Source organism: Pteropus vampyrus, unplaced genomic scaffold (assembly GCF_000151845.1).
Source record: "Pteropus vampyrus isolate Shadow unplaced genomic scaffold, Pvam_2.0 Scaffold297, whole genome shotgun sequence".
In the NCBI taxonomy this organism is placed as follows: domain Eukaryota; kingdom Metazoa; phylum Chordata; class Mammalia; order Chiroptera; family Pteropodidae; genus Pteropus; species Pteropus vampyrus.
Window position 1 is genome coordinate 1,580,869 of NW_011889078.1, and position 229,251 is coordinate 1,810,119.

Consider the following 229,251-nt stretch of genomic DNA (forward strand, 5'->3'; position numbering starts at 1 on the left):
GTTACTAGTGCCAGGTGGATACTAGACTAATCAGGGGATCACTTTAGAAATTATTTAAATGTCTAACCACTATGCTGTGCAGCTGAAACTAATATAATACCGAATGTTAACTCTAATCAAAAAATTAAAATTAAAAAAAATTTAAAACTAAAGAATAATAAAAAATAAAAAAACTTGGTCTTAAATAGCTCAATCTAAAAGCTGACATTTATGCTTTTCTTCTGCTATACACGAAAGTGATTTTCAGTACCAATTAAATTTCAAATAATTGTGGCTTTTCAGGGTAATATGAAGCTCAGCAAATCTCATTGTTATGTTTGTCATACTTGGAGCAGCATTCCTATTAAATGTGTTCTTTAGTGTGAAATGTTGGCTAAGCAATTTAAATAAATTTCATTTTAAACTTTCTAAAGATATTGGCCAAATCTTCACTCATGCTTTCTGCTTTCAAAGGTTGATGAAATGGTAAAATGAAAATGTTTCTACATCTTCCTTTAAAACTGTTGAAGATGATGTTCATAATATTGCCTAGAGCTCTTTATATATGCTCAAATCAACGATTCTTTTTATAACTCAGTTCCAGAAAAAAATATTTATCTTTCAAGGGGAATAAATCTTTTTAATCATTCAAAAAATAATATAATGAATTTTCTTTTTTCGTCTAGCCTTCTAGGAAACTCGAAGCCAAATTTAATTGTATCTGTTTTTTTATGTGTTCCCTCTCTCCTTTTACAAAGTTTAAATATTTTTATATGAGTCATTTATTGTAAAACTGTATCCGTTAGAATTAGTAATAACATATCATTGATGTACATTTTATCCACATTTTAACATCTCTGAAATTGGCATGCATCTTACAATCAGAATAGTTTTCCCAGAAGCATTTTTTCTTATTTAAAATTACATTAATAATAATGTATTATATTTTATTGTAGCTTAGATTTGACAAAATGTGAAAATGTCTTTGACAATTATTCTGTAATATGAAAATACTACAGCAGAACTGGGAAACTAGAAAAACTAGGGATGGAAGTAAGCCTTATTAAATACTTGAATTTATCTATACCATATTTCAAAGAACTCTTTCTCATGCCCTCCAATTTTTTTAAAGTAGTATATAAGGAAGGAATTGGCCTTTGCTATACATAATTATTTGGAAACATTTTGTATTCAGCTTATGCTTTTTGTTCCAATAGAAAATGCTATATGAGCTTCACATTTTAGCAACACTATCAATATATAATTCCTTAGAATCACATGTACAAGATATTTTATTTCAGATCCTAATGGCTCAGCAAAGTTTATTAAATCAATGGCTTCACATAACCACTACTGTCACTATCCTTTGACCACCACACCACAAATCGATATCAAGCTGTTTATACATGTTCTTATAGGATTATAAAAGATGTTCTCAAAGAATCTCATAAAAACATGTCTTTTAATCAATGTGGGCATTAGTATCTTTATTTATAAAATTAGGATGATACCTACCTTTGACCACCACACCACAAACCATGTCTCCCAGGGAAGAATAGAATAAACATTCCCTCCTTAAGTATATTACAAAAGTCACTGCTAGAGTGGACCCCTGGAAAAAAAAAGGGTTTGGGATCAGCACTAATATCCACCTACCTTACCATCTAAATGAATCACATTAGGCTTTTGCTCCATTTAAATATATTTTAGAAATTATTGTTTGGCCTAAATGTTAAGAATATGAGCAGAACCTGCTATATTTGTGCTTGGAATATAATAATAATATTTTCTAACTATCTTGTTATGCTAACCTATGAATTATGTGTTTCTCTTGAGGATCTACCAATTTCATAGCAGATATTATGGGCCACACATGCCTGAAAGATCTCACCGGACATGCCCACTCAGGGATTTCTTTCTCCTTTTTCATATTCTCATAGCCCTTATCATATCCATCACCTTCTGGCATTTATTTAAACATTTCCCTGTGGTTTTATTTGACAATTAATAGCAAAAATACAGCATAACCTGGTGGTTAAGGGCATGGGCTTTAGAGATCTTGATTTGAATCCCGGCTGTGCTTTCTAGCTGTGCAACTTGAAACACATCTTTTAATCAATCTGGCATCAGTATCTTTATTTATGAAATTAGGATAATACCTACTTTGCAGACGTGTTACAAAAATTCTGAGCCTGACACAGTATCAGGATGGCTTATTAGCATTTTTGATTACACCTTTGCCAAGAGCCAAATGGACAACTTCGTGGCCCAAATCTTGCAGTGAGAAAAAAGGATAAGCCATCATCAGAAAACTCCCAGGCCTAGGAGCCATGAACTATTCATTACAGTGGTGACTGAGCATCTACTCTGTACTCCAAAACATCATGCAAGTCATTGGAAATAGAGAGAAGCATACAGAATAGTCTCTGCCTTTTGGAGAACTGCCATATCCGAAAAATAAACAGTAAATATATAAATATATAACTACATATAAGGGAGAAGAGACAAATCTCCATTGCAGAATTTCTAATAATTTATGTAGCTATTCTAGCCTCAAGGAGGATGCACACAACCCTCCCACTCTTTAAGTATGGGCAACACATGGTGATGTCCTTCCAAAGAGGGCAGCATGGAAAGAGGGAACAAAGGGTAACTTTACAATAGAGAAACCTGACAAACACTCCCTCAGCCAGGTGACCGAGATCTACATCAACAGTCACATCATGTTGATAGTAAACGCCCTTGATATGATGTGATAAGAATGTTACTTCATCTCTGTGATCCTCCTCCCCAAAACCTATAACCTCAGTCTAATGATGAGGAAAACAACAGACAAATCTCAATTGAGGAACAGCGTACAAAATACCTGACCAGTACTCTTCAAAATCGTCAAGGTCTTCAAAATAAGGAAAATGTGAGAAAGCGTCCCAGCCGAAAGGAGTCTAAGACACGCTGACTAAACATAATGTGGTATTCTGGAGAGAATCCTGGAACAGAAATAAGACATTGGGTAAAAACTAAGGCAATCTTAATAAAGTATGTACTTTAATAATAAGTATAAGTATGTACTTATAATACTAATGTAAGTTAGTAATAATGTATCAGAATTGGTTCATTAATTGTGACAACTGTACCACACTAATGTAGGACGTTAATAATAGGGGAAACTGGGTGTGGGGTATATGGGAACTTTACTATTTATCTATTTTCCCATAAACCTAAAACCTAGATTCTAAGATTTTAAAAGATTTTAAAAATCAATATGAGGTAGCAAATGACAAGACAAAATGTAGGTAATGAACCAAATCTAATCAGATAACCATGCTATTTTTGAGAAACTCTTTTAGGGCTGTCAGCAGCATCTTGAAGCCTGAAGATGCCACTTAGGGTATCAGTTTTGAGGTAGCTCACTCCCTTAACAATGTCAGCTCATTCTGCACAAAGTTAGAAATATGGCCAGATGGCACACTTAGGGAAAATTACTTTTGAAATTGAGTTTTCAACCTTTCTGTTAAGGATTGTTTTTAAACAACCACCAGGCCTGAAGATGCTTCCATGTTTTATCAGGGGAACACAGTAGTTTAAAGTGGAATTTTAATGAAAAGATAATGAAATAAGAATGAAAAATTAGAATTCTTAGCTTAACCTATAACACTGAGCTAAGTATTATGCACCCCAGAAAGCACATTAGAATCACCTGGAGGGACTTAACATGTTCTGACTCCATTCCAGACCAATTACATTAGACTCTCTGGGGTGGACTCAGGCTTCGGTACTTTTTAAAGCTTCCCAGGTGGTTCATTGTGCAGCACAGTCCAAAATCCACTGCTGTATAGGGAGTTAGTCTAAATGTCAAATATCAAATACACTTAATTAAAGTAGGATAAACTAATCAGGCATCCTAGGAGTACAATGCCTTGAAATATCACCCAATTGAATACAAAACTATAATTTTAACAATTAGTTTTTTAAGTCAAACATACCCCTCGAAGTATTTCTATAGCAGAAGAAATTACCTCTTGAATTCAGGTATTTTTTTCCTCATTATGCTTATGGTGAGCATGAGGTACAAATAAAGTGAGAATGAGAAATTTCGTCCCCACTCCCCACTCTCCTTGGTTGGCCGTTCAAAACAGAAAAATAAAGACTAACTTCTCTTAAACGTTTCAAAATAAAATAATTAAAATGCATATTTGAGTAAATAACCATGAAACTCAATAAGGTATTTCCTGTATTTTTTAACAGTCATAGACTCAGGGTTAGTCATGGAAATAGCTGCATAGTTTTGACTCTGCCAAATGGCTCAGTAAAATTACATCACAGGAGGGCTGCATCCTGTGGGAGAGCTGAAGAGAATGCACCCCTTCAGCCATTTGGGCACCTGCCTGCTGTGCTGTGTAGTGGTAGCTTTTTGTCCCCACCCCCCACCCCCCAGGATGTGAACTCTTCTAATTACATAGCATCGTTACAATTTGTCCAGCCTAATTGAGGACACTCCATAAACAATAATGTAAAAGACAGCTTTAATTGTCCTGAAGGCTTGAACTTTCACCCAAAGAAAATATCAGGGGTGGTGACTACATTACTGGTGGGTTTCTAAGAAAAGGGTCAGTCTACCATGCAAGGGATTAAATCTTTAAAGCAGCCATGGAAATAAGAATCAAAAACTCCCAGCGCATAAATGTTATTTAATAAGTCTCCTCTCCAGAAGACATTCAGGTAGTAAAGGGAATGAAATAGACACTCCCTGGTTGCCTGGTGCAAATACTGACTCATTCCAAATGGAGAAAATAGCTGTGAGACCACTACAATATTTGGCTTCCAGGTGGTGGTATGTTTGTTTCTTCACCTAAAATGTAGGGGGACACTATTCAACGATGAAAAGGAAGTACTCATAAATGCTGGAAAATTGGATGAGCCTTAAAAACATGCTCAGTAAAAGAAGCCATATATTGTACCATTCCACATGTAAGAAACAGCCGTAAAAGGCAAATAAATCTACAGAGCTGGGAGATAGATTAGTGTTGCCTAGGCCGAGTGTAGGAAAAGTGATTGACTGCCATTGGCTAGAAGGGATCCTTTTGGGAGTGATGGGAAAGTTCTAAAATTGGATTGTGGTGATGGTTGTACAACTCTGTAAACTCACTAAAAATCTGGATTGTACACTTAAAATGGATGAATTTTCTGTCATATAAATTATTGGTTATTCTTTGGACCTAAACAAAATGCTATTCTTTGGACTAAATAAAACTGAAAAAAAACGTTATCGTGCCCCTTCCCTTGGGTCTGGGGTTGTTTCCTAAGCTGCCATGCAGGTCATTTTTCTGTCACTTACACTCCCTATAAATTCTGCTCTTTCTCCCATTTCCACCTGTAAAAAGTTAAGATGAGAGGGAGAAGTGGCAGAACGCATTACCTAATCTGAGATTCTGTGCATTCACAACAGATATCAGGTCTGGGAACTTGGAAAGGCAATCCAGCATAAATCCCTCCTGATGTAGAAAAGGTAAAAACAATGAGGGTCGGGGTGGCCTCACAAACGTGGCCCTCCCCATGACGGTAAATGGAACCTCCTCGGAAAAATCCGACTCCAGCAGAATCGAAGTCGGAAGGCTGGATCCCTAAGGTCCACAGAATAACCAATCAGTTGACAGGGTTCCTAACAAATACAAAGCATGCGTTTACCAAACCCAGGTTGGTTTTACTTTGGGAGTAGAAACTCGGTGTCCGCGGGAACACGAAGTTGGGAAGTTCCGCTCTGAGGCCGCGTGGAACCGGTGGCTCTGCTGGGGCGCAAGGCCACGGGGCGGGCAGGCAGGAGGGAGGCAGAGCCCCGGCTCACCGCGAGGGCCACGGCTTCGCACGTGGGGGGCGGGGCTGTGCGAGGCGCACCGTCGCCCCGCAGCCCGGGTGAGGCGGGCTCCACAGGGCGCCGCCCGTCGGGCAACCAACCTACCTGCCCCGAGCGCAGCCGCGCGCAGCGCGCTCGGGTCTCACCCCGCCGCCGTCCTACGCTCGTTCCCACACCCCCGAAGCCGGCTCTGGCGGGGTCCCCGGGACTCTGACCTCGGCCTTTGAGCCTCCCCTGGGGACAGACGCGGCGTCCAGGTGGCCAAGCCCTGCACCGCAGGGGGGGAGGCGCCTGGGCGCGGGCCTCACCCCGGGGCGGGGAGGGGGTGAGGGTGGAGCCCGACGCCGCCGCCGGGCCCTGGGGGACCCGCTCCCGGCCCCCTCCCCGCATGCCCCCCGCACAGTGCTCATGCGCGCGGCCCAGCCTTTATAGCGGCCGCGGGAGCCGCGCTGTCCGCACTCAGACGCAGCGGGGCGGCTCCGACTCAGGTGCAGGGTCTCTGGCGTCCGGCGCGGGCGAGCGGGTCCCTGAGCCTGCTCGTCCGTGTCTCTCCTTTGTCGCCCCCAGCTAGTCTGTCTTCATCTTGCACCCTTCACTCTGGTCCCGGGGTGCACATCGATTCTGGGTTTGGCTCGATCTGCAGCCGGAGCGTCGCCTCCAGATCGAGAGGGCGCTAGCTCCGGGGCAGCGGCCGCCCCCTGGGTTTCCGAGGGGTGCTGGATCTCCGCGGAGTGACGGGCGCGGCGTGGTGGGGTCGCAGGAGCCTCTGCTCTCCCGGAGCCTCCCTCACATTCTCCCTCTCTCCCAGGTCCAAGCAGTCCCCTCGACCACCATGGCTGCGGCCTGGGTCCCGGTTCTCGGCCTCGGTGGGTACGCGCCCCTCTCCCCTGCCCCTCGCGGCAAGCCGCGTAGAGGCTGGAGCCGGCCTCGGTGCTGTCCTCTCTTCACAGGTGTCTGTCTGCTGCTGCTGCTGCTGCTGCTGCCGGAGCCCGCGGGCAGCGAGGGAGCTGGTGAGTAGCGGGCTCCCGGGGAGGCAGCGCTCGGTCCAGGCGGTGGGAGAAACTGAGGGCCAGCAGGTAGAATCGCGCTCAGGTCGAGCGGGTGGACGGTGGCCCCGGGGCTGGAAGCCGGAGAGCGCGCAGGTCGGAGTGGCCTCCTGGCGCACTGCCATTCATACCTACAGCCGATCTTCTCCCGCTTACCCATTTCTCACGCGCGAGGGGGAGGGGGTCCGATAGGGGTGTTCTTCCCAACGCGCAGAGGAAGCCTCCACCCCTTACCCCCCATCCACACTCAGATCCCTAGAGCTCCCCTCCCCTCCCCCCCACTCGATGCAGCGGCTGCGGAAGGTCAAGGCAGGGGCTATTTGTTGAGCCCCACGGGGGTACTGCCTAGTCCCGGGTGTTTCGCCGCGTTTAGGGCCAAGAAGAAGCCTTCCGGACCCGACTTCAGACTGACAGACAGACAGAGGCAGAGAGGCTTACGTCGTTGTCCCACCTTACTTGACCCCCTAGCTATGTTTCTAAGAGTAACCCCTGTAAAAAGCAGCATTCGAGAGTCTTAGAGTCTGTTCCACAGGTAGAAGTCCGATTATGGATGTGTGGTTCGATTTGTTTTCTACAACAGTAAAGGCAAACTCTTTTAACACATCTATCCTTTGTTTTCCTTGAAAGGAGAAATGAGTCTAAGACACACACACACACACACACACACACACACACACACACACACACACACACACACACACACTTTCACTAAAGTCAGTGTTGTCAGACAAAGGTAGAGCATTTGATGCTACTAAAAATGAGAGGAAGGATTAAGGCTGTTTGATAGCAGGTATGAGGATCGTAGGTATGAGGCTACTGTTTTTGGTAAGGATTTTCATTTCCCCAGCAATCTAGAGTGTTTCAGAGCTAAGAAATTGGCATTGGACCTGGCATCCTGCCTTCCCTTCCACCAACGTGGACAGTCCAGGGTACAGCTCAACATAGAGGACTCTTCTTAGAAGAGGGTCCTTGTTAGAGGAAGGCTACTCAGTTGGACGATATGACCAGACAGAATTACTCTGTCTTGGAATAAAGTTGGGTTTGTTGTTTGTTTGTTTGTTTGTTTGTTTGTTTTTGAATTAACATCTGTTTCAAAAAAGTTTGGATAACCACAATTGCCTGCGTTTGGAAAAGTGTATTCAATAACATTATTCTCAATTTAATATTTACAGTAAATATTCACTGTAAAAAGTGGATTAGTATGTTGTATTGTTATCTTATTGTTGCCAAAGGCTTGTCTCTACTTAACATATTTTGTAGAAAATTTTTGATTCTTTATTAGTTGGATAGACCATGTAAAACTCAAGAGTATTAACAGTACTTTCTAGAAATGCCTGATGTAGCTCTCTGGACAGATCTGGAGCAGAAGTAAACAGCTTCAATTCAGATAAAAATGCTCCATTCTGAAGGGACCAATTTTCCTGTTGCCTGTCCTACAGCAGTTACAGAATGTTCCTTGGGCTGTGTGACCTTAGACAAATTAACCCCATGGCTTTAATTTTTTCATCTGTAAAATGAGGGATTGAGCTAAATGACATTTGGTAAAGTGAAGCATCTTTTTAATAGTTTGCTTACATTAAGATATAATTTAAAGGCACAGTATGTGGACCAAAAAAAAAAAAAAAACTAGTAAGAAATGGTTCTCTGAATCAAAGGATGACTTAGAGAGGTTGATGCAGTGTCTATGAAAATGTTCCTCACAGGCTCAATCTAGATTTAATATCATCATCTCAGACAACTATGTACATTGTCATCAAAGAGAGATTTTTATATTTCTAGAACGAGTTAATAAATGGTCAATGCCTAATGTTTTCTAGTTATGATATAGTTCCAATTATGTATTTTCAAACAAATAAGAACTGAGAAAAATTCTCCCATTAGACTTTATAGTGACTGAGGACTAGATTAAATTAGGAAATTTATTTTTGGCTTGCTAAAATCTGGAATGGTATGGAATGGTACATAAGTCAATATTCCTAACAAGAAGTGTAAAAAAAGAAATCAGAGAAATAAAACTTCAACCTCATGTTAGTTCCCCCAACCACCACTGCCCTAAAAGTCCTAAGAATGGTTATAACATTCCCTCCTTACTCTTTAGTTCCTATCGCTATCACATGCTTTACCAGAGGCCTGGACATTAGGAAAGAGAAAGCAGATGTCCTCTGCCCAGGGGGCTGCCCTCTGGAGGAATTCTCCGTGTTTGGGAACATAGTATATGCTTCTGTGTCAAGCATATGTGGAGCCGCTGTCCACAGGTAAGCCCAAACGTGCCAAAGGGAGAGAAATGCAAGTGTCATTATTTCCTTTCCCAATCTAGCCACTTGGACCCCCCCACCTTTTTTTTCTTTCAGTACCAATTTTGGCCATAGAATATAGATACATTTTAAGGTTTTCCTGACTATCCTTGAACACCAGCTATACAGGGAAGCTTTCTAACTAAAGACAAATTGCATTATTTCTTGATAGCTAGATTCCTGTGATTCTAAAACATTCCTAATCATGTAATATATTACTGAGTTTTTACTGTGTGCCAGCCATTAGTTTTTTTTTTTTAATTATTGGGGTGACATTGGTTAATAAAATCAAATACTTTTCAAGTGTACAATTCAATAATACGTCATGTGTATATTGCATTGTGTGTTCAAGCCATTGTTTTAATGTCCATGACACCCCTACAACTGTATAAGGTAAGTACAATTTTATTCCATTTTACAGATGAAGAAACAGTGTGTCCTTATCAACACTTAAGTTTGATAGCACAAAACCATTTTCCTGGGGCTGATTTTGTACTTGTGTAAACAGGTTTTTAAAAAAGGCTAACAGCTTCCTTAAATGACTTTTCTGCTGAACTATTTTCTTGATTAATGAGAGCAATAGACGCAATATGGCACAAGTCAGTCATATGCCCCTGAAAAGTGTGGTTAGAATTTCAGCTGTTATTTTCATGTTGCAGGGGAGTAATCAGCAACTCAGGGGGAACTGTACGCATCTATAGCTTACCAGGTCGAGAAAACTATTCCTCAGTAGTTGCCAATGGTATCCAGTCTCAAACACTTTCCAGATGGTCTGCTTCCTTCACAGTCACAAGTAGGTACAATTGTATTCTTACTTTTGTGTAAATATTCCTCCCTACCCCCCCCACCCGTCCAATTTTTTTTTCCTGCTTTTCTCAGCCCAACCTCTTTGACCTTGATGGGAAAACCTGTGATCAAGATTGAAGGGGTCAACAATGGCTTAAACTCAGGGGACCCAAAGGGTCAAGGACCCACTCAAACCAAACTTGGGTGAATGGGGGAAGAACAATCTTGCTGTCAGAAGATGGCAGTAGAAGCTGAATGGTCTGCAATCAGAACGCCCTGACACTTATCGAGTAGCATTAAATCAAAAAGCTGCTGAATGCATGTGAATTCATTTTTGGTGATCTCTTAAAATATGATCTAATAGATAAGAATCCATTTTGGTTCTCTAAAATGAGAATGCAGCAGTTACTCCTGCAATTGCCAGCATTCTATCACATCTATCATGCCATAGAACCCTAAATTAGATTCATTATGTTTTGATGACAAAGAATGAAGAAAAAATAGCCTTTTTATTTTCACAGAAGGCAAAAGTGGTACACAGGAAGCCACAGGACAAGCAGTGTCCACAGCGCGTCCACCAACAGGTATGAAGTATGGAACCTATAGTTGCCTGGTACTTTGGATTGGATGCATGCCGAATATGTAGGTCTACTACAGTCCTGACTTGTTTCTTTGTTGAGGCATTGCTTCCCCAGTCCAGAAAAATAAAGAAAATTAACTTTCGAAGAAAGTCTTTTTAAGAATGACACTACCTGTCATAAGCTTTTGCCTATGTGGGCTTCTTGCTATGGAACCGTCTTCCTTTTGCTAATGCCAGATGCTTCCTTTGTTTCAGGTAAACGACTAAAGAAAACACCTGAGAAGAAAACTGGCAATAAAGGTGAGTCCATTTGGGAAAATAACGTCCCCTCTACCTCCCTCCTTCCTCTTGAAATTGCTAACGGAGAGACTTGTTTGGGTATTCACAGACTGTAAAGCAGACATTGCATTTCTGATCGATGGAAGTTTTAATATTGGGCAGCGCCGATTTAATCTACAGAAGAATTTTGTTGGGAAAGTGGCTCTAATGTTGGGAATTGGAACAGAAGGACCACATGTGGGCCTCGTTCAAGCCAGGTACCAACCTTGTTAAAATGGGAGACTTGAATGATATCTTGAATGATGACAAACGATCAGTCCTTTTAGTAGGTACATTCATTTTAGTTTAGTATGAACATATTGAGTTGTGGATAATCGGGATTCCTAAACTATAAATTTAGGATTTAAGACTGAGCAGACCGGGTAGGTCTAGGTGCTTCCTTTTTGGAATAAAAAGATTCATAGAATATTATGCTATTTGAGGACCAGAAGGTAGACTACAAGGTCTTGTTGCTTATACAAATTACATCTGCATATCGGCTCTGCTCAATTCTTAATTTGTCTTTACTACAGGAAGAAACTGTGATATGTCTATTTCTCCTCTCTATTCTGTTATTATTTTCAGCTCTTTTCATATTCTCTTTATTGGAGATCTGAAGTTTGACCTTTAAATTTTTATTCATTTAAAAATAATATTGATGGCTTTTAAGATTATAATATGTTCATTATAAAAAACTTGAAAACTATATAAAGCACAAAGAAAACAAATTTCTTAAATATAGTCTTCAGAGATGGTCACTGTAAAATGTTTTATTTCTTTTCAGTATTTTAAGAAAATACTTGATTTTACATATGTATTTCTTTTTCAAAATCTCAGACTATAAAAATGTTTTGTGTCGTTTTTTTCATCCATTAGTATCCTGAGCATTTTACCATATTACAAATCTTCTTCAAAAGATAATGTTTCATAGTGTTCCTTTGCATGATTATTTAGCCATTCTTTTATTGCTTCTTCACCATTACGCTTTACACTGTGAACATCCTTATGTCACCTGTGTGTCATCTCTGATTAAGCTAGATTCCTAGAAGTGGGATTAGGTCAAAAGGTTCCGAAATTTTTAAGGCTTCTGAAATAAAGTTAAATTGCTTTCTAGAAAGTTGCTGCAGTTTAAACAACTCTCAGCACTATTACAAATATTAATTTCTATTTTATTTGTTCTTATGTTATTTTTTAGAATTGTTTTTTAATTTTTTGGTGTAAGACTTTAACTTTGTTGTTTCCTACATAATTTAACCATTTGTTCCACACCTTTTAAAAAATGAACTTCTTATTCCATTGATTTGTGATATCAATTTTATATACAAGTTTAGGCAAGTCGGTTTAATTCATTTGCTAAGTTAAATGTTTTCTACAATGCTTTAATTATTGTAGCTTTCTTTATTGTACATTTTAACATCTCACAGAGCAAATTCCCTTTAGTGCTTTTCTTATATTTTTCTTTGCAAGATGAAAGCTGCACTGCCTTGCACACTTGTACAAAGACTAGCTTCTCTATAAACTTCCTGGTTTATAGTTTTTCTGTTTTATAAAGGACATTAGATAAACTATATCAAGAGTTTCTGTTTAAGCAGAATAACAGAATATATCATTAAAGATGCAAAAATAAGACTAAATTCCATAGGTCATAATTTGGATAGTTAAAAAGTGACCATAAAAATGAAAAGGTTATCAACCCACAAAATCTGATTTTGTGACCCAACATTCCAAGAGGTAGATAGAAATCATAGTATTAGGTATGCAGAAATATAATTAGTGCTATACTTGTCCCTCAAAAATTTTGATTTAATGGCAATTGATAATGCTAAGATCTTAAAATTTTGTACTTATAAAATATTGACTTAGCTAAAAACTTAACACAACAAATTGTTTTAACTGTTTTTGCTCAACATGGTCTCTAATGAACAGAGTAGTTTTAAAAGTGAGCTGAAATTCTTTACTATTAAGTATGGAAAATCTCAAATCTCCCATAATATACATAACTTTAAGAATAGCAAATGTGAATATCATTTAAGAAAAATTCAATATTGTAATATTTTATAATTCACTTCCTTAGAACATTTCCTTCCCATTTTTAAAATGTTGGCCTTCATGTCATTGAAACTGCCTCTTCTGACCAGATAACTGGGTTAATAGACTGTTCAGTGCTTCCAGGATACCCCACTGGAGTGGACCTAGCCTCACAACCTGGAAGATCTGCCTTCTAATATATGGTGCCCAATTCTGCAGAGTTCCTTTAAGCCCAGTGCCCTGAGCCAATCCTGGTTTCAGGTGCTCCATATAGTTTAGGCATCGACTTCCAAATCAGACAGATCTGAATTTAAAGTGTGGAAATGTTTTGTTGGGCAAATTACCTAAGTGCTCTGATTCTCTTTCTTCAATTATGTAATAGGGATAATTTTTATCTTACAGTTATAATGAAATGAGATTATACATTTCACATATTGCCCAGAATATAATAAAACTTCAAGGTAGCCATTTTTTTGTTATTTATGAAAGATCTCTAAAAATATAAGTAAGGATGCAATGCCTCGGTTGACAATATAATGTGGAATTAAGAAATTTGAGCATTGTTCAATTTAAAGACTTTTTTTAAGGTATATAATGTTGCCTTGTTTTCCTTTTCCATTTCTCTTTGGATAACGTTTTTTTGTTTTCATTTTTCCACTTAGTGAACATCCCAAAATAGAATTTTACTTGAAAAACTTTACATCAGCCAAAGATGTTTTGTTTGCCATAAAGGAAGTAGGTTTTCGAGGGGGTAATTCCAATACAGGTAAGTAGTCTTTGGCCCCTGGGATGTAACACAGCAGAGGGTTATGAATGATCAGATACCTGAAACAGTTATTATGCTAATTTATATGAGAAGTGAAACTTCTTCCTGGCACTGAAATCTCGGCTAGGTATGCTACTTGATCATCTGAGATACTCAATTTATAATGGGAAACATACCAAAGGGTTAACTGATAGTTTATTTTTTAAATATATAAAGCATTCTGATTTATAATCCTTATATTGAAGAGGGCAGTTGTAACTTTAGAGAAGTACCTGTTTGGAATGCTAAAAAGCAGCAGAAAGCAACAGACGTACCTAATGAAAGCAGATGTGGTGAAAAGAACTAGTGTTACGGATCCTGAAGGGAGACTTCTTGTTCTCAGCCCTTAAAGGCACTAATCAGTCACTTAAGGGCAAGGTAGAGCGTTCCGGTACATGAGTGGGAGTCAGTTTTGTGTTTCTGGCTGATGATTGACGTAAGGAAAGGAAATGAGAGGCTTCTGGGAGAGGATGGGGTAAGTAATGTAGGTCGTGAAGACAAAAAAAAATAGGCCTGACAGATAATTTAACTTTCCCATCTTATGCATCTATCATAGAACCGGGTTCTATATAAAATTCTTAAACTAGGTGGCATCAAGTTTGTACAGGGAAATAGAAATGTCATTTGAGCAGTGGTACTGTTCTAGTTTCTTTTTCAAACCTAGGAAAAGCCTTGAAGCATACCGCCCAGAAATTCTTCACAGCAGACACTGGAGTGAGAAAAGGGATCCCCAAAGTGGTGGTGGTATTTATTGATGGCTGGCCTTCTGATGACATTGAGGAAGCAGGCATCGTGGCCAGAGAGTTTGGTGTCAATGTATTTATAGTTTCTGTGGCCAAGCCTATCCCAGAAGAACTGGGGATGGTTCAGGATGTTGCATTTGTTGACAAGGTGAGGTGGTGAGGGGAGTCTGTTATAGTAATGATTCAGTTTTGTACCTCGAGGCATAGTGCTGACTGTCCCATATCTGGAATAACTTTGAACGTTAAAGATTTAATGTTTTCATAACTTTTAAGAAACAACTTTTGATCTCTTGGATATTTTTTGTCTTCTCACCGCCCCCGTCCCCCATTAGGCTGTCTGTCGGAGTAATGGCTTCTTCTCTTACCACATGCCCAACTGGTTTGGCACCACGAAATATGTAAAGCCTCTGGTACAGAAGCTCTGCGCTCATGAGCAAATGATGTGCAGCAAGACCTGTTATAACTCAGTGAACATTGCCTTTCTAATTGACGGCTCTAGCAGTGTTGGAGACAGTAATTTCCGCCTCATGCTTGAATTTGTTTCCAACATAGCCAAGACTTTTGAAATCTCAGACATTGGTGCCAAGATAGCTGCTGTACAGTTTACCTATGATCAGCGCACAGAATTCAGTTTCACTGACTATAGCACCAAAGAGAATGTCCTAGCGGTTATCAGAAACATCCGCTATATGAGTGGTGGAACAGCTACTGGTGATGCCATTTCCTTTACTGTTAGAAATGTGTTTGGTCCCATGAGGGATAGCCCCAACAAGAACTTCCTGGTAATTGTCACAGATGGGCAGTCCTATGATGATGTTCGAGGCCCTGCTGCTGCTGCCCATGATGCAGGTAAAGGCCTTGTCTTTTGTCTGAGGAAATGAAGAGGGAGATCAGTGACTTTTAGGAGTAAATATAAGCTTAAGCATTTATTTTTTTGGACAAACATCTATAGTGTCGCAGTCATGTTCTAAGAGCTTTACCCAATAATAACTGATTGTCGAGGCAGCTCTACTAATCTTATTCTACAGATAAGGAAACAAACTCCTCAAAACACAAAGTGGTAAGGCCAGCACTCAAACCCAGGCAGTCTGGCTGAGTCCACACTCCTAACCACTGTATTGTTGGAGGAAATACCATGAGAACCATGTCATGTGTCAAGGAAACATTAGTTACTCACATTTGGCTCAGACTTGGAATATATCCACCCACCAGCCCAATTACAGTTTATGTTACTATGACTGATAGTTTATCTTAACTTTTTAGTAGTTTTCAGTCTGGCAGTAAAGACTTTAATTCAATTCCATCTAAACTTCCTTTTCAGTCTTTTTTTCTTGAGATAATAAAAACACTCTGATATTATAAAAGGGTATAAAAAGATTTTTTCCCTTACTCTAATCTTAATCTTATCTTACTTTTAGCAAAGGCCATTAGTTCCTGAAGCCATTAGCATGATGTGTTGCTGAGATCCAATAGGCCAAGATAAAACTGAGTGATTAGTGTTCGGTAATACTGAAAAAACAAAAATGCTAACTTGGGAAGGGGGATTAACAGCCTTCCATTTTCCTATCTTCTGCACTTCCTTTTCTCAATTCCTAATGACTTAACCTTTCCCCTTTTGTAAATTAGCACCTGTTAATGCATTTATGTACTTTCATAAATATTGCTGGAATCGTTTTTAACAATGATACATGCAGTGTGCTATAATGGCTTATTTTTAGACATGGCTTATTTTATACAGCAGCACTAACCTATGCTGAAGACCTGTTTGCTCTCATGCCCCTGAAAAACGTAGCTTACTGAATTAAGTTATAGTTAACAGGATTGGATTCAGGCTAAAGTGAATTCACATATAACTTCCCCATGTGATTAATTGAAATTCAGGAGGTTGAACCACATTATTTTCATGAAAATTAGTGATATTGAAGTAAAAAGCCAGGAAGTAGGTTTTCAGGGCTAGGTCAGAACCTTATTTTTTAAAACAGTAATTACATACTGGGCCTGAGTTAAACAATTTCAGTTTGAATGCAGAATTAAAAGCAAGGAAAACTAAAAGGAAAAAATTTTTCTCTTGCCAGGGAGAGAGATTGGCTGGTGGAAATGGTTTCAAGTAGCTTTTATGTCATCTAAACCTGCCTTATTTATATCTTAAGCATTCAGTTCACAACACTAAGCACTATATTCCACTAGAAAGGGGATGAAGACTTGGAGAAGAGGGGAGTCACTATTTCAGAAACTCTCAAAATGCTATGGGGAATTTCACCCAGAAGGTAGAAGGTAGCATATAGAATCTGCTAAACCACCTTTTACAACTGGGACTGAGATGAATCAAACTAATGCAGTGTCACCCTGACCAAAACATAGTTGGAGTAAAAGCCTTCTAGTAGCTCAAGGGAATGCAGATGAAATGTCTCCATGTAACTGGCAAAAATTCCAGCTTCACATTTTTCTTTAGCTGTTTTTATCACCAGATTTTTGCTTTGGGATTACAGATAAGTTCTAACTATTGGTCAGTTTGCCAATGTAACATATAGACTGAAATGGAAGAAAGTTATTCACAGAAGACTGGTCACCATTATCGCAGACGATGCAGCCTTAGAAAACTTTTACCATTTGTGTATTCCATCTTTTGTGCTATTCTTTTTCTCTTGCAATGGCTTAAGTCCAGTATAACCATTATTTGATGATAGCAGGCAGTACCTTCTCATGCCAGTCTCAAAGGGAAAGTTTTCACCATTTCATTGTTTGCTGTGGGGTTTTTAAAAAAGGTATTATCAGGTTAAGAAAGTTTCCTTTTATTTCTTGCTTACTGTGTTGTATCACAAATGGATACTGAACTTAATGTGGGAAATAACACTGGTGGCAAAGCTTCTGGTTTTAACCAAACTGTTTAACCATTCTCCTGTTAAAACTTACCTAACAATTTGGTGGAGAGAATTTAGTTCCTCAGAAATTACTAAGCAGTTTTCTCTACAACCATGTACTAATGTATGAAAAATACATACATATGATTTTTATGTAAGCTGGACTTGGTTTTAATTCACTTAAAAATATTTCCATTGTAGGTATCACCATCTTCTCTGTTGGTGTGGCTTGGGCCCCTCTGGATGACCTGAAAGATATGGCCTCAAAACCAAAGGAGTCACATGCTTTCTTCACAAGAGAGTTCACAGGATTAGAACCAATCGTTTCCGATGTCATTAGAGGCATTTGTAGAGATTTCTTAGAATCCCAGCAATAATGGTGATATTTTTTGACAACTAAAAGAAAATGCAAGGGGATATAATGTATAAGTTTATTCTCCTAATATTGAAATACTATAGCGCATACTAGGATCATATACAAAACTATTAAAGATGGCAACAGCTGTTTTAAGCAAATAAGCTTTCATTTGAAGCTACTACCTTCCAATTACAATTTAGACTTAATTGTTCAACACTCTGCTGAGGCTTCATGATTATGACCCTTAGAGACTCAGGAAAAACGATCCTGGATTAAAATCTTAAGAGTTGTATTCTAATATGCTTATTAAATGCATAGATATGCAGGTTGCATAACTCAATAAAAGAATCTAATATTTAGACCAAAAGCAACATTCCTTCTCTAATCATTCTGTATTATATAAGGAAAATGAAAGAGAAACAAGTAGAAAACAACTCTTTTAGTTCAAATATAAATATCCTGACCCAAGTTGATATTGTCTTAAACCAATCAACAAAGATATTTAGTATACTAAAAAGTTGTAATTATGGATGCAATGGAAGGGAATTTGGTATCAAGCTGATTTTGTAGACTTTTCATAACATAACTGAAATATCACACTGAACAAGATGGGATTGTCTGGTATTTTTCTATTTATATCCTTACCTTTTATATGTATAGATGTATTTGGCTTGTACTTTAAAAGTCTTCTATGTACTGAAAAAAAAAAATGCTAAGTTGGTAAATTTTTACTTACCACTTATAAACATTTAGTACATATTTCAAATTGCAGAACTGCAGAAAAATATTATAGTTTGACTATTTAAACGATAAAACTTCTAGTGACTATTATTCTAAGCTACCTTTTATTTTTCCAAGTATCTCTCTCCCTAGGGCATGGCAAAAATTCTGTATTCACTAATTCATGCAGAAAAACCAATTTGATTTTTTTCTTAAATCATGCAGTAAGACTATATTTTTTCTTCGATTCATTTATTGAAAGCCTACCGCTCCAGGCATTATACACAGCCACTACCAGGTTAAACAGTATGAGATACTTTTAGGTTACTTGGTTAAAAAAAAAAGTTTTATAGTTAACATTTTTAAACATACTTGTGAAATTGGTTCCTAAGTCATCAGAAATCCATTAATGTAATTATCATTACCTTGCCAAAAAGTCCTCTCAGATAGAGGTGCTGTCATCCCATCCTACCTATACAGGCCCTGTCCTCTCCCTCAACCACATATGTACCCTGTCTCCCAGCAACATTCACTGATCCTATCTGAATAGTTTACAACCAGTTGATGTGAAAATGGTATTAACTGATTGGAATATATATACTCCAGTAAATCTTTTGAGTCTAACAATTTAATAGTCTGTGTAGAAGGAATGAAAGAACTATGTATCGGAGAATCATAAGTGAAATTGCCTGACACTAAAAATTTGATAAAACAGTATGGGAAGATAATAAACCACCCCTCCCTTATAAAAAGTGACAAATATGAATTCATGTAACAAGAATTTTCATAAAAACAACTAGAATGTGTTTAACATGATTTTCCCCCAATAAATAGACAAATTCTCAGCTAAGAGTACTACTCCTTAAAAATTTAAACTTAAGTGAAAATCCCAACCTCTGTAATCGACAGTCCTTTTGAAAATGTTTTTAATTCTTTAAAGGACAAAGTTTTGAGGCGTCTGAGGTAACCAGGGAAGGTAATACTTTGAGCAGTAAGAGAGCAGAAATGAGCACTTCATTATTACCAGTTATTTTTATAAGTAAACATAAGATAAAGAGGTAACAGCTAAAAAGTAGAGTAAAAGGATTTTTAAAAAGATGTATTATAATCCAACTTTTGTAGGCACACTTAAATTTCAAATGTACTAGCCCATTTATAACAATGCATTAAATGAGGAAAGTACATGAATAAAAAAAGAAAAAGGCAGAGTATGATTAAATATTGAAAGCCAATATACTAAATTTGGATATAAAAATATAATTAAACTTTATGAAGTACCATTTAATAATCAAATAAATCTACATAATTTCCCGTAAGTCACAAATGGAAGCAAATAAAATGAAAATGACATTATTTTTGTATCTTTTCAGTTTTTTCCAAATGTTTAATATATTGTGAAGAAAAATACAAAATAGATAAGAGAAAAATAAACATATATACTAATTTTTATTCATTTCAGTTTTAATACATTCCAAAGAGGTGAATGTTTATGCATTGCAATGATGATAATCACATTTCAGTTAAACAGTAATGCATTGGTTTAGAACAGCTGCCAGAAATACTAGTAGCTTTGGAAAAGCTTGTCCTTAAATTACGAAAAATAAATAAATAAATAAAAAGAAAAAGTGCCCTTTTAATTTGTTCATTAAGTTGAATCTTCAGAAATCCAAAAAACTATTTTAAGAAAATTTCTGAAAAGTCTTAGTGTTTCACCAGCAATGACTAAAACTGCCACTTGGATTTTTATGCAAGATGACAAAATTTCTCAATACACAATGTAATATTTTTGCAGTAGGCATTCAAATAGAATTTACCACAATTTTTCTTATATTACCGTCTAATTCCATTTGCAATTTTCTTCAAAGATAAAAGGTTTTACCTTTGTGAAGGAAAAGTTTCGAGTTACTAATTCTTAACATTATTTTTAAAGACAACTTTTAATTAATGACAACGCAGTTTATCCTCTGATCTTTTTGGTGAAAACACATATGGCTAAATAAGAATGACAACACTACTAACTGAAATTCAGATTTAAAAAATAAGATAAAGAAATGACTTAACACTGCATTTCTGGGTTTTTTTATTTTGAATTATCTAACTTATTTCAACAGATTTTTTTATCCCCAAATGGGATGAAATACTTAGAAAGGCATTCTTAATAGTGTTAATTGTTCTAATCTTATTAGAATATCAATGAGCAGTACAAAGTTTAAAAGAAAAGCATAAAAATGAAGGACTCACTGAGAAATCATCTCCATTTCCTAGTTTAATAATGGAGAGTAAAGTATTGCACTTAATTATTCAACACAAAATAATGTAGCCAACAGTAACATACAGGTACACAATTTAATATTTATTATATGCATTTTATATACATTATTTTGCAACAGCTGTACGTTTGCTATGTGGTACAATCTTAAAAATTTGCTGATTCATAGTTTGTAAAACAAAAACCTTACAAAACTCATCGAAACTCGCAAACTGATCAGAAAAGATTTTTGGAAGACTAGAAAAAATATTTTATTGTCTTAATCATGCATTACACAAACAAAATCTTTAGTTACACCATAAAATTAAGCACATCTGAAAAAATAAACAGGGATAACTAGTCCAAACACAGCAAATTTCTGTATCCTGATTCAGTAATTTTTGTATCCTATTTGTAATGCAAATAAAAATTTACTCCAAATATTTTTAAACAAGATAGTTTTGTTTGGAATCATGGTAAATCAAGATATGTATCTGGGGGGAATCACCTCGGTATGTAACTTAAACTATAAAATATTCCATTTTTAGTCTATTTTAGACTATCCAAAGAGTTCCAAAATAGATATACAGGTTCCTTTAGCACATTAATAAAAGGATATAAAGACCAACAAAAAGTGAAATAAATAATAGGCTATTAGCAAGATGGATAATCCTTGATAAATAAACTTGTAAATACAGTAAGATGTACAAAATATCACATAGTGATAGAATGCCAAGATTAGGGTTTTTAAATTTTTTTAAGAGTTCATTTGGAGTACTAAACCCCACCGTTTCATTTTAATACACTTAATAATCCTTGGTTTATGAAGACAATTATGTGATGATGAAGGTGATTTAGCATCTTATGGAGGACTTAGCTGAGCTGTATTAGGCAAAAGAAGGAAAGAGTGGTCACACGGCAGCGGGTCAGTGAGATCTCTGTGTTTCAGGGTTGTATAATGCAGAAAAACTTCAATACAATCTTGAGCACTGTTGTGACAGGCTAAATATATAAAAAGACTTATAAAAACTAGAATTTTATCCAAACATTTTGTGCAACTAATGCTAAAATATTTTAAGTTAAATTTTCCTTTTTTCTTTTAAAGCAAAATAAGTTTAAAAGGGAATCTGTGGCATTCAACTGATAAACAGAACATCACTAAGAGATGAAAAAAACTACTCTTGGAGCTCACTTCCCCCCAACAAGAGCACCACATTCCTAACCCTAAGGCAGCACACAGAGTCCAAAATAAAAGTCCTTTTGTAAGATCAGACTCCACACTGGCTTAAAGATACATAAAAAACAGAAATATGCTCAGTTCATATCCAGTACAGGCCACAAATAGTGGAGTCCTTTTTTTGTCCCACAAAATACAGTAATTACAATTAAATTAATGAGCCTGACATTAAGATGTGATTTCCACCAATTTATGCCTGCCCTAAATAACCTTCACCAGGCAGATCACATGTAGTGTCATATCAGTAACCTTTTTTGATGGCAGTGATGCAGACCCTCTTCCTGTCCAAGAAAATCTGTAGTTATGATGTGAGTTTTCTTTGATTCACACAAATACTTTGGCAAGGGCATCAGCCCCTGCACTGGCAATATATGCTTTTGATGGATGGAAAGCAACGTCATAAATTGATTCATCTAATTTCTTCCTATGTGCTGTTATTTCTTGCACACATGTCTTGCTGTCCAAATTCCACAATCTAATAGAACAGTCATGGCCTGTAAAAGAACAAAGTGTTACCGAGTATCAAGTCTTTTATAAAATTTGTGGGCAGTATAGGAAGTTCATTTCAGACTTACTTCCAGACATCAAATAGATTCCATTAGGATCTACTGCTAGACTTGTAACAGCATCCAAATGAGCTACCATAGAATGGATCATTTTACCTAAATAAAACATAACAGAGAAGATTAAGTCTTCAAATAGTTACTAAATTGAGAGATCAGACACTATAAAACAGCATCAATATAAAAGAGATAATTACTATAGTAAATATTTTTTTATTGTGGTAAAATACACCTAACATAAAAGTTACCATTTTAACCATTTGAGAGGGCACAATTCAGTGGCTTTCAGAACATTCGCAATGATGTGCAACCATCACCATTATCTAGTTCAAAACATTTTCATGACTGCAAAAGGGAACTCTGCACCCATTAAGTAGTCACTCTTCACTTTTCCCCTCCCTCAATCCCTGGTAACCATTAATCTGCTTTTTTGTCTCTATGAGTTGCCTATTCTGGATGTTTCATACAAATAAAATCATAAAACTTGTGGCTCTGTGTGTCTGCCTTCTGTCATTTAGAATAATGCTTACAAGATTCGTCTACTTTTAAAGAGAATTTTAATTTTACTGCAGAACATTCCCAGTTACTTTTTTAAAAAGACATCCGTATGACATGAACTTGACAGTATCTGATAGTGGAAAACTTAATGACTATAAGGTTGCATCAGGGGCTTAAGATCATGTAAACTCAAATTAAAATGAAAATAGGAAGATGCTATCTTAGATTTGGCAAGCAAAAAGGGATTCAAGAGCAAGTTAAAATTTAAAAGTTGTAAACTTAAACACTTTGGGGCAAAGGCATCAGCCTCTGCACTGGCAATATATGCTTTTGATGATGGACAGAAAGCAACAACAAAGTGATTAATCCAAGAAGGGAATAAAATAGCAAATAGTGGTACTTTAAAAAATTTCCTCCCCTTTCATTCAGCAACTCAAATGGCTGGGCTGCTCCTAATGAGAGACTGAAGCTTTCTACAGAATTCTAGTTGCAAGCATTTTGCTTTCTGGTCCCTGATGACACTCTACACTGGAACAGGAAATAGATGTACTTTTGTTATTTGCCATGGAGGCTACAGCTGTTTAAACTTGTATACAAAAGTGCAACATAATAATAAAGAGTGAAAAAAGTTTCTCCAAAAAACATAAAAAGTCCTATCAATTTCTGATAATACTAACCACTTACAAAATTAAACTTTCTCATCATTTCAAACCATATTTGTCTGATTAACAGAATACTTTGAGATTCTTCTCTGCTATCCTTGAGAACAGAAAAATCATTCAACATTCTAACTTTAATTGCTTACTCCAACATAATTCATCTATCAGTTCTAGAATCCATTCCTCTCAGTATTCCTATTAAAAAAAAAAAAAAAAATCCAGAGTATGAAATGGTTGTCCTCCAGGACAATAATCTCAAAACACTAGGGGTTAAGTAACAAGTATCATTAATTAGCTTCACTAAAAATGTCAAATCTGTAATAGTAACTCTTAATTTTGAATTTTCATCCTGTATGTCCTAAATTTAACATGTCTTAAAACAAAGTGCATACCATGAACAAAAATTATTATTCTTAGCCTGGCTCCGAAAAGTTTTTCTCAATAGATTTGGTTTCCCTTTTCTTGGGCTTACCTCTTTGGCTTTGCCTATAAAAAAAACTTCTGTGTCAGCCAAGTTCCTTACCACCATGCCTCTGATCAAAATATGCCCTTATCTGAAATTTCCTTCTACCCTCTTCACTTAAAAAATATCTTACCATTCTTTCAAGGCCTCTTTCTGTAAAGACTCCTTTATTTAGCAGAGCTCATCTTACTTCATCTTTGCATGAGTGCATGCACACACATACACACAAATACACCTCCTCTTTTTCCCAGACAACAGTTAAGTCCCCAGAAAGCAGAAACCACATCTTATACATGATAGCAGCCAGTGCAGAATACAAAATGCTAATACATTTCTGTTAATATCTAAATGTTTATTGAACCCATTCATAGTATTGATTTCTATAATGTTTCGGATAAAAAAATTCAACAAATTTACTAATTTATTTGACAGAATGATATTCAAGTAACAATTTAGCTAACCAGCAAATACCAGTTATGGGGATATTCTAGTTTATAACATTTAAATAAATTACCAATTTTTAAAGAAGGATTTCTTTGAAAACAGTACATAAGAACACAATTTCCAGTTTAACTCAATGTGTGTGAGAGAGTGAGAGGGGCTGATTTAGAAAGGATTTTTCTATTGTTTAGAGCTTATTGCTTCAATTATCTTCATACTAAAGATGAGGTACTAGATTAGGTAACAGAATAAATTGGTAGAATTTATAAATAATTTGAAAGACAAAGGCTCTTTGTTACTAAGTAAAATTTCATTACCACTTTTTCTTGATTTCTGCTAGTAAAACAGTTCTGAAAGACTCAACTTTTTGCTTTTGATACAACTACTAAAATTCCTGAACCTTCCCATACAAATGTAAATCTTCAATAATTAAAAGGACTCTTTTTGGAAATAAAGGAAATTATCTTTCTGCTCTTGCAGCAGAGATGAAGATCTTCAGGCTTCATAAGAATTTTCAAAGAACTGATTTGATAAGGTGTTAAATTGAGAACATTCGCATGAATATAAATCGTCTTTCCTATGCAAAATATAGACCTGTGAATATCCATTCTTAACTGTTCTGAGTTAAAAGGAATCTGTCCATGAAAGTGTTATCTGAACAAAGGGATTTATGTAAGACTCTAAAGAATAAAAATTATGACTATGCCCTATATAGCCTTCAAAGAGAAATCTGTAGTTCTGATTTGCTGTTTGCTTGATAATTTGTTCCCTGCAATAATGTTGCAATTAACATTTAGGTTTCTTATTTGGTAGTCTTTCAATACTCCTGTTTAAGCTTCTGCTCAAAGAAGCCTCTCTAGCTGTCAGATGTTTCCTGAAGGAGCAAAAACAATATCTTATGTTGTATTCTAGGTAATGACAGATGAAACAGGGGTCCTTAAAGAAACAACCCTATGGCCAAATTAAGATTTGAGTTGACTTCTATATATAACTGGTAAGTTTCCTGACAGCAATAAATATAGGAAAGATAAAGATAAACCAATTTCCACTATATCATCATTTCATCTACTGAGAAATAATTTTAAAACATCTAAAATGTCAAATACCAGAAAGACACCTCTTCTGCTATACTAATTCACAATAGAATATAAAGGAAAAAATTTCAAATCAAAGTATATTTATTTAAATACCATGACATGAAGAAATTGTAACAGGTAGGCGAGGTATAATTTTACATAATTATTATATATATATACATACATGTACACACACTTAAGAATAAAACTTAACGTATCTTGTAAGTGTGCTACATTAATTAAAGCAAAAATTTGAGCAAAAATAGTTTAACTTGGCAATTTTAAAGCTGAAAAGTCAGTATTTTATATAAAAGAACAGCATTTTTGATTGTCTCAAATTTACAGATTAATATGACTGAAAAGAAAATAAGACAATCTACTTACCCGTTTTATTGTCAAAAAATTTGATGTGTCTATCTTCATGAGCAGTTATTGTAACAGGAAGTGTGGGGTGACTTACTACTCTGTTAATGTGATTACTGGATTGTAAATCTAAAAAATAAAGGGAGATAATGTACTAAAATTCAAACCTTCAATTAGAAGCTGGATGATGACTTTTTTTTAACCAAAAAATAAAAATCAAAGCATTTGTATAAAACAAAAAAACCTGAGAACTAAAACTAGGGCTGTAGAGAGATACAATTTCTTAAAAAATAAATGTTTAAGCTATCATGTGGACAGTACTAGGCTCAAGTTTAGAAAAAATTATAAGTATTTTAAAGCAGACTATATAGGTGGTTTAGAATTTTTAAAATACCTACAGTAATTATTACTTTTAATAACCAGCTCATAAAAGAATTATAAGCATTTAATGAAAATTCATAAGGATAATTAGATGTTTGCAAGGTTCAATCACCATCCTACCCACACTGACAAAAAACATGCAAAGAACTAAAACTAATGTTCTTAAGAATGAGACCTTTTCTTTACTACTAAGCTCCTAATTTTTGACTAGAGATGAGGGAGAACAGAGAAGAATCAAAATAAATGGGAAAACGTTATCAACGTTACCAGACTTTATGTAAAACAATCATTCCACACGTATACATAAACTCTTAAACACATCACCAAGAAAACCCCGTGTGTGCATGCGCACGCATAATTACCTATGTTTAAGAGGGAGAAAGGAACTAGGGTTGAAAAGACACTGGAGAAGATATTTTGAGTGTAATTTGGTTTGAGAGACTTGATCATGGAACCATTTAAATGTTTTACATAATTATAAAATGATTTTTAAAAGTAATCATGAAAAATCAAAAGTAAAATTAAACAAATGAATTTAACTATATATCCAATTAATTGGTAAAGCACAAATAAATGACTTATTTCAAGTGACTTTAAAGAACAGTAATTCAGCTGCCCATCCCTAGTAGAATATACCCTAAGTACAAAATATTAACAGAAATCAAACTATTGGTGGTGGTTTTGGTATTATTATTCTGAGATGACTATATGTGTACTGAGATAAATAAATTATGATGATCTTGCTGAGAGCCAGGAATTTTGGTATGGTTAAAATAAGGTAAACACATCAAATCAATGGGATAGATCTGAATTTGAATTGAAGTATCTGTATGAATTTATCAGTATTTTCCTTTTTTAAAAAATGTGTCTGTAGCTCTGTCCACTAAAAAGGCCTAAACCAATGACCAACTCAAGAGCGCCAACCCAATCACCTAACACCTAGACTGTAGTCTCTAAATGTCACTTTCCAATAAAAGAAACCATGGCTCCTTAGAGAAATGGCTGATTTCAGATATGGGGCACAAAATGAACAAGATGAACCTAGAACATCTTGTCAAATTGGAAAGTAAGAAAACTATCAATGACGACAGGGTCATTAAATTCTGGAGCCAACTTGAATAAGCTCCCACTGGTCAAAGATTAAACAATCTGAATAGCAATAATGATAATACTTGCAATGGATTCAATCATATCAAATACATTTATTTTCAAGAAAGATTATAATAAAAATAAACAACATGCAAAAGACTCGCTGGTCACCTTTGAAGGATGCTAGGGAACCACCCCATTATTATTTTGAAAACTGGTAAGTAAAGGGGGGGGGGAATCAATAATTTATCTTGCTTTTCTTTTATAATCTCTAACTCCAGAGTAACCAAATTATTGATGAGGGGTGGTCCTTTTAATAGAAGTATTCTAGCAAATAAATGGAGAAGTAATGATAGAATCAGAAAACCATTTTTCAATAGTTAATGAATTAACGGACGGTGATAATGATCAAGACTGAAAACATAAGATAAACAACCAACCAGACAATATTTACTTCTGATAAAAGTTCACAAATTACTATTAGTAGTCTAGCCAAAAACATGTAAAAACTTTAAAGTGAAGACAATCAAAAACATTAAACCTGAATTTGAATAAGCCTCTGGAGCTATAACCAATTTATAGGAAGTAAAATGAACAGAGGAGCACATTAAACGATACCCCAAGGATCCAATTGGCAAAATCGAGACTGTGGGAAACATGAAAGGACGAACTACCTAATTTCTTAAATAGAAAAATGCAAGGGAAATAAAGAGATGGAGGTGGAACCTACAGATGAAGAGAGACCTGAAAGGCCTACAGCCAATCACAATGCACAGGCCTTATTTGGATTTCTATTTAAATAAATTGTAAAACACATACGACAGCCTAGACTTATAACACTGGCTATTTATACATAATTATTGAAGCAAGATGATGAGTTCATCAGGTTCATTATATTATTTTCTCTACTTTCATATGTATTTCCATTAAAAATTTAAAATTATTTCCCTTGCTTTCACCTTTACATAACTCTACGCACTCCTCTGTCCCCATATACCCACCCATGCTTTTAAGCATAATTTAAAGAAATAGCAGAAATAATGTAAATAAGTACAACTATAACACATCGAAACTTCTTCCATCCTAAATTCAAATAGTCTGAAAACTTACCAGAATCTATTTGTGATGAAAACATCACCAATGACTGTGATGTTTCTAAATCATAAATTACTGTATTACCAGTGTTGAAAGAGGACACCATATGAGCTGGATCACAGCCTATAAAGTCAACCGATGTAGGTATTCCATGCTCTGAAAGGAGCCCAAAAAGATACAGTGTAAATACAATTCAGAAATCTGTTTTTTTTTATAAGAAAAAGAAATTCAAATATTCTTGAAATAATGTTAATAATGAAAAAGAAAGCAATTGTGTTAAGATGGTGAGCTATAACAGGTAACTCTCAATTATTTAAAAAGTGTTTATAACATCCTATTTAACATTATAAAAAATATATAGCTAGAGAGCTCTTAAAGTGAGAGTAGATGTGTAAAGGTTATTTGTTCTATGCATTTTCTTCTAAGAGGGGAAAAAAATCCTGGATGAGTTTTCTGGTTCACTTGCCAATTACATCATTAGATAATAAATTAGCAATCTCACATCACTGTCTTGGGACACTGTTCACTTGTCTGAGACCTATAAGCCTTAAGTAGCTAATACAAGTTGAATTTTCAGATCTGAAAAAATGAAGCTTGGAGTCTGGAATCCACTGATGTAGTACTATCCTACAGTAGCCTGAGCAACAATTTCTCTTTTTAACATAATAAATTCAATTGGCCAGATCAATGCACAACTAAGTGAAATCTGGAGTCAAGCAGTTAATTACCTGGGTGAAGCTAGAAACAAATATCTAAACGAATTTTTACCTCAAAAGCTTGGGTAACTGAAAAAGTAGTAGAATCACTAAGGTATCTATCTAAGAGACCCAATAAAATTAAGCATATACACTATTCATCTAAAATGTTTTAAAACAAAATATACTTTTTAATAAAAATAAAAGGTCAGATTTTTAAAACTAATATTAAAAACTGACTTGGAATATAAGACCAACACAAGTACATAAATACATGTATCTAAATAAATGTCATTACAAGGTAAATTGGTTAAAAGCTTCTTTGACAGGAAAAGATTTTAAATCATGCAGGTAACTCAGTTTGTACTTCCCAGTTAAGGGTGCTGTTTCAGTGACTATGGCTAGACTGCGCAACCACTATGCTCCTATATGGTTTGCAAGAATGCTTGAGACCCAACAAAATTAAGAAGATACACTTTGTGATCCCTTTAGTCTCAGTGGGCAGCCACCTGGAGCAGGCAGAGGGTCGCATGTCTGAGTAGCCTCATTTGTCTACTCCACTGTTATATACAAATAGTTTAATATTTTATAATAGGACATGTCCTGAAAAAAGTAAGAAAACACTAAGCAACAGGACATACTTGCAAAGCATCTTTTTTATGTATAAAAAAGTGACAAAGTAAAATTATCATAAGCTTTATAAAATTCTTTCAATATATCTCTTGAAACAGCAAAGAAATAGTAAATTATTGCTCTGTACTTTTTGGCTTGCAAACCGCCCCCCCCCCCACCACCATTTTTTAATAGAGGCAAAACTTACTTACCTTTGTCTCCATTGTAAGTGCAAATACATGGCAATTTTTCTTGTGGATTCCATAACCTAACAGTGCCATCTGCTGAACAAGACAGTAATTGGTTTTTTATGCCACTATAAGCAAGTCCCCAGACAGCATCTGTATGAGCAACTAAAGTGCCAGCTAGAACGTTTGGCTCTGGGAAGAAAGAACAAAAACAAAAACAAAAATTAGCTACTAGAAGTTTAAAAGAAATACTCTGGTATATAAAGAGAACTTATCATATAATTAAGTATAAGACTACACATACCAGCTATAAAAAGACCAAAGTGTATACAATGGCCATCTCTTCTAAGTTGTGAAGTTACAGGTTATTTTTAATCCCTGCCCCAATACATTCCTGCATTTTTACATTTTCTGTAAGAAACATATACTTTTTAAAAACAAACTTTATTGAGCTAAAAATTCCCATACCATGTAACTCACCAATTTAAACTGTACAAGTCAATGTTTTTTAGTATGTTCAGAGTTGTGCTATCATTGCCACACCAATTTTAGGTCACTTTCATCACTCATTAGCTATCCCCCCACCCCCCTAATTCTTCCTCCCTGCCTTTCTGCAGCCCTAGACAACCACTAATCTATTTTGTTTCTACAAATCTGCCTAGTCTGGACATTTTATACAAATGGCTATTTGTGATTGCCTTCTTTCACTTAGCACAATATTTCCAAAGTTCATCCATGTATCAGCACTTAATTTCTTTTAACTGTCAAATAATATTCATTGTATGGACATACTACATTTTACTTATCTATTCATCTGATGGAATGGTGGCTAATAACATTGTGCATCATTTGTTCTACAACCCTGTTTCTCTAGTAAACTCCCACTTTCCATGGATATTTCTTAAAATCTCCAGATATTTCCCAACATCTCCACCAATCCTCACAGTTGCCAACTACCCTTCCTCATAAATGATTCCCTCTGATACTTCACTAAGAAAATATAGCATTGAAAAAGGAAGCTCTCCCCATCTTCCTGCCTCCCAACCTGTTGGTGTCATTATAACACCATTTTCTCCATGCTTCCAGATATAAGTAAGGAATTGTCCTTCCTATTGAAGACTAATTCTACGAGGTATATTTTGGATTCCATTCAACTCACTAACTTGCTTTCATGTTTACTACTTCTCTACTAAACAAATCCTCCTCATCCTCCTTAGGATCCACAAGCAAACAAATAAGCTCCAGCATCTCTCAACCTAAACAAAAAACCTTCATTATCCTTACACTAAATCACTCTAATACCAACACCAGGCCAAAACAACCCTTGCTAAAATCACCCCAAATGACGAACTCTATTCTACCGAACTTAATAAAATTATTTCTTTGATTTCTTTCTTTGCTGTTGTCATCACATTGCTTTTCCTCCAAGGAGTGTGCCTTGAAAGGTTACCCAGAGTTCCCTTCACTTTCTGGTTTTAGCCCCAACATCCAACTTCATTCCGTCTGGCCAAAATCCAGGTGACGTATTTGTCACTTATAAAAAAGAACCTTTCTATCCTCACTGTAATCTAATTAGATCTCTCTGCAACATTTCAAAGTGCAGATTGCTTCCTTCTCGAAATGGTTTCTTCCTTTGGGTATGTTCCCATAATTCCCAACTCTGCTGTACTTCCTCCAACCTCAACGCCAGTTTTTTCTTAGTTTCCTTTGTTGGCTCTCTTATTCTAGCCACTCTCCTAATGTCAGAGTTCCTTCTCTTCTTACCCTATAAAACACACTCTCTCGGTGTTATACTATCCATTCTCGCATCTTCATATTGATATTACCTACTTGATAGTACCAATTCTTAACATGCCTAAAAACCAAACTCATCATCTTTTATCTTCTCATCCCTTTTCTGCCCCCATTTCAATAAATGTTATCATCACAGATGCAACTGTTGTGTCAAAAGGTGATGAAAATGTTCTGAATTAGATGGTGTTAATAGTTGCACAATCCTGCCAATACAGTAAAAACTACTAAACTGTATACTTTTAAAGGGTAAGTTTTATTACATGTGACTTATATCTCAATAAAGCTGTTAAAAAAAACCTAACAAAATCAGAGTCACTCATCCATTACTTTACTCCCTCAATCCATTTATCAAAAGATTGTGTCTATTCTACCCTATTTCCCAATATGTCTCAAATCCACTTCTCTCCAACTGCTCTGCTACCAACTGCTTTACTACCACACTAATCTTGGCATTACCTCTCACCTTGTCTACTGGACCCACTCCATTACAACTTTACAGTACAATATTATACTGATATTCCTCTCTCCACTCTCCCCTCAAGTCCTTGCAACAACCAGTAACCCTTTGAAACTACATTTACAGGTCACTTCCCGGCATAAAGCTCTTTACAGTAGTTCCCCCCTTATCCACAAGGGAAACATTCCAAGACACCCAGTGGATGTATGAAACTACAAATAGTACCAAACCCTGTATATACTACTCCGTTTTATCCTATACATACATACAAATGATAAAGTTTTATTTATAAATTACGCACGGTAAGAGATTAACAACTAATATAGAATAATTATAACAATATAATAAAAGTTACGTGAATGTGGTCTGTTTCTACAACCCCTCTAAGCAAACTAGCACAACTTTCTTTTCCTTTCTTCACAATTTCATGGACAGAAGATATGTTCTTACTACTGATCTTAGTGACCTCAGCATAAATATATTTTTTCTTTCCTGTCGAGAACTTCCACCTTTTCACTTAAAGGAAATGCATTTTATGGCTTCTCTCTGGCATATGCAAATTGCCAGCATAACACCCTTGTGTTTCGGGGCTATTCGTAAGTAAAATAAGGGTTACTGGAACACAAGCACGGTCACACCGTGATAATGGATCTGATAACCAAGATGGATACTAAGTGACTAAGGGGCAGGTAGTGTATAAAGCATGGATACAGTGGACAAAGGATGATTCATTTCCTGGGCGGAATAGAGAGAGATGGTACTCAATTTCATCATACTACTAAGAATGGCATGGCAACTGTAAAACTTATGTGTATTTTTGGAATTTTCCATTTAATATGTTTGAACTACGATTGACCTCGGAAAGCGAAACTGCAGATAAGGAGGGACCATTTGCTAAAATTTCCCTTTAACCTTTAGATTTTGGCCTGAACGTCACTATTTTAGACTACATTTAAAGAAAGTTCTGCCTGTTACTCTCTCTCATAATGCTATAATCATAGCACTTATCACAATTTGTAACCGCAGACTTCATCCCCTTGCTTATCTGTTTAATGTCTATCTTTTCCATTAGACTGTTATTTTTTGATGTAGTGCTTAATATTATACCTGGCAAATTTAGGCACTGAGTTTGTGTTAAATAAAAAGACCAAAGAGCTTGAATTCTTTTTAAATGAATCAATCATTAAGTAGACCACTGTTTATTAATTAATGTTTTAATATAGTGTTTCATTTTGGGACACTATAAAATTACCATAGAGAAAGTACCAATTCACAGGCTTAAATATTCGTGGCATATTTAATTTTTCTCTTTAATAAAGGAAATTACTAGTACATTTAAGACCGAAATGAGGAGACCAATACATGTTTAAACAACTTTATTAAATAATATCTGCGGTATTTCTGCCAGCTCCATTCACTTAAAAAAAAAGAAAAAACATTTTGAGTCTTTTACTTACCATATGTATCATATGGATCCACATTAGGGCTAGGCATATTCCACCACTGGATGGTTGCATCAATACCACCACTAAAACACTGTTCTCCATTAGAACTAAGAGCTAATGACAGAACAGGACCACTATAATAAAAATAGAGGGGGAAAAGTTACTTATAAAGCCTAGAAAGAAATTCACATTCACATCCCCCAACCTCTGAATTTATGTGGTATCTAAAAACTATTTAAGGTAAACATGTACATCTGAACAGTACTGATTATATTCTCATTAATACAATTAATAATCAAACATTACATTATTCAATTACTGTCTTTTCTAATATAAAACAAACATTATTAGAAAATAACAAGGTTCAAGAAATGATAAATAATAGTTAACAATAACTATGGTTGTTAATTAACTACTAATTCAGTAAAACTTACATGTGGGCCCTAAATGTGTAGATAGGCTCTACATCTAAAGAGGCACTCCTAAAAGAGGGGAGAAAAGGGGTAGGGGAGGAGAAGGCAATTAAATAATAAAAAATCACTGGCGGATATTCAAGAGTCATTAGGTAAGCTCATATAAGTGCATAAAATATACAGAAACCACTAAGGAAGAATAATTACTTATAATTAATAACAAATTTGGAAGGGAAAAAAACACAGCTATTAAAATACTTACTTTTTGGCAGGAACTGTTTTTTGTAAGTTCCAAAGTTTCAGAGTATGGTCCTCAGAGGCAGTAACCAATACAGGTTCTACAGGATGAAAAGCTAATGCCCGTACTCCATCAAAATGGCTACGTAGTGTATACTTGGGGTTCCATGTCTTTCGAAAGGTATCTTTATTGGCAGGCAACTAAAAAGAAAGAGCACAATACTTAGTAGTAAAAGTAGTAAATTGACAGGCATGTGGAATTTTTGTTTCTTTGTTTTGGTGTGTTTAAAACATTTAAAACTGCTTTGCTAAAATGTCCAGTAGAAATTTAATGTACCTTAAAACTTTGTAATAAATCTTTATCATTTAATAAGAACTAAGAAGAATAATTCATTAGCTTTCAAATATATAAATCAAATGAAGGGCCCCTTAATCTGTTTCACCTAATCATCAGGCTAAACCCAAAGGTCTTATTAACTGTCAGTGAGAATAAAAAAACTAACATGCTGCAGTACTTTTACATGAAAACAATAAAAATTATATAAATTACTACCAAAAATCCAAGGATACAATATGAACAGTAAATTGCCATTTAGAACATTAGCATGTGAATTTTTTAAAGGCAGCAAGTTAAGGTACTTTCTAAAAGTCTAAGAATATTTTCATCCCATTTTCATTAGCATTGTTGATACTGATAAGAGGTTAATCTTTTTACCTTCTTCTCCATCTGTAAAGATAGGCTGTGAAACCTCTTCCAAAGTAGTCAAAAGTTTACTAGAATTTCGTTCCTTATGTACTTTAAAAATATTAATAAGAATAATTCAGCCCACCATGGCTGATGTCTCAAAAGTATGCTAATAACATAAGTGTAAAATGCAGAAAAAAACGAATTTGTTAAAAAAATTAGGTTGCTGAAAAACTGCAGATGCAGTAATACAAAATCTAAACAAGTATGGTTAACTCTCAATTGGATGTTTATTGTCTATAAAAAATTTAATTCAAGACTAGTTTCACCTCTAACACTGTCCTTCCTATCCTTGCTCCATTCTCTCCCCACCCCTTAAATGAAGGACTAAGTACATTAAAACTTTATATTAAGTATTCAAGAAATGGCAAGCTAAATTTAATATTATCCTTAAAAAAAAAAAAAAAGTTCAAAAATAAAATGTGCTTTTTAAGAAGTATCCTGAAGGTAAATAAGTGATTAAGGTTCTCTATTTTTCTCTTAACACCAAAATATGGCTTGAGAGTTGACTACTCTGATATTTATTGACCAATATTTTAAAGTAATCAATCACCCTAAACTCCTAATCAACCACAATACCTAAGAAAAATTAAAATACCACAAAAAAGTAATTATAAAAAAAAACCTACATGTCACTTCAAATCAACATACTGACACGCTTAAACTTCTTTTCCATGCACCTCAACATTAATTCTGTTTTATAAGTGTTTCCAAAAAATAAGGAGCCTTCTATTAAATCATTAAAAAAATTAAAAATAAAACTGCACTTACATCATAACTATAGTCTGCATCATTTGTTACCGTCAAGTCTGCAAGGTCTCCAAGGCCCAGTACACTTAACAAAACATCATCAGAACCCATAATAAATGACTTGCCTCCTCCAGATGGAAACGTTATTGGTTCAGCTATAAAGAACAAAACCGCTTCTTAAATGCTGAAAAATCATACAGTACAAGACAATATTGTGGGGGAAATGTAAGTACTTAACAGTTATAATACAGTAATATAATTTTTATTTTCCCATGTCCCTCATTTCTTTCACTTAAAAAAATGAATAGTAAAAAATAAATATTTAGAAATTGCAACATAATCTTCCACAAATCAAATGTACTAGATATACTAATCTAGGGTGGGAAGGTAGGCACAAAAGCTTTGTCTTTTTATATCACTTATCGCTTTGGTACAATTATAGCTACAGTATTTTTTAAATGTTATAGGTTGTTGCTAAGTCCTTTTGCTTTGTATTATATTTGCTTAGAAGTGCTGGGTATTCTAGTCTCTGAAAAAAATTAATATAAGCATTCAAATGTAAATGGTCTCTGGTCTGTAATACAGTGTATCAGTTTACTGACATCAAGGCTTAAATTGCTCCGATTCCTCCAGTAACAACAATGGTCTAGAAAGAGGGCAGCTCTACCACCAACAATGTCAATTTCCCTTCTGTAAAAGGTTAATCCATGTGATATTCAGAATGCCTTCTAGCCTTCAAGCTTCATGATTTTTAACTTCCCTTTTATTTACCATGATACTTCAAAAGTAATTAATCTATAAAACTACAGAACTTTAAATTAAATCTGACATTTTAAACAATTAAAATCAAACTACCATAATTAAAATAACTATAATAACATTTTAATATTTTGTTGTAATAGTTATAGTATAAGCAGTAATTCTCAATATCATTTCAAACATGCTTCGAAAGCAAAATTTTAATCTTAAAATGCAAGGGGAAAGTACACAAGTCATCATAATACAAACAACTCAACATATGAAAACACGTTTAAAATTTATGAGCAAATTTAAAAGGGAAACACAAAACTCAAGCTAATTGTCAATTGTAAAAAATCCTTATGAATAACAATACAAATTTAATACACTAGAAGAAACATAAGTATATATAATATTTGTCAGTCCTCACTACTACTGAAAATAATTTTAAGATACAAGTTAACTTCTCCTAGATATATACTACAGCCAAAGTAAAATTCATCTTTATTTAGAATATCCTATCAAAGTAAGGTATAATATCAAAGTAAGCTACAAAATTTGACTCAAATCAGGTCCTAAATGATATTGCTAAAATGATGCTGTGAGTCAGCAACTGATATAGAGCAAATATGATAGAAAACATACCTGGAGATACCAGTAGTATTTAATCTTTTTTTTTTTTAATTTATTAAAATATAGCTAACATACAATATTATATTAGTTTTAGGTATAATCTTTCAGTGATTATATTAAATCTGAATAATCTGTAGCACTGATCCTCCCTAGAATATCTAGTATGTAGTTATTAGTAATACCAGAAGCAGCTAAGAATGATAAAATCAATTATGTTTAAAAACAATTATATAAAATTCATTAGATATTTACTCAAAGCATTTTTAGCCAGAACAAGGAAATCTTTTTAAGATCTTAGTTTGTTTATAGGCAAGTTAGAACAAATGACACAATTCCGCCCACTCACAATTACACAAACACTTAACACAAATCTTAATAAAAGCCTAATAACTTTAATAAATTATTTTGTATTACATATTCATTGTGCAGAGATACTTTTGATCAGTTGTTGACCAACTGAGAGGCATGTGAAGAGAAGTGCTTGGGCAATATTAGATAGTTTTAGATTAACTGTATTAAAACAAGTTTGTACTATATTCATTTCTAATTAATCATATGACATTTCTCTATTTTGATATATACACACATATTTACTTATATATAGCAAGCTAAGCTGCTCACTCAGCATTTATTACATATATAGCTATGTGAAAAAAAATCTCTATATTTCCATAATCGCCCATCACAACTATATTAATGTTAATAAAATGAATTTATAGAATACACATTAATTCCCCTTACAAGAAAACAAGGGCAAATAAATTTAGTATTTACTGTGATTACCACATACCACACAGCATGTGGTAATCACAGTAAATACTAAATTTATTTGCCCTTGTTTTCTTGTAAGGGGAATTAATGTGTATTCTATAAATTCATTTTATTAACATTAATATAATCACTTACAGCACAAGATTACATAAGCATAAAAATGTCGTTAACAATTCAAAGAAAAATTAAACTATTAAAAGCAGATTTTAATAATGGAACTTATGACACTTTTAATAGCCTAAAAGACTTCATCAAGGAATTTAAGAATACTATTATCATATTAGCATTTCCTTTTAGGGAAATCTCAGAGTCTATAAAATGGGGGCCTACAACAAGGTCCTTCTCATACTTTTATGACTAATCCTCCTTTTTATTAACACTAATGACCAAGGAAATCTGTAGCTCACATATCGAACCCTTTCTTCTTCAATTTAATCAAACCTAAAGAACACACCCAATAACTGATTCGATTTATGCTAGTGTCGACAGGTATGTCTTATTTACTAAAAATAGTCCGAAAGATTGTAATGCCAAAGTTTCTCTTTGAAAAGACATTTTTTTTTAAATAAAATAAGGTATGACATAGACTTCAATAAGAAAGCATTAAGTTGGAGGCTGCCACTGAAAATAAGAGATTATGAACTCTAATGTTCCCTTAACTCTAATTTAAAGCTGAATTTGAATCTTTTAAAATAAATTCTAAGATTTACCCTTTGAAAAGTATAATGAAGTTTATATTTATCTCTCAATCTCCTCCTCCTACCATCACTAAGAATTAGATCACTGACTTACATTTTCTTCTTTAAACAGCACACATACACATAAGTACACATACGGAGCTCTAAATTGTTTTAAGTGCAAAATCTGCAATTTAAATGTATAACCCTAACTACAAAATTTTAGCAAGTTTTTTCTGTATTTGGTAAAACAGACCAAAACTAAAGAAGCTAACCCACCACTAAAATGCATAAAATGAAAAATAATGGAGTTGGTATGTGCATTTTATAAAATATTTCCTGTCAAAACAGAAAAATTGCTCAATAATAGAAAAGATCTATAAAAATCAACTATTTTACTTCTGTTACTTTTCATGCTTTAATATGTTTTATTTTGGTTTTATTATTGTAGTGATTTTATTTGTCCTTCCTCAAATTTTCTTATGTTTATGGTAAGTGGTAAATGCATGCAGAGATACTATAAGAGAAAAAAAAGCAAAATTATTTTATAGCTCTAAGGAAAATGTGTTATTAGAGAACACTTAAAAGAGAGCAAGATGTATTCGGAAACATCAGTGATTCAATCTATATGTTATATTATTAGATAATATACGTATCTCACATATCACAATAAATTCTTTGGTAAGAATTCAGTCTTATTACTTAGTATTATATCTGGATCTAGAATTATAAATTACTCAAGTTTATCTACATATCTTCAGCTAAAACCAATTTTGCAAATAATACCTAAGTAGTACTTTCATTTCCTATGCATTTCTACTTTAGGCCAATTTTAGAAAATTCATTACCAAGTACTATATACTTGGTACCAAGTTAAAGAATAATGCTGCTGCCTTATTCTAAAATGATTACATTAGGCAACTGTTACATATGTATAATTTTAGAAATAATATATATGTAAAGTTCCAAGCACAATGTCTGGCACTTATTTGTCTCCTAATGGTAGTTATTATTAATTGTTAAAATTTAAACAATATGACTAGATTACTAAATAGTTCTTTTTCTATATGTACTTTTAAGGTCTTTTTAAAAACTATTTTCCTGTTACTAGATCTATAAGCTAAAGATAGATTTCTGAGAGGTACTCTGAACTGATCCCTGATAGAAATAACTCCAACATTAAAAACAAAAACAAAACATAAAACATAGAAGCCCAAAATTTCAAAATCCCTAAGACAATTACACAAAGAGCTTGCCCAACACCTTCTCTAAAGATCATGTAAGATGATCTTCAGCATTTTAAAACAGCAATAAATTTACAATATTAAGGAGATGTGATTTGGAATTAACATCTTCTGCAATGTAAATAAATATGGTAGCTAAATTTTGTACCTTCCTCTGCTCTTGCACCTTCATGATCAGTCATTCTAGTAGAGGCTGACCTAGACTGATTAATGATTCCTGAAGGGATGTGGGGCAGCTCATCATCTCCCAGATCAGCTATCATGTCGCAGAGTTTTGTCCTGTTGACCCCTGTAAATTAATGTCAGCAGTAGAGGTTCATTTAATGGCTACCGCTTGACTTGCTCACAGCCTTTAAAACCAATTTACTAACAAAACAAGATATTTAAGAAGTTCTAGTTACAAAATCTCAAATAATTAAAGATGTCTTCAATTTTCCATACCATCCCCCCAAATATTAAAATGATTTAAATATTTAAGATAGTCACTATTTCTATGGATATATATATCCATTGTTTTATATATATATACACACAAAATTGATTCTTCTGTCACTCAAACAAAGTTATGTAAGCTCATAAAGAAGGTTAACAGTAGGAAATTTTGGTGTTTAAGGTTAATATTAAATAGTGTAAAGAATAAAACATTAGTTTTTCCAACTTAATTCACTATTTTGAAAAATTAACAAGTAAGTACAAATGATTTTTATGAGGGTGCAACAAACAATTAACTTTCCCTGGTGTTTACGTGAATATTTTCCTGTCACATTAACACAAATTTGTCATTAAGAAACCAACCCCAATTTTCCTCTAAATGTTTCTGTACTTTTCCCAAATTTGAAAAACCTGATTTACCCAAAAGCTCTCTAATTTTCTCATAAGAGTATGAAAAGTCAACACTGTCATAGGCCATAAGTTTAAGGGGAGAATTTCAGCTGCTGCTTGAATAATTCAGGCCAAAACAGAAAAACTCAAAAGCACCTGCAGTATTGTCGGATCTTTGTTCTATCTTTGAACTTCAGAAATGACAGGAGAAGCATCTCTCATGTATTTTTAAAAAAGTTTTAAGAATGCCAGAAAAAATAATTTGAAAAGACAAAAGAAAATGCTTTATAGTCGGTATAAAGTAAAAACAAAATAGGCAAATCTAAGGTCACACATTATGACCTTATATTTACTAATGTCAACAATTATGGACTAATTAGACTGCTATGTAATTATTAAATTTCACTATAGCTATTAGAATATTTGTAATTCTATAGGAACTATCATTCATCTAAGTATCCCTAACAAAATGCCAGGCAGCGAGATGGTTAAGACTTAATGTAAAAAAAAAAAAAAAAATCTTACACATTTATTAGCTCTATTTTACAGTAATCCCTAACTTCTTAGAAATGCTTATGCTTCAGCAATTCTACTTGTGTATGGAAGTATACAATTTAACAAGTACTATGAATCTTCTAAAATAATAATTACAATGGAGAAACTCTGTATAATCTGAAGATTTTCCCTGACAATGAAGTGACTGTAACAAATTCTCTAATAAATGAAAAACTGTCAACTGAATGTCTGATCATCAGTTAAATTCAACATGAAAGAATATAAATGTTATCCTTTTTCACAAAATAGCTCTCCTTTATAATTTTCCCACTTATGAGTATCACCACCATTGACTGGATCTGTTCTTAAAATTTTGCAACCACATCTCAATAATTCCTCTTCAACTTACAAAATGGGGGTAGGGGCTGTTTTAAAAAAGAATCCTCTCTTAAAGTAATCTTCAGATTAATTTCTTTCTCTATATTGACTTTATTCTAATCAAAGCTTTCATTCTTATAAATTACTGCAATAGATTCCTAATTGGTTTTCCTATGTCCCAGCTCCACTTGCCTTCAATCAAATTTGATATCACATTAATTATCATCCCTACTCAAAAACCAGTAGTACTTCAACACTCTTTGGATTAAGACTAACTAAAGTCTTGTACTTAACCTTGCAGGTATTTCATGATCTGATCCTATTTTTTTTCCTCATCTTTTAATGCCACATAATACAAATCTCTCTAATTTTCCAGTCAAAGCCATTTCCCTATAGTATCAACATTCACCAAGGTTATTTCTACCGTATTTTGTCACATCTGTCCTCATCTATCCCTCACAAAGGTGAGAATCCTTCCTACACATATACATACACACAGACATAAAGTTCTATCCTCTAACATGCATCTCAGCCTATCATAATTCTACTCAATCCTCCAAAAGTTCCATCTACTCTGTAAAGCTTTTGTTGATCTTTTCCTGCTCACTCTTATTATATTTCTGTGTATCATAAAATTTCACTTTATTAGTTATTATCTTAAAAATAATTTCATCATATGATAGCTAATGTCAAATGCAATTAAGACAAGAAAAAATTTGTCACTAGAGATAACATGAAGTCATACTCTCCCTGAACACATGGACTAGAACATATGGAAGGAAAGAAAAGTCAAAGACAATATGAAAGTTATTGTTCAAACTGAGGATCCCAAATTATATAATTCTTTTTTTTTCTATTACAGCCAAACATTAGTCTCAGTGTAATATAGTGCCAAGTCTAGACATATGAAATTTATCTATCACTCTATTATTCTAAATAAAATAATACTTTTAAAATAAATCTGTTTTCCTTTTCTCAAATGTTCCTTCTCTTTGTTACTCAACTGTATATTCTGAAGTGAAACATTGTTAGGCAGGCAATCTGGAAAAAATAAGTTTATTTTAGAATAAGAATTTAGTTATGTCATGTTTGTTAGATGTGTTCTATTTTTTGACTATAATTCTAATGAAAATAAAGCTTTCACATGACAACCATCATCTTTTAAAAAATGACACCACAATATTAAGGAAAAAAAACTAAGCTGTAAAGTGATCCTGCAGTTTAAAAAAACGTACGGATTGAAAGAGCATAAATCTCATACTTTCTGACCCTCGTCAAAATGCCTAAATTGAGATTTTCTTGGGTGAGGAAAAAAAAAAGATTCTGAGTTGAAGAACTGAATGGTCTGTTGTTTTAAAAGTGTGAAATTAAAGTCAGAAAAATAAAACAACCGCATCTCTTAGCTGAAAACAATATCCTTTTGCTGTAAAACAACTGTGTTTTTGCAGGAGAGAGACTATTAAACAGTTTATGGGCTCCCTGAATTTATATTCTCTCCTAAATAGCAGCAGCTTAATCATCACAGATACTTTATAGTGTGCACCAAAGGGTTTTTTTTTTAAAGCTCAAAGTTACTGCTACAAAATAAATTCTTCTTAAATGTATCAAAAATATTAATACAAAGTTATTTGGACTAAAATCACACCTTACAAAAACTATTACATTTCCTGATGACATTTTGCAATCTTGGATCTGGATAGCAAATGACAAATATTAATTTGAAACTTTAAAAAAAAGATCCAGGGATACTCACTTATAGTTTATATTAAAAGAAATATTTAAAAAGTTAAGACTTCCCTTTTCCAATGTATTGATAATCAAGTCAGAAGATGTACAGCAATTCTATAACACCAGTAAAGGAAAGAATAGGAATGACATATAAATCATACTCTATATATAGAAAAGATAAGAAAGTCAGGATAAATTAGAATAATTAGAAAAACTAAGATAAGTCAATCACTAAGAACAAGCACTGTAAAACATACATATTTTCAGAATGTGAATCTTTGAAATGGGGAAAGCCTCTACATCTTTTGAAGGAAATAAAATAATCTAATCTTAATTAGCCTCAATTTAATAGGCATAAAATAGCATAGGAATAACAATAAGCCATAAGGGCATCTGTAAAAGAAAAATATATTACAATCCATAATCTAAACTTTCCAATTTGAAACAAATATCAAATATCGAGGGAAATCTTTAGTTTTAACTCCTCCCTCATATTCTAAATAAAGATGCCAGATTTCAGACGCTTCATACTTACTTCAAATGCTATATACACTGTGATTTTTGTTATTCATTTTGAATTACATATTTTTATGATATAAAATATAGCAAAATGGAGACCAAAGAAAACTAGAAAAATCCTATCGGACCAACATTTTAACAAAAGGTTAATTAATTTAGAACTTGCCCCTAACTCCCTTCCCAATTATAGAAAGCTTAGAAATTATCTAAAAATGAAAGAAAACTGAGTTTTAGGCTAGATAATAGTGTTGTACCACTGTTAATTTCCTGATTTTCAGCATCATACTGTGGTCATGTAAGAGAATATCTTTGTGGTCTTGCAACATACTCTAGAGTATTTAAACAGCAATATGTCTACAAATTACTCTGTTTTCTGGACTGTTCAAATTCATAAATGTATGTATTTACAGAGAAAAAAGGATAGAGCAAATATGGTAAATTGTTAACATTTGGAGAACTTAGGTGAAAAGTACATGGAATTCTCTGTAGTATTCCTGCAACTTTTCCTTAAGTCTGAAATTATGTCAAAATAAACAGTTAAAAAGAAAAGGAAGCTTAACCCATTTGAAACCTAAGATCAAAATAACTGCATCAAGTCTCTTCAGTTTCATGGTCTTATCTTTTATAAGTATTAATAACTTACAGTTCTTAAGTATGCCTCACTTAGCAAGAAATTAATGATGAACTGTATCTATAATTCAAGGCAAGGTTGTCACTTTTAGGTCATTTTCTTTTGCCTCAGATGGGAAAAAAGAAGGGTGGAGTAGAGTGAACAAGTTAGAAGACAGATAAATGTTAGATTCTCAGATGGATTTTAGAAGGCTTTCCATTTAAGAGTCAAAACGCAACTGAGTCTTTACAAAGTTAAAAAGCTAACATTCTAGCCACATTTTTCTTTACCTTAAAAAAAGGTATTTAGATTGGATTACATCTGTTGATCCATATGATAAAGTTAACAAATAATTTTCTTCCCTCTAAGAAGCTGAAAAAAAAATCTTTAGAAAAGTAGTGTTATGATGCAGTAGGTAAGATTCGTTCACCTTTTGGAATAAAGGGGAAAAAAATCAAAAGGCTTCAAGTTTACGAATTATTCTAACTTGTACAAATCTTCATGTGGGAAAATGTCAAAATAAAAACCAACAAAAACGATAATAAGAATGCTAGAAAATTTATGAATTATATTTTTCATGTAAAATTGTCTCAGTATTAATATTATGATCTATAAGGATTAAGACCATTCAAAGTTTATAATCCATCAATTAAAAAAATTTTTTTAATTCCTTAAATTTTATCACTACGGCAGGAATTCAAGCCAAAATTTTCTTACTGAATTCTATATATTCTCTAATTATTCGTTCCTGAGATACTTTGCTGGAAACTTCATCTTTATATCTATGTACAGACACTGATGTTTACAAAAACATTAAATATGAGAAACATTCTAAAGGTTTAACTAATGGAGGCTAGGTTAAATTCACAAAATGCAATACTATGTAAAATTAAAATACTAAAATTATATTTTATTTAGATGATTATAAAACTAAGAAAAAATGAGTTACATATGACATTCTTGATGAAAAAATTTAAAAAGTTTATGTATAAATGCACTTAGAAAAGGCTGGAAAGATATATGCCATGCAAAATACTAATCTCTAAGTGGCAGAACTGCAGGTGATTTTGACTTTTTGTTTCTACATACTTCTTATATCATCTGAATAATAAGCATGTGTTGTTTTTATGGTTATAGAGGCAAAGTTAGTTCATTTTTTGAAAAAATAAATAAAAGACAAAATCAAAGTTAAAGGGGGTTGGTTGAATAATATAGTACACGTGGATAATAAAATCACACTGAGACATAAAAGCCTCAAGGCATAACTCTGGGATCCCCCAGCTCCTGATTTAATCACAGTAGCTCTCTTTCACCCACTTTGCTATTAGGTTCTCCGATATTCTGTTTGACAATAGGGTAGCGTATTTAAAACAAAAACAAAAACAAAAAACTGAAAATGTTATAGAGGAATATTTATTGATCTAAAATGATACTTTCTATTTAAGCTACTAGCCAAGTAGGCAAATAACAAAACTTTGCATATTATGGTCCTATTAAGGAAAATTAATTAAAATTTTATGGGGATTTTAAAATGTAGTTTAGTTCATCTGTTTCCAATATTTCTCATCAGGTGTTTCTAATATTTCTCATCATCTGTTTCTAATATTTCTCAAACAGGTATGTTTTTAAAATAAAAAACATTTTTTTAGAAAACTTTAAAATCTACAACTAAAAAAGATCTTCAGTTGACTTTATCAAATTTCTAAACCCCCAAAAACATATAGATCTAATTATATTTTAAAAGGAAAAAAATGGGGTATTTTAAATTAAAAGCAACATTATCTGAAATTTTCTAAAGAAAGCTTCAGCAGATTAGTCAGTTTATGAATACACGGAATTAGCAATGTAATATTAAAATAAACTACTTTATTTTTTTAGAAAGAGATTAAAATCTTGAAATTCTAATTCCATGTGTCTATATTAAAATATGCAAAAGTACTCTTATACTCAACATGCATGAATTATATTGGTAAATGATGTTAGAGCAGAACACTGCCTCTGCCCAGCACTTGATGTTTTAAAATACAATAAGCAGTTTGCCATACAGTCTAAAATTTATTAGAGAATGCTTTGTCTTTTTATTCACATGCAGTAACATAAATTAGCATAAAGTTATAAAAGAAAATCACCTAAGATAAATTCCCCAAACTCTGCTTATTTGCCTCCACACTGAATTAAACCATTCAAAAAATGCTTTACTGGAGGAAACTTACACCATTACACCCGCCATTGTATAAACTAATTTGTTATCAGAGAAAGTAATATGAAAGAATGCCTATATGGTTTTTGCCTTTGTCATCCACTGTTTTCTCCTTGACAGTCAAAAAAGTTAGACTAGAAGGAATTGGTGGCCAGTTAAAAATAGTTTCCCCAAAATAAAATAAGTTACAAGTTTCTCCATTTAATAGTCACAGGTCTAAAGATATTTTTCACGTGGCTGTTTTTAAGTTTGATTCACAAAATGAAAATGAATTACTTCTCTAAGAGGTGCTAAAGCTAAATTTATACTTTTACAGTACATCAGTCAGGATACAACATAGTGAAAAATACATCGAGGCACCAAAAGACACCAGCTATTGACCAAACAAACCCTACTGCCACCACATCCCTTCTCCTTAGGTCTTCCTCTACCAGAGTAGCCAAGAAAACACTACCCGAGAGATTTTTTTTTTTTTTTTTGCTGCTACTGTTTGTGGTTGGATTAGGCCAGAAAGCAAAAATTATGGAAAGGGTTTTCCTATTCATTGTATTTCAGGATTCCCAAACTAAGAAATGTTAACCTGGCTATGAATTGGTTATAGCTATAATACTCTATGTATCAAAAATAGATTTATATTTTCTCCCTTTTGAACAAATTTCCATTATCTTTAATTCGAAGGCCAATAATTCTTACAATTTGGTAAACTTTTTAAAGCTTACCAACCCCTCCTCAAAAAAGAAACCTTGAAACCTTTCCTTCATCCTTATCCACATTTTAAAATGATTTTCTACTTGATTAATAACAGATCTAAGTTATAGTCAAATAAATTTCAATTACACAACAGACAAAGTTTAAAGTTAGTTGCCCCCTTTATAAAGCAAAAAAGTACATAAAAAAACAGAACTGAAGAATTTTTTTCTCAAAGATTGGTATACAAAAATTATAAGAGAATCTGCACTTACTCTTCACCCCTTTCTTCCCCTTTCGTTCCTTCTTGTACTGTTCCTTCAGTTTACTTATTAGTCCCTGGTCTACATCCCAAACCTCAGTAGTTGGGGAGAGGTCATCTTTATCTACATGCAGCATATTATTAAAAGAAAAAAATCAGCAGTTGGCAATACAAGCTGTTGGCAGTAAACTGTTATAGCTTTACATAGTCATAATAAATATGTACTAACAGCATATACTCAAAGTATTTTAAAGGTGCAGTTTCAATTTTGGTATTCACAACTCAAACTCTAAATGCCTATCTCATAAATTTCTAAACATTTAATACGACAGTTAAATGGTGCTTCATTTCTATGAATCACAAATTTGAAGGTTATTATTCTTTCGATAACTGATATTCTTTCAATGAACTGACATTAAAAATCTAATGCTATAAAAAATAGATCACTGCATCTTTATAAAAACGTTAATAAAAATTATTCAGCCAGCATCTTAAAAGCAAATGAATGAATTACATGCGAACTACTCAAAAGTGCAAGCTGGAAAGGTCAGTGCTGTTTTATTGATGAAAATATTCATGCACCTTCTGTCACACTGATTCTGCATGCAAAGGATAACTGTACTAATGGGGAGGCATTCTAATCCAATACATACATACATATAGTTCCAAAACAGTGTCTCAAATAATCCATACAAAGCATTCAGAGAATCACCACCTCTGCCCCACCCCACTCAAATACTTCAACATCTCATTATCTTCTTCCATTGGTCTACAACTAAAATTAGCAAAAACAGACAAAAAAACTCAAATTCCACCAAAGAACTTTTTTAGAGTTGATTTGTTTTAGGGTACGATAAAAGCGACAAGCATGAAGAAGTGAAAACATACATTGCTGTGAATCTGCTGAAGATAACATGTCAGCTATTTTAGCTAAATATAACAAATCCATATATGTTTGAATAAATACTTGTGTGTGGGAAAAACTCTATAATAAACAAGAGGAAAAACAGCATTCAAAAGCAGTTTTAAAATGTCTATTAGAATTATTTTAATCATTAAAGGTTTTTCCTTCCTCTATTTAGTTTTAAAACAGCCATGTTATTAGCAAGCTTAATACTCTGTTACAGAATAAAACTTGGAGTTTATACAACCCTGCTATTAAATGAAAATTACACCAAAATATATAAGTTAAGTCAATCAACAAGACTGACAGAATAGTGAGATTTTAGGGAAAATATACTTGTTAAAATTTTGACAAAAATATTCTGGTTCACAAGTCTTATAAACACCCTAGGCGTCTATGACTTAATTTATACAATGACATAAAAAAGCCTTTTTTTTTCTGCTATAGATTGCTATACGTAGTAAACTTAAGAAATACTCATATTTGAATGGCACACAGAAATTCCATTATTTACTGTAGCTTGAGTCTTTTCTACTACAACTGTTATCACTGTCTCCCTTATGGATATTGCTACGATCTTAAGTAGTCAGTATGTAAAAGGCTAAATCCAAAGCTTTAATTTATTAACTTGAATTCCCCGACACTAGGTTGTTCCAGACTGAAATTTATATGTAAGATTTGTCAAATCTGTAAACTGTATACTGTTTCTAATACAGTTGTAATACTGATTTAAATAGAAAATTCACTTTCCATGTACTCTAATTATGAAATTTCCTGAAAAATATGCTATATCAGGAGTTGCCAACTTATTGAATACTCCAAGAAAAAATGTGATCTAAAGACTTAATCATTTGCACTCATCATAATAAAACTAACAATTCTTTAAGTGACTACTTAAAGCAAGACAATATGACGCATTTTTAGCAAATACTTTTGAAACCTCTTAGAAATAAATAAACAAAAAACTTAAGTGATATAAACTTTATATAGGAAATTAGATAAAACAGAAAAATTTAATAAGATAGCCAGGTTTTTAGAAGACCTTTGTAGAAAAAAAATTAGCTGTGAGTAGCTCTAACTAAAGTAGCAAAGGGTAGTGGAGTGAAAAAAGCAAAAGGAATAAAAAATAAGCTAAAGGAAAAAAACAAATATTACTTGCAAGATAACCTCAAGTCTAGAAAACAAAGGTAAACTTAGGCAGTGCAAAGAACAGGTTGGTGAATGCAGATGTGCACAAACAACATCCTGAAACTTGCCTGGTAATAACAGCTGATTTGATATTGCTTATAAGAAATAGTTAAGAGCAAAAGGGAAGAGCCAGCATAATCTTCTACATATTAATTCTGTTTTTAAAAAATCTACAGGGGAAAAAATACCAAGAAATGAGGTTGAATCAGTTACAGCAATTTTTTTTGTTTAAAAGAAAACACAAATATGCAACAAAAAAACTGACCCTTGACAACTTAAAACCATAAAAACATAAAATTCTATCATGGTAATTCTAACTACCACAGCAGAGAAATTATAGAAATCTACTTAATGTAGCATAAATCTGTAATTAACTTTATACAGATATTCAGTACTTAAACCATCATATTTAATTATAAACATTTAGGTACTAATTGCATTTTGTAGACCTATAAATTTCTATAGATAAGTATAATAAGTGTAGGAGAAAATAACTAAATGTCCTTAAAGTGTCTAGTCTTCATGAGAGAAAGAGCAAAATTAAAAATTCCCAGTAATATTTTTGATTGTAAAAGAACTAAAAACTACTAAAATTCAACTCAGACTACTTAACATAGATAACATAAGAAAAACAGTATTTAAAAGCTTTCTAAAAAGCCATGGTTTCATAGGATAAGAAGATTCAAAATTAGAGATATATGATTGATAGTATAAAAAATACTATCAAATCGATAGTATAAAAAATAGCAAGATTATCCAAAGTAGGTGAATATGGAATACGTTTCATTAGAACAGACCATTTTTTTTAAAAAAAAATCTGTACCCTTTATTCAATAACTTAAATATGAAAACCACCACCTTCCCATTTATAAGTAAATTCAAAATTTAAGTAAATGAATTAAATATACAAGAGTGTTTGTATATCTATTCTTTTTGTTTTTGGAAAAACTGAGTATGACACCTATGGAGTAGAAAAGATAAATTCGAAAACACAGCTAAGATCCTTTAAGAGTTTTCATTTCTTAAGGAAAAAAACTACTTGAACTATTTTGGTCTTAAAAGAGCCCTTTCCCTTATTAAGAACTTAAAATGCTTTAAAGATGTTTCAGTCTCTTCCGGAAGGAAGAGACTTTGTCAGTTACCTCTATTTACACAAAGAGATTCAGATCACTGTCGAATATTATTACTAAAAGTAAATAATGTATTGAGCCGTCATTCACTAATTAGTTCCTCTCTAGAAACTGTACCATATAGTCTGTCTTTGGACAGAAGGATAAATCAACTGTATATAATATGGTACTTTTATTAAAGATATAATGCCATATTTTACAAATTAAATTACTGTTAATTTTTGTATATTCTTTTGACTGAGAGTTAAACTTTCAGCCATTTTAGGCAAAGGATATAGGAATGGATATGTGTTAAGATTTAGCTAACAAATGTTCAAAAATTGCTTTTGATCTTTTTTTTTAATGAAAATAATGTAAATGTACATCAGCAGAGCCTTGGTTAAATAAATAAAGGAACATACTGATAGAATATTATGCAGCTATTTAAAAGATGATGTTGCAAAAAATAATATGTTAAGTAGAAGGTGTGGGCAATAAATCAGCACACATCAAAAACCCTTTGTTACATATACATATATTTCTATATAAATGTTAAAATCATGGTTCTCTCTACATAGTAGCATTATACTGATTTAATTTTCTTCTTCACATACAGAGTGGGTTCTAAACTTCCTAAAACATACATGAATTAGAAAATTATATATATGATTTAAATATATCTATACAATTATAAAATAATTCAGAAAAACATAAATGGTAGTTTAAAAATTACTGGGAAAAAAATTAAGGTACTTCCAACATTTAATGGGTTGCACAGAGAAGCTAAAAGAAAACTTAGATGCTTTTACTGTTTCTCCCGAGCAAGGCTAATTCGTAAGAATAAAATTCTAGAATATAGCCATTTTTAACTAAGTACAAAAATGTATATTCAGAGTCTAGAAAGTAACGGTAGAGTTTTTACAAATTTTCAATTAACATACCTCTTCTCTTTTCACTTAGGAGAGAAGTGAAGGTCTGAAACAATGCTTATAATTATAAACAATGAGAAACCTAGTAACAAAATTCAGATCTTTTAAGTACTCAGTATGTATCAGGATAGTCAATAAATATACTATCTATTAGGTTTTATCCCTCCTATTAGCAATATTCGGTTTGGTGACATTTCCTATCACCAAAATAGTACTTAAAAATCCAGTGATAATTCCTAGTAACTAAGCAAAGCTGGTGTTCATGTGAAATATGTTAAGGTACTGAGTAACCTTCTCTAATAAAGCTCTGTAAACACCATTTGAGATCTACCTACCAGATAACATCCTGGTATTAAAAGACGATTGAATGAACCTTTAACAGGAACAACATACTGGACCTCAGCTATTATGTTAAAATAATTTTTACACTTTTATTTTACTTTCTAATGAGGTTTTTAACCCTCTATAAACCGAACTGGGTTTTCTCCCTTTAAGTTATGGCTGGATTATTATTAGTATTACATATCACTTCCAAAGGCTAGGCCTTAACATTACACACTGATTATATATAATAAAGTTTAATACCTTCACTAAATCTTGTTCAACAGAGAGCTACAATTCAGGATTATCAGCTTTATTACTTCCTAGCAGTAAGTCAGATAACACCTAACAGGTATACTGAAAGAGTTAATTCTTCTTGAAACCTAGATTCATTACCAAATTAAATCATGAGAATTTTAAAAACTATACACGCTCATTTTTTTAATCGGCTGAAAAAAATAATTGAATTTCTAACGTGATTAAATGTTAAATTTCAAAAATCGAAATCCACCAAAAGCCATATATGAAAGTTTAGTAACCCAATCTAAATAAACCCGCACAAAACACCCTGAAATTATTCAATACCGCTTCCTCTTGCTCTCAGTTTAGCTGCTATCATTTGTGTACATTCATTCAGATACATACATTCCACATACACTATTTAATAATAATACATCTATAAGGGCTAGCAGTTTCCCCACCCCCAAAATTCTTTATCACCTTACCCCATTCTGTGCCATCCCCTGAACTCCGTGCTTCTCCAGCTCCTTCACCATCTTCAGCGGTTACTAAAAAATCAAATTCTTTCAGTGCTTCCTCAGTATCAGGATCATCAGTTAGGTCAGCAGCTAAACCTTCATTACCTATCTGCAAATGTAACATAAGCCCAGAATTACTTTTATCATAAATTTTAAAGGGGTCCTTTATGTTTTCACACAATTATCTTTACATTTGCACTTCCATTTTTAAATTACTTAAGTACAAAATTTTATATTTTCCCTGTAACTCTCCAATCCTAAATTATACCCTAGATAAAATGTTTTCAACAGTGCTATGTGAAGACCATTGGAAGATGTGATGCAAGTAATGTGGTGTAGTAAGAAGGATTAAAACTCTAATCACCAAGAATAGTTAATTTCGTCAATTATAATATATTCACAGTTACCCTTTTAAAGACCCATTCACTTACATTCTGATATGTTGTGCTGAACTGACCTCACTCACACTTTGAACTGCAAATGTAGTCTGTAACTTATAGGAATACGGCACAGATGATAAGGATATTAACTAATGCAGGCCAATAGCTGTGGTAGCAGTAACAGGGCTTTACCTCCCAGAATCAAATAAAAAAGGAAAGGAGTAAAATGTATATTCATCCATGTTACACATACTGAGTACATAACACATATGAAATGTGGCAAAATGGTTAAAAACCGCTTTTATAGACCGGAAGCTTTTGAGGAACACTGGCATTTTCCCCACATCACTACGACATCCCAAAGAACCAAAAATGAACCTGTTTTGTTTTTTTTTTTTTTACATACTTGAAATACTATATTATGGTAATTCACAAATAGATCACCTAATCTACTTCTTTGCTTTTATAGCTAATCCACACTATCACTAAAATAGATAAACCTATTTCTTAGGTTATGATCAAAAGTAAATTATTAATCCTTATCAAAGAAGAATGTTGACACGTACATTTATAATCCATAGTTTACTCCTTCAACTAGGGTGGAAGTATTCCCAATGAAGCTTCAGTTAATTTATCACCTGCTTACCGTACATGAAGAGAAAGACTACAACAGTGTTTAATTGTGGCAGGAGTGGAGAAGGTGCTGCTTTTAAAAAAATGAAGGTTCAAACCACTAGACTATAAAAACAAACTTTTTCGTGATTTAGTGACTAATACACCAAATATTAATTTCTACGATATAAGGATAACTCCATAAGATCTGATATATAAAACTTTCAGTGACATAAAAGAAAGGATCACTCCCAATATAACTAAAGATATCACGAAAATTTCTATTCAAAATACATGAGTATATACATTTTAGCTAATAAGAATAGAAAATCAAGTTCCTACTTTGTGTTTATTCATCCGATGTTTGTCTTTTCCTTCTGGGATGCCTTCAATCATGTCATTTTCCTCTTCTTCATCACTGTCATCAGCATTTTCTAAGAAATTGAATGTCTCAAGAACATCACCAGAAGGCCTGTAAGAGGGGAAACAGATAAATCCATGTATTCCAATGGTTATTTCTGATATTTCTTTCTGGTTCCTATTTTAAAACAGTACTTAAAACTGTATTTAATGACAGCAATACATGTGCATGGCTTTAAAAGTCAAATAGAGCACAATCTATAAAGGACAGAATTGATGAATCAGATTTCCCCAAATTAAAAACTTGCTCTTTGAAAGACACTGTTAGAGAATTTAAAGAGAAGCCCACAGATTGAGAGAAAATATTTGCAAGTCACGTATTTGATGAAGGACTTGTGCCCAGTATATACAAAGAACACTTAAATCTCAACCATAACAAATGAAACAATAAAAAAAAAATGGAAAAATTATTCAAATATACACTGCATCAAAAGATTTATGGATGGCATAAACACTTGACATCATCAGTCTTTAGGAAAATGAAAATTAAAGCAACTATGGACTGTGAAGGGCCCAAGACTTTACTTGCATGCTAACATGCTATTTCTTTTTAGCATTCATGATGATGGTCTCTGTACAGATATCTTTAAAATTAATTTTATAGTGTATCTGGGGGGAATCCTTTCAATCTGGGAAAAAATCCTTAGAAATACATTCTGTAAATATATCCCGGGAATTATCTTTTATTACTACTTTAATAATCTTTCCAAGGCCATTTTATTACCTGTTTTTTTTCTGAAACACCTAGTTAGATGTTGGCTCTCCTGAACTAATCTTTGAATTTTCCTAGCTTTTCAGTCCTGTTTCTTTTCCCTCTTCTGGGAGAGCCATTTCAACCTTATCTTCCAAGTTTTACATAACAATTATTTCATCACACTTTTTAATTTTTATTAGCTCTTTTTTGATCTCTGATAAGACCTTTTAAAATAACATTCCATTTGTTTTGTAGATGTATTATCTTCTCTCAGTTCTCTCAGAAGATTAAATATAGTTTTGGAAGTCTTCTGTTTCCTGTTTTCTAAGTTCTTTTTCTGTTTGGTTTCTTTAATTTCCAATTTTCATATAAAAGTCTTTCCTTAGGTGTGAGGCACTGAAAAGATAACTGGATGTATTGTGTACATCAATGAGTCTTGTCAAGCAGCTGGATTCACTTCTGCATGATAGGACAGAGGCCTTAACCATTTCACTGGCAGATCCCAATTGTCAGTTTCATTAGGTCTCTTTTATTGATGTGATCAATTTCAATATCTTGTCTGGAACAGATCTAAGACTAGCTGCCAATATGTTACAAACCAAACAGCAGAAAACAGGATCTCACTGCTCAGCTGTAGATTTTCAGATGATCCTGTTTTCAGCACAGTAACTGGCCCTGCAGTTGCTTGATTTCTTAAAAAATCATTAGTTCAACTTCCCCAGAAAATATACCACCAGTCTTTGGAAAAGAGAAGGGATGTCAACTGGCTGCACAGGATAAAAGAGGGGGTTTCAGATTCTAACTGTCTCTTACATAAACTTTAACGCAATTCTCTATTCATACCCCACTCTAAACCTGACTCCAGATATACCTGATACCTCTAATTCTTTAGCCTTTGGAGTTCTACTGGCATGATGGGACTTGAACTGTCTTGTTCCTTTTCTTCTTCCTCTTGCTCCTGAATGCATTTAGATTTAAGCTCAGTTGACATTCCTCCATTTTCTTTCCAGCTTCCAAAACTGTTAAATTCTCCCTATCTGATGGACAGTAGCCTCATTCTTTCTACATAATCAGTTTTTTATCCTTATGTGTTAATTAATCTTAAAAAGTCTTTGTCATTTTAGTTGAGGTGCCTTTAATCCACCATACTTAAGTGGAAGTCTCCATCTATGGTATATATTTTTTTCTTTGTCAACTATTTATTTACTATCCTCTGTCATTCTAAAAAGGCAATCAACAGAATTTTTAAAAAGTAATATATCCATATGAAGGGAAAAGAAAATGAAGCCAAGGGTAAGGTTGTCAAGTAAAAGGCTGAAAGAATTACTGCATTTTCTAAAAGAATTACTGCATTTTTCCCACAAATCTGGCAAGATTCCAGAGTAAAAAGAAAAAGGGAGCAAATGGAGGTTCAAAGGTAAATTAGACCAATGACTAGGAAGCAAGATAGCTTTCCCAGTTACAAGATCTAAGAGGACTTCCTCCCCCAAGGAATCTTCATAAAGTGGATGTTTTGTGATATGATGCACTATGCATCATATATCCCCCTAAAATAAACCAAGAAATTCAATAGTGATATTCACTCAGGAGAATCTAGTAAACATTATTCTTGGTGGGGTCACATCTCAAGTGGATACACAATATTTTATCATAACTGACACTATGTGCCAAACATTGTTCTAAATGCTTTACATATTAATTCATTTCTTCTTCACATCAACCCTATGATCAGCATTTTACAAATAAGGAAACCGAGGCAAAAGAAGGTAAAGTACCTTGCCCAAAGTCACAGCTAGTAAGTGGTGAAATCAGAATTCAAAAACCCAGTCTGTCTTCAGAATTCACATTCTAAACCATTAAGCACACTGCCTCTAATAATATGATCTAAAATTTACCATTCCTCTACTGTTTAATATTAAGGCTGCTTTTGAATTTTTACTGTTAAAAATAAGAATGTGATAAGCATCTTTTTGCTGAAATCTCTATCAACATGTTAGATCATTTCTTATTCCTAGGGGCTTTCGAATACCCTGATAATAAATGAACCATACACACGTCCATTAGTGCGGACTCAGAATATTTAAGCATACTCGTTAAGAAGGAGATCAACCTTGATTAAAAACTACTATTATGTAAATGTCTGTGGACAAATGAATGAAATGTGGTCTGTGTGTGTGTGTATTACACACATATCTACACAAACCAGAATATTACTCATTCATAAAAAAGATGAAAATCTTGTCATATGCTACAATACAGATAAATACATTATGTTCAATGAAGTTTAATTAAAAATACATACTTTTTGCTTTTTCTTGTATGCTACAAAAACATTCTATGCTCCTTGAAATTCAAAGAAAATAAGGGCTCTATTAGATGCCAAATTGTTTTTATTAAAGAGATCTCATTTCTCAGAAATAAAAAGCTTAAACAAAAGGCTCATGTTTGTTAACTTGAAAGTTGTAGAACATGTTTTAAATAACTGCATAATGTACATATTATTCTTTTGGGGGCGGGGACTAATTTATTTATTTATTTATTTATTTAGGAAAGAGAAAAGTACTTTATTATAAATAACTTACACTTATTATAAATATAACAATGCTCATCACATATATTTTATTTTTTATTTTATTTTTTTTATTATGGTGACATTGGTTAATGAAATCCAGTAAGTTTCAAATATACTATATTATTAATTTAAGCTCTACAAGAACTGAAATGAACTCATTCTATTTTTTTCCCCAATCCTTTTTCTTTTCTTTGTCCTTCCAACCTATGTTATTCAACATAATATATAATGGTTAAAAAAAAGGCGGGGGGGGAATTCCATCTGCTTGATTGCTTGCATTTAATAAGTCTGTATTAACCAAAAGTATATCTGGTAGACAGCAAACAACAAGAATTGACAAGGATGTAATCAGAACTCATAAATTTCTGGTGAGAATGAAAAATAATCCAGCCACTTGGGAAATGAGTTTGGAAACTCCTCAAAAAGGTAATTCAGTCAGTAATTCCTAAGTATATACCCCCAAAAACTGAAAACATGTCCACACTTGTGTTATGTTCAATGAAGTTTAATTAAAAATACATACTTTTTGCTTTTTCCTATGTTCAAAGTAGCATTATTCTAAAATGTAGAACCAACCTACATTTATGCAAGGAATGTATAAACAAAATGTTGTATATTCAAAGTGCAGATTATTTGGCAATAAAAAGAAATAAATTGCTGACACATGCTATAACATGGATGAACCTTTATAATATTATGCTAAGTGAAAGAAGCCACTCACAAAATAACCATTTATGTGAAACATCCAGAACGGACAAATCTATAGAGACAGAGAGATTAGTAAAGTTGATTGTGTTGGGTGGTAGGAGGAGTATAGGGAAGAATGGGGAGTGGTAGCTAATGAAAAGGGGATTTCTTTTTAGGGCAATGAAAATTTTCAAAACTTAGATTGTGGTGATGGCCAAACAACTCTGTGAATATTCTAAAAACCATTAAACCATTTACTTTAAATGGGTGAAATTTGTGATATTTAATTTATACCTCAATTGAGACATTAAATAAAAAAAGAAATATCTGGTAGCTTCTGAGTGAGCTCAATGGAAAGCCTTGTTCTTTTTGCACTAGTGTCTAAATAAGCACTGCTACTCTGGTTATAGACTAGCATTATAATTTACTGAAAATACTCTAGCAAAAATTTAAAAACCAGGATGTTAAAATAGCTCTGAATTACATGAAATCACCTTCAGATTTTAATTTTGCACCTATTTCAAAACTACAGTCATTTTCCTGGCATCAAAACTTAAGATAAATTTTAAAAACAGTTAAATAAAAAATTTATTTGCCCATGGTATTATTAAGGGGAGGTGCAGAAGTCTGTAAATCTAAACTCTACCCTGCCTTAAAAACCGTCAATGGTAGTAACAAGAAGCTAAAGAGATTCATAATACCCATTATATAAACAGCGTTAATCTACACTTATAGATCGTACCTTTTAATTTCTTGTCCTTTTTGCTTAGGAGATTCACCTCCATTCAGGATCTGTTCTAAATTCTTTGTTTCTACTGATCCATTTGGTTCAGAATTGGATAATCCAAGTAATGACCTTACCCGCTGAGACCGTACATCTAATATTGTATCTGTGTAACCTACTTCTTGAAGATATCTGTAAGAGAAAATTAAAAATATTAAACCTTACACATTGTTAACACCTGCAAACTTGTTAATCCAAAATTATATCAACAGATTTTAGAAAAACCCATAATCCTATAAAATATACTCTTCTTTTGCCTCTATAACTGTCTTCTCTATAGACTAGTTCCAGTTTTAAGAGAACAAGGCCAATCACAAACCAAAATTAAGGAAGGGTATAGTATGGTCAACACTAATTAAGGACCAATTATCCTAAACCTAAAAAGCCCTAGACCCTTAAGAGGCTCTTGAGTTGATGACATATATATATTTTTTAAAGTCCAGAAGGTGGTAGAGAATGAGTAGAACTAAACCTCAGAAGAGTGTCATGCTAAGTTAATAGGTAGATAGGTAAGTAGGTAGGTAGGTAGGTAGGTAAGTAGGCAGGTATGTATGTATGTATGTATTTGATATGCTAAGTTTAAACCTAGGTTCTTAGCCAGAGGTAGACTGACAGTTCTTCTTCTAGGATCTAAGATATCATGGCATTCCTATAATCTCACGATCTTCAAATTTTCTGTATATCTGAACCAGAGTACTTAATTTGGGATCTAGGATGAGACTGAAAAAGATGAAAAGGACCCAATTCTGACATAAATATATATGGTTCATGAATGGCTTTGCATAACAAATTTAAAAAGTTCTTCCTAAAGTATTTCATAAGCTAAGGAACGGTACTGAAAAGTAGCTATCAAAAAGAACAAAAGATTTTATGGTGAAAAATAAAGATGGGAAGACTGGTTAGAGCACTAACACAGCAAGAAGTAAAACTGAAGAAGAGGAAAGTAAACATGAGAAAAATAAGCAAAATATAATCTTAGTAACTTGGTACACTAATAAATATGGCAGTAGAATGAAAGAAGACATAAGAATTTTGGAACTATTTCAGGTTTCTAGCTTGGATAGTTGGATAGTAGTTCTATTCGATGAAATGAAGAATGAAGGGTTAACATCTGGTTTCTCGGGTACCTATCGGATAATCATGCAGTGTCTATGAAAGTGTCAATGTTTATTAGACACAACAATAAGAAAGGTCAAAAGCTCAGAAGAGATTTGACTGGGTATACAGATTTGGGAGTCATTAATGTTTGATGGTATTTGAAGCCACAGATTTAAATGAAGTTATCCAGAAAAAAAAGCTTAATAAGAACAGAAAGTCTGGGTATACAAACATTTAGTTGGCTAAGAATAAGGGAAAACATAGGAAATTAAAAAGAAGGAACTTGAGAAATTAGAGAGGCAAATGATAGCAGAGAGTGGTATCACAGAAGTAAAGAGTTTCAAAATGGAATAAAATAGTGTCCCACATTTGCAAAAGATCAAGATTGAACAAAAAAGGTCTTTTAAATATATTTGTGACAGCAGTTTCAAGGGAACATCAAAATGGAAAACAGACTAGACAGGTAAGAAATGCATAAAGACGACTATGGAAATAAACTATTCTTAGAGAAAGGTGAGAAGAGACAATATAAATCCAAGCAATGGGATCAGGCATATCTGAGAGAAATACTATGCAACTAAATATCAAGGTAAAGTGAGAGGACAAACACATGGGGATTGACTTGAGAGGTGGAATATAAGATGACTGTTGGATCATGGAATATTCCAGGGCTAGGGTAGTTCTACGTAACAACAAGATCAAGGGGCTGACCACACTTCTCTGGGTTTACTGAAATGAAGGTAGAAATGTCTAGAGTTGAGAAAGTTGGGTAACTGTAAATACCCAGGACATCAGGAGCACAGAAGTACCAGTTTTCAAAACATAAAGGAGAATAGATAAAAGACAATAAATAAGATTTGCCACAGTACTTCTAATACAACAAAGATTTCAAACACCAAAAAGGTGCCTCAAAAATTAAAGGTAGGATTTGGCAAGCCATTTCTGAAGTTTCAGATAACCAGTTAAATTCCTTCTTTAAACCAGTCACACTTTCACTTAAAACCAAATACGTGAATTTTGCAGTGATGGGCATGGGAGTGTCTACAGTATGAACTCTATATTGCTTTTGTTCTGGCCTTCAAAGAATGCAGTCTTTAGAACATTCTACCCCACAAATAAAAAAACATCAGCCTGAGGAATGTTCAGATCAACATTCAGAGGAAACAAACTTTAAAAAAATTGAAGCATCTAACAAAGCATAAAAAAAAGCAACATGAAAACTATACACATTATCCCACTACCATTAAATAATTTTTCACTTGCAAAGTGACTGAATATAAGCACATCACATCTAGATCCTTAAAGCTCAAAATAAACCATTACTCACTGTCTTAATAGCTGTCTGCCTTGCTTCCAGGTTAACTGGCTATTCTGAGGCGCTGTGGGAACGTCTGTGTCTTTGGTTTCTTCTAAAAATTAACACAAACAAACAACAACATCAAAAAGAAAGTTTCATACACATTATTTCGACTATCGAAAATACTGCCAAAGTTCTTTAAAGGATAAGTTCGCACAAAAATAAACCTAAATATTTTATTAAAAAACAGAAGAAAATTAACTTATTATTTACTGTGGGTCATTCATTTTAAGTGTGTTTATCCCAATAGCCCAAACACTTAGGTACTACCCCCCCTTGTTTTAAAATTGGGAGAAGTCAAGTGTACATTAACTATTACCACCACGGATTCAAAAACCAAAAGCCCAGGGTTTGAACTGAAAAATTATTAAATTTTTTTTTAACTATCAAAATTCTGCTAAGTTGAATACTTTTGACCTCAAAAAGCTATGTTTAACATTTAAATGAGTGATTCACATTCAATATCTGTTAAGAAATTAGGCATATATAAAACTATTAAATAAGCTAATTTTGAGTTGCAACCAGTAGACTCTAAGTCTGTATCACAAGACTTCACATAATCAATTTCATTTTTAGAACTAAAAGTTAAAGCATAAAATAGTTTTTACTACAGGTAAAAAGTCACTTTTTATTCTCAGGTAACAAAGTGTACGAATTAAAGAAGAGTTTAGTAAATCGTATAATTTCAAGTGGGTTAAACTCTCAATAAGTATCCCTAGACTGAAATTTAAATTTATTGGCACGAATGCTGTTATAGATCTATTTTCCCATGAATTCGAAATAAAGATAAAGCATAAAGGGCCATTAAAGATCAGTCCTCATACTGAATGTTGAGAATTTAAAATGGCTCACAGTTGTAAGGCTCTTAGACTCAAGTCACATGAAAAAATACCTAATTCAAATATTCTCTGCAGGTATTACTTCTCTAACCCTAACCTAATGATCCTATTATTAATATCTTCTTATTCTTCCCCTGAATACAGGAATTTCTATAATTTCTAGAATTATTTCATTCTAATAGTCCCTCTATTTTTCTATTTATACCATTTTATTTTTTAATCATACATAATCATTGAAGAAAAAAGGACATAAAAAAAATACAACTGCCCAAAATCCTATCACTAAAGTATTTAAGTTTATCATTCCATATTTTCCGTCTAAAAATATATATGTAAGCTTCTCTCCTCCTTTAAAAAAATAGGCCATTGTGTATATGCACTATAAGCTGCTTTTGAAAAAGTATCTTGAACATTCCATGGCAATAAAAAGATTAACATCATATAAAATGATTACATAATATTCCATAGAAAGTATATACCTATTTAATTTAACCAGTCCCCTAATGTTGAAATTAGTTTCCATTATCCACTATTATAAATAATGCTGCTAAGGACATCCTTGAAGTACATCGTAAGCATACGGCTCAATGAATTTTTGAACACACTCATGTAACCAGTACCTAGATGAAGAAACAAAACATTATCAGCATCCCAAAAGCTTTCCTGGTGTTCTTTTCCAGTCACTAGATATTCCCAGAAGGGCATATCAACACTATCCTGAATTCTAAAAACTAGATTAATTTTTAAATTTCATAACAATAAATCATTTATATCAATTTTCAATTTTATGTGAGCCATCCATGTTGTCGTTTATTTAGTTTGTTCACTTTTGTTGCGAAATAGCAACAAAATTCCATTATGCTAGAATGTCACAATATATTTATCTATTCTAATGCTGAAGGATGTTTGAGTTGTTTCTCGTTTTTAACTATTAAAAGTAATGATACAAGTCTTATGATGAACATATGTAAGCAATTTAGGGAGTGGAATATCTGGGAAAGGAATTACTGGGTCACAGGGTATGCTATGTTCCCTTTAGTAATACCACTGACAAATGACTTCAAGAGCAGTTCTATCAATTTACAATTCCAACACCAGTAAGTCTACAAATTCTGCTTGTACGTGTTCCACTCCTCGCCAACACTTGACTTTTTCTTTTACATTTTAGCCATTCTCACAGGTGTCAAACTACATTGCACCATGGCTTTAAGTTTTATTTCCTCAATAACTGATAAAATTGAGCATCATTTCATATGCTTATTGGCCATTTGGATGTTCTATTTTATAAGGTGCCTTTTCAATTCTTTTGCCCATTTTTCTACTGTTACAGGTTTTTTCTCCCTAAATGTAGGGAAAAAGAGCGCTTTACATATTTTGATATAACCTTTTTTACAAGGTTAAGTTTACATTATATATATTGGGGTTATTGAGACGGGAGTATAAAAATATGCATCTCTTGTACTTCTTCCAAATCAATATTTTGCATTTTTTTTTGACATTTTTTACATTTAGTCCTATAAAGGGCAATACTGATTCATTTAATGTTTATCTCTATCTACACACTTTGATGTAAATGATTTTATGTGGTGTTTGCATGTATTTTTGCCGATCCCTTTGTTTTTTTCTCACTAAACATTCTGAATAGCTTTTCTACCTCTGTAAAAACGATCTACTTTGTTATTATTGTGTCTCCTAAAAATAAAATACTTGATGTTATTTTATTCATCAATTTGATGAAGTTTTAATAGTTAAGTTTAAAACAAGTCTATTTTTATCTGACTTCAGTTGTGGGTAGAGAGATTTATCTGCTAATTATTTTGCTTTGTACAAACTGTTGCACTAAAAACAGCTAGCCAATTGTGACTATGGCTCTGGGAACAATGTGCCTGCAATTAGGCTCCTTCCTCACATTTACGCAGACTATTTGAGGGACAGCCCTTGAGTTCTAGAAAGTGATGGTTTATTTTGTGAATATTCTAGCCATATTTGAAAGTGGAGAAGACCCAAAAATAAATCAACTGCAGGCTGTATGTATAGAGTGTCTCTGCCTAGTTCTACTTAACATCAAACTAAAAACAAATTAACTAAATTTTTAAAATTTACTATAATACCTAAATTTAAAAGAATCCTTACATAAGTTTTATTGTCCCTACCATATATGCTTTTACTCTTTAGATATGGAAACAGCTATAGAAGGATAAGAAAAATTGTATATCCGAATAAAGACATCTTTTTCTCGTCTTAGTAACTAGCATCCAAGATCAGGAAAGAATTCAATTTGTACCATCAAAATGTGCATATAAATGGGTTTTAAATATATCTGAGAAACTGCTAGTAATATTTCCAAATATTATATAAATCAAACCATTCCTTACTTATTAGACTTTTAGACTACTCAAATTGTAATTATACGGAACCCTACAGTAAACATTAAACTGTTAGCTCTTTCCTATATCCAGCCCTCTCTTCTCTGCATAATTGTTCATCAGATACTACTCTCAGATTCACTATCTGTTTAGAAATGAACAAGGCCAATGTGAGATAACTGTTTCCTTCTTATTCCTTACTTAGCTGCCAGTATAGTTTCCTAATTCAATTAAATACCCAATTTCTTTAGTATTAAAATGAGTTAACCAAAGCCTCTCTAGATAAAAATAACTTTTTAATAAAAAAACAAAGCCTATATAAGATGGGAAAAGAACTGTCTACAGGTGGAGGAAGAGTTATTTATTACTTCATTACCTTCCATCTCTTAATTGCTACCGAAAATGTATCCAATTTTACATAGGTCTTGATACAAGGAAAATAGGACAAAACATCTCAAGATTGAGATGTAGATAAAACTACTTACTTTTATTTATTTATTATTTTCCCCAAAATTTTAGACGGTAGTACAACAGTCAATCATCTGACTAACCAATGCAACTAAGGTAAAATGGGGGGAAAGAGAACATGTCTGTTAAATAAAAATGAGTTTAAACCAGTTTTTCTTGAAGGAGGGGGCCATAAATAAGAATAGAGTTTACCTGATTCAAAGGTTGGCATTTTCAAATCACCTTGGTTCAGTTCTGTGCCATATTTTAATTTGTGATACTTGGCCCTGAAAATTTAAAAATAAATTGTTGAAAGAAAAAATTTTTCTTTTTCTACACAGTTAAGTAAATACTGGTATGTTTCTCCAATAACTAAAACATGGTATGAATCTCTGTTTCTTTAAACTTTATTTGCAAAAGAAGTTGGAGAAAAAATGTACTGCTCTAAAAGGAAAAAAAAGGTAAATTATCCAACTAACATATATACCCAGTTAATGAAAAAATTTTCCTGTTTTTAAAAAATTCCAAAACTTAGATTTTACTACAAAAAGTTATTTCAATTTAAAGATTTTAATCTCTCTTTCTTTTCTCATATGAGAATCAAATCAAAATATCACCTTGCATTTTGAGCACAGTTTTGTATCTTTCAAAGAGCTTTCAAATACATTGTACAATGATATAAAAGAGAGAGATAATGTCTTAATTTATTTTATTCATATAATAAAATGAGACATACATACCTTTCTTGTTTTAATGCATACTCTAACATCTTTATTCTTCTTACTAAATCCTTCTTCAAATTTTCTTGACCTTTTCTTTCTCCTTGCAAAAATGCTATTCGGGCCTAAAAATATAAATGGTCCACTTATTTTCATTTTTTCTTAACTATACATAGGAAACTGAAAAAAGGAAAATGATAAAGGTAAACTTCTACACTTTTATTTATCACAGCAAGACTTAAAATTTACAAAACTAGTTGATCAAACTTTGTCAGATAACACGAGCACTTTAAAAATAAAGATAACTACAAATTAACTACTTGCTTATAGTCCTTAAGGTCACTAAGATTAATAAATTTACATAATCTTGAAGAAAATTTTATACATAAAAATTGTATCTAATTCCTAACACATCAGAAGGAACTGAAAAGTAATATTATATTCACAAGCAGATATATATTTCCCCCAAAATGAGATGTTTCAATAAACAGTAATACCTCAAAAGCATTTATTTCATGGAATACTTAAAAATTTATGATCTTTTCCATTATACCCACCCCATTCCAAACTGTTTCAATTCTTGAAACAACAAAGCCATAGTACTGCTAATACAGCAGTACTCTACAAATCTGAAAGGGATATGTTCCAAAATCCCTAGCAGATGCCTGAAATCTGGGATAGTACTAAACCCTATATATACTATGTCCTTTCCTATACATACCTATGATAAAGTTTAATTTATAAATTAGGCACAGTAGACATCAAAAACAACTAATAGTAAAAAAGAACAATTATAACAATGTAATGTAATAAAAGTTATGTGAATATGGTCTGTCTCTGATAAACGACATGGCTACTAAGTGACTTTACAGGCAGGTAGCATATACATCATGGATACCCTGGACGAAGGGATGATTCACATCCTGAGCAGGAAGGTGCAAAATAGTTGGAGATTTTATGATGCTACTCAGAACGGAGTGCAATTTAAAACTTATGAATCGCTTATTTCTGACATTTTCCATTTAGTATTTTTAGACTAAAGTTGATCATTAAGTAATATTCCATTGTACATATGTACCAAGGACACTTTGGTTGTTTCCATGTGTTGGCCACCATGAACAATGGTGCTATGAGCATCAGGTTGCATATATCTTGCAGATAAATGTTTTCAAGTTTTTTGGGTAAATACCCAAAAGAGGGATTGCTGCATCATATGGTAATTTTATTCTTAATTTTTTGAGAAACCTCCATACTGTTTTCCATAGTGGCTTTACCAATTTACATAAAACTGGAAGCAACGAATAAACATGACAGACTCATGGACACGGACAGTGGATTAATGGTTACCACAAGCGAGGGGGGCAGAGAAGGTAGAAAGGGGTAAAGGGGGTCAAATACTTGGTGACAGAAGGAAATTTAACTTTGGGTGGTGAATATACAATGCAATATACATATGACATATTACTGAATTGTATACTTGAAACCTATTTGATCTCATTAACCAATGCCACTCCAATAAATTTAATAGAAAAAGGGGGGAAAAATCAACAAATTACAGGAAAAAAAAAGCTGATTCTTTGAAATAAATCAGTAAAATTAACTTCTAAGTAAACTAACCAAGAAAAGGCACAAATTAATAACAAATGTGAAAGAAGAGTCATTAGTAAAGATCCTATAGATACTGTTTAGATAATAAAGGAATATTATGAACTCTATGTCCACAAACTTTTTTAAATTTACTGAGGTAACACTGGTTAATAACATTAAACTTTAGGTGTTCAACATTATAATTAGATATCTATATATTCTATTGCATGCTCACCACCAAAGATCCAGCTTCTTCCAATATCATATATTTGACAATTTTTTTTTAAAAATTATAGTTGACATACAGTATTGTATTAGTTTCAGGTGTACAACATAGTGATTTGACATTTACATATACATTATGAAGTGATCACCATAGGTTTAGTAACTATCTGTTGCCATATAAAGTTATTACAATATTATTGACTATATTCCCTATGCTGAACATTAAATCCCCATGACTTACTTTATAATTGGATATTTGTACCTTTATTTCCCTTCGTCTTTTTTTGCTCTTCCCCTACCTCACCTCCCCTCTGGCAACCATTAGTTTGTTTTCTGTGTCTACGAGTCTGTTTCTGCTTTGTTCATTTATTTTGCTTTTTTAGATTCCACATATAAGTGAAAACATACTGTATTTGTCTTTCTCTGACTTATTTCACTTAGTGTAATACCCTCTAGGTCCATCCCTGTTTTTTGGCAAATGTCAAGACTTCATTCTTTTTTTTTATGGCTGAGTAATATCCGTGTGTGTGTGTGTGTGTGTGTGTGTGTGTGTGTGTGTGTGTGTGTGTGTGTGCATATACTTCTACGTCTTTTTTATCCATTAACCTATCAATAGGTACTTAAGTGCTTCCATATCATGGCTATTTTAAGTAATGCTTCAGTGAATACAGGGGTGTATATATATTTTTGAATTAGTGTTTTCGATTTATTTGGATAAATACCCAGAAGTAGAATTGCTATGTAATATGGTAGTTCTACGTTTCTGAGGAATCTATGCCCACAAATTTGGTAACTCAGATGAAATGGACTAATTACTTGGAAGATACAATCTACCAAAATTCACACAGGAGAAACAGATCATTTGAATAGCCCTCTATTAAAGAAACTGAACCAATAATTAATAATTTTCCAAACCAGAAGGCACTAGGCCCTGATGGGTTCACTGGTGAATTCTACCAAACATCTAAGGAAGAAATGATACCAATTCTCTACATCTATTTAGGAAATAGAAGCAGAGGGTACACTTGCTAATGTAAGTCAGCATGACCCTAATACCAAAACTAGATATCACAAGAAAGGAAAACCACCGACCAACATCTCTCATGAACACAGATGTGAAAATCTTCCACAAAATATTAACAAATTGAATCTAACACACTCCCTCTCTCTCTCTACACACACACACACACACACACACACACACACACCCGTCTGTGCGTGCACGTACATGTGAAGAGAGAGAATATTACATAACAAGTAAGAGTTATTTCAGGTTATTTCAGGTATGCAAGGCTGGCTCAACATCTCAAAGTCTGTTAATGTAATCAATATCATTAACTGGCTAAATAGGTTAAAAAAGAAAAAGCATATGACCATATTAAGATTCAGAAAAAGCATCTGACAAACTCGAACACCATGACAAAACCCCTCAGCAATCTAATAATAGGAACATTTGCAACTTGATAAAGGTCATCTACCAAAAACCTACTGCTAAGTATCCTATTTAATAGAAACTAGATGCTTTCCCTCCTAATATTGGGAACAAGGAAAGGATGGCCCCTTTCCCCACTCTTACTCAACATCACACTCAAAGTCCTAGCTAATGCAACAGTCAAGAAGAACATTTTAACTGGAATGATACACAGAGGATTAGCATGGCCCCTGTACAAGGATGTTACATAAATCTGTGAAGTGCTCCATTAAAAAAAAGAGAAAGAAATTTAAAGTATACAGATTGAGAGGGAAGAAATAAGACTGTCTGCAGATGGCACAACTGTCTACATAGAAAATTCTAAAGAATTAACAACATCATCAACAACAACAACAATAAAAAAACTCCTGGATCTAATAAGCAATTATAGCAAGGTTGTAAGATACAAGATTAATATACAAAAGTTAACTGCCTTCCTATATATCAGCAATGAATAACTGGAATTTGAAAGTGAAACTAAAAATACATTTATATTAGAAAATACCATTATATTAGAACTAAAAAAATGTAGATATAAAGCTAACAAAAGATGCACAAGGATCTATAAGGAAATATACAAAAAAAAAATCTGCTGAAAGAAATCAAAGATCTAAATAAGCGATATTCCATGTATGTATATTACATGGATAGAAAGACTTGGTACTTTGAGATGTCAAGTCTTCCCAACTTGATCTGTAGATTCAATGCAATCCCAAGGAAAAGCCCAGCAACAAAAATACCAATTATTTTGTGGATATGGAAAAATTGATTCTACACTTTATGCAAAAGGCAAAAGACCCAGAATAGCCAACATAATATGGAAGAGCAACAAAGTCAGAAGATTGACACTGCCAGACTTAAAGACTTACTCACTGTATCTATGTAGCTGTCTCTCTCTCCCTACCTCTCCCCATATATAAAATACATACATTTAAACTATACTATGTGCATATATATATATACATTAAAATATATAATATATATTAAATGTACAGTACAAAACTATTAAACTTCTAGAAGATAACACAGGAGAAAATCTAGGTCACCTTAGGTTTGGGGATGAGTTTCTAAATACAAAAACCAAAAGCATGAAAAAAATTGATAAACTGGATTTTATTAAAATTGAAAACACTTGTTTTCTGGAAAAGACACTATTAAAAGAATGAAAATACACACCAGACTGGGAGAAAATATTTCCAAAATACCAAAGAATTCTTAAAACAACTATTAATATCCAACTCATATTAACAACCCAATTTTTAAAAAGGCAAAAGATATGGACACCTCGCCAAAGAGATATGGATGGCAAATTAAGCGTATAAAAATATGCTCCACAAAATCACTGTTATCAGGAAAATGCAAATTAAAACGATGAGATACCACTGCACATCCATTAGAATGGCTGAAATTCAAAACGCTGACCAAGATGCGAAATAACACTGTCATTCATATCTGGGGAAATGCAAAATAGTACAGCCACTTTAGAATACTCTTTGGCAGTTTATTACAAACTAAACATACTCTTACCATAAGATCCAGCAATCAAGCTCTTTGGTACCTATATAAATTAACCGAAAATCCGTGTCCAAAAAAATCTGTACCTGAATGTTCCAATCTGCCTTATTCATAACTGCCAAAACTTGGAATTGACCAAGATATCCTTCGATAGATCAATGGTTAAACAATCTGTGGTATATTCATACGTGGGACTATGATTCATTAATGAAAAGGAACGATCTATCAAGCCATGAAAAGACAAGGAGGAAACTTAAATGTATATTCCTAAATGAAAGAAGCCAGTCTGAAAAATTTACATACTGCATGATTCAAACTATAAGACATTCTAGAAAAGGCAAAACTACAGACAGCAAAATACACCAGTAGTGGCCACAAATTTGGGGGTAAGGAAGACAAACAGGTGAGCGTAGGGAATTTTTAGAGGTGGTGAAACTACATATTCTGTATGATATTGTGGACCCATAATATTATGCTTTGTCAAAACCCATAAACGAGTACAACACAGAACAAACCTTAAATTATGCACTTTATCCAAAAGAATTGAAAGCAGGGTCTTGAAGAGGTATCTGCACATCCATATTCATAGCAGCCCTATTCACAACAGCCAAGAGGTAGAAGCAACCCAACTATCCATCAGTGGATGAATGGATCAACAAAATGTGGTATATACATACAAAAAAAAAAAAAAATTATTCGGCCTTAAAAAGCAAGGAAATCCTGTCACATGCTACAATAACATGCTATATCAAATAAGGCAGTCACAAAAAGTCAACTACTACATGAATCCACTTCTATGAGGTCTCAAAAGTGGTCAAATTGATAGAAACAGAAAGCAGAATGGTGGTTACTAGGGAGGTAGAGGTGAGGAATTGATGTTTTTAATGGGTTTAATGTTTCAGATTTGCGAGATTAAAAAGTTCTGGAGATTTGTTTCACAACAATGTGACTATACATTACACTACTAATTGTACACCTAAACATGGTTAAGATGGTAAATGCTTTTTAATGCAATTTTTTAAAAAGTATTTTTAAAAAATTAAGTTTTTTTTTAAGAAAGGCAAACTACATGGAAGATATTTGCAAAACATATAGCGGAGGATGGGCTCATAAATATAATTTCTATCTACTCTTCAAAATGATAAACCGCCTAATAAAAACAGACAGCCTGATGAAAATATTGTAAAAAGACTTACACTACCAGATCACAAGGTATTGAAATGGCCAATCAAGATATAAAACAGTTCTTAACCTAAAAGTATTCAGAGAAGTAAAATTAAAAATACAATATAGTAACAATACCAGATTGGCTAAAAAAAAAAAATTTAACAGCACTATTTGTTGAGGAAGATATGAATCAACCTATAGTCTCATAAACAACTTACGGGCCATAAACTGGTATAGCCTCTTTGGAAAAGTTTTGCATTATCTATTAAAGTTGAAGATACATTAAAACCAAAAAATTGCTAGACATATATCCAAAAGAAATGCGTGTATGGATGTGCATACTAGGAGACATAATAAAATATTCACAGGACCATTTTTTATAGTAGCCAAGGACTGCAATCTAAATATCCATCAATTAAAAAACATAAATTGTGGTATATGAGTACAATGAAATCCTACACAGTACAGAAAATAAATGACAGCTACACACAATGCAGATGAACCAAGATAATGTTAGGAAAAAAGCAAGACATGAGACAACATGTATATGATTCCATTTACAGAGTGCTCACTATTAAGCAAAAACTAAACTAATGAGCAATGCACACCTAGATAACAAAGAAACAATTCTACAAAATGTCAGAATACTGGTTATCCTTATGTGAGAAGGAGGCAGTGTCATTTGAAAGGGGCAGGTTGTAAGGCTTCTGGGGTGTTGGCAATGCTCTATTATCTTGACCTCTCCAAGACTGATATAATGGTTGTTCTCTTTATAACTGGTTAAACTGTGTGATTATGTTTTATACACTTTTTGTATATTAATTATATTTCACAATTTTAAAATGTTTAAAAAATTAATCTCGCTCTTAAGGGTTAGAAATAAGGAGTACATTTTATTATAAAGATAAAGTCAAAGATCTAGGTCCTTAATTACGAGGAATAAAACATTCTACAATAAAATATGCAGTAACTTCAGTAACGGAAGAACTTTAAGAACGACATTTTTTAATTTTTTTTTTATTGCAAAACTCAACTAATTTTAACATGTTCCTAATTATTTGACTTCAAGGGTATAAAAGTACATAGATAATTAACCTGAAATTCATTATTACAAATATACTGTACAAGCAAAAATGAACTTTTATAAATGTTTCCATATCCAATCTCAGTTAATTTGGAGTAAAAAATCTTATTACTGATTTTTAAGATAATATCTCTTCTTTTGAACATAGGTGAAGGTATTCACTGGCCCTTATTTTATTTATCTCTTGAGTTTATTCAACAATCAGGATGTGGTTATAACATGACAATCTAAAAAAATTAGTTAATATTGACAACAGGTAACTTTTAACAGCAAATGTCTCCAGTGCAAAATGATCAACACTAATTCAGCTAATATCAGTCTAAAGTTATTTCACAATTACTGGTTTCCGATATTTCTGAAATAAGATTATCTCGCTTAAAACAACAAAATAAATTACTTAATAAAATGTTTTACTGTAAGTTTTCTTATTTTAAACAAAATTTAAACTAAACACAAACACTAGCTATAAATGAATTTTATTTAATGATTTTAAGACATTCTTTAGAACTATTGGAAAACTGAGATATTTAAAAACTACACCACCACTGGAGAACTTTAACATCCAAGGAATTAACAAAATTGTGTTAAATATTTTAGGTTTGGAAGGAAAGTAAAGGAAAAATCAGGTTATAACAACCAATAAATAAATTCTTAACACCACTATTTAAAGTAGTGGGCTATCAATAAATGTTAGTATCCTCTCCCCTTAATGGTCAACTGAAATTATACACGTGATTCTATTCCAAGCACTTAAATACTTCAGGTAAAGCAAGGTTCAGCTGTAAATAATTTAAACTATAAGTATATAGAGTCAACCAGCTCACTGGCATTTTATATAAAACATAAAATACCCAAAAAAAATCCGTATCACACAAAGGTTTGAAAACCTAGCTAAGAGAATCATCAAGGAGCTTAGATTTTAAACTCATACACACACTTAGCCTCATAATTTAGTGTGCTGAGGCACACTGCATGGAAATCTGTATAAACATCTAGTAATACAATCAGTTCCCCACTTAAAGTGCATGCAAAAGGCATACTCCTTTCAAGAAGAATAAAAAGCTTGCTTAAATATATAGCCTATAAATATTTTCATTTTCCAATTTTATACCTAGCTAAGAATTCCAGGGAAAAGAGAAACACTAACAAAATACTAAGATTTCCAGAGGCAAATAAAATCTCTATTATTGGTATGAGAAAGGCTCTTTCCTTTCCATCTGGGTGAAGCCATCAGGTAAGCCAAGATGAGCACTTACAAGTACTTCCAGGAGCTATGGAGGAAAAAGCAGTCTGAAGCAATGTGCTTTCTTCTCAGGGTGCTCTGCTGGCACTACCGCTAGCTCTCTGTGATCCACAGGACCCTATACCCCACCCAGCCCAATAAAATGTGCAGGCTGGGATAAAAGGCCAAGTAAAGTTATGTCATATATCGGATTCATGTGCCTACGGTGGCCACAAACGCCCAGTTCCTAAGGGTGCGATCTATGGCAAGCCTGTCCGTCATGGTGTTAACCAGATAAAGTATGCTTGAAGCCTTCGGTCTGTTGCTGAGGAGCAAGCTGGACGCCACTGTGGGGCTCCAAGAGTCCTGAATTCTTACTGAATTGGTGAAGATTCCACATACAAATTCTTTGAGGTTAACCTCATTGATCCATCCCATAAAGCTATCAGATGGAATCCTGACACCCAACCAGTCCACAAGCACAGAAGATGCGAAGGCGGATGTCTGCAGGCCACAAGAGCCGTGGCCTCGGAAAGGGCCCCAAGTTCCACCACATTATTGGTGGTTCTCGCCTCGTAGCTTGGAGAAGACGCCATACTTTCCAGCTCCATCGCTAATGTAAGTAACGTTTGTTAAAATTCTTACTTAATAAACAATTTAGGGCAGTCATGTCTATTTAAAAGTGTTGTCTGTTAAAACTAGTTGTCTGCAGATTTTTTCATGAATGAACTGTCAAATTATGAAAGTGCAATAATGTTTGAAGACTAAGTGATGGTATATCTTGTTTCTCATAAACATTTTTGTCTGCTTTATCTTATTAAGGAGTTTATATGTCAGTGTTTAAAATGCTGTTTGATATAATAGGTGTAAAATAAATTCTGTGAAAAAGGAGTACAGAACTAGTCATGTAGATTTATTGGTGTGTATGATGAAACTATAGCATTACTGGGGAAATGCAATGCTCTTCTGGTTTATCCTCAAGGAGATATTTTTTGGAGTTTGGCAAGCACAAATATTTTAAATTGTGTTTTGCTTGAAAATGTGAAGGATATCCTAATCTATTCTCATGATCATATGTAGAGAAATGAAAGCTGACTAGGAGTCCCACATTTTTAGATTTAGCCTAATATTCTATTTATAAAACTACTGCTGCTGAAATGAAAAGAGTTTAAAAGAATGCCACCATTATTAGGAAAATTGAACAATCCTGTTGCAAGAGGGTTCTCCTACAAATGAAACATCCTGGTTAACCTAAATAAAATTGGTTTGGTCTCCACAGTACCACTGAAGTTCACATAAAAGAAGGTGGCTCCTGGTTCAATCCCATGACTCCATAGGATATGCAGAATACTGAATTTCATGCAGAGTTAATTACACTGGCATATATTGAAACTGATGGAAATTAAACATAAGGTAAATGAGAAAAAATTATCAGCCTTAAAGTTTGTTGTGTTAATTTGTGACCATTATGAACCCTCTAGCCACTTTAGGGGGGAAAATGTGGTTGGCTTTACTTAAAAGTACCTCATTACTTAGTCCAATCAGTCTAACAAGTCATCTTGGGTCAATCCACTTTCTCCATTATTCCCATAAGGCTATTGAGAAAAGTCATGTAGTTGGTGTCAATACAAATTCACGGTTTCTGATCTAACTTTATGCACTGTCTAGTTATTTTTCTCATCCCTGCTCAAACTACCCTCAAAATTCTTACCATTCCACAAACTTTCCATGCTTTCAGTGTGCCCACCTTAGAGCAAAGCACAACATTGTTTTCTAGGATGAATTAGTGTGTGTAGGAAACTCAGACGAGGAATTGCCCCAATTTCCAATTCTGGATTTGCTTACTTAAGAATAGGTAATTTGACCCCAATAAACTTATTAAAAAGAAAAAAAAAAGAAAAAGAATAGGTAGTTGGATTCAAAAATCTAACTGCTAGTTTCTTTCAACTAATTTTTCTCCTATTTTCTTCAGGGGTCTTAAAATGCCCAGTTAAAGGATTTCCAGAAAACATGTAGCAGACTCATAAAACCTCCTGAAACCAAAATTTTTTTCCATTCAAAAATCTTAAATCATCTATTTTGTATGTAGAGGTTGGTTCAATTAAAGGAATATCAGTTAAACTAAAAAAAAAAAAACAAAAAAAAAAAAACAAAAAAAACCCTATATTTTAGCTCTTCTATTTATAATAAAAACTAAAACAAAATTTAATAAAAATACCACCACCATCCTCTAAAATCACAATGTCATTTTACATAGCAATAGTTGGTTTGCTTTAAACCAACCAAATCATGTCTAAGCTAAGAATAAGTAGACTCTGTAACTTCTAATACATTTTATTGTTATTTATGTATCTTTGAAAAGAGAAGGAAGTTATTTTTGGAATATGGGTATAAATTTTTCAAAAATTGACTAAGTAGAAGAGGCATCCTTTAAATGACTTTCGGCTTTTCGTGTGTGTGTGCTGATGAGATTCTTTGGGGAACCCAATAATGAGAATGCTGACTAAATGAAAGATTACTGTATTATCAAAAAATAACAAAATGGTTTTCATAGCACTTTACAATTAAAGGGGAGGAAAAATACCTTTCTTGTGATTGGAGGGCAAACTTACGTTCTCATGACTGGCATGTTTCTTGAAACCATTTTTAAAACCCCAAGAGATATTTCAAATTTCATAATAAATATTAACAGGTTACAAATAATAAAAAATAATTCTATAAGCAAGTTTTCAAGAACAACAGCTTAGATTAATTTATTACTCTTTCTCTTAAAACTCAAAGCATTTTGAGTCATCAATTACAGCAATTACTGAACAGGAAAGCTATTTAAAATCATTACAAATCTTGAGAAAAAGACTTAGCTAGGTAGTATAATTTTCAGCAGATGTCCAAATTTCTCTACCAAAACCCTTTAGGCCAGATATGTTCTGGAAATTATTAGTAAAGCGTATATACCACATATTACATAACACCCCATCCAATGCAAATTGTGGCAATAACAAAATCAAACAAATACAACAAAATATATGAGTTTTCAGTAAATGGGATAAACCTGAAACTTCAGATAAGGTTTCTGCCATCAAATGGTTAACAAAAACCTTTTGATTTTCATAACTTTTGGACTTGAGAATTGTAAATGAAAAGTTACTGTAAATAGTAACTATCACAAATATTTGTCAAGTATACTACGTGCCAAACAGTTTTAAGTATTTAAGTGTACGCACTTACTTATTCCTCATAATGATCCAATGAGTTGGTATTATTTCCCCCACTTTACAGAAGAGACAAAAGGGGTACAAAGAGGTAAAGTAACTTGGTCACTATCACAAGAACAGCAGTGGAGGCACTAAGACGTGAAGACTTGAATAGGTCTATCTCACTCCAGAGACCTTCTGCTCACCAAATCTATAAACTATAAAGCTGCTAAAAAGAATGGGGAGAGAAAATCAGCTAGAGAGATAAGGGCAGGGTTGATAATCTCAGGATGCTACCAATTCCTCTCCCAAACCAAAAGCCGACATCAATAACTTTGTCTCAGAGTTAGAAAAGAATTCTTAACGTAATTTAGGCTGTAGGCAGCCATGACAAAACAATCTGAACTGGCAAGCAGGGTGAAAAATAATTTACCAGCCCAATTTCTTCCTAAGAAAATGGAATACTAAACCAAATCAACTGTCCTTGTTGTGCCACTAATTAGATATATGCTACTAGAGTATAAGTTCCATAGAAGTACAAAAATTTGTCTTTTGTTCACCTATGTATTCCTATTACCCAGGACAGAGCCTGGCATATGTAAAAACTTAATAAATACTTGTTGCTTAATAACTGAAGTCATAATTACAGTTTTTCAGTATTCTCAACTGTAAAATATGGGAATGACTATATATGCACAATCCCTTGCTGAATCTCAAACCTGGAAGTACTTAATCCATCTATGATAAATGACATTACTCTTAAAAAATGCAAAGAGGTTTTTCACATGCATAAAAGAAAAATTCACTTTGGTTCAGTGAGTATGTTTGCGATTCCAGAAATTCTGTTTATCTAATCTATGTAATAATTCAGTACATTAATGATCAAAAGCAAAAAAATAATACTTGACATTTAACGAACTTAACATGAATAAATTAAAAGAATCTTAATTTAGGAGTTAAGTGTTTATAGCTGCATTTATTGTTATAGTACTAAATCCTACCAATGTACGGTTTAACCTAGATTTTTAAATTTCCAAGGAAAACAATCTGAACACAATTCCTGATATATATTAACTAACCTTAAGAAAGTCAATGAGGCAAACAATAATTATTTTTGGAAATTCCCTTTAACAGTTCACATAAACATCATTACTTAATAAAAGTTTCCCCCAAATAGGACGTCTGATCTGGCTGATACCTATTACAGCCGTCGGCAGGGCAAGATACCCTGGATTTGAGTTCTCTGGAATTCAATACCATCTTCCCACAAGAAAGGCCTATAAAAGTTTTAAATTTACTTCTCTTCATGAAAAATCCTTAAGAAGATTTAAAACTTATAGTTGTTATGCCACTTAATTATCTTTTCAAAAAGGATGACCTCTAAATATCTAGGGAAAAAATATTCACATAATTTCTTATTAGCTCATGTTAAAACCATTCATAAATATAACAATTAAAATGAGTACACTGCTCAAACAATTTTGACAGAGGGAATTTTAATAGCTTAATTTGTTGCACTCTTTAAAAGTGAAGGATACTTTAATGATATAAATAGATGAGAGCTAGCATATAGAAATTCCTAGGATGTTTCTTTTTTATGGAACTAACTTAAACTCTTTAAAAAATGAATGCAATTCATGAAAACTTATTTATTATGTATAAAATATAATAAGAGATGATCTTTAGTACTGGCTGTTAAGTGTTTCATACACACTTATATAGGAAAATATATTAAGAAGAATCTTTCAGATCCTTACATAAACATATGTAATGCTGATCCATGTTTTGACTATTTATAGTATCACCATTAAGACACACAACACAACATGAAACTTGGTACATATTTCTACCCAATTCTCCCCCAAAAAATCCTGGCCCAATGACCCAAGGAGCTAAAAAGAAGTGATATGAGAGCATATTAGAGTGTTAGAGTACTCTAGGCAGCGTTTTCAAGGATACTGTGACTCTTAAGAGATACCACACACTTGATATTTTAACTTAACCTTTTAGAGTATATAAGAAGTGCCAGAAAATGTAACCGTAACTGTCTCCCTAAAACTGACACTGCACGAATTTCATCTGACAATACTGAAAAAGAAAGGAATTGGGATTAAAATTAAGATAATTATGATGTATCTTACCCCTGACTAATATAAGATACTAACCACAATCTAATCAGCTGCTTCAGGGTTAAGTTAGCAGTATTCCTAGGCTCCTTTTTCATCAGCCTTTGACCAGATATGGTCCTATCATCTATCATTCAACCTTGTTAAATTAAACAAGGAGGCCTTTAGACTGAGTTGGCTTTAATGCCTTAGTAACCTACATAAGCAAACCAAAACCTAAGCCTGTATGCAAATGCCTGAAAGGTTAACAAATCAAAACCTAAGGACAACTAATAACAAACAGCCAACTAGGCTTTCCCAAATAATGTAACCCCTTAAGCTATAGCCAATCAAGTAATTATGACTCACTATATTGCAATGCTCGCTTTATTACAGTGATCTGGAACCAAACGTGCTATATCTCCAAGGCATGTTTGTATATGTTTGGAGAGTAGAGAGACTGAGGAGGAGAAGAGATACAAGGGAGATAAAGCTGAAAGGTAAGCAGAAGCCAAATTGTGAAAGGGCTTATTAGAAAATACCACTAAAAATAATATCATATAGAGACACTAAAAATGTTTATGAAGAACACTTTTGGTCATTCCCGAATATAATCGTGAAGATAATAGTATAGAGAAAGCTCAACAACAACAAAATATAAGTCCTATTGTTATAACTTAAAAATATTTTTCTTGCACACAAAAATCTTCCCTTTCCTCCTTCCTTGTCTACACACACGCGTGTAAAAAATGACTGGCACATTCATTATAACTTTCATATATTTAAAGTGGGTACCTTTAGGTGGTCTAACATCAACTGCTTTAACTTAGAACTCTGGAGACACAGATTCTCAAATTTCACTAATATATAGACCTCTTTAAAAGGAAAAATGGTCCTCAGTTTCTAATATTTACATAAATTTTTACCTTAACCCTATTTAAACCTAGGCAAACATAAATCTTTAAGCAAACTCTTTATGCATACAGATCTTACATAAACATAAAACCAAATAAACTAAAAACTAAGTACAAAACTTCCAAACAAAATTCAATTTAACGAGAACACTTGAAAGAATGAATGGCTGGTTTTGCTGAATTTAAATCTCTGCTCACGACATAAAAATGGTACTCACTGCACCACCGTAAACTGCAAGTTTGGACTGCCTGTACTACTAAATGCCCCATGTCAAGACATGCAATTTTTCTGTTTCACACTATTATGAAACATTAATTCCACATGCTAGAAAATCATTTGGTCTTTACTTAACTCAAAAGCATCTTATTCATTCAGACTACCTATATTCTTTTCCTTAATATTAGTCCCCAACAACCAAACAGTGTTATTTGGCACCACCAAAAATAAATACAAATTATAACCTGAGAGTCAAGTGACAATATTCAGTTGTGATACAGATGATCCAAAACATGTTTAAGATAATTTACCATTGAAACTAAAATTCGAAATTTTTAAATTCTAGAGCACTTTCAGACCTCGTCTGAAAATCACGTTCATTGTATAATCCTGCCAGCAAATAGTGAAAACATAATTCTATTATTTGATAACTCACAGCCATCAAGGAAGAAGTTTCCAAAGCTATCTGTGAAATCATCTTCCAGGAAGGTTAAAAATAAATCAGACTGGTCAGTCCACAATAATTTCAGGGGTAATGAAAAGTTGACTTTATTATTATTACTGCTGTTGCTAATGAAGCATCTACATAGTAACACTGTTCCAAGGGCCAACAAGATGATTTTAAAGGCCATTAAATACTCTTGCTGTTCCAGAATCCTAATATTCTCTTAGAAATTATAAAAAAACTGAGTAAGGAATGTTGATAAAAGACACTAGTCTGGAGTTTAGAAACCTACATTCTAATCTTTACTTGTCACTAGCTTAATAACCCTTTATCTTTCCTCCTCTGCCTCCTCATTTGTCAAATGAGAGGGCTGAATTAGATGTCTTTCTAAGATCTGCCAACTATAAATCTCAATCCCTCTGATTAGCACCTCAGGATTCTATAATGACATTTCTGATATTAAAATGGTTAACTCATTATTTATACACATCAAAACTAAACCAGTTCAGTTGGTTTTAGAAAGAACTGTCCATCTTATTATGAATAAAACATATACAACTTGAGAGAATTTTATTTCACCGCTTTCTCATTAGTAAAACTGGTTCATTAAATAAGAAAATTACCACGATTAAAGAAAAATTAAGAAACTTTTAAAGAACTCACTTTATGTGAAAATCAACAGTCACTACAGGGGGCAGAACTGGGTTGGAACTCCTTAAAAAGTCCCATTCCCAGAGAACTGTCATTTGACATGTCTAATGGTTCCCTGGAAGACTCTAGTAGCAAAGCTGTCTTTATTTGACCTGACTCTGAGCTCATCCAGTACTAACAGCTTTTTATCTGGGTAACTTTGGTCAAAAACAATCCGAGGCATTTGCTAACACTGTGGCTGCCTGAGGTGATTGACAATATTTAGGGCAAACAATCGGATAATAAAAAAGCTTAAAAGGAAAAGCTGGGAATGAGATATCCAGGGAGACTTTGGAAAGCTCCAAGATATTCATGGAAATCTAGAAGGCTAAACTCATGTGTAACCTTTGCACATGCTCGAAAAAGACCTAAGAAGGCCCTAAACTCTCACTTCTGGCTAACCTTTACTCTCTGAATGAAAAGGAGACGACAGAGCTGTAAACTGTCTGGCTGAGTGTTAAAGCCATGTCACAACACACACACAGACACCTCAGCAAAGACTGGAAGATTTTCATGTTCCAGGCATCCAAGGAAATCTCTACCTATTCATTAGCTTAACCACTAAGCTAACTGAGCAGACTTTGGTAACCACATACAGCAAAAAAATACAGACTTTCTAGTATTAGTTCCCAAAAGTCACTAAACATAATAACAAATAGCAGCAATAAATAATTCTGAGGAGAAGGGAGAATCTAATTTCTACAGTTGCTACATTATTTAAAATGTCCAGTTTCCAACAAAAAATTATGAAGCATGAAAGAAAACAAGAAAATATGGTGTATATACCGGGTGTTAAGGTGGGGTAGGCAGTCAATATAAAACTGTCCCCTAGGAAGCTCAATATTAAACTTACTAAACTAAGACTTTAAGTCAGCTTTTTAAAATGTTAAAACTAATCAAGGAAACCATGTCTAAAAAACTGAAGGAGAGTATGAGAACAATGTCTTGCCAAAATGAGACTATCAACAACTTTATTTTTTAAAAATACAAAATAGAGATTATAAATTTGATATAGTAAATAAAATGAAAAATTCAACAGGGGGTGCAACAGTAAATATGAGCAGGCAGAAGAAACAATCAGCAAACTTGAAGATGTGTCCACTAAGATCAGCCAGTCTCAAGAACAGAAAGAATAAAGAATGAAGGAAAATGGACAGAGCCTCAGAAACCTGTAGGACATCATTAGGAATACCAACATACATGTAATGGAGAGGAGAGAAAAAAGGGGTAGAATATTTGAAAAACATTAAGATGCTCAATGAATTTCAAGGAGAGTAAATTCAAGAGATCTACACAAACAAACATCAAAATCAAACTGCCAAAAGCCAGTGAAAAAGAGAATTATCTTGATAACATATAGAAAAAAGTTACTCAACACAAAGGATCCTCCCAAAATTAACAGCCATTTTCTCATCAGAAACCATGAAGGCAGTGGGATGACATATTCAAAGTCGTGAAAGAAAAAGACTGTCTACCAAGAATTCTATATCCTTCAAAACTAAAGGAAAAATAAACATTCCCAATAAACGAAAACTGAGAAAGCTTGTTACTACTAGATTTACCCTAAAAGAAATACTAAAAGGAGCCCTCCAAGCTAAAATAAAAGGATATTGAACAGTAATTCAAATCCACATGAAAAATACAAAGCACCAGTATAGGTAACTTCACAGATAACTATAAAAAACAGTATAAATATATTTGTAACATTTTTCTCTTACCTGATTTTAAAAGTTTTTGTATGCTATAATTAAATTGTTATTAATCTAAACTAGATAAAATGTTAACTATAATCTCTGGTACAACCATAAAGAAAATAACTAAAAAAAAAACATATACAGTAAAAGAACAAGGAGTTAAAATGGTACACTAGAAAATATTTAACATAAAAAAAAGGCAGTAATGGAAGAAGGAGAGGAACAAAAGTTATCTAATCCTCAGCAGTGAGGTCTTCCCCAGGGACCCTGCTTAAAAATAGTAATCTCTTACACGCAGATCCATTCCGTGTCTATCACCCTTCTCTCCTTTACTTTCCTCTACGGTATTTATCACCAGCTAACAAACTTTCTTTCCTTTTTCTACACACTAGGATTAATGCTCCAAGAAGGCAGGAGCTTTGTTTCTAGCTTTATCCCCACTGCTTCACACACATCTACTGCGTAGGTCCTTGATAAACAACCGATGACTTAACAAAATTAAACCTGGTTTGCAAAAACTAGAATTTAAGGATACCAGAAAAGGTGAAAATATCAGCAAGGAACACAAGGATACTACAAACTAGAAATAGAGAGTATGGCTAGGGAAACAACTAAAGGAAAGTCAAGGACTTAAAGTTTATTAAGCCTGGTAAGGTGGAAATGATAAGAATTTAGGGAGAAAGTGACTCTATACTAATGGAAGATATAAGAGAATTCTGGAAAAAACTGACAGAAGACTCGAAGAAAACCAACTCTAAAAAGTTCAGCAGAGACACAATATTAATTAACCTGCAGTTAGGCTCTAAATAAAATGCAGCACAAAAATGATAAACTCTATACAGCTAAAACTTTTTAAAATTACAATGACAGACATCTGAGACTAAGAGAAGTCAACACAAGAAGTTAGCTGCAGAACTCAGGGAATTATAAGCTAAGAGAACCAATTATAAACAATGAAAGATTGAAGAAAACAAATCTATGGCTAGGCTAAAGCAGATTAAAAGTCATTCGATAATTTTTAATGAAAATGAGTTTTAAGGGTAAAAAGCTCATAACTACCATCCAGCCTTATACTATCTCACTCTTAAATACGAAGATAGTCAACTTACATCAATATTTGAGGAAAGAATTAGGTAAGAAAGAACAAGAGAAAAAGAAACTCAGAGGAAACTAAAAATTCAGGGCAAGAAAACAAAAACTCTTCTGTGCTCAAGAAAATGAATTAAATAAAAACATAATACCATTCTTATTAAAAAATCAAACAAGAAAACGCTTTTACAAATTTAATAAAATTGAAAAATACAGTTGAAGAAACTATCTCAGGAAACAGACCAAAAAATTATGAGAAACAGGAAACAAGAAAAACTTCAAGTCAGCAGGTCCATCATCAATTGAACAGAAAATATGCCCTAAGGGCTTGGGACTACAATAATGCTTCTCAAAAAAAGATTAGTACTGTCTTCTCACCTCTCAAGGAGTTTTTGGAAATATCTAGGGACATTTCTAGTTGTACCAATAACTAATCAGTTATGCTTGCATTTAATGACAGGGAGCCAGCATACTCAGAGCCCTGCAAGCACAACACACTCCAACACAAAAGTGGTACCATCTAAATGCCTACAGTGCCCTCTACTGAGAAATACTAGACTATGGCATAAAAGAATTCTCTCAGTGCCCAACAATGATTTTCCTGAAATTTAATAAAACCAGAGTAAACAAAAGATATTCCAAAAACTTATGCATACAAAAAAAGGATCAAGAATCAGAACAGCATCAAACCCTTCAAAGGAACATGTTCAAAGAGAAATGCCTTCGAATGTTTATGGAAACTTACTTCCAGCCAAACTACCAATCAAGTGTGAGACTAAAACAGATATTTTTCAAAAATTCAAGTCCCTAAAACCTACCTGCTATTCAACTTTTCTCAAGAAATGATCAGATAACATACTTCAGCAAAATGAAGGACAAAGGCAAGAAAGGATTCGGAATTAGATCAAGTTAAAAAAAGAAAAAAGGGAAGGTGGGAATCTCGGCTGGAACAGTAAACGGAAATTTTAGAGTAGTAACTCTGTAAACAGGAGAAAAGCAGACTGAAGTTTCAGAATAACAAGTCTTATAATAAGTCTTAAGAACGATTCTAGATGAGAAGCAAGAGAACTGAAAGCTCTGGAAGGCCATCCCACTCCACTCCCTCCACATAAGAGGCAGAAATGATAGATGTAACGTGCTTGCAAGTTTGAAAACCCTGACGCATTTATAGGACCTTTTGGAAAAATAGCAATAGGTACACATAAAATAAGCAAATAAAAAAAAGAGGCAAATAATTCCAAGGAAAACAAAAAATGTAGAGAAAAGGGAAAGTATTCACAGTATGCTTTTTGACTCACAAATTATTTACATGATCATAAAATGCAAAAATTAGTGATTTAACCAGTTTAGTCACCAATATTAGAATAAGGTGAGAAAAGATGTAAGAAGTGTGATAAGTCCTTAATTACCATAACAAGATATTAGAAGTACTATTTAATATTGCCAGAAACAAGTAATAGTTGTATAATTCTATTATTTAAAAATAAAGATGTAAATATTGGAGAAAAGTTGAAAGTGGTTGCTTCTGAAAAGCTGAACTAGAGGGACAGGAAGGATAGAGGACAAGCTATTCTTGCCATAAACATTCTAATATTTGAGTATGTGTTTTCTGAGCAAAATTAATTTGACAAGTGACAGGATTTCATAAACCTAACACTATAACATCATTAAAACAAAATGAGGTAGAATTATATATTTTGAAATGGAACATTTGAAATAAATTATAATATGTTTATTTGTATTAATATATTCACTGCCAGGCATTTTTTTCTAAGCACTGGACATGAATGAACAGATGATCTATATAAACACACATGTATAGATATACAACTGACCCCTGAACAATGAAGGGTTTGGGGACGATGACCCCTGCATAGTGGAAAAATCCCCATATAACTTCTGACTCACTGAAGACTTCAGTGTCCCTCAGTGTCCGCGTGGGATTGGTTCCAGGACTCTTTTGGATATCCAAATCCACGGATGCTCAAGTCCCTCTCATTTAAAATGGCATAGAACAATGCATAGCCAGTCCTCTACATTTGCAGATGGAAAATAATGTTTTCAATGTGCAGTTGGTTGAATCCACAGATGTGAAAGCCACGGATACAGAAGGACAACTATATTACTGAAAAAAATTTGCATGTAAGTGGACCTGTGCCATTTTAAATCTGTGTTGTTCAAGGGCCAACTGTAGTTACAATCAGGATTTCTAACCATAGCACTATTGGACATTTTGGACTAGACTATTTATCTGGGGGGTGAGGGGCTCTCTTGTGAATGTTTAGCAGCATCTCTGACCTCTATCCACTAGATGTCGGTAGCACCTCTATTCTGGTTATGAAAACCAAAAATGTCTCCAGACACTGCCAAATGTCCCATGGGAGCAAAATCCACCCCACCCTCCACCCTACTGAGAATCACTGTTGTATATGTACAAAATACACACCCCAAAATATACTAGTAGCTGTTCCTGGGAGATTAAGATTACTAAAAGTCACTATTTTTCATATTCCTGTGGCTTTGCAAATAAATGTATTGCTTTAACAATAATTAAGATTAAAAACTAAAATTAAAACTTTAAAAGCAACTAAATGCAACCACAAAATTTTTAAAAATCATAAAATAAAATCTTAGTAAGTAATAGAGGGTATTTGACACTTTTTAAAGAAATCAGTAAAAAAAGATATGGGGAAAAGATAAGCTAGTGTATAAATTTGTTAAAAATACTATGTTCGACTTACTGTTTTATGATTATTTTTCAACGACTATACTTATGCATTAAAAAAACCACTTCTGAAACATCAATTTTAATTTAAAAAAAAAAAAAAACCTACTCTGACTTAAAGGATTTTATGAATTTGACCTGAAAGGCAAAAGTGGAACAAGCAAAAATAAATGAATGGGACTATATCAAACTAAAAAGCTTCTGCACAGCAAAAGAAACAATCAGCAAGGTAAAGAGACAATCATCCGAATGGGAAAATATATTTGCAAGCAACGCCTCCAATAAGGGTCTAATATCCAAAACATACAAAGAACTCATGCAACTCAGTAAAAAACAAACAAACAAACAAACAAAAAAACAAACGATCCAATCAAAAAATGGGCAGAGGACCTGAACAGACACTTCTCCCTAGAGGACATACAAATGACCAACAAACAAATGAAAGGATGTTGGGATGCTCAACATCGCTAGCTATTAGAGAAATGCAAACCAAAACCACAATGAGATACCATCTCACACCTGCTAAAATGGCTATAATCAACAGGACAGGCAATAACAAGTGTAGGAGAGGATGCGGAGAAAAAGAAACTCATACACTGCTGGTAGGGCTGCAAATTGGTACAGCCACTATGGAAAACAGTATGGAGGTTCCACAAAAAACTAAGAATTGATCTACCATATGATCCAGCAATCCTTCTACTGGGTATTTACCCCAGAGACTTGAAAACATATATCTGAAAAGATATTTGCGCATTGATGTTCATAGAAGCATTATTTAATGTGGCCAGGACATGGAAGCAAAAAAAGTGTCCAACGATAGATGACTGGATAAAGAAGCTGTGGTACACACAATGGAATTACTCAGCCATAAGAAGAGATGAAATATTGCCATTTGCGACATGGATGGACCTTGAGATAATCATGCTAAGCAAAATAAGTCATATAGAAAAAGTTGAAAATCACCTATCACTTATATGTGGGACATAAACCTAAAACTAACAAACAGACAGGACAGAGACACATGGACAACAGACAAGTGGTAGGTAGGTGGGGTAAAAGGGGTCAAATATGTGGTGACAGAAAGAAATCTAATAATAGGCGGTGAACACACAATGCCTTAATGTTGAATTGTACACTTGAAACTTACTGGATTTCATTAACCAATGTCATCATTAAAAAAAAAAAAAAGAGAGAGAGAAAAAAAAAAACTCTACTATGGAGTGTCTACTGGTTTTTTCCTAAATAAAACAGAAGTTGTCGAAATCCCATCAACCAAAACTTAGTTATTTAAAAATATTTATAGTCTTTTTCAATGTTTTATATAGTTGATTTAGCACATGATACAGAATTCTGCTTTTATTTTTAATTTATCATAAGCAATGCCAAGTCACTAAACATTCTTTATATAAAATCATTATTATTTAAGAGGAAAAGTAGGCCCCCGACCCAGTACATTAATCTCAAGCAGTGATTCATTTTAATTGGAAATTGTGATTTCTCTTACATTCTATTTTGGGGAGGGGGAAAATAAATTATTTTGAATACTTATAATAATAAAAAAAATGCACAGGCTAGTTTCATTCTGATGTAGGAAGGAGGCAAGAGAACTAAAATGTTAAATCAAGCTACATTCAGAGACTGCAATAAGCTGACCAGACGTGCAGTCAGGCCACGAGGACATCTACAGAACAAAGAAAGCTTTCTGCTGGGATTGCTAACAACCCATTTCCCACACCAGTGAAGAAGAAACAGAAAAAGAGACTTTAAGTGGCTGCCCTACCAAATAAAATTGTTCATTCTCTATGGCTAAAACCATAGGGAACCTATGGATTAAAGACTGGGAAATGGTCAGCAGGCCTTTCATGCTACATATTCTTACTTTTTCACACTACATACTCTTCCCTTTCTCCACTGTATGTCCAAATCTAAGGAAATGGGTATACAAAGTCTTTAAACCGTAACGCACAAGAACTAAAGAGATACATAACGACTCTAACAAAACAAAAAAAGAGCAATAAAATAGTTTTGAGGAAGCAAGTCTGGTAGCTCATACAGTTAAGAAAGAAGTTACAAACGTTTCTGTGAAAATTTAACGCAACTGTCCAACAACAGTGTAGTAGTAGTTAAATCAACCATGGCACATCCACATAGACTACTATGCAGCTGTTAGAAAAAAAAAATGAGAATGCTCTCTATTAACAGGTTTAGAATGATCTCCAAAAAAAGTTAGATGAAAAAGTGAAAAATAGGGTATATAGTTTATAAACTGTTGTATCTGAAAAGGAGGAAAATAAGTATATATATATTTGTTTATATTTTATCTGCCTAAAGTAACACTGGGGGAATACATTATAGTACTAATAAAAGTGATTACTAATGTGGGAGTGTGAGCAGACTCATAGTTAATTAAGGCTTAATTTTGAACCATGCATTCATTACCTACTGAAAAATGTTAAGTTTGATTTTTAATTAAAACTTTAAAAACCTTTTTAGTCTATCTAAAGATGATAAAAAATTGCACTACACATTTGTAATTGCTTCAGTTATATATAGTCTTTAAAATCCTGTCATGCCTATTAGTCATTTGTTTACAATTTTTTACCACTTAGGTGGTCCCAATGAACACCGGGTATTGGTATTATTACCTTAAGATGGCATAAACACATTGGTCAAAAGCAACTCAGCAGCTCCTGGCTTCATTACCTACTATTTTATGTTGAGTGAGTTATTTAACCTCTTGTCCACGTTTCCTTCTCTCTAAAATGGAATTAACTGTTACCTATGATCTAAGGATGGTATGAAAATTAGAATGAGTCCCAACATAGAGAGAGTGCTCATTAAATGTTAGTGAATGATCATAACAGTTCCTTATGGACATATAACGCCTTCATCTATGTAACCGAATACCACAGTGTGTTTCTATGGAAACCAACAAAAATTCATAGCATACTCAGAAAGTTCCTGTTAACAAGTGGTTTCAATGTACTGGAAAGCAGAAGAGTGAAAATAATAATAAAAAATAAAAGTACAACAACATAAGATTACAAAGTGCAAGTCACTGTGAGTGCAGAGAAGGGAGTAATATGTTTCTAAAGTTTGAAATATCAATAGAAGAATAAGGATGAAGAAAGGAAAGAGGTTAGAGAAATGGATTATACCATTTAGAGCCTCTGATGGTGTAGGTTCCCAAACCTGATTGATAATCAGAATGAGCAGATACGCACTTTAAAAACAAGTTCCACCTCAAACTATTAAATCACAATGACCAGGGACAGAATCTGAAAATATGTATTTTTAAAGCATCCCAGGTGATGATGATTATTCACTAGGTTTGCGAGCAACCAAAGGTCTCTCTCTCTCTTAAAATTAAAGACTTTACAAGTATCTCCATATAAAATAAATTTAACCATTGCCTTTGGTAGCTAAACTAGGAGAGCCTCAGGCAACGTGGTATTACAGTTAGTCATTCCTTTAGATCAAGCCATTAAGAGTCTTGTACCGTAAATACTTAAGTGTTATAAGTAATAATGTAGCTGCCATTTATTAAACAATAACTCATGAATGACTGGAAACAATGCCCAACATCATTCCATCCAAATACCAAATAAATGTCAGGAGAAAAGATACAGAAATTACAATTTAAAAATGGGCCAAAGACCTTAACAGACACTTCATCAAAGAATATATAAAGATGGCAAATAAGTATATGAAAACATGCTAAACACTGTATGCCATTAGGGAATTGCAACTTAAACCAAGATACTACTACAAACCTATTAGAATGGCTAAAATCCAAAACACTGACATCAAATTCAGACAAAGATGAGAAGAACTCATTCATTGCTGGGGGGAATACACAAAGTTACAGCCACTTTGGAACACTGATAAGCAGTTTTTAAAAAATTAACCACGCTCTTATACAATCCAGCAATCAAGCTCCTTATTTATTTACTTTATTTATCTAAGTTACTTGAAAACTTACATCCACACAAAAACCTCACATGGATGTTTATTCATAATTGCCCAAACTGAGAAACAACAAAGGTGTGTCCCTCGATAAGTGAATGGACAAATAAGATGGAGAGGGTTCCAATCACAATGTTAGTTGGATCCTAATTCAAACTGTTCACAGATAACTGAGGAAATGAGAAATTTGAACAGTGGATATTTGATAATATTAAAGAATTTCATATTTCTTAAGAATCTGGTATACAACTACAATAATAGTATTATTGTTGTCTTTTAAAAAGTCCTTATCTTTTAGATATATACTGAAATATTCATGGATAAAACATGCTGCTAGGATTTGCTTCAAAATAATTTGGGATAGTGAGGAGCAGAAGTATAAGTAAAACAAGAGTGGTCATCATAAGTCACTACTAAGATGAGTGACAAGTTTGTGAGAGATCACAGATAATAAAAAATTAAAGCAAGGGTATATGTAATACAACCGTATTTACAATATAGAGGATAAAATGTTAAGAGAAGGGTGTGGACAGAGGGAAACTGTTAGATTACTCCAGAGAATTCAGGCAGGAAGAGCAACCTAAACTAACACAATGATAGTAAAGAAATGAAAACCAGATTAAATTAGGGTTATTTCTTTAGATGAGTGGTTAGGTTTCATGGACATTCTAGGCAAAATTTTTTATTCACCCAATGAGCTAAGATATGTATTTAGAATTTCAAATAACTCAGCATGTAGTAAACGCTCAATAAATATTACTATTTATCTGAAATTCCATTATCTACAAAGGTTTCCCCATCATTTTTTTTCTTTGTATCTGGTTAATTTCTGGTTTACCACATTTCATTATTTCTAGAGTGACAAGCTCCATGAGGGCCAGATCCTTATTTCAAACACCATTTATACACCCAGGGCCTACCACAAAGTAGCACTCAAATATATTCACTTAATAATTACACTAGATCAATAAAACTCAAAGACTCAACATATACAGGGGGAGGACCCACTGATCTCTCGTATTTAGTGATTGGAAGGATGATGATAAACATTAACAATAACGGAATAAAGGAGAATGAGCAAGTTAAGTGTGTTTCATAGGGGTTTAAGAGGCAGTCATTAGAGATGAAATGAATAATGGATGTATTGAATTTGAAGTAGAAAAGTTAAACAGGAAGTTAGAAATATGTCTGAGACATCAGTAAGCCAAAAATAGAGAAGTGGTTAAGAACATGGCCGCTAGAGGCAGCCTGTCCAGGTTTATATCCTAGTCTGCTGCCTTTTAGCTGCACCATCTTGCACAGATTACTTAACCTGAGCCCCAATAGTGCCCCCCCAAAAAACAACTCCAACAACATAAAAAAATCAATTGTACCAATCTCAATGTGTTGTTTCTAAGATTAAATGAGTGAATATTGAAGCACTGGAATAACACATAGCCAAAGGTAAATAATAAATGTTTTATTATTTAGGTATTAAGATGGTAAGTGATAGTTGAAAACTGATTTCAAATGAAATATACAGTGAAAACAAGAAGAAAACCACAACCCCAGGTAACATCAACTGGGAACAAAGGAGAGAAAAACATGAAGAAAAGTGATAAGTGGACCAAAGGAAAAATAGGGAATTAAGAGTGGAAGGTAAAGAAACAGTTAATAGCAGACAGTGTTGGTTAGATGCATATGGTAAGTAAGAAGGCCATAGGAGTTGGCACATTGAAGGTCAACCATCAGAAAAAAACAGGGTTCTACAAAGTGTTCAGATGGGTATTAAGGAAAGAGCAGAGCAAAAAAGGCAGATTATAGAGCAGGGATAAAGGGTAAATGGAGGAGAAAAGAATTCTAGATTAGTGGTCATTTGGTTTTTAAGGGTTTCAAAAAGAAACAGGGAGAATGGCATATGGTTGCGGACTCTTAATTCTATCTTATAAAATATTTTTTACTATCACCATCATTTGAAATAGGAAACTACATAACAGCAAAATTTTATGAAAGCTAAAATTGTGAGAATAAAGGGAGTACCATTATGAAAAATCACTATACTGTTCTTATTTTTGTAGTTTCATATAAGATTCATAAAAATCTTGTAATAGAAAAGGCACTGTGATTTGCAAATCATTATTCTAGACCATCCTAAGAAAACGCTGAAATTAAAAGGGTGCACAGAAACAAAGTTCTCTCCCTTAAAAGGAAGAAATCAAGTTATATGTAAGCGAAATATCTCCTATTAAACTGTATGCCAATATGCAAACACAAACACTAATTAAAACTTTTAATTTGCTGGAGGATTAGCAGTTTTAGAATACAAACTTCTGAACTACAATTTCTATGTATTATCTATATTATATTTTTATAGTTGACAAACAAGTGCTTTGTATAGACGTGCAAATATTACATATCAATTACAGAGAAAACTGTAAAGACATGTTGGCAATAAACATGAACTAGACGTCACACATTATAGGGGCTCAAAAAGCTTTGTTGAAGTGTACTAAAGTGGTGTATGCCACATAATGGTAGACAAAGAATTATAGGACAGATTCCATTTCTATGAAAATTGCTAAGGCAATACAACACAGTGGTTACAAGAGTGGTAATAAGACCACAGGCTTTGGATTCAGAGAAACCTGGGTTCAAATAACAGCTACGATACTTTCTAGCTGGGTGGCCTTGACAAAGTTATTTAACCTAAGTTTGTCTCCTCATCTGTAAAATTAGAATGATATCTACCTTATAAGGTTATAATGCTGATTAACTGGCAGTTACAATTTTATATAACATGAACTGCCAAAATCACAGTCTATTTTTTCCAAGTCTCTGGAGGATGAGGCAGAGGCCTGCCTATTTTTTAGTTTTACAAGTGATTCTGACTAGCACTCTCATTTAGGAGTCACTGTCCTAGGGCCTTACTAACAAAGCTTCACCTCAATCCAAGGAACTGTCAAAGATAAAAAGAGCTTTAAGACATGCTCTCTGGTTTAGTTCCAAGTTCCTAAGACAGACCTTTACCACAAATTTCTTTACAGAGAAAAGAACCATACTATAAAGTTCCCATTTAAAGTCCTTTCCAAAGCCAGGAAAAACATGATTCCATATGGGAATTTTACATCAAAATTAGGTAGACCTTAGACTCTCTGTATTCATTACTGAATAGTTTTAATACTGAATACTTATATATATGTGTAGATGAACAGTGTACCCAAGGCTGTATACAATGATATGTAAGTTGTCTTATTTCTTTTATTTTTCATAATAATAAGTTTGTTTACAGTTTAAATCCACTGATGCTTCACTTAAACCCTCTCAATAAATTTTTACTCAATGTGTACTAATGAGTAAAAATTTTTAATGTGTACTAAGCAATCTTACTAGAGACGAATACGCATAAAGCGAATTCAGTATTCCAGAAGCAAACTTGAAACTCTATTAACTAAGTAACTAAAAAAAAATTTTTTTAGAGAAATACATATAAAACACAAACACAATCACGAATGTTTTACTCCAAAAGAATCAGTATGATACAATGAAAATCCCTGGAACAAATTAAGAGTCTAAAAACACTGTAGAACTTCAAAATAAGGCAACAAACAAAAAGTTGAGAATGACTATGTCAGAACTACAATGCCAATAGAGCAACTGAAAGCAAGCAAGTAAAAGGAAATCTTCCTTACGAGACTTTTCTGTTACTGTCAAGGAGAAAAGAACCAAACAGAAAAGCAAGAGCTTGGGCAGACGATATAGACATCATTAATGTATATATTTTACGAATTTAGACAAAACAGAGGCATTTTCTCAGCTACTTACATTAGCAAAGCTTATGCATGACTAATGCAATTGCTAACTTGAAAAATAGTATAATCCAAGCTTTTCTACAACAGTACAAAAGTCATAAACACTATGTCAGGGACTGGTGAAGTATTTAATATTTAGTGAGCCCAAGCCTCACTGCATTTGTAAATGCAATCTTTAAAAAATAAAGGCTGTACTATCTTCACTCACACAGAATATTAAGTTTGTAACATGGTATGGTAGAAAGCTGTGTATCAACAGAATTCCATAAATCCCAGAGATTTTAAAGCAGAGTATACACGAGTTAAAACAATAGACAATTTTGACTTAAGCTTTTTGAAAGTTGTATTTTTAAAAGCCAAGTAGTATATCAAAGCACAATTCTAAAACACCGAAATGACTAATTAAAGTGTTAATTTATAATTAATGTTTTCAAGACTTGATAGTGTCAAAATATCTAAGTTAGTCTTACTTTCTAAAAGTTTAACTGTACCCACTTTATAGACAAATATAACTTTACTAGTTCAAAATCAAACTGAAGAGATATATATTTGTTTGAAGAAACTCTAAGTTCATCCAATATTCCTTCTTTAAAAATATTTTCCTAACTATTCACCATAGGCATATATGACATGTCAGGGAACAATACTGCTTACATTCTAAATATATGTCAGTCTGAAAAACAGGTGCAACACTACTTAGGTGCATGCTTTTTTGCTTCGAAGCCTAAATTTGACCTGGAAAGGATTAAAAATAAACACAAATATCCAAAAAAGTTGAATTCTTTTAAAAAGATGTAGCCATTCTTAAATCCGAGACATGAACCCTTAAACTACCAACACCTGCCAAAAGTCAGGTAGAGCAGCCCATCAGCTTCACCTTAAGAGCATCGAGTTAGGCTTAATCACGAAGGGTCCTGATAGTTAACTTTGCTTCCCTTCTGTAAGTTAGTAACGTGAGACATCTTACTTCCAGCTAATATTAAATCTTTTCTCAGTTGTTTCACAAGGACAACAAAGATAGTCTGGTTTGGCTTTTTACAGGTAAAGAATGTGACCCAGAAGAGGGAGACCTGCTGAAGAGTACCCTCTAAAGAAAAATTCAGTACAGGCATACCTCGTTTTATTGCGCTTCACTTTATTGCGCTTCGCAGTTGTTGCGGTGTTTTAGATTTTTTGCAAATTAAAGGCAAGACCCTCACCGGCAAAAGGATTGCCATTCGCTTTACTGCGGTGCTTTGGGGCCCAACCGCAATATCTCCGAGGTATGCCTGTATGGAGGCTTGATGAGTCAGTCACTAAAGTAAGGAAAAACTGATAGGGAATATAAGTGAATAAGGCAGCATCCCAGGTAAGAAGGTAAAGTTAGCGGTAGGAAATGAAAACTTCACAGGTCAGCCGCAAGCCATTGTGCTTGGTAGCAGCCCTGGAAGGAAGCGTGGCTGTCAAGGGGCAAGGGTATCCCAACTCCAGGGGAGGGGGCCAAATGTGCCAAACTGGAAAGGGGGGGTGACCCGGGAAAAGCTGGTAAAATGCCCATCCCAGTCCCTCTCCTCGGGTTCTTCATCTCAAGAAGCACAAACAAGAGCAAGCCCAGTGCCGAGGAGCTCAACACCGGACTCTCCCAGGTCCCTCCCATAGAAAGGAGCTCAGCACCAAGCCCCGAAGGCCCGGGCAGGCCGCCTCCGGAGGAGCCCCCGCAGACGCCATGCTAAAAGCCAAAATGGCTGCCCCAAGGTAGCCCGCACCGCGCAGCTAGTGAGGGTTGGGGAACAAGCTTCTGCGGAAAAGGGGGAGGAGGACTCTGGAGGAGCCGTGGCCAGGACCAACGCCCCTTGAGCAGCACAGGTAGGTTCCTCTTGTCTCCCCAAGGCCGCAGGCTCCGATCGAGAGGAGCCCGGCCCCACCCCCCAACGGGAACACCGCCGCCGCAGCCGTCCCGCACACCGACCCCAGCGAGGTACCTGCAGTTCGGCCCGCTCCACCTCCCAGTGCGCCCGCTCCATCTCGAACCGAGCCCACTCGTGCTGGATGTAGTGCAGGATCCCCGGGATAGTGTACTGCTGCGGCCGGGACAGCTCGGGGCCTGCCGCGGGACCCGCTCCCTCGGAGGCCGGAGGACCCCCGCCGCCCGCCGCTCCATTGCCCCCTGGTGAAAGGCTCATGTTCCCCCCAGGTCCCTGCTGCTGCCGTGAGGGGGCCGCCATCCCCGGGCCGCCACCACCGCCTCCGGCGAGCTCGTCCATTGTGTGTGGGGCCCCGGCCGGGGCGCAGGGCGAGACGCCGACGGCTGGGGGAAGGGCCGGGGAGGCTGGCCCCGCGCTGGCGGCGGGGCGGAGGCCGGCTGGGAGTGGGGCGGGGAGGGGGTGGTTGCTGTATGCCTGCCGTGGGTCAGAGCAGGGAGCTGCCGGCCGCCGCCATTACAGTCCCTCCTCCATCTGCCCGTCTCACTCACACTTTAGGAAAAGGGGGGCCGCGGCGGGAGGGGGAAAAGGGGGCAGCGTTGGGAAGGGGATAGACGTAGCCCGCCGCTCCCGCGCAGCATGCCGGGTAGAGAACGCCTTTGCCGCCGCACGCCCAGTGGCCAAATAGAGTCGGGCCTCACCCTACGCAGGCGCACTGAGGGCGCCGTCAGGGTTGCCGTTAGAGGCGGGGAAGGAGCTCTGGCCCCGCCCCTAGGCCCGCCCCCAGATTTGCTCCGGGTGTCGAGAGAGGATCGTACCGGACAGTGGCCCTTGATTTCAACTTTTGGAAGCGATTTGGTCTCTGGCTTCCCAATAATCAGTTCTCTCCGCTCTGTCAGCCCCGAGGTACCGTTCCCCACTCAAGGGTCTCAGCGATGTGCTTGCCGGTGAAGCTAGGTTTTAACCTGGCTGGTCGCCCTGGCCGGCCGCGGCCGGTCCCAGATTCCTGACATTCTTTTGCATTCCATGCGTGTTTCAGGCAGTCCCAGAGGGTCGGGCCTCTCTGCCTGTCACTCGTTCTTTTTCTGGTTCTTAGCACCGGTCAGTTCCTGGGGCTTTGGGGACGTTCTCTTTGGGCAAATAGCCCAGATCCAGGCGTAATGAATGATTCCCCGTCTACGTTTCGAGCGCGGACTCTGATCCCAGTTCTGTGGTCCCGGTCGTCCGTCGCAACTTGTTCCACTTTGGCTCCCCTCTCCTTATTCCGGGATGAATTGTGTTTGGGAGGAAAGCAGGGGAGATTGTTTTCCGGGCTTTTTGTTTCCTTGAGGAGAGGGAATGAAAAAGTTTAGATCTTTAGATGGTGGATAGAGAGAGAAAGATAACTTCGGAGAATGATTAGACTAACAATTTGGTGTTTTAGAAGTGAATGCGCTTACCAGTATTGTCATTCATACCAGAATCTTTTGATGGAAATAACAAAATGAAAGCTTCGTGAATACAACTTAGAATCTTAGATGAATGGCTAAAGATATTTTCTTGGGTCATTAAATGTTGTTTGAGTGACTACAATACACACATAAAAGACAAGGTTAATCTTTTACGTACTAGAATTTGTGTTTTTATGTGCTTAGTTTCCCGGAAACATCCTTAAGGAACTAGTTCCTAAGAGTTAAGATAGATAAAATTTAGTAAAGCTAATAACCATTTGGTTGAAAAATAGGACGAAAATAATATTCAACAACGTAATAAGGAAAAGAGGTTTAGTAATTACAGCTATGCAGGAAAATTACATATTAAGTGGATTACATTTAAAACTTTTTTCTTCTCTACTAAAAAATTTCACTGTGGAATATATATGACCACTCAGGGTGTAATTTCAAAGAGATAAAGTAGTACATCATTCTATCATATCTGCTTTACTGTTACCAAATTTTAATGGAAAGCAGATTAGACTTGTTACCCAGACTGCATGTTTTATTTATATATGAAATAAGGTCTTAGGTCACAGTATTATTAACAACAATTTCTCCATATTTTAAAGAACTATTTCTCCATATTATTAAAGAGCTGTATCTCCACTTTATAGCGACCAACATACAATCTGCTTATTCAAATCTGTTCCTTTTCGGGGGGGCCCCAACATAAAATTGAGAAATCCCATGCTCCCTCCAGACCTATATACAACAAGAAACATTTGTGAGAGGGTGTGTGGTTGACCTCCATGATATTGGCATCAAAAGAAGCAGAACAGACACTTATATACCTCAAGATCAAGTAAAGACTGGATTTTTAATCTTTTTTTTCCTCCCCATTCATCTTCAAAAAATAAAAGAAAACTCTTGCTTCTCTATTATCTATCTTATTAAGTGGCACTACATCCAAACCTGAGGCCTGGCTGTCATTCTAGTACCTTTCACTCAGTCCCCCACATCCAATCTCTTTCACAGTAACATCTTTCATATCTAGTCCATTATCTTCATTCATGTCTAGTTTAAGCCTTCCCACCTCTATTCTTCCCCCATCTCTCACTACCACTGATGCCAGAGTGATCTTCAAAAGGCAATTCTGATCCTGTCATTCCCTTAAAATATTTTAGTGATCACCAGATTTAGAATAATGCCCCAATTTTTCATAGCATATAAAGGTTCTTCAAATTCTAGATTCTCCCTATTGCCTAATCTACCATCACACCGTCATGGCACCCCATTCTTCTCTCTAGCCAAACCGAACTGGTTTGGGTTCCTCAAGTGCATAATGATGTTTCGTTTCATAGGAATTTAATACATATTGTGCTCTATTGCCTTTTCTCACCTTCTTTCTTTGAAATTCAGCTCAAGTATTACTTCCTTCAAGAAGCTTTCCAAATCCCTAAATTATTTACAGACCCTCATCTTAATAGTATCACATGCTTATCTCCTAAAACCCATTACATTGTATTTAAATTGTTTATATACTGGTCAGTGACACTCATACTAATCACTGTTAAAGCAAGACCTGCACATAACAGGTACTACAAATCTTTGCTTCACTCATTTATTTTTAAAAAATTTTTTGATTGGCTACTACTTTTCAGATATTCTGCTAGTCCATACTGATCCACTGTGAACCAAGCAGACATAAACTCTGCCCTCACAGACTTTCCAGTCTACTTTTAGGCAAATTACTTACAGAAACCACCCTGGCTTCCTCAATATCTGTCCAGATCTGTCTGAAAACTGTCTCTTTTAAAATTTCAAGTGTGCTCTCTATGTGAATACCAATTGAACATGTCTACATTTACTTTAACCATGGTTTTATTAATGTCAATTAATGGCCATGTTCCTTGGACATGTCATTTATCTGCAAGATTGCCTCCCTGAGGGACAGGACCCATGCCCCTCTTGCTTGCAGCTGTACCTCCAGTGTTTGAGTCAGTGAGATTCCCAATAAATGTTTGATGAATAACTTCAATTTGGACTAATATAAATATTTTTCTTTCACTTAAACCATTTTTTGTTTTTGCTACCATTATACCAGTTATCTCTTAAGGTTCAATGACCAGAACTGCCATGAGTATTAAAAGTAAAGGACACCAAGATTTTCTCCATTGAGAGGATTTTTTTTCATTGTTGACATTGGGCTTTGTGTCCATGACTCCTGAGAACAATCTGCAATGAGCTCCTAGGATCTTGGCTTCTGCAGATTATGAGCTTCCTCAGACCCTATTATCACCTACAACTCACCTAACTGGAACTCCCTCCCTAAACTGTGGCTGAGTCATTTCCTCTTTTCAATCTCATCTTTGAAACTTCCTATTTATTCTCTCCTTTCATCAGGCTATTCACCCTTCCTCCACACCCATTGATTCTTAGTTTCAATATAATACTGATGATCTTAAGGAATGCCTATTTATATTTTTCTTTATATCAGTTTAGGATTTTAGGGTGTTTTTTTCTTTCCCATTATCTAATCTTTGACACTTATGCGCTTATTCTGTCTGATCAAAAAGGAACTTGTCATATATCATGTACATATATTATGTCAGCAAAGGTATGGTAAGGAATTCCAGGCTTTTCGATAAGTTCAGAGCAGTTAACACTCAGATGCCTTCTTCCCAATTATTATATCTGATGTACAGAGTTTTGACTCTGCCTTTGAGAACTATATGGTGCCCTGTAATTACTCACCTGAATGTCCAGTTTTAGACTTTGCTGACTATGTACCTGACATTCTTCTAACAAAGAACTCAAACCGGTTCACAAATCCTAGTAATCTTTTTGCAGCATCTGAAAAAGTTGTGACAAAAATTCTTATCTTCACAGGGAAGAGAAAAAGCTGAGATAAAAGTTCTGGGTCACTTCCACAGTCCCTTAGTAGAATAAGAAGCAGTTTCCACTCTTACATCACTGAGTGTGTATGTGTTTCTGGAAACAAAAGTTAGTATCCCTTCACTATTCTGCCTCCTACTGTCCTGTCAGTGGGCTCAGTATTGCTCTCTCTGGTTCCCAAATTGTATGCACTTTTCATTTTTTACTTTTTTTTAAATTTATTTTTAATTATAGTTGGCATACAATATTATATTAGTTTCAGGTGTACAACATAGTGGTTAGACTTTTATATATGTTACACAGTAATCACCAAGTCATTTGCACTTTAAGAAGCCTTTTTAGGTAGTTTTGAGGTGATTCAGTCACTTAGGTAAATTATGTAGTATTTACATTTATAAATGTAGAGAACAAATGAATATTAGAGCCCAGAGGAAGATCTTTGAGAAGAGTTGGCATGTGTTCAAAAACCAAAGAAACAAACTGTATAATGTAGATGGAACAGAAAAGGAGGAGGAGGCAGCTTTGACTTGCTCCATGGTTTGACCTGCCAAATGAGATCAGCTATCTACCTCTCATTACAGTAGTTGCCCGTAGCTAAGAAAATTGTAGAAATACATTGCAGGGCACTTGAACTATTCAAATAACGTTTTGTGTAGTAAAGAAAAGAAAAAGGATCTTCACAGATTATAGACAAATAGGCACCAAAACCTTTAGGAAACTCAGCATTCTATGCAAAATTCTAGTCCAAGTTCATTCCTGAATTGTCTCCTGGGTAATATGAGTCAGAAAGCAGTAGGCTGTGATACTATTATATAATAGCTAACTCATAGAGATGTCAAAATTGAAGGAAATAAAACAAAGAATTCCCTGGAGCTGAGTCCCTCCTGGACATTGGCTAAAAGTGAACAACTAAGTATATAAACATGAGAACCAAATGACTGGAAAATGTGACTGAATGGGAAATTGCCAAAGCTTTCCTAGGTAATAATTTAACAATCTTGGAAATGTGATTTGTTTCCTGTAGGAGCAGCAGGGGAGAATGTTCAAAGAATGATACCAGACATGAATACCTTCCTGGGAAATCTCTGCTACAGATAGTGTTCTCTTTGGAGAATGTTTTAAATTTTGCAAGAATTTACAAAAACTTTTTTTTATAATAACATTTTTAAACAGTGATAACCTTAAGTTTTGTCCTTCTTTTAATAGACTAACCTAAAGTACATGGCAAATACTCTACAAAAAAAGATAGAAGAATTTTTTAAAGCATTTTAAAGTAACTCCTGTTGCCTTTGCTCTTTTTGTTTTATTGGTTTTAATATAGTAATCAGATATTTTAAATTACATTGTACATAGACTTCTTAAGACTTTATTTTGAAAACTTTTAGTCATGCTAAAACAAGTCTAATGAACTACTATTATCAACAATTATCAAGATTTTGCCATTCTTATCTATGGTACTTTTTTTCAGTGAGGATTTTTTTTGACTGTTAAAAAAGTATATTTAACAAAAAGTTTGATATGAAAACGTATGCAGCCCATTTTTACATCATAGTAAAACGGGCCCTTTGAAGAGAGGACATGTGGAAGCAATTGATTTCTCTGGTGAACACAGCCTTTGTTTATACTCATTCCAAGGCTTCTAACATGATGATACTATTTCTTCGTACTGCCACCATTCCAATATTGTTCTGTGGCCCACTAGTTGCTGTCTCCACACATTGACCTATCATAAGATTCATAAAGGGATCAAATCCCTGAAATATTCCTTGGACACGTCTGTCACCATTTAATTTCAATCGATAACTTCTTGTCCAAAAATTTTTCAACTCAGAAGGGTGAGCTTTGCTCCTAGCATCTATTCTACAAGCTCAATGACACCTTGAAACAGAATTTATGGCCTCCCTCACACTGGCAGGCCCCAGGGATGTTTTTAAGTAAATCCCAGACATATGATATTGGTAAATGCTTCTCTAAGTATCTTTAACAGATTAGGACCTTAAAAAAATACCACAATACCATTATCATACCTACAAAATTAATGTAATTTCTTAATACAGTCTAATAACTAGTCCATATTCAGTTTCCTCTGATTAGCTCAAAAATGTTTTATTATTTTTTTAAAGAGTTGATGATTTCAAATCAGGATCCAAAAAAATCTACATATTTCCTTTAGCTGATATGTCTTTAGTTCTTTCTTTTTGGTTTGCCTTCCCTATACTCTTCATCGTCATGCCATTTATTGTTGAAGAACAAGGTTATCTGTCTTGAAGAATTTCCCACATTTGGCTGATTCCATTTACTGGTACTACTTAGCATATTCCTTTCTCCTCCATATTTTCTATAAACTAGAGTTAGCTGTAGAGGCTAGGTTCAATTCAGGTTATAAGTTTTTTGGCAAAACTACTTCATTGGGAATGTAATGTACTTCCTGTTGTATCACACCAGGCAGCACATAATGTCTAGTTATCTCAGTTTTAGTAACGTACTAAACTTGATCACTCTGATCTAGCTATTGTCAGCCTTAGCTGCTAGCCAGCTGTCTTTTAACGCATATGTTGTGTTCTGCCCTCAACAGTTTCTCTGTAGCACAGGGTCTGTCCTTCTATAAAAGAGGTTCCATTGGGTGTTTCCAGGCCTTCACGACCGGAATAGGACCTTTTCTTACACTCATTGGCAAAAGGGACTCTGCCAGCCCTCCTCTCAGTTCCCACCATGGTTCTTAGATTCAATATGAGGTTCTTACTTCAAGGGGTGGGGGGGCTTCCTTTGGATCATAACTTGGTGATTTCTGGGTTCCTTGCCCCTTATAATTTCACTTTTTTGAACCTTCACTTTTGCCAGCACAGCTGTGGTCATCCACTTCTCGTTGCTAAGGGTAGTTTGATTCAACCCATTAGTGTTCTAGAGTTCCAGGGGATGTTTTTTACCTACTTTTTGGTAAAGATTTGCCTGTAGAATTTTTTTTTTTCTGTCCTAGTTGCTCTCACTCTTTTCATAAGGGGATCCAGGGAGATCCCAAAACTGCTTTATTGCCACTTTAATGCTCCCTTGGCATTTAAAGTTTAAATCGCCTGCTAATTAACCTAAAGTTATTTATTATAGCCTTGCTATTAAAATACTTTTATTTGATCACTATTAAAGTAATTGTGACATTTTTGCTAATTCAGAGATTGTGAGATATATAAATGAATGTAAATTTAAGTATGAATATCCTCTGAGCAACAGTTGGGCAGGCTCTTGTCTGACATCTTTAATCTTCCATTTACAATTTCAACAGGGACTATAACATTGCTACACTTTATTGTGAAATTGAGAAAAGCAAAAAGGCTCCTGGGCAAAGGGCAGCCAAACAGGCCATCTGAAAAACTCTGCATTTACCGACATTTGATCTGAACAAGAATGATACCAAATTCAGATACGGGTATGCTTTATTCATTGGAGGCAGAGAGCAAGGTTAGCTGAGCTCACTAGGAGAGCAATCAGACATAAGAATTTTGGAAGTTTAAGTCCAATCACAAATATGGTATGGTAAATGTAATAGTATGAGCTTTACTGTCCTAAATTTTTACCTTATCTAATTGAGCCACTTCTCAGGCATTTTAGGCTCCATATTGATATCAACTAAAACTAAATCATTTGTTAGAACTGTACCTTTTCTGATACACTCCAGGGTCAAGATTGAAACCACCAGAATATCCACATTAGCCAGTAAACGCTTGTGTATAGAGTTTCAGAGCTAGGTTGACACCAATGAATGGAGAGTTGGAAATTGTGCATCCATGTTATTACAGCCATCACTGAATTACTAGAGTCTTTTTTTTTTTTAAGTTTATTGGGGTAACATTGGTTAATACAATCGTATAATTTTGAGGCATACATTATAATTTGACATCTATACATTCTATTATGTGATTACCACCCAGAGTCCAGTTTCCTTCAGCTACCATATATTTGATCTCCTTTACCCATTTCACCCTCCCCCAAGCCCCCTATAATTTGACCCCCTTTACCCCATCTAACTCTTCCCTCTTCCCCCACCCCCTACCCTCTGGTAACCACTAGTCTATTGTCCATGTCCCTGAGTCTCTGTCCTGTTCATTTGTTGCTTTTAGGTTTATATCCTACATATAAGTGATATCATGTGATTTTCAACTTTTTCTGTCTGGCTTATTTCGCTTAGCGTGATTATCTCAAGGTCCATCCAGGTTGTCGCAAATGGCAGTATTTCATCTCTTCTTATGGCTAATATTCCATTGTATATATGTACCACAGCTTCTTTAACCAATCATCTATCATAGGACACTTCAGTTGCTTCCATATCCTGGTCACTGTGAATAGTGCTGCTAAGAACATCGGTGTGCAAATATCTTTTTGGATATGGGTTTTCAAGTCTTTGGGGTAAATACCCAGTAGAGGGATTGCTGGATCATATGGTAGATCAATTCTTAGTTTTTTGAGGAACCTCCATACTATTTTCCATAGTGGCTGTACCAATTTGCAGTCCCATCAGCAGTGTATGAGTGTTCCTTTTTCTCCGCATCCTCTCCAATATTTGTTATTACTTGTTCTGTTGATTATAGATATTCTAACAGGTATGAGATGGTATCTCATTGTGGTTTTGATTTGCATTTCCCTAATAGCTAACGATGTTGAGCATCTTTTAATATATTTATTGGCCATTTGTATGTCCTCTAGGGAGAAGTGTCTGTTCAGGTCTTCTGCCCATTTTTTGATCAGATCGTTTGTTTTTTTTGTTGTTGTTATTGAGTCGTATGAGTTCTTTGTATTGAATTACTGGAGTTTTGAGGCAAACCTGGAGATAAAGATCAGTGAGTGAGAGCACAGATGCTGTAGCAAGCCTAACAGTAATTGGGTCTTTCCTCCACCATTTTACTGAGTGACATTTGGCAAGTAACTAAGTTTTCACATCTGTAAAATGAGGGATAAAAACAGTCTCTTGTAGAGCTATTGTGAAGATTAAATGAGTGTAGGTAAAGCATTCAACACAGTGCCTGACTGTTTAGTAAGCACTGTGTAAATGTTTTCTACTGTTATCTTTTTTCATGAGTTGGTTTGTTAGGTCATATTCACACATCATATTGTAAAGAGTCAATAATGCCTTTCAGGTTATAGCAGTGGAGATCTTTGATGAGCACTATCAAACATCGGGAGCATTAATTAATCATTTGAATTAGAGATAGTAGTGGCCATGTCATTAACAAAAAAGATAGATCCTGTTAGGTAAGTAAACGAATCCCGAAATTGAAGTTTAACACAGTAATTATGTTTCATTGCTTCTTTTAGAGTCATGATCTGCAAAAATAATTTATTATTGTAGCTATAATTTTCTAAGTGATATCTTCAGAATTCAAAAATATTAATGTAGCTTTTAATAGTACTTGATTTTAACTAAGGACACACTAATTAGGAAGATTTTTTTTTTTAATTAGGAAGATCTTAAGTAATACCTTTAATGCTTAGCTTTAGTTTTATAGTATTGTTTTCTCGTATGTTTTTTAGGAAAAAAATTCACATGGTAACTAATTTTTTTCCCCAGGTAATATGAACAGTAATATGAAGTAAATGACTTTATAATGTTGAAACAAATTAATTGCAGATAAATTACTGGTTATTTTACAGAAATATTTTCCATAATTCCATTATTGCACTTAAATTCCATTTATAGTCAACTTCTCAGAAATCTATTTTATGTAAAGTGAGATTTCTCTGCATCGCAGTAAGGTTTTGTTAGTTTTTTATTCATATGACACAAAACTATAGGAGACATCAGCAAATCAAATTTTAATTTTAAATTCCTTTAGTTTGATTTGAAAATTTTAAATCTGTAACATTGTACTTGACCCTATAAGAGCACTTACATGCTTGTTATTTGAATGCTAATGCAATGCTATTAGAGCACTACTCTTGAGAAGGGAAAATGTATAAGAAAAGTCTATCTTTGTATGTCTTTCACAGTTTTCGCAAGAAATTAGATATCCAACAAGAATTAACAAAATTAAGAAATACAGAAATTTATCAGAATCCAAAGCATCTGGTTTGAAATACATGTTTCTAATTTCAGAGGAGATTTGATTCACCATTTTATAGGAATGGGAAGTAATATGTAGTGATCCTAGTTTCCTTCTGGAAGATCCCAGCCAGGAGACCTCTAGATCTCTGGTCCCCTCTGCTTTTTCTCTAAAATTAAGATATTGGACATCTTTTTAATTCAAAAATTCAATGAAGATTTTTTTTTTTAACGCCTACAGCACCTGGTATTCCCAGGTGGTCTCCCATCCAAGTACTAACCAAGCCTGACCCTGCTTAGCTTCCGAAGTCAGATGAGATTGGGCATTTTCAGGGTGGCATGGCTGTAGACTACAATGAAGATTTTTTTAATAATTAAGCTCGAATATTTAATTCGTGTGGCTAATTTTAACTGAACAATGTAGAATAAGATTGCCCATACAGGGGTGTTTCTTCACTATTTCTAACCTATGTCCAATTTGTGTCAAATTAAAAATTTAGTTTTTGATTTTAAATTTTAAAATAAATTACCCTCAACACTAAAACCAAATAAAAGTAAGATGATTTTAGAAGAAGAAATTTGATTTTGATTTTGAAAGATACATATCAATATCTCCATTGTGTGTGGTAATGAGAAGGTTGAGTCCAATTACTTGCCCAAGAGCAGCTTTTCTATCCTGAGGAGAGTGGAGGGTAAGATATCAACAGTGGCAGCAGACTCAAGTGAACTCCAGCCATCAACTGTTTGTATCTTTAAACTGTGCACAACTCCCACCACCACCAGATCTAATAGTCAGTACCTTGCTGGCAAATAACTGGTGGAGAGTCTATTCTCAATCCCTCCATCCGCCATTCCACACACAGACAGATGACTAATGAATAAAAATAAAACAAGTACTTTCAAACTGACAATGTAATGGTCTATTTATAGTATATAAATTCCTCATCCTCAGTTTTTGAAGTATGACTTTTCTTCCCCCTGCCTTAATCATATTGCTGTAAAGACCTTAAAAATTCTTCCATTCACCCCCCTAATTTAGGGTAGGAAGTTTGATACTTGAACACCTCCAAAAATACAATAGCTGTCCTTTTCAGTAAAACCTCTAATGTGTGTCTGCTTTATATACATTTTAAAGTTACAAATAACCATACTTATTTGGATTTATATTGTGTTGGAACAGAGTTTGATGAGACTTTTTCATTAATTAACCTAAGTGGCTTTAGATCAGGATCTGAGAGTCACATGAATGAAGCTTTGGAAAATTTTTTCAGATATACTGTTAGAAAAATGGTAGGCCATACATACTATTAAGGTTTATTCTCAAAGTGTTTTCCTAATTTTTCTGTAGAACTGATAGCTTCAGGATTTCTCCAAATCCTGAATTTGATTGGAACTTAAGATTTTAAAGTGTTTTAGCTGTTTTAAAACTATTTGAGTTAAAATAAAAAAAAAAGCAGCATACATATAATGTGTTTAATGCCAAATCAAATGTGGTTGAAATATTTCTTGAGTGACCTAGGGATTTAACAGAAAGTAAAAGTGTTAGCTGAAGCTACTGAAAATATATTCTGAATCATAAACGAGAGATTTACAGAGAGAAATGGGGGGCAAGGTGGAGAAGAATGGTTGGGAAGAAAAACAGAACAGGTGGCAGGTTTCTTGAAGTCAAATTTCAGTAGTCCTGAACTGCAGTAGGAGGAATCTGTTAGGAAGACTATCTAGCCCTTTATCTCTTTTAGTCCTCACAGAAAGTCTGTGAAGCAGCTGTCATTATTCCCAGTTGACAGATGAGAAAACTGAATCATTGTAAATCAATTCAGTAAATTCCAAGCCAAGAAACAAAGTGTTTTAGTTCATAAAAAAAAGAAATCTCATCCCCATTTCCCCTCATACCTTCCTCTCCTGGCCTTAGGCGACCACTGATATATTTTCTACTTATAGATTTGCCTTTTCTAGATATTTCATTATAGTGGAATTATACAATAGGTGGTATTTTACATTTGGCTTCTTTCACTTAACATGTTTTTAAGATTCATCCGTTTTTGTAACATGTAGCAATATTCTGTTCGCTTTTATTGCTGAATTGTTTTCCATTGTATGTAGGTATGCCATATTTTGTTTCTCTGTTTCATTAGGTGATGGACATTTAGGCTGTTGCCACTTTTTGGCTATTATGAATAATGCTTCTATGAACATTCATGTACAAGTCTTTTTTGTGGATATATGTTTTCATTTACCTTGAGTATATAGTTAGAAGTAGAATTGCTGGATAATATGGTAAATTTGTGTTTAAGTTATGAAGAAACTGCCTAATTGTTTTCCAAAGTAGCTGTAACATTTACATTCCCACCAGTGTCTATGTTGGGGTTCCAGTGTCTCCACAGCCTATAACTCTGCCCTATTGATTATAGCTATTTAAGGAGGTGTGAGGTGGTATCTTCTTGTGGTTTTCATTTGCCTTCTCCTAAGGATTAATGGTGTTGAACATCTTCGCATGTGCTTATTATGTTCAAATGCGTTTTTAGATCCATTGTCCATTTTTCAATTGTGCTCCTTATATCTTCCTGTTAAGAGTTGTAATCCAGTACTATATTATTTATTCAAATCATTAAAGCTTGGTTATTCGAGCTCTTCCTAATTGTCTGGTCTAGCTATCTATTTCTTTTTTTTAACAGCTTTATTATGATATAATTCACATACCCATACAATTCACCCATTTGAAGTGTACTTTTATGTATTCACATATCTGTGCAACAATCACCAGAACTGCAGACCTCTTAGACCTCACCCTTTGAACCCCCATACCCCGCAACCCTTAATTTACTTTCTGTAGATTTGTTTATTTTCTGGATATTTTATATAAATGGAATCATATAATATGTCATCCTTACGACCAGCTTCTTTCACTTAGCTTAATGTTTTCAAGATTCATCTGTCTGGTCTCTTTTCTTTTGTTGTTGTTGTTGTTGTTGTTGTTGTTGCTGTTTATTGTTGTTTTTTGTATGATTTCTGTCTGGTCTCTTTAATCTTTAACTATTTGGATATTCCTTCTACATAGTTGTAATCCATGTGAGTATAGAATTTGGTGTTCTGATTTTGTCACTTAACAATATTTTATCTACATTTTCCCATCCTTCTGCATAGTCTGCATGTTTATTTAATGGTTAAAAACATCAGGTTAGTGCATATTTTAAATTATACTTTTAGGATCGATACTCAGGACTGAAATGCTTGAGTTATAAAGTAGAACTGTTTTCATGATTTTTGTTGCATTCTACCAGATTACAGTGTAGAAATTTGTTAACAATTTAAGGGACCACTAACTGTATATATAGCTCACATATCTATTGCCTTATAACCTTATCAGCATTTTTTTCTAATTTAATATGCATGAAGGGAGAAAATTAAAGAAGACAGTGCTAAATGTTTTACAAGAATTACATCATTTACCTCATTTAATGTTTGCCACCAGTTTTTGAGGTAGCTATTACTCCCAGGAGACATTGTGAGGACTGGGTGTCAAAGAGGTTACAACCGGAGGGCAAATACCAAAGGTCAAGCCCTAGAAGATTGCAGAAATCTAAACTAGGTCATTAAGAATCAAGGCCAGAGAAAGAATGGGAGCCAAGGCACTGGATCAAGGGGACAAAAACTCAAGAAAGCCTAAGCTAGATTGGCTAAATAAGAGGTCATTTTGATGAATTTCCAAACATCTCTTTAGTGCTCTTTTATAGGATCCAGTCAGGGCTTTGTGAGAGGACCAGGTTCATTTAGAGGTACCAGAAGAGAATAGATGCTAGGCTGGCCTCTTGACATTTTAGAGTTCATCAATCACATTTATGTTTAAAAAATAAAGCTGCTACACATACATGCATATTTACATGTAAATGTATAGAGGTCTAGAAGGATACTCACTAAACTTAAAAACATTGGTTATATCTTTAGGCAGGAGTTGGGGTACCAGGGTACTTTTTATGTCTGCATTATTTCAATATTTATGTGATTTTTTTAAAAGGAAAATTATTGCTAAAAACTTTCATTCATTATTTCATTCATTCAACAAACATGTATTGGATACTCACTATACATTGGGCACTGTGCAAAATCTAACGTTAAGATATAGACCCTACCCACAATTCATTTTTTTAGTATAGTATTTTGCAAACTTTGGGTCACAGCCCTTTAATGTGTTCTGAGATTAAAAATCAGTGGGTCATATTGGATTATAACCCAAAGTATAAAATAAAATATCCATGAGTCCATACTGATATAAATAAATAGGTAAATGGATAGAATAGACAAATCTCCTGTGCAATAGAATTCCAAATAATTTATATAGATACTCCAAGGAGATGGAACATAACTCCTCACCCCTTAAACACTGGCTACACAAAATGACTTCTTTCCAAAGAGCACATTATGGGAAGCGGAGGGAATAACTTCACAGTAGAAAAACCTGACAAGAACGACCTCAACCAGGTGACCAAGGTCACTATCAGTGATAGATCATATTGGTAGTAGTTGCCCTTGATTTGAAGTGATGGAAATGGTACATTACCTCTGTGGTCTTCCTCCTAAAACGCATAACCCCAGTCTAATCATGAGAAAAACATCAGACAAATACCAGCAGAGGGACATTTTATAAAATACCAGACCAATATTTTCCAAAACTCTGAATATCATCAAAGCAAGGAAAGCATGAGAAACTGTCACAGCCAAGAGAATTCTGAGACATGAAGATAAAATATAATGTAACCTAGATGGGATCCTGGAACAGAAAAAGGACATCAGGTAAAAATTAAGGAAATCTGAAAAATTATAAACTTCAGTAATAATAATATACCAATATCGGTTCATTAATTGTAACAAATGTACTATACTAACGTAAGATGTTTATAATAGGGGAACCTGAGTGTGGGTATATGGGAACTTTCTGTACAAGTATCTTTGCAGTTTTTTTCTGTAAATCTAAAAGTGTTCTAAAACATAATAGCTATGAATTTAATAATATCACTGGATCACAGTTATCATTTTTCCTCAACATTTTATTATGACGATTTTCAAATATACTGCAAAATCGAAAGAATTTCACAGTGAATTCCATGTACTCACCACTTATATTCTACCATTAACATTTTCTAGACCTACTTTATCAGATAGCTAACCATCTATCTCTATCCATCTATTAATTTATCTTAGTTTTGAGTGCATTTCAAAGTAAATTATAGATATCAATACACTTCCCCCAAATACTTCAACATGTGTATCATTAACTAGAGTAGCTAGAGTATTAGTTACTTTTTATGTAAACTTTACATAAGATAAACGCGTGAATCTTAAATGTACGTTTACCAAATTTTGAAAAATCCATATATCTGTGTAACCCAAACCCCTCACAACTTCAGTTTTTACAAAATGAAATGTTAAAGAAAATACTAGAGTGCGATATACATAATATGGGTAAGCATTGCTTTGTGAACTTTTGTTTCAGATATATATGTAACTGTATACGGTGTCACAGTGTGAAATATCCCTCTTACTGTCACAATAAAAAAGTGAAAATCACTGGTCTGGTAGGGGAGCTCAGTGTGTAATCAAATAATAATTACATAGGGTAACGGGTTTTGTAATATATAGTGATGGATTCAAAGAAAGGATAGCCAGATGTTTGTGGTTAGAAAGCAGGGATTGGGATAGGCAGGAAGGCTTCACTGAGGAAAAGGTGCTATATCATCTTAATGACATTGGCCAACATTTACATAGCACTATGTGCCAACTGCTGAGCATACTTCCAAGAATGTTACATATACTTGCTCCTCTAATCCTCACAACCCAGGTGGTAAGTACTATTATTATTCCCACCTCACCTTAAACTGAGTATGGAAAAACATGCCCCAATCACGGATCACGGATCACGGATCACGAAGCTAATTAGTAGAACCAAACAGTCAAGCTCCAGTTCATGCTTCTGACTATTATACTGTATGAGTACCATACATTTTCTTGGTGGAAATTTGCTTTTTAACTTGGGGAATTTTATTTCAATCATTTCTATGTGCAAAAAAAAAAAATGTTTTTGTCTAATATTACCTTAGAGAGGGCAAGGGAGAGTGAGGGAATGTGTGTGTGTGTTACAATTCTGGGGTATCTAGAAAGCATCTGAAGCTATAAGGGATATTAGTCATCATCAAATACCACTTTCATTTCTAGAAATTTTACTCTACTGTTTCATTCAATGAATTGTTTGGTATTTTTCAAATTAATTATTCAGTGGCATTAGAAAAGAGAAAATTGACTTTACATTCCCAAAGCTATCTGATGTTGAGTTTATTAAACTTAAATGATCATTTAATGACCCCAACACAGTGAGGCAATGAGGCAATGTGATAAATTAAAGATAATAATGTATTATGAGTCAGGAGACCCGAATTCAAGACTTCACTCTACATCTCAGATTATCAGTTTCCCATTTGCAAAATACAGGGAGTGCACATCAGGGATGACAGATATAACGTGCATATGTTGCCACACCCTGCTTCCTAACCCATGACTGACATTAGTGATCATTCATGTCATTTTTTTATTCTGAACCTGAAAACAACTTGAGAATCTTTCCCAACACAGTGCTCAAAGCAACAAGTACAGTTAGTCACAGTTGGCACCTAAGTCGAAATCTATTTATCATGTTTGGATATGACAACCTGTAAAGACTCTTTCAGTTCTAATTCCCAGAAATACACCATCAGAAATTGGAAAACTGTGCCCAATTGATATGTACTTCAGTCTATCCAGGTTGTCTTTTCTCTAGGCATTAAGTTTACATCACATTGAGTTCCAGAGGCACTAATCTGTTCCTGACCTACTGTGAATCTACCACCCTCCCTAGCCTTGGCTTTTGGGCATCCCAGCACTCTTTGTGTAATGCTTTCCCCCCCAAAATTTTATTTTCCTTCCTAGGTTTTTCATGCACATTCACACAGCTCTTGAGTGTGGAATCTAACTTTCTGGCAATCAAAACATCTTCCCCAGCCTAGTGTGTTGTTGAATACAGAGTTTTATAAACAGAGGCAGTTCATACCTGCTCCCTGACCACTCCCAGCACTTGTCTAAGCATATTCCTTCTTATTGCCCTACCTCAGTTTCATAATTATTTGATCTCCCTCCTCCCTGATGATTAATAAGCAGGATAGGTGCTTAAAGCATTCATCTTCAGTTCTCAAACATATATTTGTCTGAGTCTCTGCATCATATATTTTGGCCTTGTCTATTTTATAAATTAATAGAAATAATTTATAGTTGTGTTTGTCCATTTTATTACCACTGTGTAATTGTACAGTTATAAATTGTGTAAGTGTTTGTGAACATGCAAAAAATGTTGTATTCAAGTCTTTCGATGCCTTCAGCTACTATTTTCAAGACTTGCATCCTAATGAGTATCAATTCAACATGTTCTTGTTTGTCATCCTTGCTCTTGAAGTCATTGGGAAGGAATGCTGTGCTTTTAAGGTGGAAACCAATTTGATCCCTTGGTGTAACATTGCAGTTGGATCATTTTACATCTCATTTTACCACTTACTGCAACCAGGACATTTAAAGGCATAGGCTTGACCACGGGTTCCTTTGAGTCAATATTTTTTCTTTTACCTGGCAGTTGGAATCCAGGGTATAAGATTGTAATTTCTAACTTTCATAAAGATGGTTTTAAAATAACTCTGTTGAAAGGGAATAAAAGAAAGGATGGTAATCTTAATAATTTACTAGTTGTCTGCCATAATTTACTGACAATAATTTATAAAGAAAATAAAAGCAGCACGTAATATCAAATGATTAAACAACACAGAATATGTTGCAATCCCACCTACAGTAGTGAGCTTATCTTCCTGGAAAAGGGAGTGAATGACCACAGGCCTCCCCCATGGCACAGCTGTCATATCCTCAGCTGAGCTGGTCTAGATAACATCCTGTTCTGCACACTGAATAAACACAGCAATGCCAGGCTTTGCCAGACTGGACCTTGCTCTTTCTAGCTCTAATGTTTGGAATTGTTGTGACATAACCACCTGTCTGATAGGGTTTAGGAAATAGGAGATGAGCTGAGAAGGCAAAAAATATTATAAAACTCTGTCCAAATATTATCCCATAATCTGTTACAACTCCTCTATAAAATTATTTCACATTATAATAGTTTAAGAACTATTGTTAACCTTGCTCTTTTACACTGACTTTCATAGATATCACAAAATGTGAGTATGATATTAGATGAGCCAACAAGGCAGCTCTGATGCTCATGATGAAAGGAGGACTGGCCATTGGTCAATACTGTGCTCTTTTGCATTGATTATTTCAAAATCTATATTAAATATGAGAAAGAAACATGAGATTCAATACAGCTGAGTTAGAAATAAAACCACAAACATGAATCCCTGAACGATGAAGACAAGTTAAGAGGTGTCACACATGTGTGCACGTGCTTGACCTCTGGGTTGCATCTCACGTCTGACATAAAATAATCCAGGGACTTTAGGTGTCTTAACAGCCCTAAACTTCAGTTTGCTTGTCTTTAAAATGAGGATTACAGAGGTACCTGCCTCAGAGAATTGTGAGAATTAAATAATATATGTAAATTGCTTAGTACGTGACTTTATAGGACTTGTAATTGGGCCTTTTTAGAGGCCTGTGACAGTCGATATTACTACTGTTACCGAACTCAAGGGGTTCATTTTGTTTGCACACATCAAAGCCAAAGGAGACACGGACAGGAGTTTTCAGCAAAGAAAGAGGTTTATTTAAAGAAATGGCGCCAAGCCCAGACACAGGTGAGCTAGCACTCCAAGATCTGGCTTCCCAGTTGCCTCTATGGGATAGGTTATACAGGGGAAAACTCATTAGTCATGGTAGCTAAGGAAGTTGGGGTCTTGCACTCTACTGATTGGTTGGGGCTAGGGTAGGAGATAGCTGATCATTGTATCAGGTCCTGATGTCAGTCATTGTGTCATTCTGTCCATTTTCTAGGGGATGCTGGTAGGGTCTTTCTCCTTCATGGGTGTGATGCAAGATGTTATCTTTAGTTTGACCTGTTTCTATGCTTAACAGACCTGAGGCTTTGTTCCTAAGACTGTTTGATGCTGACCGAAGGGTTTAATGATTAAGAGAGAGTGGTGCATTATGCAGAAGGAAAGAAAAGTAGCAATTGAATCAAGGAGAATGAGAAGAGAAAAGTCATTTTGAAGAAGCGAAGATTTGCATATTATACTACTACTGCTTCCAGAGACGAAGGAAAGAAAAGCTTCACTATAGATCTTGTCTCCATTATCCATAAAATAAAGTTCATATTCCCTAGCATGACTTCTAAAGCCAATTCCATCTTATGTGAGCAGATCAGTTTCCTGGGACCATTCTTCTGCCCCCTGAACTACTGCCACAGTGAACTTTCCAGTGTTTTCATACCCATATTTTCTGCGTCAGAGTCACTTCTTTTAGATCCTTGTTTAAGATCTTGATTAAAAGCCTCTTCTCTAGGAAGTTGTGCCCAACTCTCCTGTCATGTTCTTTGTCCTTTCCTTCTGTGCCCCATTCAAGGATACTTGTCCTGGTTATAACTCATCACCTTGTACTGCTGTTACTCATTTACCTATCTAACACTTTTGCTAGGTGTGAAGATCAGAAATAATTACTTCCTCTCCATAGTCTTCTTCTGGAGCTTGACACATAGTTGGCGCCCAACAAGGTTGATGAGTCAATTGAATGAATATGAGCAGAAGTACTGTGGGTACTCAAAAATGTTTTGGAAGATAACTAATGAAAATGTTTATGTTTAGTTCTTTATGAAAACCTCATTTAGTTCACATAGTGAAGACCAGTGATATCAGAAGACATTTTATTTATTTCGGGTTCATCTATAAAACATATTTGATATGATTCTTTGAGAAATTTGATCTTGCCTTTCTGTTATTCTTTCATCATTCAGGTTCTAGTTACTACCACCCCTTGCCATAACTTTTGACCTATATTTGGAAAAATACTGGCCAGAAAAAAAAATGATAAAATTTTTCCTCATGGTGAATAAACAAGGGCAGACCCGACTTTCTAAGTACTATGAACATGTGGAGATTAATAAGCGTACACTTCTAGAAACAGAAGTCATAAAGAGCTGTCTCTCTCGATCCAATGAACAAGTAAGTTTCTGATTCTCTCTTTTATCTCTGCATTCAACTCAGCAGTGGCTGATCTGTTATTACTGAGTCTCAAGGGCCATCGTGTTCTTTGAACTACATTTTTCAACAGCTGTTAGGGAAAATAACAAATCGAATGAAATGAAGACTGAAGCATAGCTCTCCTTACATCCCCTTAAGGAAGATAAAAACAAAGAAAACTATAAAAAGTCTTGGGTTCATATTTAGGTCAGCATATTTGTCTCATTGCTCTGTGGAAGTAGCATCTCAAATTGACTTCTGCTAATAGACGTATCTTCCTTTTTTGTTCCTACAAATTCAACCCTTGGAACTCCTAGGAGAACCTGTAGCTAGCATGTGGTTTTCTATAAGCCAGAAGTTGAAGGTCAGAGGACCAGTACAGAGGTGAATACTCAAGACCCACTTTGTACCAGAGGATAATAATATGATTCTCATGTGAAATGAAGTTTCTCTGCTTATCATTTTTGTGAATTTACTACCAACATAATACTGGAATTACTGATTGAAAAACTTGTTTTAAACCTGTCTTATTTTATTATGTAGATAGGAGAAATGGAAGTTAAAAATTCATATGAAACAACAGAGTCGCCCATTCTGCCAAAATTGAGGTTAAATTAAATCATTAAAATAAGAATAAACAGGAGTTTTTTAAACTGAGTTTATTACTACAAAGAACTTTAATTGCAGAATTACTTAATCCAGATCCTAACTTTGAATCCATTGGAAATTACTGAACAAACTAAGGCAAAATCAAAAAGCTTGTTTAAATCACCCATTAATTTTGTCAGTTCTCCATTTCACTGCCTATGTAGAAAGGCTGCCTGTGGGAACCACTGCTAAGCCATAAAATATTAAACTACATCAGTGCTCAGAATTTAACGTGTTGGAACTGTGTTTCCCTTGGCTTCTAAATTGATTTTCCAGTCGGAACATCTCAAGAGTCCTCTTTGAATTACTACTTTGGCCTACCATGGCACACACTGCTTCATGTAGTTGTCAAAAGGAAACAGAAACTATTAAAGGGCTGTGTTAATAGCCACGTACCTTACATAAAGGTAAACACACTCCAGAAGTATTCATGTTTGAATCTTTCTACAATTTCAATTCCACAATTTCAGACACCCTTTTCAATGATAAGGTACCCTTTGAAATATGTACTTTGTAATGAATATACTGTTAGAGATTTTTGAAGCATTCTAAATTATTTTAGACTAAATAGAAACCCACTGGGCTTTTGGCATAATCAGGCACCGAGGTAATACAATCTCAGCTTAGCTTTTATTTTATCCACAAAGGTGCTTTGATACTTTTTTTTTAATGTCAGAAACTCCCGAGAGGCTTTGAAATATGTTCTTCAGTTCTTTCAAACAGGTGGTGTTTTCTTGAAAGGTCTAACTGAGCAGAAATCACACTGGCTCTATAGTGAGCTGAAAGCTGCAGAATGGTCTTGTATTTACTGCTTTTATCTTAATTTTAAATAAAAGACTCAAATTCCTCCATTTTATAGATTGTCAAGTGGCTTTCCAATGGAAAAAATTCCATAATCAAAAATTGCTGCTTCATTCCCAGCTGCATCTGGGTACCCGAGAGCAATATATCCAATACAAAAAGCCATACAGTTGATGCTCAATCACATTTGGTCAGGCACACCCAAAGGTCCAAAGGAAGGGCAGCCCTGTACCTTCAGCCTCCTACCTAATTCTTGTCCACCCAGGGCCTTCCCATTACCCTTTATATAATGGCTTTAGGAGAGATGAATGGGACGGGAGTTGTTTTATCCACAAGTCAGTGTTGGTAAGCTAGTTATTAATTCATATGAAGCAATGTTTACAATGAGAGATTTTTGTCTAGCATCTGCCACACAAAAGCCATCTTTAAATAATTTATAAAAGTCCACATTGATTATTTTCATGGGTGTAGGAAAAAGAAATCAAGATTTTTTTTGCATGTTTATTTGGCTCTTCAGTGATTATTAAATAGTACAAAATCGAATCTCTAATTGCTTCCAAAAGAGCCTAAGAGAAGTGAAAAGAAGAAAATCTTTATCATGTTGGCTTATTTTCACATTAGAGGGAGTTTAATATTCAGTAGCTTTGCCTGCTGAGTTCCACACAGAACCAAGCAAAGGAATAAGAAGTACAGGTGGGAACCCATGTCAGCACTGACTTTTTCCCATGACAACTTCTTCACCTCCCACTAGAGATGCTTTCAAGTTGTCCCCTGAATACTGTGAGGATGTGGCCAACAAAGATTGTGTAACATTTTAATGTTGTATATTTCTAAGAATGTGTTGACAGATACTCAAAGCAGAACCTAAAAATTATGCATGCCATTTTGAAGAAATCCCTGTTAACCATACGAATTAATATCTAACTGTGTTTTGTGTAGTGCTCCTTCATCGAATATAAGGATTTTAAGCTGGTGTATCGGCAGTATGCAGCTCTCTTCATTGTGGTTGGAGTTAATGACACTGAGGTAAGATATTAGAAGAGCCTATGGAAAATGCAAGAAAATTAAGAATAGCAGTCTAATTTTTTATTCCTCCTTACAGTGACATTTTCTTCCCTACTTGCCTCCCTAAGAATTATCTTGACTCCTTTGAAAAATCTTTGTTTTTATCAAGGCTAATAAAAGCTGTGTGGAAGAGAAATAACTAGTATTTTTATTGGATTAGATGTGCAGCTTGTAGAGAAGCACAAAACCACAGAATGCCTTCCTTGACCCTAAGCAGTACCAGTGTCCTGCCCTTGTTCTGTGTGACACAGTAGGGCAAGCTTAGAGAAGTGTGGAGGCCAATCAGTGCAGCATTAAACATAGGCTGACATATCAGAAGCCAGAGCAAACGGTAAATATGATTGTGCTGTGATTACGTCTCCTGATTTTAGTTTACCTTTTCAGAAACGTTAATTCCAGATCAACAGCACCTATGGCCATGGATGCTCTGAAAGGATGTTTAAGATCTAAAATACTTTGAAATATCAGTTGGTTGTTTTTTTATCTGCAAACCAAAGTTTAAGGTGGTTTCCCTATCTTCACAAATGGAAAAGTGATGACATGATGAACCTGAGAAATTGCTTCGGCCAGTTGATGATGAAGTCAGGGAATAGAGCTCAGAATTCTAAACACTAGACTCAGTCTGGTTTCAGTCCAGCCAGATTCATCATGGACACTAAAAAGAATCCCAGAGGTTAAGGTTTTCTACATTTCTCCTACTAATAAGCTTCTTTTAAACAAGTGAGTCATAGAACTAGTTTGAATATTTGTCCATGGGAAGCTATTTGCTCATATTTTCTGTATACCAAGCCACATGCTCTAAAACCTGGTTGCTGAGTGGGCAGCTGTATGTCTGATTTACACATGGGCCACACTAAAACTAATTACGCCCTTTTTTATTTCAGAATGAGATGGCGATTTATGAATTCATCCATAACTTCGTGGAAGTTTTAGACGAGTACTTCAGCCGAGTTGTAAGTCTAATGACTAAAAAATTGTTTTTGTCAGCAGGCCAATTTCCCAGAAATGGGTCTATATCAAGAACATGTGTTAATATAGAGCTTTAATGTGTAAAAGTTAAAATTCAAATGATGCCAGATTTTCATTACCTTTCCTTCTGGCTCATCTAAAGTGTTATAAAGCTATGTGTGCCTTAGATCTTTATAAAAAACTATTTCTACGCAACTAAGAACCTCCTGTGTCTTTACCTCAATTAAGAGATTTTGCTATTTCACTTGCTCGCTCTTTTTCTGCTTCCCCTCCTAATACACATGACACTTTTTTAATTTAAAAATAATTTCCATCGAAACCCTTACTTTGAGGGTCAAAGCTGTCTCCCCTAAAGGAATACCTGCATTCCTTTCCAACAGTCTTTTTTTTTTTATAAACAGCTGTATCGAAATACTTATATACCATACAGTTTACCCTTTTAAAGTGTATAGTTTTTAGTATTTACAGAGTTGTGAAACCATCACTACAATCAATTTTAAAATATTTCATTACCCCAAAAAGAAATACATACCCATCAACATTTCCCTCCCACCTTCTCCACTCATCTCCTTTCTGTCTCTACAGGTTTGCCTCTTCTAGACATTCTACATCATATCAACAGGATTATACAATATATGGTCTTTTGTGGCTGGCTTTTTTTACTCAGCATAATGTTTTCAAGATTCCTCAATGTTGTAGCATGTTTCGGTACTTCTTTTTTATTGCTCAGTAATATTTCATGGGTATGCCACATTTTGTTTATCCATTCATCAGTTGATAGGCATTTGGGTTATTTATACTTTTTGGATGTTGTGAATTGCTGCTGTGAATATTTGTGTACACATTTTTGTGTAGAATCATGTTTTCAGTTCTCTTGAGTATATACCTAGGAGCGGAATTGCTGAGTGACATGGAAACTCCATGTTTAACATTTTGATGAGCTAGTAAACTTTTGCAGAGTGGCTGCATGATTGAAATTCTCATCAGGAGTGTATAAAAGTTCTAATTTCTCCACACCCTCACCAAAACTTGTTATTATCTGTCATTTTTACTATAGCTATCCTAGTGAGTATGAAGTGTTATAAAGGCCAGTCGACTGAGGTTTTGATTTGAGTTTCAGTGATGGATAACAGTGTTGAGCATCTTTTCATGTATTGGCCATCTGTACATCTTCTTTGGAGAAATGTCTGTTTAAATCTTTTGCCCATTTTTTTATGGCACCTGGTTAGCTCATTTGGTAGAGCATGAGACTCTTAAATCTGTTGCCCATTTTTCAATTGTATTGTCTTTTCATTATTAAACTGTAAGAGTTCTTTGTGTAGTCTGAATACAAATCTCTTATCAGATATGATTTAGAAATACTTTCTCCTATTTAGGGGTTTTTTTCCTCACTTTTTTGATGGTGTCCTTTGAAGCACAATAATATCTATTTTGATGAAATTTCGGTTAATTTATTTTTGTTGTCGTTGCTTATGTTTTTGGTGTCATATCTAAAAAGGCTTTGCCTAACCAAGGTTGTAAAGATTTACTTCTATCTTTTCTTCTTAGAGTTTTATAATTTTAGCTCCTACATGGGTCTTTGATCCATATGGAGTAATTTTTGTATATGATGTGAAGTCAGAGTCTGACTTCATTTTTTTGCATGCGAATATCCAGCTGTCACAGCATCATTTGTTGGGAAGACTGTTCTTTCCTCCCACTAAACTGTCCTAACACCTTTGTCAAAAATCAATTGACCATATGCTAACCATGAGAGTATTGCAAATTAAAACTGCAATGAGATATCACCTCACACCTGTCAGAATAGCTATCATCAATAAATCAAAAAACAACAAGTGTTGGTGAGGATGCAGAGAAAAGGGAACCCTCATACATTGTTGGTGAGATTGCAAATTGGTACAGCCACTATGGAAAACAGTATGGAGTTTTCGCAAAAAAATTAAAAGTGGATGTAACTTTTGACCCACCAATTGCACTTCTGGGCATTTATCCAAAGAAAACCAAAACAATAATTCATAAAGATCTATGCACTCCAGTATTCATGGCAGCACAATTTACAATAGCCAAGATATGGAAGCAATCAAAATGCCCATCAACAGATGATTGGATAAAGAAATTATGGTTCATATATGCAATGGAATAATACTCAACCATTAAAAAAATGATATCCTACCATTTGCAACAACATGGATGGACCTAGAGGTCATTAAGCTGAGTGAAATAAGTCAGACAGAGAAAGATAAATATCATATAATTTCACTTATATGCGGAATCTGAGGAACAAAAAGAACAAACTAACCAAAAACAGACTTACAAATATAGTAGACAATTAGGTGACAGACAGAGGGGAGGGGTTATTGAGGGCCTGGGAGAATGGGATGAAGGGTTAAAGAAGTACAAATTAGTAGCTGATGGATGGTCACAGGGATGGGGACCACTACAGAAAGAATGCAGTTAGCATTAATATGATGGCTAGATAGAGGGCCAGGGGAGGGAGGGAGCAATTGGGGGGATTGTTTTATGAACTATATAGATGTCTAACCAATGTATGGTATACTTTATGTATGGAAACTAATTTAAATAAATAAATTTTTAAAAAATCAATTGACCATAAATATAAGGGTTTATTTCTGCGCTTTCAGTTCTGTTCCAATAATCTGCATGTTTATCCTTCTGCTATTGCCACACTATCTTGATGACGTTAGCTTTGTAGTTAATTTGAAATCCGATGCTCTTTTAAAAAAGAATAAGTGAAGATGTTTTACGATGCTACCATAGGCCTTCCTGAGCCTTGCTTAGACATTCTTGAAAAGTAGTAGTGGCATAAGCTGACTTTTCAAAGTTGTTTTTGTTTATTTCATTTTGCTTTTAAATAAAATGATTAGGAAGGAACCGTTTACAAGCTGCTTCTTCCTGAGGCAGCGAGTGGAATTTGCTCCACAGTTAGGAATATGGAGTGCACTGAAGCCTGTAGGGGCAAACCTCATGTTAAGAAGTTGTATCTTCAGTCGAATTCCTAATGCCAGAAGTAAAGTTTGGCAAACTCCTTCATGGCACAATCAACTAGCCTGTGTTCATTGCCTTAATGCAGTGGTTCTCAAATATGTAGTTCCTGGACCAGCAGCAGAAGCATCACCTTGTAAGAAAACCTCTGAGCCTATTGCATTCTGTTGAATCAGAAACTCTGGGTTGAGTTTCTGATTCAACAGGCCCAGCAATCTGTTTTAACAAGCTTTCCAGGTGGTTCTGATGCATGCTTAAGTTTGAAAACCACTGTCTTACTGCATGAGGCTTCCTGTCAGCCATTTCCTAATTCAGATGTTGGAGCTAGGAAGCTGCCTAGTGGCCTGTGACATGGTAGTTCATCTGGCTAGGAAGGGATTGGTGCTTTCCAAAACTGGAAAAGGGCAAGAAGTTGGGCCATTTCAGAGACTTGCATTGGACAGAGAGCATTGAGGCTGGCTTTAAAATCCACCTTTGTATTGCTATTGATTGCTTGGAGAGAGCACCACAGAGCAGCGCTATCCAAAAGAACTTTTCTGCGGCCATGGAAATGTCCTGTACCTGTGTGCTCCAGTACGGTGGGCACCAGCCACATGTGGCTCTTGAACATTTGAAATGTGATTAGTGTAAATGAGGAACTGAAATTTTAATTGTATTTAATTTTAATTAAGTCACCACATGAGACTGGTGGTTACCATATTGGACAGCATAACTCTAGCTCCTGCTTTTATGTCTGGACAACCACTCTAAGACATTCATTCATTGCAAGTCAAGGTCTGTGATTCAGAGCTGGCCATGATTAGCCACTTTAAGGGAACACCTATCAAGAAGAATATAATTTCCCCCAAATAGCAGTGTTTTAAACCTGGGAGAATAAAGAGTGGGTACAAGCACTGTCATTGCTTAAATTATATTCGGTAACAGTATAAATAGCACATTGCCAAATTCTAGCTGTAATTCTAGGGAAAGTAAGTGACCACATAAACTACAGAAGAAAAGATTAGAATTTAATTTAAACCTGGTGATTATACAGGACTTGGAGGACCCAGGTTAGGATGACAGTAGAAGCAAAAAGGAAGGAAACAAGTGCTATAGGAAAGAAAATAGAAACTGTTCCACTCATGGAGAATGCCTTGTCACTTAAAATTTATTTTTAGGTTTCTGAATTTTAAACATTCTTTCTGGGGCTATTTTTAATCTTAGAGTTTCCAAATCTGAAATTTGGAGATCAGTCTCATGCAGCTGAAAGAAGCATCTTAGCATTACATTTCAAAACAAAAAGCCAACCAGTTGTCATTAAAGGAGGCAGTTTTGCAAGAGAGAAGGACTGTTCCTCTCGAGGAAGAGGGATCAGGGTTGTCAGTGCTGCATTTGACATACCTTAAGTCCCTTCAGATATGAATTTCATTGTTTAATTTTTCTCCCTCTATAACATTTTCATGACATAAATGTCTATGTTCATCAAAAAAAAATTAAAAATACATATGAGCAAAAGGAAAGGGGAGAAGATCATCAGTAAGTCTATCACTTATTGATATGTACCGTTAGGTGCATTTCCTTTTAGGCTTTACATATCTGTGTATATCTAACTGTATCTATATCTATCTATATACATGGGATAATACATACATGTCATTTTTAACTTGCTTTTTTATTCAGTAATATATCAGTACTTATATATCTACATCATCATTTGTGGATCTGCTGTAATTTATTTAACTAGTCTCCCTTGTTTTCAGTAATTTGATACTATAAACATTACTGTGAACTAGCACATGTTGTTGTGCCATTATCTAATTTCTTCCTTAGGATAAACATCTAAGAGTAAAACTGATGGATTCAAAGGGTATATATAACATGATTAAGGTTTTTGATGTACAAATCAAATTACCTATCATTTGTAACAGTCGAGTTAGTTTATTCCCTCTGCGTTCTAAAGATGAATTGTTCTAGCCTATAAAATTCCTCTAAACGGCAGCCTATTTTTTTAAAATCATGATCCCAGACTTAGGCCCTTCCTGGTCTCACGCTTCTACTTACAACGCAGCCTCTCCCACCTGTTTCCAGGCTTGCCGCCAGAACAGCCGCTAACTCTGCTAAGTGCATTGTGGTCCCAGTGTCTCATTCTCATCCTTGCACTCTTTTTCTTTTCCAGAGTGAATTAGATGTATCCTTTTCAATGCTGTAAGCCAAGTTTTTCGCAGTACTTGGCAAAACACAGGCTAGTCTTGATCAGGTAAGTGCCATGAGGCAGGAAAACGATTCAGCAGAATTTAAGATCCAGAATGCTAATCATCAGCTACTCTGACATGACAGCCGGAGGTACAGGTGCTTTGCAGAAGCACCCCACCTTTTTTTACAAATCTTATTAAATTTATGTATTTTTTAGACAGGGCGATATTGTGGTAGTACGTCATAATGACTGTTATATATTAACTTCTTTTAAGCATGTGGAATAGACCTTTCCAGAATTTCAATAACACGGCCAGAAAGTTCTTGGTCCCCATAGAGAGAATGGATTTTAATGGCTCCAGGTATTAATCTCCAGAAATTCCTCACGTGATCGGAATAAGGCCTTCAGGGATGGTAAACTAGAGGGTTAAAATAATTGCCTGGCTTGTATTCGTTTCCTTTTATAGCAGAAGATGCTCTCCTTTTCTTCTCTTTCTTCTCCCTTTTAAACTATGCAAGGACCTAAACAACAAGCATGATTTGCTTAGAATACTGCAGGCCTGCAGATTCTGGCAGGAGCCACTGGATTTTGTGTGAGTGCTCTGGGGAGAAGTTGACTTCTAAGTTAATTTTTACTTCAAAAATCTGTATACCACTTGAAAGCAATAAAGAAGAGTCCTTTGAGGAAAAAATCAAGCTTGAATCTAAAATAATAACATTAATTATAACAAATATATAATTATAACATGTTTATGTATATGTACATATACGTACATTTAGATATCTATGCCCAGAGCTAGTATATTCTGAGGAAATGGCCATTTACCTTTTACTACTGATAGAAAATGTCGTCATGTTGATAAACTTCATTTGCAGGCTGTTTAGAAGCTTCTTTAAATTAAGTGGGAAAATATGAGTGCCCTCTAGTGGTGAGTGACCTAAATCCATGATCCCTTTGACCTAGAAGACCCAATACCAGGCTGTATATCAGTATGTAACATTCCTTTTCGACTAAGCCTTTTAAAGCAATTCAAAGTAAATCTCTTCCTCCTTCTACAGGGGAATGAGGAAAATGCCTTTTGATTTAAAAAGTCATCAGAAAAATAGCAAAAGCTAATAGACACTTCAGCGGGAGTACAGGAACCCAAGTTCCTCTTTCTGTCCTGCCACCAACAAGCTGTGTGTTGGACAAGATACACAACACCTCAACTTAAAATGATAGAATTAGAATTTGAAAACCCTTTTAGCCTTAATACTTTATGTTGCCATGATTCTAGGTAACTGAACTGAGTTACCTTACACCTAGAAGGAAGGGAGAGTCTTACAGGTTTAGATATTCAGAGAATTAAAGTGAATCAGATATAACAGGATATATATTATAGTTGATTTAGTTGTGTTCATTTATCTTATGTGCTGATTAGATGTTTATTAGAAGTAGAGATGGATTTGTCTTTGTATCCCTATGGTGTATATGTAGGTCCATGTAATGCACTCCTGCATTCTTGTCCGAATTTAATTTCTCCACCAAGGCACGCACTTTGTATCTTTCCCTCTCATTTTACTTAGTTTCACTTTGCCTTCTCTTCTTCTCTGACCAACATATATTTACTGTCCTTAGGAATTACTTAGCCATATGCATCTGACAGATTAGGAACTCGGCATCATTTAGAGAAGGGGACTAAATCTCTCCACACCTAGGAGTGTTTGTCTTTGCTCTAGGTATAATCTCACGTGGCTCCAGAGGCCTAAAAGTGGAGCAGGTAGCAGGGCAGGCAGGACCTGGGGCATCTGTCTTCTGTTGACATTCTTAAAAGGTTTTCCACCCTCGGCCATCTTAAAAAAAAAAAAAAAAAAAAAATCAAATTAAAATCCCAGGACTCTGCTCTTCCTTATACATAGTTCTTCTTACACATCACATGTGCAAGCAGTACCTCTACACACCAGCTTCCTAACAGTAGGAGCCTTTCAGAGGTACATCCTGTTTCCTGCTCCCTCTGGGTAGGGGCACAAATGATCCACATCACCATTCTGGTAGCATGTAACCAGGAACCTGCCGGAGCAGCTAATACTGTTGAGGTCTCTTCCACCAGGAAAGCTTCCTTAGGCCTTGAAGGGTTGAAAACAGAGAACTGATATCATTGCAACCTGGAGCTGGTTCTCCCAACACTTACAAGCACATAATCTTCTTTGTGTTGGCTCAGGCTTAGGAAGACCTTCCTTGTCAGCCCACATGGAATAGACACAATTTAGGGCTCAGTTTTGGTGCAGCAACAGGAGGATGGAGGTCAAAACCTCATGGAATTCCCAGAAAGCCCTTTCTTGCAGTCTTTTTCTCCAGATGCTTTATCATCCTGAAGCCTTTTAAGAATGGGGCAGTTTTCCAGAGTCTGCATGGTTACACTTTGAGAAATATAATACACCATTTACATTTCTCCTTAGTATGGGCTTGTTCTACTTCTAGTAAAACTAACATCATAGAGCAAGACAGATGGGATTTGAAAAAGAAATGACCTAAGCACAAAAATCAGGACAGAAATTCTGGCTGTTGAAAACCCTTCTACTAAGTAGAAACTCTCTGTTGCAGTCGTAGCAGGTGGAGCAGACTGCACCCTTGGGACCAAGCACGTCAATGACCTAAATCATTGACGTGCCATGAATAAACTCCTGTGCACTCTTCACATTCCACTCCACCCACTGGGCTCCACCCAGTGTTGCTTCTACAGGAAAGTTTTCCCTATCACATACTATTTAAGACTTAAAATTCCCTGAATTAAGTTGGTTTTTAGGAACCAACTGATGAGCTTCCCAAAATGTGCTCAGCTCTGGACCCCCAGGTTTGCTGAATTCTTCAGACAATTCATAATTCAAGGGAGCTGTGTCCACCCTCTTCTGCTAAATAGGGGATGGTGTCAGTGAACAGTACTGTCTGGGTTATGTCCGACTCTTCAGTTCAGTGTACACCTACTGTATGCATGAAGGTACAGAAAACTTCAACAGCCTTTTGGCATTTGGTGCCTTTAAAGAGGCTTAAAGACTTGTAGGGGGTGGGGGGCTAGAATGGAAAGCAGCAGTACTGCCTTTGGACCTAGGCAACTAGGGTCCTTTTCCTGGGCTCCACTCTCACTCTCCTTCAGCAGCACCCCTCTCCATAGTGTGAGGATGCTTATTCACTTCTTGGCCACCCCCCAGCTACCTGGGTCCCCAGAACTACTGGGTGAACGGAACAGACATCCCAGAGCCTGCTGCTAGGGCCTGGGCAGGCCTCCCCCAACCCCCACCCCAGGCCTTGGGGCAGGAATGATAGAGGCTGGGAAGGTAACTGTATCTCACGCACATGCATGGGAAGAAAAGCGGGGAGCAGGCTGAGTCCCTATTTATATTCTCATGCTCCCTCCACCCCAAGTATATGTATGGTACACCTAGAATCCAGGTTTTCTTGATTCAAAAATATCTAAGAAAAAAAATATCTTTAGAACATTCATGTTTTTAGTTTACAAGTTTTTAAAGCCCAAAAGCCTAAGCAGTTAATTCTAGAATCTTAAAGCTCATATGGGTAATGTGAAAGGACCTTGATTCATGCCCCCTTTATTGCAGTTGAGAGTGGAGGAGTAGGAAGGGTCTCCATCCCACCTGCACTCTCTGTGACTCAGCTAGTTCTCTACCATGATGCTCCCTGGAAGAATGAAGGCACCAGACAACAGTAATCAGCACCACCAAGATTCGCAGTCAGGCCCTGATCATTGCCCACTGTGGGGCATCTCTTTCCTTCTTTACCGTCCTAAAATCACAAATACCTTTAGAGGTCCAGAAACCAGGACAGGGCTTCTCCAAGTAGATAATTTCAGCCTGACTTAATGAGAAGTCATAAAAGTACTTGTTCAAATAGGGGCTACAGAAATGCTGACAAGAACAAAGAAACTCCTCAGGAAAGCCATCCTACTGTGAAGCGACAGCTTCTAAATGAACTGAAATTTTTTCAATGTTGCCTCAGAAAGTTACAGTAATGGAGTCACTACAAAGGAACTTCTTTTGAGGTATGATGACTACATCAGGAACGGCTCGATAATATAAGGAAGGAGTAAATTAGCTCCCCTCTCCCTGAAGGTTACTTTTAGTCATAGGATGTGAGTACTCTGGAATCGGAAGAAAACTACATAATCAGGTTGAAAGCTCACTTCTTAGATGAGAGGCTGAGGCCCAGGGAGGTTCTGTGACGTGTCCCAACATATAGAGCTGCTTTGGGGCAGAGCTGGCATTCTGGGTTTCCAAAGCCCTTGACTCTAGGGTGTAAATTAGATAAAAGATTAAATTCGACACAATTTTTTTAATTTGTAGTCATCTGAGGTAGACTGTGGCAATTTAGTCTCTAACAAACACTAATAAAGTGCCTGTCACCATGCTGTCTTGGTGTTGTCAAAGCATCCCCCTGAATTAAGGAAGAAGTTTTAGAGAAACACTAGTGTTTGGTTGGAGGATTCAGAATTGAAGAAAAATCTTGAGGAGAGCATCTGAATGTCTTGATAAGCACGCTCTCCAAAAGTGGAGTTCACATTCAGAGATCGCTAAACATCTTTTTTTTTCCTTTTGAAAATATGTAAATTGAAGGCAGGGCTATAGAGGCTGAGAGCTGGCCAGTGGGTTTGAGGGAGTGTGTGCAGTTAGTCTAGTGTTTAGGAGGGGCAGGCCCTGAGACACAAGGAGCCAGGAGAGTCCTAACCAGTGCTGTCCTGAGTGATGAGTCTCAGAATAATGAACAGTCCCCAAGGGAGTCAGCCATTCGCCTGAAAAGGAGGTGCAAACGTTCCATATTAAACAGTTCTGCCTTCCAGGCTTTTTGGGCTCTCATCAGCCTTAGCCATCTATTTCCTTTCATTGGGTTCTCTGAGCCCTGCCCATCCACTACTTTCTCCGACCCCTCCCGCACCAAGTCCTTTTGCCTTACTCCCACTCCCTTTGCTCCATGTGTTTGGGTTCTGTTTTCCACAGGAATATTGACAGCAACTTATGAGAAGTAACAGGAAAAATACAAGAGAAACGACAGGCTTATTTAACCCAGAGCTGACTTTCGTATTTGTGTAATTTTACATAAGCCTATATAAACTTTAAAAATTACACCTGGATGTCTTGTCGCTTTCAGAATATGGATGGTCTTTAAGGAAAACCTTCTTTGAAAAAACAAGATGCATTCCTTTTCAGTGGCCTAATTAACAAGAGACAGTATTAAGTCTAAAAGTGAACAGAAGACCATATTACAAGGAGAGTATATCCAGGACTGTACGGAATCTTTATGATGATAGTTTTCTATGCAGTAGTAGTCGTAATCGATTGTCCATGGAAAATGTGAACGTACTGGCCTTATCTAATTTCATTGGGAAATTGAATGAAAGTATAAATAATGAGAGCAAGTTTTTTCCCACCATAAAGAACTTTGCTTAGCTAGGATCTTCAAGAAATAAAAAAAGAAGAAGAAGAAAAATCAAATAAGACAATATGAGACCAAAATCTAAAGTTAGAAATTCCTGTTTCTAGGCCAGGCTCTGCCTTGGAATTGCTTTTGAGGTTCCATTTGAATGTATGCTGCTGTTTTCTTATTAAAGGACAACTAGGCCACTACAGTCTGTTAAAATACCATGTTGAGAACGTGTTTTATGATTAAAATTCCAATATAGAAATCCAAAAAGTTTGATCATTAATTAAAAAATTGATTTCGTGTGGCCCCAAGATATTCAGCTCCAATCTACATTTCATAGAAATTCAGAAAGGCTCTTAGGTTTCAGGGTTGGAAGTGCGGCTATGAATTTGCTCTTTGGGAAGCTGTTTCTAGTTTATGTCAGCTCCAACCTTAGGGTGCCCATGAGGAGAAACATGTTGCCTTAAGGATCTTTAAGTCAGTCAAATTCGGTATGGCCTGAAGGTAAGAGTTTCTTGAAATAGTCATTCTCAGCTCACCATGTTAATAGACCAACAGCCTGGACCTTTTTTGCTTGGTCTCATTCCAAATTTCAGGGCCGAGGTGTGTGTGCCTATGTTTATTGCCATGGGGCTTGGCATATAAGGCATTTTTTTGGTCCCTGCTCACCTGGCATATGGCCCAAATGCCATTACATCTGGCTTCATCAGTGTATACAAGTTGCTCATAAACCAAATCAAGATGTGAACAGCTGGATTCTTATTTTAAAGGAGTCATATGATTCCAGGGGGAAATTAGCTTTCAGGCTTTTGCTTCACATTAAATTTGGTTTGTGGTTTCCCTATATAGTGCCAGAAAGCTGCATGATTATTAGTGGTTTGAGCCAGATACTCAGATAGACAGGCAGTCAGTCACATGCCCGCAGTACAGAATGACCTCAATGAGCAACTTGTTTCCAAGGATGTTGGAAATTCAGACTAGCTGAAGAACCTTGTCTTTGCAATGTGAGCATGTCAGTGATTGATAGGATTCAGCAGTAAATTATAATCTGAATTTCAAAACACTTGGCCAGTTGCTCAAGGGGACATCTGAATTTCTGATCATCTACTTGCCAAAGATGGAGCAGTCTTCAGAGCAGTTTGATCTGGGAACCAATTCAATACAAATAGATTAAAATTAGATATTCTATCTCTGAGAAAATCATCTTTTGAGAATGTCAAAAGCTCTAAAGCTTTCATTGCCTTTAGTGAATACAACAGGGGGATTCTGTAGGCCACTCTTCATGCAACCACCTGTGCTCTCCAACTCTGCCTTTCTTTTTACCTGGCTGTCATTCCTGCTTTGTCTTGGCTTCTTCTAAGTTCTGGCTTTTGGGTCTGGTGAATAGGATTGAGTCAGGGGCCTAATATTCTAGTCCCAATTTGGCCATGGACAAAACAATCATCTATATAATTGGAAAATATTATTAATAGGTGTATCAGAGTAAAGCTTTTTTTTCTGGGTCACTTAAGGAAAGTTCCCATGGGCTCTTGAAAAAGTTTATTCTGCTGGAACACTATTTGCACAGAGCTTAATGAGATATTACCGCAGAGCCTAATAGAAACTTAAAAGTCATTCACAGGGTTGTCTTAGTCTCTACAGATATAGTTCACTAAAAAAAATACAGTATAGACTTGGACATCTGGAATTACTGGGGAAAAAATCAGGTGGTAATGATTCACTTTACAAAGATTCACCATTTAATTATGAACTCTCTTCGTTCATTTAATCACTCAGTTGTTGAATGAAGTTTGTCTATTTGAAATAATGTCAGCTGATTTTTTAACCAACCAGGATAATGCTCTTTAAGTAGAGATGGAAACTAAGAATTCATAAACATTTAACCACTGTCATCATCTCATTCCGGTTCCTCTTCTACTTTCACAAAAGTTTGGTACTCGAATGAAGGGGCTCCTGGGAGAACAATTTGGCTCTAATTAGCTAGACTTCATAGTCTAACAGTATTTTCTTCTCCCCCAATGCCCTGTACTATCTAGTAGGAACTTCAGTAAGCTAAAGTGGCTCCAGAATTCTCAAATGAATATTTTTAGAGCTGTCCATTTATAAGTACTCTTAAAATTCAGAATTTTTATCTACTTGGGAATCGAATCAGGATTGCCTTGTCGTCTTCATTCATTCCTCCTCGTGGTTATTTTTCTTCAGCCTTTCAGACACAGAAGATAGGTTATGATGTAAGGTTATAAAGGCATTTTGGGGTGGAGGTTTGAGGGCTAAGAGAAGGTGTATACTCAGTAGCCTCAGGCCCCTCCTGAGAAATCTAGAAGCAGAGCAATCAAGACCAAACTTTGGGCTGAAATTCTAGCTCTGGCAGTTAACTAGCTATATGACCTTGGACAACAGCTTTGAGTCTGTTTGCTCCTATGTAAAGCAAAGATAATATTTAACATGTGCATCACAACTTATAGAGAAGACTGAAATAACATATAAAACATTCAACGCAATGCTAGAACATAATGCATATTCAATAAATTGTGGCTATTACTATTATTATCATTATCTGGGAAAACAACATTGTTCTTGAGGCCAGGTCATGCTCTAACCAAATTTCACTTGCTATGTTCTCCAGCTTAGTTCTCTATGTTCTCTAGCTAAAAAGTGTAGCTGTTCTATTTCTATGTCTATTATCTAGTTAGCTTAACCAAGGAGAAACTAGGTGTGTATGTATGCATGAACATAATTTATAATATAGACACCAATTTCAAATTTAATCTCGGGAATTCTGTAAAAAAAAAAAAAAAACTGGAAAACTTCCAGGCTGATTTATGCTATTACTTATTGAATGTTAACTCTAAAACCAATTTCCTTAATATGACCCTAGATAATGTTTAATTTAGACAAAGTACACATCATTTTGGATGAAATGGTGTTAAATGGCTGCATTGTGGAAACGAATCGGGCAAGAATTCTTGCTCCTCTACTAATTCTCGATAAGATGTCAGAAAGCTGAATAATGGAAGGCTCTGCCAGGCAACATCAACATAGGAAATGAGAATATGGAATACCTCTCAACATCTGTAGCCCCAAAGAATCTGGAAGAACATACACTGAAAAATGGGGTATCCTTCCAAAGACATTTTAAGTAGGTGTTTTTCAGTTCCTAATAGAAAACAAAACTGTATTTTAAAATGATGTGCAAAGAAAATTTTTCTGAGGGAGAGACAAGTTTTATTTTTTAACAATAAGCATTTCTTCTTCACTTGTTTAACTTTTCTTAAATAAAATTTTTGGCCTCTGCTTCCCTTTGCAAATTAAATAGCAGCATGAGGTGGGAAGAAAGTGTGGCAACTGTTTATCAGCCAATACAATTGTAAAACTGACTTAAGCACATAGTACTTTGTCTTCTGAATGCTATCTTTTTCCTTAAAAAGCCAAAACTTTATTGTATACATAATGAATACTGCAGAATTAAATTTTATTTGCCAGTTTCTAAAAACCTGATATCCATTTTATGGGCACTTGGCAATTACAATACTGTCAATGTAATTAACTATAGAGAATGTTACTACCAAATAATAAATGGTTATACATTAAAAAAAGCAAACTATCCTTTGTGCCATATTATAAAGGGTTTGTCTTATTAGTAAACTTATTTGTAAATGAAATTTACTTTCGTTCAAAGTTTAAAAATAAAAGGCAAAAAGGTATCTCTGTTCAGGTAGGTATGAAATTTATCCTTTCCTCACCCCTCCCTAACTTATTCCTTCAACCCCTCCTTCTGGAATGCCTTGAAGCAAAGAAAACTGCTAAATTGCTATGGAAGAACAATGTCCTCATCCCCCTGCCCAAACTTTCCATATGCTTTTGCTGCTCAGTCAAGAGTAGAACATATAGAACTGTCTTAAGTAAAAGCATATTTATGTCCATGTAGAGGTAGGAAGGCAGGTGCAATGGGGGAAATAGAATTAAAGTCTTGGTACATTAAGATATTGTGCCATCCAATGGAATTCCAAGAGTTCTTTCATCTACAATACTTTATCCTCCAAAAGGACATAAATGGACATTCTAGCACTAATAATTCATTTAGTGCTTACTGTTTTTTCTTCTCATGTGTATGTGGAGGAGGGATTTTAAATTCTTTATCCATTCCTAAACTACTTACATATTTCAAAGTTTGCATCTATAAAGAGCCAGGCAACCAGTCAATGATGGACTCATTCAAGAAGGCAGAGGAAACGTTTCTGACCTACTGGAACAGTGGGTAGTGTGTGTGTACAGATCCACCTTTGCACTGTCACCAAGGTCTGAGGAAAGCCCGGCCTAGATCAAAGTGCTTTGGAGGTCTTTCTGAGACATTAGTTGGGAAACACTGTCCTAGTTGGTAGGCACTTAATCAGTAGCACATTGAGGTAACTGCTGAAACTGGTACACCATAAGTAACTAGGGAGTGAACAAAATTAACTTTTGGGTCACACCAAAATAGCACTTGAATAACATCTTGGCACAGATTTAAGTACCTTGAGAGAGAATAACAATTAAAAAAAAAAAAAAAAAAAACACTAGATACCACAGGAAAAAATACTCAAGTACTTACTATATGTGGAGACCCTAGTAGATGTCTCATAACACTTGACTGATGCAAATGAAATATAATGTGACTGTTCTTACAGGCTATGCCATCATCTCACTTCAGGTTTATTGCTGAACTGTGACTACCAGCTTTAAGTGACTTTCACACTCAAGAAATTTGTCTTAAACTGCTCAGCTTTACCTTGTTCTTGGACGACATTTCAGACAGTGAACTGATTTTACAAGACTCATCAATTTTACCTGCTATAGCAAGGATTTAGCAAACTTTTTCTGTAAAGGGCCAGACAGTAAATATTTTAGGCTTTGTGGGCCATATCGTCTTTGCTATAACTACTCAGTTGTGCCACCATAATGCAAAAACAGCCATAGATAATACATAAATGAATAAGCATGGCTGTGTTCTAATGAAACTTTATTTATGGATACTGAAATTTGAATTTCGTAAAATTTACACATCATAAAATATTTTGATTTAACCACTTAAAATTTTTTAAATAATGCTTAGCTCATGGGCCATACAAAAACAAGTGGTAGGCCATAGTTTGCTGACCCCTGTTGTAGGCAGTCTTAGAAAAAGCTGGCTGCCGACAGACATTTTAGAGACCTAAATAATGGCAATACTACACGCATATATTGGATTTTAATTCTAATACTAGTATAAAGTTTTAGTAATGCATCCATGACTTTATTGAGACAATCATCACCACTATTTTTTTGGATTAAAGCATAGGTCATACATTTAAATATTCCTATTATGTTTTAACTTTTATTCTCACAGAGAACTGTGAAACTAACAATAAGGTTATTTAAATGCTGCCTCTGATTACATAGTTACAACATTCTCATGCAGAATGTAAAAACAGTACTCAAATGATTGTAGTGGGAGATACCTCTTCTAATGTAGAAAGGGAACCTACCTTTTAAACAGGTAAATAAATGGGCAATTCCAAAACAATGCTTTCACTCCTAAAAAAGCCATTTGGCTAAATCAAGCCTGGCAACATTTCTTTCACCTAAATGCACAGATATGCTAAATCAGAGAAGTCAGGAAAATGGAACTGGAGCTCCTTCAAAATCAGAAAATAGTGGTATCCTGGTAGTTTTTCACAATAACACAACATTCAAAAATCATTCTTGGATCTTAGATTTTACATCCCTGCAGATACAACGGTAAGTAGCAGATGTGGTGTTTAAAAAGTTAACATAAATAACTCGGCCATTTTTAGCAAAAGAATACTTAAAGACAACACAACAGATGGATCATGATTAAGCATATAAACATATATGTCTTCTAGTTTTCCAGTTTCAGTAAGTGTATCGACTATAGAAGAATACATTTCTTCATGTTATAATTTCAAAAAACTAAATCTCAATGATTCAAAATGAAAGTATCTGGTTAAAGCTCAGGTCTGGTGGTTGCAGTGAAATAGTCAAGACACAGTTTTGTACGCTGCAAACATTTTAATGATTATTGTTGAGCATACATTTTGGAAATTTCTTACTTCAAACTGCAACAAGTTAAATAAATGTTTATAATATACAAAGAAAATACAACAGAAAGTAAAACTTGCTTTAAGTGTGCCTTGCATCTAGACCAGTGTTTTTTTTTTTTTCCTTTCCCCTTAATATATCTTTATTTTTGAGCTGCACAAACACACTTAAGAATTTGATCTTTATAGCATGGCATTTAGGAAATAAAAATATACTCCCACCTCAAAGAAATAAAAGATTGTGCATGATTATATGCCAAACAAAGAGAGAACACTAGAATACTCTGATAGTGCAGGCATCATTAAAAAGGAAAAAAAAAAAAAAAGCTTGAGATGCTCATTAACTCTCTAAGTTTTAAGGAAGCAGGATTTCTGACCAAGTAGCTTAAAAGCCAGCAAAACAGGAATCAGTGATGGCAACTGTAGTGTATGAAGTATGAAATGACAAACTTTACACAAATACACTGTTAGAAATTTACCAGTGAACACTGAAGATCTGAGAAGCTGCTCTTTGGAACAGTCAAGTAGGACCACCTTATTCCAGTCACATAAGCCCTTGTAGCAACAGTGTTCTGTGCTATGTACTGGCTGGCTGGGTAGTTAAAGGATTTGTTTTGTCATTAGCAGCTAACGAACTTATTCCACATGTTCTTAAAGCCTTAATGATGGGAAAAAGGCAAGTGTCATTAGCGTGGAGGATCACAAACTTCTCTGCACACAAGCACAAGAGGCTTTACTAGTATTTTAAAAGTCTCTGATGTCTCCCATTGCACTTCAAAGCTCAATTGAGATGAAAGCCCTTCTCCATTGTAGCAGCTAGCAGGCGTTCTCTCATGATTTCCTCCGAAGAATATTCCGGCAACTTTAGATAATGCACACATGTATTCACTGATGGATAGCTTGCATCAGTAGCATCAACCTACAGACAGAAAAGTGAAAATAACAGACCATGACTTTAAATATATATTTCTTTCAACCCTTAAATAACTAAACTGGATTCTCCATCAGCTAGAGTTTATACCTTGCGTACAACTGTGAGCCTGGGATGCAGGTTGGCCAGTCCACCTGGGGGCAGAGTTGAACAACCAGTGGTAAACTGCAGGAATGCTTTCCTTTCATCTGAAGACATGCCACATAAAACCCTCACGAACCTCAGAAAACCAGGGCTAAGAGACGAAAAATACAGTTACATTGATTTGACAGCTGATTTAAATGAAAAACACTATTACTAATTTTTAAGCCAGCAGTAACCTTAAAAATAAACAATATCCACATGTCAGAACAACAGCACTGTCTAAAGACTCTTGAGTAAGTATAAAATAAGATATTTAGCTAAGATATTTAGATATTTAGCTTGTATTTAAATACAAGCTAAGATATTTAAAAATATCTTTCAAGACTCTTGTACTCAGTAAGAACTGAAACACTGATGAAATGTAGGGATCAAATATGCCACAAAGCCAGCGAATCAGAAAAGCTCAAAATGCACTTGATTAATTTATCTAAATATAGCTAATTTGCCAAAGGGGATCTGAAATAATTCATTTTTGTAACAGTGAAATAAACAGTCACTATATGCCACAACACAGGTGAATTTCACAGTCATGATGTTAAAAAGCCAAACCTCAAACAATACATAACTGTGTGATTTCATTTATTAAAGTTCAAAAGCAAGTAAAATTATCATCAATAGGAATAGTGACTAAAAAAGAATATGATGGGTTAAGGGAAAGAGACTTCTGGAGTTGTTTCTTATTCAGGGTACCAAATATAAAGGTGTGTCCATTTTGTGAAAATTCTCCAGGCTGTACATGTAATTTGTGTACTTCTTTTAAATTTCAATAAAGTTTACTTAAAAAAAAAACAACAACAACAAAGCTATGTTATTTAAGTATAAAATAATTCATAACATTCTCATTAATTTCGGAACTTTTTTAAAAAAAGAATATAGGGCCCTTGTAATCTTACAAAATGTCAATGGTATAATAAAAACTGTTGAGGAACTGTTCCAGATTAAAAACATATCACAACTAAATGCAATTTCCTGACATGGGAGGTACAAGGTTGAGGGGAGTGCCATTAAGGGCATTCCTGGAATATGGACGCTAGATTAGTTAATAGTATAGCATCATGAATTTGCTAATGTGGATACATGAGAGAATATCCATATTATCAGGAAATGTATTACAGAGTAAAGGGACACGATACATGCAACATAATTCTCAAACAGTTCAGAAAAAAATAGCCAGTGTGTCTATATATATATATATATATATATATATATATATATATATATATATATATATTATGTGTAGGTATATGTGTGTGTATAAAGCAAGACCTATAGTTTAAAGAAACAGCAAAATGTTAAATACTGGTGAGTCTGGATAAAGGTTTATGGGGACTTCTTTCAACTATTCAACTTTTCTGTAAGTTTGAAATTATTTGAAAATATAGGTTACTATAAAAGCAATAAAGCCTAAGGTTTACAGTTCTCCAATTTTTAAAATAACCAACAATTAAAACTGAGAAAAGGAATCTTAACATTAGCCAAGACTCAGCTGTCTTTTTCTGTAAACTCAGTCTTATTAATGGATATGCACCCTGGTAATGGTGAGACTTAACTGCTTTCTCACTTTATGAATACAATACACTGAGTCAAAGTTCTTTTCAGATCATCTGCCATATGATTTTGGGACATAAACAATTTTATTAATCTTAGAAAATAACCAACACATACCTGTCACGTGTATAACCCAACTTAGGTTCAGTATAATTAATAATATCCTCTGCTGCCCAGGATGGTGACTGGTTTCCACAAAGAATCATTTGGACTTCTTCATGGCTGAAGGAACTTAATTTCTCCATTGGAAAAACTTTATTAAACCCATCTACATTATACACACAGCAGGAAAAACACACACACACACCTTAGTTACTAAGTTATATTTTCAAAATACCAAATTTCAAATCAAAATATTGTTTGGAAAAATAAAATATAAATTAAAATAGCTTGAAATAATAACTGTGCTAGGGTTTTAAGTACAGAAATCTCTTGCTTAATATCACAAATGTAAACTAAGAGAATATTTGGTCACTATGGTCAATAACCAAATTCTGATAATTTCCCAACCAGTATACTGTATCCATCATACAAGCCAGCCAAAGCTATAAGTGATAAACAGTTTAATATATGTTCCTTTAATCTTCACCAGAAGAACTTAAGTTCTAACATGGTTTGATTCATCCTAATCATATAATGTGGAAAGAATGCAACCTATGACCACTTAAAAATGAAGAAATGGAGGCCAAAAGTGGGTGCCCCATTACTCAGGAGGAGCATGCTGAGCTATCTTACAATGTTCCAACCTGTTCTGGGTACTGTGCAGGACCTAACTATCTGGAAGACAAAAAGTTAAGAGTAATGAGAGAGTAATCTGGAGATTACCAGCAATTCTTGACCATAGCAGTGCCTTAATTTCAGCTTTCTTGAGGTAAAAAAAGAGAGAGATTAAGCTAAAGAGCCTTAAAAGTTACCTCTAAAAGCTTCCATCTGTTTCTGAATACCCGTATGCATACAAAAGTCAAACATCAAATCTACATATTCTTCTGCATTATCCATTGTTATCATCTGCAAAGGAAAATTTGCCAACATTTATTGTTAATATCTAGGAATATTTCAGAAGCACCTAGTACAATTAGCTTCAGTAAGAGGATGACTCTGAACTTAAAACTACATCAAAAGCAAAATTTTTACCTCATCTTCACCACTTGGCTTGAGATCCACAGCTGTAAAACCATATATTCTTGAGGAAGGACAAAACTGGAAATTTAACCTGGGAGAACAAAATAAGGATCAGATTAACATTTGGCTACCACTGCTATTTAATTTTCATAACATTACTGCCCAAAGCATGAACCCCCTTGTACCCATCTCCAGCAACAAAGTCAGTGTACTGCTTAGATGTTAAGTATGAAACATTTTTAAAGGCAAAACCCTATACACAAAAACGATTAGGACAACTGTTATCAAACCTGGCTGTGCCAAGGACTGCATGAAACCACCTTTCCATATTTCACTTTCCCCTTACAGCAAAAAAAAAAAAAAATCAATGAACTGATTTCTGAAATGAATTCTGGCAACACCAAATTTAGAAAATTTCTTTTTTCTTGCAGGAAGAAACTATTGCTTCAGTAAAGTTGTTCACACTATGCCAGCCACCCCACTGCCCATCAAACCTTGAATATGAGGGAGGGTGGGAGGAAAAGCAAGCCTTGCAGTCAACCTAAAATCATCGTAAAACATACCAAGGCTATAACAGTTACATGTAAATAAATTAATATAGTTTTATCAAAAGATCTGCAACATCTGAGTTAGTTAATGCAGCCATTGGGGATAGGCTTACATACAAAGCAAACTATTTTGAGCTTTGCCAAGTAGGTTGGCTGGCTGGCTGGCTATATATATGTAATATATATGTGTGTGTGTGTACATACACACACACACATATAAAAATTAGCTAATTTGTCAAAAATTTTTGGCTTTCGAGTTTTTTATACAAGATATATACATTTATCACGTTTGATAAATCAGATAACCTTTCAGGTTTATTAATAAACTATATTCTGATATTCTAAGCTGTCTTAATAAATCAAAGGTTCAAATCAATAATCAGTATTTCCTATAGCATATTATTGTTCTACAAGACTTTACTCATATATTGCAAATTAGTGGGAACAAAGAAACAAAAGCTTTAGAACTTATTCATTCATTAGGTTGAAGAATATTTGTATTCGGCTTACCCTAAATCCTCTATGCTAAGAGGAGGCCCAGATCCTGATGGATTCTTCAGCACTAGTTCCTGTAATTTTGTGTTCTTCTCGTCTTCAGAAAGACCTTTGCTACTTAAAATCTGGCGCCTCTTGATAGCAAGGTCTTTAATTTCTTTTAAAAATCTGGCTCTATGTGGGTTTACTAGTTCAAAGTCTTCCCAAGTTAAAATTCCATTAAACCAAGCTGGGGGTTTTGGTTTGGGGGGATCTAGAATAAACTCTGATTTTGAATCCTCTTCAAAGCTTCCTACTGAGAGTGAATCATGACCTTCTTCTGTAGAAGCTTCTGACTGACTTTCAGTACAGTGTAAGTCTCTGTCACCTCGTGACTCATAAATCAGTTTACTCATATTGCTTTTAATGTCACCCATACACATAAGTTTAAAGAAAGGTTTAGAAATAGGTAAGTCCACAAGTCTATTGTCTTGAATACATTTGGCCAAGAAAATTCCAAGGAAATGAAAGAGTTTTGTGATCCTTTCAAGCTCATCACTATCTTGTGGAAATGGTGCTGTGAACAGTCCACATGACCTCTGCACATAGTAGCCAGGAGGTTTCAATCCACCTCCAAGATCAACCTAATTTTTTAGAGGGAGAAATGTAAATAAAATTAAACAAAAGATCCATAAATGTTAAACATCTTATCAATTAGCTATCTAAAATTATTTTTATATACATTTTATTAAATTATTTTTGTAACTAAATATTATCCTTTAAAAACAGTTTAATATTATCAAAATTATTCAATAATAAATTAAGAGTCAGAAAAACCTGGCTTATGTTCTGAAAGCATAACCTCTTTTTAACACTTTCTAAAAGCAAAATCACATATAAAATCATAAAATGGGGGAAAAAAAATCTTACATGACGAGATTCATCATCTGGAAAGTTATCATCACAAAGCCAAGCTCCCAAGTCAGTTCTCTGGAATTCTGCTGCCACCAAAGCATAAAACTCTAATGTAGGTCCCAAACCAGTTCCTTCTTCTCCTAAAAATTCAACCTGAAGTGTGAACAAATTAATTGTAAAGGTAAGTGAGCTTAAATGACCCCATTCTTGCCAAAATTAGTCATATCCAATCCAGTAATATACTTTTTTTACAGCAGCAGTATGATACATTCATTATAAGCAATATGGAAGTTTTTTTCATGTTTATTGTACACTATTACATGTTTAAATACTGGTGAGAATTGTTCGTACATTAATTTACTTCTCCCAACAACCCTGAAAAATAGATTAGTTTCTTTTTATCCATGGGGAATACATTCCAAGACCCTCAGTGGATTCCTGAAATTATTGATAGTACCAAATCCTATATTTATGTTTTTTCCTACATGTACATGCTATGATAAAGTTTAATTTATAAGTTATACACAGTAAAAGATAAATAACTAATAAAATATAACAATATACTGTAATAAAAGTTATGTGAATATGCTCGCTCTCAAGATACCTAATAACTGGGACAGCTACTAAGTGACTAACGGGCAAGTAGGATATACAGCGTGGATACACCAGACAAAGGGTGATTCACGGAAGGAACAATATTGCATCATGCTCAACGGAGTGAATTTAAAACTTAAGAATTATTTCTGAAATTTTTCATTTAATATTTTCGGACCACTGTTGACCAAGGGTAACTGAAACAGCAGAGAATAAAATCTAAGATAAGGGCAGACTACAGTACATCTTTTTACACCAAAGGAAACTAAAATTCAGATAAAAAAGTTAAATCATTTGCTCGAGGAAATGATGGTATACTGAGTTGTATGTGTCTATGTAATACCAAAACCCAAACTCTCTTATTTCTGACTTTAGGCAATCACTTTAAAGGTTTTATCCATACTCTACCTGTTCCAAATGATTTAAGGCAGCTTACAAAAACATATAGTGCAAAGTAAATACACACACACACACATATATATAAAATCTAGGTTAGACACATATATGGGTACAAAAAATAAGATGAAGGCAAAGAAAGTTTAAAGTGAAAGACATAAGGCTTACATATTTTCTAGAGATATAATTGTTATGATCAGTCTGTAATCCAAAAGATAAACAACAAGGCTGGTTCACAACTGTTGACAGGAAAGAGATTTCTTCCATCATCCCTCACACAAAGAATAATATGTAGATAGCATATAATCGACAATGCCCACAAAAACATTCTCTAGTAAATATACTGAATTTCACACTGCCATTTGTTACATCTCTCAATATAGAACAATGATATAACACCAAGCACAATTTAAGTGAAACAGTATTATGAAACTATGCTCCAAAAATAGATATCTAACAGCACAGCTTAATATAAAGGTAACTTTTAGAGTATCAAAAAGAATCCTTTGTGAATACTATTATTTGGTCCAGGATTTGTTAAGAAATAGATAGTGTCCTTCAAATAGACCAAGCACTTTCCTATCTCAAGAATGAAGATATTCTTTGTTGCTCATTGTAAATCACAAAATCCTGACCCCTGAGATGAGCTGACATCCTCTTATGAAAGATGTTCTGCTAGAAATCCCTCTTCCTTTCTATCTAACGCAGATCAGCTGGTTCTCTGTTATTACTGCACACACACAAAAATTTTATATGAGGTACCTCAAGAACTGATTTCCGATCTGCATGTATTTGCATGACATTCTCAGCCCATTCCATCAGTGATTCACCACGGGGAACTTTTACTCTTTCATGCTTCAGACGACCAACTCGAAACTCTCCTGGGTCATCTCGCCTTACACTACTTGTGGTCCTCGTTCTTTCCACAGTGGCCTCACGTCGGTTTTGTAACCACACTATTGCTCTGAAATAGAAAAATATCTATGTAGCTGTAGCATACAGAAATAGTTGACTGTGCTACCAACCTGCTACATAAAAATATAGACAAATGTTTCCTAACTACTAAACAATGGTTATGCTATTTATTACTGTGATACAAACTGAAAGCCATCATTAAAATGATATTGTGATTTTAAAATATTTTCTTTTTAGCAATGCAGAACTAACCCATCTAGGGTGGAAGAAAGAATCTTGAACAAGGAATAAGATGAAAGATCTACTCTCATGTGTGTTACAATTTTTTGGTACTCTCAGGCAAATCAGCTAAGTACTTTGAGAATCAATTTCCTCATCTATAAAAGAGAAATCATAACCAATGCCATTTATCACAATAGGCTTGTAGTTCCATGTGTACAAATGCTTTATAAATGGTATAAAATGGGACAACAATGTAACCTATCAGGGAAACAAATAATTCCATTTTAAATTAGAATTTTTTTATATCTACTTTGAAAATACTCTTGATACTCAAATCATTCAACAAATATTTATTGAGATGTGCTATATACTACTTTAGAAACTACAGCAAGAGGTAAACAAAACAGCCAGAAATTCCTGCCCTCATAAAACTTTCATCTAGTGGAAGGAGACAGAAATAAGTAAAATATGTAGTATATTAAATGGTAGTAAGAGAAAAATGATGGCCAGAATGTAGATATATTTCAATGCTACCAAAGCTATTTGCAAGCATTTAATTTGGTATTCCTGGGATCTTTAACAACTAATAATTTATGTAAGCTACTTAAGAACTGTACAAAATGCTAACGAAAGCAATATATCTGGCCCTCCGTATCCACGAGTTGGCCCTCCATATCCACAGATGTTGAACCCACAGATACAGAGGGGCTAACTAAGGGACTTGAGCATCCATGGATTTTGGTATCCTCAGGAGTCCTGGAACCAATCCCCCATGGAGACCAAGGGATGATTATATTCCAACCCACACTATTCCAAGAGATCAATCCACACTACACCAAGAGAGCATATATCCAACTGGAAACAAAATAATATTTAAATGTTGACAACTCTTTAAAAAGAAAAGGAAATAATATATTCCCTCCATAAGTATATTATAAATATAAAGTATATTAGTACATTTTGAGCTACATTCCCTCCATAAGTATATTATAAAGTATATTAGTACATTTTGAGCTTACATAACATTAAAAAACTTGTATTCTAAAAATATAAAAGGATACACTTCCTACCTTGATGCACCAAATGCGGTACATGTGAAATAAAGCTGTCTAGTTTCAAACGGTATTAGAAAAGGACACTTGCTGGTTAATTGTTCACACCAGTCTGGCAGAGCCCCACTGGCCAATGCCAATGGTTCCTGTAAATTAACAAATAACAATGTCTTAAGGCAATTACCTAAAAAGACAAAAAGAAGTCAATTCTTAAATGTAAAGAAATGAATGCAATAGACCAAATGGCCCAAATCACTGAATCAGAGGGAAGGGAGAGATGGTGGGAGGTAGAAAAGGAAGTCCAATGGTTACAGACTAAAGAGTCAACTCTGACTTGATTACCTCGATCTGCTGCAAAATTTTTGTTGTGATTTTTTTGCTAGTAAATTCGTCTGGTGGGAAAGTAAACTGAGGCTGCTCATCACCTTCTGTAAAATTAATAAAATTAATAAAAATATAAACTGATTTACTATTTAAAATGCCATAGAAATGAAACAAGGCTTCTTACAAACCTTCTTGGGATATTCTTGAATAAGGGTCACTTGCAACTATATACAGAATACGTAGAAGCTGAAGGACGTCTTCTACTCCACAAGAATTCTGTCCATTGCCTGCTTTGGCCTGAGGTTGTTCTTTTGTTAAATTAAGAATATCACTGCTTTGAAGAGTAGAAATGGCTCCCTGGTTTAAGCCAGACTTTGTTCCATGCTCACAAAAATCCTGAGGAAACCATTAGCAAAACTAGCCATTAATCACATTTTTGAGAAAAGCAATATATTATCCTATTAGTATTCCTCTGAAAAAGGCTGGGATATTTTAAAGAACTACCTTCTTTTTTGAAAAAAAAAAGTATTACCCAAGTTGAAAATTAATGCATTCTAAACCATTAAAACTCCCAAATAATGTAAAACCACTATAAGCCATAATTAAAACTATACTTAGATTCCAATACCACAAATCATATTTGAAATTTTAGCATTGGGATATTTACGATGTTAATTCAACCTTATTTGTTTAGTATGTCCCAATAAAACTCTCTTCCTTAAGAATCTTTAGAAGCTGCAAAACAAAGCACAAAGCCATTCTCAATCAAAATAGTGTTTTGATGCCAATATATACCTTATATGCAGCTATGAGCTGAGAACAATTTCTGTTTTTCCTAATACTTTTATTAGTGCCAGTTAATTTCCAGTGGCGTAGGAAAGCGGCGTCTGCATTCTTCTGCAGGTAGGTTATCAAGTCATTCTTTGGTAATTCATCAGTGCCAAGGTACTGTTCCACATGCTCTATAGACCAACAACCCTACAATAGGAAAAACCAAATGTTGGCCTTTCCTGATTATAAAGTCTACGCTATTTCACATGCATTACATAAGGTAGTTTTAAGATCATGCATTTAATCTAATTTAAAGAAATTTCATGTTAGTGATTTTGTCCCTCAAATGTTCAAATGAAAACAATGTTAGTTTTTTTCATTTTTTTCTAAATAGTCAAGAAATAACTTACCATTTTTCCATTTTCCTTTTCTTTGTCAGAGTCCTTCATTTCTCTGTACATGATTCTAAACATGGACATATTATTCAAGTTAATTCATGTATCAAATGATTTGTGGTTATTTCTAGTAAGACTTCAATTTTTAAAAAATAGATGAAAGATGCCATTCATTAGCCATATGCTTATATTAAATACTGAACTCAGGGAGAATTTATCAAAAAAAAAACAATTAATTTGTTAAATATAATGGAAAGTAGCAGAAATCATATTCCTGAAAAAGAATTATGGTTTGTAAATTTAGCATTGTTGCAAAGAAAACATACATCAAACCTGGAACTTTTAAAGATATGAATAACATGCTATATCATATATTGTTGTAAGAATAAAATCAGAAATGGTTTGCTTCTGTGTCTAGATGGAAAGAAGAATAAGAATAACAAAGACCAGAAGTGTTTATGTTCATGTAAGGTGGTTGAGATCAAATTTTCCTCTAATAAAAATTGAAAGTGGGGATTGCCGTGATGATCTATTCTATCTCAATAGGACTTAGGTTATTTTATGGGATATTATATAAGATTATCAATGTTGTTAAGAGAGCATCAGAAAAATACACTTAACAAAGTCACATAAGGATAATTATCATTTTTATATAAATATGCTATAATGTAAAAAAATATATAAATTAATGTATATGATATAATAAATATTATGGGTATTTCAGAGTACTGAAAACGCTTTACATATATTAATTCATTGATTCCTCACAACTACTCTCATTTTATAGATTGGGAAAGTGAGGCACTAAAATGTTAAATAAATTTGCCCAAGGTCACTCATAATTATTTGTTGAATCAATGAATGAATGAATGAACAAAGAGGCAGGCTTAACTCATAGATCCCAAACAAATAAATAGAAAATATTTAGTACGTTATGCACAATCCCAGTCAAAGAGTTCAACTATTATGTGAGGAACTAGTTTAGATTATTTCTAAAGTTCCTTTCAGCTGTGAATCTTAACCTTTCTATAGCAGGGGTCAAAAATGATCTTAGCTGTTCCTATAAATCAACAACAAAAACCAAATCTTTTCCGTTCAAAATATAGAAATACAATGCTTCTTGGCTCATGTACTATAAAAATATCTCATGTAGTTCAAAATATAGAAATACAATGCTTCTTGGCTCATGTACTATAAAAATATCTACTTAAAAATTAAATTTAAATCTCTTACGTGTATGTTGGCTCCCAAATACGCCTAAGTTTATCTGATTTCACATTGCCATTACAGGACAACTGAAGCAATTTTTGTACATAGTAAAAGATGGTTGATCTAAAATTAGTGAGTGGTAATTCAACTTCACGAGTTGTTCCAAGACCTGTTACTTTCAAAGTGAGGGCTAATCGAGGTGATGGGGTACATTCGACTTCTTCCAAGAGTTCTGAATGAGGTGTTCCTAAAAATATGGAAGATGTGAAAAACAATTACACTAAAGCAGCCCAGAAAGAACAACTCTAGGAGACAGGCTATACAAAATCTAAACTCTTCTGCCACATGTTAGTTAAAGATGTCAGCTACATAGCACTCTCTTGGCCTCGACATTTTTGTTCTTTTAAATGGGAGTAATAAACCAAGGTTATTTAAAGACAGATAAAAGACTAGAACTTATGCATATGATATGGATCTCTCATTTTTATTAGGGAACATATGCTAACTATATGAATATTTTGGTAACATTTTATTTTTATAAATGAGAAAACTAAAATTGTTCATATTTCTACATCTGGAGAAAACCATATACTTTGGTCAATTACTTGTCAATCTTTTGCTTACACTGAATGAGCGTGTTGTGAAGTAAACACACACACACACACATATACAATTAGGTTCACAGTATATTTGGTGATGTACTCTTTATTAGCTCAGGAATCTTTTCCTCATATCATAGATGGAGCTTTCAAAAATATTTTATTCACTGCATGACATTCCATTGTACCTCAAATCCCCTTCTCTAACTCTGACTCTCCTGTCTCTCTCTTATTAGGACACTGGTGATTACACTGGGCTCAACTAGATAATCTAGGATAATCTCCCCATTTCAAAATCCTTATCTGATCACATCTACAAAATCTCTTTGGTCGTGTTAAGGTAATATATTCACAGATTCTGGAGGTTAGGATCTACATATCTTTTGTGGCGGCATTAGTGCACCTACCACACCCAAAACAGAGATGTAAGAGACAGAGTTGCCACCTAAGGCGGACTGACTCTAGAGCCCATGACGGAAACCACTATACAGCTTTTCGAAGTAAAACATGAACAGGAATAATCCTTAGTAATTCTGATCCAGTAGAAAATAAAACAAATTATTCACCTTTAAATGAAGCCTTGCTTTCAAATATTACATAAATAAAAATGGTATTTGTAAAATACTGTAATCTGCTCTTTTTAAAAAAACTATGTTTTTTAAGAACTGTGGCTGACAATTTTTCCTGAAAACTTTTATTTATAACCTGCATATACACACAGCACTTTACTTTTCTAATTGTAATTAATAATCTTATTTGGAATCTATTAGCTCACAAAAACTAAAATATACTGTACCCGGAGGTGGAATTTCTAGATCAGTTGTCTGTTGGACATTAGTACGACCAGGTCTAGGATCAAAAGCAGGAACCAAAGCAGAAAATTGCCGTTTTAACACATAATCATCATCCCATGTTCTCCGGCGTCCTCCCTTGGTTTCATACTCTTCTTCTTCCTATTAAAATGTCATGTATGAACATTATAAAATAAAACTTGTTATTGCAAAAGTGATATGCTATCTATAAAATAAGTACATGTTTAAGTACTTCTCTATAGTTATTACCACTCCTTAATTAGCCATATTTCTTAGACACAAAATGAGACAACATATATTTAGGTACATATATTTCTTAATGATTTAAGTTTATCAATAGTAAGTTGCATTAGTGTGGTTACACAAATCTATAGAACACAAAATGACAAAGAACCATACACATACATTGTACCAATGTCCTGGTTTTGACATTGTACTCCAATTGTGTAAGCTGTAACCATTGGAAGATACCAGGCAAAGGGCACATAAAACCTCTCTGTACCATCTTTACATCTTTCTGTGAACCTATAATTATTTTTAAAGATGCTTTTTTAAAAAATGGAAATTGCATTATATACTAAATTACGTACAAAAGATATAATGCTTAGGACTTGCTTAAAATTACTATGGGGCAAAGAGTAAACAAGTTTGACAAAGTGTTGATAACCGTTAAAGTCAAACTTCTAGCATGTTTGAAAATTTTCATAATAAAAGTTTTTAAGGAAGATTTTCTCCTGTCCTTCACTTTTAGTATCAACAAAAAGAGATCAATGAATTGTAAATATTGTAAATGTCTGATGTAACAATTTTAAAATAACTATGATATATATACTTATATGCATACACATAGCCCCTTATATTTTTAACATTTAACTGAAATTAACTTTTATAACAAATCAAACTGACATTTGACAGCTTTGGAGCCAGAGTGTCTGGGTTTTCATCCTGGATCCAAAACTTCTATGTGTGACCTTTAGCGATCACTTAATCTGAAAACTGGGGCTAATAATAACTCTTATAGGGTTGTTGAAAGGACTGAATTATTTAATACATGTAAAGTATTGAAAAAAGTGCCCAGGACTTAATTAATGATCAATAAATGTTAGCTAACAGACTAATATTACTACCTCTACTACTACTATGAAAACTGTAACTCTTAGATAATAGCCATTAGCCTTTTTATTATATGTTTACTGTTAACCAAAGGCCAAGATAAAAGAGTCTCAAGTAAGAAACTTCTGTATGCATTATGACAGAGCAATCGTCGGCTCCATCTGAGATATGGAACCCAAGCAGTCGCGGATGTTTCTTTTATTAACTCTATTTTGTAACTCCCTCTCCTTCCCCCGTATATTTTTCTATAGGCATTTTGTTTGGTGCTTTACTATGAAAGGGGAAAAAATACACTGTAGGGAATATAAACATGAAGCTATTACCTGCTCCCCAATAGGCCGGCTCCCTGCTCCAGCAGGAACCTGTGGTAGCTGCGAGGTAACAGCATGGTGCGTTACATCAGATCGAGAGCCGGCTCGCCGCTGCAGGGACGGACGTCTCAGAATCTGAAATTTAAAAAATGTGAAGAGACATGTCTAATTATTTGATCCATATATATTCCCATGCAGCCTTGATGTGAAACTATCAACCCACATTACCAAAACTGTCATTAATAAAATTTCATATTCATTAGCTAGCTTCAGAAAAGTTATAAAATGAATGTTTTAAATTTATCATGCATCATATATTAATAGATGCAAAAAATATGCTAATGTACTGTTTCTTAAGCAACATATACTAAAAGCATTTCTTAAAATTCTTCGCCCCATTAAAACTCAACTGAGGAAGTTTTTTGAAATCTAATAATACTTTATAAGAGAAATAAAAAAGATATACAAATTACAGTAAAGAGTATTTTCAGGCAAAAGTTCAATTCAAAGACAATCATAGTAGTTAAACATTGGTATTTCTAGATTATACTGCCTAAATTTAGGTCCCTACTTTTCTACTTAACTCTTATTAATTAGGGCAAATTATTTTTTCTATGCCTGAACCCCACAGCTCTGTATAAAGAATGATGAAATAATATACTGCTTAAAATCCTATGTAAAAAAATTCTATGTAAAAAAATTATTGCAGAACTATGAAAATTGTATTCTTTAAACCTGTTAAAACATCAGCATGTGACATTTTCCCAATATAACCAACTTATTTTCTTTTAAAAGAGAATTATAAATGTTCAAATTAAAAGCATTTTTCTTAATTAGCCATATTTTTCATACTGGTACTGTATTTTCTTGCTTTAAAGTTTAACCAAGAATTTGCTTTTCCTCTCTTCATTTATTAACTTCCTTCATTCAATTATTAATATCCTATCTTAGTTAAGAGAATGGGGACTCTCTCTCTACCATAACCTCCTCGTATTCCTGGTCCTCCTGATTGTCATCTTCATTCTCATCGTCTTCCTCATCTGGCTCAGGCAAGTCCTCATCATCATCTAGCTCAGCTAACAGAGTACTGGCACGACAGCTATCAAGAAAATCTAGAAAACAAAACCAAGAACCTTACTCTCAACATAATTAACAAAGAATAACAAAATAACTCTGTTTTAATTTTACAAAACAAAAGCAAAATTTAAAAGGGACAAGTATAAAGGCCACATTTAGTAATGCCACCGTTCTTATACCACTGTACACACAGAATGACTATTAAATCATCACGAATATGGCAGAAAACAACATGGGATAAAGGATGATCGTAAACTAAATTGAAATGTACAAAATCATAATATAAAAGGTCAACAATATGGGCTATGCTAAAAAATAACAACAATGCTATTATCAGTCTCTGCATAAGACATAGGAAGTATAACATGGTGGAAAGAGAACACTTGAGTGTCATTCATTCTGTCAATAAATATCTACTGAGTATCTACTATGTGCCAAGAATTGTGTTAGGCACCAGGTATATATACAGTCATATACCACATAGTCAATATTTTCTGGTGACAGATGATTTTTATTTTACTTGTAATAATGATATAGTTTTTTCATATAGTATGTGATGAATGGTTTTTGGTGATGGGGACTGGGAGGGTACTTGTGTTTTTATGGCTTTGGCTACAGAAATGACTGTAATGAGCTTTATTTGGAGCTTTTTTTTAATTTATAAAGATATTCATGTCTTCATATACAGTTGCTAATGTGTTGGGCCATCTCAAATGATATTTCCAAATGCCAAACCTTGGAATGAATATAGCCTTCTCACTAGTATGCGTGCGCTCTCTCGTTCTGTATATATTACTTTTACAGCTATATAGTCATGCGCCACATAGTGATGTTTTGGTCACCAACAATGGTGGTCTCATTAAGATTATAATAGAGCTGAAAAATTCCTATTGCCCAGTAAATTACACACTGTAATGTCAGAACACACCACATTACTCATGTGTTTGTAGTGATGCTGGTGTAAATAAACCTATTGCATTGCCAGTTGTATAGAAGTATATTACACACAATTATGTACAGTACATAATACTTTATGTATTTACTTAGTATACTATACTTTTTATCATTATTTTAGAGTGTACTCTTTCTACTTACGAAGTTTGCTGTAAAACAGTATGCCATGATATGTCAGCAGCAGCCTCATATTTACATCTTTTGACTACATTATTCTCCCTTGTGCTAATTTAATCTCATGTTTTATAAATTTAGTGTAATCTTAGTGTACAATGTTTATAAAATCTACAGTAGTGTACAGTAATGTCATACACCTTCATATTTATTCACTCACCACTCACTCACATCACCCAGAGCAACTCCTATTCCTGTAAGGTCCATTCATGGTTGGTACCCTACACAACTGTATCATTTTTTCTCTTTTGTACTGTACTTTTACTGTACCTTTTCTATGTTTAGACATGTTCAGATATACAAATACTTACCATTGTGTTACAACTGCTACAATATTCAGTAAAGTAACATGCTGTACAGATTTGTAGCCTAGGAGCGACAGGATATATAGCTATACCATCTAGTTTTGTGTAAGTGCATGCTGTCATGTTCACACGATGACAAAACTGCCTAATGACACATTTCTTAAAACGTATCCCAATTGTTAAGCAGTGCATGACTACTATTGTAAACAGAATAGGCATGGTCTGAGCCTCCATGGAGCTTACAGAGGAGAGAGGCATTTAAAAACTAAATAAATGAATATATTAATATAAACTATAAAAGATCTTATACAGGAAAAGAACAAAAGTCAGTCAGAAAAGACCTAGGCTTAGCTATGTGACCTAGCAAGTTAATTAACGATGACTACTTAAGGATAATGCCTATTTATGGAATAACATCTTTCATTTGATCCATATTATCTAGCACATAAAGAATTTCAATAAACTTGAATCCATTTTACCTCTCTCCTCCTTAGGATCTCTCCCCCTCACCCCACAATAAAGACTGTCAAATTTACATTGTCCTACATAATGGTGTTGACAAGCTGTTTTTCACAAAAACTGAAAACAAAAAAAGGAATAATAGGACTAAAACAGGAGAATTTTTTTACTAGATCTAGAAGAAAAACAACTTCTATGGCTAAAAAGACAGTATATACTCCACATTCCACAAGAATATTCAGAAGACAATTTATAATTATTTAATAGACTCTTGCCTTTGCATACCTCTGAACCAAATATATTTTTTTAAGTTTAATAATTACATGGGACTAAAAATTCAATGCCTTTTACTGGATGGTTGGCTAGTAGGAAAAAAGAGGCCTGAAACTATATTCAATTAGTTTCTATAGCACACATTTTTTAACACTTTAATATTCTGAAATCGGATTATGTCTTAGAAGCAATGGCAAGTCACAGCTAACCTGGCAACATTTTTTCCTTAGTGACGTAAAATAATGCCGTCTCATAATTAATGGCATCTTAAATTTGATAAAATATATTACCCCTATTACATGTAAGGTGCCATCCTGCAATTGTCAGTGGTTCTCATGAATGTGACATGGTAGTACAAAAAATAAATTAATCCCACTTTTAGTTTATTTTTAAAGGAAAATCATCTAACTTTATATTCTGAAATTCCGTCTCTTGTGTTACAGTTCATTGAAGTCAGGTTCTTTTTACTCATTATCTTCCCTTTAATATCAGAGTATAAGACAAGAAGATAAAAAAAGCTCTTTATTTCATATACTTGACTATATCACAGAATCAAATCATGTCCCTCAAAATATACAGTAAAAGTTTGCATATACACAAATTATTTTATAAGACAGAAATTACTCTGATCCTTCACAGCAGCACTCTTTTAAGAGTCTTTCAGTTTTAGGAATGTAGAAAAGGAAATTTTAATCATCTAACAATATTTAAAAGGCAACCAACGGCTCTAACTTTTTAATATTTTCTCCCATTAACATACCTTCACATGACCAAGAACTAAAAGCCTGACGTTAACATATTAACAAGTGAGTAGGGAGAAATAGAGGGCTACCACGGCAAAATGTGAAATGGAAAACAGCTTATTCAACACATTTATAATATTCTGGTATAATAATCATCATTATTTTGCTACATACATATTTAAAAGATAAAGTAGAAACAGAGAAATGTAATGATTTTCCTAAAACCATAAAACATCAGATCTAATTCTTGGCTTAGAATAGGAGAGGCCACATTCTCAGGAAAAAAAAAGGAGAAAACCTATTAAAGTGACGTAGACATATAATAATACTTAAAACATATCTTCATATAAATTTTCTTGTATCTGAAATAAAAATATTTTGTTAAAAAAGAACAGGCAATGTGATCAAGAATTTGTGGTAAAGGGTATTTTAAAACAATAATGATGGGAGTACAATCTTTTGGAAGGCTTTACTCCTTTAGGAATTTATCCTAAGGAAATATACAAAAATACAATTCAAGGATGCTCATTCATAACAATGTTTATGGTAATGAAAAGCTGTAACTTAAATATCCTAAATGGAGAATTTATTAAATAAAGATCAAATAGTCAAACAATGGAGTACTTGGCAGCCATTTCAAATAGCATAAAACCCAGAGAACAATGTGAAAATGTTTTGAGTGAAAAGAGCTCTCTGGAAAGGATATAATCCCTTTTTGTTTAAAAAAATAAAGGGAGAGAACATATACCTCAAGTGGTATGTATCATTTATTTAACAGTGATTGTCTCAAGAAAGTGGGGACTAGATTTTTTATCTTCATTTATATTTACTTTCTATAAAATGTTTTACTTTTCTAATAAGAGAAAATAAAACTTTTAGTAACATATTTTAATTGAATCATATCATTTTATCACTGACTATATAGCATAGAAGCCATGGTGATGTAACTATAGAACTTTCTAAGCAAAAATGTTAAGTGTTATCTAATTAAGGAATTATTTCCAAAAGACCTTAATAATATTGTGATATTATAATTTATAATTAGAAATATATATTTGGTCTTTGTCTCTGTTCCACACACTGAGCTCCTAAACTCTTATAATTTCCTAAATGATAAGAATAGAGGTGTCTTTTGTTATTCATTCCCAGGATTGTTTTACTGTTTTACAGGAGGCTTTTGGAAAGCCCCTAGGTAATCTAAGAATGACAGCAGGCTGTCAGTGGAACCAACCATAATTAGAGGGTTAGAACTTTCATCCCACCTCTGAGACCTCTGGGGAGGGATGAAGGGCTAGGGATTGAGTTCAGTTACCAATGGTTAATAATTTAATCAATCGTGCCTAAATCATGAAGCAAGCCTCCAAAAACACCCAAAGGATGAGGTACACAGAACTACCAGGATGGAGGACAGAACACAACCATGGGTGGGGAGGGTCCCCAAACTCCAAGGGGACAGAAGCGCCTATGCTTGCGACCCTTCCAGACCTCACTCTATGGATCTCTTCTGACTGTTCCTGAGTTATATCCTTTTTATAATAAACCAGTAATCTACTAAATAAAATATTTTCCTGAGTCCTGTGAGCTGCTCTAGCAAATAAATAGAACCTGAAGTAGGGATTGTGGAAACCTCCAATTTATAGTCAGTCCGTCAGAAACAGGAATGACAATCTGGATTTGCGATTAGGTTCTGAAGGAAAGGGAAAGGAGGGAAGGGGTCAGTGTCGTGGAACTGAGCCTTTATCATGTGGGATCTGAGGTATCTGGGTAGGTAGGCAGTGTCAGAACTGAGTTAAATTATAGTTGGTGGTGTCTGAGAATTGCTTGGTGTGGGAAAATGTCACACACATTTGGTAGTCAGAGGTAACGGAAGTGAAATATTCTGTGAGTATTGAGAGTAGACACATTATATTAGTATACAAGGAATATAATTCATTAATCTTCTCTGATAAAGGTGTCAGATACCTTTGTTCTAGTTCTTGTAACTTCATTAGTGACAAAAGGCAAAAAAAAGATGACACACAGAAGTTCCTAGATGTCTTTTATAATCTGATTTCTTAACAGTCCCTCATATCACTGTGACTCTTTTCATCTTATATAAAGATGCCATATTTGTTAAGAAAGAATAATTCTTTTCTAATCAAAAGTTTAAAACAATCCAGCAGAAAACCATTAATAAAAGCATCGCTATATAAATATCTAAATATTTTAAACTATAACTTACCATATAAGGAATATTCTGCTTCCTGACCTGTGTCACTCTCACTGGAGGTTGATGTGAGGCTGGTGGTTAAAGTATTACTTAATGACTGACCAACTGATAAAACTGTTGTTGCTGTAGCTACGTTGCTGCTGCTAGTAACACTGGATGTTGACATAGTCACTGTTGATGTAGTACCAGGTGTGGTCAAATTAGGGAAACTCTGAGCACCCATAAGAGGAGAAGCTAAGGATACAAATGAAACAAATCAGTACAAATAGGCAGGATTGTACAAATCTTAAAAAAACTAGGTTCTATATTTAGAAAAAAAATGAGGTCATAAAACACTAAATTATTAAAAGGCTGAAAAGCAACAACTTTGGGAACCCAACTGAAATCCAATTAAAAAGTCTTATTTTTATAGCACTATTATTTTTCAAAAAATTAAGCCTAGCTTTTTAAAAAAGTGAAGTAGGCAATGGAATAATTCCCAAAGATATTTTTCCAAGGGAACTACTTTGACCCATTAGTAGCTTGAATTAGAATAACTTTCAGCAGCTAATACAATTTAGAACCTAAGTAAAAGTTATACCAGTGTGATGCTCTGATTTCAACTGACTAGGATATTTAATGGTCATTTATTTCCTCATGCAACTATACTTAACGATTTATCATAGAAGAGTGAAAAACAGAAGTGTGTTATTGTTTTATCCTTTCAAAATAAGAGGTTGTTTATCACACCTGATCTGATTCTTAAAATATCATGATTCTATAGAACTTCATGTTCCTGAAGTGCTAAATTTGACATAATTGCATATAACATGGTAAATGATCTAGTTAAAGACTAAAGCCAGAACCCACTGAACAAGAAACCCTACTTTGCATCCCTCACAGTGGAAAAAGCATTGGGTTCCATAAGGAAAAGCTCACTTACTTGCTGTGCTCATCACATTCCTCCCCAAAGTATTAGTGTTGTTATCACTGCTGCTTCGGCTTAGATTCATGTTGTTCGTGGCATTAGTCCGTGCTATGTTTGCCACTCTCCTTACAAAACTCTCCAAGCTAGATGTTTCTCTTGAGGACAGATTAGGTACGCTTGCACTAGAGCTCATAGGGGCTCCAGCAGCCAACAAAGAACTCACTGATAGTCTGTTACTTGCTGAGGAGCTAAGGGGTCGTTGTGAAGCTGCTTCTTTATTAGTTAACTCAGATACTGAACTAACATCAGGAGAACTAACGCTAACAATTCCCATGGATATTGCACTAGACTCCCCAGGAGTACGAACAGAACTATCAGGGCCTAACTTTCTTTCAGCATTTTCACTTCCCGTTTCCGCTGTTAAGGTACTGGTGCTTGCACTGGAAGATGACCCTACTTCTGTTTGAGGGACGTTTTCAGCAGATGAAAGAACAACAATTGGTTCATGGACATCAGCTCCTGAAACTATACTGTGTTCCATTACAATTTCTGATCTCCGTTCCGTTTTGGTCGAACCCAAGCTGATGTCGCTGCTACTGGCCACGCTACACACAGAACTGCTGCTTCCTTTTCTACTTGAGGAGCCTGCAGCAGCAGATGTCTTGTCTGGACAGTTGTTTTTCACCAAGCTGCTCCATGATTGCGTTGTGCCTGAAACAGTGGATGAAACAGGTTTGGGTGATGCCACTGTATCAGGGTCGTACCCTGGTGCAAGCTTGAGGTCAAATTTTCCTTCTGCGCCCATACGGTAAGAGTTTGAGCCACCAGCATCCCAGGTGACATCAATCCAGCCTGGAAAGGGACAGGAGTTTGTGAGACCCAGCAGAAAGCAGATAGGAGCGTGTCAGACAGTAGCTCCACAATATGGGATCAGCTTTTCATCAGTGTTGTACTTTTCTGAATTTCTATAGTCACTTAAGGTCTGTCAACCTAAATTAAGTTCTTCCTTTATTTCTATTATTTCTGAACTGTTTGCTCTGGTGATATTTAAAAACAATGTAAGGGTCATGTTTACAACTATTGGGGTATTTTTTAAGGGGAAGAACTATAAAAACTTTTTTAAAACTGATACAAATGGTAAAACACTGCAACTTCAAGTATAAATGAAATCTAAGTAAAAAGGATTTTTAGTTGCTAACTATGATTATGTGGTTGAATGTTCTTTATAGAAAAAAAGTGCTGGCTTACCATTAATTTCTGAGTTTGGGCTAAATCCTATAATTGACAGACAAAAATTCACATATCACTGGAGAATTTTAGGTCACTAGCTCAAATAACACTAAGTTAGCATTTCGGTTGTGTTCTCAAAGTTCAGTGGTTACTTGGTTCTCTTATGATTAAGTTTAATAAATTTAAATAAGCACAGAAAATTCTTAAAACAAAATTTAAAAGTATACTAAGCTCTTTTACTAGAACCTACATGCTAAAGCTAATAACCTGCAAAGAACTAATGAGTAAAATGATATTCAATCTATATTTACTTATACTTGGAAAATGATACTTATTCTTTTTTTAAAGCAACTTCCAAAAGCAATAAAATAAAGTGCCTATTAGAAAGGAAATTAATAGAAATTTTACAATCTTATTATGGTGTTATAAACTAACTACTTCAGGGAAAAACACAACACATAAAAGTATTTATTTTTAAGCATAATAAGTCTTTATAAAGTTTAAAAGTACTTTACCCATACACACACGTACTCCCATGCATGCGCACTGTGCACAAACACACACACACATGCCAACTTCATATATGTTTATGATGAGACTCAGAGGGGTATAAGTAATATTGAATTACCTGTGGGGATTCTCTGCATATGAGTTCTTTGAGAGGAAAACTGACCCAAATCTATATAATCTAGTTTACATGAGATTTCAATCGCCTCAATTTATTCTTTATGCTGAAATAACCTCTGAAGAACCAAAATTTAACTATCTCTTCTGCAATATGGAGAAGTATGAGAAAAGGAAAGATTCAAAAACATATCCCAACCCCAAATAAAAAGAACGTTTGTATTGTATTAATTGGTGCAAAAATATACTGATAATTTATTTCATAGCACTTATCAAAATCTGTAATTTTATTTTAATCTGTTTCACCCAGAAGGCAGGGGATCATACTTTATTGTTGACCATTATATATATGAAGTCTAACAAAGTACCTTCACATAATAGACATTCATATTTGTAGAATAAATAAAAAGTATTATCTATATATTGGTTGGGATTTAACTGATATAATGTGGGAAAATAATTTTAAAATTCAAATCATATTAGGCTTGAGAATGTGTTTAAATTGATATCTAATGGGAACAAGATAGGGTATATACATACTATCCATAAGTATACAGAGACAAAACTGAACTCCTCCTATGCCCAAAACACAGATTAAAAGATAAAGTTAGTAATAACTAGCCATTATTAGAAATGGTCAGCTTAAGTATTTAAAAGTTAAAAATCCTCTCTGACGTAACAGTTTTAAGGTACGACTTAACAGGAATGGCCAACTTGGTGAGCCAAAACTCTTGATTCCCCACATTTGTCAAATCAGCGAAAAAAAAAAAAAAAAAGCTTTTCTTATATGCTAAATTCTGAAATTAAGATCCCCATTTTCCTATGCGGTTGCTTCAGTTGATTTTGGCCTAAGAAAAATGAACTGTACTCACATATCTCTAACTAGCCCACGCGCTTAAAAGCCAAATCAAACAATATAAAAGAAAGAATATTAACTAAGATGTAAAAATCAAGAACATTTGAAATGTCTGAGTTGAATGGTAATATTGTCATCTCAACCATTACTGGTTTTTATGAATTCTGGCGGTTATCGTCGACACATGCTCACTCACTGTAAACTGGCTATGGCGACAATGATTTGCAATTAGGGTATGACTATAGAGAAACGCATTTGTTAGTAAGGTAAATCAAGGAGAAGAATCTTAAAAGCAAGAAAAATCAGAGTTTATCTAAGTAAATTGATGCCTTTATCACACAGAACATGAACATATTAAGATATTAAATGCTACTCATTCTAAGCACTGTCAGTTTTATTATAGCTCTTTAAATATCTGGTGTTGACAATATGAACATTTTCCTATTCTTTTTGTTTTTAATGCTAGGCGAAATTCAAAGGAACCCACTACTGGTTAGGCAAATTATCCGCTAATAAATCAGCCTTTTAAGTTATAAGAAAAAAATTAGTCATAGTAGTTGCTTTTGGGAGTTGATAGCAATTTACTAAGTGGGTATAGACTTCCCTAAAAACTTATAGCAACAAAGGTTAAAAATGAACTGAATGTAAACAATAACCACCATTAGAAAACATGAAAGTTTAAAATCCCAAAGAAAAAAGCTGGTAGTCTGACAAATATTGTGAAATTGCTTATAATCTAATAAATAAGGAGGCTATGATTCTTGTTCTATGCTTTCCTGAAAAATGGTAACTATAAATGTTAATGCTTTTTCTTCTACGTGATTTATATAATAGAGTAAAACATGATTCCCTGACTCCTGTCAGACTAACGAGATAAAGACAAGCACAAGAAATTAAGATAAAAAGCAATGGAAATTTATGAATAAACTTAAAAAAAAAAAAAGCAGAAAATGTGCTATGAGGGTATTCAATTTATACTAGCTTATTAATCACTTCAAAATATTAGCAACAAATTTTGAGTCAAAACCTAGGAATTTAAAATTTTCCTACACTACAAATGCTAAGCACCTACTCACCATTATGCAGTTCTCCTGTGACAGTGCCTTCTCCCTGTGGGCTGCCATCCTGATCTCGCCATTTCCAATCAAGGCCTCTGATCACACGAGCCCCTGGAACCATGTATTTCAGAACCTGGGAGCGTACCAGACGTCTCTGTCTTCTAAGATTAGCTTCTGCTTCCTTAGCTGCTTTTCCTGTAAAGTAAAAATTACAGAAATATAAACAAAATCACTTTTGATAAATACAATTATTTTAGTTCATTAGAAAAACCTACTATCATCTTTTTACCTAGCTGATCTTCACATACTCCATTTACAGTGCCATAAAGTTCGAATCCAGACAGTGAGAGGTAGTGAGTTTGTCCACTAGCATTCTTCCCCATCTGTTTAATTCTCACATGTCGCCACCCTTGTTTCTCATCCTTTGGTGGATCAAGAGGCCAGGTTGCTGTTGATCTGTTAATGTGTTAAAGAAAAAATTGTGTAATGTTTTAAAACAGATGAAAAAGATGTTTAAGAGGGGAAGATTTTTACAAAATAGAGAACTATAGGAAAAACAAACTAACTTTCATATTGGGTCAACAGTTTGTTACATAAAAATCAAGAAATCAAAGGGAGAAAAATAACAGTCAAAAAAATAAGTTAAATATGAAATGTTTAAATCTATACTATTAATTTGACTGATAACATTAAATGATTTATGAGTAATAAAATCCAAAGAAATATGAAATTTTATGAACATGCTTTTATGAAAGCCTTTAATTATCGCAGTTTTAAACGATATTTAACTTTAAAGCTTGAAAATATTACCTATTAATCCTAATGTTAAGAAACTCCTTCCATATTACATCTAATGCAGTTATTTAACTCCACCTTCTATCTAACCCTCAAACTGTGTCGCAATGTACAATTATAACTTATTAGAACTAAAATTTTTAGAAATGTAATACTGACCTTCTTCTGTCTTTAAAAAATTTAAATATGGTAAATATATAAAATTTAAGAAAAGAGATACATAAAAATAATAAAAAATTTAAAGTCAGCCATTATTCAATAACCAGCAATAAACCACTGTTGATTTGTTGAACATTCACATTTTTATGTGAATATATGACGTCTAGTAAAAAGCTAATTCCATTTGTTTTGGTGTTTATTTGGTGTGCTATATACACGCATGTAACACTATGTATCAATTTCTTTTTAAATAAAATATACTTAGCTTTCTACTAATGTTTAATTTAAAGCTTTTGGCAAAGTTTTGGTAAACTTTTGGTAAAGAATTTCAAGTTTTAATACCTAAATTGTATTAAGTGATATTTTTAGAATGAAAATCTTGCTTCAATATCTGACGAAGAGAACTCTAAGGTTATATAATTATAAAAATAAACAAAGCTCTTTATTGAGTTTTCCAGTTCAGAAAGACTCCTCAACTAACCCTGGTTCATTGAGACTGCAGTCATCAACATGGGTATACAAAGACGTCCAGTTCTGTCCATCTTTGGATACCTGGAAAACCCAATTTCTCAGTGCAGACCTTCCATAACCACGAGCATGACGGAGTGTATATGCTGAAGGTATCACCCAGAGACCCAGATCTATGGCAAACCAGGCATTCTTATCATCATTGCTATGACAATTTAAAGCTGAATTATCACGACTTAATATGTCTTCTAAGCGTCCATAAGGTAGATTTCTTCCTTCTGATGATGTTACTACTACAAGTCCATAAGCTGCTGGATTTACCCATTCATATGCAGTTCTACACAAAAATAAAAAAAATATATTAAGTTAAAACTATTAAAATAGCTGCATTTGTTCATATTAGCTTTTTTCCACATGAAGTCATGTCAATTTTTAAAATTCTACAATTAATAATTCAGATCTTTTTTTCTTCACAAATGTAATGTAGACAGTCATAAATTTAACCTATAAGACAAAGCTCCTAAACTATAAAATACTCAAATTTTATTCTGTTACCTAGTATTCTTTTTCCAGGTGTATGTTTTCACTCTTCATTAAATAGAATGACTTACTTGGCATTTGTCCCAATCCAGTAAATGATTCCATTTTCATCAAAGTCATGCTGGTGCCGAAATATAAAATTTTGGCCTTCTCTTAATTTTCGAACAAAAACAAATGAAGATCTATCAAAGTCATACCACTGCTTTGCTACCTAAACCAAAGAAAATACAGAAGATACCTTAATAATGCTATTTTAAAACATACTGCCCACTTTTTTCCTATCTCTTTAATGTGAGTTGTTTCAGTGTAACAAATACTCATTAAAGAATATTTTGCAAAACAAAAAAAAAATAGAAATGTCCACAACCAAAGTACCCCACTATTAATATCGTAGAGTATTTCTTTAGTCTATTATTTCAATGCATATGATAAAACAAAGTCTTTTGATCATTTTTCTTTTGTCAGTCTTTAAACATTTTACAGCTATATAATAGTATTCGAATTAATGGAAATAACTATCAATTCCTTTATTGACTGGCATTAAGTTTTGTTACTATTTTAGTATTACAAATAACTATAATAAACATCTTTCTGAAGAAATCACTTACAGTGTATAAAGATTATTTTCTTAGAATAGATTCCTAACAATGAAATTACTAGGTCAAATTGAATTACCAATATACTTCCCAATTACTTTATTCTAAAGAGCTAAACGACAACAGAGAATGCTTATTTCACCATGCCCTCACAAGAGCTCACCATTTTTAAGAGATACTGTTCCAAAGATTCAACTGTAGCCAAGGGTTCCATCTTCAACATCCTGCCAGTCCTGTCTATCAAGGCAGTTTCACCAGGTGCACGTTCCAACCGAAATCTTAATCTTCTTGTAAGTATCTACATAGAAATGACCAAAATGCTTCAGAAAACACCTGGCATTTTTCTTAGAATTGTAAAAATGAGATATGTTACATGAACACAGTAATTCAGATTTATAAAGAAAAACCATAAATGAAGGATCAATGTCTGTTTTCTATTGAATATATAAATATTTTTAAAAAGATCCAGTGAATAAGTGATATTGGTTTTCAAGAAAGTTAATTACTTAAAATCTCTAAATGACTTCGAATATAAATGGTGTAAATAAAATTATTATAAAATACTTTTACAGAAGTATTACATCTCTAATTTATAACTCAAATTTTTTCAGATAAGTTATGAAAAGCACCTGATTAGCTTATTCCATCTACAGCTAATGAACTTTTAAAAATACAGATAGCTCCCAATCCAATATGTTTTAGTAAGAACAAGTAAGAAACTAACAATTTGAGATAGTTTCACTGCTGTTTAAATCTTAACTAATTCCTATAGACATATCACTAAATATTTATATGTGCATTTGGATAGCATTTTAGACTGCAAAATTACCAGAAGGCAACATTCCTAGCCTTCCTGTCTTTGTATCCTGCAATCTCCTGAAATGAGAAGTACATAATAAAAGATGCTGGTGTTCCTAGGACTGTAAAAGCAGGAGAATTTCCAATCTTTGAGACTTATCTCTACTTCATTCATTTATCAAGGATAAAGCCTTAAAAAGGACAGACCAAAAAAATACCCTTGCTCCTATATGTTATTCTGTCTGAAACGACACAAAGTAGACCTCTACATCTTATTTAATAATACATACAAAGTCAGCTGTACTAACTACACTTAACTTCTTGGTCAAACTCACTAGGTCTGGGAGTCTAGTGACTTCAATAACACTATTGGGTTCTTGGAGGTATGGCAAGTTTTTTACCTTGAGTAGGCATTGTTTTGGCAAATACAGATTCTTAATCATTTACCATAGGCTATTATATTTAAAAGAAACTTATTTCATGCAGTGGAATGAATGATAGGTTGGACAAAGGCGAAATTTAAGGCCAAAGGACCTGCTAGTAAATACTAAAGGAATCCACAGAAGATGTGATGAAGATATTAATAGCAAGAATATTTGTTTTGTCTATTCATATTTGGATCCCAACTGCTATCAAAAGAATAACTGAATGAATGAATGAAAACCAAATAACATTTAGGAAGAAACAGGCTTTTTATAAATGCATACAATGATAGATTTCTGAAAGAATCAATAGGGTTAGCTAAGGAAAGCCATCTGGCTCTAACCAATAATATACAGAAAGCAAGAAAAAAAATAGTGCTTAACATATTTTTACATTTTCTCATACGTTAACATACACAGAGATGAACGGACTTAACTCATAATTCTAGAACAAAAGGATGCTTTCTGCTTTTCCACTGATAGTGTCTTTGTCCACTTGTGACATACCAAATATGATTATTTACAATATTTTATTGAAAATCTACAATGATCTAATTAAACAAAGTAGAACTGAAATGTCAAAACATTCAAGAATCATTAAAAAGAATAATCAAATGGAATTAGGGTTAAAGTCTTTAATAATTAAGCAGAACCGTTATTTAATATACAATAGAGTTTTTTGTTTAAGTATAAGACTGCTCCTAAATGCATTCAGCAATAATAATGACTACATTTTTCATGGTTACCTGTAGGTTGTATGTGGATCCTGGTGTATCATATAAATGAAGAGGTAGGCGTTCAATAGATTCTAGTACAGCTATTAACTTTCGAATTAATGCAACCGCTGGTCGACTGTGAAGAAAAAAATTGTTATAAGAGTTTTTACATAATTTCATGCAAAAGTTCATACGTAAATTATAATAACTAACCTCATTAGATCCCTACTTTCTTTATGAGTGCAAAGTTTAGTTTTGTATTACACTACATCTAAGCAAAGATAATCTCATAATCCAATTTCCTTCACTTAAGAATAAACTATTGCATTTTTCTTACAAAGTTTTTATCTACTGCATTCAAAGCAGATGTGTAATTTATTTTTTTTTAAGTTTAAACAATTTTAAGTAACATTTTGACACATAAAAAAGAATACATAAAGCAGCAGTTTTGAAAATGATAGTATTTGTTGGCAAAGTAATATCGGTATAATGTTTCTGGAAAATAATTTAACAATTTGTATCAAGAAACTTTAAAAATCATCGATAGCCTTTAACTCAGTAATACCACTTAAAGAAATTTATGTAAAAAAAATGTTTCTACTGACATTAGTATTTCTTAGTATTAAAATATTCTGCAAAGACCTAAAATTTTTAATTCTATATTTAAATAATTATGCACCCTTGAAATATGCACTCACTTAAAATATTTAAAACTAATAAAATTTGGTTTCAATTATTTTAAAAATTCACATTCAAAAGTAAATAACATACTAACATGAACATCAACAACCCATGACTAAGCTTCAACTATTATCTACTCATAACCAATTGTTTCTATGTCCCTGCCCATTTCTCTCCTTGCTGTATATTTTGAACAAAATGCCAGAGAACATATTTTATACAGAAGCATTTTTAGTATGTAGTTCAACAAAAGAATTCTTAAAAAACAAAAATCACATCATTATGACACCTAAAAATGAATATTATTTAATATCATCAAATATTTAATCGGTGTTCAAATTTCCAGCTGTCTTTAATCCATTATTAAATATGCTTTAAAAATCTTTCTCATGAGAGAACATTCAAAATGACATAGAAAGTAAAGGCTGTGCACACCTCCTCTAGCAATCACACCAATATTATAACAAAACTACAGAGCAACCAGTACGCAGAATCACCAGAAGTTGGCTGAAGAGAACCCCTATGACTAGGTCACATCAAACAACAGGTTACCTCAAACGAGTAGGAGGGGTGGAGACGCAAACCAACCAGGTCCCACAATTACAAGTGGCAATCGAGAATTGGTAGAGTCACCTCCCCCACCTAAAGAACGAGGGGTCCCGGCTGCACACTGGGCTACCCAGCCCAGGGTTCTAGGGCCAGGAAGAGAAGTCCCCACAACCTCTGGCTGTGAAAACCAGCAGATATTGTGGCTGAATGAGACAGGGGACTGCGAGAAGCAGACACCTTCTTTTAAAGGGGCCACACCAGGCCTTACTTGCTGACAGACTCACTCCCTCTGAGCTCCAGCACAGGGACAGCTGCTCGAGAGGCGCCAGGGACATATGGGGACATGCTAAGCTCTCAGGCTTCAGGGTGAAGGCTGGAGGGGCGGCTTGCTTCCAGACAGAAGTGCAGGCAGAACCATTGTTCCTTTGTTGAGCCCTCCCCATTCCCAGCCTGCAGGTGCAGGTGCCATCAACCTGCATAACACAGGTCGCTCAGCCCAGGTGATTCCGAGACTCCGCCTCTCCCAATGTACGGGCCCACCCAAGCTGCTCCCGGTGATGTAATTCCATACAAATGGTTGTCTTGGCTCCTGCTGCAAAATTTCATAAAATCTCTCAAAGGCTCACAAAACCCAAAGAAACAGCATCTGGCCTTGGCATGGCCTGTACTTCTTGCTGAGTAGCCCTAAGCCCTGCACCAGTGGCAGCCAGCATCGGTTTCTGACTCAGACACTCAAAAGCACAGATGGCAGCCATATGTGGATTTCTTGGTGACTCTTACCAGGCGGCCCCAGAGGTGCACAGGCTACAGCTGAACTTAGCCTACAGCTAGAATTACCTCAAGTTTCTGCCACAGGGTCCCACAGCACACCTACTACATAAAGCCACTCTACTATGATTGGGAGACTTAGGAGCCTGACCTAATACATAGAAACAGACATAGAAAGGCAGCCAAAATGGGTACACAAAGAAGCATGTCCTACATAAAACAAACAAAGCTCCAGAAAGAAAAGAAATCACCAAAATAGAGACACGCAATATACCAGATGCAGAGTTCAAAACACTGTTTATAAGGATGCTCATAGAACTTGGGGTAATAGTAGATGAATTCAGTGAGAACTTTAACAGAGATAAAAAACAAAAATGGAGATGAAAAACATAATAGGGAGCCAGTCATAAATGAAGAATAAAATATCTGAGATGAAGAATACATTAGAGGGAATCAACAGAGTGGATGAAACGGAGGATCAAAATCAGTGACACAGGACATGGGGTAGCAGAGGACACCCAATCAGAACAGCAAAAAGAAAAAAATCCAAAAAAATGAAGATAATTTAGGGAGTCTATGAATAACATCAAGTGTAACAATGTTCACATGATAGGGGTACCAGAAGGAGAAGAGAGAGAGGAAGGAATTGAAAACCTATTTTAAGAAATAATGACAGAAAATTTCTCTACTCTGGTGAAGGAAATAGACATACAACCCCAGGAAGTTCAGAGAGTCCTAAATAAGATGAACCCAAAGGAACCCACATCAAGACACATAATAATTAAAATGACAAAGGTTAAATTCAAGGAGAGAATCTTAAAAGCAGCAAGAGAAAAGCAATTAGTTACATACAAGGGAGCACCCATAAAACTGTCAGCTGATTTCTCAACAGAAACTTTACAGACCAGAAAGCTTGGTACAAAATACTCATATTGATGTAAATCCAGGATCTATAACTAAGATTACTTTACCCAGAAAAGTTATCATTTAGAATAGAAAGACAGATAAAGAGCTTCCTAGACAAGAAAAAACTAAAGGAGTTCATCGCCACCAAACCAGTATTACAGGAAATGTTGGGGGATTTCTTTAAGAAGAAAAAAATATGTACCAAAACTATAAATAAAAAATGGCAATAACTACATATCTATCAACAAGTACTTCAAATGAAAAAGAATTAAATGTTCCAAACAAAAGACAGGGTAGCTGAATGGATAAGAAAACAAGACCTTTACATAGGCTGCCTATAAGAGACTCACTTTAGATTAAAAGACACGCACAGCCTAAAAGTAATGGGATGGAAAAGATATTTCATGATGGACCTAGAAGGTAGTGTGATGAGTGGAATAAGTCAGATAAAGGAAGGCAAATGCATATGATTGCACATATAAGTGGAATCTAAAGAACAAAATAAACAAATGAATCAGGAACAAACTCATAGATACAGAGAACATTTTGAGGGTTACTAGATGGGAAGGGGGTTGGGAGCAGTTAGTGAAAAGGGGGGAAGGCATTAAAAAGTACAAATTGGGGGAGGGGGGGTGGCTCCATAGTGTAGTGGTTAGCACGTCTGCTTTACACGCAGAAGGTCTTGGGTTCGCGCCCCAGGTGGAGCCACGGACCATACCACAGGTGCGCCAGGCCCTGGGTACACCAAGCCCTAATGCACCAGGCCCCGGGTACGCGCCACAAGCGCATAGGAGGAGACACCCAGCCTTCAGAGATCCAGTTCTTAAGGGGAAATGGCAACATTCATAGGTCAGGGGTGGAAGTTGGAGTGGGGGGTGGGAATTAAAGGGGAAGGGGGAAGAAGTACAAATTGGTAGTTACAAAATAGGGAGATAGCACAGCATAAAGAATATAGCCAATAATATTGTAATAACTATACAGTGTCATGGTAATAGATTTATTGGGGTGATCACTTTCTGAGTTATATGGATATCTAATCACTATGTTGTGTACCTGAAATTAATAAAGTATTGTATGCCAACTACAACTGAAAAGTAAAAAATTATTTAAAAAAAATTTTTCTCTTTATCACGCATTTATAATGTAGGCTACTTTTTTATTGACTAAAAAGTTCTTATTTTGTGTATAAATACTGTATTAGATTCTATTTTAAAATATACCAACTTGAAAAAACTGTAAATATCAAATTAAAAGAAATGTGGGCATTTACCTTTCATCATCTTCATTTTCACTAAAGGCTGTTTTAAAAACATTTATTCTTTCTATCAGTTGACTACAATCTTGTTTCATATCTAAATCCATGCTCTAAAGAAAACAAAAAGGAGAAAAGTATGAACAAAATGTTTTCAGGCTGTTATTAAAATTATCAAAAACACAGGCTACAAAAATGAATATTAATATTAAATACAATCTAACTGAAATTATTTTCTTTCCATTAAAATTCTTTTAACTACTATATGACTAGTAAACCATAGCTAACATATACAAAGATTTTTTTCTTCCTTCTCGATTTTAAAATAGACTAACAATTACATTGTTATTATCAATTTGTCCAGTATAGTATATGCAAGGTGGTTTCAGATTTATGAATATTTTATATTTTAACAGTATTATTTAATATTAGAAAAATAACTGCTTTATAAAAATGTTTCATAGATAGCACTGATGTAATATATCAATATAATTTTAATAAATGGTAATAAATGCAAATCATAAAATTAATAAAAGAAAATATGATACTGCAGTTAAAGTGAATCTTTAATGTATCACCACATATAATGATTAAGATCAAGAAATTAAATGGGCAATAGAACTGAAATAAGGAGAAAGCTTTCATTTTTTACATTTATGCTAGAATGTTACAATAAGCATATATGTTTCATTTTAAAAATAAAAGTTATCACAACAGATATTAAAGGTAGAAGAAACTGAAGAAAAATATAAAGTTATTAACAAATACCTGTCAAATATTCATATAAACATCCTAAACATTCATTGCTCATAAATTTTATGCAAATAATTCAGGTATTTAAGAAGGTCTACAGACTAATTCCATTTTTAATAAGGAAATCAAAGCAGTGAATAATGTTAAATCAGGCTAAAGTAAGTATTTTCTTCAACAAAATCTTGAACAAATTATAATTAGGTAATTCAAAAATCTAAATAAGTAGACTCAATTATTTAATTCTATTGGCTCAAACTAGTACTACGACTTAAAGGCTGGAGAAATTATAAATATTAATATTTATTACTCAAGCTTTTAAGAAATTATAAATATTAATATTTATTACTCAAGCTTTTAATATTTCTTGACAAAGTAAATATCACTCTTCCAAAAGTGTACCTACCAATAATTTCTGAAACTACATACTTTGTTTTGTACTACTTCATAAACTTACATTGTTTAAAACAGTAAGAAGTGCTTGTACCAAGCCACTACTGCACATTTCATATGGTGAAATTGTGTTTTCATCCTTCAAAAGTACAATTAGATTTTCTAAAGCTGTCTTCATTAAATCTCTCCAAGTGTTTTCACTCTCAATACACTACAAGAAAAAATATTTTTGAATAAAAACAATCAAAAAGGTCTCAATATTCTTAATTTATCAAAACATCAATTACCATGAAAATAAATTAGATATTAAACGATTAAGAAGTTCAAATTATTAATGCAAATTACCTGTACCAGGGTTAGCAAACTTTTTTTTTGTAAAACACCAACAGTAAATATTTTAGCCTTTATAGGTCATGTGGCCTCCATCACACTTCTAGAACTCTGCTATTGTAGCCACCAAAGTAGTTACAGACAATATGTAACTCAATAAACATGGCTGTGAACAATAAAACTACTTATGGACACTGACATTACATTCTCATATAATTTTCATGTGTCATAAAATAATCTTACTTGTTTATAACCATTTAAAACTGTAAAAACCAATCATACAATTCTCATCTAGCAAAAAAGTAAAATAAAATAAAATAAAAATGTAAAAATCATTCTTACTTCACAAAGCCATACAAAATTAGGTGGCAGGCCTAATTTAGCTCATGGGTGATAATTTGCTGGCCCCTTATCAATACCCAGAATATAAAGGAAAAAGGGGAAAAACTAAACCAAAACTAAACACTGCATGTCATAAAATCTGGAGGCTAACATACTTGTCTATTTGTATGAAGTTCCCAAGATGACTCTAACTGAGTTGCTATGTTTCTGAGTGTTACCACTACTCCACGAGGCATGCTTTCAACGGCTTTAAAGTGGTCGTCATATAAATCTCGAGCCATAGTTCGTACCTATCAAAATTAAAACAGCAAATGGGAATTTTCACTATAATTTTACCAAATCTTCTGATTTTTACACACACACACACACACGCAAGTTTTAGAATTAAAATGTTTATGCCATTATCAACTTCCAAAAAATGATACTACTTCTATTCATATGCCAAAATTCTAAAGGTTGAAAAAGTACTCTAGTGTCAAATAAAAGAACCAATAGTTTTAATTTTGGTTATTTAAACTTTGTATTCATCATATACCAAAAAGCTTATTTAATTTAAACCAAATTTAACAATCTAAAAAATTAATTTTGCTTTTTTTTAATTAAAGTAATCTGTTTATGTTGAACCACTTAGAAAATGCAAATAAGCAAAAAAAAAAAAAAAAAAGGAAAAGAAAATTAAGCCACCTGTAATTCCATCAACCAAAGCCTTTTAACATTCTGGGGTACACCTTAGGTTTTATGTCTTTTTTCCATTTACGTTATTCACACAAAATACAATTTATATCACACTCATATGTGTACATATTTCATCAGAAGGAATGACTGTATTGTTCGCTCAGATACTAATTACCTTTCATTTAAATTAAATTAATGTTATTGGAGAGAACAACCCATACACGTCGTAGACTTGGGTCTGATGAAAGTTCGTACATAACGCTTTTAAAATAAATGCTTAAATAATGTAAATTTAGGCTTTATACAGTTTCATTTAAATCACTAACCTAGCATAACCCTAATGTAATATAAACCTATTTGCTCCAAAAATGAATTAGTAGTACCTTTCCATTCTGATATGCCTTTCACAATTAAAAGATAAGTAAGTTTTCGGTATTAGACAATAGTGAAGAAAGTATCCCTTTATTAACAAATAAAACCAGAGCTTAAAACTAATAAATTATTTTTACCTAAAATTAGTTTATTTTGATACATACTGCTTTCATACACAAAACAGTCACATGACTGAATTATTATTAAAGAAAATGGACCAATAATTACACATTTTTAAGAAAATGAAAATATAGGACTGAGACGATGTTCTCCTTGATTTACTTTTCTTTTTTATTGTGAAATTTCAGTTCCCTGGGAGTTAGCCTAGATTTCGTTGGTCAATACCACAAATCAGATACTCCAAGAAATTCTTGATAGCTGGGTGATAGCTTTAAAAAGAATTACAGTTGATTTTCATTATTTGAAAATTATTTGAAAATGCGAATTCACTGACTAAAATTTATTTGTAAGCCCCAAAACAATACTTGCAGCACTTTCAATCATTTACAGGCATGGCCAGTACAGGGAAAACTTAAGAGTTTCTTCACGTGCATGTTCCCAGCTGAGGTCAAACAAGGTGACACTCTACCTTCTTGTTTTAGCTCTTATACTATAAACAAGAGTCCTTTTCACGGTCTATTTTGTGCCACATTTTTTCACATTTTTGTGCTTTTTGTTTATTTCAATTTTTAAAATAGCCCCAAACACAGTGCTGAACTGCAGTCAATGTTCCTAAGTTCAAGAGGCACATGTGCCTTATGGAGAAAATACATGTGGTTAAATAAGCATTGTTCAGCCATGATAGTGCTGTTTGCCACAAGTATAACGCTAATGAATAAACAATACATATCAAATATGATGTCTTTAAACAAAAATACACATAAAATAAAGCTATGCATGGATCAGATGACAAAAATGTGACCAGAGTCTCACAGAAACCTAACCCTTTATTTTCCCTAGGAACAATTCCCCTAGTAGTTATAGAACGTAACTACTATAAATAATGAAAATCAACTGTATTTAGTTCAAATTCCTTTTAGCATCTGATGATTATCTTTAATTGAGATTATGTCGTCCTCAAGTGCCCTTAATATATTCTGAATTAGAAGAAATTTCTGGCCTCACACTCTCTTTAAAAAACATAGAAGCAATTACGAAATAACATACAGTCATAGGCCACTTAATGACAGGAATACATTCTGAGAAATGTGTTGTTAGGTGATTCCATTGTGCAATCACAGTGTACTTACACAAACCTTGATGGTATAGCTTACTACACACGTAGGATATAGGGTATAGCCTATTGCTCCTCGGCTATAAATCTTTACAGCATATTACTATACAACACAAGATTAAATCAAACATAAGAGAAAATGATGCACCCAAGAGGCAGGGTAAACGTGAGGTATGAGGCTGTTGCCAGCGTAACATGGCATAATGTTTTATAGAAAATCTACTTTTTATGTAAGTAAAAAGAAAATGTCTAAAATAATAAAGTCATTTGTTATCATTATCAAAATTATGTACTGTACGTAACTGTGTATGTTATACTTTTATACAACTGGCAACGCAATAGGTCTGTTTATACCAGAATCACCACAAACGCATGAGTAATGCACTGTCATATGACATACAACGGCTACTTCGCTAGGTGATAGGAATTTTTCAGCTCCGTTATAATTTTAATGGGACCACCATCAAATATGTGGTCTGTTGTTGCTCAAAATGTTGTTATGCGGTGCATGAATATATAGCTATAGAAGTAATATAAAGAGAGTGCATATGCACAAGTGAGTGGTTATGTTCCTGGAAATATCTCAGGGATGGTCCTGGACATTAACAACTGGAAATGAAGACATCTTTACATATTTAAAAAAAAAAAAAAAAACTACTCCAAATAAACCTATTATAACCTTTTCCATGGCCAAAGCCATCAAAACACAAGTACCTGCCTAATTCCAATACCAAAAAAACATTCTTCACATACTGTATAAAAAAAAACACTTTATATCATTATAGATACAAAGTAAAAATAATCTGTCATCAGAAAATACTGAATCTACTAGGTTTTCTCTTTTAAAAATGAAAAAATGTAAGAACAATTGATATAATAAAGATAGAAATGTACTGAACACATTTTTTTTTAAAAAAATGCATACTTGATAGAATTTAAAAATTAGTACTGTGATTTTGAGGGTGGAGTTAGTAACACATTTGTTCCTGTATCTTTTTGAAACAGTGATTCATCTAAGATGGCTATTAAATTAAGCATCAAAATAATCTGAATCTAGGACATGGCACTCAAGATGTTTTTTCATAAAGTATTAAATTAGATTTATAAACTATAATGATGCATTTTCAATCCCACTGTATCACTAAAAATATTACTATCATTAATAATAAAGCATGAGTTTAAAGATTTTACATTAAGTCAAATTATTTAAAAATAATTTAAATTTTATTCTTTGTCTAAATTTTCATTTTGTTTCTGTTTTAATGTTGCTATTTAGTATATGTCTAGTTGACCCTTGCTTGGCTTGAATGACAGAATTCTGAACTGCACAGGTCCACTTATACACAATTGTTTTTCAATAAACATGCAGTCAGCCCTCTATATCCTCTAGTTTCTCATCCACAACCAATCAACAGCTGGATTTTCGATCCACAGCTATGAATCCAAAGATGCCGAGGGCCAACAGTATGCACTGTTTTACAACTTTAAAATAAGGGATTTGAGCATCCTGGGTCCTGGAAACAATCCCCCATGGATACTGAGGGACGACAGAGTTTTTGGAGAGTCAAAAGTTATATATGGATTTTTAACTGCACAAGGGGTCAGCACCCAATACCCATGTTGTTCAAGGACCAACTATATAAAAATTACAAGTAATATATACATATTGTGGAAAATTAAATAATGAACACAGAAAAGAGGAAAACTAAAAGTATGTTAACCAGAAGGGAGGAAGAAGAGGTGAGGGGGGAATTAAATAATTGAATGAATGAATGAATGAATGAATGAAATTTGAAAAATTTTTAAAATTAAAAAATAAAATGTTAATAAACATTGTTGAAATAATTAACCATAAAAAAGTATGTTAGATTAGTGTACCTTGTTATATGACTCAATTTTTTAAATGCTTAGAATCTACCACTGAAACCTCACCATGTCAGCATAAAAGACTTAAAAAGAAAAATCCTAGCAAATCTCACAAATATACCTTTTGCTTTGTTTTTTCTAACTTAGATTTCAGTTTTCTTCCTCTTTTGCCAGTCCAGCCAGTCACAAATTCTGAACCTTCAAAAATAAAAAAGAACATTTCACAGTATATTTTTTATTATAATTTAATATATTCACTTACTCTTACCTGCTAAAGTTATATACCTACTTACCCAGAGAAGTTTCTGCAGTAAATGAATGTTTGGTTCCTCTATTAGATTCAAATACAAAACCAGGTAAATCTTCTTTCAATATTGTTGCTTGCTGACCATCTGAGTTATGAATTGCAATTTCTCCTTCTTTCAAACATGTTAGTGACCAATTTCCTACTGTGAGTTTAGTGGGTCCTGGTGCTGAGAGTATAGGTTGACTTGAAGTAGATGGCTTTACTTGGCCTCGAGCTCTTTGTAATTTCTCTAAGAATTCACTTCTGCTTTCTATAAAGACAAAATGACTGTTTTAAAACCTTCCTCCTTTCAATTTTTCTTCTATTTTTTTTTAAATAAACCTATTGAAATTTCTTATCAAAAAATCTTATCGAAAAACTTAATTAGCAGTTTTATTCTTTGGTATACTCTCACTGGTTTGATATATTTAGGTTTGGCATAAAAAAAATCCTACAGCCACAATTTTTTAAAATCTATGGCTTTTGGGATAAGTTATAACTTGAGACAGCATTGCACAAGTGTAATTCATCATTACATGACAAAAGACAGCTTTACCTAAAAGACTAGAGTAACAAAAAGAGATACAGTGCTATTCCTTATCTCATACAATAAAAAGGCATTTATGAAATGCTTTCATGGCACAATAATTTTTCTCTGTTGATATTAAAGAAACCAGCCATAAGATCATCAAGGATGTGCTATTTCTATGACAATGACGGCAAAAATATGAGCAGAAAAACAAATTATCAAAATCACAGAAACGAGTAAAACATTTAAATAGAAACAAAATATTACCTGAACTATCCGATCCACCTTCAGGACTACCACTTGAATACATGGTGGCAAGTTTTCCATCCAAGATAAATCTGAACCATCCATTACTGCCGTTAGATAATTCCAAGGCTGCTGCATCACTCCATATGTATAAGCAGTCCCTTCCTCTAATGATTGACCAGTCTCTCCAATGATATGGTTTACCTTGCTGTAATTCTTTAGCATCTTCCTGTGGTTCATCTTCCTAAATGTGTAAAATTATTCAATGAAACATGGAAAATAATTTCTATTCCAAATATTCGTAAGTATTTTTAAAACATGAACATGAATCAAATTTAGAATTAAAACATCCTGAACATAATATTAGTTGCCAGTAGTTTAATTAATAATACATTATTAATTACCTATAACTAAGTCTTACAAATAAGCCCTAAAAATGTTAAGAAATTCATATAAATAATGACCTAAGTTATAACATTTCCAGGTGTAGTGGTAAAGAAGACCAATGGATTAGGTCTACACATAACTAGCTAATTACCTACATCCTCGGTAAACCCACCAACTCTCTGGACCTAACTGCAGAAAAAAAAATGGATCTTTAAACTGGGTCAATAGTATTTGAAACTAGCAGTATAACAGAATCACCAGAGAAGCTTTTGAAGAATAAATTGTTAGGCCCACCCTTAGCCAAGTCAGTCAAATATACTGGATCATTCCTATCATCACAAAAATCTTTTTATTGGAGTATGTTTTTAAAAACTATAAATATTATTTGCCTAGCCTGGTATCCTAAATTTTTTTTACTTTGTTGATATTTAAATATTGAGAATATTCATCTTAAACAAATATGAACTTGGCATGTATGCATGCATGTGTGTATGGGTGTTCTTTTAAACTTTACATATACTTGTTACACCTTAAAGAATAAGTATTTCTATATATTTTTCCCTGACATAGCTTAGAATATTAAAATAAGATTCTAAAATATGGATAATTTTCTCTAAACACAATACCTGTGCTCCAGGCCATGAAAGATTAACACATACCAAGACCTGCCATTTTAACCAATAAAAACTAGACAAAATATATGAAAGTGTTTTCAAATCCTGAACAACACAGGACTATGATCCTCAGAAAATGGAAACAAACAAGGTAAGCCCCTCAGACACAATTTTCAGGATAAGGTCTTAAGAAGAGGGAACTCAGGGTCCAGCTATATGAGGTGAAGAAATGGAGATCCGTGTTTGAAGAGGCTATGGCAAACGGAATATATGGAGGCTAAATTCAATATAGGGAGTGAAGCAAAAAAGGACCTCTAAAAATCAGTAGTCATAATGAGTCTCTACTGAGTAGTAGACCACTCATGCATAGGGTAATATTCCATTATGGTTGTGCAAAGAACAAATGGAAAAGTGTTAAGGTGAACAATTCCAAGAGGTCACACAAGGTAGTTAGATATTTACATTCCAAACAGTCAGAGTAGAAAATCCTTTGTACTACTAGCTGAAAATTTTCCAAATCCAACAAAAATTATAAGCCCACAGATCAAAGAAAACTAAACAATCCTGAGCAGTAATGGACACCCACATCTGCATGTGCACACGCAGACTAAACACAGCAAAGCATATCAAAAGTCAAATTGCTAAAAACAAGTGATAAAATTTTTTAAAAAGCCAGAGCATAAAAAGATACGTTACATATAAAGGAATTAAAATGAGAAGTACAGCAAACTTCTCAGTAGGGACTACGCACATCACCTAACAAAGGAACATCCCTTAATGTTCTAGAAAATGATCACACAAGAGTCCTTGTATGCACTAAAAATATCCATCAAAAATGAAGGCCAAATAAAGGTATTTTCAGACAAAATCTGAGAAAACTTTCTGGCTTGCCTTTTTATTTTCTAAACAACGTATTTTGAAGAACATAAGTTTAATATTGATGAAGTACAATTTATGGCCTTATTTTGTTCTCTTATAGTATAACCTTTTGATGCCGTATTTAAGAAATCTTCGTCAAGCTCAAGGTCACTAAGATTTTCTTCTTTTCCCCCTAGAAGTTTTACATTTTAGCTCATACATTTTGGTCTGTGATTTATTTTCTGTTAAATTTTGTATATGGTGTATACGGTAAGGGTCAAGATTTCATTTCTTTTCATATGCTATCTACTTTTCCAAGCATCATTTTTTTGAAAAGATCATCCTTCCCTGACTGAACTGCCTTAGCACTTTGGCTGAAAATCAATTGACTGTATACATGTGGGACATTAATCTATCTTTACAACACTATCACACTTTATTGATTACTATAGTTTTATAAGACTTGAAAATCTGAGGTGTATGTCCTTCAACTTTGTTACTTTTCAAGGTGCTTTGGTTATTCTAAGCCCCTTCATTTTCATGTAAGTGTTAGAATCTGCTTGTTAGTCTATAAAAAGGACTGCTAGTATGTGTAACCTATTTCTTGAATGTAGAATTCCAGTAGGATAAACCCAGATGTCACCTCTTTTGTTTTTTACTACATTCCCCAGTAATTAAGAAATGCACACACACACATACTCCTTCAGGATTCTACAATTACAACCATACAACATCAGTCTCAAAAAATCAATACTCTGTCACTAATATAGAGCAAGCTTTCACTGAATGTTAGAACTAAACCACTGCAATCAGTAGAGACAGATATGGTATATTTTAAATCTGTAATCTAAGGCAAGAATTATCAATAAATGCTGAAATTAGCTGTTAAAAGTTTAATGAGGAATGACATATTTTCACAGTCTCAAATTACTCCCCACAAATTACTTATTAATTACAAAAAGGAAAAGAGTGACTTTACAATAGAGAAACCTGGCAAAGACAAACACAACCAAATGATCTAAATTAGCATCAGCAAAAGATCAAACAAGACATCATGGGCCTATGAGAAGGCACACTATGCACTGAGAAGGACATAACATCACCTCTACAGTCATCCTGCTAAAAACACATAACCTGAATTTGATCAAGAAACATGGCATCAATGTACAATGAGAATCACTGTCCAAATTAAGTGGTCTGTCCTCTTCAAAAATGCCAAGGCTATGAAAGAAAAAGAAAAGCTAAGAAATTATTGCAGGTTCTCGGGAACGTGATAACTAAATGTAATATGTTCTGGACCAAGGAGAAAAATTGCTATTAAGGACAATGGCAAAATTGAATATTATCTCTGAATTAAATATAATTTTATATAAATATTAAATTTTGTGATTTTGATAACTATCTTAGCATAACATAAGAGAATGTCCTGATTTTTTGGTGAAGTTTTTAGGTATAAAAAGGGCACTATGTATCCAGCTTCTGTCAAATAATATTTTCTTAATGTACACACAAATTAGTGAATCTGGATAGAGGATATCCTGATGTTCTTTATTTGCAACTTTTCTATAAGTTTTACATATTATCAATAATATATTTTATTAATTGGCCAAATTTTTAAAAACAGCACTATTTCATACTGCCATTATTTTGTCAAAATCCATTATAAACTACAAGTAGATTTCCCCAAAAGAAACCTTATTCCTGATACCACGGCAATTAAGATCACTCACCTTTTCTGGTTTTGATTCCTCTTCATTCTCATCATCTGAGGAAGGACCTGCCAAAGTTGACACTTTGCTAATTACACCAAGTCTGGCTAGCTGATCCAGAAAAATATCACCACCTTTATCTACTAAATCTCTTATGATCTGCAAAGCCAGCAAGTGGCCATCATCATCATCCTGGAGAAAATTTTAAAAAAGGAAATTAAAGAAAAATTATAAAAATAAGTTTAGATGCCTGGAGTAGACAAATGCAATAATTTTCACAGACAAAATGATTTACTGAAATTAGGATAAAAATTACATTATTTTACTGACCATTAACTAAAGGGAATCTATAGGAATTTCAAAAAAAGATAAAAAACTGACCTCTTGATCAAGGACAGTTGCAGTGATTTCTACTAGTATTGTAGGCAAATTGTGACCAACATCAGAATCACAAACTTCTTTTAACAGTGCTTCAGAGCAAAAATGAATCATTTTTCGAATCAGAGCAAGACTTGCTTTCCTTGAGAAGTAAAAGAATTTTAGAAAGTCATGATAAAATTAAATGCAAGTACACATTAATGAAAACTAAAATATCCAATCGGGTTTTATATGCTCTGCTAAAACGTACTCTCAATAAAAGAATACAAAAATTTAAGACAATACTAGCACTAGTTTATGATCATTTTTAGGTAATTTCATTTATTTCCTAATATGAATGTACTGAACTCATCAAAACTGAAATTATCTATAATTTTCTTACATGTGCTATTCTATTTTACATTTAAAACTAGCATGACTGTTAACATGCCATGATAATTTTAGAAAATCAAGTAAAGAGTAATGCAATTACTAACAGAATAAATGGTATAAATTGTAACTAACCTGTAATTTCCTATAACCTAAAATACAAAGCTCTAACAATTTATACCTGGTAGTTTATATGCAAATCAAATTTCAAATTAAGCATTTCTGTCATATGTCAAATTCAAAATCTATGTTAATTTTAAATATATTCTCATATAAATGTTGAGATCCTTATAATCCCATGCCCCCCAATATCTCCACTGTTAACAACTTGACATGCCTTCTTTCCCTACTATTTAACCATGGTTTTGTTTAGAACATAGGAGATACTCAACAAGTCACACAAACCAATCTCAATTTTATAACAGCAACCCGTTGTTTTAAAATAAACACATATCTACACACATTTAAATTATAATAGCTAAGAGATCATTCTATTATATAAAAGCCAATAATTCATTTATCACATATTTCATAATATTCTAGGCCCTGCACTGCAGATATCATTGCCCTTGAGGTAACTTCCACAGGAAGGATGGAGAGGTAAAAATTGATACTGATACCCAAGAGAAGCATATGATACAGCTGTTAATTCTACAGCGTGTAGTCTCTATTTTGTGTATTTCATAACTCTCTCTACGGAGAGATTGGTAAAGGGTACACAGTAAGTCCTCACCTAACATAGTGAATAGGTTCCACGACTTTAAGCCAAATGACGTATAACGAAACCAATTTTACCATAAGCTAATTGATATAAACAAGAGTTAAGTTCCTATAGCAACTCATCAACATTATAATGAAACGATGGCGAACTACATTATTCAAGGCCATGCTGCACAAACTTTCAGCTATAAGATAAATAAGATCTGAGGAGCTAATGAAAACATGGTAGCTATAATTGATATCATTGTATTTTATCAATGAAATTTGCTGAGAGAGTAGAAAAATGTTCTTACCCCCTCCCCAAAAGAGATGAATATGTGAGGTGATAGATGTGTTAATTAACTAGACTAGACAGAGGAATCCTTTCACAACGTATAGGTATGTAGATCAAACTACCAAGACGTACACTTTAAATATCTCACAATTTTATGTCAATTATACCTCAACACAGCTGGAAAGCAAAAAAGATGTTGACAGCTTAAACTACAGCAGATACAGATGTACTAATTCACTACAATATTATTACTTTTTAAGGAAATTCTTAAATGTCTAAGGGGTAAAAATGACATCAGATTTTTAAATGTTTTATTTTTTATTAGTAAGGTATTGTTTTCCCAGGTTAGTTTTTTCCTGTTTCCTCTTGAGCACTGTGCATCTGTCCCTCGAAATGTGATTTTTAAAAAACTAATGTCATTGGCTGATTTAAATCGGCTCTTACATTTTTACCAAAAATTTTATGTGCTCTTTGTATAATAAAGATAGTATTCCTTGGTCATACTTTCTAACAAATACCACTCTGCCAGCCTATTTATTTGGATTAAGAGTTTATATTTATGGCACTTTTATGGCTGTGGGTAATATTGTTTCTGATATTATGTAATTTTGTTTTAAGTAAATTTAAAATGACAGGACGAATACAAACAACTTTTGAAAGTCATTCTTCCTATCAAATTCCGATAAATATTTACCATTATTTTCTTTTTGTTTTCTAAGATTTTATTTTAAATCTTTTTTAATCCATTTACAACTAGATATACAATGTAAAGGACTAAGGTGATTTTTTAAAATCAAACTGCAAAGCAGATATTCTAGTACCATTTACTAAATAATCCTCCCTATCTCAAATGATCTATGAAACTTCTATTAGAATACATTCAATTTCTATATATATTATAATGCTCTATTTGGGGAGATACTCTATTCCATTGATTTTATAAACTCTTGTGCCAGTTATCAAAAGATTTAATTACTGAAAGATTACAATAGCTATTCAGATTTTTCTTCAATAATCTCACTTATTCTTCCAGATGAACTTTAAGATCTGTCAAATTCTAAAACAAATTCTGTAGTTATTTTCTTTAAAACTCCATCGTCTATCAATTTTGAAATAATTTATTTTAGATCACTTAACTATTCTTATCTAAGAACAATTTCCCCCTTTATCCAATCAATCTACCTTCCCTCAAATTGTGATTTTTAAAAAAATAATAATAATGAATTCTTGAAAATTTCCATTGCTAAAAATCTTGGTCTCATGTTTTGTTATAATAACTCCAAAGATGTTTATTTATCAGACCTCCAAAATTCAATATAGCCTTTCTTCAAAAACAAAGCGAGAAGTCCTCAGTCTACCTTACGAGAGATACATGTCAAATCATCATTTTGTACACTTTAATACAATGTTATATGTCAATTATATCTCAATAAAACTGGGAGATGGGGAACCTTACAGAGAATAATTAGGTTTTTACAAACTACTCCACCATTAAAACTGATATCCTCTGTTTTAAAGCCTTCGCCCATCTGCTGTGTGCCTTTTATGTCCTGAATTGACATTGTGCACAGGCCAGTACTAATAGAAAATAGCTGAAGTCCATATACATGGACTCTCCTTTAACTGCCTTATAGTGTACATTTTTACTCTTTTGATCAAATTTCAAACAGAAACAGTAAAAAAATTAGGTTGTAATCTATTCCCCTTTGTTTTCAATATTGCTAAATACTTTTTAAATGAACTATCTTTTTTCAAATACTTCTTAATATTGGGCATTACGCTAAACACCTAATGCATTTCTAATTTTTATTCTCACACCTAAAGAGAATTAAGTAGTTATCTCCATCTTAGAGATGAACCAACTAAGATCATTTTGGACCCACTTTTGAGCTGACTACAAAGCGTGAGCTCTCAACTAAGACATAATGCTATCTCACTCGCCAGTTACATGTGTCTGCTAATTACTACCTGTGAGAATTTAGCATCAAATGTGCAAAAGCTAAAATTGTGTTTAGACAATCTTCAAACATTTAAAAAATAATGATAGAAAATAACCATCCAATAAGAGAACTCTGTTATAGGGCACATACTTTCTAATTTTCTGATGGCCTTATAATGAAGCAATTCTATGCTAATCTAATATGTAATTTTCTGATGGCCTTATAATGAAGCAATTCTATGCTAATCTTTTATTGGCATGACAGCTAGACCTCTAAAATGTTTAGACCAAATTACCTTGTTCAAAATTAAACCTGCTCATTTCTTAAGATGATTCAAATCTTTTATAAAAACAAAACAAAAAAACAGTTGGCCCGACTAACACCTATACCTCATTAGTCGCTTGGGAAAGTATAAAACCAAGTTCTTAAATGTTCACAGTGATTTATTTTACTGCCATTTTTCTCCTATTTAAAGAAGACTACTTTAAAATGTCAACTCAGAATACAGGTATTTAAAGCACTTGAATCCTACTAAACTACATATTCTATTGATCTCCTAAACTTAAAATGATTAAAATCAAATTTTTAATCACTCAGCCAAAAATTCAGCAGTCATTCTTCACCCCTTCCTTTCCTTCATCCCTCACATAGTCATCAATCCCTATAAAACCCATCTCCCAACCTCCTGAATTTGTTCTCACAAATCCAGTCCCCCAGCAACTATCTGGAGTTCATACTGCAATGAACCCTTAAGTAGTCTATTTTCATTCTTGCCCTTCTCCAGTCCTTTTCGCCACCAGCCTCCACTGTGATCTTTATAAAAATCACAAATCTGACTGTGACATATTTCCTCATAAGTCTTTAATGATCCTTCTTTAACTGTAGGGGAAAGTCCACAGTCATTATCATGGATCACAAAGGCCTTCATAGGTCATAAAGACTCCTATCTACCTTTTTAATATCATTCACTGAGCTAACCAAACATGTCCCATATTCCATTAATACCAAACTACTTGCAACTGCTAACAAAACACACTCATTCAAACAGTCAGGAACTATCTACTGAGGACCTACTAAATATCAAACCCTATTCTATACCTCCTTATCTTTGTGTAGGAATATGGCAGTACCCAAAGGCCAGCTCTCATGGAGCTTATTTTAGAGGGAGAGACAGACAATAAAACAAACAAAAAACTCAAAGAGCAAGATTTCAGACAGTGCAAGCGCAGTAAAGGAAATAAAACATTATGACTGATGTCAAAGGTATCTTAGGGATAAATTTAAATTAGGTGCACAAACATCAATGGATGTAACATTTGAACTGACATGAAGAAACCAACCATTCGAAAGACCAAGGTACAGAAAGTTTCCAGCAAAGGGAAATAAGTAGAAAAGCCCTAAGGTAAGGATATACCTGGAGTGTTCCAAAAATAGAAAAAAGGCTAGCCCAGTGTAAGTGTAATGGGCTAGGGGTTAGATAGTACTAAATGAGGTCAGAGAACTGAGTAAGGCTTATGTTAAGACTGCAAGTCTGAGAGTTAAGGAGTCAAGTTTTAGTTAAAGCCAATTAGAAGGTACTGGAAGGTTTAAACCAGAAAGTGATATAATTATGACTTTTAAAATAACAATCTAATATGTAAGAACAGATTATAAATGGGCAAGAGAGAAAGAGGAGAAACTAGAGTAGTCAAACTACAGAGTAGATACCTTGGACCAGAGTATTAGCAACAGATGGATAGAAATGGCAGACTACGAACACACTATACAGGAAGAGCCATCAGGATTTGCACCAGGATCAACTGACTCATACCTCCATGCCTTTGCACATACTGGTACCCACCGATCCTTCCAAATCTGCCTACCTAGAAAACTCCCAAGTATCCTTTAAAGCTTAATTTAAATCTCACTTCTATGTAAAATCTTCTCCAATCTGCCCAGTCCAATTAGTTGTTAAATAATCTATATTCTCAGAGAACTGATTATATGTTTAATCTATCATTTACCACCCTGTATTATTACGTCTTCCTCACTAGCCTGCAAAGGTACAGTAAGCAAAAGCTAAATCTCGTTTCCTTGGGCAACTCCTCCAATGGCCATCTCACACTGACTCTAGCAAAAAAACCCATAAAGTTCAATAAACGTTTGCTTACTCATCAAAATTTCCCTAGAATTGATATTCAGAGCTACAAAAATTGTATTAGAACCTAGACTTCTTGATTTTTTAAAATATTTACGTCGGATCAGAAGAAAAGACTTATCTTTCCAATCTAATTGCCAATCTCACTTTTATTCTTACCATACCTTTTCAGTATTAAAAGAAACCTCAAATCATTCTGGAAAAGGGAGATAAATAAAACTATATAACTGGCATAATTTAACTAGTAAATACAAATAGTATGAACAATTACCTTATTGAAGGCAGCATAGTTTGCTGAAATGTTTGTGCAAACACTGGCAATAACCTTTTCAAGTATATGGGTGCCATTTCCGGATCTCCTTTTGGCTCATTACATTCTTCTTCATCTTTGTTTGTATCTTTCTTTTTCTTATCATCTCCTTTATTAACTGGACACATCCAATCCCCTGCAGACAAATATTGTTCAATAAAACGACTTTTTGGAAATTTTTTCTTTCGATGAAAAAATATTAAAATGTACCCAACTCCAAACTATTATTATCCCTAATTAACAATAATTAAACTGAAATTAGGATGTTGTAGCTATCGAAGTTGCTTGTAAGAATACTAAAGAACATTAGTAGCTCCAATGAACTCAATCACAACTTAAGGAGATAATTTTGGATATTCCATTTGATTCTAAATAATTATTTCAAAGAGGGTATGCATTCATCTACTTTGAAAACCTAAAAATTTGGTCCAAGTACTTACTTCATCTACATAATACCCAACTATTCTTTATGACATTCCCACAGCACTTAAACTTTTGATATGGTCCCTCTGAAATCATGCAGCCGCAGTTACAAAGAACACAGAACAATATACTGTTAAAGGTTTATCAAATGTAAGCATATATGTAATAATTATTTGATTTCACAGCAATAGTTCATTTATATAATATTAATATGTCTACTTCTATGTAAGTGAAGTTGAAAAGTAACAGCAGATGGTTTAAAAGAAAATATTTTACCACTCACCTGGAGATTGAAGAATAACTACTACTTCACTATGGCCCCTTTCCCGAGCTTTATCTAATGGAGTTTTCCCATCTTCATCTCTCAGATCCGGGTTTGCACCATGTCGTAATAGAGTCTAAAAAAGAAAAGCATTTAGTTTGGATATAACCATTAACGCATTATTACTTTAGTATTCAATTCTGCAATCTTTAAATCGTACTCATATACTTTAGATTGCATACTTACAGAATTACTTAATCAAGCAGATACCAATTCAAATCTCTGCCTTTGCACACATCACCATAAAAGTGGTCTAATTATAACTTGAAAAATTAGATTAACTTTACTTGGTTATTAATAACTCGAATTAAACATGTTCACATCTGAACCTGTCACCTTCTCTATCAAACTCCTCTTCCCAATTTCTTTACTTTAACATAGCTACTAGCATTCAGTTTATGATGTGGTAATCATCTTCATTATTTCCTACATTCTGCCAATAACCAAGTTAAATCAATTCTTCTAAAATGAACTACAAAATTTAGGTCTTAAATACAAATTCATACTATTCATCAATTTTTAATAGACATTGGATTCCCTCCCCAGCAGACTGTAAACTTTTTGGAACAGAGAACATATCTCACATTTTTCCTATCAGCCTCAGAGGTAGTTTTTTTGAACTTCATTATGATGTAATAAACAGATATACTTGACAAATAAATAAATCAAGAAAGTATGCAGTACTGCCTAAAAGTTTCAAACTATTGGGGTTTGAATCACAATAATTCAGTATTTCATCAAATCTAAGATGCCAGAGATTTACTCAATATATCTTTAAGTACTACTAAGAAAGAAAACACAAGGCCAATTAAATTTTGCAACAATCCTTTTTCATTGCTTGGAAATTATTTTTTAACTTACTGAAAGAACTTTTGTAAACTTAGATATTTTTTCATATATTACTTGAACAAATTAAAAATATAAATGAAACATAATATGTATAATTCTTTATAATTAATTACAATTTGATTCAAAGTCATCAATATGTGTACACAATGCTGTCATCAGTGCCATAAACAGCACTAGTGACAGCATTTCTGAGAGTGCTCCTCTATCAAACAGGATTTTTCACTCAAGTTACTAAAATCCATTTCTCAATTTTTGTTGCATGGAGAGGTACTACCTATGATACAATTTCAATCTGTCTATAGCAATCATAAGACATTTTCCTACTTAAGAGATGTTAAAATGTGTATGTGGAGGGGGAATGTGGAGGTATATCTTGGAATCAATTAAAAACAAAAGAACCTGTGAAAATTAAAATAAGATGTGTAAAATGCTTAAGACACTGGCTACCACAGAATACGTGCCTAGTGAACACTACCTATTATACCATTGTTAGTATTGGCAGCTATAGCTCACTGTGGGCTGATGTGTAATCAATATAGGTTAGGGTTAGATACAATTCATTTGGCTCCTTCTCTATCACTCAGCCACTCATAACTGTGAAATAGTATGAGTCAAAAGAAAATGGCTTAATAAAAAATATTATCACCCTCGGAAGCATCATTTTCTCCAGAAACTAATTCAAACTGAAGGAATTCAAGCTTGAAGAGACCACCTTTCCCAGATTAGAAAGCTAAGTTATTAACAAAAATTTTCTTATAGTGTAAAAGTGACAATAACGGCAGCTACCATCTGAGTATCTATGTCATGCCGACTAGTACACTAAGTGCTCTTCATGCATTTTTTCTAATTATCACAATAAGCATGCTAGGAATATATGTGCATTTTGATAAAACTTCAAGTCAAATTTAAGAAACTTGCCCAAAGCGACTCAGCCTTTTTTGTTAATGAGCTGAGACTTGAATCCAGTTGTGTCTAATTTTGTAGCCAACAAACATTGCACTATGCCAAATTACTTCACAACAGAAGATTCTAGCAACCTAGATCATATATCTGGTTTAACCTTTATCATCTGACCTCTCTGAACCTCAATTTCTCCTAATCGTAAAAAAGAACTCTCCAAAGTCCTTTGGTAAACTAAGATAATATGACTCTATATGCAAATAGAGTATTTATCTTATTGTTAAACAGAAATAAGAGAAATATATACAGGCATAACTCACTTTATATTGTGCTTTAGTTTATTGAGCTGCACAGATATTGAGGTTTTTTTTTTTTACAAATTGAAGACAAGACTCTCCACCAGCAAAAAGATTATGACTCACTTTACAGGGATACTCGCACTTTACTACAATACTTGTGCTTTATCACAGTGGTCTAGAACCAAATCCGCAATATCTAAGGTATGCCTGTACAAAGTTATTCATTGCCAAGAGTAAGAAATTGGAAACGACCAAGTGTTTAGCAATAGATGAGTGGATAAACTTGCAGTACATCCACACAGGGTAAGTATGCAGATGTAAAAAAAGCTCTCCGAATATATAAAAGGTCTTCTAACTATATTATTAAATGAAAAAAGCAAAGTATATATCAGTGTATAAAATATTACATTTTGTATAAGAAAAAGAGGTATTAAGCATACATATTTACTTTTGCTTGTATCTGTATTAAGAAACTCTGAAAAGATAAACAAAAAGAAACAATAAAAAATGCCTACCTATAGTGGGCAAGGGGGAATGAAATGAATGAAGATGGCATGGAAGCATGACTTAATATAATGAAAGTTTTTATAGCATTCTAATTTTCAAAACCATGTAAATGTCAAATATTAAAATGATTTAAAAACCTCGATTTTACCTTTGCTACTTGAGGCCTTCCAAAACATGCAGCATAATGTAATGATGATGACCTCTGACCTCTATTAACATCAGCACCTCTTTCACAAAGAAACTCTACCTGTAAAATAATAAATAATCATAAATTGCTATGTTGGTATTTCTACCTTTGATTTAAAACATTAGCTTTTATTTATTAGCTTACCATTTCCTGAGTTCCAAAAGCAGAGGCCCAGTTTAATAGAGTCTGACCCACATCATCCATAAAATTTACTTCAAAGGCTGGAAATTTAAAGGAAGAAAAATAAATTTTTTAAAAGCCAACAAAATAATGTTGAACTTTTCTAAAGTGGGAACCATTTAAAGATTGTTATTAATAATTACTAAATACAGAGCCAATTTTAAACATTTAGGTAAACTATAAAGTAGTAAATAATCAGCAAATGTAAATTCTGCTAAGAGGAAGTATTCTAAAATTTTAAACCACTGAGGATTTGCAAAGCTTTAAGTCTTAAAAATAAATATAAAATAAGAAAGAAAAAAAACTATATAACACAACTCAACAGGATACCAGCTGCCTCATGCCATACTGTGGAAAAGAAACTAATCCACAACTGTCATCAAAAGAACACAAAGACAAGTCTAATGACTGAGAAGCATCTTTCATCACCTCATGAAACAATTTAAAAATGTACTATATATTACAATAAATCCCATGTCAGTTTCATTAATCTTGAGAAAATGACAGCCCTAAATTCAATGTGCAGTTCACCTTAGAACATGATTTCCTTCTGACATATAACAGGTAAATTTCATTTACTCATTCAACAAGTATTTACTCAGGTCTTACCATGCATCAGGCTGATACTCATACACATGAAGAGAAAGGAAGATATGAAAAGGGTTGGCTATTCTTTATCTGTCCTAATTACTAAAAATACTGTCCAAAATCTAGAAACTAGAAATTGCCTATATAATTCCTTATCTTAGTTTTCTTTTTATATTTTTAAAAAAAAACATTTTCTGACCTCCTGTGTCAATTGCATCTATAAGGGCATCGGTATCTTTACTTCGAATACAGTCAATAAGTTGCCGATGCGAGCGCTCCCCAGAACTATCCAATCTCCGGAGTCCTGGGATTCTGCCTGTAGATCCAGCACTAGACTTTGGCAAAGCCTTTCGTCCTTCAAATAATAGCACCAAGAGAAGGTCAACCAAACGCATGGTATCAAGCACACATCTTTCATCACCCTGCAATGCACTTTCAATTGAATCTGGAAGCTCTGACCTCAGGAGATCCTAGAAAGAGAATAGGAGAAAAAGAGTTTAACATATTTACATGACATAAAAACACTTTTTCTGAAAGATTAAAAATCAAAGATTCAAAAACATTCTTACGTGTGTTACTACTGGAGAGCCTCTGCAAAGTGTTGAGAGCAGACTTACAATTGTTGAAACCTGGTTACTCAATTTGGAATCTGCAGCTGTAGAAGGTGCTCCTGTGGTGCTGCGACCTGGTTTGCAAGCTGATGATGGCCCTGATACAGTACCACCAGCAGCAGCCATTCGAGATAACAGCTCCTCAGTTAATCCATGCTTGGCTAACGGAGCTGGATCAACACCACGACGGGTAAATCGATCAGCTAGTGATGCAAAACATCGCAAAGCTCCATCTGAAACCTAATGATGTAAATAATATGCATATAAACAAAATTCACCTAAATAAAGAGCTAGTACTATTTATTTTAATACTGAGACAGTAAGAAAGGCAGATGTAGCAAAGAGATAAGGCATACAATTTGTCCAAATTTGAATCCTGGCTCCATTTTGCTAACTGTATGACCTGAAGATGTTACTTAACTGCGCAAGGCCTCAGTTCTCTTATTTGTAAAATGGGGATAATAGTACATACAATTCACTGTCTGAGCTTAAATAGGATGACATATGTAAAGAACCTAAATGGACAGTAAAACCTCAATCAATATTAACTATTATTATGTACAACTTTGCCAAGATAATCTATGAGTATCAATTGAAAATAACCTGAATGATAAAAATCATTAAAAGTCAAGTTTTCTTTTCTCACGTGCTAATTCAACAAAAGTTTACACATATAACACTTTAAATACTGTGTTATTTTACTCCAGAGATAACTATCTTTTTAAATCTATAAAATTGTGCTTAGTCAACAAATTACACTAAGTATAAGCACAGTTTTAAAAATTATATATTTCTAAAACATTTAAATTTTAAGAATAAACATATTATCACCTTTAAAATTTTAAATGTTTCACTGGCAACCAAAAAGGGATTACCATACAGATATAAAATGAGAGAAAGTGAAGATGGAATTACCTCTACTTCATCAAGGAAAAGTTCAAATTACAGTATATCATAGTTACAAATAGGGGACATTATAAAATCACTTTTTGAAATCAAAGTATACAACAGTGATTTACTTACCTGATGATCTTCATGTTTTAATAAACTAGATAGAGATTCTACACAAATTTCTAAAGAAGAATCTTGAGGTTCCATTTTGCCACAGAGTCTTGATACCACAGCCATGGCAGAGTGCAAGGTATCTTTATGAACCAGGTGTCCACTGTCACGAATGAAGGTAAGCACACAATTCAAACCACCAGCCTCGAAGACTGCTCCTGATTCACGAGTGCATATCAGTTCTAACACCTGTAACAGTAAAACAAAATTAACAAAAGAATACAGTAAGTCTAATTTTAATTTTCCAGAATCACAGAAAACATAAAGCACCCTCCAAGTTTATTAGTAGCCACATTTAAAAAAGTAAAACAAAATGAAAAAAACTAACTTTAATATTTTTAGTCCAATATATCCAAGGTATCATCATTTCAATATATAATGAATATAAAAATTATTTATCTATTTTACATTCTTTTATATATTAAATCTTCAAAATCCCATGTACATTTCATACTTACATCTTTATTTGGGTAGCCACATTTGAAGTGTTCAATACTCATATATGGCTACCATACTGGACAGTGAAACCTACATGGCAAGCTAAGACACTACAAGTAATTTAGCAAAAGTGTGTAAAGATTCTAGACATTAAAAACATTTTTTTAATAAATGCTAGCTTTACATTATTCATCACCCTCACTCTTACTCTATGAATCTCAAAACATTAAAAATCAACTTATTTTCTAAATTATGTTGATGTTTAAGGTGTTCAGATAGAACTAGAGTTAACAGAGTCCATAGATCATAAAAGCATACCAGAAATTTATTCTGAAAGCAAGAAAAATGTTTCAAGCAGGGAAATAATATGATCAGATTTACAGTTAATAACTGTGGGAAACAGAGTACAGGGAGAGTGTAAAGGCAAATGCAAAAATTCAAGCATTAATATTCAAGAGATGATAGGGGCTTAACTAAGGCAATAACAGCAGAGACAAATAGGAGGAAATAAACTAAAAAAGGACTTGATCATTAATGACATGTAGAGTGAAAAAAAGGAAACAAGAGATAAAGCACAGATTTCTGTCTTCAGTGACTACATGAATGTTAATGTCAATTATCAGAGTAAGAGTTTATCTTTAGTGAAAGAATAAACACAGATATCAAGCTGGAGATGTCCAACAATCCTTTGAATATAGAGTCAAGAACTCAAGAGAGGTTAGGTCTAGAGATAAAGATGTGAAGGGCATATACATAAGAATGGTACTGGTGCTGATAGATAAGACTGTCTAGGCAAAGTCTATATAGTTTTAAGAAGGTAAAAGCAGAACCTTAGGAAATACTACCATTGAAGAAAGCATGAATTAAGAATAATCTGCAAAGGAAACAGAGAAAGGGAAAGCAGAGTGTAACAAAATAGATAGAGTCTGAAAATACAGCAGTAGAGTAAAAGTGATATGATTAGGAGAATAAGGGAGTGAGGAGCTCTGAACAGGAAAATGGATACCTCCTCCTCTGAGACTTAAGACAGACAAATCTACAGACATAGAGGCAGAATGTCAAGACATTAACACCTATAAACAGCAGCTCTCAAAGTGTGAGGAAGACATTTTCAGGGTTCCTTGAAAACTTTTTCATAATAATATTAAAACAGTAATTGTCTTTTTCATTCTCAATCTCTCAGGAGTAGAGAGTAGAATTTTCTAGAAGCTAATGTGAAGTGTGATACAGGAACTAAATGCAGAAGCAGATATGAGGATTCAGCTGTCTTCTATTAAGCCAGACATTTTTTAAAGATACTCGCCAAAATGCTTAACAATGCTACTCTTCTAATATCCTATTTGTTCAGGAAATAGTTATTTTCACTAAAAATGTAATGCATGTTAACGTGATGAGTGTTATTTTCAGACAGATTGAAAAATATTTTAAATTTGTTTTAATATTTAATATGGTAAATATAAATAGATATAACCTATATAAACAAAGACTCTTTGGGGGTCCTCAATAATTTAAGACTTGTAAAGGGATCTGGAGACAAAAAGTTTAAAAATTGCTGACCTAGAGCAACAAGAATAATAAAAAGAATGAAACATGAATCATAAAAAGAGAATTATGTAAAATCTAAATGCATTCATAAGTAGTTCCAATAAACTACTGACCTAATATTGATGCTTTCAGAGTCACGTAAAGTTTATAACTAGCTACACCAAGAACCAAACAAAAAAGCTTACTCTAAAAGAGTACAGCAAAATAGTTAAATCTATGGGCCTTACAACAAGACTTCCTAATCTTCAAATTTACAATCTCCAAATCTTGGCTCTACCGCTATTTGCATCACCCCAAGCTAGTCACTTAACCTCAGTATGTTTGAATTTTTTTCACTTATAAAATAGAAATGATATTAGCAGTACCTAACACAGAGTTGTCATTAAAGTTGTACGCCTGAAATTTATATATTAACCAATATGATCCAATTATTATCAATATTAACCAATAATAAGTTGTCTTAAAAATGATTACATGAGTTAATACATATGAAGTGTTTCGTATAATACCCAGCACTGGTAGTCAGTGTTAGTTGTCATGGTGGAGGTTATTACCACTTTCATACAAAATCATTTTGGCTGAGAACGGGGACAACCCATCTCAAAAGAATTAGTGGCTATCAGGAACTGAAGAGCACTGAGGCAGCACAGAAGAAAATTATCACTGACCTACAATTTTCCTTCAAAAATAAGATTTCTTTTCCCAAGCCATATGCGATCTCCTATGGTGTCACAAGGGCTGTGACCTCCATTGTTCTCAATCACTCTCAATAAAATGAGACTGATGATTCAAAGTTTATTTTATTAGCAAAATGTATTTTTTATTCTCTAAGTGATTTTCAAATGGGCCAATAAATAAGACTTACCTTTACACATTGTTCAGCTAAGTCTCTGCTAGTCCTGTTGTTAAGTTCAACCACAACCAAACGATTACAAAGTGCTTTTATAGCTCCATCTACCCCAACAATCCTTCGGGTGCATTCTGCAGACACATCCAGGTAGTATGTTATGGCACGGGCTGTTACCTCTAACACATTGTCTGGAGCACTTTCATCAAGAAAAATTTTGCAGAGGGCTGGTAAGAAAGTACGAGGAGGACATCTGTAGTAAAAGAAATCACATTATACCTAGAATTACTAAATTCTTAACATCAAAATAGTATCAAAATAATAGATAATAAAATTATAACATAATACGTCATGTTCAATACTATGTCTGTGTGTGTATTAGGTAATATTTTTCACATTGCTTTTGATTCCATAACAATACTCAGATGCTAATATCATCATTGCTGAAAATATCAAGTTGTAAACAGTTTATAAATGAGGAGAATTAACTTGAAACCATGCTAAAAAAAATTCCTATTCAATACTCAGCTCCAACATCCACTGTTCTGAAAAATCTCCCCTAATCTCCCCAAATATGTACGTGGTACTTTCCTCTTCCTAAAACCTCATAAAAACAGTACCCACACTATATAATGTATCACTTTATTTCCTTATTTACATTAAGAGTCCCCAAGGGCCAGGGACATTGTTCAATTCATTTTTTATCGGAACAAATGCTGATTTGGGGTTTAACAAACCAGGGTAAAACAGAATAACAGCTGTGTAACCATTCTGGTTGTTTCCTCATTTGTAATACAAAGATAATATCTAAACAATAACTACTTTATATGAATGATATGAAGATTAAATGAAATTATATACATTAAACACTCAGTAATTAAACTAATTAACTTTAGCTCTCCTTCCCTCCTATGAACAGTCTACTGCGTGCTATATAAATCTGCCTAAGTTTTATCAAAAGCAGAATTTTTGAGGTATCGATATCCCCTATATTTAATCAAATTTAAAATATGAAAGACTATAATTTATATTTAGTAGAAATTTCAGTTATATTAGATGAAACACATTATTCTAATTCCTCTGCACAAACTAAACTTTAAATGGGCTACAGTAACAGCACTCTCCACATTTTAGTTTAACTATTTTTCCTCTAATTTTTAATATGTAATGTCTTTAGCAGCTTTTTAAAAATATCTGCATGAACCTCAAAGTAACTCTATTCTTTAATGTCTGCTTAGATGTTCATAACTTAAGGGGTCCAGCAGCAGGAATTTATCAAAGATTTTAAAAGCTCTCTTACATTCAGTGATTGACCAGACACTGATTAAACACAGGTGGTTTTTATTAACTAGCAACATTGGCAATCCTACATCAAGTAGTCACTTGTAATTTTTCTGAGGAAGAAATGCTTTCAGGCTAGAAGACAGATCCCTTAGTTTGCTGATAAGATCAGAAGACTGACTAGCATATCAGAATTTTAAAGTATTTTTGCTGCCTTCTACATATGCATATGTAATAAACCGAAGAGATGAGAAGAGAGCGTAAAAGTATTAATACTACTGCGGAACAGCATAGTCTAAAAAAGTAATGATATTTTCCTTTATAAACAGTAGCTTTTGGGTAAAGAATAAAATATTAAAGTTGACAGTCCTGAATCAAATGACAAGAGTGAATCTACTGTATGCTTTACATTAAAAATAATTCACCTATATTTCTTACCCAGTGCAAAAACTGCACACCAAGAAGTAAACAAAATTTAAGAGAAACTTTTAGTATAACTTTCTGTATTTCATGGGGAAATGTAGCACATATTTCTAATTTGGGGAAGAACTGTTCCCCACTGTGTTGCCCAGAATGCAATGAATCTCCTGAATGAAGAAGTATGGTTAAAGGATCAATTTGAAAAAAAAAACAAAAACAAAAACAGAGTTCTAAACATAGGCTCTCAAATTTTAACTATGATCAATTTTATTCTAAGAGAAAAATAAAGATGGTCTGCATACATAAGAGCTTATTTCATGTGAGCTATAATGAAAACCTGCTTAGTGAACTTGTTAAAGGTATGATACAAAACATTTATTGTACTTTTGGCTATTAGGAAAAAAATTGTTTTTCTAGCTCTTGAGTTACTTTTCAACAATGAGAAGATATTTAAGCATATTCATAAACATATACATATACATCTAACATTTATACATATATACATTAATACACATATACATTTATACATATATACATTAAACATTTAACATACATATAACATTTATACATATATACATTAAACATTTATACATATATACATAAACAAACATACATATATATTAAAAAATCACTAATTTTTCAATTTAGAACCAAAGCTGGTCACAAAATCTCAACAATGTAAGCTATAAATTAAGAGGTAGGAGAAAACATGCCAATAGTAATTAGTGAATTTTAAAAAGTTTACAATACTTGAAAGAACTATAGTTATATTACTTGAAAGTTCATATTGAAACTAAAATTACTAGCAAGTTTTTCCTAACATGCTGTGCTGGATATCCTGCTTTAATATAGCCATTATAATATAAACACATAAGACCTTAAAACTGTCTTTTCAGTTGTTGGTTAGAAAATTTCTTAGTATCATTTCCAAAGAAATCCTAAATTCATAGATAATTCACCTTGGTCTTTGAATTCAATTTGAGCTTTAGGGTTGGTTACTCAACAAGCACTTGACTACCTTCCATTAGCAAGAACCTCAAGTCCTTTGCCTTTTTCCTGGGCTACAAACACAACCACAACATTCCTGGGTCTGAAGTCATGTCAATAGGGATTAACTAAAAACAATATTTACCTAATCAGGAAAACTGATCTCATTATAAATTTATGATCACTAGCTTTAAATGAGCAAAATGTCCAATACTACTGCCACATTTCTTCCACTGTGTGCAATGAGTATTTCATATCTTTTTTTCAATTTTCTCTTGACTTTGACTCCCTTGGTTTTCCACGGGAGCCTGTCCTAAGCTCCCTTCTCTTCTCTCTCAATCTGATCTCATCTATGGCTTTAGTTCATACACACTGTGAGCATAAATCTCATCCATATACTATGAAAACTCCCAAAATGTTATCTCCGTCCCCAACCAACTCATTTCACTATCTCATACATTTAGGATTATCACAAGCATCTTAAAATGAGAGCATTCAAAAAACAAAACTTCCAATATGTACCACTACCCCCTAATTGCCATCTTTATAAAGTTCACCATCCAGAAAGCCAGTTTTTTCCCCTCCATTTTTATCACATTTTACATCCAATCCATCTGTTAAATCTCACCGATTTTCTCTCTAAAATATATCCTAAATTTGTTCACTTCTCACCACATCCTCTTTTACAACCTTAATCTAAGCCAACTTCAAACTCTTGTTCGGACTACTGAAACAGCCACTTAGACATCCACATAAGAGATAAGTCTAGCACCAGTGTTGAGGGTATCTCTACAGGGAGGAGGGTATCAGTATGGCATAGGATGTCACAGCATGAGGAAGGTGAAGAGGGCATCTGTGCAGGGGAATACCCCAGTAATGGGCAATTGATACATATAAAGGAAATGATCCGATAAATATATCAAGGATAATGGAAACCAAGTTTCTGACTGCAGAACAGAGTTGCAAAATTAGAAAGAGAAAACTAAAATGAACCCTGTGGTGTTATATCAGAACTGGGGGTATTGGTATAAACTCATGATTTTTAACAGATGGAGATAGATAGAAAAATAAAGATGCTAATGTGTGCTGATCTTTCTGCCTAAAATACTTTTCCCTTAACTCTTCCCATAGCTGGCTCTTTGTCAACGTTCCTATTTCAGCCTAAATGTCACTGCCTCAGCTTTCAGACTTACACTTCCCAACTACCCAAAACAGGACTCCTGTTTTTTTTCGTCTTAATTTATTTCACAATTTACATTTTACTTTTTGTTATCCATTGTATTCTCTCCTAAAAGCCTATAAGCTCTGCAGTAGGGATTTCTTATAGCACCCAGCAGAGTTCTCTGCACATAGGAGACACTCAAGTTTTGTTAAATGACCGATATCAAGAAAAAATAAGAACCTGTTTGCTTATGGAAAGAGAAGCCAAACAAAAAGAAATCCATCATCTCCCTTACCAACCTACTTCTCCGCCCCACATAAATTCATTCTGGCCCAATCCTTATCAAATAACCTACTTCCCCCTACCCACCCACACCACCTCACACCATTCCACCGCACAAAAAAGTGAAACCATTTCCATCTTTTTATACTCTAGCAAAATGACTAGTTTAGACTATAGCCCAAATTGCTCTCCTAAATCCCAAAACTGCAGAACCCAAATGCCTCTCCCTATTCACCTATCACAACGTGAAGATGTTTCTGGAACCATCAAATACAATCCGCCCAAAACTAAACAAAGTTTCCCTATCAAAAACCACATCATTTATTCTCTAACCTACCATCAACACCAGTCACTTAAATAAAAATCACAAAATACTTCCAAACTCTTGTTTCTCAAATACAAAATCTAATACCTAATCTTGATGGTTTTACCTCCTAAATCTGTTTAGTATCTGCCCCTTCCCTTGAATTCCAACTTTCATTATTTACCTGGATTACTGCAACAACTTCTTAACTAGAACCTCTCACTAGACTCTCCAGTCCATTTACTACTCTATCACCAAAGTTATTTTTCTAAAATACAAATCTGACACTGTCACATCCTGCTTAATTCCTCATCAGTTCCCCTACTACCTTGAGTATAAATCCAAATTCATCACGATTACAATCTCGTCTGTCCTCAACCTCATTCGTTGCCCCGCTCCACTCCACACACAAACACTCCACTCCTGCTTTACCAAACAGAATTACTCATTATTTCCAATCTAAAGTTTCCAGATTCGCATGTCCTTGCACATGTCCCCTCTGTAAGAAACAATCTTATCCCTTTCTCCTCTTTTTCACTTGTATTCCTTTTCAATGCAATTTTTAAATTAAATTTTAAAATTTCAAGAAGACTCAGGTCAGAAAGTACCTCCTCTAGGAAGCCTGCCTGAGACCAATCTCACTACCCATTCTGAATTATGTTCCTCTTGGGTGGCTTCAGAGAGCCCATCAATCAAAACCATCAATCAAAAGCATCCATCAAACTATATTATATTTTGCCATTTACCTGTCTCATCCATGAAAACATGAGCTACTTGAGAATAGGGTCTGTACTTTATCTATTTTCCTACAACCAAGCCCAGTAATTTTTATCTCGTGGACACCTAAATATTTAATAAATGAATGCATGAAAATAATCTGTCTCAAGAAATTCAGTTTAACAGAGAGAAAGACAATGTAAATATAATGAGTGCCATAATAAAAACCTAAAAGTAGGTTAATAAAAAGTGCTGAGGAAAAGCTCAACTCATGGAATTTACAGAAAGAGGGGCCTCACAAAAACAGAAGTTTGAGTTAAGTCAAGGTATTCTCTGACTTGAAGAGTTATTATAAAGATTTAGAATAATGTATATAAAATATGTAATACAGGGTTCAGGACATAAAAGATGCTCAATAAATCATATGGCAGAAGTTGGCCAAGCAGACAAGCTCTTGCATTCTAAGTAAGAATAGCATGTGCAAAGGATGGAAGCATGAAGAATTATATTATCCCCCATCCAACATATCCATATATTCTTTTTTTTTATAATGTTATTTTGATACTCTTCCAACCCTTTGAATCTGAGCAGATTTATGATTATAATGAAAGTGACCACTTTGTGACTTCTAAAGCTAAACCAATAAAAGCTTCTACTGGCTTCTCTTGGTACTCTTCCTCTTGGAACACAGCCACCATCCTGTGAGGAAGCCCAAGTAGACACACTGCAAGGCCAGCAGGTGTTCCAACCAGATCCCAACCAGAAAAAGCCAATATTCAAGGCATATGAAAGAACAAGTAATCAGATGATTCCAGTGCCTAATCATCAGCTTTTGTTATTCACAAGTAGAATCATATTATAAATATTATCCTGTAACTTGTTCATTACCTTAATCAATATGTTGTAACCACCTTTTTACATTAATACAGATGCAGTTCAATCTTTCTAATGTCTACATAACGTCCAATTTAATGAATAGCCTAGAGGTTTCCAGTTTTTTACTAACTTGAAACAGTGAACAACGTTGAAGTATATCTCTGCACACTCGTATCAGTATTTATGAAGGAAAGATTCTTAGAAGTATTTTTGTGTGTATATTTTTAATTTAGCAGATATCAAACTTACTTTTAAAGAAGATATTCCGAATGTATAATCCCAACAGAAACGTTTAGAGTATCTATTTCCCCATTCCTAGGCCACAAAGAATGGTACTACCTTTAAATTCTTGCTAAATTGGTAAAAATTTTTTAACTTCATTTCATAAAATTTGGCTAGCTCTGACAGAATTAACTTTTACAAACTCTCACCAAGAAAACAAAAAGAATCTAAAGTTGTACACACACACTAAAGATATAGTCTCTAACTAAAATAGCAAAAGTCATAATAAATTCCAAAATAAATTCAGTTATTCATATTTTATTTCTGCATGTTTGATATAGATTTTATTTCTTTATGGACATGTAGCTAAAAAATATGAAACTATCACACTGGGCATCTATTAACATCATTTAAAATTTCATTCAGATTTCTCCTAAAAGATAAAAATTACAATTTACTAACCTACTCATTCATTCCTTCAAGGAATGAAAACTTGTTAACATTATCTTCAATTAGATTTTCCTACAATCAACTCTAAACTTCAAAACCATCAAAACCTCTACCAAAAACAGTACCATTGTGAAGTTAGTTAGAAGATAATTTTATACAAACATGTTTGGCCAGACTTCTAAAAATAATTAAATGTTGTTATTTCAAACAAATTAGTAAACTCTGATTTTCCTTTATATGTTAACTTTAGAGTCAGCAGTTCAAAAAATAAGTTATCAGGCAAAAATGTATATACAAAGATGCTCACTTGTGAGCATGTTTTATAATGCTTATACATATATAAAACCTGTATCTAATAACAAAGTCATAATTAAGTATAGACACATAATAGAATATAGTATTTTTAACTGTTTACTAAGAACTTGTTATGATAGAAATATTGTTTGGTAGAAACAGTAGGTAAAAGGGACAAAATCATATCCATTACGGTGTTCATCGTGAGAGAAGAGACTATAGCAAAAAGTTAAAATGGGTAATTTCTAGATGGTGCAATTATAATTTTCATTCTCTAAACTTTGACTTTTCCAAATTTTGAAACTAAAGTATTTCATAACTCCTAAAAAATGAATGTAAAGTCTGGGGCTAGTCAACTGGAGTAAGCTTATCTTACAGCCTGTCTCTCCCAATAATTACAACCAAAAACTCTGGACAGAACGCAAAAAATGCAACTATCTGAGGACTCTGAAAAAATAGACAACAGCAGATGAATTAGGGAAGGAAGTCAAAACTTAAATAATGACCCTTGATGGAAGTGAGTTTCAAGGGCTTTTTTCCTCTCCTCTTTTCTAGATTTGACCCCTGGATAGGCCAAGTCCCAAAACTATATAGCAGAAGCACACAACAAAAACTCTGAAAGGACCAAGAAAAAAGGATCTCTGTTAGCCAGAGGGTATGGGAAGAAATTCCTGGGGTTTTTTCCTCCCAGCCTGGCCCCAAGGCCAGCCCCAGGAATAAGCCTTGGACTAAACCCTGAGTGACATGGACACAGTAGAGTGGAGGTGCCACATGCACCTCCAGCCCATGAGAACTGAGAACTAAGAAAAGGAACTCCTGTGGTCAAAAAACCGCATGAGAGGAATCCTATTATTTTCTTCTCTCTTTTCTCTCACTACTTATACCTTCAGGGAAGCTCCAGTCGCAGAAAGTGTATGACACCACAAGGGGGAAGAAGGGAAGAGGGTGGAGAGAAGTGTGACTAAAACTCCAAGAAGAGAGGCCCTGCTTTCTAGCTAGAACACTAGTAAAAAAGCCTCCTGGTAGTCAAATAATATAAGGGAAATCTCAGAAAGAGGTAGAAAGAGGATTACTGACACAAGTCCCAAGCTCACCTCCAAACTGTACATGTGGAAGACAGAGCTAATGACTTTAACAACTGAATTATGATATAATCACCCAAGTTCCAGACTAAACTCTGAGTGACACATGCACAGAATAGAACCAAACATCATAACAAAGGCATTGAAACCACTGATATTGGAACCATCCATCCACAGAGCAAAACAGAACTTACAATCTAATCTGCCCAGGTTGACTGCGTGACAAAACAAAACAACAAAATCCACATACGCCAGAGGATTTTTATAAAAACCAGAGTCTCAAAATACAATATTTCAAATGTCTAGGATAAAATCCAAAAGATCTTGAAACAAAAAGAATCAGTACAGTTTGATCTACCTAATTCAAGAAAAAAGACAGTCAACAGATTTAAGCCTAAGACAATCAAGATGTTAAAATTACTAGAGAGGACCCTAAATCAGCTATTATAACTACACTCCATGAGGTAAATGTGAACATTCTTGAAGTAATTGGAAACAGTTGCTTTCGACAGAGAAACAGAAAATGTGAAAAACAATCAAATGAAAACTTCAGAAATGAAAAATAAATTTGTGAGGTAAAAAACTCACTGGATGGGCTCAACAACAAAATGAGGATGACACAGTCAGTGAACATGAGGACAAATCAGTAAAAATTATCTAATTTGAAGAACATAAAAAAGGATCGGGGGCAGGGGGAGAGAGTCCTAGGGACCTGAGGGAACATATCAAAAAGTGTAACATTTGTCACTGGAGTCCAAGAAGAGAAGAAAAAAACTGGTACAGAAAATAGATTTGAAGAGGAAACTTCCCAAATTTGTTGGAAGTCGTACAGATTCAAGAAGCTCGACAATCCTCAACAACAAATTCAAAGACAACCATGAACAGATTAATCATAATCAAACTGCAAAAAATACTGAAAGCAGCAAGAGGAAAACAACACAAAGAAACAAAGCTTAGAATGAATGCAGATTTCTCATCAGAAACCATAAAGGCCAGAAGACAGTGGAACATCTTTAAAATACTGAAAAAAAAACTGCCACTCTTAAACTCTATATCCAGCAAAAGTATCTTATCAGCATGAAGGCAAAATAAGACATTCTCAGATGAAGAAAAACTAAGAGACTTCATCACCAGCAGACTTCCTCTAAAAGAAATGCTAAAGAAGGTTCTTCAGGATGAAATAAAATGATATCAGAGAGATAACATGGAACTTTAGGAATGAAAGAAGAGCAAGACAAAAGATAAATATCTGGTTAAATGTAATGGACTGTTTTTCTCTTATTAAATTGACTACTAAAAGCAAAATGATAACAGTGTATCGAGATTATCGATGAAAACTATAACATAAAGGGAGAAGGTGATAAAGCGATCTACATGGTTTACTTTAAAGGGTAAAATATTAACTCTAAATTAACTGCAATCCCTAGAGCAACCACTAAAAAATACAGAGACATAAAATACCAATAAGTAAATTAAAATAGAATGCTACAAAATATTCAAAGAGGGAACAGAGAAACAAAACAAGAAACAGAACAACAACAAAAAAAACCAAAATGTTAAACATATCCAAACATACCACAAATTACACTAAAGGTAAATGTTCTAAACTCATCAATTAAAAACAGATTGATTGCCAGATTAGATTAAAAAAACACAAGCCAGCCATATAATGTCTACAAGAAACTGACATTATTTAATGATATAAATTGACTAAAACTATTAGGATGGAAAAAGATATACCAAAAGAACACTATCAAAATAAAGCTTGAGTGGCTATATTTTTATCAGGCAAAGTAAACTTCAGAACACAGAAAATTACCAGAGATTAAGAGGGACATTATATAATGATAAAAGGGTCAATTCACCAAGCAAACTTAATCTTAAAAGCACCTAACAGGGCTTCAAAATACATGCAAAAACAGAGAACTGTACAGAAATAGGTAAGTCAACAATTATACTTGGAGACTTTAACACCTCTCTCAGTAATCTATAAAACAAAATAGAAAACCAATAAGGATAAAAACTGAACAACTTAATCTGACACTTGCAGAACACTTCACTCAACAACAGAATTTACATCCTTCTCAAGTGAATGTGGACCATTCATCAAAAATAGACCATATTTTGTGCTATAAAATGAGTTTTAACAAGTTTAAAATAATTAAAATATGAAGTAGGTTCTCTGACCACAACAGTAACACAAAAATATCTGGAAAATCACCCCAAAATTTGGAAATTAACACACTTCTCAATAACCTGAGGGCGAAAAAGAGTTTCAAAGAAAATTTCAAAATATTTTGAACCAAATGAAAATGAATATACAACATCAATTAAAGCAGAAAAGAAAAATTTATAGTATTAAATGCTTATATCAGAAAAGGTCTCAAATCAGTGACCTTGACTTCCATCCAAATTAGAAAATTTGGATGAGCAAATTAGAAAATTTGGATGAGCAAATTAAACACCAAACCAACACAGAAGCAGAAGTAAATAATAAAGAGCAGAAATAATGAAGCTTAAAACAGAAAAAGAGAAAATAAATGAAACCGAAAGCTGGATTTTTGAAAAGATTAATACAATTGATAAATCTCTAGCCAGAATGATCAAAAGATAAAAATGATCAATATTAGGATTAAAAGAATTATCACTACACTCTGCACAAACATCCAAAGGATAAAAAGGACTACTACAAACAACTCTATACCCATACATTTTAATTTATATAAAACAGACCAATTCCTTGAAAGACATACTACTAAAATTTATTCAAGAATAATTAAGTAACCTGAACAGTCCTCTATTTCAGAAACTGAATTAGTAGTAAAGACCTTCAAACATATCAATTTAATAATCTCTTATGGACTGTGCTTTTGGTGTTCATTTAAGAAATATTTGCTAGGGTCACAAAGGATTTTTCCTGTTTTCTTCTAGAGGTTTTATAGTTTATAGTTTAATTCTATGATTTGTTTTGAGTATATTTTTGTATATGATGTAGGGTATGGATTAAAGTTAATTTTTTTCCTTTTTGCATATGGATATCCAGCTGTTCCAGCTCCATAAAGAACTATCCTTTTTCCTCTTAACTGCCTTTGCACCTTTATTGAAATAAGCTGTCTATGTATGTGAGTCTATTTCTGAACTCTATTTCATTGACCTTTATACCAATAACACTGTTTTGATTACTATAGCTGTTTAATGAAAACTGAAATACAGTAGCATTAATTCTCCAACATTATTATCAAAATATTTTGGCTCGTCTATTATGTACTTTGTATTTCCATATGAATTTTGAAATCAGTTCATCAATTTCTACATCTTGTCAGACTCATCTCCAAGAATTTTAGAAGATCTGAAAACTCAAATATACACAAAAATCTGTATGCTATTTGTAGCAACTTTGGTAATAATCACCTAAACAAGAAAAACCCAAATGTCCTTCAAGAGGTCAATGGAAAAACCATCTGTACAGCCATAAAATGGAATACTATTCAGCAATGAAAGGGAAGGAACTATTATACACACAGCAACACAGATGACTCTCAAATGCAATATACTACACGAAAGAAGCCAGATCCAAAAAGCTATACACTATAAATATGATTCCATTTACCAGACATTCTGAAAAAGTCAAAACTACAGTAACAGAGAACAGACCACTGGTTGCCAGGCACTGAGGTTAGGAGAGGGTTTTTAACTTCAGAGAAACAGAGATAGGGAATGGTTCGGGATGGAACTGTTCTGAATTTCCATTACGGTGGTAGTTACACAACTCTATAGTAATTTGTCAAAATTCAAACTCAAATTTAAATAAATTTAAGAAAAAAATCAAATATCATGCATATAATAATCATAGCCCTCCCTGAATAGTGCTAAAAGTACACATCAACAGCACAAAATTTTATACGCATTTATACAATTAAAGAGTTATTCAAAGTTTTAAACTTCCTAAATATTTACCTCTTACATTACAGGTAGAAATTACTTTTATATATTAAACCCAATACCATAATATAATACCAATTTATTAGGAAACTTTAAGATCACTCAGTCTATACAGACCTACTGTCAGACCAGTCAATCACACAAATGATAATAAGAATCTTCAGATGAATCCAAATTTAAGCAATGGTTTCCAAAATGCTACCTGCAATGACATCAGAATCTTTCCCTGATGAAAACAGATAAATAACTTCAAACACGAACAAAAAAAGTTTCACGAGGTTCCAAAGAGAAAGAATTTTCCCTGGGAACTATAATAGTTTCTATGCGATAACTATCATATGCTTTTTCCAGACTACAGAACTTGGACTTGGGCCAAAATTTCAGATTTACAATATAAAGAAATTTAACTTTTTTAAATATAGGAAGTTATCTATAATTGCAATATTTTACTGAATAGTCTATAAATTGAGCACTTCCTTTATTAAAAAAAACTAAGAATTTTAACTGTAAAAGTAATAAATTTGGTTTCTTGAAGACTATTAATAAATAACATCTTTTGATCCATTTCATCTTTTATTCTATTGTTGCCCCTGCTCCCAGCCTTGACTCTCTCTGTATTGCTCAATTAAAAATAACTCCTGACATAGCAGTTGAAAATATGGCCTTCCCTCTCAAAGAAAAAGGAGCAAGTCAAATTCTAATATGTAGACTTGCTTTCCTCCAATTAAAATACACACACAAACCTAACTGCAATTCATTCAACAAGTATCTATTGAATGCCTTTTTATGACAAGTACTATGTGCTTGTTGGGGGGCAGGAGGGGCAGTGTTAAGATACAAAGACAAACAGGACAGTGCTAGGCTCTGAAGAACTCAAAGGTCTCATGACTCAGCCAACAAGTATGCAAAGTATACACATATACTGTTATAAACTAGAAGTGGTTTTTTTTTTCCTTTTTAAGGCGACAGATACTTTGGTAAACTTAATAAAAGCTCACTGAAGCTCATTATTTATTAGCTCCCTAGAACTCAAGGTTAAGAACACTGACAGAGAATGCTTCTCATCTTCCAGCACTTCCCTCTACTGTCCACTGCAATGAAGCACATACTGTACACAGTTGCTGTCTATAGAAATTCACTTATTTAACTTTCTAGGATTGTATATATTTGATATAATCAACATTCTCTAATCAGGGAAGGAGAGCTGTAGGGTTGATCAAAGAAAGTAATCACTCCTCCCTACAATCCTGCCACTGGGTAGAAGAAAACAAGAGTCAATATGAAAAAGGCAAGTACATTAATGCAAGGAGGTAGGGAAAATACATATCGACGCTATCTGTTTCTACTACATACTCAACAAGTTTCATGACTACGGAAATACCGTCTATAGGCATTTTAGGCATAAATGGAAAACAGGCACAATATAAAGAATTTCTTAACCTGTTCAATACCCAGATATTAGCTACTGTATGCCAGGCACTACACTTAACAATGGAAAAATAAAAGTAGTGGTAGTATGTATGTGACAATGCAGGGAAGGTCTTTGAAGGCATTTAAATCTTATTCATTAGGTAAAGAACCCAAAAGATTTTGTAAAAAAAGAATGGAACAATCAAATCGATATTTTAAAAGTATAGTCAAGTATACTTCAATAAAGGGGCATAAAAATATTTTAAGACTATAATTCTGGGTATAGTTAGCTTAGAAGCAGAGATATCTGTTATTAAGCTACTAGCACTATCTGAGCATAATCATTTCCTCATACCAATTCTAGATAATAACCTTTTTAATCTTCTACTTCAGGGAGAAAATAGATGTCATCAGACAGAAATCCCTTCAACTTTTTACCATCAAACCTAAAACATCTGCATTTAACCTCTCCACCTTCCCGGTTTTACAAGGAACACACTACCTAACACTTATCTACCAGTGGATCAGAGCTTTGCTACTCAACGTGGGGTTTTCTGACCAACAGCTTCAGCATTATCTGGAAGCATATTAGGAATGCAGAATATCAGGCACCACGCCAACTGAATCACAATCATACATATTAACCCATTTCCCATTGGCCCTGAGAATATTAGGTGGGCAGCACTTGAGACTGCAGCGTTTACACAGAGATACATTGCCGATTATAGTCCTAACCTTACTCTCAAGGTTTACCATGAAATATCTCGCTTTTATTATTATTTCTGCATCACTCTAGTATATCGATAGCATTTGGAAACAAATGAAATCATCCTATTTATAGCATTCTGTTTTTAGTAGTGGTATTTCCATTTACAAAATATAGTAATTCTCGATTGTTAAAATGTCAAATCCTAGAAAACATAGCATTCCTATGCATGATGTTAACATTCTCAAACAGTTGTTAGTTGAAGATTCATTTGATGAATCCGGTTTATGTAAACATTTGTTACATTAGGATTAGAGACAAGTTCTATTTAGAAATAACTCCAAGGACAGTTTTTATATTTTATTTTCACATTGAAAACCAATCAGATTTGCTTGTGCCTCAAAGAGCATGTTTATGTAAAATTAAATTAATGCTGGCAGTGAACTGCACTTTTTTTCTCCTAAACGGGAAGTGAGTTAAAGTTTTAAAAGCACTGCTCCTGACAAAAGCCAAATCTCTCCTCGTTTCTCAGAATCCTCACACTATGGATTATCTATTCTGGCTCTCCAACCTTTAAAAGAAAAAGCCCTATGCCCCATTCCAATGTCTTAAAGTTTGCCAAACTCCTTCTCTCCATTTCTTCATGTCCTACTTACTCCTCAATCCATTCAAATCTGCCACTCTTCCCACTCCACTCAGCCTTCATTGAGATCAATGACATTGAGAATGCTGCTAAATACAAAAGACACCTTCTGGTCTTCACCCTACTTGACCTCTCACCAGTATTCAACACAATTGTCCTTTATCTTCTTGAATCACTTTCTTTCCTGTGTTGACATATAAACTAATGATGCAAAAGCAATGGTGGAGAAAACTGCTCCTACATTAGCATGAATCAAGGCAGCACCTAAACTGTACTACTAGTCTGTACTACCAAGCTCTGGCATGGGAAAAGAAAAGCCAGTTTCACTACAGAATAATCTTAATGAAGCAAAAAAACTATTAATTTTACTAATCTCAATCCTCAAGTACATATATATCTTTTTAACATTCTACTCAAGGAAATAGGAAGAAAGAATAAAACACTTCCACATACCGAAGAATGATGGTTGTGTCAAGGAAGAGTACTTGTATAACCTTTAGAGAGCTGGACTAGCTAGCCGTGTAACACCATTTTTACTTGAATGAACTTCAGAGGAACTGTGGTTATTCAGACTTGGATATCTGGCAAACATTTTCTCAAAAATTAATGAAGTAAGCCTTCCACTTCAAGGAAAACAATTTGACAGTATCTGCTGCCAATGATAACTTCCAAGTGTTCAAGCAAAAATTAGAATTTTAGAAAACCTGTTATCTGCCACCATGAGCCTGACAGCTTCCCAATACTGTCTGCTGAAATCAGCAGTCATATTAGCAAATGTTTGCGATACTGTAGAATGATATGTCAACATTTGGAATATCTGTATAACTCAGTAGGTCAATATTTTTCATATGCCCAGTGTATTATTTTACTCACTTAAACATAGGTTAAAAATCCAGTCAATGTACAAGACAAATAGATTCTAATGTAGCAAGGGTATAAAAAGTTCATTAATACGGCAGAATTCACACTATAACTAACCCCTTAAGAAACTATCGCTTTTATAGTTTAGTATGGTATCAAAGGGGAATATCCATAATTATGTAAAAATTCATTACAACATTCCTCCCTTTTCCAACTACATCTATGGAGAATGATTTTTTTTTTCAATCAAAACAACATAATGCAACTAAATGCAGAAGCAGATCAGAATCCAGCCAAATCCAAACTCATGATCTCAGTCCCTTGAAACATGTTCTTTTTCCAGTGTTCTCTCACTGAATGGCATAATCATCCATTGTAACCTCAGTCATCCATAATACCTCCTGCTTTCCCATTCTCATATCCAACCAATCAACAAATCCTATTTTACCTCCTAAATCTATCTCAAATCCACTTTCTACTTTTATAACAACAATCGTCTCCTTCTGGATCATAACCTACCAAGTCTATAAGCATTTGTTCTTTCTGTCCTCTCCATCCATCTATTCTATATAAAGCAGGTAACGTTTTTTAAAAGACAAATTTAATCATATCTCTCACTCTTTCACAGGACTTCAATGCTTTGCTGTTGCTCTTAAGATAAAAACAAAACAAAAGCTTTACTTAATGTGCACAGAAGACTCCATCTGATCTTGACTCTACCTTCAATGCGACCTTCAAGCAACTCTTCCTTGCCCCAGTCACACTAGCTTTGTCCAAGTTCCTCAATCATGTCATGCTTAATCCCACTTCAAATTCTTCACAAACTGCTTTCCTTTTGAACACCCTTCTACCTCACCTCCTCATACTTCATCTCATAAACTCTTACCCTTCTATCCCTAAAACCACTTCCTCAAGAAGGCCGCTCTGACCATGTCCCTGTTATATGCTGTCATAGCACCCTGAACTTTTCCAAGATGGCACGTACTACAGTTTGTGATCACAATTTTATAATTATTTAATAGCTGTCTTCCCTATAAGACTATTAGGCACCATAAAGGCAAAGACTGTACCTGTTTTGGTCATCACAATATCTCTAACACCTGACAAAAAATAAGAAGACCTTTAAGCCTTGTCTTGTTATAAGTATTATTCATCTTTTACTATAAATATACAACAGGAGGTTTTTACTACTGTGTTCAACAACTTTGGAAGCCAGACTCAAGGCAGTCTCCCTTGGGATATCTCTCAAAGGATACACTAGGAGAATGAGTAATGGTGGTTGCCTCTAGAGAGGAAAACTGATTAGCCAAGAGACAGGAAAGGGAGAGACTTTTTTTTTAATGTATATCATTTTGTGCCTTCATAATTAAATAAAACGATTATTTTTTAAACAGAGCCTTCTAGTACCTAAAAGCACTATCCCAAATATTCTATCTTTGAGATATTCTGGGGAGATCTTAGATTCCTCCCAGAAAAAAAAATCACTTTAAAATTATATTATATAAAGATTTAGTAGCAAGATCTACAGCTGCCCAGGATTTATCTACATATAACAATATGTATGATGATTATCTATTTTAATGTGGATGCAAAGTACTCATCATTTATAACATTAAACTTAAAACATATTAAATTTAACTCAATAACATGTCACAGATGAAAACAAAAACTAACCCTGAATCTGAACTTTACTTTCTAGAGCACTACTTTAAATCTAGGCATTAATAAGAAGTATCTCCACTTCACAGAAAACTTACATTCCTTAACCTAAAAAAGACTAACAAAACTGGTTAAAAAAAAAAAAGATGGAGAGCCATGTACTTACTCAGTTAAAGGAAAAGAAACATTTTATTATGTGAAAAGCACTGTGCTAGGCATTTCGCAAGTATTATCCCATTTAATCTTCACAAAAACCTGAACCCAAGTCTACCTCATTCCAAAGCCATTACTTCTACCACATCATCTGGCTTTCCTGACTAAACAGACATATAACTATTAACACAAACTAATCCAGGCAAAAACAGCTGAACATATAGAAATCTTTTGCTTTAATCAACGTAAATAAGGACTATTTGCTACTATCTTATGAAATCAAGTTGGTATGTTAGATTTTCACCAATAATCAAAATATCATCTTGCTTTTCCCCTGCCTTATTTGTTGACTGTTTCAAAGAATTTTAAAAGACTCTACAAAATCAATCAGTTTCATGAAATAAAGTCCCAAAATAAAATTCAAAACTAGATATTTAATAATAATGACACATAATAGCCCACTTTACTCAAAATACTTCTCACATACATTCTTTCCTTTACTCCTCACATGAAGCCTACCAGAAATAAGATTGCAACCATTTTAAAGGAAGAAACTAAGCTGCTCAGAAGCTAAATAACATGTAGCACACCCAAAATCTAAAGCCAGGTCTCTGATGCCATAGCCCATTCTTTCCACCTCACCAGGCTGCCTCTAGTTTAAAGGAACCAAGACCATTTTCCTTGAGACAACAAGAAAATCTGGCTTTAGAACAGAGAGCAAACTAAAGTTTAAAAAAAAAAGTCACAAATTTAATCGAATGTCTATTTTTGATAGAACAATTACTGGTATGCTACATTAAACAGGGTTGACCATTCCATTTTGAAATACTCTTTTATCTTCACTTAGTAAATAAAAAAGATAAAATGCATCTGACTTTAATTTCTTCTTTCTTAAAATTACATATTAAATATGTATAAAGTCTGGAAGGGAAAATGGAAAGAATATCAATGTTAGGATAAGAGGATATTATACAGGGATGAGTTTTATATTTTAAAAATTTCTTTTATAACTGTTTTAATATGGTAACACTTTTATTTAAGGCCATTACACATACCTCTACTATATGTTAGTACTTAATAGAAGATATGAATTGACAGTTGATTTGACTGGCAAGTATGGCTTCCTTTTTAAAATACTAAAAGTAATTCTCAGGTTACTGAAGACCCTCTAATGAAATCTATGAATACTCAAAAATCTACTTCACTTTTCTATGAATCCTGCTAAAACAAGTATCAACAGAGGGGCTAACTTATGATGTACTCAGTTTGTCAATAACAAGAACTAGTTCAAATAAATGGGCCACTAACAGACTATGATTCAGAAATCGTTTATAAAGATTTTTATCATAATAGTATACTGTGTTCATGAGATTCACAACTAAGAATTATTAATCATTCATTTACTAATTCTTCTTCAATAATTATTTATTTAAAAATGTAGACAAAAATGGTGTCAATTACAGCCTTTATTCTCACCTCAAAGAAATTAAAATAATTATACCAAATTTTATGTCAACATCTCAAACATTTTCTACTAATTACCTGAAAATGGTATTAAAACAGAAACATCTGAGTTTTCGTTTACTTATTACTGGGCTTCAAAATTGTAAATATAAAATAAACAGTAAAAACCACAAGTGTTCAGCATTCAGAAGAATGATACCAGACAAGTATCACATAAGAGGAAAAACGTGGCGTTAATGGCCAACCTAGTAATGAATTCTTTTACATTTCTGCACAATTCTACATTATAATCTCTGAATAAAATTGTTTAAACTGTCCAAACTTCAAAATCTGTTTCTAGTATTCCAAAAAGTATGCTATATGGGTAACATCCAATTTATAGCCTCAAATAAAATTTACGAACCAATGATTTGCTGGAACAAAAGTATGCTGTCATATGACTATGAAGAAATGGGCAATTGTAAATATATGTTCATTATCAATTGTATTTTCACAGCAATTTTAAGTCAATTTCTTAGCAAAGAAATAGCTACCTTTAAAGAAGATAAGTATTTGTAGTTTCCCAGTTCATAACCAAGCTATGGATTAAAACAGCATTCCCTACTAATCTCTATTCATTCAACAGACATGTATTTGTGTCTTAACAATTATTACTACTCAAGTTACTTCACCTACCAATTTTTATTTCTCAGAAAAGTATAAATTCAAAACTGCGGATACTTTTAAAAGGATAATTTTTAAACTCACTAGAGAAAATTCTACACAAACTGGAGTCAGCAAATGGTTAAAAATATGTCACTACAGCAACCCCAAAGGAAGATGATGAAGGGATGTACTTACGTTTCAAAACAGCGATCCACGTTGTCAGACATCAAAAGCAGCATGCATAGCTGTTCAAGGGCTATTAGTTGCATGTCCCTTTCATCTCCCTGTCCCATCTGTAGCCATTCCAACAATGTATCAGGATCCACATCTGCCATGGTTTTTTAAAAGCCTCTTTGCTTAAATTAAAAAACTAAAGGGGAAAAGTCCTTTCTTTAAACGTCCAAGGAGTTTAAAATTTTTTCCTTTACATCGGCTAGAACCAAATTTTCATGGTGTCCTCCTAAGAATTAGAAAAGACTCATAAGTATGTTTGGCTATAGTGCTTAATGCAGTTTTTCAACCACCCTTATTTCTCAAGTTTAACGTTCACATATCCATACTAAATAAAAACCAGTTTTGCACAAGAGTATAAGCTGATTAGGTTGCTGCTTAACTGGAAACCAGAGCTGTCTTTGTCAAAGACAGTCAAACAAGCTTCGGATCCCACTTCTGTTATCACCAACGTCTGTGCCAAAAGGCAAAAGAACACCTTACTAAAGGTTCTTTTTTTTTCCAGCAAACTTATTCCCCCCTCCTCCACTCAAAACTGTTCTTCAGATAAGGGTTAGAGTCAGTATTTTGAAGAGAGTCTTAGCACTTTGATCCAATCCCCCTCCAAATTAAGTTTCTGCTTTAAAATTACCTCTAATTTCACAAATTCTGCTGACTTCTCAATTTACTAACTGCTGTTCTTAATATGTCCAAATACAAACCATAACTAGATCTAAGATCTATCTATGAATAAAGACTTGGTTAAGAATTTTGGCAGTCTTGGCAACTGTTCTTAAAAGTTTAAAAAGAAATGCGAAAAGTAAACTGCAATGAACTAACACGTTACGGATCAGAATATAAGCCAATATATGTCCCTCGTTCCCCATAGAATGGAGCAATTAGTTTAAAAATAATAATACAAAACAGAGTAGCAGCTCCAAGAGGCAAGTCATTACCAGAACTTATAAGCGCCCTGACGAGAGGACAGCTTTGGGTCCCACGTAACCAAGCTGCAGGTGTGTGAATCCAGAGGCGGGTCCCGGTGGTCACCCAACGGGGGCGACCAGCAGAGATGATCCAACACTCCGGGCCCAGCCGAGCCCCGCACGGGGAAGCGCAAGCGCCGCGCTCCGGTTTGCCGGCATCAAACCCCGCTAAGTTAGCTACCTGTGTCTCGGAGGAGGGGGAAGTTCTAGAGGAGAAGCAGCAAGCCTCTGTGCCCGTGAAGAGGCCGCCGGGCAGGACAGCGGGTCTCCCGGGAGCGGCGCCCGGAACTCCCGAGGCCCAGCGGGTCGTCCCTGGCCTGGCCGGGCAGCAAACCCTTCTGAAGGACAAGGGGGGGCCGCCTTGGGCTCTGGCTTGGGCAAGCCGGGCCCCGGCGCGGGCAGGGCCGGGGGAGGGAAACAAAGGGGCTAAGCGGGTGAGTCGGCAGCAGCCCCGCCGACCTCGCCAGGGGCCGGGTACTCGCTCGCGGCCAGCCGCCCGGCATCCAGACCTCAGCCCTGGCCCTTCCGACCACCCTAGGAGCTCCCGCCCCTCCTCCCCTCAAGCTCTTACCGGGCTTGTAGTTCCAAAGCGCTCCAGTCCTGCACCAAGCAGGCCGCGGACAGAGCCAGGCCCGGCCGCGGCCCTCGAGTTCCCAGGAAGCCGCAGGCCGCGCAGGTCGAGCCGGGTAGGCGGCACAGGAAAAGCCGTGCCTCGTCCCTCCTCTTCCTCCGCGGGGACCTGGTGACAGGGAAGCGAGAGGTTCCCCCGACCGGCGAAAGCCAGCGCACGTCCGGTCCCCGGCACGCGGCTCCGCAGGCCCGGCAGCTCAGAGGCCCGCGCGGTGCTGCCAGCGGCGGCAGGGGGAGGCCGCGTCCATCGCGATGCCGGAGGGGGTTGGGAGGAGGGTCGGGTGAGCTGGGCGGGGAGGCTGAGGAGGGCAGGCTGAGGAGGGCAGCCGGGCTCGGCGGGGGCGGAGCAAACAGGCTCTCCCGGCAGCGACCCTGCTGGCCGCCACGTGGGGCGCTGCAGGTACCGGTCAGCCCGCAGCACCCCGGCGCCAACCGGCCGGGCGCGTCGCCGCCCCTGCCAGGCCGCTCTGGCCCCCGGGGCCTCAGACTCCGTCGGCCTTCTCGACTGGCGCTCCTCTACCCAATGTCCCGGCGTCTTTACGCTCCGCCGTCAATGCGAGCGCGCTCCCAGCACCCCGAGCACACTGGTGCTGGCCGCCCAGCTAGTTTCGCACGGCGTCTACACACGTAGCGCGTTCCTGCTGAAGGCCCCGTGCTGCGCGTCAAAGCTGCTGCCCAACCTGTCCTTACCCAGCCTCCAGCCCCGGCGACCTGTGCTCCGCCTCGAGCGACCCCCTCCTCGCCGCCCGTCACCCCTCCTCGCGCACGGAAGTGCGTCGCGGGAGGAAAAGCGACTCCCTTCGGTCCATGGAGGCAAACCGCCCAGCTGTGCACCAGAAAGGGAAACCTTTCACCACATCCCTAGGAAGTAAATATTATCGAGTATTATCTCCATTGTACGGTTGTGAGAACCGAGGCTCCAAAATGCGTAAATCCAGATCCATTGGCGTCCCCAGTAAGCAACGGCGCGGAGAGTGTGCTTTCGACTCCTTTGGGTTGAGGTCTCAAGTATGTCCGAGGTTATTCCCTTCAAACGTTTTCTTTCACACGCACTTAAAATAAAATATGCCTTCTTATAGGACGTACTTGGAGATAGGATGTAATTAATTGGAAATGTAAATATAGCTTTTTTAAAATCAAGAAATGAATCCCTTGATTTAAGATAAACCCATGCCCCAGACACTCCCCCTATACTTTTTCATCTTTTAAACAAAAATGAATATTACATGATAGTATTCGAGACGTGTTCTTTTAAGCAATCAGAGAAGCCGATACCTATGGTTAACGAACCAGTATTTTGGAAATCACAGATTTGCACTTCAGAAATCTATAAGCACATGTACCCCTGTCGCAAGGAATGGTCCATAGGTCTCCTGCTAACAGATCCAGAGAACGGTAAAGAATTACACTATCTTGTCACAACTACAAAAAAATGAGAATAATTATTTGGGAGCTATGAATGTGTCTTGGAGCTGCCAGGAAAATATTAAAGAAGAAAGTAGCATTTTTTCTGGACCTTGAAGAATGGGTAGGAATGTGGACACAGCAAGGGAAAGGAAAGATTACCAGCAACTTGATATGGTTTGAGATAAAGGAAAGAGGACCTGTGCCCCAAGCAAAGAACACTCATTAAGCAAAGAGGAGAAGAGAAGGTAAGGGCTAAAGTATGCAGGGCCTTGAATGTGGGGTGGGGGTTGGGGGGGGGATCAGAATTTAGGCCAAGGTAACAAGTTCTGGACCAGAACTTTGACACTGGAAAAATTAGAGTCTTAGAAAGATTGATTTATAGAGCAAGAGTGTCCAGAATGGCTAAAAGGAGCTATCTAGACAAGGAGATTGCTGGAAGGTTGCCGCAATCCTCCAGTAGTGGAAAGAGGAAGGGCCTAGGTATTGACCATAAGAATGGACAAGATTACATCTTAAAAATATGTTTTTTTAAGTATATCAGAAATTAAACAATTAAATTTGTTTTTTAACTTACAGAAAGGACTTGAGCTAGGAAAATGACGATGCTGTTAACAGAAACGAACAGAAAAAGAGACTACTTTGTACTAAGTTTTTAAGGTATATTTTCCTTTATTCCTTCACCATCTTCATTTCTACTACCCACTTTCTGCTTATCAAAAAAAAAAAATACTGTGACTTTTATTATAATTCTATTATTTTAATATTTTTAAATTAAAATACGAGATCCCAGAACAAGAATATTAAAGGAAAGGAATAAAGCCCTGAAGAAAACAGAAGATCCAGATGAAGGCAACTGACTATACTTAAATATATGTCCCAAGAAACCAGGATATGTTTACAAGCTAATATCTCACCTCAATGTCAAAATATATGAATAATGGACATTGAGACTTCCTAGGTGCAAGACACAGTATAAGGCACAGTAAATCACAGACTGCATCTTTGATAAACTATAAAAGTCTAGGGGAAAGTAGATACAAACACACTTCCCATGTCAGTATCTGTGATAGTACTTATCACATAATATTATCAGGTACACTGGGAATATCAAGGACATGATGGCATGTCAGATGGCTTCAACAATGATGTGTGAACTTGATCTCAAATGTTAGATATTGGAGCTGGCCAGACCTTAGGAAGACCATGTGGAGACTCGGCATAAAGGTATAAAGTGACCTCCTCTTGGGGGAGCAGAGAAACAGGCTGCCTTTTGGCCCTACTTCCATGAAGGATCCTGATGAAGGGATCACAGTCACTGGGATCTATTCACAAGATCAAAAAGGAAAAAAAAAAAAATTGAATCTTATAGTATAGAATGAATATATTTGTATCTAAGATTTGAAAGAAAATCTTGCCAAATGCCTTCTTAAAATTTACTTACTTCAACTGTGGCATCCAATAATAATATTTGGGAAAGTTTGGTAAAATATATATATAGAGAGAGAAATTCTTCTGAAATTTTTGCAACATTTTTTTATGTCTAAAGTCATTTAATAATTAAAAGTTAAAAACCAAGACAGTATGTTTAGCTTGAGATGACTAATTCTTAGTAATGCTGTCTTCTAGGAATCAATCTTCTAAAGATTCAAAATGATGTACCTAAAAATAAATTCTAGAATTTTGACAATTTTTTACAAGATTCCCCTTCTCTACCATATATCCCTTGGTAGTGAAGACAAAAACCAAATAATAGTTGTAAAAGTTGTATGCTTTATGTTCCTAATTAAGTTGTTTTTGCTCCAAGGCTAAAAACCCTTCTATAATTTGCTAACTCTTTGTAAACATTCTGTACCTTTTGTCTTAAGGAAAATTATTCTTGACAATAAATAAAAAGATTGATACTCTTTATTAGCATACTTGAGTGCATAATGATTATTTTATAAGCTTAGTTAAAAGTAGGATGGGAGTTGGGAGGCTAGATAAAAAATATAAAGGGGTTAAGAGATACAAATGGGTAGTTACAAAATAGTCACAGGATATAAAATACAGCATAGGGATATAGTCAATAATATTGTAATAAAGATGTGTGGTGCCAGGTGGGTACTAGATCACGTTGTAAGTTATATAAATGCCTAACCACTATGCTGTACACTTGAAACTAATGTAATATTGACTGTCAATGGTAATTGAAAAATATAAAATTTTTAAAGATTTAAATTTAAAAAGAGAAAGTAGGATCTGATTTACAAAAATTCATTCAGCAAAAAACTTTTAAGAACCTAACTTCTGTAAATAATTATATTTCCTTTTGTGTTGTTGTTTGTTCTTTTTCAACTATACACTAGAATAACAGCCTTCACTTTTGCACATGCTTTTATTTATATCATCTGGGCTTACAGTTTGACCCACCTTGCATGATAGCTAATGCTCTATTGTGCAATGCTTTATAAGTAAAGAAACTGAAGCTCAGAGAGGGTAAGTGACTTCTTCAAAGGTACTTAGCAAGTCCCCAGTAGCACCAAGGCTGGAACCAAAATCTGCTAACTCCCAGTAGACCGCTTTTTCTCTAGGTTAAGTGCTACCCCTCTGCATTAGTTTCAAAGGGCTGCTGTAACAAATTACCACACATTTAGTGGTTTAAAACAACAGAAATTTATCCTCTCAGAGTTCTGGAGGCAAGAAGTCCAAAATTAAGGTTGACACACTCCCCTCTAAAGTCTCTAGAGGAAGATCATTCCTTCTGCTCTCAGCTTCTGATGACTCTAGGCATTTCTTGGCTTGTGGCTGCATAACTCCAGTCTCTGCCTCCGTCTTCACTTGGCCTTATCCTCTTCTCCCTGTCTGTCCATTGTGTACCTTTCATAAGAATACTTGTCATTGTATTTAGGGCCTATGGTAGCTCTTATTTGCAGATCCCTCACCCAGATGTACTTGTGTGCAGGTTGTGTGTTTTTTGTTGAGTTTTAGATGTTCACCTTATCGTTGTTTCAAGGGGAGATATCTAGGGATGTCTCTCACTCCATGATGTTTCTGATTTCATTCCTATATGTTTTTATTACAGATTCTAAAGTGTGTATTAGGGGGAAAACCTATATAATAATTGTACAAATTTACAGTTTTCTCTTCTGGATATTTGCTATTAAGGAATTTTTGTTAATTGTTTTTATCTATGATAATTGTATAATGATTATATTTTCTGAAAAATACAGAGACCCATACATACAAAAATATTTACAGATAAAATATGATAACTAGGATTTGCTTTAAAATAATTTGAAGGGACAGTGGATAGAGTATAGATGAAACACAGTTGGCCATGTATTGAGGATAGCTATTGAATTTGGGTCTTAGGTACATAGGGGTTCATGATACTAGTATCTGTATTTTTGTGTATGTTTGAAAATCCCATAAAAATGGTTATTAAAAAATATATGGGAGGTCTAGGAAAATGAAGGAAGCAATATTGACATACTGGTTTTTGAGACAATCTGATAGAAATGTCTCTTAATTTTAAATTATGGCATCATTTAACTTAATATTTATGCAGAGAGATCGCTATAGTTATTTATTTAAGGTTTTTAAAACTCAAAATAGTTTAAGTGTGTTCCTGTATTTTCTGTTACATTGTAAATTAAAGATAGGTAACATTCTAAGGGGAAAAGAAAGGAAAGATATCTTTAAAATTGATTTACAAACACTTATACAGAGCTTACTATGTGCAGGCACCCTTTTATGTGCTTTACAATTACTAATTCATTTAATCCTCCTAACAACCCTACAAGGAAGATAATGTTATTGGCTCCATTTTACAGATGGAGAAATCAAGGCCTATAGAGATTAAGTTACCTGTGCAAGGTCACATAGCTGGTAAACAACAAAAGTGGGCTTTGAATCCAGAAAGCCTGACTGCAGAATCTCCTAGCCTCATACTCTGCTATCTCTCTGGATTAAATGATTTTCCCCCTGTGGTAAAAAGAAATGCACCTTAAGGAATCAAACCTGAGGAAATCATAATATTAGTGCAGAAAAATAAATATACTAAGATGTGTTATTACATCATTTTTGTATTTATTAAGTATTGAAAATAGCCTGCATGTCCCATCAATAGGAAAGTGAACAAATCTGCACAGTTTCATCTAACTTGTGCAGATGCTGAAAAGAAGGCTGACTGACTTAGAAAAATGACAAATATTTCGAACTACATTAGAAAGTTGCAGAATCATAAACCCATTAAGATCCTATTTAAAATCTCTATATAATAGACTTAATAAACATAAAGGGAGAAGTTTAAAAGAATATACATCAAACTGTTAAGTGATTTCCTCTGAAAAGTGGATTAGAAGAAAGGGAATAAGGGAGAGCACTTTGATTTTTTATTTCATATCCCTTTTTAGTGTTTGAATGTTTCTTAAAATCATTTTTGTAAGTAAAATTTTTTAATATAATGCATACAGACACTAAAAAATTCAATAGAGTAAAAAGAAAAACAATAATCACCTACTACCTTGAGATTATTATTAACATTTTGGCCTTTTTTCTAGACATAAATATAAACATATATAAAATCCTATGTATCCCAGATTGTGATCATATTATTAAACAGTATAAAGTTAATGTAACATTTAACAAGTCTTAAATCCTTTTATTAGACTTCTTATAGCACCACCAAAGTTCAAAATTCATCTATCTCCCTCCAAACTCATGTGTTATTCAAAGTGTCCTTTTTTTATTTCTTGCATCAGCTAACTAAAAAAGCCTCAGGGCCAGGCCTTGATTACCTGAGCCAGGATAACTAGCTGCTTTACTTCAGCCATGTGGGTTAAACTTTTACTCCCAGAGATCAGTGTGTCTGCTGTAGCAGAGTCAAAGTGGGGGCAAGGGCAGTTATTTAAGTAAAGTTGCTTAGGATAAGAATCCATCTAGGTCAGGGATCCCTAAACCCCACATCCACCCTGGGCCACAGACCAGTACGGGTCTGTGGCCTAATAAGAACCTATTCACACAGCAGAAGGTGAGCAGCTAGGGAGCAAGCAAAGCTTCATCTGTATTTGCAACTGCTCTTCAAGCTAGCATCACTGCTTCAGCTCCAACTCAGATCATCAAGCATTATATTCTCATGGGAGCACCAGTCCCTGGTGCAAAAAAGGTTGGGGACTGCTGCTCTAGGTCATTCAAAACCAAAATTACCTTTTATTTTCCAGGGGGTCATTTGCCATTGATTATCTGAGTTCTTGTCTATAAGACTTAGGAAGGTAAATCAGAATTTAATATAAACTTGGAGACCAGGGCATAGTGTTTGATAGACTAGGTAAATGCCAATGGTTTGATAACACTCGCAGACTACATATATATGTGTTATGAACGTGGGAATGTGTATATGGTGAGGTAGTCTAGCAATTAAGGCAGGGAGATTCTTGACCAAGGAATTTAACCACCAAGCTTTCAAGGAAATTTTATCTGTACTAGTTTTACTTTGAAAATCTTCATGACTATATTACTTCAAGGTTATTTATTATTCAGTTTCTTTAGGTTTATATTCAGTTTTCTGATGTGTGCATCATATATACATATATAAGATTTATATATATATAAATGTGTGTATATCATATATGTGTATATATAAACTTTTAATTATAGCTTTATTAAAATATAATTCATATACCATGAAGTTCATCCTTTTAAAGTGTACAGTTCAGTGGTTTTTAGTATATTCACAAAGATGTGCATCAGTTACCACTATTTAAAGACAATTCACACCCATTATCAGTCACCCCACATTCCCTTGAACCCCCAGTCCCTGGAAACCACTATTCTATTTTCTATCTCTATGAATTTGCCTACTCTGAATATAAGTGGTATTTAAATGGTATCATACATCATGTGGCTTTTTATATCTGACTTCCCATTCAGCATAATGTATTCCTTTTTATGGCTGAACAGTATTCCATTGTATGAATATACCATTTTTTCTTCATCTGTTCATCAGTTCATGGACATTTGGGCTGTTTCCAGGTTTTGACTATTATGACTAATGCTGCTATGAACATCCATGTATGTACAAAGTTTTTGGTAGACATATACATTTTCAGTTCTCTTGGGTATATACCTAGGAGTGGAACTGTTGAGTCATATTGTTTAGCTCCTGGAGAAACTGCTAAATGTTTTCCAAAGCAGCAGTACCATTTCACATTCTCACCAACAGTGTATGAGGGTTCTACCTTGTTATAATCTGTTTTTTACTATATTTATCCCAGTGTGTGTGAAGTAGTATCTCATTATAATTTTGATTTGCATTTCCATAATGACTAATGATGTTGAGCATCTCTTATGTGCTTATTACCTCTTCATATATCTTTGGAGAAAGGTCTTTTCAAGTCCTTTGCCCTTTTTTAAATTGAGTTGTCTTTTCCTTGTTGAGTTATAGGTATTCTTTTTCTTTTTTTTTAAATATATTTATTTAAATTAGTTTCAAGTATACAGTACATTGGTTAGACATTACATTGTTCATAAAACGATTCCCCCAATTGCTCCCTCCCTCCCCTGGCCCTCCACTTAACCATCATATTAATGCTAACTGCATTCCCTGTGCTGTGCTCCCCATCCTCGTGCCCAACTATCAACTACTAAGTTGTACTTCTTTAATGAGTTGTAGGTGTGCTTTATATATTCTGGATACAAGTCCCTTGTCAAATATAAATTTGCAAATATTTTTTTTTTATTCAGTGGGTTGCCTGTATAATTTCTTGATGGTGTCCTTTGAAGCATAAAGTTTTAAATTTTTATGAAGTACAGTTTATCTGTTTTTTCTTTTGTCACTTGTGCTTCTATTATCTGAGAAACCATTGGGTAATCCAAAATCATGGAGATTTATATTTATTTTTTTCTTCTAAGGGTTTTATTGTTTACTCTTATATTTAGGTTTATGATCCACTTTGAGTTAATTTTTTTATATGTCACAACGTAGGAGTTCAACTTTATTCTTTATTGCCCATGGATATCCAGTTGTCTCAGCACCATTTGCTGAAAAGAATATCCTTTCTCATGAATTGCCATGGCACCCTTGTTGAAAATCAGCTGACCATAAATATAAAGGTTTATCCAGACTCTCAATTATGTTTCATTGATCTGAATTTCTATCCTTATTCCAGTACTACACCAGCTTGATTGCTTTAGCTTTACAGTGTGTTTTGAAATCAGAAAGTGTGAACCCTCCAACTTTTTTCTTCTTTTTCAAAATTATTTTGGCTATTCTGGATTCCTTGCATTTTCATATGAATTTTAAAATCAGCTTGTTAATTAAAAAAAACACAAAACACAACAAAAATACCAACTCTAATTTTGATAAAGATATGTTGAATATGTACATCAATTTGGGGAATATTGCCATTTTTAAAGTCTCCTAATTTATAAACATGGGATGTCTCTTCATTTAGTTAGTTCTTTTTAAATCTCTCAATGATATTTTGTAGTTTTCAGTATACAAGTTTTTTGCTTCTTTTGGTAAATCATGGAGACATTTTCATGTGTACTTGAGAAGAACGTGCAATCTGAATTTGCTGAGTGAATGTCTGTGAGGTCTAGTTGGTTTATAGTATTGTTCAACTCTTATTTCCTTGTTGATCATCTGTCTGGTTGTTATAGCCATCATTGAAAGTGGAGTTTTGAAGTCTCCAACTATTATTATTGAGTCGTCTATTTCTCCTTCAGTTTTATTAGTTTTTACTTCATGTGTTTTGAGGCTCTATTAATAGGTGCATATATATTTATAGTTGTTATGTCTTTCTGAAAGATTGACCCTTTTATCATCATGATATATCCTTCTTCGGCTCTAGAAACAATCTTTTTTCTTAAAATCCGTTTTGTCTGCTTTTGGCTACTCCAGCTCTCTTTTGGGTACTGTCTTTATGTTATATATTTTTTTCATTATTTCCCTTTCAAATAATCTTTGTCTTTGAATCCACAGTTTGTCTTTCGTAGACAGCATATAGTTGGATCATTTTTTTCATCCATTCCACCAATTTCTGCCTTTTGACTGGAGTGTTAAGTTCATTTACAGTTAATGCAATTATTAATAGTTTTTACATCTGTCATTTTGCTATTTGTCTTTTATATGTCTTATGTCTATTTTGTTGTTCTTATTCTACATTATTGTCTTCTTTTGCCTTAAATAGTTATTTTCTGGTATAGCTACAGTAATCAACATTTTAATTCCTTTGTTGTTTCTTTTACTATATGTTTTTTAGTTCTTTTCTTATTGGTTGTCCTGGGGATTACGATTAACATCTTGACTTAAAAATTTTTTTTGGATTAATACCAAGTGAATTTTAATAGTATACAAGAATTTTACACCACTATAGCTCTATTTCCTCTCCCCTATTTTGTGTTATTGTTGACATACAAATTACACCTTTATACATTGTTAACCTATACATACAGTTGTCTGCTTTATACAGATGTCTCTTAAATCAGATAAAAGAGTAAAAGTGTTATAAACAAAAATGCATTTAGACTACCTTTTATGTCTATCTATATATCAACTTTTACCAGTGTTCTCTATATCATATATTAGCTTATTTTAGGCTATTATTAAAATTTTTCAAAATATTCTGTTTACAACTGCTATTTCCCTTATATATTTCCTCCTTTCAACAGTTTTTTACACTGTAATTATCTTAAGTAATGTGGTTTAATGGAAAGACTGAGTTTTGAATTAAAAGTCCTACCATCTACTAATGGCTTCCAGTTCATTGACTGATTTTGTAAACTGGATTAAGCCATTTAGTCACTATCTGGGCTTCAATTTGCTTAACTCAAAAGTGGAGAGGATAGCATCTTGCAGTGTTTGACTACTGATTTCAAATGTAGGATTCTCTCAAGTATAAGTCCTACCACAGATGGGAGAAGTTTCCTTGTAATTCTAGTCTAGCAGCTGATATCCAGAAAAGTCAAAACCTTTATAACATTATACTGTTATATGAGTATTGCAACAACAGAGAGAAAATGACTAAGAATAAATTAAAAATTATAAAAGCTACTTCAGATGATCTATTGCTATTTGCAATATGCTTTTTTAAACAAAATTCTTCAACTTATAAATTACTTTCTAGGTACATTTCTATGAAGAAAATATAACTAAAAGAATGATCTCATGAATACGCCCCAAAATATCATAAATACCCATTCCTTAGGTAAATTCATTTTAAAAATCTAGTCATAGCCCAGCATAGGGATCAGGAATACCCCAGTCAGCCAACTATTTGAAAAGAGTCAGAGATGAGGGCGTGGGAGTGGGGAGACATGGCGAGGAACAAGGGGCTGTGGAAGGAATACCCGAGTTTTCAGAGCAGATTTACTATATTGTCTTAGTCTCATGTTTCCCTGGGTGTAAGGTCTATTCTTCCTGTCAGTTTTTGTTTTGTTTTATTTTTAGGGAATAAAATAATCATATTTACCTTGGAAGTGATTTTGAACAAGCCAGGTATTAGTTTTAAAGGGCCAGAATCACCATGATTTAGAGTATGCAACCCATTGACCCATAAAATCTATTTTGACCATTTTCCTTGACCTCACTAAAAAATAATAACTGGTAAAATGAGGTTGAAAATAATTTCTGTATACCTAGGGTT

The 229,251-nt window shown here is 34.2% G+C and overlaps 4 protein-coding genes and 4 pseudogenes across 18 annotated transcripts; 4 read left to right on the forward strand and 4 right to left on the reverse strand.

Moving 5' to 3' along the window:
* The first annotated feature begins 6,259 nt into the window (after positions 1-6,259).
* COCH (cochlin) lies at positions 6,260-18,016 on the forward strand. The gene is made up of 12 exons (XM_011376389.2): positions 6,260-6,318; positions 6,639-6,696; positions 6,781-6,840; positions 8,975-9,131; positions 9,830-9,963; positions 10,478-10,540; positions 10,792-10,836; positions 10,925-11,072; positions 13,545-13,648; positions 14,352-14,578; positions 14,763-15,279; positions 17,493-18,016. Exons 2-12 carry the CDS (start codon positions 6,663-6,665, stop codon positions 17,666-17,668), a joined length of 1,665 nt encoding a protein of 554 aa, XP_011374691.1. The 5' UTR covers positions 6,260-6,318; positions 6,639-6,662; the 3' UTR covers positions 17,669-18,016.
* A 2,680-nt stretch (positions 18,017-20,696) lies between these two features.
* Positions 20,697-97,678, reverse strand: STRN3 (striatin 3). 6 transcript variants are annotated; one of them, XM_011376393.2, is made up of 18 exons: positions 96,826-97,355; positions 65,788-65,891; positions 65,261-65,334; positions 61,366-61,447; positions 58,899-59,072; positions 54,126-54,255; positions 52,759-52,900; positions 47,596-47,706; positions 40,030-40,170; positions 35,840-35,973; positions 34,349-34,524; positions 34,108-34,155; positions 33,686-33,807; positions 30,002-30,169; positions 28,498-28,638; positions 25,939-26,046; positions 22,430-22,516; positions 20,697-22,348 (listed from the first exon to the last, which is right to left on the reverse strand). In XM_011376393.2, exons 1-18 carry the CDS (start codon positions 97,105-97,107, stop codon positions 22,179-22,181), a joined length of 2,394 nt encoding a protein of 797 aa, XP_011374695.1. In that variant the 5' UTR covers positions 97,108-97,355; the 3' UTR covers positions 20,697-22,178. The 6 variants fall into 6 exon arrangements, with proteins under 6 accessions (XP_011374695.1, XP_011374701.1, XP_011374696.1 ...); XM_011376399.2 differs by lacking the exon at positions 96,826-97,355 and adding an exon at positions 84,086-84,091; XM_011376400.2 differs by lacking the exon at positions 96,826-97,355 and adding an exon at positions 97,584-97,678 and having other exon boundaries at positions 20,702-22,348.
* LOC111730019 lies at positions 69,172-69,285 on the forward strand (annotated as a pseudogene).
* On the forward strand, positions 73,333-76,821 carry LOC111730001 (annotated as a pseudogene).
* On the forward strand, positions 96,382-134,970 carry AP4S1 (adaptor related protein complex 4 sigma 1 subunit). 3 transcript variants are annotated; one of them, XM_023521164.1, is made up of 6 exons: positions 96,382-96,709; positions 117,071-117,278; positions 119,685-119,771; positions 120,695-120,763; positions 125,938-126,018; positions 129,549-134,163. In XM_023521164.1, exons 2-5 carry the CDS (start codon positions 117,141-117,143, stop codon positions 125,968-125,970), a joined length of 327 nt encoding a protein of 108 aa, XP_023376932.1. In that variant the 5' UTR covers positions 96,382-96,709; positions 117,071-117,140; the 3' UTR covers positions 125,971-126,018; positions 129,549-134,163. The 3 variants fall into 3 exon arrangements, with proteins under 3 accessions (XP_023376932.1, XP_011374692.1, XP_011374693.1); XM_011376390.2 differs by lacking the exon at positions 129,549-134,163 and adding an exon at positions 134,243-134,970 and having other exon boundaries at positions 96,393-96,709; positions 125,938-125,949; XM_011376391.2 differs by lacking the exons at positions 96,382-96,709; positions 129,549-134,163 and adding exons at positions 97,539-97,671; positions 134,243-134,968 and having other exon boundaries at positions 125,938-125,949.
* LOC111730000 lies at positions 102,501-107,955 on the reverse strand (annotated as a pseudogene).
* Positions 107,336-107,454, reverse strand: LOC111730013 (annotated as a pseudogene).
* A 1,727-nt stretch (positions 134,971-136,697) lies between the features above and the next one.
* Positions 136,698-218,530, reverse strand: HECTD1 (HECT domain E3 ubiquitin protein ligase 1). 8 transcript variants are annotated; one of them, XM_011376403.2, is made up of 43 exons: positions 218,160-218,529; positions 216,588-216,852; positions 196,851-197,085; positions 193,964-194,191; positions 192,899-193,180; positions 192,529-192,799; positions 191,706-191,782; positions 191,523-191,621; positions 188,781-188,895; positions 188,036-188,210; positions 182,328-182,466; positions 181,968-182,138; positions 178,400-178,622; positions 177,611-177,874; positions 177,439-177,515; positions 173,326-173,460; positions 172,563-172,709; positions 171,374-171,468; positions 167,230-167,335; positions 165,427-165,561; positions 164,739-164,878; positions 164,141-164,464; positions 162,995-163,161; positions 162,724-162,900; positions 158,953-159,789; positions 158,043-158,264; positions 152,821-152,948; positions 151,849-151,971; positions 150,397-150,553; positions 149,026-149,248; positions 147,808-147,862; positions 147,422-147,604; positions 146,815-147,022; positions 146,645-146,730; positions 146,321-146,448; positions 144,876-145,077; positions 143,139-143,276; positions 142,245-142,852; positions 141,199-141,277; positions 140,979-141,072; positions 140,182-140,332; positions 138,463-138,607; positions 136,698-138,360 (listed from the first exon to the last, which is right to left on the reverse strand). In XM_011376403.2, exons 2-43 carry the CDS (start codon positions 216,725-216,727, stop codon positions 138,223-138,225), a joined length of 7,827 nt encoding a protein of 2,608 aa, XP_011374705.1. In that variant the 5' UTR covers positions 216,728-216,852; positions 218,160-218,529; the 3' UTR covers positions 136,698-138,222. The 8 variants fall into 8 exon arrangements, with proteins under 8 accessions (XP_011374705.1, XP_011374706.1, XP_023376928.1 ...); XM_011376404.2 differs by having other exon boundaries at positions 152,815-152,948; positions 158,953-159,648; positions 218,160-218,528; XM_011376401.2 differs by having other exon boundaries at positions 137,398-138,360; positions 152,815-152,948.
* Between the last annotated feature and the right edge of the window lie 10,721 nt (positions 218,531-229,251).

Excerpts from the sequence above, each read along its gene's own strand:
- COCH (XM_011376389.2), top strand. The coding sequence starts at position 6,663 with ATGGCTGCGGCCTGGGTCCCGGTTCTCGGCCTCG. Across the intron at positions 10,541-10,791 it reads CACAGCGCGTCCACCAACAG|GTAAACGACTAAAGAAAACA; the intron begins GTATGAAGTATG and ends CCTTTGTTTCAG. Across the intron at positions 15,280-17,492 it reads TGCTGCTGCCCATGATGCAG|GTATCACCATCTTCTCTGTT; the intron begins GTAAAGGCCTTG and ends TTTCCATTGTAG.
- STRN3 (XM_011376393.2), bottom strand. The coding sequence starts at position 97,107 with ATGGACGAGCTCGCCGGAGGCGGTGGTGGCGGCCCGGGGATGGCGGCC. Across the intron at positions 65,335-65,787 it reads TATGCATTAAAACAAGAAAG|GGCCAAGTATCACAAATTAA; the intron begins GTATGTATGTCT and ends TTAAATTTTCAG. Across the intron at positions 22,349-22,429 it reads AATCTATTTGATGTCTGGAA|GCCATGACTGTTCTATTAGA; the intron begins GTAAGTCTGAAA and ends GTTCTTTTACAG.
- AP4S1 (XM_011376390.2), top strand. The coding sequence starts at position 117,141 with ATGATAAAATTTTTCCTCATGGTGAATAAACAAGGGCAGACCCGACTT. Across the intron at positions 117,279-119,684 it reads TCTCTCGATCCAATGAACAA|TGCTCCTTCATCGAATATAA; the intron begins GTAAGTTTCTGA and ends TGTTTTGTGTAG. Across the intron at positions 119,772-120,694 it reads TTGGAGTTAATGACACTGAG|AATGAGATGGCGATTTATGA; the intron begins GTAAGATATTAG and ends TTTTTATTTCAG.
- HECTD1 (XM_011376401.2), bottom strand. The coding sequence starts at position 216,727 with ATGGCAGATGTGGATCCTGATACATTGTTGGAATGGCTACAGATGGGA. Across the intron at positions 173,461-177,438 it reads TAGAAAAAACAAAGCAAAAG|GTACGAACTATGGCTCGAGA; the intron begins GTATATTTGTGA and ends TAATTTTGATAG. Across the intron at positions 164,465-164,738 it reads TGGATTGGGACAAATGCCAA|AACTGCATATGAATGGGTAA; the intron begins GTAAGTCATTCT and ends ATTTTTGTGTAG.